This window comes from Sphaerodactylus townsendi, linkage group LG11 (genome assembly GCF_021028975.2).
Source record: "Sphaerodactylus townsendi isolate TG3544 linkage group LG11, MPM_Stown_v2.3, whole genome shotgun sequence".
Lineage (NCBI taxonomy): Eukaryota > Metazoa > Chordata > Lepidosauria > Squamata > Sphaerodactylidae > Sphaerodactylus > Sphaerodactylus townsendi.
In genome coordinates, this window is record NC_059435.1 from 24,619,010 (window position 1) to 24,907,367 (window position 288,358).

A 288,358-nucleotide genomic window follows, 5' to 3' on the forward strand; every position below is an offset into this window, starting at 1 on the left:
AGTATGGAAACCTGGCCACACGCGAATTCGACGTTGTGTGAAAATTTCAAAGCAATCGGTCCAGTAGTTTGGGAGATTACCTCTCAGCAGAAAAATGTACTAATAGATTTTTATATATATAGAAGATGTGGATGAGAGATTGAGGAATTAAATCTGCAGATGACACCACATTGGGAGGAGCAATGAACACACCAGAAGATCGATAGAATTCAATAAGATCTGAACACATGAGACAAGTGGACAGATATGACAAGATGCAATTCAACAAGGCTAAGAACATCTGGGTAGCACAAATGAGAAATGTGCACACTGGATGGGAGATACACTTCTGGATAGCAGTGTGTGAGAACAAGATCTTGAGGAATGGGTAGAAAGCTAAATATAGACAGTCAGTGTGATGCATTGGCAAAAAGGCCATTGCAACCTTGGGATTCATTAGCAGAGGTATAACATCCAAATTGCAAGATGTCATAGCCCTGCTGTACACTGCATTGGTCAGGCCACACTTGGAGTACTGCATGCAGTTCTGGAGGCCTCAATTCAAAGTGCACAGAATGGAGTGGGTGCAGAGGAGAGCAATGGAAATGATCCAGGGCCTAGAGACCAAACCCAACAAGGAAAGCCTGAGGGGTGACCACAGGTCTGGAGACCAAGCCCTATAAGGGACTTGGGGAAGTTTAGTCTGGAAGAGAGGAAGTCGAGGGGGACATGATTGCTATCTTTAAGTATTTGAAAGGCTGTCACTTAGAGGAGGGCAGGAAGCTGTTCCTGTTGGAGCAGATATGACTGATCATAATGGGTTTAAATTACAAGTAGAAAGGTACTGGCTGGCTATTTTGAATTTTTTTTAATAGGAAGAATAGTTGGGCAGTTTTCTGTCTGCAAGGTCTTTTTTTTTTGCATACTCAACCATGGGAGTTTTACTCAACCATGGGAGTTTTCACATGGACTTGAAGTGATTCAGTCCAGATACAAGTTAGCTAACTCATCTGTTCTTTGTGAGAAACAGACCTACGTCATACACATTGAATGGTTTGGCATTTTCACATGATGATGGAAAGTAATCTGGAAGCAACATGCGGACTGTCTGCTCTCCAAGGCTGACACTGTTGTGGTAAATTCTTGCATTCAGTTTCACTTCATCTTCTGAAAGAAGTCTGCCCCCAGAGTCCATCAGAAACCATCTTTGAAAACTGTTCATTCAAAATTAAGTACTGGCAACATCTGTGTTTTTTATTTTTTACTATTTGTCTTTTAATGCTGTCAACAGTGCACTTTTACCAGAAGAACCATAAGATGTATTAATGATTGGCTCTTGGGGAAAGCAACAGGAAGGTATATATGACTGCTGTAAGTTGTCCTGAGCTCATAGGAGGGATGGCAGCCTGTAAGCTAAACAAACAAACAAACAAACAAACAAACAAACAAACAAACAAACAAACAAACAAACAAACAAACAAACAAACAAACAAACTAACTAACTAACTAACTAACTAACTAACTAACTAACTAACTAACTAACTCCTGTACCCCCACTGGTCCTGCTGGTGTAGTATGGCATTCTGGAGGCATGGCCGGGGGTGCAGCAGATGTTAGTCAGCTTCCACCCCAACTTTCCCTCCTGGGATGCTGGTGCCCAGGGCGCCCATGCCTTTTGCAGGGAGTTTTTTTGTACCCCCCCCCCCCGCGCTGCCAAAAAGCCCTCTGCAGTGTGGTACTGCAGTGGTGCCAGTGCTCCAGATCGAACTGTAAATATTGTAAATACTACGAGCATTTTCAATATTCAGGAGTGACTGGAGACCTTCTGACCTGAGCCTGTACTGTGTGGAGAAAGGTGGTGTAAACTATTAAAATATATATTAAAGAAATAGTCTGATGTGTATTCTGTTGCCTTGCTGTGTTGTTTTATATTCCCAGGGAAAGGGAGGTGGAAGGGCAATGTGGGAAGAAGAGTGACTCAGAAGTTATGTGACTGATAGGGATGCTGCCCAACCAAAACTAAAAGGCAGTTTTCCTACCAGTGCTTTCATCCCACTGCTTGTTTGTGCGTACAGTTTATCTACTTTCTGCCAATTATTGCAAAGAAAGAGACCATGTCTTCTAACTCGTTCTCATTCTCATTCATTCACACACCAGTGTTCATGCTTCCCTGTTGCTGAGCTGCAAAGGAGAATCTTAGTTGCTTCTAAAATGCAGCTATTGGATTAACTAATTTGGGATTAAATCTAATGTTCAAATTCCTTGCATTGACAAAAAAACCCCACATAATTCTTTTTGTACAACCGAGAAATAAAAGGCCCATTTCTTATTGCCTGAGATCAATCACCTGGAGATGTTTGGGACTGAATCTTGGACTTCCTGGGTAATAAGCAGCCACCCTACTATTGAAGAACAGCTCCTTACCAAATGAAGAGACCTGAAAGAACGAAGAAGCCAAGCAGATACTAGAAAGCTGACCTTTCCTCATGAGGTCAAGCAACTTTATTGTGATTTAACACTACAATACAGTAGATATCCATAAAAAAACTCTATAGTGTATATAAATTATTCGTTCCATTCATCTGGTTTTTAAAATGTCCATTACAACTTTGGTACAATGTGGTTTTTTATATTTTTTAAATACCTTTAGCTTCACAAACTCAACACAAAGTACAAAACTAATCTGAATCAGGGATATTATAATCTACACAGTGGTGTTTAGTGGTAGGAAAAAATCTTACCTCAGTGATTTCATGTCACTAGCTAAGCTACAAAGGCATACCTAGTGGACATGACAAAAATATGCACCATTAACCAGCAAACAACTTATTATGCTTTGTTGTTGTTTTTTAAACACATTTCCAGCAGCAAGGTCTCCCTTTATGTCCCTTAACGGATTACTCATGTTATATTCCAGTTTTCAGTTGAAGGCCATGAGACAGTTGTCATTAAAAAAAAATGCACAGCTATCTTTAGGTATCTGTACTATAAATTCACAGTTTCAGTACTTGACCTGCCATCCACTATTGTTCATATTCGCACAGTTTGTCCTGCAGCTGGCAGAGATAACTGGAACGTTATTAGAGGGACAATGTGGCGCAATCAAACGTAGATTGTTCTGTGGAGAAGGAGGTATGACATTACAGTAAACGGGCATTCCAGTGGCTGTAAGTGTTCCTTGACCTGATTGATTAGGTAACATGATTGGCTGTTGATACGACTGTTGTGGCAGTCCTTGAGAACCCTGGGTCATTGGCACCTGGAGGAGAGAAAACAAGAACACAGTTAAAAGAACCGAGTAAAGTATGAAGAAGAAGAAGAAGAAGAAGAAGAAGAAGAAGAGGAGTTTGGATTTATAGCCCCCTTTCTCTCCTGCAGGAGACTCAAAGGGGCTTACAATCTCCTTGCCCTTCCCCCCTCACAACAAACACCCTGTGAAGTAGGTGGGACTGAGAGAGCTCCGAGAAGCTGTGACTTGCCCAAGGTCACCCAGCTGGCGTGCGTGGGAGTGTACAGGCTAATCTGAATTCCCCAGATAAGCCTCCTCAGCTCAGGCGGCAGAGCTGGGAATCAAACCCGGTTCCTCCAGATTAGATACACGAGCTCTTAACTTCCTACGCCACTGCTGCTCCTACACCACTGAAGGCCTCACCTTGCATTGATTTTTTTTCTTCTTTACTATATTGGACACTGCATATTATCAACTTATTTGAGAAACGTTCCATCTCCTTCCTTCCTTCCTTCCTTCCTTCCTTCCTTCCTTCCTTCCTTCCTTCCTTCCTTCCTTCCTTCCTTCCTTCCTGCCTGCCTGCCTGCCTGCCTGCCTGCCTGCCTGCCTGCCTGCCTCCCTCCCTCCCTCCCAATTGGAACACTGTACAAGAAAGACAATCCAAGCCCCACCCCCCCGGTCTCCCAACTTTTAAAAGCATATCACTGGAGTTGTGCTGCTTTTCTCCCCAGACTCTGGGGAGAGAAGCCAGGCAGCAGTGAGCCTGGAGGGCTCTCATCTTTTGGAAAGAACATTGCCCAAACATAAGATCGGATTATCTGCAGGGAATGGTACAAGTTTTCTACCTCTACACAGGTCCTACTCACACAGAAGCATTTCCCCAATTTTCCTCCATCATGAGCCACACTTTCTCATTTCTTCCCTGTGCTGCCACTGCACAGCTTTGTGTGTGTGTGCAGACAAATGGTAATCACTACTGCATTATAGGACAATAATGTTATAATAAACTATTGGCACTTATCAATTTTAATTTCCTCTGAATTCTCAGTTTCCTTTTTTAAAAAAGAAGAAAACAATTGTCTCCAGCCCTTTTGTTGCAGTGAAAGGGGAAAGGGTGAGGCAGTTTTTGTCTAGAAGGAGGGGGTAAGTTACAAGATGGCTGGAGTGAAAATTTGCTGCTCAGCCGCAGAAAACTCCCATGTGTGGAAGTGCAGAATCCTCGTGTTGTGGAAGCAGCCCTAGATCTTTTCTCTCTCTAACTTATCATGTTTTTGTGAATGACTGCTTGAATTCAGGGCTATTGTGCTGGCCCTGCAACATGAAAATGAAAACGAAGCCTTTAAGACAGAGATGAGCATGTGCCTCTGCTTTAGTGATGCTCTCAACCTTATCATCAGAATTTCTTTGTAATACTCAAGTTTCAGTTCTTTCACATTTAAGTGGAACTCATGAAACACGCAGCAACCAGAGAAATAAATCAGGACTACTTCAAGCTTTTAAATGCTAAATAATAGCAGAGTTTCTATAAAGAGAGACTGTTCCTTGCTTGGAAGAGTCTGTCTTTATCTTTTCCTTGCTTGGTATCTTTGCTTTGCTATGATGTGCAGACTGACATTACAAACAGCATGGCAAAATCCACTTACGTCTTTTCCTCTCGATGTACAATACAAAATCGAAAAGGAGGGCTAAAAATTCTCTCCCTCAACAGAGGCACAAGGGCAACAGGTTTTTATCTGATAGGAAACACTTTTGCACCTCCCAGTCAAATCTTGAATAAAACAGTGCAGTTGCTGGGAGGCAGCTGATAAGCCATCGCAATAAGAATTCTTTAAATGTTGGCATTCAAACCGCTAGCCAGATAATAAGTTATTTGGTTTTATTGGAGTTGGGGATCTGAATTTTCACATGACATTTTAGTTCCTTGTTTATTTCAGAAAAGTTAAATCAATAGTGAAGAAGTTCACAACTGAATGACAACGTCTGCTTTTTCTCTGAATGACGTCTGCTTTTTCTGAAGTTGGTGAAGCTATTTAGAAATATTATTTCATGTTTACTATGATGATTTTATAAATACTATTGTATGTCTAACATTCAAATATATGTTCATTTTGTATAGATAGCCAAAATTTTGCCTGTTCAAATAATATTTTGTTATGCTGGGGGGAGAGGGGCGGTGAGAGACATATTGATTCAATTCTAATTTGTTTTTAACTGTTTTAAAATATAATAAGCTTTGATCTAACAAGTCAGCTTTATGTAACCAACTTAACCAACCTAGGGACTTACTTGAAAAAGCTCTAGTCTAGACTGTGGGCTAGATCCAGTTAGCTTTATCACTTGGTCTCACCACAGTCCCTTCCTCTACCCCAAGTGGCTGTTGTTCATGCAGATTCCATGACTCAGTCCACCCTCTTTAGTCAGATGGTGTCAAGGGAATGAACTTTCTCCATGCAAAGTTCCATCTGCATTATTCTTCCCGGTCTGTGCTCAGCTCAATGAATACCAAGTGTCAGCAACTGGTGAGAGTAGCTCTCCTTGTACTGACCATTAGGAACTGGGCAGTTCAATACAGATGGGGGGGCAGCAGAACAGCCTGTAGGAATGGTGTGGGCCCAAGGTGTTGAATTTGAGCATCCCACCAGTGTAAACAGCACTTACACCAGTGGGGAGGGCAAACAGGTAGGTGGGTGAGTGCCGCACAGCTTTGTGGCATCCGAACTGGAAATAGTCTCTGGACTCAGAGCTGCATCAGCCTAAACATGGATGCTGACACAGCTGGGGATGGGTTAGAGGCATTCCTGGGGTGGAGCCAACCATAGGTGGCTTCCACTGGACTTCTGGTCCAGGAACACCTCTGGCGCAGGCTGATGACTTATGCCATGGTAACCATGTGGCCTAATTATTTCCTATGGAGCATTCTGGGTGGTAGCAAGGGTTTTTTGCCCAGATGCTTGCTCCGCCACCCAGAGCTCCATTGGAAGTGGCGTGGTGTACTGTCTCCGGTTGCTGCAGGGCACCCACCTCTGGATTACACTATAAGGGCATTTCACTGGTTAATCAGTTCTGCTAATCATTTCACTCTTCACAGCTTGAAGGGATAGATGCTCGGGGATGGGGGCAGGGGAATGGGACATTTTGCTCATCCTCCAGAAGGCTCTCCGAGGACAGAGTCTTAACTGGTCACAGAAGGTCAGTAGACCAATGGCCTAAATTTTCCAAAACTGTAAATTATCTTCATATGTTTGTCTTACTTTCTTAGCTATGGTTTTTTTTGTTTTGGCCTCTGATGTTACCTTACCATTGTACCTATTTTTTTTATTATACTGCTTGAATTTGAATTAAATCTGCCAATGCTTCAAGAACTCAACATGTGTACTGTAAAATCCTACAATAAGTGTTTCAAGGGCATTAGCTTTGTGTTTTTTAAGTAATCTGAACCCCTTAAGTGATCTGAACCCTCTATTAATTTTTTCCCTTTTTCCATATTTTCTGCATAGTAAATCTTAGTTAGCTTTATCATGTTTTGTTGCTGTTGAGTTGACTGGTTCTAACCCAATGACCGGCTGCATTATCAAAGAAGCATCTTGTTACAGTGTCTCAGGCTGGAGATAGGAACAATTCACTCTAACAGGAAAGTAAGCCTTTACAGATAGGAAGCATCTGTCCTTTTTTTTTTGCTGCCAGAAAAGTTGATTGGATCAAACATTGTTTTTGTACATTATACATTCGTTATATTTGCACCACAAAATCCCTAATTCAACTTGATTCCTTAATTCATCTTCAGCGGGATGTGGAGAGAGTGACAGTAAAAGACAGCCTCCCTTGCACACAGCCAGCAGAGAAGGAATAAGGGATATTGCAAGATGTATAATGACCACATACCCCCTTTTCCCTATAGGGAAAGATTATGCATTGTGGGTAAGTTCAAATGAGTATAACTGCCCCCACATACATGCTTTTCATAAGAACATACCAGTTTTACCAGAGGGTACTAGTCTCTCCCTCTGGCAAACAACACCCACATCCAGACCTCATGGAGGAGGTTGGGAGGAGGCCTCTAGGCCATGCATAGAAAAGATGGATGGGGGGGGGGGATGTGAAGGGAGTGCTTGTGAAGCCGACACACTTACATAAAGCCCTAGAGATGCATTTGGAGCCGTCAGCAGAAATGAATTCAGTGAGCATAACTGAATTTTCATACTGCCAGTGCAGCCTTAAGAACACTTTCCTGGGTAGGCTTCAGTGGGACTGTGCTCTGTATTTGCCAGACTACAAAGCTGACAGTCCAATGCAGAGCCCTGGGTGGCCAGAGATGGCACTGTAGTGCCACCCTGCTACCTCCAGTTTTTTGTATGGCTCAGGGGAAGAATGCCAAAAATTTTTTGCCCTGCTGCCAGAAAGACCTCCATGCGGCATAATAGACTGTCCAAGGACCAAGGCCACAGCACAACTGCCACAAACCTAGGGTGGATGCCAACTAAAATCAGCTCCTCCCTTGGGAATGCTTTCGCCATGTCCCTGCTGTACCAGTGGGGACGATGGCAGCGTGAGAGCATTGATGTGGTGCTGGCTGCCATGTCTGGGAGCCTGGGGGAATGATGTAATGGGTGCCTGCTAGTGTGATTACCCCTCCGCTGGTGTAAGTGCCCTGGGGAGGGTAAATCCACTGGAGTGAGCCTGAGCCGCCTCTCCAAGCTGATTCAACCTGCTCATCTGGATTGGGCTGGTAGTTTGCTACAGACATGCCCAAATGCAACAGTTTTCCAAAGCATGCTAAAAGCAAATTGAATGTTAAAGGAATGAGAAACTGTAAGCACTATATGCGTATGCTATATGTATCTAAAGTAAGAGGTAATTAGGAAAAAAATTCAGGATGTGATTTCTCTGTTGATGATCCCCCTCTCTGGCTGGTGTTTTGTAAGATGGTGGTGGAAATGGTAACACAATGAAAATCACACTTCCCCTCAGTAATTCAATCTGGAGGATGTGAACTGGAAGGAGCTACGTACGTAATATGTAGTCTGGAGCTCAGATTTCCAAATCTACCATGGGGGTTATTATGGATGTGCAAGCTGTTTCATGACTCCATGAAATAATGCTCCTCTATCTGTGGCTGCTTTACACCTAAAATGTTACGTCTGAGTGTAAGTTTGCTGACTTATGGCAACCCCTGTAGGATAGGTGGTTTGCCATTGCCTGCCTCTATGTGGCCTGAGAGAGTTCTGAGAGAACTGTGATTGCCACAAGGAGATCTAATGTGGGCATTGTGTGCGTAAAATGTCATCAAATCACAGCCAAAGCATCAGATTTTCAAGGCAAGAGATGGTCTTCTCTTGTCTTCCAATGTGTAGCAACTCTGGATCTTCCTTGATAGTCTGCTATCCAAGTATAAACCAGGGGGTTTCTAGCTTCTGGTTGGCAAGGATTTTTCTGTGATAATTCAACCCCATTCCTTTGGACCTGACAGAACAGACTATTTTGTGCTTTTTTGCTTATGTTAGCCTATAATTCCTTCTCTTTTGGGGAAAAATACAGCAGGCAGTGGAAAACGCGCTCAACAAACGAAATGCTTTAAAACAGAAATTGAGCTTCATTTGGTTTCCTATCTATTTTTATAAAGGAACAAGCAGAGAATGGAAGCAGGGGCCTGACTCGTCATATTTTACAAGCTTTCAATTCAGATATGAAGTTAGGAAGTAAATTAAGTTACCTTCTTTCCTGCTGACAATAAATTCAGATCCATACAGATAGTTTTCTTTTTTTCAGTATTTAATAGAAACAGTTACTTGGGTGTGAAATTCTCATCTCTTAAGACAATGTTAGATACCTCTGCCACTGAATAATTGATAACTAGAGTAGACAGTTCCATAAGGTTGCTGAGTTGGTCTGCAATACAAGAGTTAGACTGAAGTCCAATAGCACATTAGAAGCAAAAATATTTTGGGGTATGAGCTTTTGAGAGTAAAGCTCTGTATCTAGCAACGGCAGATTTGACTCTTGAGAGCTTATATCCAAAAATCTTGTTGGTTTCTAAGGTACTATTGGACTCAAACATAGCTCTTCTAGAGAACACAGAATAGTCTAAAACAGAGGTGGAGCTTCCATGGGGATATCTGGGGACAAATGCCCCGGGCGGCCACCGTTCAGTCACGTGGGGGGAAGCAGAAAATCGCCCCCTCTTCTAGCTGGGCTGGGTGTGACGTTCATGCACCACATGGGCAGGCCTCAGCCAACCTGGTGGGTGTGCTCCGTGCTGCTGCCCCAAGGGCCGAGGCAGAGGGGTGCAGTGTGTGCAGGCGCTGGAGCGGAGGCTGAGCACGAGCAGGAAGGAAGTGGCACAGGCCGGCTGCACCTGGAGCCCCCCACATCCTTCCACTTGGGCCCGCCATGCTAGGCTGCTCCTTCAGCTGGTGGAGCTGGCTGGCCGGAGCAGGTGTTTCCCCAGGCACCATTTCCCCCCGTACATCTCTGGTCTAAAATGCATGGTTCAAAGTTATACTCCATAGGCAAATATACTAATCAAATAAGTGAAATGTTTGCTTTTCTGATTTGGTACAAAGGGGGGTTCATAAACTTTTAGAATACTTGAGTCAAATGATGCAAAGTCGAGGGGAGAGATAGCACTTGGAAGCCGTGGAGAGATGATCACTTCTACCAGTGGTTGGGCACAACTTTGCCTCCTTTAAACAAGCTCCCCCCTCACAAGTCACAGAAGGGCACATAAACATACTGTGAGCGATACTACAGATCTAGAGGAGGGCTGCATTTCAGCTCAGCCCAGATTTGCAGTGATCACACATATATAACCATGGACCACTGGTAACATGATAGTGGCTTTCCCTTTTTTGAGCAACGCAGATAGTTGCTTGGTACCTGATAAGAAGACATGGCTGGATACTGGACCATCATGCCTTGCACCTGATTTCCCTGTTGATTATTCATCAGGTTCTGACTTTGGGGAGGCTGTTGCATTCCGAGGAGTCCTTGGAACCCTTGTTGTTGATTAGGCAAGACAGACTGGTAACCTGGAAGAAACAACAGGTGAATGTTTCAGATACTGAGTGCTTAGGGAAAGACCAAGACAAAAATGGTCACACCCCTGCAGGGGTTTGGCAGCTGCTGGGTTAATCAAAATAAAACTATTAATGGGGGAAATATTATTAGCTGAATGTAGATCACCAACAAGTATCCTTTAATATTTATCCCTGTTTTGGACCCTTTTCTTAAGTAGAGTGTACGAATTAACAAGATGGGTGTGGTGGGTGCTTTTGCATTCAGGAAGGCCTGCAAGACGGTTTAGTGGAGGATAGCCTGGTTTGAGCTGTGTTTTCGACTGTACGTGTTAATTGCATACTGGTTCTTTGTTGCTTATGAAGCTTGTAGCTTTGCACATTTTGCCATTCTGTTAGCCACCTTGAGCTTATGGAAATAAGGTTGAGTATATGTAACCCCCATGCCCAGAATGGGTTGGCCCAGAATGGGTTGACCCAGTAAGGGGTGGAGACTCAGAGCAGCAAGAGGCTGCAGGAGAGAGCTCTTTGCAGAAGACAAGGGTACCAGACTCGGACCTTGATTTCTATAAGCCCTTAACACCTTGTTAAGGTAATTGCAATATTGTTGGGAACTACTGGGAAGGTAGTTGTTGTTTTTGCTATGTTGTAAATGTTGGAGTTTATTGTTTCAGGGTTTTCTTTTGTGGTTGTAATGGGTGAGAGTTCTCCTGGAGACCTTCATCATGTTGCAACCTGTTCATCAAGCCCTTGGAGTCTTCAGGAGCCAGCCAACTTGCAAAGAAGAATTTGGACTTAGCAATATCAGTAGACTGTAAATAGAAGGACTTGAAATGCAACCTGAACAGGACCTTGAATTGTAACGTTAAATGTTGATGTTTTAAAAGTGTTAATTGTAAAGAAAAGTAAACCATTTTGTTGTTTAAAAATTGTTGTTGCAACTCATTCCAAGTACTGCCCCACAGAACCCACAAGCTGAGGTTACATATACACATAGGAAATAAAGGAAATAGAATGATTGGAAAATTAAAGAAAATTGTTAGGCACAACACTGTTCAAACTGGTGCAATGCTATCTCTGTAGATCTTTCAATAGATGCTGTCAATCAAGATAAGTTTTTTGGGGGGGAGGGAATCAATCTTACAATATCTATCAGAAAGACATTTTTAATATGAACCAACCTAGTGCTCCTGTCCAGATGGGCTGTACATTTTTCCCCAAGCACAAGTCTTCTGAGGAAAATTATTAGTTCTTGGTGGATTGACATTTGCAGTGATATTGTTTGCTTTCTATTTCCTTGCACAACTGAGAGGCACCTAGCTGATGAACTCAGAGTCGTGAGGTATACTGAACAACAAACTACTCATGAATACAAATTGAGCCTTCATGGCATTCATATGCTTTTGAATGGAAATAAAAACAGTATTTGCTTGCTGGAGGAACACTTATGTGCCTGAAGTATGTTTATGGTCTCAATGTCACCAGAAAGGATGGTAGTTATGCATAATTAAATTAAAAGGAAGACCCTACTAGATACTAAAAGATAAATGGTATTTACTTGAAAATAGATCCAGATTTTATGCTGTCCTTGGCTCTATGGTTCATGCATATTTTACACTGTTTCCTACTCTCCAGTTGCTGTGCATTTTACTCAGACCTCCTGTATTTAAAAAGGTTATACACACACACACACACACACACACACACACACACACACACACACACACACACACACACACACACACACACATATACATATATATACATATATACACACACACACACACACACACATATCTACATACATACAAAAAAGTTATTACCTTTTTCAATACAGGAGGTCTGAGTAAAATGCACAGCAACTGGAGAGTAGGAAACAGTGTAAAATATGCATGAACCATATACATATATATACATACACACACACACACACACACACACACACACACACACACACACACACACACATATCTACATACATACAAAAAAGTTATTACCTTTTTCAATACAGGAGGTCTGAGTAAAATGCACAGCAACTGGAGAGTAGGAAACAGTGTAAAATATGCATGAATAAATATGCATATACATATATACATATACATATATATACATACACACACACATATACACATACATACATACATACATACATACATACATACATACATACATATATATATATACACACACACACACACACACACACATATACACACATACATACATATATATATATATGAGTTCAGTATATATAATGAGATCTGAGGTGGAATCCCCACGATCAATTAATCATATGATACTCACACGAAATACCCAGATTTCAGCAAGAACTCCCCACCGCTCAACCACTGAACACGGATTCATCCTGGTTCTGGTGCTCCCACTCCCCCTTATCACGTGTTTTTTGAGAACCTGCATGGAAGTGCACCTTTTTAGAGTTTGGATTTATATCCCCCCTTTCTCTCCTGCAGGAGACTCAAAGGGGCTTACAATCTCCTTGCCCTTCCCCCCTCACAACAAACACCCTGTGAGGTAGGTGGGGCTGAGAGAGCTCCGAGAAGCTGTGACTAAAAAAAATCCCACCCCAACACAGTGCAACAGCCAATCAGGACAAGAAAGAAAGAGCCACTGAACAGATCATCGTGGGGAGTGCTACACTGTTTGAAAGCATGATAGACATGGAAGTCCTCATCACACACACACTGCAGTGGGGAGGGTGAAACCATGATGAGAAGGTGCCATTTCTTTTGAAACTTGGTTGTATCTGGATTTAATTTCTCAGTGGGGAAATGGTCTGATAGTCCCTTAAGACCAGCAACATTTCCCAGGATATAAAGTTTGGAAGTCAAAAGTTCACTTTGTCATTAAAGTTTTATCCTGCAAATTTTTGTTGGTGTTGAAGTGTTATTGGGCTTGAAATGTATTCTGTTACCACAGAATGACGGGTTACTCAACTGACATTAAATATATATGTGCCATGCGAATCTTTGTTTCTCAAAACCTGTAGAATTCCTTCCAACACTTACAAAATTACACGTACACAGGTCAGATCAATGAACTGTCCCTAGAAACTAAAATGACTGCATTGAGGCTACTGGACATTGGTTACATTACCGTGTTTCCCCGAAAATAAGACAGTGTCTTATATTAATTTTTGCTCCCAAAGATGCGCTATGTCTTATTTTCAGGGGATGTCTTATTTTTCTGTGTTCTGTTTGTTGGGCATGCTTCCAAACAAAAACTTCGCTAAGTCTTTCTTTCGGGGGATGCCTTATATTTCGCACTTCAGCAAAACCTCTACTACGTCTTATTTTCAGGGGATGTCTTATATTCGGGGAAACAGGGTATGAGAAGACAAGAGTCAGTGAAAAAGACAGTAATGCTAGGAAAAGGTAAAAGGCTGCAGGAAAAGAGGAAGACCTAAGATGAGATGGATTGATTCAATCAGGGAAGCCATGGGAATCAGTTTGCAAGACTGATAACAACAGGGTGGTTTGGAAGTTGTTAATTCATAGGGTTGTCATAAATTGTAACAGACTTGATGGCACTTAAGACATACCCCGCCCCCCCCAATCATTTACGACAGGGGTCCCCAAACTTTTTAAACAGGGGGCCAGTTCATTGTCCCTCAGACTGTTGGAGGGCCGGACTAAAAAAAACTATGAACAAATTCCTATGCACAAATGATTGTAAAATGTTTGATTTCACCTTTCAGCCTTTCTGTCATGGTCTATTTTTAGAACAGTGACCAAAGTATGTCAAGTATAGGGTGGGCTCCAAATATTGTTGGGGAGGCTGTGGAATACCTTCCCCTGTAAAAAAAAAAGCAGAACTTTCCCAATGAAGCATTCCATCTAACCCAGGATCAGGTATCTTCCTGGGTTCTTTCCTCCCTAGCAGCCAGTGAGCGATTCGCCAGCCTGGCTGATGCCAATGGGAGTGAGGCGGAACAGAAAGCCTGAGAGCAACACATGGAGTAGCCGAGAGGGAAGGGCGGAGCAGGCGTTGCCACATGTAAGGTTTCCAACTCTGGGTCAGAGTATTCATGGAGATTTGGGGGTGCCATCATGTAACTGCAATCAACAGCTGTTGGGGCCAGTTCCTCCTCTCCCTCGAGTCCCCACTGCACATGAATGGAGCCATCGCCGCCATGCCTGGCGGGCCGGATAAATGCCTTCAGGGGGCCACATTTGGCCCCCGGGCCGTAGTTTGGGGACCCCTGATTTACGATTTTTCACTTGTGATACACTAACATAATTTCTGTGCAGGAGTATTATGGGACTACCTAGGAATGGATGGGAATAAGATGCTGCCTGTAGGATCCTGATTTAGGGCAGGGGCTAGACTAAATGATCTTCACGTGCTTGATGTAAAACATTATCTTTTATTGCTGCTGCGTTTTTGGTAATGTATGACTATTTAAGAATGCTGTTGATTGACACTGTTTCTTCCCAGATCTTTTTTTTTCTTTGACACACTGAACAATTTCTATGGCTTCTTAAAGACTATTTCTAGGAAGCCTGGAAAACAGGTCTATTGTGGCAAGAAAATATGAAGATTAAATCTACTGTATTGGCACTGAATGCTACATTGCAAAGCAGAATGAAACCTACTTAACATTCAGAGAAAAAAACTAGCAAAGGGGAAGAAGAATAATGTACTAGTTCTCCTTCATACTTGCTCTCTAGAACGTTAACTTTCATACTACATAAAATGTAATGCTTGAAAGCCTCTTTACGATTGCAGAGAATATACATACATTGCTCCCCCCCCCCCAATAGCAGTACATATCAGACGAACCATTCTATTACTGCCAGCTCTGGAGTCTCTTTATTGCAATTATATCACCCTGCTCCACATTATTTCTACTGTGAAGACAGAGGGCTTTACTAGAGCATATATGAGATACAATGCTCCTTGGCCAGAGCCGTGAATGGATTTTCAATGAGCCCCTCTGAGGAAAAGGAAGCCTCAGGTTCCCCCTGTAAACAGAAGAAGCTGTCATCTTATTGGGTTAATACTTTGAACTTTTATGATCTGTGTCACTAGGCAGACAGTCAAGACAACTTGTCTCAAACCATTCCCTGAGGGGGAGTCACTGTGTGGAAGGCCCACTGCTGTTTTTAACTTCTAAATGAGTCTACGGTGGTTAAAACAGAGCAGAGCAACTGCACATCTTCACCAGCAATCTAACCCAGCTGTGTGATTAAAGCATGCTTGATGATCTTATAACATTTAGTCAAGGTACAGCCCCATCCAATTCGGGGGGAGAGACGAAAGGGCTTTAGAGAGTGGTGTGGCCATGAACCAGCACTTTTCCCCTTTGGAGCAGCAGTGGCATAGTGGTTAAGAGCAGGTGTACTCTAATCTGGAGGAACCAGGTTTGATTCCCAGCTCTGCCGCTTGAGTTGTGGAGGCTTATCTGGGGAATTCAGGTTAGCCTGTGCACTCCAACACATGCCAGCTGGGTGATCTTGGGCTAGTCACAGTTCTTCTGAGCTCTCTCAGCCCCACCTACCTCAAAGGGTGTTTGTTGTGAGGGGAAAGGGTGTTTGTTGTGAGAAAAAGGAGTTTGTAAGCCCCTTTGAGTCTCCTATAGAAGAGAAAGGGTGGATATAAATCCAACTCTCCTCCTGCTGCTGCTGCTGCTGCTCCTCCTCCTCGGGGTACTTACTCAGCAGAGGTGGCACATGTACCGGCAGCTGCCCACACCTCAGCCCCATATTGCAAAAAGTGGAAGTTTGGGCTGTGGTGGGGTTGCGCTGATCTCCTGATTAGATGCCAACATGAAAGGGGGAGGCCGGGGTTGACGTTAGCCCCCAGATTTATGCCACCAGTCCTGTAAGCCCTATGGGCCTTTCTGGTGGCAGGGAAGTTTTGGATCTTTTTCTTGCTCCTTGTGCCACTGGAAAGCCCTCTTGGAGGCAGTGGGCTGCTGCAGTGAAGTGACCCACCACCTCCGGCTTTGGATGGGGTTACCCATCTTGATTTACCAGGTTTCTCCTCTCAACCCTGCGGCCTGCTTTCTGCTCCACTTGTTCTTACTATTATGATGATTTAATTGTAAGCCGCCTCTAAAGAGGCATCCCCCCAAAATTTTTGAATAAACAGGCAGGATTTTCATAGCCATATTACTTACCAGCAGACCCAGCTCTGCCTTTAGCATATTTTAAGACTCTTTAATCTACTGGTATAAATGCACAAACCACAAAAGGGGAAGATTTCTCCCAAAGCCTAAGTGGCTTAGGAAAAGAAATCCCTTTGCTAAGAGAGACTTTACACATTTTAGAACCTCACATCACTGTGTCTTTTGGAAACCCTTCAGGCATGATGAATATACAACAGTGGATTGGATTTCTTTCATTTCCATGACAATGTAAAACAAATGAGCTACATTTGTAGCAGAATCAATGGCTTCCAGTGCTGCCTATGACAGCTGGAGATAGCCTCACCAAACAGCCCAAACATATTCCTAGCTTCTTTCTTAAAATAAGCATGATGAGTGACAAGCAAAGCATTCCATTTCAATTGCATTTGGGATGCTAATTTGGAACTTCTATCATGAATTAGTAAAAATAAAAAGTTATAAGCTGGCACATAATATTTAGCATGTGAACATTCTTGTGAAAAACTGGGCAGTTCTATGTAGCGTGTTGCCTGAACAAGTGTGCAACATACTCCGTGCCTCTCTAGTATGTCATTTGTTACAGCAGCCTGGCCCTTGCTTGGCTTGTTCGGGAAGATACCCCCCCCCCCAACTGGCCACACAAAAAGTCTTTTCTCCTTTCACTCCAGATACATTTGCTTTTCTAAAGATCACATTTACATGATGCATGTCCTGCCCTTCGGGTGTACATGACTTTCTCCATTCCCTGATAATGATGGATTGCTGGACTGTAGACAGAGCCAAGCCATTTTGCTGTAAATTGCTGTGCCATTTAAAAAGGGGGAAAAAACCCAACCTGAAGTCAATTTAAGTAACCAAGGAGGGAAGGACTGTTACTTTCTCACCATGACAAAGTATGGGATTAAAATAATCAAATAAGAACTAACAGCTGTTTCTGATCTCGGCAGCCTGGTCTGATAAATGCCAACAGTGCAGGTTCCAGAGAGACACACATCAATTTGAAGTACATCTCAATATTAATTATGAATAGGGGCCATGGTTTCGGGACGAGGGAGACAAAACCATAATAAAAAGCAGGATTAGAAGAAATTAAAATTCATATGGCCAGGGCGATTATATATGAACTTTGCTAGTTGTCAAGTTGCTGTTATGAAGTGGAACTCTTTCAGGACTCATATAGCCTATAAATGAAATTGCAGATTAATATATTAAAGCAATTAATCCAAGCAACGTATTTATGAAATTCAGTTCAGAGGAGGGGATGCTGTGTTAGTTTTAGGTCTAAGAAATCTGGAGTTCTGAAGTCTTGGGCTTTGAATCAAATGTTGGGGGGGGGACTGAATCTGCTCGTGGGAGCGGCACACCATTGCATTATTGGATTCACACTTCCCAGGACACTTACATGGCCAGAGGGGAGACTCCGCTGGTGTGCAGCTACTGCAGCCCCTCCCCCGCAGCACTGGAAGGCAATTTTGGACACCACACCAGCATCTCAGGTTACTTGCTGCTGCTGGTATAGTGGAAGCAGGGAAGGAGCTGACTTTAGTTGGCTCCCTCCTGACCTTTGCTGACATTATGCCGGTGACCTGTACTTTGGACTTAAGCCACCCTTTTGAGCGGCGTAAGTCCATTGAGGTCCACAGAGGCTTCTTGGTGACAGGGAGGCTTTTTGACTTTCTGAGCATCTCTATGCCACAGGGAAGACTCTTTGGGGGTGGCGGCCAGGCAACGGCACGACACTACAGCCAGGTACCTGGCTCTTGGATGGGGCTGTCCATTTTGTATTGCAAAACGAAGAGGAATTCTGCAAATAGAATGTGTGCCTTTACTCCCTCAAAGAAATGTGCCTAACAGGAGACAGTTCCAGCCAAAGAAAGTGAATTTGCACGACTGCCCTCCAGAAAGTTAAGATATAAAATGAGCACAATGTCACGTCACAATGTTGCTGGAATGGCAAATGAATAATTACTTCAGTGGTTGTATCTATCTACATCTCATCTCGTTATAATCTTGAATTTACACTCAGAACAATTAGTGTACAATTACTCTCAGAACAATTGCACTCAGAAAATAATAAAGGTCCATGATCAGTATCTAAAGAACTGCATATCAGTCATGTACATCCAAGAATTTTTGGCTTGTGCTTCTAATATGTAACATCCAAACCCACTGTTCTATATAGCAAACCACTGTTGAAGTAGAAGAGCTTTTGAAAAAAATCAGAAGCAGAGGCTTAGCTGGTGAACCAGATGTGTTTCTGTACTCCTACACTCCTGCTGGGTGACCTTGGGCTAGTCACAGTTCTTCAGAACTCTCTCAGATCCACCTACCTCACAAGATGTCTGTTATGGGGAGAGAAAGGGAAAGGAGCTTGTAAGCCACCTTGAGTCTCCTTACAGGAGAGAAAGGTGGGGTATAAATCCAAACTCTTCACTTCTTCTTCCCTTTGTATTTAATGTAAAGATTTTGCTAATCTTCTTTGGCATTAACAGTTATCAGATACCTCAAATTGTGCAAGATCAAAACCATTTTTCACTGAAGATCCCAACTGGGGCAAACGGTTTAACAGATATAACTGCTGATGTGTTTGTAATGGCCCATGGCTACATACAAATAAATTCATTCACTGCAGAGTATCATAACAGCGGCAGCAATGTTGGCCATCCTCCCATTTAGTTACAGCTATGCCGCAGCAGAGCTTTGAACTAGAATCCTCTGTAGGTAATTGTCAGCATACCATCCACCCAGTAATTTAATTTTAAAACACACTTTAATTCTGACATTCATAGTTAAATTCCCCAGACCTGTTTTTATCTAAGCAGCGGCAGCATATTTGTATTAACAGATTGTAACAAAAAAGGCTGCATTCATCTGCATATACAGAGCCAAACATGTGTCTATATCTCAGGGAATATAAGCTGAAGTGCATAATGTCTCAGTGTAATGAATACAGGGTCTTAAGAAGGGCATGTTTCTTTAATACCATTTTGCCTCTAGCTGAACAGGCACCATTTAACAACAATCAATATAACACACTGTTATTCTAATTCTTGCAGCCTTCAGTGAAATCTAATTTGAATAATGATTGCAATTCTGAGTCCTTTTCAAGCAGCTCTTTTTATCAGGCTTCTTTTTAAGGGGGAAGGAGGAGGAACAATTCAGCGTTTGGGATTGTGGTTCTGCCTGAAGCCTCAAGCTGCTGGGGCAACGGAGGGACGATGGTGGCCAGGGGGCAGATTGCCCCTCGATAGCTTACTATTTTTCGGAAGAACCTATATTTCGGCTTATTAGGAGATATTAAAAGTAGCCAAATAATAAACTGTGCAATCATAAACTTCTCCAGGAACAGGCTTTCAAAGGCTTTACCCATTCCCTACTGGAATCTCTCCCACCCACACTCCTGAAACAGTACTAATGGAAGTCTTGCAGTCATCTCGGAGCCCCGGTTCCCCCACGCCCCCCTCACTTCACACAGAACTGCACAAAAATCATATGTAACGGCAGAGTACATTTGCCGCCATCACAATAGTGGGTGCTATTAAAATGAGCAGGATTTGCTGCCAATTAGGAACATGACAGAGGATGTATTCTAGCTGGCAAAGCCCTTCGCCAGACAGATGCTAAAGATGACCTTCGCAAGATGACAACTGTTCTGTAGAATATGAATGCCTGCCATAGTAGGGGGATATCAGCTTGCTGTCTAGCTACAATGGCCTCCCTTCCTGTATGTCATTTTCTGATTTAATCTAGTAAACACAAAGTCAAAAGCAGTTTGGAAAAGGAGTTGAATGAAAGACAGAGTTGTCCTTTAAATTTTGTTAGCTGCAGGGTGGGGATGGGATTTTGAAGAAGTAGAAACATCCTTTCAACAGGGCTGGAGCGAAAAGGAACTGCGCCCGGGGCACACTCCTGCACCAGCATGCGCCCGGTGTGTCACGCACACCCCTGTCCCCTTGGCGCTACGCCACTGTCTTTCAGCAAACTGAGGCCCATTCTGAATGGGTCAATTAAACCGGGTTGGGACCCTTTTTAAAAGCATTGGGGGGGGGGGGTCCCAGAGAACTTGCTCCCAAAACACTTCTAACCTGTTATAGAGCCCACAACTGGTTTTAATGAAAATCACTACTTTGTGATTTTTTTTTTCATTTAAACCCGGTTGCAAATGCTTCCTACTTGCCTATGCGAACTATGGCAAGCAGGAGCGTTCACTCCCCACCCCTCATTCCCTTTACTGTTATGGTGGATTCCCCAGGCGGCCACCATTAGAGGTGGTACTCTAACAGGTGGCTGTCATGCCATGAAAGTAGGTGTGGGGTGGATTCTTGAGGGGTTGGATTCTCAGGTGTGTGTGTGTGGGAAATCTCAGCTGCATGGTTCACACAGAAACATTGTGTTTCTGTGCAAACCATGCTGCCTTCTGCCTCTGGGATCCCAGCAATGCCTACTGCTCCTGCAGCTGCTATGAAAACAATAGCAGAGGCCACAGAAACGGGTTCCACGAACCTGTTGCTGCCCGTTCAGAATCAGCCTAGGTCCGTGGTGGCAAACCTATGGCACTCCAGATGTTTATGGACTACAATTCTCATCAGCCCCTGCCAACTGGCCATGCTGGCAGGGGCTGATGGGAATTGTAGTCCATAAGCATCTGGAGTGCCATAAGTTTGCCACCATGGGCCTAGGTCTTTCAACCTGAATAGCCAATCACTTGAGGTACAGGATCCAATATGGAATATCCTTGTTTTCCAAACTATAGGTGAATTGGAAATCTAGCTGCAAAGTGCATTTGAAAGTGAATTGAAAGTGTATTATTCTGCATGTGCAGAAGAGGTCAGAGAGAGAAAACTGGTTTAGGATAATTACCATTACCAGAACTACATTATCCAAACAGGAAACTCAACCTGATGGATTCTCTATTTGGGATACGTTTATACAGGAATGTTTTCCTTTCTTTTTCTATCACAAGTGAATTTGCAACATGAATCCCTTTATTACCTTTGTGGGAAGGATTCAGATTTTCATTTATTTATGCCAAAGATGGGTGTGCATAATCCCATTCCAGACATTTCTCTTTCCACCTTTCAAGAATAAAACTTTTGATCTGTTTTACTTTTAATGAACACTCCTCACTCCCTTTTTCTTGACAAAACTAATCATGCAGAAAGAAAAAATAGGGCTCTGACAGAGAAGGAACAGGAAAACCCTTTCTAGTAAAATCTGGATACCTTAAAAAATATACCAATCTGACTCCATCTCAGTCACTTTCAAAGGGCATGAAATCCTAATTTTGTCTCCCATCTATCAACCACAGGTCTTGAAGAAGAACAAGCCAAATGCTGGGTGTTGAGAAGGTATTTTACAGTTTACCAAAAGGGAACACACAGGTTGATTCTGCACAGCAAATGTATAATGGGTTGCAGTCATTATGAAGGAACCTGTTTTCCTTTTCCCCATTCATGTGTGTGCCATGCAGGCAGAAACTGGAGACAATCCAGGTTGCTTTTGTGCCTTCGCACAGATACGCTTTTTATTTCCTGCAACACATGCGTAGCTGAGAAGGCATACTGAAACAAACCCTCACAGCCATGCCGATCATCCCACAATACAATTGGCTGCACCTGCATAGCTGCGCATGTGCAACCCACAAAAATTTAAAAAGAAAAAAGGACCTCCCTAACTGTGGACACTACGGTGGAAGAGAGGGAAATAAAGTGCCTTCTGTCTAGCCCAGGGGTAGGGAACCTGCGGCTCTCCAGATGTTCAGGAACTACAATTCCCATCAGCCTCTATCAGCATGGCCAATTGGAGAGCCGCAGGTTCCCTACCCCTGGTCTAGCCAGTTGCACGGGAGTGGCTCCAACCCAGGATTTTGCATAAGGATCGATGGTTTAGCGATTTTTCAAAATCCCAGGTTGAGGGAAATAAAATGTGGCAGACTCATTTTGAAAACGGGACCTGTGTAAAGTCCCCTCCCCCCCCCGCAACGGATTGTATTGCATCCTGTACCCTTTCCTGTGCGGAATCCATCACAAACAGATTTATGATAAACCAGTTTGAATTAGCTCTCACATCATTATAACTACTGATAAAAAGGGGCCAGGACAATACACGGCCATGATTAAGTGCCATCATTATTTTCTTAACCATCTTCATGTCCTTCTGATCACAGATATGTCTTGGAAACCAAATTCTTAATTAAGCTTGGCTGGCATTTCAGCCTTTCCTTTCCTCTTCTTTTTCTCAAGGGAGCAGCAGGTAAGGTCAACTCCATGGTTTATGGGAAGAAATTGAATGAGAGATGGTCCCTTGGAGACATGGCATTATTAACAAGAACACTACGCAGGGCACAGTTGAACAATTTAAAGATAAATGATCACACTTGGGCTCCCCCCTTTTGCTTTCAAAATGGAGAACCTGAGAGAGCTTTCATTTGACACAATGTACCTGAATAGGCATTTAAATGGGAAATAAATGGAGGCATATGGATTCAAGTTAGATACGACTTCTTCAGTGCAAGAAAGTACCTCGTCTATTCTTTTTCTAATACGAGAAGCATTTTCAAAACACAGCACAGCTTTGTGAATGCCTTGATACTGGAAAAATGGTCTCCTACTGAAATATAACCTTGCTCCTGCTGTTTCCTAGCTTTGTACTCCTGCAGGTATTCCTCTTTTTTGTGTTTCAAGATACCTTTTGCCTTTTGGAAAATGACATTTCTGTATTAAGTTAAACCCAACAGTGGTAGCTTGGTACAATATGAAACTCAAAGGAGCTGCTTTTGAATAGAAATAGCCATGATTTTAAGATTCAAGCCCTTTCAGGGGAAAATATACAGCAGAAACAACCAGCCACAAGTAATTCTGCTTTCAATGCTCTATACCAAGCACTTCACTGTAAGGGAATAATTCTGGCAAATCAGCTGGCCCAGAATCTTGGATTCTATACAGCAACCAGAGCTACACACAATCATTAGACATAAAATCCTGTGAATATTAACTTGAGAGTAAGCTCAATTAAACTCAGAGAGACTTACTTGTGACTAAGATTGGACTTTTAGATAAAGGTAGTCTTACATGCAAACATCAGGTCATTACTGACTCATGGATGACGTCATATCACATTTACTAGGCAGACTTTGGCCCTTTCCGCACACACTTTTAAAATGTTTTGAGGAAGGAAACGTTTCTTCCATGGAGTTCCGCACTGTTTTTCCCTCTGACTTTCCAAAAAATGTTTTATTTCCAGACTCAAAATGTTTTAAACGAATCCCCCTTTAAAGTGGTCCTTTAGCCTGAAACGTTTTCAAAACATTTTCATCTGCTGTGCAATCTAGTTACTATGGCTCATTCCGCACACGCAGAATAATGCACTTTCAAGCTGCTTTCAGGGCTCTTTGAAGCTGTGCGGAATGGCAAAAACAGTTGTGAAAGCAGCTTGAAAGTGCATTATTTTGCGTGTGCGGAATGAGCCTATGTTTTCTATGCCCCTGTGACGTTTCTGAACTTCCTCTTTGGTGCCATTTTATTGAGTCCCTTTGCTCACTCAGTTCCTCCTTGCCTGTTTTTTTTTCATCATTTCTGTGTGTTTTTCGGGGGGCAGGAAATATTTCAAACATCAATTGTACAAGGTATGAAGAATTGCAACAAGAAGCATTGAGGTATCAATTCAATGATTAACGCCATAAGGGGAAAAATCATTGCGGCAACCATGAATTGTTTTGAAGGGGTGAGTGCGGAGAAACACTGTAGTAATGGGAGGGGGGGGGGGAATGAAAACGACTTAGGCAATTTGTGTGGAAAGGGTCTTTGTTTACAGGATGGCTTGCCATTACATTTCCTAGCAATCTGCATGTTACCCCCAGCCTCCTGGGTATTCATTTTACCATCCTGGGAAGGATGGAAGGCTGAGTCAACCTTCAGTTGGTTACATGAAACCAACTTGTCAGGATTGAACTCAGTCAGGTCATGAGCAAAGCTTTGGCTGTACTACTAAGGATTGGGCTGTTACTCTGACAATACAGGGGCAGCTCAGACAATGGAGAGCCAGTATGAAGTCACTCAGCCAGTAAATGACCTAGGTGATACCCAGAAAGAAAACAAGGGAAGAAAAGTGTTTGTGCTGCTCAGCTGGCTAAAGCTACTAACTCAAAAGGACAGGTTGTGGCTGCAAGGAGATAAGGCTGAAAAGGTAGCTGTGCAGAAACCAGGACTGCGGAATAAGAGTTTTTCCAAATGCCAATCATTTTGCACTGTTTGCAAATGCAATGCTTGCTGGATGGTGGAGGGCTTTCAAAAAAAGAATAGTTACTACTTTAATCATATTTCTATAATATTATAGCAGGTAAATATATTTCATTTTTTTCATTTTAACCTTTAATGGCATACGAGCAGGTAAATATATAAAATATACATAGACTTCTCTATAGGGTGATGTTTATCTTTGAAACAGATCAAATCAAGGCATCCCATTCAGTAGTCTATTTGCATTTACATCATGACATTGTATTATGATGAGGCCAATGGATGACGGTCCTGTATAGTAACAAAAACAAAACTGAAAATACTTTTTAAAACCCAGTTAGTTTTCCAGAGAGCTGACACAATTGCTTACAATTGCAATGGACTACACATTAGAAGAAAAAGAAGAATTTGGATTTATATCCCTTTCCTATAAGGAAACTCAAAAGGGGCTTACAATCTCTTTTCCCAGCCCCCCATAACAAACACCCTGTGAAGTGGGTGGGGTTGAGAGAACTCTGAAGAACTGTGACTAGCCCAAGGCCACTCAGCTGGTATGTGTTGGAGTGCACAAGCTACTCTGGTTCACCAGATAAGCCTCCACAGCTCAAGTGGCAGAGTAAGGAATCAAACCTGGTTCTCCAGATTAGAGTGCACCTGCTCTTAACCATTACACCACGCTGGCTGGGAAGGAGGGGCTGTGGCTCAGAGGTGGAGCATTCCTTGGCATGCAGAAAGCCCCCTAGCTCGTCCTAGTTAAGGACCAAGTAGCAATTGATGTGAAAGACCTCTGCCCAAGACCCAGGAGAGCTACTGCCAGTCTTAGATCGTGATGGACCAATGGATGTGATCATGATGGACCAATGGTCTCAGTCAGCTTCATGTGTTCAAATGGCTGTCCCACATCAGCTTCTCTCCTAGTATTTAGTAAAACTGACCCCATGTCATTATTATATGGGTTTCCAAATTTGTTCCACAACGCTGTTAGCTGGCTGGAAAATGCTACTTCATCTGGATATTGGTGCATTTGACTACTTTTCAAAAGTCCACGGTACGGTGACAGAATGTGATGGATTGCAAGGAAATATGATAAACCAACTGACTATTTACAATCAGAGTGAGGCGGAAAGGCCTAGGAACAGCAGAGCCACGTGATTGGTTGTGGCCTCCTGAACTCTAATTAGCTAAGTAACTATATAATACAGAGAGGGGAGGAGGATAACTTCCTGACAGAAGAATCTGAGGCTTTTTGGTCTTAAGTGTTCCTACTGTTAAGTGCTGTCTGCTTTAACTGGGTGTGAAAAACCAAACATCTCTGAGGGAAGTAGTCAGCCAAAACGTGGGACTGCTACTGTTATCAGCCTGAGTGCTGGGTGAAAGTAAATATATACACAAACAAAGCATACTGGTGAAAGGGTTTACTGAGGGCCAAGCTCTAGAGTCTTATATAGTCTAGGGCCACTATAAACCAGGATGGGAATACCCTCAAGTGACAGAAGGATTCCTGTATACCAGTCAGTCTGGGACAGGGGTAGGGAACCTGCGGCTCTCCAGATGTTCAGGAACTACAATTCCCATCAGCCTCTGTCAGCATGGCCAATTGGCCATGCTGAGGTAGAGAAGACTGATAAGGGAGTTATGGTCCCTGAGTATCTAGGAAATACAGTTCTGATCCTGGGATATTTGGATTTGCTTTGGTTTACCTCAGTAGAGAGTTTATGTTTTATTTTGAAGGTTTTCCTCTATCCTTTTCCACCAAAAAGATCTAAGCAGAACTGTATATCCATCTTCTGGACCTTCTTTGGTAGTCATAATACCTTCCACTTGCTTCTCTTGGCCAGGGCACCCAGCCTTTCATTCTCATGCACTTCCCAACCCAGCAACACTCCCTGTGGAAGAGGCGACACTCCTTTACTGAGAATTGACCTTACGAGTTCCCTAAATCTTCTCTGACCAACGAAGCAGCAGTTCCTATTCCCCCAGTCCCAAACTTGTATCACTTACTCCTGCAGTGTGCAGTGCATGTACCTTTCTCAACATTTCAACGTGTCACTGTCTCTGCCTTCCTGGGGTGCAGCGATAACAGAAACACAGGGACCATCCTCTGGATGCAATGGGCGCGCAGCTCCTTTCTATTCAATTAGTGACCCAGAGGTGCACAGGAACCTCCTTCAAGTACTGAGTGGAGATCCTCTTCTCGCACTGCTCCTCCTTTCCTGATGGCACCCCAAAAAAAAGTGGGAGTAGTGAATTGCCCCTTGCGTGACCCTGTGGCTGAGAAAGCTATCCATCTCCTTGCCATGAACTTGAAGCCCCACAAAGAACACCACATTTCCCTGGCACATCCCCATATTCACCTGTGCTCGGCACCTCCTAGGCCCGTGGTGGTGAACCTTTGGCACTCCAGATGTTATGGACTGCAATTCCCATCAGCCCCTGCCAGCATGGCCAAGGGGCTGATGGTAATTGTAGTCCATAACATCTGGAGTGCCAAGATACCCTCTGAACTAGGCTCATTTATAACAGAGACAGAAGTGCGACATCTTTGTGAACACAGAGACATGCAGTCTTGTCTGCCTAATGTTGATGCTGCAGCTTGGCTCTGCTCAAAACTTTTGCAAACAAAACCTCTGAATCTCTGTGCCAACTTTTTGTGTATAGTGTATACATATTTATCCCACCTCCTGCTTTATTTGCCTCATCAAAACCATTTCCAGGTTATTATTCTTCCTTTTCCAACTCCTCTATCTGTTAATAACTCTTTAATCTGCCTCAAGTATTTATTTTAGAGAGCATTAGGAGGTATGAGCCTGGAAAGGAATAAAGTTAATGGGCATCCTTCTCCTTCTGGGTGTGTTACAGGGGTGAGGGGAAGTGCTTTCAACCAAACACTGCCATTTTCTGAAGCATCTGAGTCTATGAAGGTGGGAAAAAAACCTGACAGAAGTAGTCAGGGAGTGGTTCCCTGACTGAAGAAGATAAGTAGGTGTGAGGGGGTCCATCATCACACAAGGTAAGCATGCTTTTTTTTTTTTTGCGGTAGCCCATATACCTGTTGTTCAAATGTAAACCAGCACAGCTTCTTGTAACGACAGGCAACCAAGCTTTGCTTTGCAACCCAACTCCCAATTACATAATTTCCCCCAGAAGCAATAGGACAGTCTGGTGTAGGTGTAACTGCCAGGGATCCATTTCTAATACTATGCAGAATTCATTTTTTTTTTGAAAAAAATTGTTCAAAAGGCTTTGAGAGGCTTGACATAAATGCTTTATTCTCCATGTGGCAAAGCTGCTTGTCAGATTGGTTGAGGGGGCGTATGCACCAACTGTGCTGAAGCAAAAGTTTGCAGTGCTAGATCCTCCGTCACAGATAAAGCCAACACACGTCTCCCAACATTCACTTTGCAATGGAGGTGGGAGAATTTTGTTCAAAGTTAATCTTATAATGATTCAAATGAACTACAGTAATTTAATCAAATGTATTATTCTTATCTTTATGTTGCTTATACCGCAGAGCCTGTATAAGCAACATTTATTTAACAGAGGTGTTAAATAAAATGGCCACAGGTCCACTGTCTAGACTGGCCAAGGTTCCCAGTCCGTTATTTTCAAAGCTTTTCAATTTGTCTCTAATGTATTCTACCTTCTTCTCTCCTTCCTCTAACTCTGCACCAACTATCTATTCAAGTCTAGAAGTGATCTTTCCACACAGTGGTGTGGTTGTGGCCTGATGCTGTATACAACAATATGTGGACTGGAAGAGGGGGCACTGAGGTAATTTTGGCATCAGAAAGGAATTAGAGCACAAGATCCTAAACACCTTCTAAAATCACAAACAGGGAAAACAGGGAATAAACGGAACTCTTTCTAATCAGGTGGGATGAAAGAACAAGTGGGAAAGCACCACTCCCACAAATCCAGTGAGAATCAAAGCAGGTGCTTAGTTAGAGGGCATTCAAATAGCTATTTCTTCATGAGCCCCTCAGATGGTACCCCTGGAACTTTGCTTGGATGCTACAGTCCATCCACAAGAACAAAAGAGAAGAAAACAGCATACGTAGGATTTTATTGCAGAGACAAGATTAATTTTTCAGTTTCAAGCATATGAACCCTTTGGACTTAATCACAACCGGGATCTTTCTTGTTTCCTCTAATTTTGTGTAGATGTAAAATGCTTTAGTCATAAAACGTTGAGTCATTTTGTAGGAATACAATGACAGATATAAAACGCTTTAGTCATGAAATGTTTAGTTATTTATATATGAATACGATCCATATATATTGCATATGATATTAAACTGTTTTCTATATTCTGAGATGTAGTTCTTAAAATAAATTAGACAATTATTTATTTCTAAATGATTTTCAGCTGAGCTTTTTAGGGCAATGTAATATTTAAGAGAGTTGCCACTGCAGTACCCATGTGCTGAGCTCTGGCAAGCCGTGTTGTATTGTTTCTATTTGCTAATTCTAAACCTATGAGTGGTTTTCTGGTTCACTGTAACTTTGCCTGGATGTTAAAAGGAAAATTAGTCAGAATTGTATATTGTTGTAGCTTGCAAAGTTCGATCCAGTCAAGCACCTTGTGGCAGCAAGACTCTCCACTTGGGACAGTTTTTTGGGATGATGTGGAGTTGCATAACTTACACACAAGGAGGAAAAACAAGCACCTTGCGGCAGTGGGATTTAGCCTTGTCTCCTTATAACCCGATGGTGACCACTGGCTTCACCTGCCATTTCCACATTACAATTTCAGAACCATTTACTGTCATAATTCTATCCATGGCATATTTTCAGGAAAGGAAGCCAGGACAGTATGTCCAATGCAACCCTTTGAAAACCCAAAGGATGATGATACTGTGGAGGTAAATATCTAGAAACCAACACTTGTGCATTTTCCTTAATAAAGACATAGAGACAGTGAACTCAGCAGCACTTCGTAATCATTCTAGAATGGCAATGAACCTTATATCTAATAACACAGCAATCACATTTTAAAAGTCTGTTCAGTTCCCAAATGGAGTTTATTTTTATATCTTCCTCACAACAAAATTGTCAGACAACAGCAATGGGAATGATGCAATGAAGAACAATGCTACAAAAGGCTCACATGGGTGGCTCCTCCCACCTCAGATTCACATGTGGGGGTTGGGAGGGCAAAGCCTGGCTGGCCTCGCTATGATCTCCTCTTGGAGACTGGGGGTGGGTGGGGGTGGGGTGAGTCCTGCTTGCCGGCATTCAACTGCACGCTGCCCCAAACTTCCTTGGGGGGGGGGGCTGCCCTGAACTGCTAGAAAGTGTTGCCTGGGGCTTGAGTTCCCCCAGGCTCCCCAGCTACACCACTGAGTTTGTATAAATAACTAAATAACCCCCACCTTCTGAATATGTGAATCTGCTTCATCCTTATTTAGAGCATCTCCAAGATTTCAGGCATCTCCAAGGTCTCAGGAATCGAATTTTAAACTGTGCAGATGTAGGGTCCTGGACATCACATAAGAGGCGTACAAGAAATCTAGTAAATTCTAAAACAACAGCAATGTTTTGAATCCAATTTTTAAAAGCTTCTAAAAGAAAAGAGCACAAAAACTGCTTTGTATTGGGTAAAAATTATTGTATGGATTAATCTCTAAAACATATGAATTACCTCTAACCCACAAATCCAACCCAGACTCTACAACCTGTAATTAAATTGTAGCCAAATCCTTAAATTGTCACTAATGGTAGAGAATGCATTCTGTACTGCAAAAGGTTCCTTATGGTTACAGCTATTGTCCTATTTTAGTGATTAGCGTAATTTGTTGAAGCAAAGGAATAAGGTGATTTAATCTGCACATTATGTAATAAATTTACAGCATATAAATCATTTTCCAGTTCCAAAACTAGATTTACAGAGCTTGTTTTGCAAAATCCAGGGTGACATATCAATTAAAACAAGAACTTTTGTCCTGAAGGACATGTAGGCAAATTAAGCTTAAAAAAGTTAAATAAGGCAAAAAACTGTCTTAATTGGTTTGCATACTTAGAGCATAAATGAATATCTTTGCATCCCTTTCAACCAAGCTTCCTGCACCATTTTCCTGAGGTGAAACAGCCCAAGGGAGGGAGTCATTTGTCACATTTTTGAGCTGCATACCCAGATAATACTTGACATGTACATTTAATACTGGGGAAAATAATTTTGCAAGTCTTTCTTCTTGCAAAGAGTGTTATTGGTGCCTCTTTATAAGCTACTCCCAGGGAAGATCTAAACCATGTTTTAATATATTTCAAAGGCAATAAACCTAAGTTGCAGTTACTGTGGGTAAGTCACTAACCCTCTACATTTAGAAAATGCCGCCGAAGTGGCTTCTTCCTTCAACGTACAACATGACATGCTGGTCACTGGTTTCCACATCCTCACATTCATGCGGAAGATGTTGCTACAAGTGTGGGAAGAGGAACATGTCTTATTGATAGCATGAGGCTGGCATCCACAGTGAATGTAACGAAGAGACCAACTTTGAGCCGCTCCAGATCGAACATGACAAAAAGCTCAAATTAAGGATATTTTTTTTAAAAAATCAATACAGTATTTTAGTGGATTAAGTTCACACATTCAGCCTCAAATCATCAAGTGATAGGATAAAGATTCATGAAAGAAGAAAGTGCTGCCAAACCACAACTGACTTGTGGTAACCCAATTCAAAGGATGATCCAGCCAAGAGATGCGCAGAGATGGGTTATCATTGCTTTCCTCCACTTACAAACCTAGTCTTCCTTGGTTTCTCAGGGCATGCTAAACTGGGTTATGTGGGCTGTTATGGGAGGGGTCTACAAAAATGCATGTTGGGTATCATGTACCCATGTACCCAGCCTGATTTTCCTTTCCCTCTTTGCTCTCCCAGTCACATGACGGTTACATGGTATTAGCATCTGTCCAGCAGGCCTCCAACGTCTTTAGCAACTTGCAACAGAGACAAAAATCCAGCAGCTGAGCCCTTTCCCTGTCACAGCAAAGAGCAAACATCACCCAATAATTTTCTGCCTGTTGTGAAGCATTTAAAAATAGAGATGCTCAGCCAGAAATGCTGGCAGTTGTTTCAAGGTGCTAGCTGTGCAAACCTAATCCACTGCCTTAGCAATGCCTTGTTGGAAAAGAAACAAGGTGAAATGTATTTCAGAACACAGCAGGGGAGTGGGATGTTGGATAGCACATTAAAAATTAAGGCCACTTTTCACACGGAAAAAAAAATCACTGCACAATAAATGTTCTTCATTCATTCATGGTTACACTTTGCAGAGAAGCCCTGCTGGTCAGATTTCAGTTTGACGAAATTTTAAACAGTTTATTTTTAAAGTAGTTTGGGGAAATATTGGATACGAGCGTGTGGGACAAGTCCACAGGACAGTTAAACCCTGGGAGAACAAACAGGGAAAACTGAGCATGTGGCCTTTTTTTGTTTTAAAAAAAATTGTGAAAATTTATCCTAATTCATTCTTGCTGTCAGAGTTGTGAAAAAATACATAGGGAAAGTATCCTCTTCATAACTAATCCCACCCATCTAAGTACTCACGCATATTATATGGCACCAGTCAAACTAAACTTTATGGGTGACATGTATTTAGTTGTGGCTCTGAGGCGGATTTCAAACGGGCCAAAAATTAGCGGCATGAGGATGGTAAAAACACTGGCTCCTTCCGCACATGCAGAATAATGCACTTTCAAACTGCTTTCAATGCTCTTTGAAGCTGTGCGGAATAGCAAAATCCATTTGCAAACAGTTGTGAAAGTGGTTTGAAAATGCATTATTCTGTGTGTGTGGAAGGGGCCACTGTTTTGGGGGAGGACTTCACACAGCTACCGCTGCTGAAGCAAAGCTGCAACATCCTATTTTCCCCAAACCAGTGTATATGAGACTTACTAAATTAACTAAATGAGTGAGTCTTTGCAAAAACGCCTTTCTGCAACCGGCGCCGAACATTTGGCCGGGCGGGAGGCACTTTTGCTTCAGCCGCACTTGCGTGTTTTTTAATTTTTGGCTCACTTCTGTGTAGCCACACAGGGTTGTATCGGGGTCTTGCTGGATTTCAGCGTGGCTGTGGGGGTTCGTGGGTGCATTTCTGCATAGCTACGTAGGAATGGACGCCCAACAACAACAAAAAACCCTTCCCTTCTCCTCGCCACAGCAGTCACCTTGAGAACTAAGTGGTGCTGAGACAATCGCCTTTCCTTCTTTTCCCCATAAGAGAAATTTTGTGAGGTAGGTGGGGCTAAGAGAGCTCGGAGAGAACTGTGACAAGCTCAAGGTGACCCAACAGACTTCATTATGGAGAGGGGAAACAAATACAGTTCGCTACCCTAATCACCGCAGCCAAAAAAACGTGCTCCCCCTGTATTTTTCTCTCCCATTTGAACGGGGCCACTTGGCACACTACCTGTATTGCTTAATAAACCCTGTTCAAAGGAGAGCCATAATGCTCGCCAGGTTTAATGTTATGCCTTCTGACTTGTTACATGGCAGATTTAATAAGCAAGAAAAGGCTAAAAGATTGTGCCCATGTAACGATGGCTCAGTTGAATCTCTGGCCCACCAATTACTTCACTGTCTCAGATTCAAGGAAATCAGATCCAAGTATGTGAATCTCACTCCTTTACATTTACCCGATCTGCCCAATTTATTTAGATTACAGTACTTGTTGGACAACCCTGATCCTTCTCTCTGTATGATAGTGGCAGACTTTCTCCTGGAAATTACTAAATGCCAGTAGATTTCCTTCGTCCTAACATGTATATCCTGTATTGTATATGCTTTTTAATCTGTTTTTATTATTGTTGTACTGCTGTCTATGCCAATAAAGGCTTGCTTCTTCAAATCCAGTTCACAATTTAGATAGATAGATAACTAAACAGAATATTGTTCATAGAATCACTAATTGTTCATCACTAATAGAATATTGTTCGTAGAATCACTACTAGGATCAGAGCTGTTGGGGACCAGTTAGAGCATGACATATCATGATTACTTGCATGACCTTTCAAGTAAAAAAGTGATGTACAGGATTCTCAAATTCTAAATGAAAAATATGGCCTGCAATATAAACTATTTAAGAGGATGAAAATTAACACATTAAACTAGGCTTCAACCATTTTATAGTCAACTAATAACAATAAAAAAAACCTAATTACTACCATAAAACAAAACTCATAAAAATATCTTCTTTTTAAGGTGAAGCAAACTTTCCATCTGAAAATGAAATAATAAAACAACCCTTCAGAATGCGCTTTGCTTAATTTCATGTTTTGATACGCTACAATTTACACAAATAAAAATCCCAAAAGGCACCCAAACTAAAAAGCACGAAGGTAGTGTATTGTCCTGGCAAATGATCAAAATACTGACAGTGACAGCTGTGATTTATTGAGGCAATTCAAATACACTTTGAAAGTATATTAGCTCTGCTTCTGCCCACAAAGGGCACATTTTAGCAGGGTAGACCACTCCAATGATAAATTACCTACCAGAACCCAGTGAAGGCAATTGCCACATCAGATGCCCAAAGGCCCCAAATTACTGTGATAATGTGGTTTTCATGATAATGCCTCACAAGCAGTGGCATCCAGAGCACGTAAAGAAAAATCTCTGGTGTACTGTGAAGGCAGGAATAGAGATAACATTATGACAGTGACTGTGTCTCTATAGTCACATTTCCACGTTTACAATGCTTTACAAATGGCCTCTGGAATTAAATCTGACCTGTAGGTCATAGCTTGAGTTGTGTCTTTGAAACTGGGGGTCGGGTGGGGGGAGCAGGGGGAGCCCTTTCCATCATCGGGCATCATGAACATAATATACTATTGAAAGTAGTCCTACAAGCGAGTACTATGTGCACATCTATGTAATTTTATAGAAACTCACACAAAGTATTATGCCATCTAATCTCAGACATTTATGCTAGAATAACCGAGAACATAACCCAGCTCTTCATCCTTAGAATTCTGAATTTTAAGTTTGCAAATCTTGCTTGAAGGTGAATCCAAAGCAAATCTCACAGACAGTGGAACTGTGAAACTACAGAACGTTTGCTTGTAAATTTGAAACAGTAAACTGGCACATAAACCCATAAGTGCCAAACACAGTCTGCTTCTCCAATTATCCGTGTTTCCCTGAGAGGTTCAGGTTTTTCAAGAATTTTCTTTCTATCAGAAACAATGAAGGTGGGGGAGGGGGAATGATGGGAAAAGGCACATTAACCCACAATCTCCTTTACCACACGTCTTTTAAGATGCACAGACTTTCTTATCAATGGTGTTACTGTCTGACATAACTACTTCCAGCACTGTGTTCCCACTGGCCCTTCTTGTTCACGCTTTAAGGCATCCTATGCCACATCCCATCCTCATGAACACGGAACTTCACTAGGTATAAGCCTGTCTATTTCATCTGTATCATGTAGCCCTGGCAGAAAACAAGTGCGGGTTTATTAAGCGTGAATGAAGAAATGGAGCCACTTGTCATGTACCATGCTTTAACAAAATGACATTAATTTAAGGTGCTCGGTTTGAATCTTATCATCTACAATGCACAGAATCTCAGAAAAAACACCAAGATTTACAGTAGAGGCCTAAGCAGAGTTATGTCTCCCTCACTGGACTTCAATGGGTGTAACTTTGCTTAGGTCTTTATTAAATTAATAGGCTTAAAAAGCTGTTCAATTCAACCAAACCGCCCAGCAAAATATGTGGGCATAACTCCATATGCCCTCCATTCCACATTCAATTGTTTCTTGGTTCTAATCCAATGATCTAGAAAGCATGCCTTGCTTGTGTTAAGATTCGTGTCTATAAAGGTCTTACACCAGTATATTGCCTGCTATCAAGCTGCACTTATTTAATGCTGCAAAGCATCAATTAGTTTTCAGATACATTTTCAGGAACGTAACTGATTACACGTGAAGTGTAATTTTAGTAGATTTTTTATTGCGAGCTAATGAAAACTGAATGGATGCAACTTTACCTTTAAGCTCAACGTAGTGTAAAAAAAGAATTAACTTTTGCATACTGTAATTATGATGAACATTACAACAGCTTTTCTAGAAAAAAAAGAGAGAAATATAGCAGGATGTGGATGTGAAATTTCTTAACCAAATGGGACACTTCCCATGAGAATTTGTTTTGTACACAGTGGCAAACCAGCGGTCAATGCCACAGTTGCCACTTGTGACTGTCGCATGGGGAGTGCATTCAGTCACCCCTCCCCCCTTTGAGAGTTGCTTTGCGCTGCCTGCTGCCACCGCCTCCTCCTTCTGTGCCACTACCCAATAGCCTCTGCCTACCTTCTCAGCCCCCTCACATGCCTCACCCTATTTGAACATGTGACTGCAATAGTGCCACCCGGGGCAAGCCACCCTGGATGTCCCCATTGCAGCTCCGCCTCTGCCTGAAAGGTACAATCCAGCCCCCAAAGTAACATAAACAGCTGACTTTAAGACATGCTTTTTAAAGATGCATCACAACAGTGCTATTGTTACACTGATGTCTTAAAGACGTTCACTAAACACAAAAACTTGAAAGAAGACCAGAGAGGAATTATCCTTTTGCTTCATTATCCAGTTGTCTTCTGGCATTTTGTTTTATTTTACTCGACATTGGGTTTTATACTACTGTATGTGCATATTTGTTTTATGAGTTGTTATAAATACTGGTGTTATGTTTTGTAAGCATAGTTGAATTGGTTCATTTGTATATTTAATCACACATTGTTTCCTTTCTTTTTTGGTTGGGTATTTTTCTCTTTTCTGGGCAAATATGTACTTTCAAATTGTATTAGGTATTATCAACTCTTCTCTGCTATAAATATTTCCCAATCCATTTTATCAGCCGCGCTCTTTCGTAAATCAGAGAACCAACCTGGTGCAAGGCAGACTGACTGCCCAGGTCATATCAGAATTTCAAATACTGTGTATTGCTCACCTTCCTTATTATTACAGCACTCATGGTTTACATAAGACAAGAAATTCCTGGTAAAAGTCCCTATGCGACATCCATATGCTATTCTAGTGAACAAATTCATTTCTGACTTTCACAGATGAATTGCTTTAATACATTTCTCCTTGCATTATATTATTCCTTTTCAACACACGATGTAATATAACAGCCTATAACATTTAGGAGACAAAGATTTTTTTTCCAGGGACCAATATATTTGCACAATCAAGATCAATTGCCTCTTTTCTTTTGTATAAAAGATGTTGTAAGCACACATATTGATAAAACCATATAACAGGCCATTACACCAATGGAAAGGTGTTGTGTCTTCATATAAAAGCTTCAGCGCCATTACAGGACTGTCAAAATATTTTCCTCTTCTCAGCAGAGTATTTCTGTGTCAAAAATCATGTATCTGAATCTCCACAACTATGGGTCAATGTAGCAGCAGTCTACCCAGTGGCAATATAATAGAAGAAGAGTTTGGATTTATACCCTACTTTTCTCAATAGTAAGGAGTCTCAAAGCAGCTTACAAACTTCTTCCCTTCTCCTTCCCATAACAGACGCCTTGTGAGGTATGTGGGGCTGACAGTTCTGAAGAACTGTGACTAACCCAAGGTCACACAGCAGACTTCATGTGTAGGAGCAGGGAAACAAATCCAGTTCACCAGATAAGAGTCCGCCACTCATGTGGAGTCAAACCTGATTCTCTAAATCAGAGTCCACTGCTCTTAACCACTACAACACACTATACATAAACTGATTATCTGCAACATCTTGCATGTAGTGAGGCCATTTTTACTATGTATTCACACATAATAACAAATCCAGAGAAGAATTTATCTGAGCACTGATAAGATATTATAGATACCACATTTTTTCTCCTCACAAGATACCCCCTGTTCCCTCAACCAGAACTTTAAAGAACAGTTTGTGGATTTGGTGCAAGTGCCTTGAAAACAGACAATATAAGGTAAAATAGTGTGGTAGAGTTAATCAGACTTCAAGAAGTTACATATAAAAATTTCGACTACCTTCTAAACTCAGAAACAGTTATATAGGAGTTTGGGAGCTCAAAAGTGATACCATCCAGAAGAAAAAAAAATCTTCCATGGGAGACACCCATGTTTCCTTTGAAACTTTGGTAGATTATGCACAAAACTGAGGGAAAGGAACATAAATGTTTAGTTTTAAAATACAATGTAAAACCAAGTAGCTAAACTAATATTTTCTTTGCAATATCTTTTCATTTGTGCTTCGTTATTCCTTAAAAAAATTTCCACAACTATGCCACATTCCATCCCATCCACATCACAAATGCAGTTGCCAGTTGGCCAGCTGTGACCACAATTTCTATTTCTGTCCTGCCTATCCAGCACAAAATGACAAAGCACTTCTCCCAATTTCTCTGTACATTATAAGCATTAAGCATTTTAAGCATTTAAGCATTTTTTAAATTGTCATTGTGCACGCACAACGAAATTAACAGCAGCATTCCTCGATGCACACAATTTCAAACTCATACAACATCCTCACTTTCCCCTTCCTCCACCCATCCCTACACAGCCCCAAATACATCAATATGAAGTAGCGGAGTTTAGCATAGCCACAGCTCTAGAGTAGAAGCGGTCTCTAAGCCTCTTTGTCCTAGTTCTGAGGGCCCTGCATCGTCTGCCAGATGGTAGCAGTTTAAAAAGAGAGTGTGCTGGATGAGAAGGGTCCCTCAGAATATTTTGGGCTTTATTTAGGCTTCGGGAATTATAGATTTCTTCCAAGGAGGGAAGAGGGCATTATAACACTTGGACAGGGAATGGTCTCTGACTCCATGCTGCATGGCAGAGGCAGAATCAATTCCTCTTTGAAGATCCGTAACATATGCCCTGCTGGGTATAAAATGGGAGACTCTTCTTCCCTCTCTTAGGTTGTTTCTGCACGGGTCCCAGGAGCGCTGATGTACATAACACCAGTGCTGGCTTGGGGCTGTTTGAACAGTTGTGCGTTTGCGGCCCTGGTGCTCCTGTGCCCCCTCGGTGGCACCTCTGCATGAGGCACACTGCTTTTATTTTTAAAACTTACCCTGTCTTCCTGTGTCACGCCGTCAGGACAAGGGGACACATCCCCGTGGCCCTGGCAATGCCCTGGGGGTCGGAGGACAGGAGGCGTGTCCCCTCAAACCCATGCAGTGACACAGGAAGAGGGGGTAAGTTTTAATAACAAAAGCAGAGGGCCGGAAAACAGCACCTTCCACCCAGTGCCGTTCACTCAGCACCAGGTGGAAGCTGCTGTTGCTGTTTTCTAAAAAGCAAAGCATGGGGGGGGGGGGGGGGGGCACTGCCTCGATTTGGAGGCGGAAGCCGTGTGCAGTTTCTGACCCCCAAATGGTGTTTTTACTAGGGTGACAACCGTGATTTTGGCCTGTGCATAAACGACCCCAATCGCAGAACAAAGTGAAACATGGACCTCCCCCATTGTCTGTATATGTTGGTGATAACTACAAATAACAGCAAAGTTACCAAAAGCTGGCGAAGGTTTTGATGCCTGACAAATATTTTTACCATCTAGCTGATGCTACCAAATTATTAACATCTGAGAAAAGACACCAACATGCTGATACAGTTACAGCTATCTATTGCACCAAGTTGCAGATACAGATCTGCTGTAATGAGGATAGAGCAGGAAGTTGCACAGAGGGGGAGGGGGAATGTATAAAACAAGCAATCCTCAAGCTTTACTCCACTGGGGTACCTATCAACTGACCTTTTTTCTGGGTACGATGCATGCTACCGTCAGCGTGAATGTCCTACTGATGCTCACAGTTCCCTAGATTAAGGTGAATGAATAGCTGCATTTAAATTCACTGTCTCAAAATTGCAGTAACTGAACCCGCTGGGAACAACATTCTCCCCTACAGACTTGAGGCGTATTTTTATCCCCATATTTATTCATGCCCCATCAGCTGGATGCTGAGCCTACTCCTTGCTTTCTCCCTGAAAATGAAGCAAATACTGCTTGATGAATTGCAACATGTCTGGAAACAGCAACATATGCCATTTCGCTAGTCAATTACAAGCAGCTCTCTGAGGCAAGCCATTCTTTTAACGTGCTCACACCTGTTTCCTCAATAAATCACACCAACCTATATTTACCCAATGGGCCATATTATGAAACAAAATGAGCAACTTGATGTATTTCCAGCTCCCTTGCATTACATAAGAATCAGAAATAAATAGCTGGAGTGAATACATGAACAAGGTGGGATTTTTTTTGCATTTTTTTATCCAGAGTTTAATGCAGCGTACAGCGATAGAAGAAGCAAAGAAAACTGAAATAAACAAAATAAGCTCTGGCTTCTACAAAATGTAATGCATTATCGGGCTCATTGGGATAGTTGAATTAAAAAGCCAGGAGTTACCAACTGACCTCCCTTTTCTGAAAAGAGAAAGAGAGGACACTCATTTATCTTCCAAACGTTTACATGTCTTAACTTTTTGTAAAGGATAATACCCCAATAATGCTTGCAGTTTTTCCAGAGTCATAAGTATTTGAAGACTGCAAAAAAATTGGTACCACTTATTATTCTCTCTTTGGAAGTTAAAACAAGGCAGCTGTGCCATTATAATTCAAGTGTCATCAAAAACACATTTTCAATGTACATTTTGGCTTTTGAAAATCAACGCAGGGTAGAAACCAGAACTGTCATTATTGAGCAAACGAATAACTTAACTAATATAGATTGATGTTTGAAATGTTGACCTTAAGGAAATTCCATCACAAGAAATTTGACCACCAGAACACCACAGAAACAAAAATGTAGTTTAGACTTGTGTCCTGTGGAATTCAGTCTGAAATCAAGGACCCACCATTCGTGGAAGACTAAGAGTTGGCATTAGTATAGTTGGGACCATCTTACATGGTAGGGGACATCTGCAGGCCATTCTTGGCTTCATTGTGCATGACTGGAGCAATTACAGTTTCCTCAGGCCACTAGAAATTTGACTGGATCACCACTAGTTCACCAAGATTTTACAGAATTAAATCCAATACTCCCTTTTATCCTTATTTTAGATTCAATCAGTTGCCCTTCAAGAAATCATAAGTCACCAACTGATAGACAGTTATCATCTTTGGGACTATTAGTGGATCATAACCCTTACACTAATTTGTAATTTCAAAAATATACTTACCCATATCTACCCTCCTCCATTTAATACCATGCAAATAGAAATTCCTTTAAACAGACACTTTACAAGGAGGCAAAAAAAATCATTTGGTTTGAACCCTTGGCTCAATTGTGCATTGATATCTGCAATGCAGATCACAAATCTGTTTCCTGGGCAAAGTGAGCAATCACCACCAATGAGATATTTTCTTTGTCTAGATTATTAGCCTCAAGACAGCCTTTGTTTTATGTATGTATACTCTTGAGAAATTGAGATAACATAATTCAAACAAGATGGTTGAACAGATGCCTTCATACCATGCTAATAAAGGAGGAAAGTTACTTTTGTTCATTTATAATACTGAAATGGAGCCAAGCTTGTTGCTGTTGTGTCTTTTGGGGTTCGGTCCAGGAAGCTCTAATGAGGAGAGTGGTTGGGGAATTTGCTTGTAGTGTTTTTCCTTCGCTACTGAGTAACCATATAGCACTGAGTAATCACAGTGAGCCCCCTATGCACGAAATTAAACAGTAGGAAAGCAGACGATTTGACAGCAGGAAAAAGGGCTTGCGCCTCTCACATTTGAAATTAAGCCTCGGTGACCACAAATACATAAACAGCAACAAAAAATTTTTTATAGCCCAGCCCAATTACAATGTAAACACAGACATGGAAATGCTTAAGGTAAGGATTTTGTTGTTATCTTAAGCTCATTTATAGACTTCATTATGACACTTTGCCTTTTTGAAAGCTGGTTTCCAAGCAACAGTACTGAAGGATACCCTGAGTAGTGGCAATAAAACACAAATAGTACAATATTACACCAGATACATCACCCTCCATTTGAGACAAATATTTAGTAGTAGAATATTATTTAGTAGAATCCCCATGAATGCCTATCATGAAAGGAACTACATACATGCATTTTAAATATGTATCTGCCTTGGGTAATTGCCTCCTACTGACAGAGGTGGTATTGTGTGCAGTCAATTGTTCTTTTGTCTCAGGAGTAAAAAAACAGATTATTTAAAAAGAGAGAGTGACAGAGATAATGTGTTTGAGTAACACAGATATATTTGAATAAGAATAACCTATTTTAGGTCCTAGGAACACTGAAATGAATTATAATGCCAACATTTTATGCTCTTGAATGTGTAAGAAATCCAATGGCTGTTCCATAATGGCAGAAATCTTGACAGAAAACCTACAGCACCAAATCCTGCATATAATTTCTCAACACTTGAGCTCCTGTAAGAGGTTACCACATCAGGGCAGTTCAAACTACTCAGTACAAGATTGTTAAGTCTTTGTTCAAAATGTTGTTACTTTGGATTCACTTCACTCTTCTTATGCAGGGGCTGGGAAGTGCAGATGAACAAAATGATACATATGTGAAGGCCCAGAAAAGAAGTACTTCCCCTGTTCACTTTTCAAGGACTTCCCCTCAATGTTTTAATAAAAAGCTTTTAGGGAGCACTGAAAAAAGCCCCCTCTATATAGTTTCCCTTTCAGAATGAGTAAAATGTTTTTAAAATGCTTTGAACTTACTTAAAATGTACACAATGAAGATATTTGTGTAAGATAACCTAAAATGTTAGAGAATGATAATTCCAGTGATAATAATAGTCATATAAAATGTACTTTCAAGAATATGTTCAAACGTGCCTTATTTTGACCACAAAGAATGAAGAATATGATGATAATCCCATGAAGAATATGATGAGAATACATGATTGAGGAGTTTACCATTCCCAATGTTATAATGTTTAACTCAGTATCAAAATAATGTTTAACTCACTGCTCTGAGACCCTCGGGGGAGGGCGGTATACAAATTCAATAAATAAATAAATAAAATATGGTGCTAGTCCTATTGCAACAACATGAGACCACTTCTGTCAAAATTATATGCTTTCTTTTGTATACAACAAAATATCCAAGAAGGGGTATATGAACGTGGAGAAGCCTCTGTATTCAGCTCTTCAAGAGGCAATGGGGTGTAGTGGTCAGAGTGCCAGATTAGGATCTTGGAGACCCAGGAGAGAATCTCCAGTCTGTCATGGAAGTTTGTCAGGTTACCTTGAGCTAGTCACGCCCTCTCAGCTCAACAGATCTTGCAGGTTTGTTGAGAGGACAAAATGGAGAAGAGGAGAAGTGGTAAGCCACTTTGAATCTCCAGAGGTGAGAAAGGTGGGGTATAAATCAAGTGAATTAAAAAGATCACAACTCAAGCTGACATCTCAAACTTGACATAATGAATGCAGATTATTGCCCAAATCGGTAACACACACATACAAATCTTATCCGCCAAACTACTTCATTCCAAGGTAACTTTTCCTATGTTAACAAGCCCAATTCCCTCAATGGGGCCCATACTGGTAAACTCTAGGTCTGGCCTATTTGTACCTTTTTTTTCAAATAAGGCACATAAACCATACAATTGTCTCTCACACTCCTTAGCAAAAATTGAAATTGTTATGCAAAAGGCATAAGTATATAAATTTCTTTCATGTCATGAAGATGTTTGCACCAGAGACATTAAATGAGTAAGAGATTTTCCCCCAGTTTTTTTCATTTGGGAATGAACATGATAATGCTTACCTAATACAAATGGATTTTGAAGAAGCAGAAAATATTAGGAAAGGACAATGTCTTTTAAATAACAAGTGCTAAAATGGATTTTGCAGAAGCAGAAAATATTAGGAAAGGACAATGTCTTTTAAATAACAAGTGCTATTATATCAGGGCTGATTTATTTTATATTTGGCTAGGGTGAAAAAAACAAACAAGAGCCCCCACCAGATCTTAATTTTTTCAAGCACATAAAAGTATGACGTTCTAATATTTTCAAACTACTCACAAAGTAAAGTCAAAGTTCAAAAATAAAATACTTGTAGTGGCAGAAATTCAATTTGTACAATGCAGCTTGACAACAATATAGAAATATTGTTTTTATCTCTCCAAGAAACCTGGCAATGCCTGAGAGATTTATTTGCTTAAGTGGACAGCATTCTTTAGACTGGAATGCTGGAGAAATCAAATCAAATCATCAACAAGCAGGGAACTGAGATGAATGCCACAGTTCAAGGGATTATTTGTAAATATTACAGAAAGTCAATACTGCATGTAATTGTCAAAATAAATGGAGCAATATAATTGTAGTTATTTGAGACTCTTGATTATTCATTTATCTTCCATTGCAGCCTTATGTTAATGTAAAATTATGTAAAATGCATTTCCGATTATCAGATTTTTCTTTCCAAAAGAGAGATAAAATATTCCTGCATGCCGTTTTTAATTTACATATGAATGTATGAGTCACCTTTCTAAATGAATATTCAAGGCAACAGATGCGGGGGGGCAGATTTATAACGCCCACACACAAAATAAAAACTGGCTAGTACTCGGAATGATCCTACACAAAGAACAAGAAACAGGAGCAGGGACAACCTAAAAATGCAATTAAACTTTGTGAGACCAGGGCCCTGAAGGACTATCACGGTGAAAGGTGAAAACATTCTGCCAGGTGTCTCCCCCCTTCCTGAGAGCAGCAGTGGCTTAGTGGTTAAGAGCAGGTGTACTCTAATCTGGAGGAACCAGGTTTGATTCCTTGCTCTGCTGCTCGAGCTGTGAAGGCTTATCTGGGGAATTCAGATTAGTCTGTGCACTCCCACACACGCCAGTTCTTCTGAGCTCTCTCAGCCCCACGTACCTCACAGGGTGTTTGTTGTGAGGGCGGAAGGGCAAGGAGTTTGTAAGCCCCTTTGAGTCTTCTTACAGGAGAGAAAGGGATGATATAGATCCGATTCTTCTTCCTTTCCCTCTCTCCCTCTCCTCTTTCCCCCTTTTCCTTTCCCCTCCCTCCTTCTTTTCCATTTTCCCATCCTATAACTTCTTGCGGCTCCCCATGCAGGGTATGAATCAGAAATCATGACATCATCTGGAACCACCACAAAGGGGCGATTTTGCTGTGGCAGCTGTGGTCCTCTCCACTGCTGGATGCCATGCCAGCGTTGCAGGGCCCCTGTTGATGCCAGCATAGCGGAGGCGGGCCAGGTGTGTAGCCACGGGAAGAGAAGAAGTTGGCTCCCTCCCAGCCTTTGTTGACATTACACCAGTGGCCAGGGCCTTAAACTTACAATTGGGGCTACTCAGCAGGGAGGCTTTTTTTTCCTGTTCAAGCCTCCCCATGCCACTGGGTAGCCTCCTTAGCGCTGCAGCCTGCACTACTGAGTTTGGATGGGGTTGCCCACATTTTGACAATTCAGTAACCATGAGAAAAGGTAGGTTTTCAATTTATCTTGAAATCCCACTTATTTTGAGGACTTCTACTGAAATTAATACAACTTAAAAAGTGGACAGAAGTTGACTAGATTTTGCTCACAATTTACTAAGTTGATATTCTGTTGACTTTGTCTACCATAAAGTCAACAGGAATTACCGTCATACAAATGTGGTACATTGGATGGGACCTGGGTAGAAGCATCCGTCGGAGTGTGGCCCACTCTTTGGAACCTGATTTCCTGTAGTTCTTGCTGAAGACCATGCCTGAGACAAAAGCACAATCAGCTGAACTGCCTATTACCTGTATGGTCGATGAAGTTCTTAATAATCAAATGGTATATAGAATGAAAATCCTCAGAGGATCCAGATAAAGCAGATTACAAAATAGCAAAGAAAGCAACATTTGGTCCAATATGGTTGCAAACAATCATTTCAAGGACTAAAATGTAAGGCCGTTTCCGCATGGGCAGAAAATGACGGCCTGGAGACGGTAAAAACGCCGTCTCCAGGCCGCCATTCGCACAGGGGGCCCGCCCTCGCGCCGCCCGGCCGGCCCGAAGCCGGCGTATTCCCAGAGCGCTGGGAAGCGCTCTTTTAGGGAATACGCAGCCGTGAAGCCGCTGCCGAGCGAACGGCAGCGGCTTCACGCCGCCTCCCCCACCCAGCACTTACCGTGTCCCTGGGCCTCCGGCGCGTCGCCGAGGCCTGGGGACACGCCCCCCTGGCCTGCGCCGCTGGAGCAGGCGCACAGGGCCAGGGGGGCGTGTCCCCAGGCCTCGGCGACGCGCCGGAGGCCCAGGGACACGCCGGGTCGGCCGGGCACCGGTGCTCCGCGGCGCCGGCGTCCCGCCTCTTCCCGGGACCGTCCGTGCGGATGGTCCCAGCGTCTTCAGGTCGGCGCGAAATGGGCCGACCCAGCCGTTTCCGCCGCCATGCGGAAACAGCCTAAACTTACGCTATATAACAAATGTGATCTTCTCCTACATTAGCTAATTTAAATAGCTAGATATCCTATGTGAATCTTTCACAAAGTAGGAGCTTCTGGGAAATCTCTTTATACTCAAGCTGTACTTTTTATAAGCACACTCTCACACACATACTGGTTCTCCTCTCTCTCTTCAACATGATTTATTGCTGTCAGATAGTAATCTAATTTGAGGTGAGCTCATCTTTTCTCTCTGCCCTGGAGCCTTTTTAGCTTCATATTGCTCTTGTTCCATCGCTATGAGAAAATACATACTCCCTCAGCCATTAACGACACTACACTGACATTTTGCTTCAGCCAATTGCTGTAGAACACATCAATATTGCTCCACTCATAACCAGACCTTTTCTGAGGAAAACACAAACAAATTGCTGGTATCAGAGCTCGCCTTCTATATTCCACAGTGGGAAAACGAGGCACTCTCACAAGCTTGCCAGAGAGATGAAAGTTTCCAAGACCCCACTGGGCAAAGGAAGCTTCTTTTTATAACACAGTCTGCAAGTTCTTAAGGCTCAGAACTTTCATTGCATTTGCTATTCCGCTGGTGGGCACGGCTTCCATTCCCTTGGGCCTTGGCAAACTGCTTCAGTGTTCTCACAGATTCCCACTTTCCTCCAGCAACCAGAAAGTGGTGCTAAGTCTTCAGGGAAGCTGCTTCAGGACCGGTCATGACATCTACCTAGTTCTGCAATCATCTCTTCTTACCCAGCATGCTTCTTACTCTCCAGCATGCCTGTCAAATGTATTATTTAAGTGTTTGCTCACATGTAAAAATCAAGCTTTGTGCTTCACTTTGTGCCTTTGGGATGACCTTCAAACAGTTGTCATTTTTGTTGATTTCTCATCTATCCAGAGAATGGAAGATGTCTCCTCTCTCTCTCTCTCTCTCTCTCTCTCTCCCCCTCTCCCTCCCCCCCCCCACACACACCCATCTGAAATCACACACAAATCCTTATACCGAGAAAACTTCCAATCTCCCCCCTTTATGAGTGGAATTCAGAGTTTTCCTCAGAACTGTGCCACGGCTGTACCTCATTTAGTATAATTTATTTTGGAATATGCAAACTAAATTGTGTAGTTTTTCATTTTTTAAAAACAGGTGAATGCTCTAGCCCCTGAGCATACAGATTCTGGGGACTTCAGCCACTGAGAACTGTCCCTCCAGTGACCCAAATCCGCATCAGTAGCTTGCCAGGAGAAAGAAAAGTTTGGAAGCTTGCTTAAATCTCTCAATAATTTCCCTTCATTAGGACTTGGACATTCCAGGTGGCTAGAAGGCAGGGAGTATGGAGGGGGGTGAATGCTTCTGAACACAGCATAATGTTTACAATCTGTCAGAAGAGAGGACAGCTCTCAAAATCCAGAACTCCCAAGCTTTGTTTTGTGGTACTTGCCTATCCCTTATACACTACATAGTACTACAAAAATATTCCTCCCTCCTACACCCGCCTGAAAAGATAAATGTTCATGGCACAGAAGCTTCTGAGAAGCAATCCATCTGGAAATCAGGAAAGGGTAATTAAATATGGAAGAAAATGTACCAACAGATCATGTACACTTGGGCAAATAGCAGCAAAATAGCCAACAAATGCAGCAAGGAATATTAAGGAAGCAAAGAATATTAAAATTCTTCAATATTTGACATCCTGGAGGCTCGCATCTGTAAAGTCCTTGAAACACAAGTGGCCACCAGAAGTCTCTCAAGAAATAAGTGACCCAGCTCATGTTCTAGCTAAAACGTCTATGAACTCCATGCAGGAGAGGCGGGGTAAAAAATGTGACAAATAGATAAATACAACGTATTAGGTTAATGGAGAATGAGAAAGGTTTATCATAAAATTACTTCTTACAACACAGCTGATGTAGTTCAAAGCATGCCTTATATGATTTCTTTAATGTAATTTTTGTATTACTAATGCACAATTTAACTGATAGGTTAAATAAGGATTCAGAAGTACAGAGCAGAAGAAGGTAATTACATCTAATACATTTTGCACTTATGTTGAAAGACTTAATGTAAATCAGTAATAAATATGGAATGGCGTTATTAAGACAAGTGAAGCAAAATGAGCCACTGTTTTTGAGTGTATGAATTCCTTTGTCTCACTCTCTCTCTGCCCTTTCTAGCATCCAGTAAAAGATATGAAATGAAGAAAAGGTGCTGTTAATACTAATTAATGATACCTATCTAAACCAAATACATCAGAGTACTGGAGTTATTAAAAATGAAAAAAAAACTTGGAAAAACACTCTTAAAGATCCTGATAAATAACAATCAATTAACACGGTTTGTTGGGCTGGTTTAATGCAATTCTTTTATGATGAAAGACTTACATGTTTAACCATATGGAGATGCAGTTTTTCTCCATTTCAGAATATCTAGACTGCAGCAAGGTGTGACTATTAAACCTCTTTCTCATGACTTTAGAGAAAAAAACCCTTCATATCCAAGAATCTGTATATTGAAAACCATTCCTTAATGGTTTGATAGAAACCATTTATTGTTATTTTTTTCACTGAGACAGCAGCTTGCTTGAATCATTGAACCCGACAGTTTTACACTGGGCAACTGGACAAAGAGTGATTCTTCTGTCTCTTACTCAATAGCAACTCAATGAACCACAGGCCAGTGCATATTAGCCAACATTCATCAGCAGCTTTTTTGTCTCAACAGCGTTTCTTAGAAGCAATAAGACACAGTAGGAAAAGAGACCGGTTCACTGTGAGACCTGCTACTCACTCTCTTACAGTGTAACGGCCCCCCTTCCAGCTGCACATCACTGCAGGGATCTAGACCACCTGGACAACACATTCTAAGAACCTTCCAGGTCACCTGCTGTGCTCATGATGACTAACTCAAAACGACGGTTTGGCGCACAGCACAGCATTCATCAAGAGATGCAGTGTATTTCAACTGGCTTTCTTAGAATTATGCACACTTTCAAAACTGTACACAGCAATATTTCCTTACAGTTTTCTTTACAGGTTTAAAGACCTCACATAACAACCACCCTCAAGCGTTACTGAAGCATTAAGTAATTTACTTCATGCTTGGGTGGGGACCCAGAATTTTCAGTACTGATACTTCAAGGGTTTGTTTTTGCAATGGGGCAAAAACATAAGTCCCCTTTAGGCAGTTGGTTTTATACTATGAAATGAAATAGTTGAGACTTTTATGAAAGTCTCAAAAGAAAGAAATGATACATACTTAGAAGACTACTAATGAGAATCAAAAATAAGTAATAAGTTCCATGTAAGATAAATTCCATGCAAGACAAGGAACAGTTTTTTTTCACTGACCCCCAAATCAACGTAGGGTGAGAATATTTTTTCCATAGCGGGCCATTACATACCCCTGATTTTAACCCTCTTCTATTGCCCTATGTAAACTTGTGCAGGTTTCGGTTGGTCAGCTCAGATGATTTTAGGAAAGAGGGTTAGACTGAAAACAGAAGACTTCCTCAGAATCAGAATTTTGTTTTTAGGAATGAAACAGTATTTGGTTTTGGCTAGGGTAAAGAGATGACACTTTAACAGCCACAAATATTTTCTCTCACACACAGATTGGATGTAGAACTTTGAAGGATATAGCTGAAGAATAAAGTAATAGGAGTAAATACCTGCTTGCTGAGCAGTCTGTGGTATTTGTGAACTCCGCTGTGCATTGTACTGAACTGAGGTCATGGGCCTATACTGCTGAGTTGCTGAGGTAGGGTATTGACCAGATGGGTAGTAGTACACAGGCATCTGTGAAAAATAAGGAAGTCGAAGAATGTACTGTAAAACCTCTAGAGCTGCCCACATGTGCACACACACAAATAAATCCACAATGTGTCACACAGGAGTTCAAAACAATTTATGAAATGCAAGTTTTTTGAATACATCTGTTTAAACAGCTTTTTGAAAAGTGAGCTGCATAAGGACTGAATTTTTTTTCTTTAGCATGGAAAGTGGAATCTTATACAAACAGATAATGAAATTTCCAAACAAAGAGACAAAAGATCTGTAACTTTAAGGAACTTCTCTGCAAGGAATTATTAGAAACACACAATTTTCTGTTCTCAAAAAATATGCCATGACTTTAGAATGATATTCCTCTGCTTCTGTGAATCACCAAAATGAACAGATGAGAATTACAGAGAAAAGAATATAACATCACAGATACAACTGCAATATGGAAACTGCTTCATGAAATTTGGACAATTACAAAGAAAGGAACTGGAGAAGGAGCCTGAGGAGGAGGAGAGAGTGCAGCCCCTCAAATGACTCATGCCAGAATGTGAGAGAAGGGACTGAAAAAACTACTTAGAGAGATGGGACCACAAGTCCAGGAAAATTCCCACTAAAGAGGTGACTGCTATAAGGAAAGATCTTGTCAGACAGGCCTTCTGACCATTTATGATGGTTTCTTTCTTCCACTTTCTTTTTAAAACCTTCCACACTGAATTCCCAAAGTGGGGGCTTCTAGGATCTAAGCAGCTACAGAGAATTCAGAGATGGTGGAGAAGTCCTGGAAACAATCCAAATCTATACCTACGTCACTGCATGAAGCCAGAACCTTTTAGCATTTTGGCCATTATTCTCAACTGCTGGCAACCTCCACATCTCTCACCAATTCTTGAACCCTTCTCAGAACCAAGATTATCCATCTGGTTGGCTCTATGACCAACTGTCCCAGTACAAAGTCATTTTTTATGTCTCGTTTCTACAGCATGATTCAAGCACATGTTCATCCAGTCAATGTAAGGGTAGTTGAAATTTTCCAGTAGTGTAGCATCCCCTATTTTAGTCATCTCCCTTATTTTCTTCTCCATCTCAAGATTAGTCTCAAGTTCATGATGGGGGGGGGATGATAGTACACCCCCACTTTTAAATAATTCTTAGGGTCCAATATTTTTGCCCATATAGCATCAGTTGAGGAGTTAATTTCCCTGATGTTTTCTAACTTAATTTATTCTATGCCTCCTTTGATGTACAACCCAACACCTCCAACAACCTGCCTTGCCTATGGAGCTTATTTCTGAGATGCCTACTATATTTGTCATTGAGCATCAAGCACTCCAGTTCCCTCATCTTGGCTTGGAGGCTTCTACCATTGACATATAGCAACTTCAGCACCTTTTGCCTCTCCCAGCTCCTTACCCACCACACAGTCCTTTGCCATCCCACCCTCACTCCCAAATTCTATTAAGCTCCCTGAGTGTTTATGCAATCATCCCTTTGGACTACCTTGTCCCAAATTAGAAACTCTCCAGCTCCTCCCATCTTTCTCCCAGGATTAAAGCTGATCTGCCACCTTTTTGAAATTAATTGCCAGCAGTCTGGTTCTCTTTTGGTTCAGGTGAAGCCTGTCTCTTTTGGACAAGTATGGCTTGTCTCAGAAAGTTCCCCAGTGCCTAACAACTCTAAAACCTTCCTCCAGGGTACCACTTTCTCATCCACGCATTGCTCTAAGGAGGACTTGCAAATTAATCTTAAGAAGGCTAAGGCCCCTTCCGCATGTGCAGAATAATGCACTTTCAATCCACTTTCACAATTGTTTGTAAGTGGATTTTGGCTTTTCCGCACAATAAAATCCAGCTGGAAAGTGGATTGAAAGTGCATTTTTCTGCACGTGCGGAAGGGGCTTAAGTCTTCTCAAAAACAAACAAAACTTCTTTTTATTGGCACTTAACACTTTATGGGCTCTTGACACTTGACCAACATAGAGAATTCAGATATCTAGGCATTTTCTTTGCATTGAATTTGTCTTAAGGCAGTCACCATAAGTTGGCACTTAATAGGGCAAATTGAGTGTAGGAGCAGTTTAAAATGCTTTCCATTGTAAAATTGAAAGAGATATACTAGGTGCTATTCTAGCCCTTAATTTAAATGTTATTCCTCTCCTTTTATTTGATCCCTCTATTTGGATAAGCTCTGTAACTGAGAACTTGGACCACCCTTTTCTTCAGTTCCTACGGCCACTTGCGAATGCCTCCTGTTGTGTGTCAGGTATTTTCTCTTCATGCAGAATTTGCCTAAAAACCATTGGAAGCCAAGGTCTGGCTTCCTGTGCTTAATTTTAGGCTTAAGCTGGTCTCTAGTGAGAAGGGGTATTTGTATGTATTTTTTAAAAGATCTTAAACTTCTGGATGAAACGGTGATGGCCCTTAGCATAACATCAGATTTTATGAAAAATCATGGGAAACACCAAAGGTTTATGCTCTGATTAAGAAAGGTGTTATGAACCTTGACTATCAAAGTACCAGTTTCAGAGCAGGTTGTGTTTGCTCCTCTCAATATTTTGGTTATTTCCTCTTCAAAAAAATCTTCCATCATATGCATGACTATTCCTTGAACCATGAGGGCCTCTTCCTGGCTAAGTTAAATGATAGCCATTCTTAGGTCCTCAGGGTAGATTTATAAATACCCCATTTGCTGAACAACTCTGTCCACACTGTTGAGGTAAGATCTTAGTTTTTATTCTGGGCTTCCTTCCTTCCTTCCTTCCTTCCTTCCTTCCTTCCTTCCTTCCTTCCTTCCTTCCTTCCTTCCTTCCTTCCTTCCTTCCTTCCTTCCTTCCTTCCTTCCTTCCTTCCTTCCTTCCTTCCTTCCTTCCTTCCTTCCTTCCTTCCTTCCTTCCTTCCTTCCTTCCTTCCTTCCTTCCTTCCTTCCTTTGCATTTTCCTGCCAGTTTTGGTTAGTTGAAGCCTAACTTTTGATTTTACCATTTGCTTCATTAATCAGTCTTGGAAGTGGCACAGGATTGAAAGTGGTGCAGCACTGCACTGACACGGGTGCCGACTCTGCTGGAATAAGAGGCTGCGAAACTGTGCAGTGCTCAGACTTGGAAACTGTTGTTCCAGTGTTCTTCTTCCACAGGAGCCTGTACTGGCATGGATGGGGCTGTTTTTGGGGTGGAGCTTCCTATGCTCTTTTTGTCCAGAATGCTCCCTTTTCCAGGCACAGACTTGTGCCACGAGAAAGGGTGGGGTAAACAGTCACCCTCAATTGGGCGCTTCAGAAGTTGACAGATTTTTCTGTTTCTTTTCTTGGTAGCTGTGCCACTGAATACTGTTGGAGGCATCGGATCTACCCTCCTCCACCAGATTGGGCTGTATGTGTCCCGACTGTAATCCAAACACAACACTTAAATAAAAGTAAAGATGGGACTTTTGCAGTGCCTTAGTATGGATGCCATAGGGGAGTTTTACAAATCTCTTGAGGTTCATCCAATTTGGATGGAAAACCATGACGATCCAGACCAATGTGTGGGATTTCATTAAAACCAATGGGAAATAATATCAAAATAGAAGTATGAAAATAAAATAACTATAATGAAACAATAATTTTACAAACCATAAAAAACAAATCAATGATGAAACAGCCCCTTTGGGAATTAATTACACCAATTAAAAGAAAAGAAACAAACTTCCTTGCATAAGTCAAATATAGAGTATGTGCTTTAACATGACAAAGAATGGTTTCAAAGTAATCTCTTGTTAGGACTGAACCAGTTACAAGACATTTTTGTACATATCATCATAAATGGGCAGCTCAGATATTTATGAAGTACTATACAAACTTGAATACTCTTATCCAGAGTTAAACACAGAGAAATTATATTTTTAATTGACTGGAAAAGTATGCATTTGTTATATACTTAATTTAGCAGCTTATCAAAGCATCCATTGATCACTGAAGAATGCTGTTTGCTGGATGAAACATTAGGTGGAAAAAAAATCATATAATTCAGGGTGATTAATGTATAACTTTGACAGTAACTAAGCATTAATGGCTTTCCCAAGAATACACATCTTTATCTAAATAAGCAACACACAGACTTTAACAATCTAAAGAACATCTTTTTGATTTTAAAAAATTCTGCGGAGTTCCAAGCTGCCCCATTTTCCCTTGCAGGATCATAATGAAAAAGACTATTTTAAAGTGCTTATAGGAAGCCACACAAAACCAATACAGTGAGCTAAACTTTAGAACCAAGTTTAAGGGGAAAAAATTATTAACTGCCAGGTGGCAGAGTGTACCAAAAAGGCCTGACACAAGTTCTCATCCGTCTTAACCCTTGACTCAAAAGTACAAGAGGTGACAAGAAATCTCCTTTATTGGTTAACAATGGGAAGGAGACTGCAAAAACTTTTACAGCTGCTGCAGAAATTTAAAAAACCCAGTATCACACATACCCGAAATTTTGGTATTCAAACAAAAATTACTATTTGATGAGGAGTGGCATGTATATGTTCCTTTGCTGAAATTTTCCAATGCACAACAGAGAATGTATGGGGAGCAATGATCTTGACTTCACTGGTATTGTATGTCCCTGGGGCCTTTTGACCAGTATGAGTGCTTAGGACAAAGGTATTATTTCCCAGCATGTTTTCTGGCAAGTGGTCTGAAGTACCTTCCGTTGAGGAGATCATGGGTGGCAGCAGAGCTATGAGGTTTCCCCTCGCTTCGGGCAAGTGGTCTGAGGTGCCTTCAGTTGAGGAGATCATGGGTGGAAGAAGAGCTATGAGGTCTCCCCCCACTCCAAATGGGGAAAGTTGATTCTATCCCTTTCTCCTGAGGTATACAGTCCTTACTGCATTCCTTCATTTCAACATTCTCTGTCCTTTCAAAAGACTGTGGACCATGTTGAGTATTCTTGTGGACCTCCAATGGTCCCTGAATCCCAGTATGAAATACCACTTTGAAGAATTAAACTGCATTACTCTCTCAGATAAAGACCCCAATCCTAAACTATTAATGAGAACTAACAGAAAACCTTGTGTAATATTCTACTTTACCCAATTATTGGAAAGCAGATGCGTGGCATTGCTATTTGCTAAATCTAATGTCTCCTACACCCCATCCACAGACAGATTCTTTTGAAAAATGTGGAATAGCTTTTTTCAGGGGAGGCTAAACTCTCTTTCTCAATTGTATGTTTACTGATGTTTGTTTGTTTAGTAATTGTTTGCTTACTAATTTCATCCTCTTAATTTAAATAAGAGTGTGGTTATGGGTCATAGACTTCAAATATACAGATTGGTTATTACATAGTTTCTTTGGACATGAACACTAAAGAACACAAGGGAAGAGAATACAAGATGAGAACATATGCAATACATTTTTTTTGCAAGGGAGACAGCAAAGAGTTTTCTCCTGGAGGAGACAAAAGAAAAACTAGGTTGCTCTAGGCATTTTCTCCACGGCTTGCCATTGTCATAAAACAATCAGATAAGAGCCAGAACAGCAGGAGAAAAGTCCTGTTAAGCTTCTAAAATAATCTCTGAGTCAGAAGGAGACAATGGAGGGCAGACGGAAAAGGCAAGCAAAGAACAACTGCTTTCTACCTCTCTTAGATGTTGAAACTTTAAAATTTATTTGCTCTTCCTCTGATGCGAAATGGGAAACTGGGCTTTAAAAGACAATTGTAAAGGTGGCTTTAATTAAACTTTAATATATTAATGCAAGATCCTTTGACTCCCAGGCACAGCAGTTCCATCTTTTTCCTTCAAAGATAATCCCACACTGACTGGACATGTTCAGAAATTGTCTAGTGTTGTCTTTCTCCCATGACACTGGATCTGGCAGTAGAAAGGCTTCAGCAATTACAGGAACGAATTAATAGCTATTTTGCCACAAGTCTGTCCGCTATTCCAAATCAGCATCAGGATTCCATGAAATTAAAAAAAAAACCAGTTTCACACAGATTGCATTGTGCCAACAACTGCATACATGGTATTTGGGAAGATAAAGTACCCTACATGTGGTCGTTCTGTCTCCCTGCCTACATATGATGACAAATCAGTTTGAGGATCCCTATACTATTCTTCAGATCAACCCTAAGAAATGACTAAGAAGCCAAGATCATGACAACCATATCATTTAACCAGTCAAGTAAAACACTGAAAATATAGTACTGAAGACAAGGCATTGTTTCATCCATTATAAAACCACTCTTCCTTTACTCTAGTTTTGTCACAGTAATCTCTGACCTGATTCTCTGACCTGATTCTCATGCTACCAACCCTATGTTATAGTCCCCCCCCCCAACCAAAAACCATTTCCCTCTGTTCCAGAACCAACTGCTGCAATAATGTATGAAGCTTGGAATCATGTGGAGGTCATCCAGATCTTTCTTTCCATGAGCGCATCAGGACAGAAGAATCAGTATTTCTTTCCAGCAAATCCTTGTTTTGAAAATATTGTGAGTGCATAAAAAAAAGTTAATCAGCAGCCCCATGTGGTGGCTTTGAAGATCATGGGGAAAGGGGTTTTAATCCTTTCCTCCCATGTCTCTGCAAAATTTAAGTTCCTCTTCCAAAATTGGAGTTTGCCTTGAAGTGCTATACCCATCTTTCTTCCCTTGTGAAACTAACTGCAGGTGGAAAACGCATTAAGGTTTTAGACACCATTCCACAGTTTTCAAAAGCAGCCAACAGGAATTCCTCATTACCTTTACAATTTTTAAAATTCTCATCATGGCTAAACTGCAGAACAGGAGAATGATGTAAACTACTCTGAGTCCCCATTGGGGAGAAAAGAGAGATATAAATGATGTAAATAAATAAACATCTCATTTCATGTCTAGTTCAGCCTTAACTAGGAGATGCAGCAGAGGCAGATGTATCTGTCATCAACATACAGGCAGAGGTATAGCAATACAGAAGCAATAGACCATGCCTGGGACTGTGGAAAGTGAACCGTAAATCTTCTTGAAAACTCTGGAATCTTCATTCCATTCATTCCTGGAAAACCACTGGAATCTTCAAAGCTATGAGACCACTGTAAACTTTGGCACTGCATGACCTATTTCTCTTGAATGGTTAACAGTTTTGATTAAAGTATCCTCGACCAATAATTTTCTCTTTACATTTCTTCCTCGAACCACTATATATGGCACTATGAAGCACATGACAAACATTTTCAATTGACGGAATTACAAAAATTTAAGCATTATTATCTGGGATTTTCAAAAAATGCCCTTCAAGATATGATGTAGGTTATAGCCTGGAATATTAATGGGGGAAAAAAGTCTTCTGCAAGGAGAGTATGTCTTGTCATGAAAAGAACTCTTAAGAGCTTGATATGATTTAATAAAATGGAAATACGGTAGGAATGAGAAGCTCCAGATTGAATTTAAATCTTCAGTAAAAAAAAGTCATTTGGCTTGTTTTTATTACTTGTTTTCACTTGGAAAAAGATGCAGTTTCTTAAATTTTCTGCTCATTTTATTGCATGAGCGAACAGATCCAAGAGACATTTTCTTGGCAATGTATTCTCTCCCATTGTAGAAAGATGACAGTAATTTTAAAAGACAAGGAAGCTGATGAACATAAATTCTATCACCACTCTGCTAATTGCTACAGGATTACTGGAAGGGCATATAATAACTGAAATTTTCAATAATCTTAGACACTGTTTCTGGATATTATCAGATGTCCGATCTATCCTAAAATTTCCCCTCATCACATAGCTGAGACTGTGCTGCAAAATATGTTGAGACTAGTTCTGACTGTATTGCTATCCTCTCAATTTCTTTCAAAGTGATAAATAGACCATAAGGATTCCAAAGCTTTTAATTTAAGTCACAGACCCACTTACCTTTTTCAGATAACACAACCCCCAAATAATTATGCCTATGAAACTGTTCAATTGCATAGTCATGGTGAACCACCATCGTAATCCCCAGTCCCATTACTTTTCTGCTTTTGATATTCAACTGCTTATCTGGTAGATGACAATGACATCACATCATCAACAATGACATAAGGAAGTCACCACTATTTTGGAACTCTTCAATAAGATCATAAAAGACTGATCTAACACATATGGAATCATAGAGTTGGAAGAGACCACAAGGGCCATCAAGTCCAACCTGCTGTCATGCAGGAACACACAACTTCACTAGAATGCAACATATGGTGGGTGTTGTACCACAAACAAATGCAGACATGACATTTCTTCATCAACTGGAAGAACTTCATATGTGTATTCAAAATGAAGCTGATGTAAGAAAAAGTGTGAAAAGTAATGGCAATGAGTTTGAAGATTTCTGACTGAAAGTAAATGATTTGCAATGAACTATAAACATAACCTGAGAAATCACTTTGCAACAAATAGTCATGATTAGGAAGAATCTGATGTAATGGCTCTCCAGCCTGCTCTCCAATCCTGACAACTACATCTCAGTAACTTGAACTTTCACATATTTATAATCATTAGCCATTTGAGGGGGACTGCAGAACATTGTGCAGGTACAGCTAGGGTAAATTTAACCCTTTCCTCCATCACTTCTTTCGTAATTTACATACCAATTATGACTGTGTGAGAGTCTGCTGCACTGTCAGGTTTGCGCAGAGCCTGAGCACCGATAATTTCTATTGGTAAATTTTGGGTTTGGGTATTTTTGACTCAGTAAAGCCAAATAGAGTTGATATCAATCAGCTCTATTTGGCTCCTATACCGAAATATTCCGAAATTGTGTCAGTCTTTCGGGGCACCCTTTCCCAAGCCCTAGGTGACAACCATTTTTCCTAGAATTTAATGGTTTGAATTTAATAGACCTGGAAATTTCTAAAAAACTAAAAAAGCTGAATCCCCTAGGTGGCTTTGGAAACAGCAGGGTGCCCCGGAAGGCTTGACAAGCAGGAATGGGGGGAGCAATCCTGTGTGCAAGAGGAAGAGTGCTCCCTCCCACAAGAAGGATAGTGCCACTCTGCTTTTCAGTGCCTGCAAGTGGGGGGCAAAAGTCTGCTTGTGGGAGGGAGCATGAATGGTCTGAAGAAGCCTTGGAACCCTTAACTGAGAAGTGCAATTGTCTTAGCAATAAGAAATAATAAACAAGTGATAATTGAAATTAGGGGAATAATTTCATAAGATTTAAGTGTTTTTGTGTGTCTGTATGAGAGTGATGTTACTAACTGTATTCATCGTACAGAGGTGCTCATTTAACTGCAATTACTTATAATTCCATTTAGCTATTTTTAATAAAAATGTGTAAGTTATCTATGAAACCATCTGGGCACTTTTGCTCCTTGACAATAATTGCTTTCCCTCCTCTGTCAGGAGTCTGAGGAGACATCCATGGATATTGGGAGGCTAACAGTAAAGCCTAATCAGTCTTCAGGAAGACAGTATACATTACTGTCCTGCCTTGTTGTACATGTTCAAGTCAATTAAATATGATGAATGGCTACTAGGAGTGAACACCATTTTTCCCTTGTATTTTATTGGTAAGGGTTTAATAGACATGGAATTTTTTTAAAAAAATCCAAAAAATCTGAATCCCCACAGTGGGATGGGTTTGGCTTTTTCTGGATATTTGAAATTTTGGGGGTTTATTAAACCCAATCCCCAAAATCCAGTACCTCCAACTCGACATAGGTCTCAGGAGAGGTAGGCAGAGCAAAGCTAAATGGAACTCAGCCCGTACAAGGCCAGTGTTCAGCTCTGCAGTGCCTGCTGTCCCCAAGACCCAGCCAGCAGGAAAGGGGGAGAGGGAGGGGGGATTCTCCTCAGTTTTTTTAAATGGTGACAGGGTCAAACTGGTCTCAATAGTGCAAAAAAAATTTCAGTATTATTTGTGATCTACTTTTGGGCTCCCTTAAAACACAGCCATTTGGAGGGGGGGATAAAAAGCCTCTGAAAAATACCACTGCGGTATTTTCAGGGTGGGTGGGTGTTGGCTCGGCTTTGCCAAATGCACATTCCTAATGGCTACTAGAAATAGCACTATTTGCAAACACAGAAACTGCTCATCTACTGCAACGTATGTGAAATCATTTATGTGTAATATGTGTGCACATACAATATATGTGTAATATATATGTGCAAATGTATCCAGAAATACATCAGTGTGTTCAGAGCACTGCTCTTAAAGGGCTGGTTATATATGCTCATATATCCACTTGATCTCTCACCATTTATGGCAATTATTGATATCTCTCAGCTGAATGTGTGGATGGTCTCCACAGAACATCACTAGATTTGTGCAGATCCCATTGCAACATTTTATTCATGCATACGTTTTTGTACAGGGTTATCCAGGGAGGTCCATTAGGGGTCCACGAAGTTAAGCAAGTCATGTGACTTGTAGGATGGATTTGTTTTGTTTTGTGTGTATGTGTTGGCTTCAGCTGGTGCCATAGTCAATGCGTAATGAACCAACAAAAGTATGATCAGAATCAAGGCAACAGAAGAACATACCGAGAGAACATAGTCACATAGCCAGTAATGCATTTGCTTCATTGTGTGAAGACCTTGCCTGATTGCTCCTTTCAGGCCAAGATAATATGAAAATTTATTCTTTGGATATGATAATGATGATGGTGATGATGATAACAACGTGATGCATTTTCATTAAGAAAAACCCAAGACCAATCCTATCAAATTCAATATATGTTTTGGTCTTACTGAAATTCTGTGAAATTGTTTTGCATTTTAGTGGCAGTGACTTCTGCAAATGTTCTTCGGACAGCCTATTCTCTATTATTGTGCTACTATAAAATGAACAGAAAACATAATACTTCTGGCAGAAGGAGGAAGTAATTGACATATACACTTACCTGAGCAGGTGGCGGCTGTTGTACATAACTCTGTGGTGGAGGTGGGGGTTGCAGGACTTGTTGGGAAACTGGTGGACCTGAACCTGTAAAACCTCCAGGGGGGAGCTGCTGGCTTGGGGGTGCCATGACGTAACCAGCCTGGGGGACAGACTGCTGTATAAGAGGTGATGGATAGACAGGACCAGAAGGCGAATCAGGGTTGTCTCCTGAGGACTGGCGACTTAAGCTCATCTGGCTAAACTGTGTTGTCATGTCATCTCGCTGTGAGGCAAAAGGCAGTTGAAAATGATCAACAGAGATCTCTGCAGTAGATATTTGGAAAACAAAAAAATGGGTTCAAAGAAGCACACACACAAAGCAAGAGAAAATATATATGAGCTTACAAAAAGGTAAACAAACACCCACCCACCAGAACTTGGGAGCATCTGAGAAAACCCTTCAACTTACCCGCTAAATCCATCAAACCAGCCCACCTCCCCTCGATAGCTAACAAGGAATCTAATTTGGTTATTCCAGGAATTCAGGGTCTCTGAATTCTCAGCTCCCATTTTAAGAAAGCAAGGGACCCCTTTCACTGTTCACTGCACAGCCATACATTCTCCCTTGTATCTCCACAACTAAAGAAGCATTTCTCTTTTTTTAATGGCCGAGAATTCACACAGGTTTGTATGCAATGGGGACAGGGAAAATGGATGTTGTATGGGCAGGACTTGGAAAACCCGAACTTTCCGAGCCACACTGCAGCTTTCCAGAATTTGCTATGATCTTCCAAAAATCACTGCAGCAAAGGAGGTTTAAAAAGACTGAAGAAAAACTGATTCATGGGCAAAATGACTGTATGAATGTACATCTGAATGTCATGGCAACCTGATTCTAGATCTGTATGAACATTATTTTTCAAGCATCTCTACTACCATCAGTGGGGCTAAAATGAAAGGGTTTTTTTAACAACAGCTGACATTGCTGAGAAAATCTGTTGCTACTCACTGCACATTAAACTATTCAGGGAAAATGTTCTAGGAGACATAGGGGTTAGGAATTATGTTTTTACAAAGCACTGTTTTTCTTGGTATCTCTAAGATTTAACAGGTCATTTCTTTCTGTTTGTCCTTTTAAAGGATGATAGAACATATGATATTTTAGAATGTTATCATAAATTGGAATATGACAGAAAAAAGAAAAAAATTCTACTTCAATCAACATTTTCTCAGTTGGGGCATAAGTTGGAAAATCCCAACTCTGTTGAGGAATCTGTTTGGGGCTCCTATACCTCAAAGTCTCTAGCTCATTTAGTATCTCCACTGACTCAACATTCCCCAAGTTTATCTCTTCCTACAGTTTCACAGTATCCCAAATTTTATCTTGAGCAACTGACTAGAAAGGATACCTAGACAGAGTAAGTAAATCCCAAGGTCTGGGTTGAATGTCCAGCCCAATCATATAAGAGTTGGAAAATTTACATAACTTGACAGGAAGCAAATATACATGCTCTGGAAGGATAAAGATAAAAATGGGGAGGGGTGAAGAGCTAATCCCTATCTTCCGAAATTGGTAAGGGGCATGTTATGCAGTTTCAGGAAGTCTATCCTCTTCAAGTAAAAATGAACTCTCCCCTAAGCACACAACTTTCTCAAGAACCTTTCACATTGATCCAGCTTACTCATTAGTGCTTTGACATGAAGAAGAAGAGTTTGGATTTATATCCCCCCTTTCTCTCCTGTAGGAGACTCAAAGGTACTTACAATCTCCTTGCCCTTCCCCCCTCACAACAAACACCCTGTGAGATAGGTGGGGCTGAGAGAGCTCCGAGAAGCTGTGACTAGCCCAAGGTCACCCAGCTGGCGTGTGTGGGAGTGTACAGGCTAATCTGAATTCCCCAGATAAGCCTCCACAGCTCAGGTGGCAGAGCGGAGAATCAAACCCGGTTCCTTCAGATTAGATACCTGAGCTCTTAACCTCCTACTCCACTGCTGCTCCTGACAAATATGACACGCCACTGACAAATATGACACAGTAAGCTCTCCCCCACCACAATAATGTTCCCTTGCTATGGTTTTAGTATGTATTTAGTAGTATCTAGGCCAATTGTTCAGCCTAGAAAACACAGCAAAAAGCTTGTTTCTCTTCAAAACTAGTCTTTGAGATACACTTCACTTTCATAATTTTTGGTGGAAGAATTTTAGAGGTACTGATGACATACACCACACTGCATACATTGCTCCTGGTTTCTGATTATTTTTCAATGCTCCTATCTATAACAGGAGGGAAGGAAGCATGGTATAGCTCAGGGGTGTCCAACTGTGGCTCTCCAGATGTTAATGGACTACAATTCCCATCAGTGCCTGCCAGCATGAACACCTGGAGGGCCAGAGTTAGACAATCCTGGTATAGCATCAGATCTCAGAAGCTAAGCAGGGTCTGTGCCAGGAAGGGAGACCACCAAGGAAAGATCTGTAAAGAAGGTAATGGAAAACCACTTCTGTTGCTCACTTGTCTTGAAAGCCCTTTGCTGCAACTTAATGGCACTTTACATGGACGGGGAGATGCACGCACGCACGCACGCACGCACGCACGCACGCACGCACGCACGCACGCACGCACGCACGCACGCACGCCACTTTCCCTTTATTCCTGAATGTGTAACAAAGTAGATTCACACATGACTCTTCACTGTTCTAATTCCCATCTCAAAGCGTGATTCCCTTTAACGTGGCTGCTAAATATATTTCCCCATTGAAAAAAAAATCCTGAAATTTATGCAAAAGCATCTTTGAACTAACACATTCAAAAAGATACCTTACTGGTTTTTGCAATTCAGTTCAAGGTACAAAGAAAACCTCCCCAACAAATCCTAATCTATGCACCAGAAATATGCAAAAATATGCTCAAAAACAAAGAGGGGCAACAAACTGAAGTGATACTGGCAAGTACTATGTACAAGGCTCAATCTTAAGCATGTGTGCTCAGACTTAAGCCTCAGTTTGTTAAATGGTGATTATTCCCAAGGAAGTGTCTTTAGGATTGAAGCCTTGACCAGTGGTTAACCAGTGGTTAACCAGTCCTTTTGGGAGAGAGTCTCTCCTTTCTTAAAGGGAATATCATTGGAGTTGTGCTTACAGATCACAGGATTGAATTGCAGTGTCTTCAGTTAATTCATCTGCTGTAACTTCCTTGAGAAAATGGGCCATGGTTATCATTGTTATATTACTGGAAGGCACTTACAGGAGCTTATTAGAAGTTTTGACTGTGAGCAAAAATACAGCGGCAAGATTTCAGACCAGTGTAAACTACGAAATATATAATTGGCCAGCATTAAAAGACTTGACTGCCAACTTGCTTCTGGCCACACATCAATTTTGCTGGTTATTACATTTAAAGCGCAATATGGCCGGGAACCTTGATCCCTGCCCCCTGGCTTATTTATTTACTTAAACCTGCACACTATGACTTTCTCTGAATATTAGGTGGCTAATGAATGCTGACAAATATTTTTAATAGAACAATAAAACAATACCAATAATATCAACATCAACATACATACATTACTATAAAACAGTCTAAAAATACATAATGGTACTTAACAAAATTTTTGCCTGCTCCATCAGTGACCCATGAAAACTTATTGAAAATAGTCAGTGACATTAGGACTTTGCCAGCTTCCTCATCCTCAGAGGCTTGACTTGCTCAGAGGCCTGACTGATACTGTCACTTTCTGCAGTAAGCTGGGTGGCCATTAGAGATCCAGCTTTTTCTGTTGTGGCACCTTAATGGTGAAACATTCTCTGCACGGATGGCATCACACTTGCCACTCTGTCAGGATATAGCTTAACATTTGTCAATTTACTCAGAGTTTTGGGTGTAGTTTTTTTTCTAGGTAACCCTTTACCTATGAATATGCATTTGGATTATTTCTGGTCAAAAATATATCAAAAACATTGGAATTTTTCAGTTATATTTGGAGAGACATCCAGATTTTGCAGAATACTGATTACTGGGTCCCTATAAAGTCGGAATATTCAGAAATATTTCGGGCCAGCATTTTCAGGCCTGTTTCTCTTCAATTTAAAAGGCTTAGTTGGGCTTGCAACAGTGTCCTTTTCTTAAGTTAACTTGGTTTGGATTCTCTGGCTTCACTTTTTCCCAATAGAAAATCACAAAAACAAGTTGGGGGTATCTTGTTCAGGGGCCCATAGAATTGGATCCCTTGATCCAATTCACTTGAAACAGGCAGCCCAATCCAGAGCCCTGGACAGGCATGGTTGTCTCCAGAGGGCTTTCTGGCAGTACGGTGAGGGACACCATCCAACCCCCCCCCCCCCCCCCGGCACCAGAAAGACTGGGTTCAATGTACTTACACCACCCCAAACCCAAGGTGGAAGCCTGCCAAGGTTGGATACACCCCCAGGAATTCCCTCTGCCATACTGGTGCAGCATCCTGGTCGACAGGGTTGGTACAGTATTGGGGACTGGAATAATCAAGAATACCAGTGCAGAAACTCTTCCTTAATACTGATTCTGAAAAATTCTATTTTTTAAAAAGCTTGCTGATTGCTTTCACCTTATGCACTGCTTCTTACTTTGTATTGTGTTCATTTATGCAGCTAATTTAAACAACAGGTTATTTTTTTACCACTCATGCTTGGAATTTTAATTGTACTTTATGTAAAAACATTAAAAACTAAATTTAAAAAATTTAAATCAGTTTTTATGTATGTGATAATCTACATTTGACTAAGAGAACAGATTAAAATTCAAATGAATAAACCCCCATTTTTTAAAAAAGCACAATAGGAACTAGTTTGGACATAGCTACAGTGGTCTAAAAGCATATGAATAAAATGAACCAGAAAGTTCAACTAATGGCCAGTATTAAAATAATGTCTGGTGGCAGTAGAATTTGCTGTCAAGTCAGGGTTTTCAAGGCAAGAGACTTGGTGGTGGTTTGCCACTGCCTGCCTACATGTGGCTGAGAGAGTTCTGAGAGAACTGTGACAGGTCCAAGTTCACCCACTCTTCATATGGAAGAGTGGGGAACTGAACCCTGTTCTCCAGATGTTTGCCAATCATTAACCTGGGAAGGCACACAGACAGAGACAACCATTCACATGCATTCTCAAATGCTGGAAATGTAGCTTGTGCTACTTTCAAGTGACTTTTTTTCCTCTAAGGGTGTTGTGTGGACCATGACAAGCTATTCCAGTGTTGCTGTGCAGGGCCAGGTATTTATAGCAATTATATTCTTCCTCTCTGGGCAGCAGTGCCCCCAAACACACAGCGTGCTCAGACAATGTAATCAATCCACATAAAAAGTAATAAAAATCTATAGTACCACAGGAAACTGCTGCGTTGAAGACATTGCCAGGAGATGCTGAGGTGGGTAGGACACTGTCGGATACTGGACTGATTGGGAGGAAGGCTGCAGAGCCTGAGCAGGCAGAGGAGGGAAGGAACAAAAAGAGATTCAATTATTGCCTTTAGACAGACAGACAGAAAACCTTTATTGGCATATAAACTGGCCTTACAGCAAGACAGACATCTCTTAATTTGAGCTACAGGTGAAACAATAACCTGAAATACAGATGACATTCTCCAGCTCACCCAGTGAAGGGTACAATAGGTCAGATAAAGTTGCTTGAACACTGCAATTTTCCCAGTGTGTCTGCAATCTTAATCTTGTTAAATCCACTGGCAGAAAGCCCAATTGAGTATCTTACTCTCAGAAACTCCATACTAGTTCTACTGTTGCAATGTTGCTGTAATACTACAGTGGCACTTGAATACGGCGAGAGCTCGTACACTTAAGCCGGCCCCAGAGACTGATTTATTGCTGATCCAGCAACTCTGGGTCTCTGAAGAGGGAACATCTTTTTTTTATGCTCTCGATACAGCACAGTTCTAAACCAGAATGCCATCAGTAATTCTTAGAAGCATAACTGGTACAATGCCTTGCTAAATACTAGTGGAAAGATCGCTCACCAGTATTCACAGAGTGCTACAAGCAAGGTTTCATCTAAAAGCAATGCTATCTAGTGCAAATCTAGTGCAATATGAACATACTAGAGGTGGCATTTATCATTTGGAGGAAGCAGATAAATAAATTAAAGGAGGATTCTAAATAAACTATGCAGAGATCACCATTCCAACTAAATGACTTCCTCAGTATCTGAAAGAGATGCTCTGAAATAACTTGCATACCTCCTAGGTATAATCTGCATTATAGGTGCTGAATATTGATATCGCAATTAGTAACAGTACAGGACAAATCCCATCACAATTAGAATTCAAAATGCATGGTTGGTCTCAGTTAAGGGTGCCATAATTTGTTAAAAACTGTCATTCGGCCACCTTTATGTGCTGCACTGGAGAAATAAATTTAATAGGTAAAAATTTTCCCGGAATGGAGATGCAGTGAATTTCTGTCCCTCGTAAAGGGGCTTGCTTGGGGGGAAAAAAAAGATGGGAAGTCTATTTCAGCAACCGTGTGTTGAACTTAGACTTGAGCTTGAACCTAAAATGAATTATGAATTTGCTGAAGGGTCCTTTGGCAAGGCACCATCTCTCAGTTCCAGTAGAAGGGAGTATAAATCCCAGAAAGCAGCTACATTAGTCTGCAGCAGCTCAATAAAACACAAATCCTGTTTTAGTCTACAGAAGAAGTGTGAACTGCCTTTTTCCACTGGCCTGTGACAGACCTGCCAGGTGCAGATCCTGAGATCTTGTGCCTTTAAGGAGTTGCACAAAAGATGTTTGTGGTTTTTACAATCACTTGGCAGCATTTTGCCAAGAAAATCATAGAATGTGAGCTTGTCTCTTATGTAAAACAATGTTTATTGGGATGTGAAAACCTAGCCTCATTGTATCCCTGCATGCTTCAGGCCTCAGTTAGGAGTTTTACACTCAATGTTGATAGGGAGAAAGGAGCAGAAAGCACGAAGGCATTTCATTTTTATTTTCTGTGCTAGTCTAATTGAAAACAAAATTTCTGCATGTAGGAAGGTTGTGCAGTTCCACACTGGGAAAATGGGAAAGACCCATCTTGGAGGAGATCAAGAAATGGTCCAGATTAGCCTGTGACCTCACACAATCAGCTTGAGAATGCTTAGGGACTGTGAAACATTCACACAGAGGTACTGCTTATATAATTCATTGCTTCCGCATGACAACCGTTCCAGCAGCTGGTGCAGTTTGCATGACTACAACAGCTGGAACGGTCCCCATGCTAGTGCAAAGGATGGTAACCAGAGATCCCAAAAGGAAGTGTCAGATGGAGATGCAGGACAGCAGAGCAGACCACAAATATTTTACTAGCCCACAGAATCACATGCACATTTGGAATGATGCCTGAGGGGCAGAACTTTCTGATTTTGCGCACACTCTGAAAAGTGTTTTCCAGAATCTTTCATGTCTTTATAAAGACCTTGAATGTCTCCACTGCTACTCTTTTGCTCATAAGCGACCGCTCAGACTGCTTTTGCAGTTTGGACCAGCGCTCCAAGTACAGCAGCATTAGAAGAAAAAGAAGGAGGTGGAGCAGTAGTCTGGATTTATACCCCACTTTTCTCAACTGTAAGGAGTTTCAAAGTGGCTTACTGTTAGGTCTTGGACATTAAGCTGATAAACAAATTCTGGATTCTTGATCAGAAGGGTTTATTGAAAGGCAGCAAGTACCTAGCTTGAGAAATTCAGCTCTGCTCAACCTGGCTTTCCTGGGCTCCTTTATCCTCGCCCAGTCCCCCCTCCCAGTTTCCCAGAGAAAGTGTGAAAAACAGTTGTTTGAGGCTTAGGCACCTCCAAGGCCCCGATAGGGATAGATAAAGCCACCTGCCTTGCCTCCCCCCTTCGGGCCAACAGGCACATCCTGTTTCCCCCTGACTCCTCAGGGTCATTCAGCCTAGTTATCTACAACTGTGTCAAAGCAATAAACAAGGAAAGGAAAGGAAGAGAGAACGACCCTTTACATATCAACCAGAGTACACATCAGTCAGGTTACATTGAAGTTGCCATCAGGTTACACATGCCAGGATTTTATCAACTCCTTCCCCCACAACAGATACCTTGTGAGGTAGGTGGGGTTGAGAGAGTTCTGGGAGAACTGTGACTGGTGCAAGGTCACCCAGCAGGCTTCATGTGCGGGGAAACAAACCTGGTTCACCACATTAGAGTTCACTGCTCATGTGGAGAAGTGGGGACTCAAGCTCTGTTCTCCAGATTAGAGTCCACCACTCTTATCCACTACATCATGTTCACTGGTACTAAGTCAGACTGTTGGAAATCCCCTTTTTTTGTGGTCCTACCTGGGTGACAAGGTGACTGGCAATCTGTTGCTGCGGTTGCTGCACAGGCTGCTGTGATGACGGCGGTTGCTGACTCTGTCCCACTATCTGGTTCCTAAGAGGCTGCTGACTGCTGGGTGGGTTGTATATTGCAGGTGTACCATCGGGATTTACAAACGGTTGACCTGGAACAAAGTACACTTGAATGCACTTTCAAAGAGGACAATCATCACCCAAGAGAGACAAGAAACAACATGTTTAATTATCTTGACCATCTAGACCATGCAATTTGGAATGCAATGCAAACTGCAACATGCAGCATTCCAAGTATTCATCAAATTATTCTACCATTCTATCATTGGTAGGCTGTTTGTGCATGGGAAAGCGAGCGTGGGTGCATCAACATAGTTGCAGTCAGTGCACCCCCCAGGACCATTCTCATGCCATTCTGCAAATGGTCCCGGAGCCCCAGCGGCCTGTGGAGCTGCCTTTGCACGGGGTATGCCGCTTTCCCCCCTTTTTACCTCTTCTTGGCTGCAGACGCTGCAGAGAGGCCAGGGGACACGCCCCCATAGCCATGGTGACGCCTCTAGGGATGGAGGCCAGAGGTGTGTCCCTTGGCTACAGTGACGGCAGCCAAGAGGAGGTAAAAGGGGGAGAAAGCGGCGTGGGGAAAATGCCGCCTACCACCTGCTGCCTTTTGCACAGCAGTGGGTGGAGATGCTACTTAAAAAAAAAACTTGCTCATTGAGCAAGTTTTGAAAGCAGTGCTTTGGCGCCGCTTGAGGGGGGCAAGCACGGTGCTGCTGTGATGCAGCAACACCAGCTGTGTGAACAGCACCCCAGGGACAGTGTTTTTAACCATCCCTAGGGCGCTGTTTCCGCCCGTGCAGAAACAGCCGCAGTGTTCCAATTTACAGGCAATCAGCTATCTATTATTTTTTTTGCTGCTGGAATTAATAATGCTTGTTAGTCCTGAAACAGCATATTTGTCCTTTAAGGATATTTAACGAGAAAATCTTAAGTATCTCCCCATCTCACATCAAGCCGAGTTACCCAATTTTCATACAACCACCATTTCTTGCTTTGAACTAGATAATGTACAACCTTTTGCATCAAGTTTTGAATGCTACACACACAGCATAGACATGACACGCCAAACACAATACTTTCTAAGGATTCCAACCAAATTCTAATTACAAGCACGCTGCAGGCTTGTATGCTTTGAGTCCTCAAGATGGCATGAAGAGTCCAGAAAGCAGTGGCACAGAGGCATTGGGGAAGCAAAAAGATTTCTTTCAATCATTTTCTTATCACACACCAAACAGGACTAGGAAAGCCAATGATAGAGTACATTTCAATATTGTAACATTTTAAGCTCCCTGTTCTTGTTGTTCATCAGTACAAATATCTGATTCTAAAAACACCTCGTGCCTGCTATGACACTCTTTGTAAGGATGAGCACATCAGTTAATATAAGTGACAGATTAATATATTAATTACAGATTTTAGATGTGGCCTTTTAATGGGATTTTGGCGGAATCCGTCACACAGTACAGACAGAAGATTGCCACATTTTGAAGATTTTATAGCATTGTTGTAAATGACCCAAGCCCATTTTCTTTTAAGCAATAACTGGATTCTACAGACCTTTCTATTCAGACACTAACATTAGTAATATCATTCCAGCCAACCATTCCCAGTGACTGAACTGACAAAGTTATGCTTAACAATTTCCCTTGACTTTACCCATACACTATTGGCTGTGATGGTAGATAGCGGATGAAGGAATGCAGAATTTTAGCGCTTTGTTTACTGATGAGTGGCAATGTTTACATTTTTCATTCAGCAGCAATGAATTATAACTATTTTTGTGTATTGTCTGAAATTCTGACTCTGATTACAGGGACAACCACATATCCATCTTTATAAACTTCTCAATTGCTTAAAAATTGTACCTCAGTGATGAGTCTCCCTATAACGTTTCAAACCAAACCAATATGGACCAACTATTCAAGCAGTTTGTTTTTATTTACTTCATTTATACTCCACTGATTAAAAGAACTCACTTAATGCGTTTGATTGGACATTTCATGCGTGCATTTTGTACTCAGGGGGTCCATATTATGAACTTCAAGGACACCTTCTTTTATCAGCTTTCTGGAGACTCTTTACAAGACCAAGCAGTTTCCGCTGGATAACAATACCTGTCCTTGGATGCCAGTTTAAGGAAAACTGTGTGGGAATGAGTCAAACCCTTGAATCAGATTGGCCCTTCTGCATCTGCAGCTCTGACTGCTTCTGATGGAACCTCCTGAGTTATTGCAGTTGTGAACTGCTATCGTGTGAAGGTTGAAGAGATTAATGCTTGTGTGCTGCTTGTCATAAACAGTTAAGAAGTAAATCATACAAACTGCCTCTCTATGCATGGGAGGGGCTGTGGCGGAGCATCGTCTGGGCATGCAGATGGCCCCAGGTTCAAACCGCAACATCTCTAGTTAAAAGGATCAGGCAGTAGGTGACGTGAAGGACCTCCATCTGAGACTATTGAGAGCAACTGTCAGTCTGAGTAGACAATACTAACCAGGAAGGACCAAGAATCTGATTCAGTGCAAGGCAGCTTCATGTGTGTGCGTGTGTGTCTTTGTGTGAGAGACTTCTCTCATGACAAAGATCTTCTGCCCAGAAACCAAGGTTCCCAAGAAGTCATTTGTGATTTGTATGGTTTAACAGCCATCACACATGCTCAGAGGCCAATGCATACAGTCAACAATGTAATGGTGGCTCTCTGGTTGGTCCCGTATGCTCCTGTCATCCTTTCTTATGGCTTCAGTCTCATAGAGAGACACTGGTTTCTTTGTCCTTACACATCGAGGGCAGGTAAACAACATTGGAAGGAGAAGGGCTTGCCTCTTTGAGGTGAATGTTCGATCAGACTTCCTTCACCTCCATCTTGCTTCCCAAAGCCCCAACTCATTCCAATCTCATTCCAAAGTGCATGCTCCTCAACAAAACATTGTTTGCACTCAAGACCCAGGTATAAAAACAAATGCATTCATCTAGCTCCGTTCTTCATTTTGGCCAATATCTATTTCTAGATATAACCTTCTTTGGTACTACTGCCATTTCTGAAATCCCTAAACTCCTTTATCTTCTTTAACTATTCTACTTTTTTCTCCCTTTCTGAATCAGTTCCCAACCCACCCATCCTATACTCTCCATCTATCGCCCAGAATCTTCATTTTTAGCCCTCCCCATTTAGTTTCTGGAACAAGAGGCTGGAAGTCAAACTAGATGCCCTTCGTCTTTAGTTTTAAATAATGGAAGGCAGATTATGACTACTTAGTGATGGGGGAGGTGTATAGAGTAGCACAAGGAATGGGTCTAGAGCAGGGGGAGGCAACCTTTTAGGCTCAAATAGTGAAAAAAAATGGATCATTTAGGTGCAATGATGTTGGTATGCTGGGAAAAACCATGGGCTGTACTTGGCCAGACATGCTTGGTGCAACCCAAATCTCAGGGATGCCCCTCGGACTGAGGTGGCAACTGTTCAAGATTGGAAGAAAGATGGTTGGACTTAAGCCATGCCTGTTGCCTTTTTCTGCACAACTGGCCATTGAAGTGCTGCCAGTGCCTCAATTTATTGGAAGAAGCCCCAAGCAAAATGGCCTGGTCTGCTGCTTGCCTGCATGCATGGTGGGAGTTGCCTACCCCTGGTACAAGGAAAACAAAGTTCCAGGGGACTTGGTCATTCTACAGGACTATAGTACTAGCAGGTCATGTAGTTTGTTTTGTAGCATATTTTGACTATGTCTGGGTGGTGTGAAGGACTCAAAGGGAATCTTTCTTGATGGAGCAAGGCTAAAACGGCTCTCCGAAACCCTGCAAGTATATTCTTCATGTCCTCAAGGACACTCTGTGCTTAATTTACTTTTCCAAAACTAGAATTTTACTATGAGCACCTCTGACAACAATATGCGTGTCCACATGACCAGATCCTCACAGAAAAACCAATAGCTCATGAAAACATATGCTCCTCAGAAACTGTATTTTACATTTCTAGACTGTCCCAGTTCAAAATTTTACACAGGTTGTCATTTGCCTAAAATTATAAGAAAAATGAAAATTACTATCCGACTGACCTGTGTGTGGATTGAGCAGGATACTTCCTGGTGGTATTCCTGCAGCTTCAAGTGGAAGTATGATGTAGCTGGTGTTGTTTGGTATGACCTGGCCATTCATCCCATTCTCTGTGTAGGAAAGGCTGCTTGAAGAAGGCGCTGTCACTCCAGGGACAACAGGTGCACTTTGGAGAGGTTGATGTGTTCGTGAGAGAGATCCTGAGGACCCAGCACTGCTGGAAGACTCTGAACCTGCAAAGAGACACCAGACTTCTATAAAATTGCTATTCTTTCAGGATAAAATGAAACGATGGACACATACATGTATACCCTATCTATACTGGCACAGTATTACCAGAGATTTTTTTTTTTATTTGTAAGATCCGCCAAGATCTTTCCAACTACATGGATAGCAAATTTGGCATTAGGAAACATTCACAGGTTCAAAGCATGTTTATGCTGTTTGAGAACCACGATGTGTGTGAGAGAGCAGTGATTCCTTAGAGGCCAGCAGAATAAAAGCCCATGGGAAAGTGAAAATGACATATACCACTTCGGCATTATGCCCTACACAAAACGAAAACTCAAACAGTTACAAGTCAGAATGAATACTAAAAGAGCCATCGTTAGTTGATCAGCTGATCAGATTAGCCTGCGCACTCCCACACACACCAGCTGGGTGACCTTGGGCTAGTCACAGCTTTTCGGAGCTCTCTCAGCCCCACCCACGACACAGGGTGTTTGTTGTGAGGGGGGAAGGGCAAGGAGATTGTAAGCCCCTTTGAGTCTCGTACAGGAGAGAAAGGGGGGATATAAATCCAAACTCTTCTTCTTCTTACACGAATCCTATTGAAATATATACAACAGGTTTAGTCCTAGGAAAGTATACTTAAGATTAAAGTGTACGGACCAAATCAAATACAACAGCATTCTCGCGTCTACCACAAGGATGGCACTGCCATTTTAAAGACATTTTAAAGTACCATGAGAGTCCTAGCTTGTTTGGGCTTGTCTCCCCTACCCCTGTACCTTTTCATGTGTTGAAACAACCATGGGGGGGACATGCCCCCCTCCATTGCTATTTTCACATTTGAAAAAGTGAGGAAATAGAACAAAATGAAAAAGAAATACTAAGAAGGCCTTTCTTTCTAACCATGGTTGCTACTGTTTATTCCACCTAATTTGTCTTACAATTACTTCAGTATCTCACACTGAGGTTTTGGTACCACAGTAATTAATTTAAATGTAATTGATCAATTAATGATTAATTGGTTGGAAGAGAGGTGATTAGTCAACTAAAAGATCATTAAACAACTGGCAGTCCTAATTACAATGATTAGCCTGTAACCCTAAACTTTATTCCTTTTTATATATGATTCTTCTTCCTTAAAATTAGCCTCACATGCATTGACATTATTTTGCAGACACATCACAGGATGGAATATGTTTGTGAAGTTTAACTTTGGATTTAGTTACTTTTGTTTTAATGGTTTTAAAGATGTGCCTTTATTTGCACAGTTTTTTTAATCCATTAGCCCTTCTTGTGGCCCTGATGAACACAGAAAGGCAGGATATATAAATTGGGTAAACAAACAAATAAATGCAAACAGTATACATTCCTCCTTGTTCCAAAGATGGTATAAAGACCTGACCTTAAAAAAAAATCCATCTCCTGATTGAATGCAAAACCATATATCTAATGAGATAGTTGTTCTGCCCCTTTTGATAACTTTTCATCTTTCGCCTTGAAATTAAGCAGCATGTTCTTCCTTTTGCTCCTAATGCTCTTGTTAACCCATTTTTGTGCCTTTTGTGCTGGATTCTCTGATGCCGCTCAAACCCACTTATCCATTGCCTGATTCCCTTTCTGGTTTTTAGGTCATTAAAAAGTACCATGTGCAGACACCCTGGCCCTCTGCATTTCTTTCATTCTTTGTCTCTGAACAGGAAATGAATTGAAATTGGGCTTATACTGTGACATCTATCCAAAATGCCAGCCCTCCCTTTTCATTTAAGCATCCTCTCTACAGGATACGGCTTGTTTATTTTCTTGCCCTTCATATTATCTCCCCCTTTTTGATCAGCAAATTTCACTTGCTCTCCATCAATTTTCAATATTTCTCATTTTTTTAAAACTTGAGAAATCAAAAATTACCAGTGTCAGTTTGTGAATGGTCAGTGAAAGGAGTCAGAAACAGGAGAAAAGAGAAAAACACCCAGTGAGTTTTTGGTGCATCAGGAAGTTCGAGGTCTACTGGATCAGGTTATGGGAGTCAGCATTAAAAAAATGTTTGGCGCTTCACCTTTTATGAATGTTTTCAGTGCTGATAGCAGCTCATTATTTGCTAACCAACTTCAGTTTAGAATTCTCCCATTGGTAAATTCATAAAGTAAATTATACTCAACATTTCATTCATTATTGGAAATATTCACACAATGAAAGTCATGTACAAAGATGGTTTAACATAGAAAACAGCTGTGTACAAAGAAGGGGGAGGGGAACAATTTTAAAGATTATTAATGCTCCCCTTACAAGTGATGCTGACATTGCAATTCTATAGATTACATTACAGAATTCTAATTGAATATTTCGATGATGTCATAAAATTTCAGGAGCGTAGCTCGAGTGATTTGTTAAATTATTAACTCTCAATTCCAGTCTTAGTATTGATTTATAGCTTTAATAATGCAGATCTCTTATCCATTATAGTTCATAATATGAGCAACAGGTAGTATTTTATTGGCAAGAGACATACTTATGCTTTTAAATTAAAATTGACTGGGGGAGGGGTGATATAAGTTGAAAGGTAGCTAAGTAATGTAGGCACAACCTCATCCTTGGCACGTTTGCTCAGATGTAAGCCTCACTGGGATGGACCCTACTTGTATCCTATCACTCCAAATGAAATGCTTCTGAAATTCCAATGCAAATTTCTTCCTTGATTTTAAAATTCTGAATTATCTTGTCTGGTTTCCAAAGTGGGACTGATGTGTCTAGCAATTCTCTATTGTTCCACAACATTTAGTTTGTTTGTGTCTTTAGCCCTTCCATACATTACTGCTGAGCATGTATGCAATGGAAAAAACATAGGGAAAAGCAATCTTATTGTGACAGTAGGTGTGGCTGGATCAAGATTCTTCCCATGTAATTGTGACCAGAGCACAGGGGTGCATATGTATCTTAGTAAGACACCACACAAATATCACACATCGCATTACATCAAGATTGCTTTTGATCATGTTAAACCAATGTGCACAACTACAAACAATGGTAGAATTAAGATACAAATGAATGAAAGAAAAACCTGTAATAACCTGCATGATCCCACTCAAGAATTAATTCAACTGGAATGAAAGAAGACTGAAATGAAGTACAGAGTGAACTTCTGGTACAACTGAGGGTTGGCACCCATCACCTCTTCTTCTGGTGAAAAAGGCAGGAGACATCTTTGGCTAATTAACAAACAAAGCTATGCTGAGAATTGTGCTACCTGCATGTACAAAATCCCTGTGGGAAGAGGGTCTGAGTGTAGAGAAGGAGGGGGGTGAATGAATGAAAAGGTGTCTGGATCCAACCCCAAGGAATGGAACTGAGGAAATCTGCTCATCTCTATGAAGAACATAGCTCCATTGATACGTTAGACCAAAGATCCAACACTGGTCAAAGCAAACTCATGAGCGAGAGTGAACATGATGGCAACAGCTCCCTTCTAGAGGTCTGTCCCTATAAGTGGCACTCACAAGTCTACCGCCTTTGAACAAGAAGTTCCACAGTTCTCTCATGGCTGAAAGACCACCATCTGATCATTTTTAGGAAATTCAGAAAGAAAACTTAACAATTATATCCCATGTAACCAGGAAACCGTCAGATGGCTTAAACTGCTGTAGAAGAACACAATGTACAATTTGGGGAGACTGAATATTTTTAGTTACTTTGAATAATCATTCTTTTCAGTTGGTAATCGCTTCTGAATCTCTCCACCCCTAGCATTATTTCGTCAGACTTTCTCAGGCTGACTGACAGCTTTGCTTTATATCCCTGCACTAGCAAGTACGAATTTGTTTTGACAACCAGTTTCCCTTCCCCCTCTACTTCATTGAATTTCCACAGCCTTTTTCTTTCCTGGTCCTTGACAACCTTTTAAAATTAAACAGATTTTCAAAAAGAAAAAAACACCCAAAGCACTTAAAATTTCTAATCACTCTAGAACTAACGTGATGTTTTAATATCACGGAAGTAGCTTTTAATGTTATCGTATGAGATTTCATTTGAAGGTGATTGATCGTTAAGGGTTATATAGGGTAGAAAACCTGAATTGCTGAAGCTTCTCAGAGAAGGTTTTTTCATAAAAATATATAATTTGGAGTGCTTCTTTTAGCACCAAAAAGATTATGAAAGTTTTAATATAAAAGCTTTTACTAGAGTCTCTTTTGTGTGAGGAGGGTAAAAGTGGCAGCTGAAAGCCAGAAGGGGGGGGGGGGTAAGAAAGTGGAATAGGCCTGAAGGGTGAGGATTTGCTCCCTCCCCATTTCCTGAACACCCCTTTCCTTCCTGACAATAATTTATGATATCTGATGAGTTGCTTCTTCCCTGGGATCAACCAGAGATCAAAGCCCACACATTGAGTTTTTCCTACTGATGTAATGTTTGGATTCGTAGGAGGCCCTTCCTCATCTGAGCTCCCTCTCTCTCCCTTGCATGCCACCCACCCCTACCCCTCCCTCTGCTAGGGTGGGTGGGCCATGTCCAGATGGGTGGGCCATGTCTCTCCTCCCCTCCCCTCCCCTCCCCTCCCTTAGCATGCCACTGATAGGGCTATATAACAAAATAGCACTACTTATCTTCTGGTTACTATCAACACTGATGTGGGATATAGGATAGGACTATCCAGAAATACTCCTATTTCGCAAGAGTAAGGTAAGCCTGGTCCTGGCAGCCCAAACTTAAAGTAATACATAACATTAAAATGCAGTCAGTTCCTGGTGTGTCAACCCATGATGCTAAGGGGGAAAGGGAAAGGGGTAAGGATAGGGAAGGAGCTAGGTCTGTTGTAAATACTACAGCTGCCCTTAACCACAGGCCTTATAGCTTTATCTTACAGGCCCTGTAGAACTGTGACAAATCCCGCAGAGACCTGGTCTCATTTGACAGAGCATTCCACCTGGCTGGGGTGAGAGCTGAAAACCCTTTTCTCCATTAGCTCTTATGCTCTGGATACAAGCAAGCCCCTTGTGATAAATTTTGTCACTCTGCGCCCCAGGTATGAGCAAATGATTGTTACAGGGGCCAATTCACTGTTTCTGAGCACCCTCCAAAATGCACGTCATTGTGTACACACATACATGCTTCTGTGGTCACTTTTCCTTTTTCTGTGAAATCATGCTGTGGGCCCAAGGACAGAATCTTGGCTGCATTGCACTGTGATATCAAGTCCAGCAAAGTTTGCTGTATGTATCAAGGGAAGAAAACTCTTATTTCCCATTTTTGATCCCTTGTCAAAAGCAGAGTTAAGAGCAGCTGCCCAGGTACCGAAGTGGAAACAGCAGCCCTGACTAGAGAGTATGGAGACTACACAATATGTCAATCACAGAGGCAAAGCTCCATCTTATTAAAGCTGAAAAGCTTTCCTTTGGTTCCACAACTTGCCCCATACACCCAAGAGAACAGATTCATATTACGAGCTTGCCCAGAATATTTAAAATGTTTGGTCTGAAACAGGGAATTCACCAAGGTGTTTCTTCTAGGTTATAGACCTATGATAGCATAGAGAATTCGTTTTCAGAGTTTGTCTCTCCATTATACTTGAACTTGTGTAGGCATTCAGGAGAGAGCTCATCTGAATTCTGTATCTTGGAAGGCAGTCTTCTTAGAAGAATTTGGATTTACACCTCCCTTCTCTCCTGTAAGGACTCAAAGGGGCTTACAATCCCCTTTGCCTGCCCCCCCTTGTGAGATGGGTGAGGTTGAGAGAGCGCCAAAGAGTTGTGATGAGCCCAAGGTCACCCAGCTGGCGTGTGTTGGAGTGCACAGGCTAATCTAGTTCCCCAAATAAGCCTCCACAGCTCAAGTGGTAGAGTGGGGAATCAAACCCAGTTCTCCAGATTAGAATGCACCTGCTCTTAACCACTATGCCACTGCTGCTCAGTTCTCTAGTCAGCTGGCAGTTTGCTGACAGTTCTCTAGTCAGCTCCTGTTGGCTCAAGTAAATCACATCACATTACTGAAGCACATTACTGAGATTTGGCTAAAAAAAACTTAGTAAACTGAGGTTAATTTAGTTTCCGTAAAACATTCTGAAGGTGAAAGAATTAAGTGCTCAATATTGATCATTACTAAAGCTGAACTCTTTCGGTAAGAATCCAAACTGATGGAAGGCACAGATGTGAGGTTTATTAAACCCACTTACATTCATAATATGAGCTGCAGATAATAAAGCCTCCTAGAATAATTTTAGATGAAACACCATTCTGTATTTACCAAGTTCTGGAGTATTATGACAAACAAAATTTTATTAATAAGACCTAAGACAACTGTGTTAGGTTTCCACAGTGGAAAACATTCCTGTAGCTGAAATATGCCATTATATAAGTACCCCTATATAAAGAACTGAAATGTGCCATTATGTAAGTACATGTATGTAAATAACTCTGGGTTTTTAGTACTCATAATCAGTTAATGGCACAGCTAGGGTTTTATATATTCCTGAGACTACCTCTTTTCTTAGGCCCCATCATGATTTCTACAACTTACTTAGACCTGGTAAAGATTTCTGGTAAACATGTTAAACTATACTGTTCTTGGTACAGTTTTAGTTTAATTATAAAAGAATGGCCTGGGACTTAATGGGGAACAGTGTTGCTGCCTGGGAGCAGGAAGGGGGAGATTGAAGGTGAGTTGCCATGCAGGCAGCACGGTACTCAGATGGCCTGGCCACTGTGGGTGGTTCAGGTGGTTGAAGGGTGGAGCCGCCATGGCCTGGCCATTTCAGGTGACCTCCTGCCTCTCAGCTCCACACTCTCCCAGCTTTTCCTATCCACCTACTCTGCCTTTTTCTGGTTTCAATTGTTGTGGGTTTATTTGTTTGCTGTTTGTTTAATTAGTCACAGCTAGGCAGGTTGTGGATGGGGACTGATCCATTTTGGGGAGGAGGAGCCTTTGTGCTGGCCTTCCCCATTTTACAGGGCCCCCTACAGGAGGCCTTGGGTGTGCGGCAAGCCTTGGCACACCATGGCCAGGCGGGGGCTGTTGGTGGCTAACACCCCTAGGAAGGAGGAGTTCCATTTAGGGCCAGTGCCCAGATGGCTGCCACGCTCTTGCCGCTCCTGGTTCCCCCAGTGCTCCTGGTTCCCCCACGCTCTTGCTGCTCCTGGTTCCCCCAGCGCTTGGACCTGGGAGCAGGGAATCACAGGGGGCAGCAAGGGTGCTATCCAGTGATCACATCTGCCCCCTATGCTGTGCCTCTGCTTCCTTAACCCACAAAACCAATATACAGGCTGTGGTCACTTTCCTTACTCAAAAAGTGATTGTCCCAAATCTTATTGTGGGCCCACTGGCATAATGCCCATTGGGCAAGGTGGGCAGCTGCCCAGGGCATCACCTTGTGGGGGGCATCAAAATGCTGGGTTCATTTTTGGGTATTTTTAGTGGTTTTCCATTTTTGGCCTGCAGGGGGCGCAGTTTTTAGGCTAGTGGCACCAAAATTTCAGCGTGTCATCAGGAGACAGTCCGTATAATACCCCCCAAGTTTGGTGAGGTTTGGTTCAGGGAGTCCAAAGTTATGGACTCCCAAAGGGGGTGCCCCTATCCCCTATTGTTTCCAATGGGAGCTAATAGGAGGTGGGGGCTACAGTTTTGAGGGTCCATAACTTTGGCCCCCCTGAACCAAACTGCACCAAACCTGGAGGGTATCATTAGGGCAGTCTCCTGATGAAACCCTGAAAGTTTTGAGACTGTGCCTTCAGAAATGTGCCCCCACAGCCTGCAACCCCCACTGACAGCAATGCAGAAAACTCAATGCAGAACAAAGATTCTTGGGCAAATTTTGGGATGTTCTTGCAGGGAGAACATTCTTAGACGTATCAGCACCAAAATTTCAGGGTATCATCTGGAGACTGTCATGATGGCATCCCCAAGGTTTGGTGCAGTTTAGTTCAGGGGGTCCAAAGTTATGGACCCTCAAAAGGGTAGCCCCCATCTTCGCAAAGAATGGGGGATGGGGCACCCCCTTTGAGGGTACATAACTTTGGACCCCCTCAACCAAACTACACCAAACTTTGGGAGTACCATAAGGACAGTTTCCAGATGATACCCTGAAATTTTGGTGCCAATACATCCAAAAGTGCGCCCCCTGCAGGAACATCCCAGAAATTTGTCCAATAATCTTTGTTCTGCATTGAGTTTTCTGTATTGCTGTCCATGGCGGTTGCAGGCTGGGGGGGGGGGGGGACATTTCTGAAGGCACAGTCTCAAAACTTTCAGGGTTTCATCGGGAGACTGCCCTGATGATACCCCCCCAGGTTTGGTGCAGTTTGGTGCAGGGGGGGGGCAACGTTATGGACCCTCAAAACTGTAGCCCCCATCTCCTATTAGCTCCCACTGGAAACAATGGGGGATGGGGCACCCCCTTTGGGAGTCCATAACTTTGGACTCCTTGAACCAAACCTCGCCAAACTTGGGGAGCAGCATAAGGACAGCATAAGGATGATATGTCTAAAAATGCACCCCCTGAAGGTACCAATGTCCTGGTGCAAAAAAAGTTTGGTCATGGTGGAGTGGCCACCCATGGGGGGGGGGGGCATCCAACTCAGGTTTTGCCCAGGGCTACAGTTTGCCCAGGGCTGCCTCGTTACGCCCCTGTGTGGGTCCCTCAGCCTCTCTTTCCCCTCCTCGTGGCAACAGATAATCTGGTTGTAACAGATATTTCCTTTAGGATATTTCCTTTGGGAATTTAAATAAAAACACAATATTAGAGCTAAAGATACAATATGTTGAGTTGGATACAATCACTTTTTCTGCTGGTGTTAAAGAAAGGAAAAGTTTCTTTTGAAGAACAAACAAAATACAACCCCCCCTCCCCCCCAAAAAACAATCAGGAATCTGCATGTACAATAGCCACATGTGATGGGGGCTGCAGAATGGAGGGAAATTAGCTCAGGCTCCTTCCGCACATGCAGAATAATGCACTTTCAATCCACTTTCACAATTGTTTACAAGTGGGTGTTGCTATTCCACACAGTAAAATCCTGCTGCAAAGTGCATTGAAAGTGGATTGAAAGTGCATTATTCTACATGTGCAGAAGGGGCCTCACACTAGGTGAAAAGCTGGCTGGATCACACCTATTTTACGTTACAAAATTACTGGCTGAATCATCACAAACTCTGAGAAAAACAAAACTACACTCTTTAATCTGCGACTGCAAAATTAAAATCAAAATTAGTACATGGATACAAAACGAACTTTAAACAGACATAAAAATATATTCACCGTTCCCCACTGTTAACATTTGCTTTCATTCCTTCATTCTGTATTACCTCCATGCTGAGCGAGACAAACCTTAGGGGCTTGAATGGGTTTTGCCAAGTAATACAAGTTTCTTATGACCACTGCATATAATACATTTTCCTGTGCTGACCTGTTTGTGGAAAGAAAAGAACTTGGAAACTATGCACCTGATACCATTTTGGCCCCACTGTAGCAATTATCTATGAAAATCTGGAGAAAGCAAGCATCACTGTAATAATATCACATGCAAGCATTTAAGATACACAGCACTAGTGCTATAAGGCTACTCCTGAAGCCAGGCTTCCAGGCATCAGTGCTCGCACTAGGCAAATAAATATGTGGTAAACCAATACAGTACTAGCTACCTGTTTTAGACAGTTTGCCGGTACTCCTGTTACTTGATGAGCTATCTCCTCTGGTCAGAACAGTGATTCCACCAAAACTTGCGGTCTTAGTTATGGCTGGCTTCAGATTGCGATTGGAGCTGTCTGAGTCTGTGCTGCTCCATGGCCTCTGGTGGTCTGTCCATTTCAATTCATTGTCTGTACTGCTTTGCCGACTGCCAGATGCCTTCCCTGTGCTGTCTCTGTTACCCCTGCAATATCACCAAGGAAACAAAGGAATGTGAAAAACAAACATGTAAGGCCAAAAATCACTTTTGTTTGCATTACTCAAAACAGATCATTAGGAGATTCGTGTTGTCAATCATAGCCATCCACAGTCACGTAGACGACATTTCTAACATAACAACACATGTCGGTTCTGCACAACTTGTGACCCACCAATCAGGATGTATCCCAACACCCTGACAGCAAAGTTTTCCATTCCCTTTCCTTGTTTCTACAATTCCACGTGGGCAGCAACACCAGAATTTGTGCCAACCTGTGGCGGAAAGCTGGTATACTATGTTCTATTTGGCAGGTTACAGATTGGAAAGACTTCCTCTATAGCAATAGGAGCTCAACAGATGTATCTCAGATCTCTTCCACACTAGTTGTTTAGTCTGGAATTGCCATGATACATTCAGTTAGATGTAATGAAGAATTCAGATACTGTCATGAGCAACCTACTGCATTGCAGTAGCTGGAGCAATCGTTATCTAATCTTTTTTACACTCAATTTATGGCATTAAAAACCTCATAAAGCTCAACTGCAACACTAGTTTGTAGATAGTCAAGGTGCATATTAGATTTTCTCAGAGCTACTCCCTCTGAAATTTTCCTTCTTTCCTTCCTCTTCCAGCTCAATGACTTCTGAGATTCTGACACAGCTGACTGTGGCGTTCCTGCACCAATGGTTAATGTTCTCATTAAGGAAAAATAATATTTTAAAAACTGAGTAGAGGCTTTGCTTGCAAAGTGAAAACGGTACTTACTTCCCATCCCATCCCCCTAAACAAGACCTGATAATTAACAATTAATTTATGAATACTATGGCTAGTCCTGAAGAGAAGAAATTAATTAGGATGTAGAAGAGAGGAACAAAGGGAAAATTGCAGTTAGAAGAAGGACCTTTGGTGAACCAGACTAACTTCCAAGTGAACATGATCTTGTCTCTAGGGATAGTCATAGTTGGATATTTATGGGGGAAGGGGTGCTGTGTGGAACACAGCTTTGAATATACTTGCAGATAATGACATAAAAGCAATTACTGAGCGGTGCAAAATTATCTTACTGGGACAGCAGACTTACAGTCTACAAATCTTCAGTGCCTTGTAGGAAACAATCAATAACACCAGTTCAGCTAAGCTGCCTTGTATTTGTCCATGTATAGTTAAAATAATTGGGGGCAGTTGTGAGAGCCAATGTGATGCAGTGGTTAAAGTATCAAAGACACCCATCTTGGAATACCCAATCTGTCATGGAAGCTTGCTAGGCGACCTTGGGCTAGTCACACAAATATAGGAGATGGGTCCCCATTTTGGAGAAAGGCAAGGAATACATAAAGTATACTAAGAATAAATACATAAAATAGAGATATGACCCCATTCAAAGGAGGGGGGCTGAATCCACCATTGGGAGTGGTGAAGGGCTATGCTGGCAGATTTACCCTCCCCGGGCCACTTGCCCCATAGGGGCAAATCTACCTGCGAGCAGCTGTTGTGGACCTCCACGGTGGTGGGATGTGGCGTGTGGCTGGGAAGGACCCAATGCTAGTTGGCTACCTCCTAGCCACTGCCCCAGGTGCGCCCCCTGAGGAGGATTTGGATTTATGCCATCTTTTTGGTGGCATAAGTCCATTATGCCCAGTGAGGGCTTTCCAGTGACAGGGAGTCTTGTTTGCATCTTTTCTAACCTGCCCACAGTGCTAGAAAGCCTCCTTGGGAGCACTGGGTCACTGCGACTGTGCTGTTGCAGCCAGCCACCCAGCCCATTGAATGGGGCTATTTAGGTATTATTTCTGTAATTGAATTTTATGTGTCACTTTTTAATATATCTAACATGGTCTTTTATTCTTCAACTTGGCAGTCATATATTGCTACTCTGGCCAACGTGAAAACTGTCGCATATTTTCAGACACTCTCTGTTCTTTTCAAGAAGTACTTCTTGGCATACCATTTTGAACACTACGTATTCTTCGACACACTCTTTCATTGCGTGTCTCTTTTCAGTATCTCATCACATAAGATTTTTCACTGTAATCTTAAACATCCTACTTCTGCTCTTCCATAATTATTCTTCATCACTAAACTTTGGGTAGCCCTTTGGTCTTGCGTGCTTCTCCATTACCTGTCTATCCACTTTTCACACAATTATTGTCTGCTTGCCAACCTCCACAAGGACTAATTCATTCAATACAGCATTCCCTTCTGTCTTCCTACTTGTGTCTTCCTATCATCTTTGTGTCTTCCTATCCTAACACCTGTGACAATACTGCTGACATAGAAGTGTCTGTCTACTCTGTGCCCCTTAACAAAGTGGCTCTGTTTCTAAACTGTTACAAATCTGTCATGGGAGAAACAAGATGAATATAACTTGCAACGAACTATGGTACTTCTTATACAAATGATAATGTATACTCTCCTAAGGTATTGTTCAACTTCCTTCCTTCCATCTTTGAGGATCGTGACTCACCCCCTTGTAACAGTCATACCTGGTAAATATTATACTTCAAAGCATACAGCTAACAGCCCAGTTCAGATTGGGGGGAGAAATGAGTGTTGGCAGCAGCAGTGGGTTGCATGTATGTGTTTGCCCCCTCCACCAGTGAAAGGGGCACCATGCTTGTAGAGAGAGCAAAGATGTCAATGTTTGGCCAACCCGCAGCTTGGCAGCAGGCAAACCCAGAAGTGAACACCACCATGCAGCTGCACTAGCGTCTGAGAAGATGATGGCGCAGGGGGGTGGGGGGCCGGGGTGTTCACGGGGGTGCTGACTTTAGCTGTCTTCCACTGGCATTCCAGCCTGGGAACATCGCCTACTGAGCCTGCAGACTTACACCACATGGTATGGGGCAAGTCAGGAGGCAGAAGGTTTTAAAAATTTATCTCCTTTCCGTGCTTCCCAAATCCCCTTTGGAGGTGGTATGCCGCTGCCTTTGCTGCACCATCCCCTGTGGCATCTCCCTGTCCCAATCTGGATTATGCTGCAAGGCTTTTTGAAAAGGTGTCCTATTTTTAAGTCTTTGTCTAGTAATAACCCAGCAATTACCACACTTCAAAGTATATATCCAAGACCTTCAGTTTTTGGAGGGCATCTGTTTTGGTTTAGAGTAGAAGAGCTACAGTCCAGTTGCACCTTAGAGACCAACAAGATTTTCAGAGTATAAGGTTTCAAAGATTTCTTCATTAGGTACACTTTGTGAGATTGCCTCTGACAAAGGGAGCGTTGACTCTTGAAAGGTTATACCTTGAAAATCTTGTTACTCTCTAAGGTGTTATTAAAGCCTAGCAGTGTTTTTTGAAGTGTTCTCCATTTTTCAGTCTTTCTTTTGTACTGTACACCAGTAGACTCAATTTCATATATACCAAGAACATACCGCTATTCTGCTTAGAATATTCACTTGTGAATAGACATTTGTGGTCTGCGCTGCAATGAGTGTACAGTCCTTTGGATTAGATTGTTTGCGCACACATTTTTTCCCCATCTCAAATTTACCGTGCCGCAGATCAGAAAAACCCTGCGGTTTCTGAAACCTCTGAAACTGTGACTTTTCCCCTTCCTGTGCAGGGAAAGAGAATCAGGATGCAATTTGCATTTTGGGGTTTTTTTCCTGCTCCTCTCTGCCTTTCCCCACCCACATGACAACAGTTTCTCCTGCTCTTCTAGGATCGAAAAAGCTGGGTTTTAAAAAAAATATATTTTTCATGCTGAGAGTCTATCACTGGAGCAATAGGCCTTGAAACTGGCAAAACTTGAATGGTCTAGCAAATTTACACTAGACCACAGATGGCCACAAAAAAATGGTGGCAGGCAACCTCCCCTGATGGAAATTGCATGGAAAGAACAAGGAAGTAGTGTGCATGAAAAATGGTGGATCAGTTCAGCATGGCCCAGGAGGACACTTTGAAGCAGGGTAATCTTGTGGGGAAACCTCACTGTGAAGAAGGGAGCTACAGGGCAAGCACTGCATGCATAATGGGCCTATATCTTTATATGTGTTTACATTTACCATATATACTTGTGTAAAAGTCGAGTTTTTCAGCACATTTTTTGATACTTCGATATGCAGGGGAAAGGAACTTGAGGTGGTGATAGTTTGGAACCTTCTGAAGTCTACTGAGATGTTTTCATCATATATTAGCTTTTTAATGTAATCCAACTGTGAGAATTTGGACTCTGGATAACAATCTAAACACAAGATTGCAAGCATATAATTAAGGATGATAATTGTACACACCTGAAGAGCTGCCTCTTCTTAAGGGTTTCATTGCATATGCTATCCTCCAGGAGTCTGGTAAAAATTTAAAAAAACAAAGAACCCAAAAACTATTTTTCTCAGTGCAACTGTAACTTAATACATCAAAATATTCACAATAATGTTATTTTATTAATTATAATGTATTAAAATATATCACACATTAACGAAGGTGGACATAAAGATGATTTTGAGACTTTAACCATTCTTTAATATTGATTTCTGAGCTAGGGGTGATGGTTTGTGGCTTTCTTTTCACTTTATTGTAAAACAAATTAGTTTTGCATTAGCAGTGACATGATTGCTATAAAATATTTAGGGAATTTCATTATTAAATAATGGAATGTAAGAGTGGGTTCTAACAACATTAACAGCTCAAACCAGAGCTGAGGTGGACAGGGACAGTGCCACTTGACTGCCACTCTGCCTCCTCTACAGGGCAGCATGGGAAGCTCAAAAAAGTTTAACCTGTCCACCCCAACTCTTCTGTAGGGGAGAATAAAGATATGTCATGAAAATTGCGGTATCATCTCCTCCTGCAGCTTCACTGGCAGGTGGGAGCTGAGAGGGGTCTGGAAGCTAAGGTTTGCCCCTCCTGTATCTCCCTGGGATGCTGGTGTAGCTGGGGGCAGTGAGCAAGCACTGGCATAAGGTCAGGCATTGTGGCCGGGCATCACAGGCACTGCAGCAGCCGGGCACCAGTGGATTTGCCCCTCTGCCGGCGGAAGTGCCCCAGAGAGGGCATTTATGCCGGTGGAAGCCTGCGTCGCATCCAAAAGGGGATTTGTCTCCTCTTCTGAATTTCACAGCAAGTTACCTATTATTTTAAGCAATGAAATAGCAAGAATAATTCCATCTTCTACAAAAAGATCCATATATGTAAAAAAACAACAATCCATCAGTGTTGTTCAGAATCTCTAAAATTCAGGAGAGACAAAGAGGTGGTCTTAATCATAAGGTGGATATAACAGCTAGTAGATATTATATTTTTAGAGCACCCCAATGGGAAAAAACCCTAACTTGACTCATTGACCCCATGTTGGTGCATACGTTCCACTCATTTCAGCAGGGCTAGCATGTATGAATTATGCTCCTTCTTAAATACTGTACAAGGAATACTGTATAATTCAGAATGACAGGTATTAAGATGTCTCAGCCAGATTTTGGATGTTAACAGCCAAACCATTCTTCAAAAGCATTTCTAATGATCACAAGTGAGGTATCTAACAAAAAACCAAAGAAATTAATTATTTGAAATTATATTTTCACTTTAATATTCAATATGGTTTATTCACTAGTACTCTTCTGTTTCTAGAAAGAACCTTTCTGTATAAGGAAGATATCTTCTCTGAATCCCACCCACTGGGTGCAACCCATTTGTCTTTGATAATTTCTTTAACTTTAAACATCTGTGAAATGTCAAAAAATGTTAGGTACTTCAAGTGTTCGTTTCTTTGTTTCATCAGTATAACTTTAAAGACTATCACAAATTAACTGATACAATTTGAACTGATACAATTTATGGAAATTAAACATTACATTAAAAAATCAGTGAATGCACATACACATACACACACGTACCTGTTATCCACAAAAAGATTTTCTTGTGAACAAACTGACTGAAAAACAAAGAAAATAAAAAATGTATTAATTGCTCTTCCTGAGTCTCAAAAGCAACCCCCCCCAAAAACAAACAAACAAACAAAAAAAATGACTTTTCATATCCAGGCTAAGAACTTGCAGTTCATGCATTGTTGAGACAAGAAATATTGGAGCACTTGCAAACAAGCAATTGATAATACATTGAGTTGATGACAACAGATTGGCTAGATTAGAATATACAACCCCACATCCAGATGTCTTCTCACAGAAAATGTCAGCAGAATGTATTTTTTTTAAAAAAAGCAAAAGGATCACTTTCCTGGTGTATTGTGAATTCATCAGATTTAGAAATAAGGGCCCCGTTCCAAAGACATTTAGAAATGCTTAACAGCCATTGATATAAAGAGTAGAAATATAGTATATACCAAGTCTATGTCCCATTGACAGCTCAAATACACCATTTGCTCCATAGGTGTTGTATCATGGGTGTGTGAATGGATTCATGAATTCACATACATTTTTTTGGTGGGGGGGATGTCCTGGTAAACAGGGCTTGTTCACTTGATATAGAAAAGGAATGTTGCAGAGCCCGCTTCCGTTTTCTCTCTCACCCTGTTTTCCCCAATGTATATGGAAGCTTTGGGGGCTTTTGCCCCTCTGACACTCATCATGGCCCAACAAGTGTTGGGCATACTGTGTATCACAGCCCTAACTTTTTTTGGTCTGGTAAAACTCAGAAGAACAGCAAAAACGGAAAGAAAAAATTTGATCTCATGTGATTTAATTAGAAGAAATAAGTGTAAAAAACAGCAAGAAATGCTTCTGGAAAAGTGTCATGCAAAAATTAGAAGCTGGAGTAAGTTCTGCTGGTAAGAACATTCCACTTTAACACTCGTTAAATTTTCATGTCGCAAAATGAGCCTGTGCTAATATTCCATAAATAATTCTCATTCCCTTTGATTTTTCCCTCCATTCCATTCTGTTTCATGTTCATTTAGAGTACAGTAGCTGCTTTTGGAAGATGCCTCCCTAGCTCATATTTCTCACACGATTTACACAAAAAAAGGATGGGGAAAAGAAGCAGAAAGGCAACCAAGTACATTGCTTCCATAACCATAGAACTATAGAATAATAGAATGGTATCAACAGGAATGTTGAATTCTAGTGCTATAGAGTACATTCCCTCCTCAAGTTCGTATTTTACAGGATGAATGGAAAGAGATCTGAAATAGAAGCAATAAACTATGAAACACATTCACATTTATTTCTAGTGCTCTCTTGCAAAATACATCAGGTTGAAGCCCTGATTTATATAAAACATGGCTCCTTTATATTAATTACTCTTTTATCATTATAATACAGCCCTAGAATGTGAATAACAAAAAATCCACACAATGGGGCCAGGCACAGACAAGGGACTAGGAAACTGAATGGTAGAAAAATCTGAATCTTAAAAAAATATAATGGAATAAAAACCACAAATAACAGAATAAACAAATGTAGCGTTAACAGATGAATGCTCATTGATATTTCATGGGAATATGTTCTGAGATCTTGATGGCCATTTTGAGGGTTGCTGGGCATCAATGACACTATTACTGAGTCTTCTGAACGTTTTTTTCAGTTAATCAAAGATGGGGAGGTTGGAAAAAGTCAGATATGGAAAAAGTAAGATATGTAAGGAAAAGGGGAAAGAAAATGCAAAACAGTAAAGGGTAGTTAGTAGATGAGGAAAAAGAAAATGGAAAAGCTGCAGGGGAGAAGAGAAAGCTGAAGATGGGGAACAGATGAAGATATGTTGGCTGGGAATGGGCAGGGGTATAAGGAAATAGGAAGTGAGAAAGGAAACAGTGTGGGGAGGGCAATTTAGGCGGGAAATGGGATGACTCACATAAGTCTGAATAGGTCCCTCTTGTTCAAACAATTTGTATACAGCATCTCCATGCTCAAGGATGAAGATATGAATATCAAACCACCAATATCAAACTAATAAATGGTCCATAATAAATGCATAAATGTTTGCATAAAATTGAAAGCTACCACAGGGACAGAAAACAAGCAAAAAGACATAAAAGAGGATTTAAAAGAAGCTCAGACTGATTGAGGGGTATGTCAAAAGAAGGGTCTTCACCTGATGCTTAAACTGCATTGGCTGCCAATCGAATTCTTGGCCATCCTCAAGGTTTTGGTTTTGACCTTTAAGGCCCTGAGTGGTCTTGGATCCATGTACCTGAGGGACCACCTCTCCCCATACTGCCTGACTAGATCCATTTGCTCGTTGGAAGTGAACCTTCTGAGAATCCCTGGCCCAAAAGTCGCCCGACTGCCCTCAACGAGAGCCAGAGGTTTCTCAGTCCTGGCCCCAACCTGGTGGAACAACCCTCCCACCCATAGATCAGGGCCCTGCGGGCAGGGCCCTAAGTGAGTTCCACAGGGCCTGTAAGAGGGAGCTGTTCCGCTAGGTTTTCCCATCCTGCCAGGCGGTTTAAATCATCAGGTTCTCTTAGGGCCTCCTTCGGGTCTAGATAGGGTAGTCGCCATCCCGTTTTTTAAGTATGTAGAATTACTGTGTTGTTTTATTACATTTTAAACAGTATTTATACTGAATTTATTTATTATAAATTTAATAGGGTTTTGCTTGTACCCCACCCTGAGCCCTTTCAGGAATGGATGGCCTAGAAATCAATCAATCAATCAATCAATCAATCAATCAATCAATCAATCAATCAATCAATCAATCAATCAATCAATCAATCAATCAATCAATCAATCAATCAAAGATTAGGGCCAAACTAGACATTACCTCTTCTACAAGTAGTTATATTTACAGACCTAAGTAATGCCAGTTATGCTCAGGAACATAGCACAGGGGAAGAAGCTTCACCATTCTCCATGCCATTTTCCCAGGATGACATGGCCATCTATTTCCCCTTCTATAGGTCTCCACATTTACTATCCCTTGGAAATGTTAGTTCCCAGACATCACATCTATCAGTAAAATGTGGCAGATATAACATCTAGTTCAGCATGTGTCCTAGCACCAAGCAAACCAATGCAGGAAGGGTATTTCCTAAGTGAAGCTCTGCAACTGTCAAGGGACTGCTTCCTCTGCCTTATTTCTGACAGAAGGGACTTGTTGGAGGACTTCAATAGTTGGTCTCCATGATGGGCAAACTTACATGGGAATTTTCCTAAGAAACCAATTCTAAGGAGATCAACTTTGAAAGTCAGTCCCATTTTATTCACAGGAACAAAGTCCAAAGAAATTGTTCTTGGCATTGAAGCCTCCTACAAAAGCTGGTACTCACATTTTGTCTTTGAAGCCCATATACAGCACTGTTTGTATGATTAATCACATTTTCTGCCTCGTATTAATGGTGTGACTTCATAATTACAATGGTTCCTAGGGCCATTTGTTATTTCTGAAAACTGTGCCTTTTGAAAATATGGCTTATAGCATCAATGGAATTATACACATTATAACGATGGGGGGAAATACCAAATATATTTTTGCATGATTACTGTTTTTGTTGCTCAATTTAAAGTGATTGATTTGCTCTCTCTCTCTCTCTCTCTCTCTCTCTCTCTCTCTCTCTCTCTCTCTCTCTTATTAGACCCATATGTAAAAACACCCCCCACTGCTTCTTTTCTAATATGCTTGATGAAGTTCCCATTGATGTTAAAAGAGCAGTGGCAAATTCGTAAAAGGTGGGGCTGTCAGTGGATGCTATTTATGTTGGATATCTGCTCCCTTCAGTACCAGAAACAGTATACCTTTTTACATCAGTTGCTGAAGAGCATGGGCAGGAGGTTGATGTAGATACCTTGCTTGTGGACTTCCTAGAGACAGCTGGTTAGCCACTAAGTGACCAGAATGCTGGACTATAAGGGGACTGGACAGCCCAAAGGAGGGGGGGAGTTGTAGAGTGGCAGACATGGATGGCACACGCAATTAGCAGTGCAGGAGCTGCGGGAGAAAGGTGAAACCTTTACTCCCTTGGGAAAGCCCATGGCAATGAGTGACTGATGTGACACTTTTTGATGGTACAAGGCTGTGTTGCTGGGAGGGAGTGTTCCTGAAAGTGCATTGAAAAAGCACCTGGAATGCCCCTTCCCACCCTGGCAGTGGTGACCAGCTGCCACAGGGGCCAATTTCCAGGTGTGGGCACTGCAGTAACCAGCCACCAAGGTAAGTCCCCCTGCACTAGCATCCATGTCAGTTTGCACAGTACTGGTGGCATGGATGTTGGTGTAACCCTTCTGTTGTTTCCAATGTGGCTTCAGCCCCCCACTTTGGATTGCATGGTTAGTCTGATACAGCATGGCTGTTCTTACGTTGTTAAATGTGTTTTTTCAATATTGATGGCAATTACTTTACTTTCTTGTCAACTCTGGATACAAATTGGATTGTTCCGTACAGTACATGCTGGCGGATACAAGTTTGCAGATCAATACCTACAAGATTGGAAATGTTCCAGCAAAGGCCAAGTTTTTTTGGGGAAAAAACAAAGCTCAGGAATTTGAGACTGACATAAGCACGATGGAGTCATATTGTGTTCAAAAATGTGAGATGTCTGTTACCTCTTCAGTATCTTGAAGAGTATCACTGAAATCAGCATTACAGCCTTATGGACAGACTTAATAATAGCCCCCATTCATCTTCCATGCTGCAGAAGCTGGCACCAGGCCATGCCATCTCCTGGAATATCCATTTGTCAGAGCTGATGCAGGTCTCAGAGGCACAGAAGACAGACACATTTTATTATATTACCCTTGTTTAAAAAAAAGGAAAGGAAAGGAAAGGAAAGAGCCAAGAAGCTTAAGGGGAAGCAAGTTAGCTATTACCATACTGAGATTCACTTTGCTCTTTTACAGACAACGCTCCATTTGCTTAATGCTTCTGCTATCATAGCATAGCAATTGCTAACTCTACCTTTAAATTCCTTGCTTGCCTGACAGTCACAAATTTAAGGGAATATAGGACAAAAAGTTGAATATATTTATGCATAAATGCATTTGCTCTAGGGGCTATTGTACAATTCTTGCCTGCTCCGAACTTCCTCCAAAATTCCAGGAATAGCTTTCTCTTCTGTCACTAATCTTCTGTTGTACATCCAGAGCATTACTTTTTAAAGATAAGCTATTGTGTAAACTATCTTATCTGCAATCAGGTGTCTTCTTAAACCAATCTATAATTTAATTTCATCAACTATTTGAACAGCCCAAGAAGAGTTTAGGGGGAAAAAAGTCTCAAGGGGCTATACTGAGAACAGTGTGGTTTGGAAGATAAAAGGGTTTGATTTAGACATCAGGTTCTCAATACCTGGACTTGTGTTATTATGTAGCTGAATGAACATATTGTGAAACAAAGCAGTATGCTTGCAACCATTAATTTTTTTTTAAAAAATAATACTAATAATCATACCAATAAAATAACCATCTACCCATACAGAATAACAATATATTTTTTAAAAACAAAACAAAACACAGGATAAGAATTATGGCCTGAATATCTTAGCATAATTAGATGCCCTTTCATAAAGCAACAAACAACTCACTCACTCACAAAAGATGCCCTTACTTGCTGTCTGGGGGTCGCCGCGACTGCCGCGACGGCTCGCCCCGGACTCGCCCAGCCGGGAGGCGGGGCCGGCGGGAGGCTGGCGGCGGGACCCGGCAGCGGCCGGCTCGTCGAGGAGAGCGCCGGCGAGGAGGCAGGCCGGGCGGGAGGCGGCCCCGGTACGCCGCAGCTGCGGCTGGTTGAGCCGGCAACGGCCGGCGGGACCGCAACGCAGCTGCGGCTGGAGAAGCGGCCGGCGGCCGGCAGCCAGGCCGAAAACAGCCCCAATCACGGGGGAAAACTATTTAAGGAAGAGGGAGACGGGAGAGCGCGGCTGGTCGCAACGGGTCGAGGGAGGGAGTTGCGGGGGCCGAGAGCAGAAGAGACAGGCGTGGGACAAAGACTGAGAGAGAGAGAGAGGGAGAAGGAAAGGAGGCGAGAGAACAGAGAAGTTGGGGCGAGAAGAGAGAGTGAGAGCGGAGGAGACACAGAGGCGCGAAAGGGAGTGAAGGAGGAAAGGGAGGCTGCTCAAGGGGTTATTTGGCTCTGCACCCGAGGGGCGGTCGACCCCAGCCTCGTGTAGGCAAGCCTCAGGCAAGCGGGAGGAGGGTCCTTCTACCTCCTCCCTTGGCGGCCACCCTGTGGTTTCGGCAGCTGGCAGTGCGGGCCCCAAAGACCGGGGCCACTGACGAGGGGCACATCACCTCGGTTAGGGACGGAGGGACGGTTTGCCAGCCCGGGCTGCAGGAGGGGCAGGGGGAACGCCACACTTGCACTGTCTTCAGATTGCTCTCCCTGTGCCCTTTCCTTGCTTCCTTCTTTTTGGCCATCCACCTCTCAGGACCCCCACTCATATTTCTCAAAACAACTTATTAGTATTGGTGCCATGACTCTTGCCATGGAGAAGGTGCCCTGGATTATAGATTATCTCCCCCTTGCAGGGCTGCTACAAACAAACAAAATATTTATAGAGCCATCACTTGCCTCTGGCCAAGTTGTAATGAGAATACTTTGCCAAGCTTATTCCTGTATAGGCTGCAAAACAACATTAAGGATACCAGACAAAATGCTCTCTACCTCACCCTAGCCACGTTATGGAATGTTAAAAGTGATATTCAGTATATTTTGAGTCCATTGCACTCAGATGATGATTGTTATTCATTTGTTCATCAGCAATGGAGAAATGGAGATTATAGGAAGAACAATCATGGCAGTGAAAGTCCATATGACAAGAACAGTTTGTTGAGAGGGTTCTTTTTTACAGGATAAATGTGGATGGTCAGCGTGCAATGGTTTGTTCTTTAAGAGAGCCAAATTTTTATCATTCACTGAAAACGTGGCCTTTTCTTCAGAAGCTGATTACATGTCAGAGAAATACATTTTGTGAAGATAACCATTCTAAATTCTGGTGGTTTGTGATGTGGAGATTGCCCTGACCCGGCTCGCCTGACCTCGTCGGATCTTGGAAGGCAAGCAGGATTGGCTCTGGTTAGAACTTGGATGAGAGACAATGAAGAATGGTATATAGAGGCAGGAAATGACAAACCAACTCTGTTGATTTCTGGGCCCTCTCTGTCTAAGCCATTAGAGCCCTGCATCTTCACTGGCCAACGCTCTAAGAGGCATGCAGTGGCATGGCTCCTGTCCCCCTGGGCTGGAGTCCTATAGGCCACGCACACTGGGCACAGCAACTCACCTTTGCTCTCCTCAGTCTCCTCACTGAGCAGGGGCTTCCTTCTCCTGCCATAGGCAAATGTTTTACCACCACATCGGTGGGAAGGGCCACTGCAGGTGGGTTTTTGAGTTTCTCCCAGCGCCATTGGAGTGACACTGAGTGCAGGAGCCACCATCAGAGGAGGAGGAGATCCTTAGTGGCAAGACTGTTTCCCCTCGGCTCAGTGCCAGGGGTGGGCGATATGTGGGGGACTGTGGTGTGTGAGCCAGTTTCTGCAAGGGGGGGGGGCATGTCTGAAGGCCTTAGGCTGGAGTTGGGGATGCAATTTCAGTCCTTGCCCTGGGAGCCATTTTTTCTAGACATGCCCCTGAGCTGGAACTATGTACTTTTCCAACAATCCTGTTTGACAGGATAGATCTTAGTCCGGTTCAGCATGGTTCTTACTGGAACCGTGATCTTTGAATATGTTTAGTTCTTATTAATTTATTCTAAAATGTGCTGTGAGGTTTTACCATGGTGAATGATTTGATGCTGCTGCTTTCTGAAACAGGAAATAATTACAGATTCCACTGTTTTTTACAGAATTACTCTAGTTTAAGACTATTGAAATGAATGATCTTAGACTGAAGTAACTCTCTTTGGGATTGTACTATTAATTAGGTCACTTTTAATTAACAATAGCAATGTAGATTTTTCATTCAAAAGACATTCAGTACTAACACATTTATGTAATAAAATTACATATTACAGTGGGTAGATGTGATCCTACACATTTGACGGCAGCTGAAGATTTTGTGATCTTGTTCCTGTATCAGAAAATCAATTAACCCCAAGAAATCTCTGCTCAGTAACTAGACTGTTGGTTTTTATGTGTATGGTTTTTTACGTAAGCCAAGCCAGCATGGTGTAGCAGTTAAGAGCAGGTGGATTCTAATATGGATAACCTGGTTTGATTCCCCACTCCTCCACCTGAGTGGCGGAGGCTTATCTGGTGAACCAGATGGGTTTCTGCACTCCTATATTCCTGCTGGGTGACCTTGGGCTAGTCACAGTTCTTCAGAACTATCTCAGCCCCACCTACCTCACAAGATGCTTGTTATGGGGAGAGGAAGGGAAAGGAGTCTGTAAGCCACCTTGAGTCTCCTTACAGGAGAGAAAGGTGGGATATAATCCTAACTCCCCCTCTTCTGCTTTTCAGGGGAAAAGTCAACCACATGATATAACACAGTCTTTGTATCGGCTCCAGTCTATCTGTCTGTCTTTGCTGTTGTAATAATAATAAAAATGTAGTATCGTGTAGTGATATCACTCTTGGTATGTCCCAACCTAAGTACTGGTAAGTCTTTGGATAGGGCTGGATTTTCACCAGAATACACAGAAGGCAACATATCTGTAGTTGAGGATGTAACATATCTGATTTTCATTTGACAAACCAGTGCACCTTGCCTGTTTGTCTAGAATTTTATATCACCTACCTCTAGACGAGCTGTTAAATAACCACAGCCTCTGGTTACTCAGTTGACAACTTAATCAATTTTCTCCTGATGGCATATGCTTATTATCATGCCCAAGCTGGAATTTGTGACACAGAAGAAGCACAGGGACAGCATAAATAAGATACAATTTATACCTGAAGACACCCAAGGATCATACTATTCATGTTTGTATTCTATTCACTTAATTTTTATTTTAAATGGGAAAAAAAGAAAGTATAAATCCATCTCACTGAAAGCAACATGCGTCAGTCTCATCTTTATAGCAATCATGTGCATTATAACAAAAATTCTGTTGGTATTGCCTCATACTTCATAGTACTGTAATAAGCTTTAAGTTTACATCTTGAAAGATGACGTATAACCAACTAACCAACAGAGTGTTGCTGTTGACTGGAAATCAAAGAGTGTTGAACATTACAAGTATTCTACCAGACATCTGGCCAGCATAACAGCTAACGGAGATGTTTATTTTCTATGAAAAGGTGATTTCTAGACCTTATTGCAGGTACAATGTAATTATTGTGCATTAGTCTCATATTAATGAGACAACAATATTGTCATCTTTTCACAGGTTTGTGGAGATTGATGAGTGTGTCAGTCTTTTTTATATATATAAATGTGTGTCAACCTTGAGAGGGAACCTTTGAAATAGAACTATACTGCTTCACATAAAGATGTTAGTAGACTATATATTCCTCCACCACAGAACAAAGAATGTCTTTGTTGTAGAATGCTCTACTTGGGTCCTAGTGTCTATCTAGCCTGCTCCACCCCCCCCCCCACATCCATTTGAAAGTCTGAAAGTAAAAATACATTTTGGCATAAATGCTTTTGTACCAAAGTACCATGTTCGGTAATGCACAAAATAATGGATTTGACAAAGGTAGTGGGTAAAAATTAATGACAACTCTCACATTTGTTTGAAATTATATTCTAACGTTGAAGCACACAATTTTCTCAACTGCTGCACCTCAACTGACTGAACTAATAGCTTTATGTGAAACTGGGTATAGTTCTGTGGTCACAGCTAACATATTAGAATAGGTTTTGCAGCCATATGTAAATATTTGCGCCATGCTCTTTAAAAAAATCTTTGCAATAATGGCAACAGGTCAAGTTATTGCTGTATTTTCTTTCAATACTTTGATTTCTCAAGAAGTTTATACCTTCTTAGTAATTAGAGAAGGGGAGAGAGAGACAAACTCTTCAGCAGAATGTATATGACAAGGTGGAGAAATATCTTTATAATTAGCCTCCAAAAAACCCCGTTCTCCAGGCTTTTATACAGTGGCACCCTTTTCACACTTGCCAAAATAGACCTATGTACCTTTCCCATACAGCTGACTGGAAAATGCCAAAGTTGATTAAGTTTCATTCTCTCTTCCTGACTATGGCTGAAACACTCCATGCATTACTGTCTCTTCAAAGCTGAGAACTAGACAAAATCATCTATTCTGTACAGAGGTTCACAGTAGAAATCTTAATACTTAAGTCTACTTAATATTGCACACTTAAGGATATGTAATTAGTCTCAAGATAAAATAATTTACGACTGAAGTGAACATCAAGGCATGAAGGAGAAACCCTTTTGTCCCTAATACCTTCTGATACGCAAACTGCTTCGTTTTAGCAAATTTAGAATGTTTCTGGGCTTGCTATCTTCTGAACACCTACAATTGCAAATAGAAAGATTCTTTCAATGTCAGAAAGTAAAACACTGGCGGTAGACCAACATGGATGGCTAAGCTAAGAAAAGACATCCAGCATTTTCTGTTTGTTTGTGCTAGTTAGTAGCTAATGCAGGGGGAAAAGCAGCTAGAGGAATGCGATTTGGAAGAGTAAGATGGAACAGCAGGCCTGCTTTTGCTATTGCTCTGCTCAGTTTGGCAGGCTCCCATGGCTGCTTTTCACTTAAGGAAAAAACACGGTGGGTTACCATTCACACATCTCCCATCAGCTGCCCTTCTGGGAAGCCAAGAAACCGCTAAACTCTGAAAGTATTTGCTATTACAAGCAGAAGGAAATCTGGACCAAATGTCCACAAAATACAGTTCTAAAAAACTGCAGATTAAGGCATTAACAGAATACAATCCACAATGAGATCCTGCATTTAATGTAACAAAGCAAGTCCAAGCCAAACAAAAGAAAAATTGCAACATTCACCATGCAATTTCATAGAATCATAGAGTTGGACAAGACCACAAGGGCCATCAAGTCCAACCCCCTGCCATGCAGGAACACACAATCAAAGCACTCCTGACAGATGGCCACCCAGCCTCTGTTTAAAAACATCCAAAGAACAAGACTCCTCTACTCTCCAAGGAAGTATATTCCACTGTCGAACTGTCAGGAAGTTACTCCTAATGTTTACATGGAATCTTTTTTCCTGCATTGTCCTAGTCTTTGGAGCAGCAGAAAACAAGCTTGCTCCCTCTTCAATATGACATCCCTTCAAATACTGAAACATGTCTATCATGTCACCCCTTAACTTTCTCTTTGCCAAACTAAATATATCCAGCCGCCTAAATCTCTCCTCAAAGGGTATGGATTCTAGACCATTTACCATTTTGGTTGCTCTCCTCTGGACCTGTTCCAACTTGTCAATATCCTTCTTGAATTGTGGTGCCCAAAACTGAACACAGTATTCCAGGTGAGGTCTGACCAATGCAGAATAGAGAAGTACTATTATGTCCTTTGATCTAGACACTATACTCCTGTTGATGCATCCCAGAATTGCATTGGCTTTCTTGGCTACCACATAACACTGCTGACTCATATTCAGCTTGTGGGCTACTAACACTCCCGGATACCTTTCACATGTACTGTAGTCAAGCCAGGTATCACCCATCCTATATGTGTGCATTCCATTTTTTTTCTGCCTAATTGTAGTATCTTACATTTATCTTAGTTGAAGTTCATTTTGTTAGCTTTGGCCCATCTCTCTAACCTGTCCAGGTCACTTTGAGTCCTCGCTCTGTCGTCTGGTGTGTTAGCTCCTCCTAATTTGGTGTCATCTGCAAATTTGATTAGCATGCCCTCTATTTCATCATCCAAATCATTGATAAAAATATTGAATAGCACTGGGCCCAGGACAGAACCCTGTGGCACTCCACTAGTCACTTCTCTCCAGGATGAAAATGAGCCATTGATGAGCACTCTTTGGGTTTGGCCAGTCAACCAGTTGCCAATCCATCTAACAGTAGCATTGTCCAGTCCACATTTTACTAGCTTTCTTGCAAGAATGTCATGGGGCACTTTAATAAAGGCTTTATTAAAATCTAGATATACTACATCAGCAGCATTCCCTTCGTCTACCAAGCGTGTCACTCTGTCAAAAAAAGAGATGAGATTAGTCCGGCATGATTTGGTTTTGGAAAACCATGTTGACTTTTAGTGATCACACTATTCTCTTATAAGTGCTTACACACTGTCTGTCTAATGATCTGTTCGAGAATCTTTCCCGGTATTGATGTCAGGCTAACTAGACGGTAATTGTTTGGGTCCTATTTTTCCTCCTTTTTGAAGATGGGAATATCATTAGCCCTCCTCCAGTCCACTGGGACATCTCCTGTTCTCCAGGAGTTCTCAAAGATTATAAAAAGTGGTTCTGAGATTACTTCTGCCAATTCTTTTAATGCCCTGGAATGCAGATCATAAGGGCCTGGAGATCTGAATTCATTTAAGGTAGTTAGATATTCCTGGACCATCTCTTTATTTATTTTCTGCTGAATTTCCCCTACTGTGTCTTCTGATCCATTTTCCCCTGGATGAACACTATTTTCTTTTTGAGAAAAGACTGAGGCAAAGAAGGTTTTAAGTATTTCTGTCTTTTCTTCATCCCGTTAGCATTTTGCCATCATCTCCATGTGACACTATCCTATCTTTTTTCTTCCTTTTTCTACAGACATACTCCAAAAAGTATTTTTTTGCTTTTTAAAACCTCTCTGACAAACCTGAGCTCATTGTGAGTTTTAGCTTTTCTGACTTTTTCCCTATACATCCTCGCTATTTGTAGGCATTCCTCTTTGGTGATTCCCCCCTTTTCCACAGAATCACACCCAGTAGTTTCCTAAGCTTACTGAAGGCTGCTTTCTTAGAGTCTAGGATGTATGTCTGACTACACTTAGTATCCCCTTTCCACTATATAACAAACTCCAGGCAAACATGATCACTCCCACCTATCACTTCCACTCCACTAATCAGGTTATCATTACTAGTTAGAAGCAGATCTAAAATACCATGTTTCCCCGAAAATAAGACATTCAGTTCTCCCCATAACCTTTGGACTATAATCTCCAGCACTTGATGAACTCCTGCCTACTTGAATACTGTCTCCTTCCCCCACATAGCTCAGTTTAAAGCCCTTCTGATGAGGTTTGTCTACTTCTTAGCAAAAATGTTCCTACCTACAGGTGTGAGGTGCAACCCATCTCTTAGTCCCTCTTCATGAAACAGATCATGATCCAAGAAACCAAAATGTTCCTGGAGCTAAGAAACCAGTTGTTTACCTCTACTATTTTTCTTCCCTTCCCTGGGCCATGTCCTTCAATGGGGAATAAAGATTAAATGACCACCTGTGCATCCAGATCCTTCAACTTCCTTCCCAGAGCCTCAAATCCCCTCTGATGTCCTGAAAGCTACATTTTACAGTGTCATTTGTTCCCATGTGGATCAAAAGGAAGGGGTAACGATCAGTGAACTTGACAAGTCTTGTCAGCCTCTCTGTGACATCTCAGATTTTTGCCCTAGGGAGACAGCACACCTCTTGATACATCTTGTCAGGCCTGCAAAAGACTGTTTCTGTTCCTCTCAACAAGGAGTCTCTTACCACAACCACACATATTTTCTGGGGTTTTGCAGGGTCCATTTCATGGGCTGATCCTTCTGACACTGAACATTTTCTGAGGGCTGACTCTGTTGCTCCTGTATCTGTTCCTTATCCTCACTGACAAGGGAGATAACGTCAAATCTATTTTGTAGATGCCAACTCAAAGAATGCTCCCTGGTCCCTCTACTTCTTCACATTCTTCCAATTGACCACCTTCAGTGTTTGAGAGCTGCTATCTTCTTCAGAGAGATCCCCTTTGGGTTCCACACCTATTACTGTCTGCTCCATTCTGTCCAGGAAATCTTCATTTTTCTTGATGTTCTGAAGTGTAGATTCTTGCGCCTCTAGCTGCTGGACCTTCTCTTCCAAAAGAGCAACCAGCTTACACTCGCTGCAGGTGTAAATACCCATATCACCCAGCAAAAAAACCCCAAACATTCCACAGCTATTGCAGGTGACTGCAGCAACTTCCTGACTAACCATAGTTAGTGTTTCAAAAGTGTTTCCTTCTTTCCTATTTAACCAAAAGTGTTTCCTCTTGCCTATTTAACCAAGGACCTGTTCACTGAGCTCCAGGGAATGATATCTAGGCTGTTTCTGCACAGCCAAGGGAGAGAGCCTGCATCGGCATTAATCATGCTGATGCAGGCTCTGGGGCCATTTGCACAAATGGCCCCATGGGATGTGCAGCTGTTGGAGCAAGCTCCGCACAGCCGCGTATTCCTCTCCCTGGCCCCAAACACCTCCTTACCTTCTGCTGGCAGCCATTGCTCTGTCGTTGCTCTGAGGAGGGAAGGGGACATGCCCCGATGGCCAGAGCGATGGCTGAAGCACCGGAAGCCTGGAAGCGTGTCCCCTTCCCTCCTCAGAGTGATGACAGAGCGATGGCTGCCAGCAGAAGGTAAGGAGGCGCTCGGGGCTGGGGAGGGGAGGGGAGGGGAAAACGCTGGCTTCCACCCGCTGCCGTTCGCATGGCAGCGGATGGAAGCCGGCGTTTGCAGGAAAACTCGCTCCCCAAGTGAGTTTTGAAAACACCGTTTTGGCGGGCATAGAGCGCTGCTGCATCGATTTGGCAGTGGCGCCTGTGCGAAGGGTCCCCGCGAAAACGGTGTTTTACTGGTCTGAAGCCGTTGCTCTCAGCCCGTGCTGAAACTGCGTTAGTGTCTGGAGCCTCTAACCTGTGTCCAGACTCTAACTCACATTCTATTGTCTCCCCCAAAATGGATGTTTACTGACAAAAAACAAAAAACTGTGCACGCCATTTGGCATGTACCGTTACCTCTTTGAGAGTACTGAAGACAGCTGAATGGCAGTTAAATAGGGGTGGTGATTCATCAGAAGCCCCACCTCGAGAACCAGGACAAAGAAAAACCCTCACTCACACAAAAGCCTTCCCAAGCCCTCAGAAAGCAAAAAAACCCCCAAGCCCCCCCTCTCCAAATGCACAGTTAAAAATCTGACCTTAAAAGTAGCCCTCAAAAAGCACAGCTCACCTTTTGTTTTCTGACTGCTCCTTTTCTGCTTCCTCCCAGAGTTTGGAGGCTCATGGTCAACCAGAGCTCAGGAGGTCTTAAAACAACAATATCGGCTCACTACTTGCTATACCAAAAAACCTTGGATGGCACTTGAATCATTTACATATTGATAAAATCTCCATCTATCAATTACAAAAGGCCATATTGCTCGGTTCTGCATTTATACTATGCCAATACATTATGATGTCCCAAGTTCTTGGGAAGAATCTGACGTGTATGAAGGCCAAAATTGACTGAAGATCTGGTGGTTGTGATTAATCATCATCATCAGGTAGGACCTGGAGATCTCCCGCTATTACAATTGACCTCCAATGTCAATTGCCATGAAGAAAATGGCTGCTTTAGAAGAATTATACCCAGCTGAGGTCTCTCTCCTCCCCAAACCCCTCCCTCCCCAGGCTCCACCCCCCAAATCTCCTGGTATTTCCCAATCCAAACTCTATGAACACTGCTCATAAGCCAGAATTATGAATACTTATTCTACTAATCTGTCTGTATTCAACCCTGGCAATCACATATTTTTAACAATCAGATAATGATTCTTCTTGATGGATGTGGGAGAGATGGTAGAACTGGAGAAAGTATAAATGTTAGAGCAGCTTCTTATAGTTAAAATTGCGTTACGCTTATACAGAGGGACCACAGCGAATCCAAATTTTGTGCTTTGTGCAATTGCACAGGGCAATCTGGATCTTTCTGCAGTTAACCCACACAAATTCATCTTCAGAATTTAACTTGTAAATTGATGCCTCTTTTAATGCCTCTGGAAATCCCTAAGGTTGGTGAACTGATGCTCCTTTTAATGCCTCAAGGAATCCCAAATGCTATTTTCCTGTGAATCTGTTATTTACTGCTAATTACAAGCAGCAATTAGAAGACAATATGGCAGGATGACATGGGAGGAAATAATCTTTTAATGCAGCATGCAGCGCCATCCCGCTCACCATCCATCAGAATGCATTGGCTGGGTGGGATCCAGCCAGCTGTTCTGGTGTTGATAATGGAAGGTGAGGTCCTCTTTGGCCATTAAGACACAGCTCATAAGATTTGTATACAAAAGCCATGTGGTGTGGGGGCCATATTAAGAAGGTGGATCAAATGAGGCTGCATGAAAAAGCTGGCTGGATCTAAGGCCCTTTCTGAACGGGCACCAAGCGGGGTGGGGGGTGGGGTGTCGGCATAAACAATGCCAACGCACCCCCCCGGGACCATTTGCACAGATGGTCCTGGCAGGGTGGCAGGCGGCAGTGCAGCCTGAACGTCGTACCTCTCCTCCTGGCTTCCGGTGCGTCGCAGAGGCCATGGGACACCCCCCGCAGGCTGGGGTGACACGCCCCCCTGGCCTCTGCAACGCACTGGAAGCCAGGAGGAGAGGTATGGCGTTCAGGGATGGTGGGGGGGAAATGGCACCTTCCAGCGAATGGCAGCGGTTGGAAGACGCTGCTTCTGAAAAAACCTCACTCAGGGAGCGAGGTTCGGAAGCATTGTCTTTGCGCCACTTGGGGGTAGCGAGGGTGGCGCTGCTGCGATGCAGCAGTGGCGGCTGTGCAAACCCCTCCCCAGGGACGGTGTTTTTGCCATCCCTGAGGCGCTCTATTCCGCCCGTGCAGAAAGAGCCTGATTCTGTAGTTACTTTTATTAAACACCTATTCTCATTTTATATCTGGATTTGATCCTAAAGCAAATTAAATGCTATATTCTATCAAAGGACATGCAATTATGTGCAAAACATGAGCCTGGAGTGGGATTTTTTCCTCCACTCTAATAGCAACCTCTGGTTGCCCCTCCTTTTGCATTGCAAACCATGCTGGCCTCTGCTGGAAATGCTGAGCTGGCTGCTACTTTGCCCTCTCCTCTGTGCCTCAGATACGTTGTCTGTCTTTTCTATTGTTTAAGTTTCACTCGCACGTTTGCATGATTAAATTCACATGGCACCTTTTTTTTTCAAAAAGAGTTGCAAAACTGCTCAAGGGGTCAGACCACAAAGTCAAACAACACTGCATATGGTCAGCTTCTGAATTCATAGAATCAGATTTCTCAAAGCTCAGCCCTCAGAAACTATGTCTTAGAAAGTGCACTTCCACGATGCAGTGGTCATTGCTTTCAGATTCAGAAGCAAGTCATCGTATATCTCCAACATGACAGGAAATTAACCTCTTCAGAAGGACTACCATCAACATTTTATGATAGTTTTCCTCATTCATATCGTTGGAAGTAGTGAAAAAAAATCAATATTCCTAACTTTGGCTGTAATTACATCACACCATGCAGATGTCCATTCATATCAATGGTCTATGGGAGAATTTTATCTCTGCCACACAGAACACAGAGGCTTACGAAAGCAAGGAAAAGTGAATTGTCTAGCACACCTACCCTGTTAGACATAAACTTATTTTCTTCACAACTCCCAATGTCTTTCTCCAAAAACAAGCAATACATTAAAAAAAAAATCAAGCTGACTTTTCTCCATCTTGTCCAAACTGTATCCTTCCACTGTCTCCTGCCACAAAGTGCAATCTTGCCACAGTGTCAGAGGGGAAAGTATACTAGCTGACTACTGATAAAGATATGGCACTAAAGAGGCAATTAAAACAACTACTCACATCTTGTGCAAATATTCTCTCCCTCACCCTCTGATACTCCTCTTCTCTCTCTTCAATTGATTTACTTCGTCTGTCATCTCTAAATGGATGAATTCTGTTTTGCTGAGCATAAAAAAAACCAGGAGGATTACATAAGTTGAGCTGCTAAAAACTGCAGTTAAACAACTGTCAGTGGAGAATAATAAATGTTCACTTAAACAAATGAGGCATGAAAATGAGTGTTGTCCTGTTCCTAAAGGTGGCATGTAAATCATAGCATTTTGCTATGTGCTTGATAGCATTAAAATGCATGATGCTGAAAGTGTCGAGTTTAAATGGGTCTTTTTAGTCACTTTGATTATATGAAGTTTTCTTACACTATCAGACTAACAGCCCAATCCAGAGATGGGGTCTGAATCCCCCTCTGGTGCCAGTGCACCCCTGTGCCGGCGTGAGTGCCCATTCTGCTGGATCAAGGAGCAACTTAGCTGGGCGCTGCACAGTTCTGCAGCACCCAACCCGGAAGCTGTGCCTGTCAGCTAGGCCCACCAGCGCAAAACACTGCGCTGGCATGGCCAGGGGCAGGCCACAAGTGGGGTATGGCTGACCTTAGTCGGCCTCCAGTGCCCAGTCGGCCCCTGTGCACTGGCAGAGCTACCAGGGGAGATATGTCATGATTTTTGTGGTGCATCTCTATTCCTCTCATGGGGAATTTTCTTTCAAGCTTCCCACATTGCAGAAAAGCCCTGTGGAGTGGGCAGCGCGGTGCCAGAGAGGCACCTTCCTAGCCCACCAACACAGTCTGGATTGGGCTGCTAGTCTATCAGTTGCTGACTCTTGATAGCAATCTCAAACCACATCCTGGCTGGGAACTGAATCTTTGTTAATCTTCATGCAAAGCTTGTGTTCAACCACTCAACTACGGCCTCCATTTGTAGGGAAGGAAGAGGAGTCAGGAGAATAGGGGTTTTTTTTGGAGAGGGGGTTGGTTAAAATTAATAGAATGCTTTCCCTTGCATCCAGGTTGTCTTGTACCTGGCTTGTCAAGGGAAGAACCGATTTGCACACTTTTCTGCAAAATGCTGAGATACTAATGATATACCTGATAATAATGAAGTAAACAGAGAGACTCTGGAAAATGAACTAAAAATTGGGGGGGGGGGAAAGCTTTAAAAGATTAAAATCTGAGGAAGAGAAAAATGTTGTTGAGAATATTCTGCACAAGAGATAAAATATGAATTTCTAACATTTCACACAGTCCAGAAAGCAGTAAAACGCATACTAAGGTGGACACACATGAAGATTACTGAATCAGATCCTTCATCCATCAATGCCAGTATTGCCCACTCAGGCTGGCAGTGGCTTTCCAATGTCCCTGGTAGAAGCCTTTCACATCACCTACAGATTGGTCCTTTCAACTGGAGATGCTGGGGAATGAACCTGGGACCTTGTGCAAATCAAGCAGATACTCTACCACTAAGCCACAGCCTCTCCCCGTAGGTGCTTAATGGGGAAGTAAAACCCCTGTACAAAGCTTTCCATTTACAGCTAGCCTCTAGCTACAATGCTTTATTCGCAGTATGTCTTGTATACACACTTCATTCCTGACAGCCTAAACTTTTCTGTTTTTGAAATTCAGATGTGATGACTAGAAAACCATCTAAGCAACTGTAGAAGAGTGTGTATGAGTGTGTGTTTGAGAGAGAGCAAGAGAGTGAGAGAGGTAAAATACTCTCTTACCAAATATGTGAACCAGTGAGGCACTCTGGTGTAAAGAGATTCACTAGAACACATCACAGTGCCAAAATCCCAGGTCAGAACATATATATTATCTTACCTTCAGGAATTTTCTTACAAAAGTTCTTCCAGAACCAAAAGAAACATTTTTCAAGTTCAAGTTCTTTTCCTTAGTTTTGAACGTGTGTGTATTTTAGTGGACTTAAAAACATCATTTGAAGCAAAATACGTGCTTTTTCAACAGGTTCCCCCCCCACCCCTTAGGCTGTTCACTTAGCCAGCTCCTGACACATTTTTATATTGGCATGTTTCATATTGATAGTTTTAACAACGCAGAACAACATGACAAGCAGCACACAGAGGAGACAGGTTTCGGGCACATGCATGCAAAAACCAAGCAAGTTATGTGAACAATTAAACATGGTGGTGGTGGAAACTGTAGGAAATCTTTCCCTGTGAAAATTCACTTGTGGATAACAGAAAAATCAATTTGTCCTCATTGCAATATTTCCCCCATTTATGTTTATTATTAGTATGCATTAGTCACCCACCAGCTCAATAGATTGGTAAAAGCTGGTCCAAGTGTCCACAGAGTCACAAAAGACAACTGCAAAACCAAAAGAAAAGAATAAACCCACAGCACAGGAGCCTTTTGAACATTCCGACTTGCCCTTCCACATGCAGCATTTCCTGCACCAAGCAAAGCTGCTCATGCAAAACTGCCACTGCCGAAACAAACACGCTTGCGGCTGGATGCTATCCACTGAGCGCCAAAAACTGGGGAGCGAGAGCAGCCGAGGGAGATGGAGCAGGAGCAAGAAGGAAAGTAGCAGCAGCAGAAACAGAACAACATCAACAACATCAGCCAGCCCACTTCCAAAAAACAACAACGACAAAGTTCGGCAACTCTCGAACCGAGAACCAACCTGATTGTCTTCTTTATCAATACTAGAGTTATCTCGCTTCAAGATAAATCGCTTCTGGGATTCTTCACCTTTTTCATCTTTTAAATGTTCAGAAAACCTTTGCTCTGGTCTGCCAGCAAAGTAAAACATATCAATAAAAATCTTTCCCCCTCCCCCTTTTTGTTTTTAAGTTGTTGGTATTCTTTTCTTTTTATCAGAGGGTATTTAAAGGCAAAATAAGACCACTGTTCTTGGTTGCTGATGTCAGTACTGATGGACAGCTCCGGTAAAAGGCTAACATTATTTTCATAAATATTTTTGGTTGACATGCAGGTAGCAAGTTGAATTTGAGTGACTGGTCATTGTGGTGAAGGGTTTATTTGCAATGACTGAGGGATGAGAAAGCAGAATGAGGTTAGGCTAATTTGCTTTTCCAGCCATGCTGATCTGCAGCAACAATTTCAACTGATTGATCAGCAAACTATATGGCAGTCTTTTAGAGAACTTTTCACTCAAACTACAGTGAATTGATAACTGTGGGGGAAGACTGTAGTGGTATTTGATTTAAACAAATAATTACCCAGCAGAAGGTAAATTGGGAAAAAAACATTTCAAAATTGTCACAGAGTATCAATTTTCCAATTGATTTAAAACCCATCCAGATGGTTATTAAATGGGCAGACTTTGCTGATGGACAGTTTCACATTTCTAGGGTTCAGAGGCTGAGATAAATTGCTTTGTGCTCTTTCTATGACCTTGTTTGAAAAGGATGAGAAAAATGTCTCTTTACATCGAGCTAACAATTGATATAATTGCAAGCTTGGAGGACATTTTAATCTCCAGGACATAGTGCATTTTAGGTTGTTATTAACATCCCAGATTTTGTGTTCTCTCTGCCAAAGCTTCATTAAGCAGCGAGTTGGTTTAAAAAGTACAGAATCACATATTGTCACATAGTGTCTGCTTTGTTAATTCAAAAGCATTCATAAATTGCAAGGGGGGAAGTGTGAACAGAAGGGTTCTTTTCTGTACTCAGCATCTATGTGTTACTTTCACAAGAATTCGCAGGAGACAGACAGAATTGTCAAGGGAGAACCTGAGGATCATATGGAGAACAGTAACACGTTCAATCTGTGCGCAAAAGCTCCTGTCAACATGAATAAGATTGTGAGAAGTGAAAACAGAAGTAACTGGATCTGAAATATCTTTGCCAAAATATGAAAACTTAGATCTTGCAAAGAAAAGTCTTCCTTTCTCCTCCATTAAACAGACATGAAAGAATGATTGTTCCAAGGAAGACAGAGTGTGATACCCTGGCACTGAAGTAGAATAGCCTTTCCACTTCCCTTGTTCTTGTTTTTGTCATAATCTGTATTACATCACAATTTCTGTAGGAATAATAATAAACAATAAACTAGTTATTTTTGTTTATGTTGCTTCTTCCAGTGGCACTGATACCAGTCCACTGTACAAATAAATACCACTATTACTAACCACTGCTCACCATTCCACAGATCCTATGAGCTTAAGACAACCGTAATAAAGACGAATGCAAAATGAAAGAATTTAATACACAAACCCCCCTTTTTGACTTCTCAATGAAATCACTTCACAATTCAAAGAGCTGTGTTCAAACTTTATGTTCTTGTCCTCCACAATTACTGTTCATAGCAATTCACTTTTATCAATCCTCAGTCAGAGCAGACTCTCACCCATGTTTAAATTGCTTGTGTTTTGCTTTTGTGGAAAAAATTGTTATAGCACACTGTTGTTTGAACACCAGTGGCCAACTACTACTACGAAAATAACCTCAAACTGTTTAATGGCAGCAATGGATACTTAACCCTAGCAAAAGCCAGTCTTTAAAAAGGAAAATGGATCAGATCTGAAGTTTCAGTTCCCTCAACAGGGGAGTCTCGGCCTTTCAGCAGCAGCAGAGGCTCTTCTGGATCTAACAGTCTCTTAAAATACTGGTGTTTAGTTCTGTATGGGCAGGAAGTTGGACAATGAAGAAAGCTGACAAAAAGTATATTCCTTTGAAGTGTGGTGCTGGAGGAAAGTTTTATGGATACCATGGACTGCCAAAAAGACAAATCAGTGGGTTCTAGATCAAGCCTGAACTCTCTCTAGAAAATAATCTAAAATGATGAATCTAGAACAGGGGTCTGCAACCTGCGGCTCTCCAGATGTTCATAAACTACAATTCCCATCAGCCCCTGCCAGCATGGCCAATTGGCCATGCTGGCAGGGGCTGATGGGAATTGTAGTTTATGAACATCTGGAGAGCCGCAGGTTGCAGACCTCTGATCTAGAATTATAGACCAAAGGCTATTGTACTTTGCTCACATTATGAGAGGACAAGAGTCACTGGAAAAAACAAGAATGCTAGAAGTTGAAGGCAGCAGGAAAAGAGGGAGACCAAACATGAGATGGATAAATCCTATAAGGGAAGCTCCAGTGCTCAGTTTGCAAGTCCTGAGCAAGGCTGTTAATGATAGGATGTTTTGGACGACACTGATTCATAGGTTTGCCATGACTTGAAAGCAGCTAACACACCCATATTTAGATCTGATTCCCTCCAAAGTGCTCCCATAGTGCTATACTGGATCTGACTCACCTATACGCACTAGGCATAGCCTACAATATATTCATATATAGAGTCCAGTAAATCTAGACCTGATACCACCCAACCCTTACTTGACAAAATTAGTTGTAAGGCTTATTTATACTGGACTCTCTCTATTTGAACCTCCATGCTCCAGTGGCATGTCCATGCACTAGACTAGACCTTGTGGACAAAGTGTGTGGAAACTGCCCATTTTACACTCAGTATAAACTTCTACAGGTATGTGAAAGAACTCATCTTAACACATTTCAAGCCATGGTTAAAAGCTCTGTGACTAGGAAATGAAGTACATGAATTTCAGAAATAAATATTCCCTTGAGGAGATATGGCACCTAACATGAAGACTGAATATTCAGAGAGGCCTCTTAAAACTAACAAGTGAAGAAATCCAGAGATTAAAAACAACCCCTTAAAACAGGACTGATTCATCACTGTACTGTACTAGGAGCTAACCTGACAGACCAAGGGCAGCTTTAGAGCGGAGGTGAGAAAAGGCAAGGCGGGATTGTGGTTCACTCATATTCAAAGAGACATTCAGTGGAATCAGTAACCTAAGACCTTCCATATTGATCACCTAGGTAGACAAATTAGAATATGAAACAATCTGCAGACCAATTAGATGGCAGCAGACTACAGCTGAATTTCCAGACAGAAGAACGGAACCATTCTAACAAGACAGAAAGAACAGCAAAAGTAGTATTTCGGATGAGGACAGACTAATCAGACCTATAAGCTCAGATACTAGAACTACAATTCTATCAGCTCTGGGTCAGCATGGCCAATTGGCAATGCTGGTAGGGGCTGATGGGAATTGTAGTTCCTGAACATCTGGAGAGCCGGTTCCCAAATTTGGACTAGAATGATCCTTTGTTCCAGATTTGACAGATTTTAGGGAGAAATGCAAAGGGTAACTTTCCTGGGAGGAATACATGTGATTCTGAGTAGACCCATTTAGGATTGTTCCCATAGCAAGCATAAGTAAGTCTGCTCAGAACCCTCTCAGGTCTATTCTATGGAGTTTACTCCCATGAAAATGTTATTCAGAATATCAAATTAATAGGAGGCATTCAAAACACAGTCCAGTATAGGAATATGTGGCCTTTTGCACTGAGCTGTTTTCTGGATAGTTTTAATTCTTTCTAAGATTTTCAAACAAGTCATATGGCAATATTATTTTGCCAGGATATCAAAGGCGAAAGGTACAATATTAGGAATAAACAAAGCACAAAAAATCTTTCAAAGTAGGGTTTCTATCTGTCTTAGTGGCAGAGGTCCATAGATAATGAAAGCATGATACCTAACAGCCCTAAACTATTTCTGGCCAAGCACATTCCCCGTCTTATAAGATCTCTGTGAATTGAATAAATACACCGTCCAAGAACAGAACTTTTTAAAATGATTAAAAAAGACTGGCCAAGAAAGACAAACTTGTTTAGTCCCACAGGATGCAACTTGGAAAGTTCAGTGAATGACCCTGAATCTAATAGTGCTACCTCAGATAAAAGTGAGCTCTCTCAATGGGGATTCGCTCTAATAATTTTGCTCTAGAAGGTAAATCCATTATTTTTGCTCCCAAAACACAGCAAGCCCCATTTCCTCATTTGTTGACTGACGTTAAATCTAATTTGCCCGGCACTGCACAAGCCTTTAACATCAAGGGTCCTCCCTGAAAGGAATTAAAAGCTAAAGAGGCAACAAACAGCAGCAAAGCAGAATGCTTTAACCCCTCTTCAAAGGGGAGGTGTCACGGAAAGCTACAAAAAAAATTCTGTTCTGGGTCTACACTGTTATACTTACAGTAAGCTCCTATGTGGCTCTTTAAAAAAGTTCAGACTCTGCTTACTGTTTATTATTGCATTTTGCCATTACAAAGGACAATAATAAGAGCTCTCAAAACACTATCATCAGTATAGCCAGCGGTTTATACAACACATTGAGTGGTTGACTGTATCAAGGTTGACTTTAACAAAGTCTTTAACCAAGCCATCTTACACATGTACAGCATTTGCTTTCATACTGGCAGGTTCTTTCAGAATCTGCAGATTAATTGACTGTATGAAAGTAAATACAGTCCCCACAGCATCCTACCTAGCACAAAATCATGGCCATAATTCATTCATTGAAACTTTAACAGTACCTTGCCTGAGATTTACATTTCACATTTTGTACTATCCTTTCCAAATATGGGGATTATTCTTTCTAACGTTCACATTAAAAATGTTCCTGAAAAAAATTCTGGATTTGTTTTCAGTTTCATCCTACCACAGGAGGGCCGTCATTTATATTTCAAAGCAGGTATTTAGTCGTGATTCATCACATCTGACAACTCTGCATAGTCACTGGCACACGCGGAATATTAAAATGAACACATGCCTCTGCTTTCCTGTTAAGTCAGAATCTTGTGAAAAATACCACATATTAAGAGAGAGAAACTGATCTGTATCTGCAGCATCATGCTTTGAGGCAGAGTACTGCACCACTTTGGGTTGCAAGTGAAAAATACCAGTTTTAATTCTCCCTACTTAAGACAGAATACAGGATATATTATGCAGAACGAAGGGGCAGGCAGAAGTTTTGGCTATAAACATTTCCAACTGCCCAACAGCTGTTAACATTTTCAATGCCTTGCCATGTGAAAGGTCCTTTGGAGAAAAAGCTACACTCGCGGTTCCATTCTGAGCACAGTTGTACCCCTCAACTAGCAAGGTCTAGCTCTACGGAGGACAGCACTATAACTCTTCCTTCACAATGTACAGTTTTTCTGCTTAGGAGCGTAAGAGCAGCCTGCTGGATCAGACCAGCGTTCTGTTTCACACAGAGGCCAACAAGTTGCCCTGGAAGGCCAAATGAACAGAACACAAAAGCCAAGACCTTCTCATGATGCTGCCTCCTAATAATGGTATTTTCTACAAGATGGATAAAAAATCACATTTTTTTCAAAATAAAAAATTGGATTTTTAAAAGTTAAAATATATATATTTTAAAAATGCACAATGCTTCTTGAGAAAAAAAATCAAAGATATTTTCAGTAGTTTTCTATTTAGGGTACATTATAGTCCAAAGGTTATTCATCATGAAATGAGGATTAGTTTTTAATTATGTAACTTGAGACTGTATATTGATGCAATGTTTAACTTTTTGGGTAAATAAATTCCATTAATCCATTCAAAATGACATGCTCTTCCAGAGGTTGCTGCAAGATTATTTTGGGCATTTTTTCCTCTAGAAGATATTATCACAGATGCTTGGTTTTATAGATCTCAAAGATGTGAATTATGGCTTCAGAGATTACATGCCTCTCCTTCACAGTAAAAATGTTATAAAATAAACATACGCCCTGCTTTTCAGTATGCAGAAGTGCTCTTTAGTCACTGTGTCTAGTAGCCACTGAATTTCTGCACACCCCTCATGCATCTTTCTGATACCCTTCTAAAAGCATTGATGCTCACAGCCATGGCTACATTCTGTGTACTTGCAGCTTATGTGAAAGAGCATTCAAAGATACATCCTGTTCCTTATAGTTTGCAGTATCACAATCCTGACTCTTATCACCTCATTCTGCATTAATGCATAGATTGAGTCTACCCTTGTAGAGTTTTTAATATTCTAATGGCAGTTGTAAAACTACAATCCAGAGAACCTGTTCCGTATGTGGAACATGGCATATATATATAAACCACTCCAACACTGCTTTTCCTACAGACCTACAGGTATCTGCATCCATATAGATTTCATTTAGTACAACTATAGTGTAAAAATTTGCACATCATGTATAGAAAAGTATCTGGAATTGATAAAAGTCAGTATTTGGTAGAACTAACCTAATGATGTACCAGCTTGTATATGGAAAAAGCTTAACGCTTTTTTTAAAAAAAATACTGACATTTTGTGAGATTACAGTTACCATTATAGGGCTGCCTAGCAACCCCATATAACCAAGGGTTCTTTTTAAAAGAAAAAAGTAAGAAACAGACAAAGGGAGGGGTAGAAAGTGACAGCAATTATCAAGCTTCAGTGGTAGGAGAGTTGGTGGAATGAAAGAGCAGGTGTGGGAGGAGAAAAAAACGGAGGGGAGGGAGAAAACAGCAATAATAGAGGGATGGAAAAGGCAGTAGTGGTGACAGTAGGACTGGGGAAACGAGAAAGCAGCAGGAGAAGGGTTGTGGGAAGAATGGAGAACTCGGTAGTGGCCATGAAAGGGTTGTGAAAACACCAAATGAAGGGTGAGGGGGAAAGTAGAGGGCAGCAGAGGATAAAGTAGAGGGCAGCAGAGAAAGAATGCAATTTGATAGCCTCATGAGTCCTTGTGGCTCCCCCTCCTGTATATTACAATTATTTAATCTGTTTGTGTACATTAGTTTACCAATACCAGAGGCTGAAGAAAAAACCAGGAAGATGCAATAAAAGAATTCACATTCATTTTAGAAAAAAATAACTTACTAGTCTAGGAGAATCAGCAATTAAAATGGATGGAACTTGTGAAGGAAAAGCTGCACGTAGCAAGAGGAGAGACATGAGGGAGTAAAGAAATAGATCAAAAATAGCTCCAGTACTGAAGGCAGAATGAATTATAGAAGCGTCCAAACAGCAAGATAAAGAAGACAGAGACATAGGCCGTTTCCGCACGGCCAAAAGCAGCGGCCGATGGCCGTCGCCAAAATTGCGACATATCCCAAAAGCGTTCACACGGGCAAGAGGCGGGCTGGGAGATCCGCAGCCCTTGAAAATATGACGGTTACGCTGCGGGCGCTCTTGAGCGGCGTCTCGCGGCGTTAGCCTGCGCGCTAACGGCCGTGCAGGCCAACGCCATTTGTGGCGACAGCTCCGTGGCTGTTATTACCGAGATGCGGCGTCGTCACATGGGGAAAAAAAGGTATGGTTTAGCGTTTTCTGAATACACCGTCTTCGCGCCCGGTTTAAGCGTTTTACAGCGGCAGCGGCTACATACCGCGCTCTTGGCGCGAAACGCTCATCTGGCAGCTTCTTTTCCGTTCGCGGCAGCGTCATATTTTGCCCGTGCGGAAACGGCCAAAGACATTTAGGAAGAAAGACAATTCAGTTTCCTGTTCACTGATGTTCAATGTACGGCTATATAATGCCATGAACAAACAGGTACTACATACCAATTTGAATAACAGAAGATATGGAATAATAGGAATGGTATGCAAAACAGAAACTGAGATCATTTTTATAAATCATGATCTAATTAAAAAAATAAGGGAAGAACATATACAAAGAAAAAAGATTTGTGGAAAGGAGATCAGAAGCAGACTGAAAAGATCCAGATGAGCAATAATGGAAAGGTACAGTTGAACACTGCTCTCCCCCAAAAGTTGCTCCAGAAATTATGAAAGAAATTATGGCAGAAAAATAAGAGATATAGAGCAATAAACAATCTAAAGATTATCTTTTAATAAAAAGAGACTCTAGGAAATTTAAGAACACATTAATAAAACAAAAGAAACATTAAAAAAAAAACAGATTTAGATTAGAAGAAATGGAGGTGACAACTTTTAAAACCGCAGGCAAGGGCCAGCAAGATAGGTGGCTGATTTTAACAAATTTATAAAAAAGCATCAAAATCTGAGCATGGAATAAGTGCAAAAGAAGAAAAAGGTGAGGAAGAGACAACAAACAACAAGACAAACAATGTTCATTATGGTCCATTGACCCAACTCATTTAAACACACAAGAATATACAGGAATATATCAATTACAAGTTATATTGCAATTGTTTAAAAAACAAATTAAAAAACTTAAAAAAAACAAATAGGAAGTAATAATAATTTTAAAAACCAGATTAGTCAATAGAATACCAGATAGATATAAAATTGCTATACAGTGATCAGCCTAATGTTAAACCCACCTCTGGTGCTTATGTCTTATAACTATTGCAAGAAATCTGGCCCTTGACAATGTAAGCTTGGTGTTTTTGATCTTTAAAAGAATCCTGACCATGTGGCTATGTAACCCCCATGCTCAGAATGGGTTGACCCAGTAAGGGGTGGAGACTCAAAGTAGCAAGAGGTTGCAGACCTCATGTAGTTTGGAGGAGACAAGGCTACCAGACTCGGACCTTGGTTGTATAAGCCCTTAACACCTTGTTAAGATAACTGCAATATTGTTGGGAACTACTGGGAAGGTAGTTGTTTATATTTGCTATGTTGTAAATGTTGGGAGTTTATTGTTTCAGGGTTTCTTTTTGTGGTTGTAATGGGTGAGAGTGCTCCTGGAAACCTTCATCATGTTGAGTCCTGTTCATCAAGCCCTTGGAGTCTTCAGGAGCCAACCCACTTGCAAAGAAGAATTGGACTTGGCAGTATCAGTAGACTGTAAATATAATTACTTGAAAATGCAACCTGAACAGGACCTTGAAGTGTGATGTTAAATGTTGATGTTATATGTTATATGTTAAGAAAGTAAACCATTTTGTTTTTTAAAATTTGTTGTTGCAAACTCATTCCAAGTTCTGCCCCACAGAACCCACAGATAGAGGTTACAGCTAGATGATAGAAGGTTCATAGTTTTTAAAAATGGCTAGATTCTGATTTCTCAATCTCTGTCATACAATTCACATGAAAGAAGGATATGTCTGAATGTCCAATTTGGAGAGGAAAAGACAGAAGTAGCAGATTGTTGTGATTTTGTTATTTGTTTGTGAGCCACAGTAGATGTGAGACTGGCCCTGTGGAACTTTGTGAAAGGGAGACTGGACCTCTTCAAAATAAGCATCAGGGATGTAAGAGGAGAAAGTATTGGAAGGCGTTGAACTCAGTGGCACTTTCCATGTGAATGTTGGCAAGAACCTAGGAACTGGTGATAGTTATATGGGGAGGGAAAATCTGAATCTCATTCACTTTAACAGGATAAAAGGGTAGATTGACAAAAGGGAGGTGGAGTCAGAGGCCAGATTCGTATCGGGTCTGCTTACTAATGGGCCTGGGCATTCTCCCAAAAAAGGCTCTCTAGGCCGCCAGGCCAAAGAGATAGGGCCAGCTGCTGCAACGAGCAGCGGGCGACCTGACGCTTCTCCTCCCGCCAGGGCGGGCGCTTAAAGCCGCTTCTAAACAACAACCCTTTAAAGGGGTTGTTGTTGAGGGATCGTCTCATGCATGCTGGGTGCGCGAACCGCTGGCCGCTTGAAGATGCTTTTCCTCTCTCATTTCATTGTGCCAGTCAGCCTGGTGGTGTCGCAGTTCCCCTGCCTGACACTGGGTCTCACCTCCAGGGGTCGGAGGGCAGCGTGGCGGGCTGCGACGCCCCGGGCAGGCGACGCAGGGAAGACACTGCAAGTGGGCGGGATGCAGAGGCAGTCTGCGCGGAGTCAGCTCTGCCTCTGCCTCCTCGTTGCCTCGTCCCCGCACGCCACTTCCCACACGGAACTCCTGCCGGCGTGGGGGCGCGAGGGGGCCGTGCAGAAATGGCCAGAGACTCTGCTTGGGTTGGGATACAGGTTTAGCTCTGGTTTGTTATTTCTGTTTGGAGCAAACGTTGTCCTAGGGAAGATACATTATCTTTTCAAGACAATTTTGTCTACATGCCCAGGCAGAACAAACCACTTTCATATTTTTTTTCTTGCCAATAGCTCCAATGAAACTATCTTTAAAGTAGCAAAATGAAATGCCCAATAAGGCATAGAATCATGGTTTAGTTTTAACAGGCCAGTATTTTATTTTAAACATTGTATATCATTATATCGAGTATTGCTTAATACGATAATTGTAGACTACACAGCATTGGCGTGTTTTTTCTCTGATCTTGGGTCATAATAAAGATTGAGCTGAGTTGAGACTCTGTTTGGATTTGGTTACGAGTTTAGTCCCGGTTTGTTATTTCAGTTTAGAGTAGGCATTTTTCTAGGGAAGGTGCATTATCTTTTCCAGACATGACAAACGGAGATCAGAAAGAGCAGTTTGACATTCCACACCATGATTGCCAAAAGAGTTGAGAAAAGGGAAGAGCTACATTGCATTTTGATACTCTGGGCTACGCAACTTTGGTGGTTTGGAGAAGGGAAGGGTGGTTTGGAGAAGGAAAGGAGTAGTGTCCTCTATTTCCCATCCGCGAACACTGTAATACAAGAGGCTGCACTGCTTTGAGAAGATCCTGAAAGGGGAAGGGCGGTATGGAAATTGCATAATAAATACATCAAAATAAATAAGAATTCTTGGAAAACCTCTTGGAAGGATTCTAGAACTGGCTTATCTTGTACTGATAATGTGCTTGTTGTTGGTACTGAAACAGACAGCAATAGACAGACAGAATGCTCTTCCCCCAGCTGTCTGGGCCCTGCGGGACCTTGGTGAGTTCCGCAGGGCCTGCAAGACGGAGCTGTTCTGCCCGGCCTTTGGAGGAACCGGCCGCTGATGGTGCCCCCCTTCTTTGGCCCTTGACATCTGGGCCAACTGTCATCTAATGAGACTCGCCATTCCTTCCTTTTGGAGGGGGAGGGAATTTTAAAACTAGAATACCGGACGCCACTCCTCCCTTTCGGGGGAGGGGAGGGAACTTTAATAATAGACTGTCGAATGCCATTTATCTTATTGAGATTTATTATATATTTATTAGAAATAGGTTTTTTTTACGGTTATCGCTGCTTTTAAATGTTTTAGCTATTTTACATTGTTTTCCCTTGTGTTGTACACCGCCCAGAGCCCTTCGGGGATGGGGTGGTATAAAAGTTTAAGAAAATAAATAAATAAAATAAATAAATTGTTTCATATGGCTGGCATTGAAATGGATACAGCAGGATCTTCCAAAGTATTGAGTAATGGTCCAGATTTGACATGATTTTTCTTCATCCTTTTTCTCTTGCCTGGCTTAGCTACATCTGTGGTTCATTCACTTGCACCCCTGAAGTACCTGGTCACTTTCAAGCATTGGGATGGTTGCTTTTTGTCAGCCTCTAATGCTTCTTTCCCAAGTGCTGCTGTCTGAATTGGAGACATGGAAGATGTATGCTTGGCCCTATATCCAATAGGAAAAGACAATGGAGGACGAGTTCGTTTATAACAAAACTGACTCAGTGGGGTCAGTTGAGACATCAAGGAGACAGACAGGGCTGGAGACTGCTTCATGAATTTGGAACAATAGAAGCAAAAGTCAACATTATGGCTTTCTTGTAAATACCACAAGCAAAAGTTGTAGCCATCAAAAGCTGGCACATTCCCTCTGTAGTACTGTATAAAACTGAGATGTTTTTCATTTGCTCTACCAAGGCCAAAAAAAAAAAGAAAACGACAAGAGGATAAAGAATTATACAGCTCATTTTTTAAAAGCTAAGAACAGGATGAAAATAAACAAAACTAGAAATTCTAACAGCTCGAACTGATAAGAGGAGAAATTCCCTAGACAATTGTCACAGAGGTGTTTCCTATGTGGCAATCAGAAAAGAACTGAGTGTGAAATCTTTCTTCTCAAAGCATCCATAGAGGGACATCACACTCCCTCTGGGAAGAGATTTGAGATCCTGTTCTGTTTCTAGAGCTCTAGAACTTTCTGTAATTGCCTTCTGCACTGACACTACACAGAGAATACAATGTAAATGAAATGATAGCATGGCCTGCTGACTGACAATAGTTTTTTTTTTAATTAAAACCAGTTCATTTTTATAGTTCATTTTAATCCATTGGTTTCAAGGAAATAAATGAAACTGAAATGAGGAAAGGAACTCCTCCAGACAAATCTCTACATTTAGAATTTTCAGATTACATATTTCTTCTGTCCTTGCATGAACTGGCATAGCAAGGGGGACATGAAAAGTCTAAAGTCCCAGGCACCACTTCCTGGGGGGCGGATTGTCACACAACCCCCCCTGCAGCAACTGCACCCTGGCCCCAACTGGCCAGGGTACAGTTAAGTGCCGGCTACTCCAAACTCCATATGGTACTTTGGAGGGGGCCAGTTGGGCTGGCTTTGCCCCCAAATTCCATATGGAGTTCTAGTGTAAGGCCAGGCACCATGCCTGATCTCCATTTGGAGACTGGAGTAGCCTGTTTGCTGTTGGCCTCAGCAAGGTTTGGAGTCAGTAGCAAACTGAGGCCCCTTCCGCACGGAGGCGGAAGGGGTTGGGTCGGCGTAATGAACGCCGACCTGACGACGCTGGGACCACGGCGCCACGGAGCACCGTCGCCCGGCCGACCCGCCTCTTCCCCGTCCTTCCCCACTCACCTCGTCGCCGTCGTCGCCCTGCTGGCCTCCGTAGACCCGCCCACGCTGTCCTCTGACCTCCAGGGGTTGGAGGACAGCGAGGGAGGGCCTTCGGAGGCCAGAAGGGTGATGATGGCGACAAGGTGAGTGGGGAAGGACGGGGACAACAATGCATTCCCGGCGGTGCCATTTGCACCGCGCCGCCGGGAATGCGCTGAGGCCGCCCTGGGGGAGGGGGAAGGGAGCCAGGTCGGCGCTGCTGCATTTTGGCAGCGCCACCTGTGCGAACGGCTCCCTGGGGACAGCGTTTTTGCCGTCCCCAGGGTGTCGTTATTGGCCCGTGCGGAAAGGGCCTGAGTTTGTTGTAGTTTTGTAGTATTGCCAGCAGGCCAGCTGTAGTTTTATAGTGTTGGCTCCCCTCTCCGAGATCCACCTAACCCAGTGGTTCTCAACCTTCCTAATGCCGCAACCCTTTAATACAGTTCCTCATGTTGTGGTGACCCCCAACCCTAACATTTATCCATTTTACAGATGGAGAACACTGATGCAGAGAGTCTTAGGTGACCCCTGTGAAAGGGTCGTGACCCACAGGTTGAGAACCGCTGACCTAACCAGAGGTGTGCCCCTGGGCCTTCTTTACTAAGCTACACCCCTGCTTACACACACACAGCCACACACACCATTTATCCAGAAAACAGAAAGTTGCTTCCCTTCCCTGCTATATTTCCAACATTTGAGGTTAGCTGCCTACCTTGTAAATTTCTGTATTTATTTCAAGAGGAGCATGGTTTTTCCTCAGCCTGAAAATGTTAAACAAGCATTTGGGCTGGCCAGGCTGCTTAGTAGATACATATGTATAAGTTCTTTAATGGAAGCCCCTCTCAGAAAAGCATGACTATTATTTTTATTTTTTTTCCCCTCTGCTCTGTTACACTGCTGGAGAGAAGCAAAAATATAAATAGAAAGAAAAGTATTTTTTCCAGGAAAGGATTTTAACGGTATTTTAATTCTGTTTGATTTTAATTTCCTAAACAAAATTCTGCACTGAATTACAATAGGATTCCTAGTTGCACTACTGTACTCACGTAAGGAATTAAAAATAATTGAAATCTATTTTAAAACCTTCTTCTTGAGCATGAATAATACATTGTGACTGAAAGGAAGTAATGCTAGTGCAATCATGATGGTGCCCATGCTTCATTTATGCCCCAGTACTGACAGAAACAAATACATATGCCCCTATGTAAGCAATGGCCTCTTATATGGCAACTCCTATAGCCTTAGAATGGCATTTCATAGGAACAGACTGTCTGCTGCAAATCTGAGGCAAAATGGACTGCAATCCTCTGAGCTTGCTTTAAGTGAGAGGAGATCCTCTCTGTAACATTGTCCTGGAATTTACCTTAAAAACTCTGAATGCTGAACCTAGGATTTATAATGGCACTCATGATTTACTACCAGAGTTTAGTCTATTTAAAGTTTTTAAACAGTCATCAAAGACAGAGCCAGAGTTCATTATAGTAGTATACGATCACAGCATTGATAACTGTGGCCAGATCATGTCTATCTGAAAAAAGGCATAGCTGGGTGTGCAAAGACTATGGAAACCACACAGAAGCGCTGCAGCTCCCTCTGTAAGAAGAGGTTCTTCTGGAACAATTGGAATAATTATTCCAATTATTCCAATTATTATTCCAATAATTATTATTCCAATAATTATTCCAATAAATAACTGGAATATATTGGAATAATATTATTCCAATATGAAGAATGCACCCTATTCAGAACAGACTTGCTCCTTAATCCCCAGTTTGACATATTATCAGCTAATAATACCTCAGGGCTTTTCTTTGGCCCTGGCCCTGGACTGGCAGAACTTTCTGACGAATTACACCTGGGTCATGCAAGACCTGGCTCAGTTCCACAGGGCCTGTAAGAGGGAGATGTTCTGCTGGATCTATGGCTGACAACAGTGACAGTTCTACATCTATTGATCTGCCCTCTCCCTGTCTACCTTATTCCTATTTTTCCTCCCTTGATTTTTTTTCCTTTGTCCTCCCTGCTGGACCTTCTTAGATCATTTTATTCCCCACTTTTGTTGTTCAATCTTCTCAATGAGGCAATTTTCACCCATATTCAGAATGATTTTCCCCTTTACATTGCACAGAATGATGTATAGATCACTATCTGGGCATCATTTTAATTAGTTAAGTTTTAAAGGGTTAATACGTGCACATATTTTGTATTTCACATCTTGATAAACTATGTAAATTTTGTATGGTTGTAAGGTGCCCTGAGCCCAACTTGTTCTGGAAAAGGACTGGGTAGAAATAAGATATTTTTTTAACAAAACAGGCTCTCATCCAGCCTATTTCTGTTTCCAGTTATAAGTTCAAAACTTCCTGTGACTTATCTAATTCAGGTGAAAAGAGGAAATTGGATATCACTGGGATACTGATGATAGTTCAAGTCTTGCTCTAGGCAATGGCCAACTACCATTAGCTTATTTATTTATTTTAATTTTCAATTTGTATGCCACCCTTCACTTCATGGGTTTAGGAATGTGACGTACTCTTTATATAATCTTTGTACAAGAACAGCAGGATAGAATGCAGTTGATGCACAAACACTACGGGAGACTGTCTAAAACACTGATGGTGGGCATAAATAACTGTAAAGATGAAGAGGAAAGAAGAGCAGTAGCACATGAAAGAAGACAGACTGTGGCTCTCATTGAAAATCTCCATCAATAGAAGAAGAAGAAGAAGAAGAAGAAGAAGAAGAAGAAGAAGAAGAAGAAGAAGAAGAAGAAGAAGAAGAAGAAGAAGAAGAAGAAGTAGTTGGATTTATACCCTGCCTTTCTTTCCTGTAAGTAGACTCAAGACAGCTTACAAACTCCTTCCCTTCCTTTCCCCACAACAGACACCTTTTGAAGTAGATGGGGCTGAGAGAGTTCTGAGAGTTCTGACTACCCCCAGGTCATCCAACAGCAATGTAGGAGTGCAGAAGCAAATCTGATTCACCAGATAAGAGTCCGCTACTCATGTGGAGGAGTGAGGAATCAAACCTGGTTCTCCAAATTAGAGTCCACCTGCTCTTAACCACTAAACCATGCCGGCTCCCAAGGTTTTATTTATTTATTTTTAACCCACCCTTTCCCGACAAGGCTGTGCTCAGGGCAGCTTACATCATAAAGTGACAATTAGAATCACATATGTTAAAACCTTACAGAATAATATTCTAATGGTGGCATAAAACATAGCAAAATAAGAGCTCATCAGAGAGGAAAAGTCAGGAAAGTGAATAACTGAAACACTAATTTTAAAAAAGAGACAGGTAACTTCAGAGGTAGTTAAAGCAAAAGGGAAGGGAAGGAAGGAGGTGGGTTGGAGTGGGGAGGCAGGTTAGCTAGATGGCAACCATTGCTGGCCTCAACCATAGGCCTGATGGAACGTCTCAGTCTTACAGGCACTGCTGAATTGTAACAAGTCCCACAGGCCTGGGTCTCACTTGAAAGAATGTTGCAACAGGCAGAGCTGAGCAGAGTCTGACTTTTCTGCCTCCAACCATTGCTGTGACCAGAGATAGCCCTGGAATTTCAGGGGATCTCCAAGAGCAACACAAGAGGTGAAGAGTCTGCCTAGAGAGGGAAATGGTAAGACTCCCACATCTTCCTTAAGTGAGAATGATCATTAAGATCCAACCCCGTGACTCAAAATTTAAAACCACTGGTAAAATGCCTGGAAAGCAGTGCTACTGGGTTCAAGTTAGCAATAAATTATTCACACTTATGAGGGACCTGCGATCCTCCTCTAAGAAGTCTCAAAAATCATAATGCATAGCTTCATGTTAAAATGTACTTGATGTGGTAGAACATGTCAGATCTTTTCAGGAAAGCCATTAAAAGTAGCATTACTAAGAAAGGACAATGATTGCAGCAAGCAAATGGAAACATAACTGTTAACATACAGCATCAGGAAGCTAATTTAGTTGATATATGTTCCTCCCTCAGGAGACAGGGGAAAGTGCTGTAACAACAAATATTTAAATGAGCTGAACAGATTTTGGGTAGACCTATGCAAGTTTTCAGTTGAGTTTGCTACATTTAGCTCTTCCTCACCTACCAGCATTTCTGTCTGTCTTTAATTCAAGGTGGCTTTGGCGATAACACCATATTGCTTTTGGTATTAGAAGAACTGGTATAAGCTTTATTTTTGTGTTAGGAATTGAGTTTTATTGTTTTTCAAGCAAGGAGACTAATCCATTTAAGATGTTGATTCTGATTAGCATTCTGTGAAATAAAAAAATTGCAACAAAGGGAACATTTTGCCCCCAGTAGCATCCATATTAACAAGGAGGGAAAGGGACAGCCCGATTTCATCAGAGCCCAGAAGCTAAGCAGGGTCAGTATCTGAATGAGGCATCACTATGAACGATCTTATCACACTCGGTAGTTGCAATATTGCTAGCACTACCATGAAAGACTCTGCTTCTAGCTTGCCTTGCAAGTCCCTTGCTGAGGTCACTATAAGTCAGTTGAAACTTGACAACACTTTACACACACACACGCATGCACGCACACAGCCAACATAAAATGTGGCTATCCCTGACGGCCAAGCCACTATGAAGGAATATTTTGGTTGGAGAGACGAGTTGTTTGAAATGTTCCACACACTGCAGAACACACTGCCCATCAATTCCCTCTTAAAGGCACAGATCTCATCACACTCAGTAGTTGCAAGGCTTTGTTAAAGCCCTTTAAATTACAGTTATATCAATAGCCCACCACTGGTAATTCATTGTACAGACATCCCCCCCCCCCCCAGCCTATTGTTAACTGCAATGGCTCTGGAAGTGAGAAAGCAAGGAAAATGGCTAATCCACCATTTGGAAGCTTTCAAATGCAATAAAAGACTGCTATTTTGCAGTGATTCTGTTTACATGTATCAATACTGCAATATAATGAACAACAAAAACTGAAGTAATAACAAATCTAAAAGGGGGAAGGGGTGTGCATGGGAGCTCTAGGAAGTGGGAGGGAGTGGTGGTGGTTGGAGGGAAGATGTTTGGGGCAAAACTGTGCTCACTGGCAAATCTCCCCCGATCTGATGGCAAAGAAAATTAAAGTCGTGCTTTAAGAGATGTCACTTGGCGCGAGAAGAATGGAAATTGAAAGAAGGGTCCAGGGAAATACATTGCTACAAGAAATCTTGCTGCAATGGATATTTGCCCCTGCCACATAGCAGTCACCTTGTGCATAAATGGGCCTATATGTCAACAGCATCGTTCCTTGCTCACCCTAGAACAGATGAAGAGCAAACACCAGTGCTGAAAAAAATCTTTACAGTCCCAAATAGAGTGCATATTATAAAAAAGGAACTATAATAAACATCTATTCCTTATGATTTAGGATGTATTCATGCAACTGCTTCTACCAAAAGCTAAATCTGAGCATTTATGTTTGGATGGTTAACCTGGAACTTAGTCTTGGAGTTCAGCAGATGTTCAAGGAACTCATTACCACATTTATAGCTGATTTTAAACTTAGAATTAATCATGGCGATGCTACTAGAACAATGACCAAGTTACTTGGTAAAATTAAGAAAATTTATTAACAAACTCCATGTCTGTTCAACATCGAGAAAGTCACAGACCCAAATGTAAATAAAGCCCATGATTCATTCCATCCTAAGCAAGTAAGTGTAATATTCATGGAGTAAAGTACTACCTACTCTAAATTCATACATGCTAGTTTATTATATCAGTCTATCTAGGGGGCTGATTAAGATACTGGAATTCTGTGACCGCGAAAAGCGAAAGAAGAAAAATAGGATTATAGCAAGCAACACGTCAGCAAACCAAAAAAGGGGAAAAAATGATCCAAGATGACTGGTGACAGCTTTATTGTAATATATAGTTGCTATGTATTTCACATTTTGCTATTTGCTGTGGAATGGTCAAGCAAAAAGAACTCTGGGTCTCCCAATTAAGCTTAAACAGTGAAACACATATGACAGTATAGACAAAATTTGTGAGACTGGGGAAGGAAAGTGAGATCTTCCTTTGTGCCATTTTCCTAACTGGAAATGGTTCCCACAAACTGATTTAAGCTCTAGTGGATTGGGGGTGGGGGTGCAGCACAATATGAGACTTTATTTCTTCTCTACTGGAGCTTAAAATAGCTCTGAAGGGGGATTTTATTGGCATAGTGACACAAAGGACCACCATGTTGAAGTGGTTAAGAGAGGTGGATTCTAATCTGGAGCACTAGGTTTCATTCCCCACTCCTTCACACGATACTTGCTGAGTGACCTTGGGCAGTCACAATATTCTCTGAACTCTCTAAATCCATGCAGGCAATGGCAAACCACTTCTAAACTAGGGATGTGAATTCAGATATGCTGAAGCAAAAAAAACAAAAAAAGCCAAAAAAAGTTGTTTTGGCTTTTTTAGATATTTTTCAGCTAGAAAAAAGAGGCATGGTGTTAATGGAGCCAAAAAGGCAAAACTGAAAAAAATTGATTTTTTTTTTCAGTGCTGTCAATTATAATTGCAGGGCGGGGGTGGGGGGTGGGGAGGCAGTTTGTTGAGATAGGGCAACCAAATTTTTAACATAACTGCATGTTACTCTGCTTAAAAGAACCCCCAGGTTTGGCAAATGGCCCCTGAAGATGGTGCCTATGGCACCTTCTATTGGAAACAGTGGAGGAACATCTGGGGACCCATGAAATTGGATTCCCTGACCTAATCTTTATCAAATTCAATAGTTCTTGTAAAGAGATGCACCATTATCAAGTACAGGACTATTCTCTTTACAAGAACCCCTGAATTTGATAAAGATTTTATAGATTTCCATTTTATACTTTTCCTCCATTTGGAGGCCCATAAAATTGAACCTCTGGCCTAATCTTTACCAAACATGGGGATTCCTGTAAGAAAGGAACCTGTAACTCTGCTGAAAATCTTATGCCTCTACTTTGAAAAACAGCCTTCCTCCAGAGTCCCAGAATGATTCAAGATATAACAAGGAGCTCAGCTTATATTGCAATACAAGAACTACAGTCCATCTTTCCCAGGACTATGGCTCGGCCCATATTTCCTCCTCACACTACCTTTAAAAACCATACTATATGTTGATAATTCCAATGCATAATGTGGCCCTAGAAAATATACCAACATCTCTAATTTTTACTTCAGCAAGTATTTTCTCGTACTTTAAACTGCCTATGTTGATATATCAATAAGAGATCTAGTATGAAAGTAATAATTTACAGTTTAAAAACAACAAAGAAGTTTTCAGCAATTTTAAGCCCAAATCTGGCTGCTGCCTTCATGTTGCCTATATTGGCTCTCTAATCATTAACTGAGTTGCTCTGATGCAGAATCTTGATACAAAGATATCCTAATTCCTAGAGGGCAAGCTATTAGCAGGAGAAATGTCAATAAATAATGACAGAAGTGTGAGAAAAGTGAAAGGTCAGTTTTGCAGGGAATAGTTTCAAACAGACAAGGAAACTGAAGGCTGAGATGTAGAATGCAAAGAAGAAAATGTGAGATTCATGGGAAGTCTCACAGAGAATCCAAGAATACTTGGTAGCAAGGAAGGAAGTGGACAAACAAATGAACTTTAGATGCGCAGCAGAGAACCAAGGAGGGAAGAAGACAGAAGCACAGAGAGACTGAGTTTTTAGCATTAGACTAACCAGCCAAATATTAAATTTAAACCCGTTAGCTTTAGATTTTTAGCAGTACCAAGAGTTAGAAATAAATCTAATATAGATCTTAATGCTACAATTTGAATCCTTCTTCTGAAGTTCACTTTCCTCATGGCTTCCTGGCAAGATCCTTCGCTTTAGGGAGAGTGGGGTGGGTGGGTAGGGGGTGGGATAAATGACTATTTAGTTTGCTCTCTCTTTATAACAACCTTTTATTCATAATATTATTATTGCACCCTTCCTTATGTGCTTTTACTTTATACTGTACTTTCATTGAAAGAGAATGCTCCTAAGCAGCTCTACTCAGACATAACTCCAATTTTATCTAATATGGCTTACTCCCAGTTAACTGTTTTAGGACTGCAGCCTAATGATGCAATCCTTAACAGAATTATTCCACTGTAAGGTTACTGACTTCAGTGGACTCAGAAGGGAGTAACTCTGCTTAGGATTTCACTGTATGTGCTAAGGGATCATTTTGTGACATCCTTCCAGACTTTTAAAAAAAATAATTCTGTCAAGCTACTTTTCTACCACTGCAAATGACACACTTTATTAAATTAAGGCTACAAACCAGGGTACACAATTGGAATAAGTACAACTGAATTACAGAGCCCTGTGGCGCAGAGTGGGAAGCTGCAGAACTGCAGTCAAAGCTCTGCTTAAGACCTGAGTTCAATCCCAACAGAAGTCAGTTTCAGGTAGCAGGCTCAAGACTGATTCATCCTTCCAAGGTTGGTTAAATGAGTACCCAGCTTGCTGGGGGTAAGTAGACTTTGTGATGTGACTTGACCCCATGGGTTAGTAATGGCCAGGCAGAGCCAAATTTAGATGAAGAGAGACAGTAAACTGTTCCACTTGTGAGGCCCTTCTCTCAATCCCCCACCCTTATGACTAGGCAGTGGTGGCGAACCTTTGGCACTCCAGATATTATGGACTATAATTCCTGCCAGCATGACCAATTGGCTGATGACCAGGGGCTGATGGGTATTGTAGTCCATAACATCTGGAGTGCCAAAGGTTTGCCACCATGGAACTAGAGGAAGATAGAAGAGTGTTTTAAACTGAGTAAAGCCAAGGATGACGATAGGTGTTTAAAATTCTGCAGTTCACAATTTCTCCTCTAAAAGATGGACATAAAATGTTATTGTTAAATACTGTAATTGGAAAAAAATGCATAAATGTTAAAATTAACATTGTGAAGAACTTTTGCCATAACCAAACTTTATAAACATTTGTGGAAAAGCAGGAATTTTTCAGGAAAATGAAATTATAAGTTTACTGTTATAGCCTTAAAGAAAACTTTGAACTTACAATTTTTATTGCCTGGGAAGATGATCATGACTACTTGACAATGACAGTGTGACACTTTTAGATCCTACTATGTTGTAATTAAACATGATTTCTCAAGAGATTAAACAAGATTTCTCAGTATATATATATATATAAAGAAATAAAGAAGTTACATCATCAAATAAACTAAGACTAAAAAGGTTTTTCTAGACTTCCTCATAGCAAAATCATCCAAAAGTTCATCAAAATTTCGTTCCAGTTTGTCACTTTCAATGCAAAGAATGCTCAGTGTGGACAACCTCTCTTGAGAAATCATGGTCCTTAATTCATTTTTAATTCTTTTGAGGTTTGAAAAATATCTATTTCCTGAGCAGTTAGCAACCATTAAGGTGATAAATAGCTGCAAGATTGTTTCCACATTAAGGAAGGCCATTTGATTTTTTTCCTTATATATAATTGGATAAAGGTGTGTATGAGACTGAAAGTGCTCTTCTGTAGGCTTATGGCTTTGCCTCGAATACAACTGAAAGTGCAAAAGTTTATCGGTAAGTTTCAGGTTAACATCTTCTGGGTATGCTCCCATCAATAGTTCAACACCTTGCTGAACTGCAGTCAGATTAGCAAGAAAGGAAAACATTTGTGCAACATCAGTGTACACAGTAGCTCTTTTTAAGATGACCTCAAGTACATCTAGCATAGGAATAAAGGATTTAATCCTAAACTTATCTCTTTAAGAAAGTCCATCTAAAGCATCAGGACCAGATGCACTTCCATCATTTCCTTGCCGTTTCCTTACTCTTTGTCTCCTTGTGGCTGTTCTATAGTTAACATTTGACAAGGTGACTTTTGCTTGTTGCTCAAGCTCATCAAAATCTTCTCTAATTTTGTTTTAAAATCCTGAAGTAAACCTGCACAAGCACTCAATAATGGTTCTGATTTCTGAATGGCTTTGCTACCTTGTGAAAATGACCTATCACATGGGTCCAAAAATGCACCATAAACACAAACTCCAGTTCTTTCATTTTCTGCATAAGATAGTTTATCTTGAAGCCTGGGACCACCATCTCCCACTTTAAGCAATCAGCCTAAGAAATTCTCATACCTAAAATATTGATATGTAGCTTATAACAAGGTTGGAATCCCTTTGTGGGGAACTACCTGCAGTTTCATACCCTCCAGTGAATTTGAGAAGATTGCACCTTTTCTTCCTGATATGAAGTATCCTAACTCTTTAGCTCCCCTAGTGGACTCAGGGTTACACAAGGAAATCTATTGAAGGGTTATAAGAGACTGCAGTGCACTATTACAGCAAGTGTAAGAAAGGGCTATGAAACAGTGTAAAATATTATACACCAGAGCCAGAGCCCCCCTAGATTTTGAAGTCCTAGGCTTCAGCCTGTCTAATCTATAAATAAATCCAGTCCTGGACCCAGTGCTTGCATAGGGAACTACCTTTACCTTTACAACTGAATTAAGCAAGACTTACTTCTGAACAAACAAGTATAGATCAAGTTGTAAATGTAATACATCAGATTTGTTTCTGTCGAATTTCATGTCATTGTTTTTTCCCAGCTTTGTTCTCTGCTAAGATCATTTTAAATTCTAATGTGCCCTTTATAATGCCTCACAGCTTTGTTTAAACTGAAGATCTGGTAACCATTCACTCTTCCTTCCACATCATTAATAAAAATGTCAAATCCCATGACACAAATCTAGCGAATTCCAGTTGCTAATACCTAAGAGACTGTCATAATAGCATGAATAATTACTCTTGGAGGTCTTCAACTATCTAATGGTAGATCAGTCCTGCGTTATTCAACCTACATTTTTGCAGCTTGTTTGTAACATAAAAATTGCTGTTTCATCTTCAAAATCTGCATGTATTTATGATGTATTTAATGACCATACTTTTCTCCTCTTTATTGGCTTCCCAATTTTGGTGTGTTTGAGTCCTGATGAATGCTAAATAGTATGGATTTTTACCTGTTATGTATACAATTTAACCGGATATTTTTATTGTAAACCTCCCTGAGCCCAATGTACTGGCAGAGGCCAGGATAGAAGTTGGATAAATAAATAAATACACAAAAATTACCTGCTCTCTTTTTTAAGTATAAAATGTGAAACTAATAGAAGGTGACCACAGTGATGCTGTTGTGTTCCAGTGTAACAATGTTGGCAGGGGCAGAGCGAGGGGGGACTGTGCCAGGGGTATGCACGTGCATTGTGCCCTTGCTGCGGTGCTGCCCGCCCCCGTTGCACACCCTCCATGGCCCAGCGTTGCCTGGAGCGTTGTGCCCCCCTGTCCCGTTGGCACTATGCCACTGAATGTTGGTGAATTTAAAGTTGGTCTTAGTTATCTTGCAATTTATTAGAAATGCAACTACTAATGGGAATTTATTTTCATCAATATTTACATAACCCAGAGGTTCCCAGAGAAGACATAAGAGAAAGGTGCAATGGTAATAATTTGCAAGCCACATCATTTGTTACCAAAGTTTTAAGGAATTGTTCAAGTAGATACATTTACATATATTATCTAGCTATGATGGATAGCTATTTATTTAAATCATTTATACCCTGTCTTTCTGCCCAATGATGACCTAAAATGGCTTACATTATTCTGCTTCCCTCCATTTTATCCCCACAACAATGCTGCAATTTCCCCCTCTCTGCGGTTAACAGCAGGGGCATAACGAGGCAAACGAGGACAAAACCTGAGTTTGATGCCCCCCCTGGACGGCGGAAGGAGGCGGAGCTCCCCCATCCTCCTCCGCTGGTGGCTTGTGGCTTCCCCCCTCCCTGGCGGCTGAACTTAGGCGAAAAGGCGCAAGATGCAGGGTTGGAGCGGGCGGTGGCAGGCAGCGGCAGCATCCAGGGGAGAGCGGTGCGGTTGGTGGGTTGGCCAGTGTGTGTGCACCCCTGACTGCTAGCTCTGCCACCCCACAAAGATCCATCCGAGGATGCAGCAGGGTTGGCAAGAGGTGGAGCACAGGCAACAAGGCTTGGTGACTCAGCTCAATCTGAGCCGGTTCGGAGATCCTCAGAGGGCCAAGGGCCCGAGCCCACCCACTCCGAACTCTGCGCGATCCAAACTTGTGGTAACATCCGACATTCTCAAATGCGTTTTTTGGTGTTTTTTGTGTTTTGGCCTGCAGGGGGCGCATTTGTAGAGGTATCGGCACTGAAATTTCAGGGCATCATCAGGAGACTGTCCTGATGAGACCCCCAAAGATTGGTGAAGTTTGGTTCAGGGGGACCAAAGTTATGGACTCCCAAAAGGGTGCCCCATCCCCATTGTTTTCAATGGGAGCGAATAGAAGATAGGGGCTGCCCCTTTGAGGGTACTTAACTTTAGCCCCCCTGAAGCAAACTTCACCAAACTTGGAGGGTGTCATCAGGACAGTCTCCTGAAGATATCCTGAAAGTTTTGTGACTGTGCCTTCAGAAATGTGCACCCCACTGGCTGCACCAGAAATTCCCCATTGATATCCATGGAAAAAAATTAATTCAGAAGTAAGAATCTTGGGCAAATTTCTGGGGGTGCCTGTCAGGGGTGCAATTGTTAAGCTAGTGACAGCAAAAATTCAGGGTATCATCAGGAGACTGTCCTGATGATACCCCCCAAGTTTGGTTAAGTTTGATTCAGGGAGGCCAAATGATCAATAGGTATCATGCAGCCATCATAAATTCAAAGGATTTCATGTATATGTACATATTATTTGGATTTTCTATAAAAACCAATATGTAATAAATTCCATTTACCTGTGGTTTAAATGTCATCATAAATGTGCATAACTATTAATGCTGCTTAAAATCCAACAGATACTAAATGATTATAAACAATTCAATACCAGTCATCTATTACACCAAGCTGTTTAGTATCAAATCTGAAACATACAATTATACACTGAATATGCATATTCAGTTTCACTGCATTATGATCTCAAAGTTCAATATAAAATTTAAAAAAAACAAACACCATATGCGACACATGTGAGTTAATCGAATCTCTTTCTTTGATTGAACAACAAAATATGAAGAATATCATTAACAATTAACCTTTTCAAGTTGTTTGGAAATGTAAAGTATTTGCAGATTTTGAACAACTCTGGCAATGATAAAGATAACAATAATTAAAACTCATATAGAAACTGTGCTTGTGGCAGTAAAGCCGCTGATATTGATTATCTGACAGATGTGTACACAGAATGCTCAGCTGCTCACAGAAATAAGATTATTCTGTGAAGGAAGGTACAATTGTCAGTTTGGCTGGGATTAAAACCTCATATATAACTGTTGTTGTTAAATACCCCACCCTTCCCTGGTGATAACAGCAAAATAACAGCTGAGAAAAGGTACCAAGAAATAGGGAAACTAAGATGCAGAAGTAAAAATTGATGTTGAAGTGTGAAAATAACATGCTCAAAATATAATTTTTTCCAGTTCACAACACTTGATCATGTTTTGAATTGATTTCTTTTATCCCCTGAAAATATTAATCTGTCTATTATTAAAACCAAGATACATTACAACTTATGTGACTGTTTTTCCTGCTGGCATTGTTGAGGATAGGAACCCAATGTCAGTAGTCATTATTGCCATTCCATTATAAGTTGATTGTTAGGATTTACTCAGTTTTGATGCAAATGTCCTTGATAGCTGAAATTAACTAGACACAAAATCCTGATATGGCTAGGAATTTCCAAGTTAGAAAAAAAATCATGTGCACTGCAGGGGTAACACGTGTATAATACAAATTAGCCAACACAATCTGCACTTCCAAGAGGCAATGCGCACTTTGCAAATGGCACCTCAAGAAGACAAATGCACAAAAAGTGAGTCAATTTAGAACTCCAAAAAGTTATCTCTTTTTTTTTCAGATGGTGCTTGAAATAGCTGACCTAATTACAATTCCCAGCTTCACTAGAAGGAAAGAAGAATGCAGGCTGGGAAATAGAGTGAACTACAGGAAAAGGAGGCAGACTTCAGGGAAAGGGAAGAGGAGCTAGGAAATCATGAGGAAAGCAGAAAGTACTGAAAGCCCTGTGAAGAATATGGAGAGGAAATAGAAGTCCTTGGGAAGTCAGTCAAGAGCTGTGGTGGTTACAGGTCCCTAGGTCTAAAGACTAGAATTGAACTGTGCAATTCTTCTAGTTGCAGCTTCCAGTGATATTTAACTGGCCACGTGGTCCACAAAACAGTAAAGGTGAGAGGATGAATTTTATACACTAATTTGAAATCACCCGCTACTTCTTTGACTGCAAGTTTTCGTTTTATTCTAGATCAGTTATCTAGGAATATATAATAATAGGCCATACCAACTGCAGTTACTTAAAGCCCTGTGAACAATGTATGATATAGAATCCACCCCACCTGAATATGTAATTGCACAATTCATACAAAAACAAACAACCATTTCCGCAACTGAAAATGGCATCGGACCAAACTATATGTACATGCAAACTCATGTAATGAAACCTCAGGATGTTCTTATTCTAGGGAAGGTAACTTCAAAAGGGATAATATGTAGCAATGAAGAACTGAGACGTGATGGTGTTCCCTGTTCCAGCACTTTCTTTTGCCACCATTCTAGCCTTCTCTAAAATGAGCTAAACACCTTTCTTTCCCCACACCCTTTATTTCTCTACTGTAACTTCTTTTCTCCCAAAGTACTTTGCATATAAGGAGAAGCTGCTGGGTTTTAATTAACATATTTCCATGTAAGATACAGTGTCACAGGGTGTTGATCATAGAAAATGTATAGTAAAGTTCACTGCGGGGTTAAATGCAAAGGGCTCTAGAAAACTTGGGGGAGGTAAGCAAGCTTTTCCTTCAAAATGGGCTTTACTACTGCTTTACTCATCCCCTCACCCCCTACCAGCCAGCATGCTTGCCCGCTAGTCGTCTAGCTTGCTGCCCGCTACTACCCCCTGCCCCCTTGCAAACAAAAATCAACAAAGCTTTCTGGCAGTAAGGGAAGGGTGGTGCAGATTGCCTGGCCCAATGGCGTTCTCCCACATCTGCTGGTGGCCATGGTCGGCCTTTGTGCTTGCAGAGGCCCCTCCAGAGCAAGGTTTGTTGAAGAGGGGGGGGGAATGGGAGGGGCACTTGGGAGGCTGTTGCTGGGTCATGTAGAAGGGCAGCTTTGATGCTGCTGCCCCACCAGGCCCATCTTGGTCTCTGTGGGGGGGGGGCAGGAAATGAGGAGGCTTGTGTTGGGCCTGGCGGAGAGGGCAGCTTGCCACCATTTTCCTAATGGGTTTGGCTTGCTCCTTGTCATGGGGGAAGGTGGGTAGGATGCTGGGAGGGGCGCACTTCCAACCAACCGCCACGTAGGATTCACTTACATGGCTGGAAGTGAGTCCTGCATGCCACTTAGTTGGAAGTGCATCGTTGACTCATGTTCCATTCCTCAGGGAATTATGTCTTAGGATATCTATATTGCATTGTACTTGTTGTAGTGAAGACTCAGACAATGAATGGCTGACATAGTATTCATGACATTCCAAGGCTATGGAATCAAGCTGTCAGTTTGTATAAGGGAAGGGAAAGTTGTTGGTGTGATTCAGATTAAAACCTCGCACAGGCCCTGGGAACATTACGGGTTTGAGGATGGGTTGAGAATGGGAAAGAGACACTACAATGTAGGAAGACAATGGAGAAAAAGAAAAATAGACTTAAGAAATGGTGCAGAATAGACCACATTAAAAACAGGAACCTGAGGTAAAATGTCTAAGGAAGAGAACAGATGAGTAGTAACTCAGTGCCATGAGGCAATTAAAAAAACTAGGTGAAAATAGAGGGAAGGCAAAATTTCAAATTATAATTTGAATTGGCCGCTTAGTTTCAAATATACATCCAATTATTTGCTCTTATTCAGTAATTTCTTACAGGAGCAGGTATCCCAAACCAGCCTGAGAGTTAATCAGCATACATGGGCTTCACTGAACAAAAGATCTGTTGCCATCAGTGAGAAATTAACAGGGCTATCTTCTGCCATACAAGTCTATGTCTACACACGCGCGCACACACACATACAAAGAATGCAAATTTCTGTATCCGGCTGTGATTGGCAAAAAGAGAGATTATTGTAGACAACTAGTATCATATACGGGGAGAGTGTATGTGTATAGTACACAGTCTGACTCAGAATTAAGTCCCAATTTATTTGATAGGAAAGTGTCCTGGAAGTAATGATGCAAGTAGTAGTTCTGTATTTTCTAAACCTCTAGTGTTTTTCTATACACTAGATGCTTATAGCTCAATGATCTTGCAAAAAATCATTTCAGAGTGCGATGAGAAACTGAGGAGGGATATGTGTTGAAAGCCTTGAAAATAACAAAGGCGGTCACTAGACCAGCACTCAGTGTTTACAGATAGAGTCCTACCAAAGGAGAATAAAAAGGGCACCATGATGCAACCTTCTGTGTTGTATTATTCCAGGATGCATTTCTCCATGTAAAAATAACAGGAAACAATTTACTTTCATTCCAACTTTATGGTGATAATAAGGGACCAGGAGAAGTAATGTTCCATTTTAGAGGCATTATATAGCTCTCTTATCAACAACAGTTTGATCGATTTGCTTCAACGTATTTCATGTAGCCAACGTTCTTCCAAGGACAAGCATAATGACACTCCACATGAGAAGGAATAGTAAAGAAAATTACCCAGTAAGAAAGAAAATAGGACAAAAGAACAAAGAAAACACCTGGGGTATGATAAACAGAATGTAGCCATGATACCAACTGGTTCTAAGAATGGATATTAGAAAAGGTAAATGGGGTGGCACTTACATTCTCATATTGCTGGTCTTGTTGATAATGACAGATTTTCCAGTCTGATCTACATTGTGATCCATGCCGAAATAAGCTGCTACTCTGTGTACGAGCATTCGCTGATACGATGACATCTGGGGGAACTTTTTATAATGATTACTGGAACAAAACCATCAAATGTTTCAATAGAAAGGGACTCTGATGTGATGAAACAATAGCACTCAACTTTTAAAAGGCACTTTACATTAACCAGTGTTAATTCAACAACTGGTATGCCAAATTACAAAGCATCTGGTTATTTTTACTCAGTAAAAGAATACCATCATGCTAACATTTGCATGTACCAGGTCCTTGAGTCACATTTTAACTTTACCCAAGTAGAATTAGTAAGCATTTTTTACAATTGTAATATAATTGCCGTGAAGTAGAAAGAAAGGGGAATGGTGCACTATAGGGTTACATTTGCCCATTTATACAGATGCAGGTGCTTGAGAGCCAAGCTAGACATGATGTGGGAGACTGGGAAGGACAATCCCCCACACTTCTCCATGATCTCCCTGAAGTAAGGTCAATATTTCTCTTTTGCCATTAAGTCACAGTGGATTTATGGTGACCACTGGTAGGGTGTTCAAGGCAACAGACTAACAGAGGTAGCCTGCCATTGACTACCTCTGCATCACAACCCTGGCATTCCATGGAGGTCTCCCATCCACATACTAACCAAGGCTGACTCTGCTTAGCTTCTGAGGCCTGATAAGATCAGGCTAACCTAGGCCAACCAGGTCAGAGCAACAGCAGGATAGGAAAGTGATAAATATTCATTTATTACATTTGTAATGTACACCACTACTGGGGTGGGGGGGAGAGATATACACCACCAGAGGTTCCACTTTTAACTCTACTCTGTGCCAGAACTGACATACTGGAATGGACTAAACCATTGTGCTTCAGGTGTTTGCAAGAATATGATATCAAAATATTGCAGAACACTAAAGGTCATGATTGAGAATATACTCAACCCTCCCCCACCCAGTTGAGGGTGAAAACAGCCTTACCTGTTATCACTAATAAAATCAATAATTTCCTGCTCCATTTTCATCAGTATCATTCTGTCCCTGTTAATACCAAAGAAAACAATTCAGTTTTACCACTGTTTTAGGCAATAGCCATGGTAGTAACTCTGATCATAATTTCTAATCAAAATTATAATTCTCAAGGAAAAAAGAATTTTGTTTTATAAGTGTTCTGCATTATCGGTAATTGTTGAACTGAGTCGGAAATGTTTCTCCTATCAGCAACTGATATTTGAATAGGATTCTAAGGAGCTAGTTTGGAAGCCATTTTTGGTTGAAATGCACATAAAATACATTCTATTTTTTATATACATTTTCAAGATATATGATGCTGTACACAGGAAATATGGTCTAGACCAGTGTTTCCCAAATGGTGGATCATGACCCAATGTTACCTAATGTCCGGGGCTGGGGCTGACCACCCCACCCATCCATTCTCAGAGGGCACCACTCACCTGGAGCTGGACCAGCCAACTATACAGCAGCTTCGGGGCTCCTCCCCAGCCAGCCAACCACCCAGAAAGGGGCCATGAACAGAGCCGCGGTACAGCGGGAATCTAAGGAGCCTCCCTGATGCTGTCGCGTGCAGATGAGACCTGGCGCAGGGATGGGCTCATCCCTACCAAGCCAGCACAGGCAGACGCGTGGCAGGTTGACATTCAAATTTGTTTTGTTTTACTAAGAAATAGGCCATAAAATTTTTAGTGAGTCATGGAGAAAAGGTATTAAAATAACCGGGCCATGGAAAAAAAAGTTTGGGAAATGCTGTTTTAGACTGTTCTAGACTGCTAGACTGCAAACACAGCCACAAAATGGTTCTGGTGGGTTTTCTGGGCTGTGTGGCCGTGGTCTGGTGGATCTTGTTCCTAACGTTTCGCCTGTATCTGTGGCTGGAATCTTCAGAGGTCTATCACAGAGTGTAACAGATTTCGCACTGTGATACACCTCTGAAGATGCCAGCCACAGATGCAGGCGAAATGTTAGGAACAAGATCCACCAGACCACGGCCACACAGCCCGGAAAACCCACCAGAACCAGTTGAATCCGGCCGTGAAAGCCTTCGACAATACAACAGCTACAAAATGTTTGCTTGGTCATAAATTTAACATAAGGGGTGTTATATCCATTGGTATGGGGCAGCAATCTGTGATTTTTACCTAATGTGATATTCTATAATGCGTTTATTTTCCAGCAAAAAAAGAAAAAGAAAAAAGACAACTTTGACTATTGACTACTTTGTGGCAGCGGTTATGTATTCCAGTTGCCAATCAAAAGAACTGGAATGGTATAAAGGTTAAAATAGGACTGCCAGTTTCGGTGTAGGAAATTCCTGGAGATTTAGAGCTGGGGAGGGTAAGGTTTATGGAGAGCAGGGATCCAGGAATGCACCACAGAGGCATAGAGTCTTCCAACCAAGACAGCTGTTTCATCTGGGGGAACTGATTTCTACCTCAAGATCGGGGGGGGGGGGTAATTCTGGGATATCTCCACTTGGAGGTTGGCAACCCAGAACTAGAAACCTGAGAAGTGATTTGAGAATTCCCTAGTTGAAATCTTACTTCACTCGATGGCTGACTTTATAGAACTATTTTAATGAAGACCAATATAACATATATTAGCACTTTGTGAAATACTGTACATCAACATTTGATGTTATTCAAATGCTAGGATTGCTTTAATGAAAGTTATAATCTTTATAATATATCACATTGCAGGCCTGGGTGCAGAATATAGCCAGCTGTGTGTCATGACAGAGAGAAAATCTAGAATGGACAATAGAACCCTGCTTCTCCTGGTCTTCCATCTTCCGGTACAAATTATCTCAACCAAACAACCCAAAAACATTTTTTTAAACCCCATCAGAGTCATTTTTTTCTTTTTACTTATGAGCCACTTCAGAAAGAAGCAAGAGACAAAGCTCACACTCTTAAACTGGTAGGATTATTGTTACCTATACCTATTAGGCAAATTGGTCTCTTTTGACTTCAGTCTTGGACCAGCCAAAAATGACCATACTCCCCCTTTAGAACTATCAAAAATTGTGGACTCTTGACTCTGATCTTGCCAAAAATCACAGTTCCTGGCTATACCACTGTTCCTGCTCTTGTCTCCCCCACCAGGATCTATCAAGGCACCAGAAGTTTACATGTCAGAAGCAGGAATCCTGATGGCTGAGCCTAACAACCCTTAATCATATTGCCAGCAATATTGGGCTAATCAGTTCCTTAATGCTTAATCATGGTAAAGCAATTGGTATCATGATTCCTGAGTTAGCCTCCTGGTCCCTAAATAGAAAAGAGACACAAAAATTCCCAAAGCAAACACATAAACTAACTTGAATAACACTATGAGTTCCTACTCAAGGCTCCTGTCTACAACACACTATTTATATTAAGAAGCGTACTGCCCTGATTGTGACAAGTATTCATTTAGGGAGGAGTTGATCGAGTGCATTCATTGGGGATGAAAGAGTACACATGTCAAAGCTGATGCCTGTCTGCACTTCCAAAACACTGGCGTATCCTGTTCAGACATCGGACGCTATTTTACAATGCACATATATGCATTAAGGCTAGGTTTCTGAGGAAGTAATTATGGGAAACTGCAAAGGCTAAGGAGTATATGCTGATTTTTATAGCAGCTCTTGCCAAAATCAATATGCTTTATTGTAATTATTGTTTCCCACCCCATGACCACCCCCTTTTCCAGAATTAACACCTCATTGCTCCCAGTTGCGAAGATCTCAAGCCACACAGTAGCATGATACGTACCTGGGATTATTCTTTAATGTGTTAACCAGAAATTCGTGCAAATCTATGCCTGTTGAGTCTGTGTATTCTTGGCTGTAGTCTGAAAAACACACATTGCTCATAGTTTCATTTCTTAAAATGTATAAAAATTAAAGCCATTGTGTGAAATAAAGTTTCTTCCCCCTCTCCAGCTGCCTGACAAAGAGTTCCTGATGCATGCAGGCAGTGACTTACAAAACTACCCCATATGAACAGTGGGAGGGGAACCCATTCTTTCAATTTACTGTACCAACAGCTATAGGCACCATGTACATCAGGATATTAATATAAAGTGCTGTGCTTTAGAAAAGCACAATGGATGTACAAATCCACTTTAAGTCTTTCCAGTACTTTCAAGGTGTCAATTCCAAAAATAATGAGCATGGGTGTGTGTTAATTAGTAGAGGAATTCTAAATTTTAGAGCAGGACGTATACATATCTGCTCAGCCAAATGTTAAAAAGTTACAGAAAATCCAAGCAAAATAACGCAGAAGACCAAACAACCGGGAAGATTAATTTTGGCATTTGCCCATTTGCAATGTGTTTTGTCCAGGCTGCCTCCAGAAAATATATTGCTTCTGGAATTGCCATCAAGTTTCACCAAGTTTCATGGGTAAATTTTAGGTTTCTGCTCTGAGAACCTTTTCAGGGAAGATGGGATTTGCATATCCTTAGATGCCTGAAGACTGAAAGTCATCTTGATTAAGTCCAAAAGGATATTTTTTTCTGCATTCATCTATAGCACAGGTATCCTTTTGGCCAGTTCAACAAAAACAGTCACTTAAGACTGACAGATCATTATGTAGATTCAATTCTAGGCCCAAACTGTCCGATTCTGAAAGAATGATCTACTGTACTAATAAAAGCCCACACCTCATGACATACTGGGAAGTGGCAAGGTGTGAATGTGCGTAGGAAGCTATGACTCCCGAAGTCATTATTCAGAGTCGGTTTCCTGAACAGCCAATTGTCTAAACTTCCATAAAGAAAATCTTATCTTAATGATACTCTGTTCACATTGAATAATTGCAAATTATCAACTATCTATTGTTGAAGGTTTTCACAGCTGGATTCAACTGGTTGTGGTGGGTTTTCCAGATTGTGGCCACGGTCTGGTGGATTTTGTTCCTAACTTTTCACATGCACCTGTGGCTGACATCTTCAGAGGTGTATCACAGAGGAAAGTCTGTTACACACAGTTTTACACACTGTCTGGACACAGTGTGTGACAGACTTCCCACAAGATGCCAGCCACAGATGCAGGCAAAAAGTTAGGAACAAGACTACGGGCACACAGCCCGGAAAACCCACCACATACAACTATCAGCTTATAGCTGCGGTTCTCAACCTGTGGGTCGTGACCCCTGTGGGGGTCGAATGACCCTTTCACAGGGATCGCCTAAGATTCTCTGCATCAGTGTTCTCCATCTGTAAAATGGATAAATGTTAGGGTTGGGGGTCACCACAACATGAGGGACTGTATTAAAGGGTTGCGGCATTAGGAAGGTTGAGAACCATTGGCTTATAGCCTGACTGCATATTTTTCTTGGGCCAGTTATTTTATTATAGTGGGGCTAAAACCCAAATTGCTGAATCAAACAAAGGTGATCAACATATGGCAACATGACTGTGATTGCAGCATCCAGTGTACTGTGTTTGGATTTCACCAACTAGGTATGTATAGGTCTGCAAGAGCAGGAAATGATCTTCCACACCCAGCAGACCTGGTTGTGTGTCCAGATCCAGAAATCTTCGGATTCAGTCATTCACTCTACCCCACTCCCTTCTCCATGTAAGCAAGAATGGACTAATTGTTGGTACTGTCTATTCCAACCACCTTCTGATATTCAGCAGAGTTTCTGGATCCAGGCTGAAAACTCCACTGAAGTTTTTAAAGTACACTAAGCCACGAGAAATGAGGTCTATGACAGAGTACAAATGAGTGGCAATTTTTGCACCTCTAATTTTTATGAAGTATTTTAAATGGGCTTTTCACAATCACACACCTATCTTTGTTTTGAGAACATGCATGCATACACACATACACACAAATGGTTTCACATAGTGTAGGGTCCCCAAATTTAGAACTAGGCCCGTTCCCTCATTATTTAGCCCTCGGGACTGTATTCAGGGTGAGATAGGATCTGGAGGAAGACATTGGGTCATGAACTCCCTCTCCAACACTACTTGTGCTTTATTTTCTAAGGGGGGAAAGCAATGAAGGAATTAGGAGATTCTGATTTAGATTGAATATGGGATGTTCCAGATCACTTATTACCTTTCTCCAGTACTAAGATAGGCAGTGAACAGAGTACACAAACCAAAAAACCCAGTGCTAATTTTATCCCAGACACAATAACTGAAGTAAAATGCATCCAATGTCCCTAAAGCACAATAATTACTCTTCTTTTTTGTATAGTTATTTATTCCAATTTATTTATCTGAGATGAGTGCTTACCAAGACTTCTCACTTGTGACTCACTTGTGCCTGAACCAACCTACCATATATTGTAGTGTTCTAGGTTCCTGATAATTCCCCTCCTTTTGCAGTTCCAGACAGACAGCCAAAACAGCTATACCTTTTGTCGTATGCAGTTTGGGGCCTTTGATTGAAGGAGTGGCTCAGAAATGGTGCATGCTTGACTTAACTAAATGCACACTGAAGATGTGTCATCGATATTGTGTCAACAAATGTACATACTACAACCCCACAACACATACAGATTATATAAATATATGCACAAACCAACTCAAATACACATACAAGCACATATGCTCACACACATTCAAAAATGTCTTAATATGTGACTATGATAAATGACTAAATAATGACTTAAATATTTTTGTTCACCTTTTGATAACATTCTTATCTTGGGTTTTTCACTGTTTCTATCTTTTTCTTTGTTTTTATCCTTCTCTTTTTCTTTCTCAGATTCATCTTTACTAGATTTATCCTCTTCATGTAGGCTGGGGAAACTTGAAAGCTGTAGTTGTATTGATTCCTGTTGAAAAAAATATAATAATTTAGGGCCAGATTTAGGAAACTTGGCATGGCTTCCAAACTGCATTATGAAGTGCACGCTTAGAAAAGCTGAAGCCAAACGTTATTTGGTTAAAAAAAACTTTATCTTAAGAAAAGAATAGTGTACTCTAAGGACAAATTTTACTTCTTGATATGTATTTTAGATTACTGTAAAAATTTAGTTCTAAATAGATGAGCATCCTGAATTTAATAAATTTGCTTAAAAATGATTCTGATTTCCTTGAAATAAGTTCCAATGAATTCAACTGAAAGCATGCTTGACTAGTTATGATGAGTGCAATCCTGTGCAATTATTGTATTTTAACACAGAGTTCAGTTGGCTTAGTCTGGAGTAACTCTGCATAGGGCTGCACAGAAAGAGCTGCAGCTGAAATCTATGGGTCCAAATAAGTTCCACTGAATGGATAGAATGTATTTTGAATTTTATTGGGGAAATATTAGAATTTCAATCTGCACAACTTAAGCTCAAGTAAATCCAACTTAAATCAAAGTTTGGAATGTGTGGGACTTACTCCTACTAGTATATGCTTAAAATCAGGAAGTTAGAATAGGTTACTCTTTAGTTTGAATAGTTAATATTTATTCAAGGAGATTATTTGCGCTCTTTATACCTACATTATAAAACAGATGTCTGATAAATAGGGAGAAGCAGGTGGCTTTGTTAAGCCTACTTTCTTCAGCTTTTTTAAAAAAATGTAAATTTATTTAAGATTTTTAAACTTCTTACACTATGATCCTAAATATTTACTCAGAAATTTGCTGTGCTTTCTTCAGAGAGCAAAACTTCAGCCTTACAAACACTGTGCTAATTATATTACTCTATTAGCAGTTCTTGAAGATTTGATTTAAGAAGTGTTAATGAGCAAATAACTCAAATGTCGACACCTCCTGGAAATATATGTATTGCTGAGAGTTCTAATGTCATTAATATACTACAGCTATCGACAGACTCATTAAAATATGCCAGAAATGTTAGTTCTCTAGAGAAAATATTGAAAAATGTAAACGTTATGAAAAAGGTACTGTTTTTCTCTACTACACATGAACACATAAACATATCCTAGGGCACAACAATGCATGCTAAAACAGTACAGTCCTATGCAAAGTTACTCCAGTTTAAGCCCACTGAAATGGATGGTCTTAGACAGAAGTAACTCTTTAGGATTGCACTGTCTTACTGAAATCAATGGGCGTAAGTGCACATAACTCTTTGCTAGAATGTGACCCTTGACTTTCAAATTGCAGCCAATGAATGAAAGTCATGGTGAGTATGCCTTGGGATAATGCAATAATACCTATGTGCTGAATTGCTATCTTAAATTCCTTCCAAATAATCAATCTAAATGATCAAGGGCAATCATGCCATTGTTTCTTCAAATAATGAAGAGGACTCTAAACAGCTCTATTACCTTGAGGATTTTATCCTGAAGCCACAGTGACTGTTATAGTGCACTTGCATTTTTATAGGAAAAGACAAACTTTACATACATTCTAAAACAAACATATAAGCATCCAGTATATTCCTTGTGCCATACATATAACAAACCATTTCTACATATACATTGCAACTGAAATAAAACACACACAGAGAAGTTCTGCAGAGTCGTAAAAACAATCTATTGTTTTGTTCTTATATTCATTTTTATTGGGTTTTTTCTCAATAGTAAAATTACAACGTTGATAAATACATTCATACAAGGTAAGTGTAGCGAACAACAAGTGATGTTCAATTTTGCAATAGTACACTGATAAAAACCAATCATATAACATTAGAGGCAACATTCCTTTTAAAGTAAGGACAGAGTGTGTGATCAGGAAAGCTTTCAAGATCAAGTAATACAGGTAACAAGATTTTTCCTACACAGGAAAATCAAGGCAAATTTTCAAATATAATACAAACATTAGGTTTGTAGTACAATCCATACTTTGTTGTACTGGCAGTGTACCATACATTCTGAGAAACCCTGTGATTTGTAAACAGCTAAGAAACTCATAAAGAAAAACCCAACTGAACTAGAGAAAGTAAACAATTCCCACTGGCATAATGCTTCCAATATCCTTTGGGCAGTTCAATGAAGAAGACACAGGTCTAGCGTTTTCAGTGCAAAATTGATCAGTACTAAAATAAAGGAAGCTTTCCTATCAGATTTTAGTATATGAAGCCAACCATTCTTAAGAAGCAGGATTGGATAGTAGAGAATATATTAATCTCTATACTCTTCGCAATACTGTCAGAGAATTCTCCCCAGTACCTGACCAAGCAGTGGCAGTCACCCAAAGTAATATGAATCCCAACCCTGGTCTGTCTAGCACTAAGGGCAGTCAAGAAGAGGTATTTGCCTTCAAACTTGCTCGTTTTTGTGATTTATGACATTTATTTCTCCTTAGCAGAGAGTATTATTATTATTTATTCGTTTTATACACTGCCCCTTCCCACATGGGCATAGGGGCAGTTTCCAACACTTCAAACAATTTCAGTTTAACAATTTAAAACTCACATTGAAACTCACAAAATAATTTAAGATCTCATTACAGTCATTCAAACTACATTTCAATCAATATCTCTCCATAGATGGCTCTGAGTTTTTTAATACTTTACCAAGGGACGTAAACAGGATGGGACAAGGAAAATGTAAAGAAAGAGAAAAGGAAAGGGGAAGGGAAAGGAAAGGAAAGGGGGAGGCCTAGATGGAATACTGTAGCTGCCTCAACCATATGCCCAGTGGAACAGCTCTGTCTTACAGGCCCTGCAAAACTGCACCTTATCCCACAGGGCCTGGTCTCATTAGGCAGAGAGTTCAACCAGCCTGGAACCAGGGTTGAAAAAGCCCTGGCTCAAGTTGAGGCTAATGAGTACACTAGAATCTGCCATGCAACATTTATACAATCTGATATTTATATTATTCTCCTTTTCAGTCTCATTTAAAACAATAGAAAACACAAATAAAATGCAGAACAAAAGCCACAAGTTTCTAATAAGTAAATTGAGGCAAAGCTTAGTGTTTTTCCCCAAAATGTCTTCCTACATGGATAAAATAACCTGTCCATTGTCCTACTGCATAAATGTCAATGTAGAGCAGCAAGAAAGTACAAAAACCCCACAGATCAAGAAGATATGGGGTGGTGGGTTTTTTGGTCTCTCAAAAAAATAAAGCTCTCCATGATAAAGAGTTCAAAAAGGAGAGTTCAATTTGTTTCAATTCAAGTTAATAGAAGAAAGTCCTAGAAAGTACACTTAGATTCAATATTTGTGCTAACAGAAGTTACATCTTTCATTCTCTATTGCCCCCATCTCTCCCTCCCTATGGCTGATCTCATTCTCCAATAATACATCTGCGTTTTTAAGTAAGAAATACAGGCAGAAAATTTAAAACGGTTGGAGAATATTTTTATTGGTTGGTTTGTGATCTTGTTAAAGTTGCTTTGCTAAGCAAATGGAATGAGGATGTGAGCCTTTTGCAATGTTACAAGAAAGTTTTGCAAAATTCTGAAATCTGTTGGATCAAATTTTCATGGTTTGATCCCCCCAAGAATGCTTCTTTGGAATAAATGGTATACAACACCAATACAGAGTAATTCAACTACATGCTTTGCAATATTGGAAAATCGGCACCAAGAATCAGAAAAATGAACCATATGGAATACAATGCATTGTTTCTCGATCACTATGATTTAGGTGGTCAAGAATTTAGGTATTACTATGAAATATGTTCAGGGGAACTGATACATAATGGATTTTTGCATGACCCAGAAGTCAGAGTGGGCTCTGTACTATGCCTGGTGTAGTCTTAAAAGAGATCGCCTTAGAGAAAATAACAATTCTATCTTTTTTTTGTTTGAATTTTTTAAAAAATAATTAATCTGAATTCTTTTGAATTCTTTTCCATTTGTTGAAATTTTCAGGGGCTCTGGAAAAAAAAGAGAGCAAATAACACCCTGTGACATACTGTAAAGCTACTCATTGATTTCAAAATAAGTACACGCTAAATACCAGAAAACTTCATAAAAACACAAGTGCACTGTTCTGTAAGGGAATTTCGGCTTCCCAAAATCAAGAAATGCCTTTAAAGCCCAAATACATATAGTCATGCAAGTGAAAGGGAAAGTTAACCATGCAGCTAATGCCAACTAGTTTATATACCTGATTGTCAATCTCCGTTTCCAGACGAGGGCATGATTCTTCACATACAGCGAGACTTCGCACCAGTTTTCCCTTCCCTCCTGACTGAAATATATTTTTAAAAAGAAATATTTTTTAATGCTGATGTCCACATGCACACTAACCTTCTACACTGTGTTTCAAATATATAAGTAGACACCTTACAGTAGAAAAAAAAATGTGTTTGATTGACATGCGTTTTTTCCAGAAAGGGATGGGCAAAGATGACCGAGGAGGGACTGTTGAAAACAAGTCATTTTCTATCCATAATTTAATTTGATTCCATCATAGCAGTCGACATGCAAATATTAATCCAATGAAAAAGGGAATAAAATCTATCACAATGAACGGTAAATGGCTTTCTAAACTTCTGGATTGGATAGAACAGTGCTGCTGTTAGAAATAAAATCTTGGCTCATTCTATTTGGGACTTAATTTGAACTTTGGGAACTACCCATCCATATGGATACAACATAGCACACTAAATCAAATGCTTGAAAATATCAGTCATTTATATAGTGGCAGAGGTATAAGCGGAAAATGGTAGCCAATAATCTCATGAAAGCCCTCTGACCTTGCGACCTTATGACAACTAAGAGTAGCATGTTAAAAAGCATGAATCAGCATGATTTTTTTTAAAAAAAGCATGAATACGTTTTTCTAATGTGCATGCAATATTTGATCACAAACCCAATTCCTCATCACTCGGAGGAAGCAGTTGGCAACTCTACCTTGGCTCTCTTTTTCTGCTGGTTCTGGTTTGTACCTCGTTTCTGTAAACAGCAAGTGAAAAATTATGCACAATTGTGGGTGGAAAACATGACTACTAACAGTAAAATGGCAGAATTTTACATTTGTGAGGTACCATATCTATGTGATAAATGTCAAATAACTTGCCAACTGAGGTAAAAAAAATATTCCTTAAGAAACCTTTGCACTAATAAATCTGGTAAAAACAAAACTGAATTTTTACAGAGATGAAACTAAACAGAACTATCTTCCCCCTCTGCATTCATTTCCATTTCATCAAGTTACCATATTTTAATAAAGAAAAAACAATTAAAAGCCTGATATTACAGAGTGATTTTAAAATATTTATTATCATAAGAAGTTGCGATTAGTGATAATGGGCACCTATACAAAAGTTCTATACATAGTATCACAGACAGAAGTCTCTTTCTTGCTGGAAAGCATTCCCACGGGGTTCCTTGCGATTTACACACTGATCTGAAGCGTGTGTGTGAAAAATGTGTGTGTGTGTGTGTTTATTTGAAACATACTCAACATAACATGGTCGTTCGACAATTCTAATGATATAATTATGCAATATAAATGTAACTCATTAAAACCTCTCCGAATGAACAAGGGAAGCAAAGATATGCAAACACCAAAAGAAAATGAAAGAAAAAGTACAATGAAACTCAAGAAATAAACACATCTGCTTCCCTACAAAACAAATATGTCCATACTCAATATCTTAACAGAAAATTAATTTCCTATTTTATTAATTCTTACCTGGCCATTCTCGTCTTTTTCATCTACCTCTGAGATGGTTGACTCATTTCCAGCCTCCTCTGCTTTCTCTTGCTCAGACATTCTCCCAGATAGAAATTAGAAGTACACAATTTGATGACCTGGAAGGTCAAGACATTAAAAAAAAAAGTGTGTGAAATTTGCTGTTTTATTCCCATGAGTCGCATTTTTATTTTCTTCATGGTGAACTAACAAAGCATAATAAGAAGATTAAGAATTTAGGGCACGACTAAAAGCAATGAAGGACTCTAGGTGAAACTTTAACTGAGCAAATGCAAACAAGTAATGCATCTTGCTCCTCACGACAGAAAATACAAGTATATCAGTATCACTGCAATGCCTCACGCATCCCTCAGCTGTAGAAGCAAGGATGGAGAGAAATTACTTTCCCAAAAAGCTGTCGATCCAAATAAATAACCTACTCATGTTTCTAGATGGGGAGGGGGGATCAGGTAGACAAGAACCTGCACTAGAATGTCAATCCATCCTTACAAAAAAAAAACCCTGCTGCACATTTTTATCAGTCAGTTAATCCTCTGTATACACATGAAAAAATTACAGCATTGTTTACAAGAAAGAAAGAAAAACCAAATTTGGTTGAAGTGGTAATAATTCAATCTAAACAATCCTAAATTTGTCAATAAAGCCTTCGTGGTCAACATTTCTAGGCATCAAAGTGTCAGCTCCATTATAAAAATCACAAGCCTCTTCCAAACCCCATGTCACTCTCCAGCACAGTGGGCATCTTCCCGGAAGCCTTTGGCACGGTAGCTCTGATGAAGGTATCTTAACTGCACGGCATTGCTCTCAGCTCACTATAGTCTGTTGTTCAGAAGCTCATAACGGCTTTTCGAAGTTAAAGCCTATTATTATTTTCCCTCCTCTGTCTGCCCATAAAATACCCCTTTGACACTTCCCCTACTGATTCGATGTCAAATGTATCTCATGAATAATTTAGCACTTTCTGTGCTTTTCCCCTGCCGTTAAAAATAAGAATCTTTTAAAAATATGTGGAGAAAAGGAATTATCTCAAAACAGATTTCGATATTTGCCCTTCTCAAAATGTAATAGTTTTTAGATAAATCTCCATTGGGTTGTGTTTCTTTTTACAGATGGCAATTAGCATCAAACATATCTTTATTGAAGCCTCTCTTTGTTTATTTTAGAGAAAAATACAAAGTATATTGAGGGCTTTTTAATTTCAGAAAGCTAGGTGTACATTTATATTGTAGCATTTACTCTGGGAAATGAACACAAAGATCACAAATGGTCCAGGTCCATAATTAAAATTTCAAGTGGAATATGATTTCACAAAGAACTAGGGAATCGGCACAATGATCTCTTTTAAAACTTTACTGATTCTGTATGTCCTTGTATGAGAAAATCTGGGTAAAAGTTGCATGATTTAAAGATCAAGTTCACAGCACTCCAATGAACTAGTTATTTCTGTAACGTATTGTGTTACACTGTCAAAACGTTCAATTTCTTCCTTCTATAACACTTCAGTCTCCAATTAAATTTTCAGATCACAGGTCATTTATGTCTGAAATTAAGCCATTCCTTTTCACAAACTGAAATATAATTAGCATGGATTCTGTGTCTGAATCTAGTTTAACCCTTAACCTCCTTGTTTGGCGAGTGCTCAAGCAACGTCTACGCACACAACCCCTCACAGACATGATGTGGACTTATGAATATCTTATTTTAAGTTCCAACACGAGCACACACACACACATGCACACACACAACCCCACTACTTTCTGCCATTAGGTATGTAACAAAGAAGCCATTTACCTTCAGTGCTGCGTTAATTCTGGATGCCTTTCTATAAGTTTCTGTTGCTCCTCACTGGTTAAATCCACACAAGTGATCAATGACAACATGAGTCCCATGACCCCATTAACAGTTCAGAATACCAATCTCCATGCTGTTGCTTCAGAGAGTTTGACAGACCATCGTCATCATCAACCTGGTGGGGAGGGGGAGTGGAAAAGACAAAAAGTAAATACCAATCATAATGGTTATAATCATGGTAGGGTTAAAAGATAAAATAAATAGAGACCAGATTTCTAACACACTAATGACCAGCTTCAAGCAAATCACTTTCACAGCTTGATGTGGCTCCACCTGTCTCAAAAACTGTGTGCCTCTTCTCTAATGAAGGCTAGAGCCGGCTGTTCAAGTCATAACAGCTCCTACGCATGGAGCTAAAATTAACAATTGCATATTATGTGCCGAAGATTACTCACTTCAATTTTAACCTTTTTAGAGAATTCTGGCACTTGGCCTTTTTTTTAAAAAGGCTCATCTGTTTGCTTCAATGGAAATCAATATTGTCAGCTAAGAAAATATAAATGTCTACTCCGTAACGAAAGCTTGGTTTCAGTTTTGAGAATTATTTGCTTAATCTTGACATCATTAGTAGGTATAAATGAGCTGACTTCAGAAGCTTGAACCACTCAAATGGCAAAGAGGGAGTTAACCATTCTGAGTGATAGAAATTAGAGAGAATTTAGAATAACGTGGGATGTGAAGGGAAAAAAGGATTGCTTTGGGAGAGACACAGAAGGAACGATTGCTTCAAAAATGCATTACGCTATGTTTGTAGCGAATGTTGCTACCAGATGGGCGTTTGGTTAAAAGAAAAGTGAGAGGTTAGAAGAAAAATAGAAATATTTACTAAGTACTGAAATACCATGTCTGCCTTTTAGAGATCTAGTGTGGGCAGTTGCCTGATAATCTGATAAATCAACCACCAAAATCAGCATTTAGTAAAATAAATGCCACATACCACCGAAATCGAACAAACAACAGGTTCTAATAGACTTGGGGATTACATGGTGAACAGCTGCAAATCGTATTTATTCTATCATTTTACACAAACAAGTACAACACTTTATTTCAATAAATATTATGAATAATACTTAATTTTTTTAACCATGGTCTATGTTATCAGTATGTTAAGTCTGTACAGCCTTACATTTCGAGTATATAACAATCAAGAGGTAAATATACCTCTCTCATGCTCTATTGTTTCCTACATAACAATAACATGAAAGCATGTTAATCTGCTTGGAGTTTAGCAGAAACCTATTAGTACCAACAAGATAATTGTCCTCTGATAAAATACTCAGCACGAGCACAGAGAGTGGGCAAAATGCTCTGCGTACAAGCCAGCTGCGGACAGAATAACTCAACACAGTTTATCCTTCTCACTACAGAATCTCCTAAACAGCAAGAAAATAAACTAGATGCTTTTATGTTCCAAAGGAAGGAAAAAAATTCATCAGTCTCATTCTAGCTATAAGAGGCAACAACCAAAGAAAGATGATTATGAAAAAGTACAACAAATGGAGTCATAGAAAAGCGGACATTTTGTCAAAAGCTTCACAATTAGTTAGCACGCCACTCCGGAATGAAACAATCATTTCTTTTTAATGTGCTAGATCACAGCTGCTTGAAAATGTATCAAGACTACAAACACACAGACAAGACCGAAAATCCTTCACTACCCTGGACTACACACCTACTTACCCCAGAACCTTTCCCTCTCCACCCCCCCACCCCCCGCTGGCATACATTACCAAGAACAGGTTCAACTAATTTATTTACTTAACTGTAATTCAACTTACATCAATGGTTGATCTATGTTGCTGCTTATTTCAATTAGCGGATTATTTTGAGGGTGGGCTCCGCTAGGCATGCATATATTCTGAATCCTGGACAGATCCAGTCTAGCGCCAAACTCGACAAACATTTTCGCCCGCCTTGCTTGCTACCGTGCACATCCATATGAGCAGAGAGGTGCCCACCTGCTTCATTCTCCTCTGACGTTCAAAAGATGCTGCTCAGCACCAAGGGCGCTTCTTTACAGGGCACCCAGTCATAAGCTATGTGATGGTCTGTTCCAGATACACCCTGTATCACGAAGATGTCTCGGGGTGCTTATTTATTAACCCTACCTATCTTAAGCAACCCACACTATTTCTGTCAACTACTTGTGGCCTAACCAGTTATTAAAACCGGGCCTACTTAGTAGGAAACAAACCCATCACACAGAAATAGTATGGAGCAGGTGAAAAAAAGGCTCCCACCACAGCCAATTCCTACGAACTCCCCCAAATCCTGCTCAGCCCTGTATAGCGACCAGTTAATCTATCAAATCCTGCCCCCGAGGAGGGTGAGTCGATCAAATGCAGCAAGAAGGCTGAGGGTGACAGGGAGCAGTAGGGCAAAACAGCCAGCATCCTCATCAAACTGGCAGCTCTGTTTCTTCATAGCCAATGGAGCTTCACACAGAGGTGTATTTAGGAAAAATGTAGCCCAGGGCAAAATCTGAGTGCCCCCCCCATGGGCAGCCACTCTCCCCCACCATGACCAAACATCTCTTTTTGCACCAGGTATTGAAGTCAGTGTATGAACCAAGGGGAAGGAGGAGGGGTGTGAGGGGAGATCTTCTGCTCCCCACATGACTAAATTGCCACAGCCCAGGGACATTTGACCCCATGTGTCCCCCTGGGCGGTAAATTCCTCGCTTCACACTTCATTTGCAGCAAGCTGTGAGCTGGGGCAAATTAACAACAGCCATAATTTGCTGTGAATCTTGCTTCTCTCTAATTTTAAATTTTTATTAGGTTTTTAAAACAGAGAGTACAAAATACGTCATTTAGGGGACAGACATTACCAATTGCCCTGATGGCCCTGACAATGTTAATTATTAGAAAGTTCTTACTACACCCATTAAAAAAGGAGCTGTAATGAAACACACCTTCCAAGAAAAGAAGGCAACACCACCCCCTTTATCCGTTCCTTCCCTCCCCACTGTCTGTGTTTTAGAAATACAAGGTAGTTGTAGCGGAGTCATCTCTTCAGACTTCTGAGATGGAGAAATCACTTCAGACTTCTTTTTGAGTACTCCAAACCTTAACTGGGCACCTGTTCTTTAGACAAGGCATTGCTGGACATTTCATGGCATGACTGGGCACAGACTAGATGGCTTAAGGTCACCATAAGCCAACGTACTTCTATACCCAGCCAAGAGTTGACTTAAAAAATCCTCCCCTTCCAATTTTGAACTTAGTTCAAATCTTGCTTTTCTCAAATCAAAAGAACAGCGCTTGAATTCACATTTGGTGTGAATTTGCTTTGAAATATTGGTACGTTCCACACAGCACAAAAAAGACATCTATGGGATGCCTTACTCCGCACATCCAAAATAAGATGTCCAGGGGATGTCTCAGAAAAGGTGGATTCTGGATGCTTTCCAGATAGCAAAGGCATTGGAGGGGAAGAGGCTGTTTCCTGCCCAACAGTTTTGCTCTTTGGCCAGTTTCACTCTCAGCTTGAGCCCGACATTGTGTACGCAGCTGAAGGGATTTTTCCCTGCCACCATTTGCTGAATGTAGCCCCAGGAATCTGCTTAAAAAACCACAATATCTATCTATCTATCTATCTATCTATCTATCTATCTATCTATCTATCTATCTATCTATCTATCTATCTATCTATCTATCTATCTATCTATCTATCTATCTATCTATCTATCTATCTATCTATCTATCTATCTATCTAGTTGTAAAAATATTAGATTCTATTATAACCTTTAAATTCTTGCTTTGTTGACAGTCACTAAGTCATCATCCAGCCTCTGATCAAAAAACAGATTCTTCAATAAGTTTTTCATTAATATAAAATATCTGCATACTAAAGCAGTTTCATGTGGAAATCATATTTTATAGGTTGTTCAGTTTTTTAGCCATAAGCGTAAAAAACTCCTAATATCGCTTACTCTCTTTTGCTTATTTTTCCCCAAACCCAACATTTCAATCTCTGGAGAGAAAAAGTACATCTATTAAGCATTATGTATAACAATCATGTATGCAATATACATCCAGGAATTGCTTTTTAAACATATCCCAAGGAACTAAGCTCTTTGATCCCTACAGAAACGAAAAGCTTAAATGCAGGACCTTCTCAAATAATTATGCTAGCTAGTAACAAATGCATAGGGTTTTTTTCTCTTTGTAGGTGTGGAATCCAGATGTTCTTTCTCAAGACAGGATTTCTGTTTGCAGGGTATCAGAACTTTTGCATAGCTTATGCCATAGAAACTTTTGAATAGCTTTTGCATAGAAAATGCCAACTGCTTCCCTGGTTTGACCTCAACCATTTCAACCAGCGTAAGAATTAAAAACTAGGACCAGCAGTCACAAGCACATATACAAATTAATCATATCCATGTTTCTTTGAAAGGAAACCTCACAGGGTTCAATGGCTCTCAATTCCAGTTGTATGCACTACAGCCTTACACTGTAATCTGGAGGGGGGGAGGGATAGCTGTGCCATGGCTTGGTTGGGTGCCGGAATGGTGTAGCTGAGCCGTATCCAATGCAGAGAGCTGAGCTGCAGCCAAGAAATCATTGAAAAAAGCTTAGGGAAAGGGGACAGGAGGGCAGAGGTGCCCGTGTAGGAAGGCAGGGCCGCGACTATGACCAACAGGGCAGTCAACATCCAGAAGGGGAAGGGAGACGGAAGAACTGTTGAGAAGTGGAAATCAGCCCAGATATGGGGAGAGGGTGGGAGCAGGCAAAGAAGGGCAAAGGGAGGGGCCACCTCAGAGGGCAGCAGCAAAGGGCAGGGGAGAGAAACCCATTGGGGTGGGTAAGCATGGCTGGAGCACTGTGGGAGAGATGGGGGGTCATTGCCAACTCCAGAAGCCCAAAGGATAACCACTCAAGTTAAGGTGACTCCTCTGGACAGGTCAAGAGGTGGATGCTGTCACCACAAGGGTGTGCAGAGAGTGGTACAGGTTGTCGAAGACTCCCTCCAATTTTGACACTCTGTGCCACGGCAAACAAAGCCTCAAGGTGGCCACAGACTCTTGTCACAGTGGTCAACAGGCTATCCATTCAGTGATCTGCCCATGAGATGGACTGCAGTCACTCATAGCAACCCTCCAGGCGTTCTCAGTCAACGGCTGCCCACATCAAAGGCAGTGTTGCGGAGTTGGGCTGGAACCCGCACCTGTGGCCTGGGCACCAAGCCAGTGCTTTCATCTGAGATAGAAGGGGAACGGCTTGGCAGAAGCACCAAGGGCTGAGAGGAGGACTGATGGGCACCTGGTGCCACATTTTGACAACATTTAGTCCACCTGCAGGGTTACCACCCTCAGTAGCCTCAGGTGATCAAGCCATGCTTAGTGACCACAGAACCATAATGCCAGTCACCACATTCCACTCAGCCAAATTCCGCCACATTCCACTCAGCCAAAGTAGCAACAGGGGGAGGGTCTATGGATGACATAACGTTGGCAAGCCCCGGGGTCCTACTTGTGGGTGGTGGGGAGTTCTACTCCCCCCCAACCCCAGCACTGTTGCTCAATTTCCATCACTCAATGTGCATTGCTGCTGGGGATGGGGGACAGTGAGACATCCACCTCCTCTCCCCCTTCTACCCAGGCCCCATTGGACCATATCTCCCTGTTGGCAGCAGTGGTGGCACCAGCTGCATGCTGGCTTCACAGCTGTTGTAGTCACATGGCTCTGCTGAGCCCCTATGCTGCCTGGCCTGTGAGGGCTTCCATGTCTGGTAGAAGCCATGGGTGGACAGAACAAAGGTTTTGGGGGTGCATTGCCCGGCTTGCTGTCATGATGTGGCTACCCTATCAGGTCTTTGCTGTGCAGCTGCTACACCTGTAATGAAGCTTAGGTGGAGGAGCTCAGCCACAGACTCTGTGGACTGTGTTTTCCTGGGTTGGTTTCTGTGTCAAGTGTGATCCCTGTTATCCAAAGTGTTCTATCTGCATAATGTCAATCACCACAGTTATCACACTGTAAAAGTGAAATCCTACCTGATTCCCAGCTGCCTTTGGACCCCTATGATCACAATTCCAAAATACCCCCAAGGGTCACAATACAGTATTGTTGAAGGCTTTTACGGCTGGAATCAACTGGCTGTTGTGTGTTTTCAGCTTCTGTGGTCATGATCCAGACCATGGTCACACAATCCAGAACAACACTGCTTATATTCTATCACTAGCTTGTGTTACCATGAAATTCTATGGTATACACAGGACAAGTTTAAGACATGCCTACTACCAGTTACACACTGGGATGACTACCATCTCTCATAAGCATACTTATTTCATAAGTTGTGCCTTATGCACATATATGTAACACAGTATCATATAACATAATAGATAGTTACTACTTCAATAGGTGGAATCAGATCCTGTGAAAAAGTTTCCCGTGTACGAGGGAAGGGGGGGCACTCTTCATTCCTGTGGCAACACTTCAATTCCCTCTTCTTCTTGTTCCTCGTGGTTCTCCATCCCAAAGGAATACCTTTTCAGGAAGGGATGGAGACAGGAAAGTTGCAGTGCAGCGCTCAGTAATTAGGAACACAAAATCTCCCAACAGTCCTTTATTTCTGATATAGTGGTGTAACGTAATATAGTGGTTAAGAGAAGTGGACTCTAATCTGAAGAACTGGGTTTGATTTCCCACTTCTCCACATGAACGGCAAACCCTTATCTGGTGAACTGGATTTGTTTCCCTGTTCCTACATAAGAAGCCGGCTAGGTGACATTGGGCTAGTCACAGTTCTTTGGAACTCTCAATTTTGTAAGCTGCCTTGAGTCTCCTTACAGGAGAGAAAGGCAGCATAAAAATCCAAACTCTTATTATTCTTATTATTGATAATTCCTTAAACACCACTGTACAGTTACTTAGACTGTACTGGCCCTTGAAAATGTAGCAAAAGGCTCCATATTTAGGACTGATTTTGACTGAATTAGTTTTTATTTATTGGTAGTCAAAATTTTAAGTTCTGCTCTTTTATTTGTTTCTTGTAAATATAATTCTTGCTTTATTTAAATTGTAAGGCACCTTGAGTCCTGTGAGGTGAAAAGACAGCAAATAAAGGGTTTTTGTAAGTATTAAATAAATGTGCATTTTTGTATACCTAAATGATAAAGTGAAAGAGTCCGTATGTTCTGTTTCTAAAAGACAACACTCAGTAAATTCCAAATACATCTCATTGATTAGAACAGCAGCATTTTAAAACCTTAAATGAATAAACATGAAATACATTAAAACACCCTGATGAGTTTGGCTAAGGCAGAACCTTTTTAAATTTTAAATTTAATTTAATTTATTATTTGATTTATATGTCACTGCAAGACGGGCACAGGGCAGCTTAAAGAAGAACCAATTAAAAACCTAGTACATTTACAATCTTTAGTGGTGCCATAAAATAATTCAAATCAAGAGACATGACGGCAATGGGATGGGAACTAGGAAAAGGGAAAGGACAAGGAATCAAAGCGGGTACAAGGAAGGCAAATATGATGGAACATGTTCTCATAGACCTGGTGGAATAGTTCCGTCTTACAGACAGAAGAAGGGTCTGGGTCTAATTCAACAGAGATTTCCACCAGATTGGAGCCAGAGCTGAAAATGCTTTGGCCCTGATTGAGAACAGTTGGATATATTTCGAGCCAGGGATCACCAACAAGTCTTTGGAATGGTGGTCCTCAAGATACGGTGGTCCCAGACTGCTCAGGGCTTTAAAGCTTAAAGCTAGAACCTTGAATCTGACACAGTACTCCACTGATAAACCAGTGCAGCTGATGAAGAATTGGGCAAATATGCTGACACCTCGGGGCTCCTATGAGGACCCGTGCAGCGGCATTTTGAACCAGTTAGAGTTTCCAAGTCAGTCTCAAGGGTAGCCAGCATAGAATGAGTTACAATAGTCTAGTCTGAGGTCAACATTGCATGGATCACTGTAGATAGGTTATCATCTTTAAAGCCCTCCAACGACGGGGTCTTCATTTTTCTCGGACTACATATCCCAGTATCGAACCATGTCTCCCACTCCTGTGCACTAGTCCCCCCCCCCCCGCCGACCGCCTTTTCCTGTTGGTACTCTTGTCTAGAATGTTGAATGAGGTAACATTTTGGTCACGAGATATTTCTATGGTGGGTCCAGTCTTATAGAATGATGCACCAGAGTGGGTGCGTAGGAAGTGTTCCGTTGATGCATTCAGGAAAGCATCTATTTTTCTTTGAGAACTTTGCGGTCAATAGACCCATACAAAAATATAAAATCAACTATCAAGTTAGCCCACACAACCGAATAAAACAATAATAACAATCGACCCACAGACGTCCAATCATTAAAAACAATTAGTGTCCAATAATCCCTGATTCTTACTCCTAAACTCTTCTGCTAAAATTTTTGCTACTGCCAAGGTGATAAAGAGAATTCTTATCCTCTAAAAAGAACTTCATACAAGGCTGTACTTAACCTTGTCAATAATGGAAGAATCCACCTACATCACTCATGTACACATTGATTGCAAGTTAAATCAATGTGTGACAGGGGTTCAAGTTCCTGAAGGTTAAAACTGCACAGTCTAGATTTATATGGGACTGCTGCATATCTGCCTTGGAAAACTTTAGATGGAAAGACATTTAATCTGGCTTTGGTGAAAAGCCAGCAATAATGGGTGACTGTTAATTCCTCCAGATAAACTCTGCGGTAGAAAGTAGCGTAACTGATGCTAAAGAAAGGAGAAAAGCATATGGAGTAGGAGTGGATCCAAAAATGCTTAGATGAGATATCCCACAATTTTTGTTTAACTGACTTGAGTGCCACATCATAGCCTAGAACAAGCGGTGCATGTTTGGAGTGGTGGCAATTAGCTTTTTTGGTCGGGCACAAGCTCCAAGACAGGAGCCAAATGACAGCAGACCAGTCAAGAGGAGGAAGCCCCCGCCAAAGACCTGAAAGCCTAAGGTTTCACTGCGGTCTTATCCCAGAAGGTTCAAGAAGCCGCAACCAACCATCATGGTGCATAGTAATTTCAGTGTCGCCTTTAATCTTTATAACCTTTAGTTCATTTTAAATTACCCTTAATGACAAGCTCATTTCAAGTCACCAGCACAATGGTAATTATTTCAAAATCACAAATAATAGTGGTGGTCAGAAAATTATATGACCTGGATGCCTAGGTTTACTCCTTCCCTTCAGTCACTTAGGCTCACAGTTCTGTAATGTGGGGTTGAGTCTCAGTGATGAATGGTCTGTTTGACATGGAGTTGATCCCAGATTCAACCCCTGGCATCTCCCATTCAAAGGACCAGGTAACAGGTGACGTGAAAGACTTCTACCTAAAGACCTGGAGAGCTTCCTGGAAAGACTAGATGGTACTGACCATGATGGAACAATGGTCTGATTCTGTATAAGGCAACTTCATATATGTGTGCTCAATGTTTCTGGATGCATATCTGCTGGCCAAGACACTACAGACGTCTTTTAGCAATACTACCTTGTTAAGGGTCTGCATCTATTTCTATGCAGTGATCAGTATCTTAAACAACTACAAGATACCACAAACTGATTATACTGTTGCTCCATTATTTACATTAGCATCCTGTGGTTTTCTGAGCACAATTCTACATACCAGAAAGTGGAATGCAGATAAAATCATTACTGCTAAATACAATGCACCTAAGCAGTATTACCTGTATGCCACCTTTTGTTGCATGTCTCATGGAAGTAACCTGCAGTGGCTGACAAGCCAATGGAAGTGACACACTGCTGCTGTTGAGAGAATGAGGCTCAGCTGTCCAGCTGCAAGATTTAAAATCCAGCAGTTAAGAAACTAAGGGGCAGCAGCAGCAGCAGCAGCAGCAGCGAGCTGGACTCAGAAGGCCAACAGCAGCGGTGGAGAAAGATGCAAAAGATGCAGGGATAATAAGAGTCACCAAAAAGCCAGCTAAAAGTGGGGTTCAGGAGGCAGTGCCAATTTCAGACTGGGGAAAAAGCTGCCAAAATAAGAGAGGTTGAGTCAGAGGAGGTGCAGCAATCAAACTCTGTCCCTGAAGAACCCAGAGGAGGACTGGCTAAAGGAATTTAAAAGTCATCGGGAAGAACAGGGAAGAACAGGGTCACTATGCAGAGGGAACCACCTCTGTTCGTATCTTCCCTTGAAAACCCTACAGAGTTGCCATAATTCAACTGTGACCTGATGACTATTCCCACCACAACTCAGATCACCCCAAAATGGTAAACTCTAGTTGCCTCCCTCCCCCCACAATTCAACTATCATGGCTAACCATCACCTCTCCTCTGTGAGTTTGCCTGAATCCATTTTAAATCCAGCTAATTTATTTTGTCTGCCCTGAGTCTACAGTCGATTTCATCAGCTTACCTTTCGATTGTACTATTTAACAAGGAGGGAAATGTTACCTCTACCTACTTTCTACTTTCTCTACAATTTGCATAAACTGATAGATCTGAATCATGCACCCCACACAGTTGTCTTTTTTTTTAACTGAACAGAAAAATATTCTTCATCCTCACCCTGTAAGGAAAGACCTTCTTCCTCTTTCTGTCTGGCTGCACTGGCCTGACCCATTCTAGGCTGACTGATATCCTTTTTGACATGTTCCAATTACAATACCGGCAGTTTCCTTTTCTGTTCCTTTCCTAATAATCCCCAGCACAAAATCTGTCTTTTTCACTACAGATGACAGCTCCAGGTTGGGAAATACCGGGAGATTTTGGAGGTGGAGCCTGAGGAAGATGAGGTTTGGGGAGGGCAGGGACTTCAACGGGATATAACGTCATAGGGTCCAATTTCCAAAACAGGCATTTTCCCCAGTTGAATTAATCTATGTCACCTGGAGATCAGTTGTAATCCTAGGAGATTTCCAGATACCACATAGAAGTTGCCAACCCTATTTTTCACTGTTGTCATTTGGCTGACAATTTTTAGCTGACAGTTCACTGACTGTGACTCCAAGATCTCTCCTCAGTCATTTTGGTCAGTTAAGACCCCACCAGCATACATGGAAATATAAAATATTTGCCCTAATCATTTTATAATTATTCATATTGAACCTCATTTGTCATTTTTTCACCCAGGAGCAGCAGTGGCATAGGGGGTTAAGAGCTTGTGTATCTAATCTGGAGGAACAGGGTTTGATTCTCCGCTCTGCCGTCTGAGCTGTGGAGGCTTATCTGGGGAATTCAGATTAGCCTGTACTCTCCCACACATGCCAGCTGGGTGACTTTGGGCTAGTCACAGCTTCTCGGAGCTCTCTCAGCCCCACCCACCTCACAGGGTGTTTGTTGTGAGGGAGGAAGGGCAAGGAGATTGTAAGCCCCTTTGAGTCTCCTACAGGAGAGAAAGGGGGGATATAAATCCAAACTACTACTACTACTACACTCACCCAGTTTTGAAAAGCTGATAAATTTGGTGTTATCTACAAAAACTGTCTATCTGATCAAGATAACATAAGATAAACCTTAATGTCATTGTGCATGCACAACGAAAATATGCACAAATTAAAACAGGTACATTCTAATGTTGTTCCCTGGGGGATGTCATTGCTTATCTCCCTCCATTGCGAGTAAATGTCCACTTTCAATTGTTTAACCATTTACTATTCCTTGAAAGGATGCATCCTCTAAGCGCGACTAAGATAACATCCAATATTTCAATGTTAGATCACATGCCCAGAAGAGCCTGAGAACGGTGAAACCAGGGAAGAAAGATAGATTTTTCTTCCCTAGAACTCAGTGATGTTCAATTTGTACCATAGATTACGGCACTAGACATTAATTGGAAATCAATACTAAGACACTGAAATATAATACCATGTTTACTAACAGATGTGCCTGAGATATCACAGCACGTACTATATGAGCACAAGAAATAAACAGACATGCAAAATTGCAGAAAATGATAAATAAGTGCACCCTCAGATGTACATTTATCACATCAAAGACCGGAGTTGTTTTATATATGAGATGCTTCCAAGCATAAACAAATACATATCGGAGGAACAAATCTCCTTCATACTGGAAAAAGCCCAGCCATAATTCACAAGGAGTGAGAACAGAATGATGGAGACATAAGACAAGGGTGTGACAATGAGCCTTGGAGGAAAATGAACCTGCTACCTAGTCTGACTACAACTGCTTCAGCAACAGGTCTACACTTGCTTATGCTGTTTGCCCTTGTCTGATGGGGCAACCCTTCAGTTCTACCACTCCACAGTAGGCTTTTGAAACTGAATGCTGAATAAAATGTAGTATCTACCTGCCAGTGTGGTGCAGTCTTTAAGAGAAGTGAACTCTAACCTGGACAACCAGGTTTGATTCCTCCTCCACATCAGAAGTGGACTCCAATTTGATGAACCAGGTTTATTTCCCAACTTCTTCCCAACTTCTGAAGCCTGTTGGGTGACCTTGGGCTAATCATAGTTCTCTCAGAACACACTCAGTGCCACCTACCTCACAAGGTGTCTGTGATGGGAAGAGGAAGGGAAGGAAAGGAGTCCGTAAGCTGCTCTGAGACTCTTTATGATTGAGAAAAGTGGGGTATAAATCCAAACTCTTTTCTTCTCCTTCTTCAAATATGTTAAGAATGATATTTCCCCGCTAATTGCAGGAGGTCTCCTGGTGGTTAGGCCATCCGTCCCAAACTTGTTCCTCTGAGCAGCGAAAGAAAAAGGATGGGCTGGAAATGATGTCCAGCAATGGATAACATCCCATCTGCCACAAATCCTAAATATGATGTACAAACATCAGGCAATGCTCCAACCATCCCTGAAAACTTTATGGTAAGTTTTGGGGGATGATGACAGCTTTGTCCAAAACACATATACCACATCCAGATTTTAGGTGGATGGCATGTTATTCATTGCTGGACATAATTCCTGGTCAGGGATGTCTGCTGGTGGCCTGGTATCTCTAGAACATGCTGGTATGCTGCCAAACAGAAGGAAGAAAGAGGAAAACAACTTTCCTGGGTGGCACTGCAACTTCCTGAGGTCACAGCTGCAATGTCCAGATTTTGCTTTCTTGAGAGCAAGAACAGTAATGTTTTCAACAGGGTTCACTGGTCACAGTTAAAATGTTAATTAACACTCTAGATTATATTATAGATGGGGAGTTAGGATATATATGATTGCATCTAGAACTGCCAATTTATGTCTTTTTCCCCCTGAGTCACTGGTGATTTTGCCCTAATGAATAGAAACAAAAATAAATAAATAAAAAAGCAATCCCCGAGCTGCTCCTGGGCAGCAGTCGGGAGGTGCTGGAGCAAAGCAGCACCTGTCAGGAGTTTCCACTAGTGGTGGGGAGGGAGCCAAGCATTAGCCCCGCTCAGGATGCATAATCACGAGGATGGGGCAACTCACAGGCGACGCAGGAGGAACAGGTAAGAAGAGGTTTCTTCAGCTCTGCTCCTCTCTGTCTCTGCTCTACATAAACCAGCCTGGGACTCTTTTCTACTGTGGAAGCATAGTATTTTCACTTCCACTGAACCACAAATAACCGCACTTAGATCTTATAGTAGAAAAAGATATAGCTGGACTTTGCTTTCAAGGTGGCTTGCCATTGCCTTCCCCAGTTGTCTACACTTTACCCCCAGCAATCTGGGTATTCATTTTACCGACCTTGGTGGGATGGAAGACGGAGTCAACATTGAGTTGGCCATCTGAAACCATCTTTCATTGGGATTGAACTCAGGTCATGAGCAGAGCTTTGACTGCAGTACAGTAGCTTACCACTCTGTGCCCAGTGGCTCCTCAGGACTTTTTTTTAAAGATATCCAATAAGTTGGTTTCATAGCATAAAATGTCCATTATCTGAGAATTTAAGACAGTGCCAATTCTAAAAGAACAGATAACATTAATAAAGTTTTCTAATATTCTAGACTATATTCAGCTCATTGCAGAAGTGCTGTATTTGAACATCAAATCTTACCATATATCTAATACAAATAAAATTTTCTTCGCTGTTTCAATTTTAATATATTTGAGGACCACAGATGTCTTCCATTCAGAAAAAATACAAATAGGAAAATATTTTCCCAGATTCATATTGTGCAGTTTTACCACATTAAAATAATATTAAAGAAAGCTCCAATTGCATGAAAAATCTGTTGATTGTGGGTTTTCCAGGCTGTGTGGCAGTAGTCTAGTAGTCTGCTCCTAACATTTTGCCTGCATCTGTTGTTGGCATCTTCAGAGGTGGGTTATGGCAAGATGTGTTTCTCTCCATGGAACAGTGCAGAGCAAGATTTTCCTCTGAGCAGACGTGCACAGGATCATGCAGTAAGTTTCTCATGTGCTTGATTCCCCTGCATCCTCTTCCCCAAATTTTAGTTTTAAAATGTTTTTCCTTCATGGGTTCAAAACAACTTTACATTTGTTGTACATCTCTAGTTGGACTACATGAACTAGCACACATGAACTAGAACACAGACTTTGCAGAATCATATTACTAGAAATGTTTAACAGCATGAAATCCAGACCTTGTCTATGTTCAGGACCATTCTCCTACTAATATCCAAGCAATCAATATGTACAACCTAGCCAACTGAGTATCACAGTCACAAAGCAAGCACACTATGCATCCAGACAACTAATAGTGAAATCCTATGCAGTTAGTCAGTGGGGTTAAGCTAGAGTAACTTTTCACAGAACTGCACTGTTAGCAACATTATCCTATATTTCACTGATGTGGTGGGCAGCCACATCCAAGGGGCTGGGTGGTCAGACATGGCCACATACCCCCACCACTCTCATAGTGGCTTCCTGGTGGTGTGGGAAGACTTGAAAAGTGAAAAGGCCTCACATCATCGAGAAGCCCCCACTGGCCTTAATAGATTTATGCTTCCTTTTTGATGACACCTTTTTGCTAGCAGCTGCCAGCAAAACAGGGCGAATGGCAAAGAGGAAGCCGATTAATGGTGTTTCTTTCCCCAGCCATGCTCCTGGCCCACTCTCACTACACTGGTGGCAGCAGGGTGCTGGGACACAGGCACTGCATTCAGCTCTGGGGAGGGCAGTGGCAGCTGGTCACTGGTGGAATCACCCCTCCGCACAGGCAAGTGTCCCAGGGACAACAAATTCATCTGGGGCCATGCTGCTCCCACAGGCAGATTTTGGATGAGGCTGTTGGCCTGTTTACTAAGGCTGCTAAAGCTCAGAAAACAGCAGTAACAATAATAGTATTTATTTCATTTATTTATTTACACCTCACTTTTTTCCTTATGAGAAAAATAATATCACAAACATCCAAATTAAAAACTAATAACAAACAAAAGACAAAGATAAATCTAAAGTGCCACCTACTGAATTTCTGGAAATATGTTATTGGCCAGATTTTAGGAAAGCAGTAAGTACTCAATGGCTGATTATGCACAAGGAGTCCACTGCACAATGAGGGTAAATGTCCATTGTCCATTGCAGATGTATTTCCTCAAGTCCCACTTTCACTTTCCATTCTCTCCACGGCAAGCAAGAGCACTTCTAGGATGATTTTAATTTGCTTCACCACCAGAGCGGGACAGACTTGCCAGTCAGAACAACAAAATCAACCAATTATGATATTATACAAGAGTTGCCATCCCCCGCCAACCTTTGTATAACATCATAATTGGTTGATTTTACTATGTACTAGCCCCCTTCAGGGGAGCAGGAGGTCTTTTTTTATGAGTTGCCATCTGTCGTTAAGTCACTGTTGTTATAATGCTATGTTTTACATTATGGTTATAATTTTAATATATGTAATTTAATGTACTTTATTGTTGTACACCGTCCAGAGCCCTTCGGGGATGGCCGGTATATTAGATTTAACAAACAAACAAACAAACAAACAAACAAACAAACAAACAGAGTAAAACAGAACAAAACCTTTGACAAACAATGGAACAGAGCTTTTATACAGATAAACTCTCTTCCATGGGCAGCCCTCCTGACTCCATAAGTCTTCCCTTTTGCCCACCTTCCATGTTGCTGGCTGCTTCAAGTCATAGAAAAGAAGCTCACTCACATTGGATGGGTTTTTTGTAACCCAAAACACTTCCGAAGCCTCTAGATTATCATTAATGGATGCTCTATCACAATATTGATGGTAACTCAATAACAGAGAGTGCTTGGAAATAACAAGTCTCTTTCCTCCAGTGGCAGAAGCAGTAGGAAGTGTGTGTCTGGAAGGAAGAGGAAGAGAATATTAGCTCTAAGACAGTACCTTTCTTTAGCAGCCTGTGGTCTAAGAAATTGCTTTGCCTCTTTCATCTGGGGAGGGGAAGGGAATATTTTTGGAATCTGGGGAGGGGAAGGGAATATTTTTGGAATATTGATATAAGTGTAGTTTAAAGGGCTACCTGGTTGTAATGAGATCTGTGCCTTTAAGAATTATTTGATGGGCAGAGTTAAGGGAATCAGGCCAGGAAGAGTTCTCTGCAGAAAAGCTCCATGTATATAAACAGAGAAATGCACGGAGAACCCATTACAAGTCCGCTGTGCAGAGAAGATCCTCAAGGTTTAACATCTATATGCAACCCCTTGCTCAGCTGGTATGGAGGTTTGGGCTGATTTGTCATCAATATGCAGATGACACTCAGATGACACTCAGCTCATTCTGTTGATGGAGGGAAGAGCAGTCACTGCCCCTGCAGCTCTACAGCATTGTTTGGAGGCGGTCGCTGGTTGGTTGCAGCACACCAGATTGAAGCTGAATCCATTAAAGACGGAAATCCTCTGGCTGGGTCGTGGAAGGGGGGTTGGGGATTTTCAGCCGCCGGTGTGGGAGGGGGTCTCATTGGCACCGACCTCCTCTGCTTGCAGCCTGAGGGTCCACCTGGCTTCAACTCTTTCATTGGAGGCCCAGGTGGCCCATGTAACCCGGGTTGCGTTCTTCCATCTTCGTCAGGCCAGACGGCTGGCCCCCTACCTCTCCCGAGCTGACCTGTGATCCATGCAATGGTCACCTCCAGGTTAGACTATTGTAACTGGCTCTATGCAGGCCTTCCCTTGTGCCTGATTTGGAAATTGAAACTGGTCCAAAATGCGGCGGCTTGTCTGGCCACAGGAGGTGCCTTTAGAGACCATATTTTGCCTGTGTTGCGTAGTCTGCATTGGCTCCCAGTTGAGTTCTGAGTCATCTTCAAGGTGTTGGTGTTAACCTTTAAGGCTTTACGTGGCTTGGGACCTTCGTACCTTCGGGACTGTCTTACCCCGAATGTCCCAGCTCTGGCTCTGCGTTCAGCAGAGGCCAATTTGCTGGTTGTCCCTGGCCCCTCTATGATGTGACTGGCCTCCTGGTGGAACAGCCTCCCTCCACCTGTCCAGGCCCTACTGGACCTTGGTGAGTTCTGCAGGGCCTGTAAGACTGATCTGTTCTGCCGGGCTTTTGGGGGGGATTGGCTGCTGAGGATGCCCCCGGTCTCCGACCTTCCTCCCCTTTGTTCTCTGTTTCATTATGTGGCCCATTTTAGTGGGGGCCTTTTGGGTTTCCCCAGGAGGGTTTGGTTTTAGTTCTTGGATGCTGGTTATATTGCTGCTTATTGGTTTTAAGGAGACAGGGCTTGTATTATATTTGTCCCAGTTTTAACTTTCCCCTGTCTGTATATGTTTATTTGTACACCACCCTGAGCCCTCCGGGGAGGACGGTATAAAAATAAATAAATAAATAAATAAATAAAGAAAGAAAGAAAGAAAGAAAGAAAGAAAGAAAGAAAGAAAGAAAGAAAGAAAGAAAGAAAGAAAGAAAGAAAGAAAGAAAGAAAGAAAGGTAAGTGTTCCATGCAAAATGGGCCAATATCTAATACCTTAATTTAATACAGTACTGTCTCTTTTGCTGAGACATAATGCAACAAGTGATAAAACATTATTTATTTATTTTTTATTATTGGTTTTATATACCGCCCTCCCCCTGAGGGCTCATTATCAACATTATCACATTATCAACTACAAAGGTGTGCAGAATATTCAAAAGGTAATTTTTTCCTTCAAAAAATATAAACTAGGAAAAGTATCTATTAATGTTCTGAGTCTCTCTAATAAGAGGGGAAAGTGGTGTTCAAGCACTTCATTGGGAGCTACTGATATACCTTATTCATACAACCTAGCAGAAGACGAATTCTGTTAGTGGATGTGTATAATCTGTTAGACGAATTCTGTTAGTGGATGTGTACAATAGACATACCATAAGAACTTTTTCTTACAAAACAATTTTATAATCTTATTCCCACAACTGTACGTATCCCACGATCTTGTGGTACTTAGTTCTTCTACAAGGAATTAATGAACATAAACTTCATATAAAAAGTTTCTCAGTGACCAAGTTAATGATTGAATCCAAGTTACATTGGGCTTGTGGTACTGACACCTGACAGCCAAGGGCTTAGTTGTGATGACACAAACAGGGGGAGGCCCCTGGTACATGAACAGAACAACAGTACACCAGACCACTGAGAGCCAGCATGATGCAGTGGGCAAAGCAGGTGGACTCTAACCTGGAGAATGGTTTTATTACCCACTCCTCCACATGAGTGGCTGACTGTAATCTGATGAACTGGGCTACTCATAGTTTTCATAGAACTCGCTCAGTTCCACCAACCTCACAAGGTGTCTGTTATGGAGACAGGAAGAATAGAAGTTCATAAGCTGCTCTGAGTATCCTTAAAGTTGAGAAAAGTGGGGTATAAATCCAAACTCTTCTTCATAGTGCTCAACATGCAAAGATTGTTCTCCCAAATTATTAAGGTGAATCCATCAGTTACAGTCAACACCACTGGGTGTGGAAGAAGGTGACCAAAAAAGCAGCAGAAGCCTTAGCCTCCTGGACCAATCTAGCCACCCACCTATGTCTGAGATCAGCCTCTGAGACACTGGCTGTATAACTGGGGACTAAACTGTTTTGAGTGTGAGAGGCAAATTTCTGCCTCCTTTTCATGCGATGCCACATCAACAGCTTTGCAGATACTGGAGGTTACAGGCACTCAGAGCAAAAAAGGCTATCAACCTCAGGCACAGCGTATTCACACACATTCTAAAAACTAGGAAACAAAGTTATTGGAATGTTCGTAGCCCTAGTTTCTGTATGAAAAAGGAACAGCCTGCAGTCTGCTGAAGCAATAGTTTTTTAGTATTTATACATCATACAAGGCGGGCTGCCTACTGCTAGGAGGACAAAATCTGAAACTCATACCTCTGCAAAACTACTTCAATCTCATCTCCTTTGTTGGCATAAAATAAATACGACAGACAGACAGACATTTTAAAAATAAAAGGAAATCTAGAATATAAAGCATAAACTAGATACAAGGACAATAAAATTAGTAGTAGCCTCTTAGATCTTCTCATGATGTAATTTTATAGCACCGCACAGAAATTCTGCCACTTTCTATTATATCAGGCATACCATTATAAAGGAAGAAACTTTGAAAGTATCAAGAATATTTGTCTTATTGGTCATAATGGGGCTTAAATATTTATCGCAGATTTCTTCATAAAACAATAGAACATGTGAGACGATTTCAACAAAATTTGCTCCACAAGGACAACACCTATCTAGGTAAGGGATTTTGAAAAATCTTCCTTGCAAAATCACAGATGGAATTACATGTAACCTAGCAAGGGAAAAGCTATGCGTTTATATGGGTCGTACAAAACAGGACACCGACTGGCTCATGGCAAATTGACTCCCCAAACATACAACCCTTCCAAATGAGAGAAATAATTATGTATTGTGGGGCCAGAAAAGCGTCTCTGGTTTTACAGTATGGATATGAAGTATTTCAAATATTTATAAACGGCCGTTGTTCATATCAGAGCTTGATTGGTACATTTCTGACTGCACATCCTCCGAGAATTGTAAGTGAAAGAGAGAGAAGGCAGAAAGGAGGACTATTTAAGATGGTGGGTTTAATTTCCTATGTTGATTGAAGTAACCAGTCTTTTTGTTTATAATGAAAGCTTCTGGTAGGCATCCATCCCAACATCTTTTCTACACACTAGTCATGTAGTCAGAGCATGGAAACCTTACAATAAAGCATAAAACAATAAAAGAACTTGAAAATAGGGATATGAAAAAAAATCTTATTCCTTTGGAGACTTCAGCCCAGTTGAAAACTCATAATGCATGACTGGCACACTAATTAAAAAAAAAAGATGTGTAGCTTTTTACATGAGTGAGGTTGTCCAGATTGTCATTTCATACGTTTGTCATTTTCTGATTTGAAAGGCTGCTCAAAGACTAACACTGCAATCCTGGGAGACGGGGAGACTGCTCAAGAAGTGGCATGACCCCAGCACCTGCATAAATGACACTTGTGCCAGCATAAGGAGCATGTGCACTAGCACAGAGACACGCTGGTGATGAGAAGCTACGTGGAAGTGCAACACCCAGGCACCAGCACAGCTGTAGTGCCAGGGCTCCTCCAGCACAAGAGCCAGCTCTGGTGGAGGCATTTGCACAGACAAGGCCGGCTTTAGCTGGCTTCCTGAGCCCTATTGGCCTGGGAACACCCCCATTTGTCAGTGCAGATTTATACCAGCAAAATCAATGGTGCAGGCCGCTTTCATGGGGGATGGGGCAGAATCTCTTTTGGCTTGCTGTCTGCAGTGCAGCAAGCCTATTTGGAAGAGACACGGCTGCAAAGTGACTACTCTGTCCTGGCCTTGGTACAGATACCTCCCATCAAGATTGCACTGTCCATTAACTAAGCAATCAAGGTTCTCAGCTGAAAGATTTTCTCAGTGGTCAAGCATACTCAATTTAATGCTCTTATCTCCTATTCAAAGCAAAGACCATCTAACCATGGTGCGTTCATCTAGTTTAATGCCCATCATAGAAAACAGTTTAAAATGCAGGCTTGTTAGCAATTGTTAACCCAGTGGCAGTGTCAGCACCTGGCCCACCTGAGCCTTGCATGGAGAAGGGGAGGCAGAACTGCACAGACCACTGGGCAGGCAGGCTGCTTCTCCCCTGCCCTCCTTGGGAGTGGTAGGGCCAGGGCCACTTTCCAGGGCCTTTTTACCTTCACACTCTGTTCCTGCTCCTTCTCCTCCCCTGCAGACCAAAAAGTTAGTGCATCAGTGATGCTGCTGAAGCACCAATGAAACAGCATCTTAGTATCTAGGCCGGTGGTGGCGAACCTATGGCACTCCAGATGTTAATGGACTACAATTCCCATCAGACCCTTCCAGCATGGCCAATTGCTGATGGGAATTGTAGTCCATTAACATCTGGAGTATCATAGGTTCGCCACCACTGATCTAGGCCCTAGAACAGAACAGAATCTGCTGTGGTTATATATTCAAACTTTCGATTTCATGTGACTGAGATTCAGTTACACTTTGTCTGGCAAAAGTTTGTGAAAGTCTTATTGTTAAATAGGGTTGCAATTTTCCTTACCTGAACTCTATACATCTGTGAGAAATGAATGTAATATTGGAAGTCTTAATCAGCTTTACAAAAATAAAATTAACAGACTTGGCGACTAAACTTGGAAAGCCTCTTAAAACTTGGGACATACAACTGAAAATGTGGAAATCAAATCAGTATCCCATAGGCATTAGTTCTATCTGGACCACTGAAAATCTAGCACGGAGAAATGCCATCTACAGGAAAAGAATAAAAACAGTTTAAAAACATTTCAAATCTTATTACCTGGGCAGAAACCTCTAAAGCTTTAGATATGGTCTCAAAATAAAGGGGTTTCATAACATCTAAAATGTCGTTTACTTTCTGTGAAGCAATCTCTCTTGTCTGAAACACGATTACTGCATCAATATACCCAAATACTAAGATTTAAAGTGCAAAAAAGATATATGAAAAAGAAGTTAGATAATCCACAACATCCACATCACCACCAACTTTTTACTGCAGTTCTAAGTACATCACATCAAGCGGCAATTCAATTACAAAGTGCACCTCTGCAAAAAGTCCTAGAACAAAGTCAGTATGTTAACAAAGCTTAAGAAAAAGTATTGTTGCTAACTTGGTTCAAGCAAAGCAGATCCATAATGCAGGTTGTCCAAAAGAGTTTGTAATATAAAACTATAACTGAGGCTGTCTGAATTGCATTAAGATCTAACTCTCCAGTTGAATTTTGTGACTTGTAATCTGAGAGGATTAATTTTCACAATATGCTTTATACTTGGGTGCAGGTACCAGAAACAAAACACACACATATCATGTCGATTATAAAATTTTTTACATATGCATGACCAGCAGTAAGAAAGCTCCTCAAATGTATTTTAAAAGAGGAGAAGATAACAGTGATTTATGTGTGAGTATGCCATTTATGACCAGTGTGTTTTGTACATGGGAATGGATATGCAAGCTCTATGTGTCATAACAAGAAATCATGAGAATGAATCGGGTTACCATTGCGCTGGCCTGACTTCCTGAAGACCTTGATAGTTAGGCCAAGTGGCATCAAGCCATTTGGCAGGAAAACAGCCATACTGGAAAATGATCCTATTGTGCATGTTCAGCCACATCAAACTGAGCAAGCTTTTGACCTCTTGGATATGGCTAAATGTGCATATTATGACTAATGTACATGATGCATGCTTTGCCCAGCATTTGTTCACTCACTAAAGTGAAGGGGGTATTTTGAGATGCTTATTCTACTGCCAGAACCTATAACATCCCTTTTGTCCATCTTTAGAGCCAAACTATTTGAGATCAAGGAGATCTTCAGTCAAATCTTCCAATATTTTTATGATTCCTACAAAGAAACAGTGTCCGTGAATGGTTGGGGAGTGTACTGGAGTACTGGTTCTGCAGGATTAATCTCTTTTCCAATATCTAAACCCTGCCCAAGTAGCCATTTGCATCCATGGACAATATAAACAGAGAAGAAAACAGATATGTGTATGATATCTTCAGTGGAGTAGCTTCCGTGGAACAATTCAGATCAGGAAAACTGCATGGATAAGAAAGAGGTAGCCTACACTCACTCCTAGTACTATGTCCCTGAGCTAGTTTGGAACTTCCAAACCTGTTTTAAAGTAAAAAATGAAAATGTGTATTGTACGGTGTTTGGCCCTTAGCTATAACAGTTTCCAAACCTTCTTTATTCTGCAAAACAGGTTTGCAGAATGGAAAATGAAATAATACTATCCCAGAGGCTCATCTGATGGGTATGATCGTCAGACTACTTCACACAACATTATAAATCAATATTCTGTTTGTTTATTCCCCTTTCACGCAGCTGCTTAAAACATGACCAGTTTACACTATCTTGATGATAACATAATTATATGACTGTAACATTACACTTCTCCTAGAGGCCATAAATTCCAGACGGGCGGGCAGGCAGGAGGGGGGGGGGGCATTCAGTTGGATTCTTTTGCTGGAATGAATATTTGCTTTATTAACAAATATATAAATAGAGTAGGGACAGAGGCAAAGAAGTACTGCTAGAGGGCAGCAGATCAAGGAATGCCACATCAGATTCCCAGCAAGAGAGATTCTGCACCCTGAAGGGGTATGTGTTTTTTTTTTTTTGGCCAATTCTCAGCTGCATCTGTCTGCTTCTCTCTCTTCCGATGCCAGAACCAGACTGCTCTTTTGTTACAGACATTCACCTATAACCTCTTTTCAACTGGGAAGTGTCATCCTGTACAAGATCTGGTAGCTTCTTGCAAAAAGCCATTGGGAAAGCACCTGCCAGATAGTAGGGAAATATTGCACAACATCAGCAGTCCATTCCGAGTCATTAACCTAGTAAAGACATGGTCAGCCAGCAGCCATGGTAGTGATACGATGACGATCAAAGCTTTTCTGCTGGCTGCTGGCTAAGCCTCCCCTACTGCTTTCTTCAGTCACAGCTGAGCTTGGAGGGGAAGGATACAAGATCACAGCTGAATGGGGGGGGGGTAAAGAAAACATTCACCCAATGATCAAAGGTGACCCCGGCCATGGCCAATGGAGATTGAGCTGGGAGGTGGAGCTGCAGCAGCTGGCGGCAAGCCGCAGGCCCACTAGCTACTGTGCCCCCCCTCAAGTGGGCTGCGGGGGGGGCACAGTGGTGGGATCTACCGAACCGGTGCAAATCGGCTAAATCCCATCACTGCCACTCACTACTAGATCTGTGCCTTCCAAGAGTTAGCAGTCCTACTGACAGGCCTCTCCTACATAGAAAGTCTTTATGCTTTCCACAAAAATGGATGAAACACCTTCATGAGGAAGAAAGCCCATAACTTCTCCATCAGTGTCAGTGGAGATTTGAGAAACGCATACCTGCTTCATCAAACAGGCCTCATTCATCAGCATGCTCACTTATCAGGAAACCATGGAAAGCATTTATACCAGGCCTGCACATCTTAAACTGAATGTAATCTAACAGCAAAGTGGTGAGGCTGTCCAAGTCCCCAAGAATTCAGCCCTGAGCACACAACCAATGCACACACAGGAACAGCAGGCATGAGTCGTCATCATCATCAAACCTTTACTGGCACACCAGCAATAAACTAGACATAAATATAAAAAGAACTACAGTCAGAGGGGAAAATATAGTCCAGCATTTTCACTCATTTAGGAGCGCAGCTTAACAACATGATATAGGAATTTAGCTACTGATTCTGCTATAGCACCAGCGTTATTGTTCAGTAGAAAAAGTGTTTTCTGTTGGTCGGAAAGGCCCTCCCTTTTGTCGCTCAAAGGGGACAATAACTTTGTCCTACTTGCATTATAGAAAGGGCAATAAAGTAATATATGACCAATAGACTCTACAGATTTCAGACTGCATGCTCATAATCTTTGTTGGTAGGGCATTTTTAGATGTTTCCCCACAGTTACTGCTGAAGGTAGAACATTACACCTGGCAAATTAAATTGGTCTTTGAAGGCTAGGTGAAGTTAAGTCATCCAAAGGTACTTAGCCCTGCTGTCTAAGGGAGTGGAATTCCCAGAGAGAGCAGGGAACAAGACTTTGCAGCTTTCCTGATTAGATTTTGATGCTCTTGGTCAAATAACCTCCTTTTTTAGAGTTTGAAAGATCTCCCCTTGCTGAAAGAATGGCCAGAGTCCAAAGAGAAACCCAATGTAGAGATTTTCTGTACCACGAGCGCCCACTAATCAGAAGATTGAAGATTAGCTAAGAATTTATAGGTAAAACCCATATCCTCAAAACTAAAACACAGATGGAGCCAGAATGTAAAAGTTAAAACCAGAGGTATGAGAATGTAGAATCATGTTCTGCCTCCAAAACTGCTGGAAATGTGTGAAGAAAGTATATATGTGTTTACTCCATCCATGCTGGAGAGCCAGTGTGGTGTAGTGGTTAAGATCAGGTGGATTCTAATCTGGAGAATCTGGATTCCCTACTCCACCTGAGTGGCAGAGGCTTATCTGGTTAACCAAATGTGTTTCCGCACTACTATATTACTACTAGGTGACCTTGGGCTAGTCACAGTTCATCCAGAACTCTCTCAGCCCCACCTACCTCACAAGGTGTCTGTTGTGGGGAGAGGAAGGGAAAGGAGCTTGTAAACCACCTTGAATCTCCTCCAAACTCTTCTTCTTTCCAACTATTCCTGATCATACACATGACCACTTACTCCATACATAAGCATCATGCAAATAAGCTGGCAATCACAGAGGCATGGAGCAGGGTGGGCATGCCTGCCTGCTCTCTCCCTCTGCGCTGACTGAGGGCTTGTGTTCTTGTGCCCTCTTTCTTTCAAATTTGGATCCTGGCTAGTGTTTCTTGGGTGCAAAGATTTCCACCCATGGAGTGCAATTTTCTCATGTCCCCTTTCTAATGGCAGCCCAAAGGACCCCAGGAACAGGATTTTGAAGAACATTTCAGGCTACCACAAGGAGGGAGACAGGGAAAATTGCGCTCCATGGGAGAAATCCACGCAACTACAAAAAAGCTAATTTGGACCCAAACCTCGTGATTGGCTACAGAAGTAGACTGACAGGGTGAGCCCATCTCAGATTGCAAATATTGGGGCACTGTAAAGGTAAAGAAAGGGTCTGTCAGATTCATGTCCAGCAGCACCTTAGTGACCAACAAGATTTTGTGAGTATAAGCTTTCAAAAGTCAAAGCTTCCTTTGTCAGAGGATTGACTCTGGAAAGGTTATACATTCAAAATCTTCTTGGACTCTAACAGTGCAATCCTGGTGGGGGGGACCCCTCAGGAGGCAGGATGACCCTGGCACTGGCCAGCGCAAGAGGCATTTACGTCAGCACAAAGGTACCTATGCAGGTGCTGGGGAACAACAAAGCAATGTTCGGGTGCCAGCACTTTTCTGGTGTAGGTACCTGTGCCAGCATTGCATGAGGACTTCCCTGAAGTGAGGCCAGCTTTAGTGAGGCATTGGCTGTGATGTGTCAGACAGACCAAGGTAAAGGTGAGTAGCAGGCCAAGGCATGGTTAGACAGTTCAAGTTCGAGACAGGCAGCAAGTAAATGTGCAGTCAGACATCCACAGTCAAGTAAGTCAGGGGGTTCAAGCAGGCAGGCAGGTTAGGCACAAAAGTACAAGATTTGGACCACGGAACCTGGTGCCAGTGAAACACACGCGTTGCCCCCCAGGCAGAGCCAAACACAAAACAAAGTTTATATAGGAGATCCCGGCTAATGAGGCTAGGATCCCACAAGGACTCAGACACCCGTTTCGCGGAGCCTTCTGCCATACCTGGCAGAAATGCAAGCACTTCTCCTTTTAGCAATTAGCTGCTACCGTTGTATTTGCCTTCGTTGTGCAGTTGATTTGTTACTCAGCTCCTTTGAGAAAACTAATGGGACTCCCAGCTGCACGGCATCAGGGTATGTTGTTGGCTCTGCTCGCCTGCCAGGGAAGTTCTTGGAGATTGCTCTGTTGCCTGCAGCTCCTGGTCCATAATGATTTCAGGCTCCATATCAGATTCGTGTCTCCCAGGGACTGGCTCATGATAGTCAGCTTCCTGAGCCCTTTGGGAATGTCCCCAGTACAATAGTAGGTGCAATCCATGGAGATGCATAGAGCAGTTTTATGGGGGTTCAGGAAAGAATCCTTGTCAGCTTGCACCATCCCCTGCCACCCCGTAACTCCTCCCGCTCCTACGATCACACTGCCCAGAGTTACTGGACTCAAATGTAGCTAATCCACTGCAGACTAACACAGCTACTCTCTGCAGCTGTCAGGTGTTTATCATTATATTTTTCCTGATAAATGTCCAGCCTCAAATATTAAAATACTTTGGACTTTTTCTGGCAGGTCATCATACATGGCTAGAGGCTTGCATTATACTAGTGGAGCACAAATGAGCAGTATACTAATGGAGCACAAATGCATTATACTAGTGGATCACAAATTAGCTGCTGGCTTTATTTCTGATAGTATTTAAAACTCAAACAATTTGCCAGGAAACTTTTAAATGGTACATGAAACTAGCAGTGTACACGGTTTGCTGCTTTCCTGATACAGAGAGATGCATGTGGGACATGTGGTGTGTTATAAACAAAATATCAATAAAATCTAGATTCTAGTTCGGCAGCACTTTATAGATTTTTGGAGTATAGGTCTACCAGACTCAAACAGCCCTATCCAACAGTGAATTCACTGTTGGGAGTGGTGTAGGGCTGCGCCAGTGAATTTGCCCTCCCTGGGTAGTTGTGTGGCGGAGGGGTGAATCCAGTGGCAGGTGGCTGCCACAGCCCTCTCCAGCAGTCAAATACTGTGCCTGTGTCCCTGTGCCCCACCATAGCAGGGGTGGTCCAGGGGGTAGGTGGGTGGGAGAGTGTAGACTCCCACCTGGCAATTGCTTTTGTTGCACTGGTGGTCTTTTCATCCGAGTAAGTCCATTAAGCCCAGTGGGGGCTTTCTGGCAGCGGGGAGGCTTTCTCATGTTTGTAGCCTCCCCACACTGCTGGGAAGCCTTCTTGGGAAGAAAAGGTTAAGAGGTGACATGATAGCCATGTTTAGATAGTTGAAGGGATGTCATGTCTGTGATGGAGTAAGCTTGTTTTCTGCTGCTCCAGAGACTAGAACAAGGAGCAATGGGTTCCAGGTAAAGGAAAAGAGATTCCATCTAAACATCAGGAAAAACTTCCTGACAGTAAGAGCTGTTCGACAGTGAAATGAACTACCTCAGAATGTGGTGAAGTCTCCTTCTTTGGGTTTTTTTAAAGAGAAGCTGGATGGCCATCTGACAGGAGTGCTTTGATTGTGTGTTCCTGCATTGCATGGCCCTTGGGGTCTCTTCCAACTCTGTGATTCTATGGGAGCAGTGGACCAGTGCCACAGGACATGGCCAGGTACCCAGCCTGTTGGATGTGGCTGAAAGTTCCCTTTATCAGATATGACATTGCCACCCTTTGCAAGTATCAAGGAACATATTTCTCTAAAGTAAATCCAAATAGAAGACCAAAAGAAATAAACCAGACAAATAGCACTTGGATATTATAAGCAATAAGCTAGTAGGGGAGAAGGTTTTTTTGCAGACTTTTCTAACTATATAACTTGGGATTTAGTGGTATAAACAACAGCACATTCAGTCTAATTCAGCAATAACTCACAAAAGTAATCATACACTTGAAACTCAGAGATTCATTGAGCTTTAATAATGAATGTCTTTGAAATGACATCTCTTGACTGAAGGAATATTTGAGTTTGTCATTGAATCCTTATCTAATTTTAACAGATTTCTCTTGTTTAAATGATCCAGGAATGAGTGATAAGGCTGACAGTAGAAAATTATTATATTCTATTTCCACAAAGCAAAGTCAGGACTTTCAGTGACAGATCTTTTGCAAAAGTACGCCAAACCTTTGTAAAAGCTTAACACTTTTTAAAGTGTCTGCAGTCTTCCAAAAAAACCTCAAACCCAATACCAATGTCATCATGATGCATCTTTTGTGGTGTAAGGGAGATCACCACAATGCAATGGAAGCCTTTTCAAGTAGGGTTGTCACCTCTGGATTGAGAAATTCCTAGGGATTTTGAGGTGGCGCTCGGGGAGAACAGAACTTTGGGAATGGATCTTAGTAGGGAGGTGATTATAGAGGCCCATTATACATGGGAGTGTTTTCCTCAGGACTCTTTGCTGTGCAATGGGGTTGTACTGGGGCCTCCTCACATTTCTCTGTTTACACACAAGGAGGTGCCCCACTGCCTTCTACGCAGCTTGCCTGCCTCCAGTTTTGGGTTATTTCTAATCATTGAAAGATTGCTGGCTTTGTTTTTAAGACCCGTTAAATTATTATATCAGTATTTCTCTGTTATATCAATATTGTTAGATATTTCTGTGCTTCTTGCAAAAGTCGGCTGTAGGTCCCTCGGAAATACCAGCAATGAGGAGTGGGGGAGACTGGAAGGAGTGGAAATCCAAAAACAAGGGAAAACTTCGGGGTTTCCCCACTCTCACTAACCAAGAGGCTTTTCAGGAACTGCGGCACCATAAGCCAGAGCACGTCTGCAAGGAAATCTCTGGCCTGAAGGAAACATTCCCCTGCTGCTGGGCAGAGCGGCAGTGTATAATCAGCCAGAGAATCTAGTCCAAAGCATCCACTTTATCCAGAGTAACTGTTATCTGTACCCTGGAGATCTGGTATAATTAGCAAAGATCTCCAGGTCCCCACTGGATGTTGGCAACCTATAAACACCATTACAGTGTTTGCTGAAGTTTCTTACCTCTCATTACCCTTCCCAGGACTCACAAATGAGTCCAGCTGCATATATTAACAACAAAATTACATCTTAAAAAAAGAAAAAATGGTCAGGTTTAGGTTTTGACTTTCTAGCAGGCAACAAACAGAAACTGTAAACCCACTTTTTGTTTGTAAATACACATCTATAGTGCAAAAGGAGTCCAACTAAAGGAGTGCCTATAACCAGATATGTGTTTACAGGGCAAAACCAGAACCAGGAGGGAACAGATGTGCTCTGAATTCATTGCTCAGAATCCCCCTTTTTTGAGGAGAACCACAATGAGCTTGAATGCTCCAGAAGAACAGCTTGGCTGTCTGTTTTCCAAATCTCTAAGGCAGGCATATTTGCTTAATTAAAACTAGAGGCAGACTCCTCTGGTATAACTAAAACAACTGCAATTAGAACTGCAAATGGCAATGGGCAGTCTTCTTGGAGGGTGAATAATACTACTGCACTTCAACACTGGAAAATGTTGAATGATTCAATCACACTTCCCACTCCTAGTGGGGGCAAAATGGATCCAAAGTTGAATCCAAAAGGCAATGGAGCATCCACACAGAAGTTTTGTGTGTATTTTTCTGTCAGCTGCTGACTGCCCTGTATTTCTGTCCCTCTGGGTTACCAGATGACTTTTTAGGGCATTAAAAAAACCCCAGCCACAGCTACTGCACCGTCACACAACACCGTTCTAACGAAGAGCTTCTCCTTATATCAAGTCGAGACACTTGCTTTTTAAAGCGAGGCATTCAGAGGAACTACTTGTACGCAAAATAGATTTTAAGACATCATTGCACAATAGTGCAATAACAATTACCATTTTTAAAAAAGTTCTCCAATGGTATAGCACGGAAAATGACAGTCACGAGAAGCAGACAGAAGGAAAATGGTGCTGATGTGCACCAAACTTTTGTAAATGTGCTCTTTCCCATCCAGAGAGCTTGCTACCATATTTGAACTATTTTATTCCAGGAAGCAACGTACAAAACCAGGTTTCAGGACAAATGCACTGAAGGTAGAAAAAGTCTGGAGAATGGGACGATATGAGCAGGATCTTGGCTGGATGCTTCAACAAAATCCACTGTGGTTTGGAAGCCAAGATGGACAAAAACCTCCACGTGAATGCTATCCAGCACCAGAAAAGTAATGTATGCACAACTCCTCTAAGAGTGAACACTCTGAGCACACAGGAGACTCTAATTTAAGTAATATACCTTAGGCGGATTCCACATGGGCCAAAAACAGTGGCGTGAAAGTAGTGTGGAAATGGTGTAAACCCTTTTACACTGTTTTAAACCCTTTAACACCATTTTCACACCGCTGTTTTTGGCCCATGTAGAATCTGCCTTAGTCTGGGAATTACAGGTCTAGCCCAAGATACAAAATTAAGCCCATCTGATGCAATTCTGCTGGTTTCCCTGGTATCACTACACAATTAGAATTATATAAACCAAACTACTACAGGATGTTGTCATTTTCAAGTGTTAGTAACAGAACACCTGACCTGAATGGTCCAGGCTAGCCTGATCTCTTTAAATCCCAGAAGCTAAGTGGACTGGCCCTTGTTAGTATTGGAATACCACCGAAGAAGAGCGGGGCTGCTGCGAAGAGCCAGGCAACGGCAAACCAGCTTCAAACATCTCCTGCCAAAACCCACATGGGGTCACCATAAGTCTGCTACGATTTGACAACAAAATAAATAAATTTTTTAAATTACAGAACCCTGAAAAATTGAAAAAAAAAGTGGTAAAAATCAGTTGATATTATTTATAAACCTGTGATTGTTCTTAGTTTTTTTATGGATGCAGTAGGCACAGAAGAGCATCTAGCCTAAGTCACCCTATGTGTACCAACTCAGCTTCTTATCAGAATCCACTAAAAATCTTTGCTTTAAAGTTACTAGTTCTCAGTATTTCAAAAGTTTGAGAGTGTAACTGCAGAAACCAACCAACAAAAAAAACACTACAGAAGTTATTAATGCATTTTTTTTATTTTATATATCTAACATTGCAACCAGCAGTCTCTTCCAAGTATCTTGGGACTCGCAGATTCCCACTGCTACCAACTGTTGCCAGTAGCCTTAGCTCAGGGGTAGGGAACCTGCGGCTCTCCAGATGTTCAGGAACTACAATTCCCATCAGCCCCTGCCAGCATGGCCAATTGGCCATGCTGGCAGGGGCTGATGGGAATTGTAGTCCACAACATCTGGAGAGCCGCAGGTTCCCTACCCCTGCCCTAGCTCTACACAAGTATACAACCAAATAGCTTCCCAAGGTGATTAAAATTCTCTGATGGCTCTCCAACACTGTGAGCCACCACTGTCTAGTCTCCTCTACCACATTAGCACCCTCCTCTTAAGTAGCTTCCACTGTTAAAGGAACCTGGGAATCATGTAGTCCATATCTACTCTGATCTGCCTCCCCCTTTCCTTCTGACCACCTAGTGATATGCATGCACATGTAGAACCAAAAATGATTTAGCTTCTCCCTCCCTCTGTACTCATGTTACAGTAAATGCCAGAGGCGTATCTAGGGAAAATGAACCCTGGGCACAATCTGAATTTTATGTCCCCCACCCCCCAGGTCTACCGCTCAAAGCCAGTGAGGCGCCCAGGTCTACTGCCAGGGACCTACACCTGGATAAATGTGAAGTTTCAATCATATGTTCAACTGTATATAAGTACAGTATAAAGTACAGTATACAATACATGTATAAAGAAAGATCAAGTGTACATGTGTTTACTACAACCTGTGAACTGGACATCTCTTTTCCTCTGTCTTAACTATTCTTTCAACCCTGACTATCTAATACGGGGGTCCAAGCAGCCTAGATGTGTGAACGCAATCCCACTAAACCCAGAGATTAAGATTTCGGTGGTTAAAGTTCAAGGTTTTGGTGTTAACCTTCAAACCCCTAAATGGTCTGGGACCATCATACTTACAGGACCATCTCTCTCAATACAACCCCTAAAGAATGTTACTCTCCATTAGAAGTAATTTGCTGGTGCTCCTTGGTTCTAGAAGTGTCCGGTTGTCTTCAAACAAAGCCAGAGATTTTTTTGCTATGGCCTCAGCCTGGTGAAAGTCTTTGTCAGCCCTGAGGGATTCAGTTCAGTTCTACAGGACTTGTAAAACGGGGATATTCCACAGTGTAATTGCAGAAACCAACCAACCAAACATACAAAACAAAAAAGTGTGAGGCACCACGCTTTACATAATTTCTGGGTTTCCTACCCTTCCCGGCCTTTGTTCATTTGTGGAATGATTCTTTTTAGCTAGTTTGTGTAGCATCTATCTATAGAATCATAGAGTTGGAAGAGACCCCCAGGACCATCAAGTTCAACCCCCTGCAATGCAGGAACATTTTGGGGTTGGGCTAGATCAGGGGTAGGGAACCTGCGGCTCTCCAGATGTTCAGGAACTACAATTCCCATCAGCCCCTGCCAGCATGACCAACCGTTCTCTCCAATTGGCCATGCTGACAGGGGCTGATGGGAATTGTAGTTCCTGAACATCTGGAGAGCCGCAGGTTCCCTACCCCTGGGCTAGATGCTATATTACTTCCCTACTCCTGGGTCTATTTACCATTAACTTATTAAGATTCTGTAATAATAAGCACCGGGAAGGGAGAGAGGCACACTGTAAGGCACACTGAGCCCATTCTTGGATAGGAAAGGGCAGGATATAAGTCTAAATAAATAAATAAGGCTTTAAAAGCTTCAACTATATATTCTGGAAAGCAGAGTTATTTGAGAACAATCTATAAGTAGGAAGAGTTAAAGCAGAATACTAATAGAAAGACTGTGACAGGTTGTTTCTGGCTAATCTTTGTTTTACAGAAGCTTACATATCCATCTGCCTAGGGATAGATTCAAAGTTGGGTTGTTAGAGATCGGACATTTGAAACCTCCCATGTATCCCTAGAATTATATGTACTTGATTCTCTTTTCCCCCACCTTAAAAAACCTTCTGTAATTTCCCTTATAGAAGTCTACAAATGCTTTCCTTCCACAGTATCTGCAGACGTGAAATACCTGGCTCACAAAACTCATGCTAAAGTAAAGGCTATCAATCTTTAAGCTGCCACTGGACTGGTTTTATTTGGGTAGTTGGCGTTGTCAATATTGCCTGTGCACCAAGCAAGTGAGCAGTGCATGGAGCGGCCACAGCTGCCATCACCGGAGAGAGACGGGGCGAAGCAAGCAAGTAGCAGCAGCTGCTCTTTCTCCTCTTAGCTGCTATCACTGCTTGTTCACGCAGACAAGACTATAGGGGATGAAGCCTAGAATGGCTCCAGAGACCCTAGTGCTATTCCCACTACACCGTACAAGCAGACAAGGAGTCGTGCCCCAGTGGATTTGAGCCATCCCTTCCAAATATCATGGGGCAAATCCCCACTGATACCAACTGGTGATATCAGCCCCAGCTCTACACAAGTATACAAGCCTAAATTCATAGTGAATCATTCTGTACCATTTCTTAAATTATGTAATAATGGGTTAAAGTGTGCTGATGGCCCCTTGTGGTCTATGTATTAAGTTATACAGGCCACTGTACAGCAAGCTTCCTTTTGAAGTGGTAATTATTTTAGTTCTATAAATAAATGAGTTTGCTCAGATAGAGTAGAGGAGGACAGATGTCAATAAACGGTGCAGGTATTTTCAAGGATTCCCAAGCACTTTCAAAGTTATAAGTCTGTTGAAGAAGAAAATTAACAGAACTCTTGTATTGATTTTTTTTAAATTAGCATGAGATAATTTAAAATTGTCCAGTATCATAAAGTAGGTTCCATCTAATCCCAAAAAGCTTGTGCTAGAATAAGAATCGGTTAGTCTGTAAGTCATCTCAAGACATCTGTTTATTTTTCCTAAGCCCTTTCCCAATTTATATGCATGTGACTTCACAATTAATCATACGTTAGCCAGCACTTTGTAGAACAAATCCAGGGCTGTGGTTTATCAGGACCAGTGGGAGGAACTAAAATTGAAAAGAGGTAGGGAGTAAAGGCTTGAGAGTTTCGTTAACTTTCTGTCCATAATTCAAATACCAGTAAGGAGATAAAAGTAGATGCAAATTGTATGTTACACATCAGGTATTTCTAGAGAATCCTGGTCTGTCAGTTAACAGTAGCAAGCAACAAACTAAAAGTGCATGGAAATAACCAATGTTTTACAGTTGAAAGCGAAGGAAGCCTGGAATAGAATCCCCCAGGATGAAAGACTGCAGTAAAGGAGATTAATAGATTTGGAAGCCAGGCAGACCAAAGTTTCTTCATACACTTCTTAGGGGAACATTTCTAAAGAGGTAATTTTTCATCTCAAACAGGCCTGGAAAAAATGGATAATCCTACCATGAAAGCTTACCCAAGGTAAGAAATAGAAGTTAGCCCATTTTTATCTGCAGTGCTTTAGAGAACTTCGTGACTAAAAACATGTTCATATCCTTTTTGGGCTTCCAGAGCTACTTTCCAAATCTGGCATCTTTCATTTTTCTCATGAACAGAATATGGGCTGTTTTCCCCATTACGTTTTTAGCATATCTGAAGAAATGTGTGCTTCTAAAACGGTAACAGGTGAATACACTAACCTCAATTTTGCAGATAAGTGCATCATACTAATATATTCATCAGCAATGTTTGCTGGCACCAGGTTGCGGAGAATACACTGTTCTGGTGAGAGGGTAATTTCCCTTTGTTCGCATTTTCTCCTTTTCATTCCATTATCCTACATGTTTCCTTTGCTGCAAGACTGAACAGTAAAATTCAATAAAACATAAGTCTATCTTTATTACTTTCCCACTGAAATCTTGCCTCCTGAAAAAATTATCTACCTGGTTTTCTTTCTTTTATTTAGAGCAGAGAAGGCCAAGTATAGGGGAAGATATTAGAGTAAAGGGATTTGTAACAGTCAGCAGGAATGTTGATTGTTCTCAGTGTTTTCTTGTAAGAGAAAACAAGCACACAGATGTATTCTCATTTCATTCCAGTAACCAGTATAAAGGCAAAGATCACAAACTATTAAAATATTTTGGCAATTTAATAATTTATTCACATTTTTTTTGCTTTCTCTTAGAACAAGTGGCCTGGGTCACCTGCTTGTACCACTTAGATTGTTTAATTAAGCACAGGTTCACCCAGAGTAGCACTGCCGAAATTTCTCTGTGGGATTATATTTTTGAGATGCATCACTTACACTGTTATGCACCCAAGCAAATCTCCAGAGATACTTAATGGGTAGCTAAGCTGCTGTATTCAGCCTTAACATGATCTTTAACACAGCAGGTATCTGCTATATGGAACACCTTTCCTTCTGCTTTTGATAACACTCTGATTAAGATACTACTGAGGTGCAAGTACACACAGGTGAGTGAGAGAAAACTGTGTAGAGAGGATGTGGTTCAAAGCACAGAGCAAACGTCCCTAACCTATGACTTTCCATTCTGTATACAGCCCACCATGCATGATGAACCTCCTTTCTCTGATTGCCTGCCACAAACTGCAAAAAGAAAAAAAGAAAAGGGGGGGAGGCTTTCAAAGACCTGGCATGACAATACATGGCTTACAAACCACATTCAGCTTGGTACATCACGAGTTGTACAAGCCTAGTGTAGAGGATACCGGCCATATTCGTTACATTATGAATTAGGTATATTAAACTAGGACAGTGGTGGCGAACTTTTTGAGACCGAGTGCCCAAATTGCAACCTGAACCCCACTTATTTATCACATAGTGCCAACCTGGCAATTTAACCTGAATGCTGAGGTTTCAGTTTAGAAAAACCGGTTGGCTCCCTCTTCCTCCGCCCCACCTGCTTGAGCAGGGGCCAGCCTGCTCTAGCCTCCAGCAAGTCCTGCGCGCACTGCTTTGTGCCTCTCTAGCTTCTCTGCCTCCTCTGCGCCCCCCCCCCCTCGGGCAGCAGCCACCCAGAGCACAGGCACAAGGCCCACCAACCAGGTCCTCTCTGCTCACTGTGGTGCACGCACGTCGGGCTCAGTGGCCCAGGCCAGCCTAGATGTGTGTGTGTGTGGGGGGTGACTTTCTGCCCCCCACATGACGAACACTGTGTGCACGTGCCCACAGAGAGGGCTCTGAGTGCCACCTCTGGCACCCATGCCATAGGTTCGCCATCACTGAACTAGGAGGTATTGGGCTGGGTTCAAATAGTTTTTCTGCTGGTAATAAAGGTTACTTTGGAAATCTGTCTGGAAAAAAAGCCATGTGAGATGGGGGCTGCAGTAAGGCAGGGAATGATGCAGAGATGTTGGCTGGATCAAACCATTAAGTGTAACTACCCAGGAATCATGACAAAATAGGAATCTTTTGTTCCACTCTGATAGACCACCTGTCATAGCTACATGATGGAGGGCTTTTATCACCATTATGAGTAGAAAAATCCAAACAGTCCTTTCCAGGAAACCTATGCTTCTACTTGCACATTCCACTGGCAAATAAATTAAAAATCCCTCGACCCTGTTGCACTAATCCAAAACTGACAACAGGAAACAGTCACAACAATTTTGTTCCAACAGTATTTGAAATAAAGCCTACAGACGGAGAAGGCAAAGAGATAGTCTCAGACATGTTTTGTTCAGACAATTTGCAATTTACATTCTTCCTTACATGAAATCAGCTTACTAACCTAGAATGCCCAAGTAAATAGTCACTCTCCATTCTACTGAAATTAATTTGTATTTTACTTCAGAGGCAATCAATATACTGAAAAAGTGCCTTGCAGGCTTAAACAGTGCCTCAGCAGTCAGAAGCTGTTCTCTTCTATCACACTAGCTTAAAATCTCAGAGAGAGGTTGCACACAACGTTTGTTAAACTGAATATTGCATCTCTACAAACTGAGCATGCCTACAAAAGAGCACTGAATCTCAAACAGATTAACAGAATTCCTTTCAGAAAAGATAAAAATGCTTGATTGGTTTTAAAAAACATACCAAATAGGTTTGTAAAGGTGGTAAAGTTACCAAAAAAAGAAAAAAAACCCCTATCAGATAGATTGCCAGAATAATGTTACTTCAGCATCAGGACAGATTTTCCATCATAAGCATTAAAAGTTTGTGCTCTTTTGTTAGACAATAGTGGTAGCTCTTCTGACTACAAGTCAATGGTTAATCAAGGGCCAATGCAAAGGAGATGCTGGAAGATCTATAAAACCTTCAACTTTAGGTTGGTCAAGTCACCCCTGGCCACCTGCAGGGGATGGAGGGACAGGATTGCGATATCCAGATTGGGAAACTTTTGAAGATTTAGGGATGGAGCCTGAGGAGGACAGAGATCTCAGTGGTAGAATGCCATACAGTTCATCCTCCACAGCATCCATTTCCTCCAGAGCACAGGTGTCAAACTCGCGGCCCTCCTTATGTTATGGACTACAGTTCCCATCATCCCCTGCCAGCATCATGCTGGCAGGAGATGATGGGAACTGTAGTCCATAACATCTGGAGGGCCGTGAGTTTGACACCTATGCTCCAGAGGAACTGACCTCTGTAGTCTGGAGATCAGCTTTAATTCCCAGAGATCCCCAGGTCCCACCTGAGGCTGGCCTCCATAGTCAACATGGTTCTTGTGTGAAGGAGTCTGCAGCAGTTACTGGATGTTCTAATACAGATCAGGACCAAGAGTGGGTATAGGGGATCTGACTCCTTCCCCCAGCTCTAATTTTTCAACCACAAACAACTTTTCATATTTACTTACTTGCCTTACCAGAAGAAACACGGTGGCACCGTATGGCACCATACAGGCTGCCTATATAGTCTGTCCAACAGGGCAATTATCAGCTTTCTCATAACAGAAAAATGGCACGGGGTAATCGCCCCTAGGCCACAACCCTAACCAGAATCAGGGCCTCTTGCAGCTTCTACATATTTTAATGCACTGGAAATCAGATCAGCGGTTTTGCAGGGTCTCGTCCAGTTTGGTCCAAATATAGCTTTGCTTATTATGGAGCAGGCTGGTTCAGCTGCCTCTCATGAGGAATACAGCAAACCACATCCCAGGGTGATCTCATGCCTACCATTTACAGCAGCTTCAATGCTGAAACCTCAGTGATGCATCTTACAGGAGATAACTTCCTACTGAAGGAGCTTAGAGCAACTGTTCAAGTGCAACATTTGTCGTGTTTAGGGTTGTCAACCTCCAAGTTATGGCTGGAGATGCTTCGCTATTACCACTTAAGGTGACAGAGGTTCATCTGGAGAAAATGGCCTCTTTGGTAAGTGGACTCTATGGCATTATACTCCCCCAACCCTGCCCTCTTCAGGCTCCACCCCCCCAAATCTTTAAAAGATGCCTACCATTTAGCCCCCCTCAAAAGGCCTGGTGAAAAGCTCCCCCACCCCAATATCTTTAGGGAGCCGATTCCACAGAGCCAGAGCCACAATAGGAAAGGCCCAGATTCTGGTTGATGCCAAGCAGGCCACCCTAAGTAGTGGGAGAGCGTACAGATGGTGGCCTGATGACCATAGTTGGTCCACAGGGACATATGGAAGGAAACAGACTTTCAAAAATACAGCCTAGCAGAAATCTTCCATGGAATCCAACACTTTGGACTTCAGTGAATCATGAAAAACTTAGGCCGTTTCCGCATGGCGGCGGAAACGGCTGGGTCGGCGCATTCCCCGCCGACCCGAAGACGCTGGGACCGTCCACACGGACGGTCCTGGGAAGAGGCGGGACGCCGGCGCCGCGGAGCGCCGGCACCCCGCCGACCCGGCTTGTCCCTGGGCCTCCGGCACGTCGCCGAGGCCTGGGGACACGCCACCCTGGCCCTGCGCGCCTGCTCGAGCGGTGCAGGCAGGGGGGCGTGTCCCCAGGCCTTGGCGACACGCCGGAGGCCCAGGGACAAGGTAAGTGCCGGGTGGGGGAGGCGGCGTGAAGCTGCTGCCGTTCGCTCGGCAGCGGCTTCACGGCGGCGTATTCCCGAAAAGAACGCTTCCCAGCGTTCTGGGAATACGCTGGCTTCAGGCCGGGCGGGCGGAGCGAGGGCGGCGCGGCGGCGCTGCAGCTGCGCCCCCCGTGCGAATGGCAGCCTGGAGACGGCGTTTTTACCGTCTCCAGGCCGTCATTTTCTGCCCGTGAGGAAACGGCCTATGTATGTTGCTTTCAAGGGATATTACAGAATGTCTTGTTCTTGTTCTTTTTATGGAGGATTTGGGTCGGTTTCTTCCATAGCGCTTCCTCTTTGAAAGGCCCCTTCTATCATGCACCCTAATCCATGTTCCATTTGCACCACGATTAGCTATATAGCCATTTCTCTTAGTCCTTTCCTAATATAAACTCATGTATTATTTACATACTCGTTCAACTCTTACAATAGAATACCCCACTGGAACAGGTTACTGACAACAACTGTTACTTTTTAGTTACTTTGATTTGAAATTACTCAAGTCAACGATTCAGAGTAATCAACTGCAGTTTCAGAACCATCTTCAAGAGCAGCCCTATATAAATACTGTCCTTGGGTCATGCAAGTTTAATAAGACAAGCAAAGGAATGCTGCCCTCTACTTCATGGGGCACATTTGGGTGTGGTCAGCATCTCACATCTTTTCATATTTCCACCGTAACATCTGCCAGTGTGGGAGTGTGACATCATCTCATTGTGAGTTTTCCTTTCATCAGTTCAACTACTTCTGTTGATCTGCAGAGGGAGGGAGATGTGCAATATAGTGATATCATGTCTCAGGGATATGGGGCGGGGCGGGGGGGGGAGAAACAATGTTCTTTGAGGCATTAATACTTGATAGTTTATTCACTCCTAAATGTTTATATACGGGAATGGTATTGCAGGGTTATTCCCTGCAAACATGTAAAATAGCACAAATTCTTAAGGAGAGGGTAGTAAGACTGCAATCCCGTGCATACCAACTTGAAAGTAGATCCCTACTCACCTCCATGGGACTTAGGAAGAATAGGAAGAAAAATGCCAGAACGCATTCCAAGACTTTATTTTTTTTTCAAAGTCAGTTGTCGCAGGCGTATCACATTATTATAAAAATGATAATGAATGTATGGGGGTTTCGGTAATTAATGATTTCTAATCATATTTCAAATTACTGCTTCTTTTTTGTAAAAGAGGAAAGCAGTGTCCTTATAGCTGTATAGAACATGTATTAGACTTGTGGCATGTACATTGCTAATTGTCCTCTAATTGCCAATTTCTTGTCCTTCAGTATGAGTTTCCCTGTGTTTTTCTCATGTCCATTCAACACAAAAGTCAGAAACTTGTAAACACAAGCAATGCAATTTTACTTCACTTGCTTTGATACATATTCCTTCTCCGGCAAATGGAAAGATACTATGAGATGCCATTTGTGTATTCATTATTTTTCTTGCTCCATTCCTAACAGAAGGCATAACATTATCAAAGATTCTGACTTATTTTTGAAATCATACTTCCTTGGACTTCAATCACTAAAGAAGTTTTCCCAGAAATGTGTTATATACTTTAATGTGTTGCAACACAGATGCAGAATTTCAATTTAGTTCCACTGTGGTAACTGCTGAACTCAGACCCAAATGATGATGAATTTCATTTCTTCCTCTCAACCCTGAGACCATTTCATTCCCAAACATCAAGGCAAATTATCATCTACACACTTGATTTTTTATCCTGACAGTTCACATTTGTAGAGATGCCTATGCATTACAGAAACAATTCTCCACTTTTCTATATGAAATACAGATGAAACCAACCATCTATTTCTGTTTAAAAATTAGGGTGTTTCAAGCATTGCTATATCCGGTCTCATCTAGATGCTCCACATGCTGAAAAATGGAAACATTGCTATTCCAATTCCTTATCTGAGGACTAGCCTTGCTAAAAGTTTTCATGGAGCGAAAGGAAGTCAGGAAGAAAGATGTTCTTTACGATAAGGTCGAAAATGGAACACTGCAAGTGTATTGTTGAGATCGCTTTTTGCTTCCCCAAATAAAGTTCTTCGGTTTAAAAAATGGTTTAGTGGGGTGCCAACTTGAGAGAATTGCCTTTGGAGCTGGTGTTCTCAATGTCTGAACCCCTGACCTTTAAGGAAACACACCATCTTTGAAGGCATTAAGGTGCTACAAAAGGTATCTATGACCACAACCTTTGAGGTATTCACAGAGATCAAGGGCTCACTCATTGTAAGCATTCACACTGATAACCTTTCTCCTTGCTATACATTGTGCCCTCTAGATAAGCATCCCAGGCAGAGAGGCCACTCTTAATCGCCCTTGTTCTGAAAGCACCAGGGAACATTTCTCTTTGGAAATATTCTTTTCTTCAAAAGGAATATCTTTGTGCTTCATAAAAACAGTGCTAGAACATGATGTTTTCTTGAACTAATTCCAGCAGAAAGCCCGTTATCATTCCCATATACAAACTAGTGCTGCATGTGCCACTCCAGGAGTATTTTAAATCATACAGAGTCATAAGACTGGCAGCCACTTCATAAATAACAACTCCTGCTGACTGCAATTATATTTTATTTAAGAGCAAGAAAATGCATTCAAACATATTTTTAAGATTCAATGGCCTGTTCCGCACAGCACAAAATGTGGGACGTCTCAAAAGAGGTGACTGCTGGTGCAGACAGCAAAGGCGTCAGAGGAGAATAGTGGCTTTTTCTCGCCCGACTGTTTTGCTCTCTGGTCAGTTTCACCCTCCCGCTTGCGGCCAACATTTTGTGTGCTGCTGAAGGGATTCTTCCTGCCTCCATTTGCTGAAAGTTGCCCCAGGACACTTGCTCTTCAGGCTCCGATCTTGGGCACCTTTTCACCCCCAAAAGTACGCACCTGTACTCAGCTTTTCCTGCCAAGTCCAGCAATATATAGTTTTCCTTTTTTTTAATTGTGGAGGAGCTATCTTCTCAGAGATGCATAAGAGAATCTTAGCCACTCAGAGGGCTCCGATTGAAAAGCATTGGAACCGCGGAGAACAATGTGCAGAAGACCTGTCCTTCGTGGTCCCAATGTTTTGCAATCGGAGTCCTCTTATGTATGTCTGCGTATCTTTGAAGATAGCTCTTCCGGTTTTCTTTTTAATAGGAAAACTATACATTGCTGGATTTGGCAGGAAGAACAGGGTACAACTGTATACTTTTCAGGCTGAAAATGTGCCAGGGATCAGAGCTTGCTGGGCAAACATCCTAGGGCAACCTTCAGCAAATGGAAACAGGGAGAATCCCTTCACCAGGACACAAAATGTTGCATTCAAGCAAAGGGTGAAACTGACCAGAGAGCAAACTGGTCAGGTGGAGAAAAAAAGATGCTTCCTGAGCTCTGCATTCCACACAGCCAGGCAGGGGAGGTCTTGCAGGCGCCTTAAGGAAAAGACACCTTGAGTTGAAATAAGGACATATTGGGAAGAAAGATGTGCAGAATGCCTTCCCATGGTGCCTTTTTAGCATCTCCAGGACATCTTATTTAGGATGTGTAGAACAGATCTAAGCATACCACAAGTTAATTGATTCATCAATAAGCAGGCAAGGAACACGCTTGTCAAGATCATTATGTCAACACTGGTCAGGATCTCCCTTTCATGTTCTAATGACAAATGAGTTGTCACAGGACATTTTTAAAACACTACTTTGCACTGACTTCAGCTTATGGTGCACCACATGTCTAGGAGCAGCAGTGGCATAGTGATTAAGGGAAGGTGCACTCTTATCTGGGGAACCGGGTTTGATTCCCCGCTCTGCCACTTGAGCTGTGGAAGGTTATCTGGGGAACTAAGATTAGCCTGTGCACTCCAACACACGCCAGCTGGGTGACCTTGGGCTAGTCACAGCTCTTTGGAGCTCTCTCAGCCCCACCCACCTCACAGGGTGTTTGTTGTGGGGGCGGGGAAGGGAAAGGAGATTGTAAGTCCCTTTGAGTCTCCTTACAGGAGAGAAAGGGGGGATATAAAACCAAACCCTTCTTGTTCTTCTACACCAGGGGTAGGGAACGTTTAACACTCAAAGAGCCATTTGGACCCATTTTCCATGGGAAAAGAAAACACTTGGAGCCGCAAATAATTTTTGACATTTAAAATAAAGATAATACTGTATATATTGGGTTTTTTTACCTTTTACTCCGCTCATTCTGAGAAGTGCATGGATGCGCCCGCCCTGCTGCCTGCAGAGTATGGGCGAGGCAAGGATAAAGGGGCCAGTTAGGCTGCCTGCTCAAGGTGGAGCCGCGAGTGCAAGGGCAGAAGCAGCCGCGATGCAGCTTTCTCGAGTTTCTCACAGGTTCCCTACCCATAATTCTCTATACTCTCATGAACCAATAAATTTCTAACTTTAGTCTACCGGTATATTATTTTACTGTAAATACTAAAACACAAATCCTTTGTTCAGATGTTATAGCTTTTTAAATCAGAAACTTGTGCTCGTGTTTAAGTTCAATTAAGTCGCTTCTGACTTATGACGACCCTATGAACATAATGACTTTCAAATCGTACTATGGTTAACAGCCTTCCTCAGATCCTTTGAACTAAGGCCATTATTTCCTTCATTCAGCCAATTCATCTCATGTTGGGTCTCCTTTTCTTGCTGCCTTCAACTTTTCCTTGCATTATTGTCTTTTCCAGTGATTTTTGTCTTCTTACAATATGACCAAAGTACAATAGCTTCAGTTTAGTCATTTTAGTTTCTAGGCACAGTTCAGGCTTGATTTGGCCATCCACGGCCCATTTAGTTGTCTTTTGGCAGCCCACAATATCTGTCAAACTCTCCTTCAACACCAAATTTTAAATGCAGCAGCTTTCTTTACTTTGCTATCCTTACATTTTACATTATTAATCATTACTTTAAATTTAACATTAAATAACAGTGTGTGTTTGTGTATACAATGTTTTTTTTAAAAAAAGAAAAATCTGCCTAACAACAAGCAGCAAGTGGGGGACGGAGGAGAGAAATAGATCCCTTGTGATCTATTGTTTTTTTTTAACAATCTGTTCTGGGTTTTATGCTGTTCTTAGTCTTCTAAGTGACCATATTTGATTTTGTGTTGTCTATTAATGTTGCTTTTAAGATGATTTTTGTTTTTCTGGTTTTATCTATACCTCAAATAGCAATGTGTGACTCCCATATGCAGATACCTAAATCTGTGAATCAGAAGCACACCAATGCTAGACAGATTTTTCTGCAGACCTAGGGTACTTCCAAGGTTTGCAGAAAAATCTGAAAAGTTAAAAAAAATACATTGGAGGTTTAAATTCCCAGTTAGAAAAAACAGCATTGTTGGCACATGTGCAGACAACACACTTACTGTTGAACTGGTGGAGGCTATCACTGCAGAGATCCACTCCGGGCCTGACTGGCATTCTGGAGGACGCCAGGAGCTGCAGCGATGGCAGATGTCAAGAGAGGCCCTGGGCTTGGCCATGGCAGCAGAGCACTCTGGGAGCCATTCCAATCCCAGCAGCGACAGCAACCATGAGCAATTCTTGATGCCCTCCACCAAAGCAGCCGGGATTAGAGCAGAGTTTAAGGTGGATGGTGGATCTGGACCCTCAAGGAGGGGAGGGAGATGTGGGATCCACACAAGTCTCATGGGCCCCTACTTGTTATACAGAGAACGTGGATTTGAAATATTGTAAATAAACTCAGGTCAAGGCAGTAGATAAGAGAGGCATACACAAGTACTATTCTACTTCAGAGGTTTGTTTCTTGACATCATCTCAAAGTAATGTTCCCATAACAATGTATTGTTTGATGGTACTGAGTACTAGAAAGAACTGAAAGGAAACCACACGTATGTGTTCCATGAAAAAATTTAGTTCACTTCCTTTCCTGTTTTTCATATTAAAAGCCTTTAAGCTCAACCCAACAGAAATGTTCACTTAATATGGTTTTCCTGTAGCATCTTCTAACCCCAAAATAATTTTCTTAGTAATTTCAGCTTTTGATATGTTTTTATTATAATCTGAATTGTTATAGCCATTGATCGAATACCTGTTTTTTGCTGTGCTTAATTTGTTTACTGATCTTTATAATTCTATTTTTGCTTCTTCTTCCTAGGGGACCAGAATCATAGACTGGCACACACTATACTCAGCACTATTTGTCTATGCAAATCTGTGATCTTCTTCATAGGACGCTTTGAGAAAGCCATAAGAATTTGGCCTGAGACATAATTTTTTTCCTTCTCATCTTCTATTTTCTTTACATCCAGCCTAACAGTGTACTGGAGAAAAGAGCACTGACACACTATTTTTTGTTTATTTTGGGTGGTCCTAATAACGAAGATTATATGGCTCGTGTGTGTTCGGGGTTTTTTTTGCTTTTGCACTGTATCAATGGCCATTTCCGCATGGTCCAAATATCCCGGGATGGGCAACTGAAATATCCCGGTTCCCAGTGCTAAAGCAGGCCTACCCCAGTGTTGTCCCATAATATTTCTTTTACCCAGGAATTTTCAAAAATCACCAAATTGGCAAATACCCTGGGGTGACCCGCTGCCGTACAAACATTATGGGAGCAGAACCGATTTATTTTTCCCGCCCCAAAACAACAGCCAATCAGAATGACGGACCATGTGCATGCGGGGATGTACTTGCGGTCTTCTCTTGTACACCCACCAAACAAGCTTTTTTGATTGATGGGACCTCTGCCTATGACCTCAATTCCAGCGCAGGAACATGCGGGAGAAGACACTCCTTTATACACCCCATTCGCAAACCATGTAGGACTTAATGGTCAAAACCAACACCTTGAATTGGGCTCAGGAGCAGATTGGTAACAATGTAACTGCTGCAGTATCAAGCTTATATGCACCTCATAGTTGGAATTAGACTGCTACATTTCAAACACTCTTCAAGGGTAGCCCCATATTACAGTAGTCCAGTCTAGATGTAACAAAGGCATGGATCACTGTGGCTATAATCACTGACCCACAAGTGGATACAGGTGACACATCTCAAACCCAAGTTCCAATCCCCATATTGTCATGGAAGTTTACCAAGTAATCCTTGACAAGTCAGTGTATCTCTAATTTATCTCACAGGGTTTTTGTGAAGATAAAATTGAGGAGGGGGAGTGATGTAGTGAGCAATTTTGATTGTTCACTGGAGAGAAAATGGGAATAGAAATATCTACATAAATAAAAACGTCAAAATTAAATGTTAATGTTTCTTTTCAATTTGTCCTTGTTAAATCCTTGTGTCAATGGAAATCAGACACCCCAAAACTCTCTAGCCTGGCTATTAAAATCTCTGTCAACAGGAATAACAATTAGAGGTATCTACTTCTGTCTGATCTAATGTACTTGCTGTACCTTTCCCAAGAGCTAATCTTTTCCCGAACCAATGTTTATAACATCACATTAGAAAATATCACTGTGTCATTTCTCTCAACATTCAGGAAACAAAGATGTTGAGAAAAGTAATCACATCCACTTTATAATATTTCATTCATAAATTAACTGGAAAGGAACAAGGTGCACTGTGTGTCCTTTTGGTCCTATTTCTGCATTAAAATTCATAGCAGGTAACAGATGGATCTGAGGGGGGGAAAGTGCCTTTAAAGAGATATGACACTTCAGCATAATTCTCCCACCTGCTTTACGGGACTCTAAGTAGAGCTGAAATAAATCTGTATAAACAGGTGTGGGTTTACAATTTTAAACGGGTATTTTGAGAAATTCAGGAAATTGCATTTGAAGCAAGTTATCTGACACAAACAGCCATGCTGAAATGTTAAAAAAAGAAACATCCCAAATTTACCAGAGTAGGAAAATCTCACACTCATGAAATCTGATGTTTGCGATTGAAGTTCTTCAAGTTAAACATTTAGCACTTTCCAGACGTGTGTTTGGTGTCATTTCAGCAAGTACAAGGAAGACCGACAGAGGGTGGAAATGTGCACAGTATGATGACTGGTCATGACCCAGAATTTGGCTGTCATGATAGAATTCTGTAGATTCCCTTTCCCCCCAGTGGTTTAAGGCTGAATTCCCACTGAAAATTTAATCTAGATACCACCAAGTTTCAAAAGAATCAGCACCTTTTCATCCAGGTTCCAACATCCTCACTGCAGCATGTTTCTAGTGAAAACATCTAGGCCTGCCCCTTGGGGGAGGGGTGCCTGCTGTCAGGGGTGCAATTGTTCAACTAGCAGCACCAAAATTTCAGAGTATCTTTAGGAGACCCTCCTGAAGATACCACCCAGGTTTGGTGATAGATATGACACCGCTAGCCCCAACATTTAAATGAAAGTCACTCCCTTTGGGAGTCCATAGCTTTGGTCCCCTGGGACCAAACTTCACAAAACATGGGTGGTATCAATAGGAGACTCTCCTGATGATACCACCTAGGTTTGGTGAAGTTTGGTTCATGTGGTCCAAAGTTATGGGCCCTCAAATGTGTAGCCCCCATCTCCTATTAGCTCCCATTGGATTATTGTTTCAAAAAGGTGCATATTCAAGCAGGTCCAGAAAAATCCCATGATAAAGGGGGGGGGGGGAGCGCCAGAAATGGGACTGATCTGTGTTCCGCAGTTCGGTAGTGGGGAGATCGCAAGGAAATCTGGATATTTCGGGTGACTATCCCAGGATCAATCGCCAGTGGGAAATCGCCCTCTGTCTGAGCAGGCTGGACTGGCTATTTCACTTTCCAATACATAGATATGACACCACTAGCCCCAATATTTAAATGAAAGTCACTGCCATTTACTGATTAAATACAGTGCAAACAAGAAGAATACAAATATATCCAATGTATTTTGGTAAAAATGTCTTTAAAATAATAGAAAGCAGATCAGCTCGAGCAAACTCAAAATCTATGTCACACAATAAAGCAATCTGAAATACCCCTATTTATTTTGGAACCTCTCTCAAACAACAATTTCAGTCTGCTCATAACTTCGCCGCTGTCCAAAGTTCTTGATCTGAGAAAAAAGGGGGAGTTCCCTAAGAAGAAATTCCATATATTTTAGATGTAATATTTATGAAATGGTCATAATGCACCTACAGATGATCCATGAACAGAAAGCTAAGTCTAAAGTAGATCAGCCACTCTTCAGCCATAGTGCGAGTATACTGCATTCCAGTTGTACAAACTGTATAGGGACAAGTGACTTGTGTTCAACTCAGTTAAAAGCAATATATTAAAATTATGATTTACAGAATATGAAAACTATATTCCAAAAGATCACCTTGTGAAATCGTTTTGTTTGTTACGAGCTGGAAACAAATAAAAAGGAGAGATGCAAAATGTTTATGTATGTATGCATATGTATGTATGTAGGACTTTATATCCCACCTTTACCCCAATGGGGACCCAAAGTGGATTATACAATTCTCCAATTTTATCCTCACAACATCCCTGTCAGGTAGGTTAGGCTGGAAGTGCATGACTAGCCTAAGATTACTCAGCAACCTTCCATAGCACCAGAGAGGATTCAAACCTGGATTTTCCAGATCATAGGCTCATTCCGCACATGCAGAATAATGCACTTTCAAACTGCTTTCAGTGCTCTTTGAAGCTGTGCGGAATAGCAAAATCCACTTGGAAACAGTTGTGAAAGTGGTTTGAAAACGCATTATTTTGCGTGTGGGGAAGGGGCCATAGTCTGACACTATAACCACCACACCTGCTGGATTCATAAAGATTTTACATTAATATTATATCATCAAGATGTCAAATAGGAGCACGCACACAAATGGTAACCAAGTGTCTGCCAGTGTGGTGTGCAGGTTAAGGCCCCTTCCGCACATACAGAATAATGTACTTTCAATCCACTTTCAATCGACTTTGAAGCCGGATTTTACTGTGCGGAATAGCAAAATCCACTTTTAAACAATTGTGAAAGTAGATTTAATGTGAATGTGAATAATTCTGCATGTGCAGAAGGGGCCCAAGAGTGGTGGACTCCAATCTGGAGAGCTGGGTTTGATTCCCCACTGCTCTACATGAGTGGCAGACTCTTATCTGGTAAAATGGATTCCCCCCCTGCTCCTACACAGGAAGCCTGCTGGGCGACCTTGGGCTGGTCATAGTTCTTTAGAGCTTTCTCAGCCCACTACCCAGTGGTGGGATTCAGCAGGTTCGCACCACTTCAGCAGAATCGGCTGTTAAAATGGTGCTTGTAAACAACCAGTTGTTAAATCATTTGAATCCCACCACTGCCACTACCCCACAAGGTGTCTGCTATGAGGACAAGAAGGGAAAGGAATTTGTAAACCACTTTGAGACTCCTTACAGGAGAAAAAGGCACAATATAGATCAAATAATTCTTCTTTTTCTCTTTAGTATGATGTTTACAAGTGTGTATTAAAAAGCTGCATGTTAACTTGTAACAAATGTATAAGTGTACAATAATTAGTTAAGAAGTCCACAAATTTTAAATCTGTGGTCAAACCATTTTTCTTACATAAATGCTCTAATAATTATAGAGCACCAGAACTTGTAGCTTGAGAACAAATATCTGAAACAGCATAATTGAAACCTGGATAAAGAGTTATTTTACACACACATTAGTATTTTACACACACATACATTTTTTAAAAAAACCCGGGTGTGAACCAAATAACTCCTCTAAGAAGGGGCTTACATACGCTGGTAAATGTCCTCATTCTACTGATTTCATAGCAATATACAAAATGTACTAATGTATTTACAAAAATATCACAAAACTTCTCCCATACTATCAGTGACTCATATTTCCTATCCATAAAATGCTGGCAAAGTTGTACTTACATCTCAGCAAACTAGTCCAAATTAATTCACCAATGGTAAAGAAAAAATTAAAAACCTTTAGTAAAGCTAATAAGGACCTACAGAATGACCTAATGCAGAATTATACAAATATTTCCACAGCACAATAAATTTCATTTAAATTATAATTTAGTATATGTTCATTTTTCAAATGGCCATATAATTTGAAATGATATCATCAGAGAATGTTGTGATGAAACATGAGAAGCTGCTTTTGCAGGTTCATCATACTCTAACCTCTACTTAACAAATGATATTTTTTTTCTAAATTGCTTCACAGTAACATCATCCCCTGTAACAAGCTAATGCACGCCAACAATGTAGTTCTAATCATTCATTCTAATAATTCAGAAAATTATCTTTAAATGCGCAGTAACATCTTTAAATGCGCAGTACTTACTGAAGCAAGAACTTTCCTAATCAAAGCTGATTCTTTGTTTACTTTTTAAGATCATATTTTTGAAGATAAGTTCAACATATTACTTCATCATTGCTCTTGATTTCTTGCCTCACATTATCAAGTTCCCGTCATCATAGTGGGATCATTCTGCCCACTACCAGTGGCGTAGCGCCAGGGAGACGGGGGGTGCGCAGGGCGCATGCAGGTTCAGGGGCATGGTGGGGGCGTTCCGCGGTGGGGGCATGGCAGGGGTGCAGTGCATATGCGTGCCCTGGGCACAGTTCCCCCTCGCTCTGGTCCTGCCCACTACACAATAAAAAGGTGACAGCACTATCAAATAGTCAAAAAAAATTATTTATTTAGTTAATTTCTACCCTGTCCTTCTCCCCAGTGGCAACCCAAAGCAGCTTACATTGTTCTCTTCTCCTCCCTTTTATTTTCACAACAACCCTGTGAAGTTGTTTAGACTAAGAGTGTATAACTGGCCTAAGATCGCCCAGCAAGTTTCCTTGGCTGAGTGGGAATTCAGACTTCCATCTCTCAGCCCCTAGTCCCATCCTAATCACTACATTGGACTGGCTGTCAGAAACAATGGGATAGACTGGTTGGAATTTGTTGTTTGCATGTATACTTGGCAAAGTGCTTCAGTTAATTTTAGCTCACTGGTGCTGGTCCTTGCAAGGCACAGCTTGAGAAACTGCATTGGCCATATTATTGGGTACGTATTTAATATTTTGGGTTTCCCTGTTCCAAATGTATACACTCCAGGGAAGCAGGATCAGATCACCTCCCAATATGTGCGAGGCTGCCTTCAGAATTTAATAATGAAGTGAGAACTAGATTTCACAACTATGGCATCTAAAAATTATTTTCATGAATAGTATTTACGTGAACATTAGCAGTGATAAATAAAACGAGCTTCCATTATCAAAGGCAGTCTACCTCTGTGTTCTAAGAGCCTGGAACAGCATTTTCATGTCGTGCTTGGGTTCCAGAAACAATGGCTAAAAAGAGGGTTGGACTATGTGAACCTGATGGGCAGCCCCATCCAAAGCCCTTGGTGACAGGATGCAATACTTCTGAGGCGCCACTCCACTGCCTCCAAGAGGGCTTTCTGGCAGTGTGGGAAACAAAAACAACCCTCCACCCACCAGAAAGCCCTTCATTGGGCTTACAGGAATTACACCATTCAAAAGGTGGCGTAAGTCCCAAGGGCCAAGTACTAAACCCTAGGTGGGAGTCAACTAATGTCAGTTCTGTCCCTGGGAATGTCCTGGTCCGCCCTCCCCCATGCTGGTTTCCAATCGGGGCACCAGCTCAGCCCTGACATAGCCCAGACTTCCAGGTTTTGAGGTAGTGGGGCTGAGCTGCAGGTGGCAGCCAGTGTGTTTGCCTACTCCGCTGGGGTAAGTGCCCCAGGGATGGCAAACCCGCCAGCACCAGGACTCGTTGCTCCCTCAAGCCCTTTTGCCCCTCCTCTAGATGCAGGGTGTTAGCTGGGCAATTCTTATGTGGTGCAAGAATGACTAGGAGCCCGTGTGGTTTAGTGGTTAGGAGTTGTGGGCTCTAACCTGGAGAACAAGGTTTGATTCCCCACTCCTCCACATGAGCGGCAGACTCTAATCTAGTGAACCAAATGTTTCCCCATTCCTCCACACAATGCCTGCTAGGAATCTTGGGACAGTCACATTTCTTTCAGAATTCTCTCAGTCCCACCTATCTCACAGGGTGTCTGTTGTGGGGAGAGGAAAAGAAGGAGTTAGTAAGCCACTTTGAGACTCCTTATGGTTGAGAAAAGCAGGATATAAATCCAAACTCTGTCATCTTCTTCCTTTACAGCATGAATTCATTATAGTGGTATGCAAAACAATCAGTGAAATTCTGCACACTCTCTGAAAACCTGTTCAGATGTGTGTTCCTCTTACACTCATATCTATAACTGGATTTGTTAAAATGTTTAGAATTATGTGGATTGGCAGCATATCTTGCTTATGTCCTGCTCTAACTCTCTCATTAGTTTGTGGTGATCAACGTTTATTATGACTATTAGGTGTCTTAAAGATATTCAAGGTATGTCATTTAACTAACTTAGCCATGTCCAAGAAAACTGGTGTTCTAGATTCTATGAGAATATGTGATAGAACAACTGCAATTCTTATAATTTCATATATCCTTCAGGACTGGACAGCTTAATGCTTTCATGTTTGAAAACACACTTGGTAATTGTGAATACTTTCAGCAAACTTGGGGGTCCAGAACAAATATTCATGGCTCCAAATATTCATGACTGTACTGAAAAAGATACGTGAAGTATAGCATATGGTAACTTATTTGGTACACACAAGAACACTTACCTGGAAAACTGTTGTTGATAGACTGAAAGCAAGTTCTGTACTCCAAAACTTACTGTGACTATTGTGCCCACTGTGCAAATTAAAACTGGAATACAGTAATATCTTAAAGGAGAAAAATGTAGGTGTCAAAACTCCTGTTTTATTTTGCTGATATAGACGATATGAAATGGTTGCACAATTGGACATCACAAGCCAGTCTTTTCCCAGATGGATACATCTTTGGGTGCCCGGACAAAAACTTGAAATGACCACTCTTTCCAAAATTAGCTGATGTGGGTTCTAGATACACTGTATTACTTTATGGCTGTGGGGAAAATAATTATTAATTCAAGTGGGCTATGATGGAACTGTCCAGCTGAATCACAAATTTTGTTCCTACAGCAAATTTACATTCATTTTTTTATCATTTCACGTATGATATCTTCATGTACCCAAGCTTCAGGATCAGCGTGTAGCGCATGTACCTAAAATTCTATGTGTATTGATTTGAAACAAGCTCTAATGAATGAACGACAATTTACTTTCAAGCAAATATCCGGAGGATCTAATCCTGCATTGTCGAAGGCTTTAATCCTCAGGCTGCATTTAGTTAACAAGACCAACACACACGTCAAGGTACACATGAGATGCTAAAATTGTGTAAAAGGAAAAATATTTATAGTATTTTAGGAAGAGAAACAAGTTAAAATATTTTTATGAGCCATTTAAGCACAAACTAGCCTTGATATACAAACTAGATAAGGCAAACCGCTACAAATAACTATGCATTAGACAAGAACTTCAGATTTATAGAATATCCCATTGCAAAAAGAGAGAGAGAGAGAGAGAGACTCTCCCAAGTGTTTAGAGAAATTTATTAAATGATCAGCCATTACATATATGTAGGTATTTTGCTTTACTATAAACATTACAAGAAGTTTACAGCTACTTGCTTTCTGGGGGGAAAAAAACCCAAGCAGTAATAATTTGTGGCATAAACTAAACAAACTTCTAAGTACTGAACAGAAACAATGATATTTAAATAGAACAGAGACTTGAAGTACCTCATGTATCATTAGAATGGCAAACTACTCAAAGCGCCAGACATAGAGTTGTCTCTACTATATACCATAATAATCCTTTTTGGTAATGTTTTATTATTTACAATTGAGGTGTGGGGGATACCTGTTATATCTAAGAGGTACATAGGATCAGCATTCCTCGAAGACCCAACCCATGCATTTTCTCACAACTTTTTGGAACACCCATTATTTCATTCTTTAAGGGCATCCTTCCCAAACATCACAAATGTTTACCAAAAACATTGATCTTTCATCATCTGACATAGCCGCATGTGAAGAATCTGCATAATGATTCACCACATTCCATGGTCACTTTTACCTTTGCAATGGCGTGCACTCTCTTTTTGTCACTTTCCAGAGCCAATTATCGCTCTCCTCTTCCATTCTGTTTCTTTAGGGCAGAGTGAGACGCTTCTTCATTAAGCAGCATTACAAACAGAACATACCCGAACTCCCAAGTGGAGCATGCTCTAATGGCACTAACGCTACAGTTCTCAAGGTAACCAAGCTCAGTTAGAAACTGAGAGCAAAGTCAATACGAGATTAGTAATTTGCAATCTTCATTGTGCATACTAACGTACTTAAACCGATGATGAACACTGTTCAAAAGACGGGTGCACAATTTTTGAAATAATAATAATAATTGAAATTAAAATGCCAAAGAAGCCCCAATTCTTTTCTTCTTTTGCTTGAAAAGATTTATAGTTTTTAAAAACATGCTGCGCAACAGACACACTGATCCAAATGATCAAAACAACAATATATGTCACTTGCAGCCTTACACACAGCACACGATAATAACACTGTGATGGATTTCAATACAGCTAGAGGCACAGGGAAAGCACAAACAAAAATACTGGTAGCAAACTAAGGATGAAATGGTACTTTCCCAAGAAAGTTCAAACAGTGTTGAATGGGAGATTGACAAAACATACTCCTACTTTGTTCATTGCTACAAACAAAGCATCTGCAAAATACGGATTGAAATAATAGCAATGAAGTAACCACAAGCGACAGTCACTGCAGACAGCTGGCGTATAATTTCAGACACTTAAATGATACTGTAACTCCAGCACTTCCAGGTTATGCCTTCCATGACATCATAAGGATGCTAACCTCAATGTACTACTTCTTACCAAATCAAAACAAAGCTGCTAACTACTAGAAATGTTTGGCAATCGAAGAGCCTGATGACTTTTCTGGCAAGTTTCATTTCCCTCATCATTGAAGATGCTCAGTGATAGCTGTCATAGTGAAAATTGATTAAACTGATCATGGCTTTCTTTCATTTAAGATATATCAGTTATTAAATTAAACCGAAGCATTTGCTTGAAGTTTTCCTATGTCAGATGGAATCTACATTGCACAGCAAGGAACTCAAATCTACTTAAAATGCATCTCCTCTAATTAAGTATTCCCAATACTCTGAGCCTGGAAGGGAAAACCAATGTTTTACCACAATCTCCAAACTATCTCCTAACACCTGCATTATCTCCACAACACTTGCACTTCTGCCTATCAGCCTCAGTGTTACTCCTAAGTGATCTACCAGCTGTTGTTCAGCAAGCAATGGGAGGAGAAATTTCAAGCCCCTCAGTAGCAATACGCAAGATATAACTGCGTGCATGTTGTATATTTAGCTAGGAAAAATGTGGCAGACAATTGTGGCTCCACTGGAGAACTTTCTAAGCATCTCCATCTGTCTCCTTTGCCTCGAAAACTCAACCTGCGGATTCACACACACAATAAAAGCACAGAGTCTTCTGAATGAAATGCATCTTTAGAACACAATGACAACACGTGCAAAGAAAAAGAACGCTATATATATTGTCCAACAATACAAGAACCATTTATTACCATATTAAGGCAAAGAAATTTGCCCCAGCTGAAAGAACCATAGCACACACACGCCCCATTATATGTGTCTGAATATTATATATATGGATATATGATATACATACAAACACAGATATGCGCAGACAGATACACACACAGACCCAAACTCACCCCATAGGCTTTCTTTTCCCGGCTCACCCCCACAACCCCTTCTTCCCCCTCCTGTGCAGATCCACCCTAAACTGCTCCATTCTCAACGGCCAGAAAGCCAACAAGAAGCTCCAGCAGCAGGACAAGCAGCCCCAGGCAGGCAGGCAGGCAGGCAGGCAGGCAGGGATGGGACAACAAGAACACGAGATGCATCACACGCGTTGTTATATCGGGCGTTTTTGTCGCGGCTGCTGTTTACCTTGCAGGAGAGGCGCACTGGAGAGGGGCGAGCCCCCCGCAGCTTCTGGGCGTGGATCGGGCTGCAGAGGAGGGCGCAGTCACAACGCAGCGCCCGTCTCCCGGGAAAGCATGGTGCGCGCTCGCTCCAGTCTAGTCCTCCACCCCTGCCCGGGTTGGAGAGTCGCTGGCGGGGCGCTGGTCTCGGGCGAGCGCCCGGCTACTTTCCAGCCACTCTGCGCCTCCGCTTCGCTCTCTCTTCCTCTCACTCCCTCTGCTGCATGGCTGGCCCCCTTTTTAAGTTCTCCCTTCCCCCCCCCCCCCCCCCCCCCGCCCTGTTCCTCAGCTCGCCCTCGCCGTCCCCGCGCTCAGCGCCTGCCCCGGGCTGCCTCTATTTCGGTCCCCACCCCGCCTGGACTGTCGCTGTCCGTCTCCTTTCTGGCTGGCTGGGTCTGCCTCTGCGCTGCTGCTGCTGCTGCTGCTGCTGCCGCCCTGTCCCCCCTCGGTCTACTACTGCCTGCCTCCTGCCTCTTCTTCTCCTTCTCCCTCAGCCTCGCCTCTCCCCGCCCACACGGCGGCCCAGAGACGGCGCTCCCTCCTCGCCGGCTCCGCGCGCTCGGCAGCTCCCGCTCATTCTCGCCCGAGGCCGCCGTGGCTCCCCCGTGTCCGGCGGCCTCTCCTCCCGCTCCCTCGCTCCACACGCGCCCAGGCACACACGGCTCGCGCCTGCCCGCCCGCCCGCCCGCCTCATAAATGGGTGTGGGTGCGCGCGGGTTGTGCTGGAGTTTTTTCCCCCTCTTCTCCCTCCCTCTCTCTTTCTCTTTGCTGCTCGCCTGTCTTGTCATCCCTTCTTCCAGGCGCCCCCACCCCGGCACAGGCGCCCGCCCCTCCTCAGTCTGAAGCTGTGAGACACAAAAGCACGAGAACAGCACTAATAAGCAGGAGGCTCATTAATCTCTGACAATTGCGGCTCCCTGCTTTTCCCTCCCCTCTTCGCCCCCCCCCCCACCCTTCACAAACAAAAACAATTAAAGGACAGAGTGTTTTGTTATCATGAGGGTTTATGATCCCCCCCCCCCTTAGTTTTTCTTCACATAAAAATTTTGGCAAGATTTTACTTCAGTGGCGGGGATGCTACATAAGTCCCCCATGGCTTTCCTTGGTAGGGAGGAATTTACAATTTTCTCCATATGGCTTTTTGTTGAATTGCTGAATTCTATTTTAAAGGATTGTCTCATGTGCTAGGAAATCTTTGCAGCCCTGTCACACTTATAATGGGCATCCTTTATTCTGAGAAATGTTCAGATATGCTGAAAAACACTACAGCTCGTACACACATGTACACAAATATATATTTGGAGGAGGGGTAAATACCGTGAAGCTATCAAATTTGTCTTGGGTAAGATATCATTTGGTTGTGTGAACAAACCAGGATCCTGTGCATGCAGATGTACAGGATAGCATAGAATTCCATTCCAGAATACTCCTGATCTGTCTTTAGGCAGTCACAAATGCCCAAAGTCTTGCCTTGTTCCTGAAGTTCTGATCTTGGTGCATCCTCTTTCTTTACCAATTTTGCTCTGCAGTGCACAGCAAACAATAACAACCAAAAGAAAAACACAGCAATTTAAAAAGTAGTAACTGAAGCTCAGTTGCCGCAACACTTGTTTGCTGAATATATCCAGAGTGAACATCCTTTGCCCAGGTAAAGAAAATGTCATTTACCTCTCCTTTCTAAGGTGGATATTAATTGGGAACAAAATTATAGTTGTTCCAACAGCAGATCTAATTTCCATAGTTCATTTATAGCAGACCCCGCAAGATAGCTGCTGGAAAAACACGTGTGTTTACTGAATGCCTTTGTCACACCAACACATCTTAGAATAATAACCTGAAAGGAGGCAGACAGGTCTAGTACCCTTAGCTGCAGTTATTAATTCTACTCCTATCACAGGAATGATAAACAAGAAGCAAGCACATTATGTTTGCTAAAATGAAAACATGTTCTTCCTTTCCTGACCAGAGTAATATGATGAGTCGTAGATGGCTAAAATAGATTGGGAAGCTGTGTGTGACAGTCTATGCTTGTATCTTTGTATATATTTGGGGTGTTTGGGGAAGTTAAGACAGGAAGGGAATATGCCATTTATCGGGATGCATAGTCAGAGTTTAAGCAATCAAAACTCAAACAGAAAATACTTGTTAATGTGGTTCTAATATCTAATTGGAACTACAGAAAATTAACAATTTCTGAAATCTGTCTTCTGATCTGCCCATAGCTGAAAGCTCAAGGAGGGAAGGAGGGTGAAGACAGAGTGATTCAGCAGATATGAACTGATAGGAACATATTCCAGTTAACAGCTACACAGACTACCTTCTAAGAGAATTGTGCTGATGGGCCTGTATTTCCAAAGCATTTTGATTTGATAGCAAACAGAAAAGCCATGCCTTACATTTCAATGCAGGAACTAGGGCAAAAGTTTTGCTTGCTACTCTTGGCTCATGGGAGGGACATATAGGGTCCCCAGGCTGTGGCCATTTAGTCACATGGGGGGGGGAATCACCCCCAAACCTTCTCCTTCCCCCTGGGAAGGAGACTTCAAGACCTGGTGCAAAGAAACATTGTTTGGTTGTGGGGGGGGGGGCGCTCATATGGTGGGAAGGGGGGGCAGAAAACTCAGATTTTGCACCAGACTACATTTTCCCTAGATACTCTTCTAATTAAGTCCATCTAACCACATTGTCTACTCTGGCTGGCAGCTGCTCTCCCATGCCCAGGTCTTTCCCAACACCTTTAACCTGAAATCCTTTGATTGGAAGGGTCAGAAATGGAATCTGGGGACTCTGCATGTTCTGTCACTGAGCTGCAGTTCTTCTACAGTGAAAAAAGAGGAGAATCACACACAAAGTTGAAGGGCAGAGTTCCTTTGTGAATCCTGTGCAAGTTGCACACTCACTCAATTCCATTCCCAGCAAGCGTAGTACAAAGATTAATCCACCCACTCCCACCGGACCTGCTGAACATAGTGAATGTTCAATGGCATTTAATTTACTATTGGTATATTATTTGCATCAACCTTTCCATGCATTGGACTTTGGTTGCGAAAATGTCCCCAGTGCCCACTCTGCCCTGCTATTTGGTTTCTTGGACATGTTTCTCCCTTAGACTGTTCTACAGGAAAAATTTTTCCCTCTTTCCTCTATTCATTTGAAATCTTTCACAGTAAGAGGGACTGCCCTGGGAATTTCATCCCAAATGGGAAAGAGAACATTTGGAAGTGCGGTGTCCACTGGAAACAGTAGAAACTGGAAACAAATTAAGGTAATTAAAATGAACAACTAAAAATAAAATGAATTTAACAGAATCAAGCTATTTTTTAAGCAGAAAAAAAACTGAAAGGAAAAACACACACACATACGTTTTGTGCACATCCCTAAAGCCTTATGGGGCATTTTGTTGAAATCCTTGAAATATCTCTGTAGGGTCTTTGGATGTCAGCCCCAGCTTTTCCAAAAAGACTGCTGTAAGAATGACTCCCAGCAGGGTGTGCATTAGCAGACCGTTGGTGCACACCTCACCTGATTGGAGGCATTCATCCAACAATGCCAAAAGTTGCTTGCTCTAATGTACCTCCTGATGGGCCCTGTTCCCATTAGCGTATGGCACCTTCCATCCTCAATGCTGTTATTGAACATTTGCTTACTTCTTCTGGGGGAAAATAGCTTATGGCAGAAAAGGACACAACGAGGAAGCGGTGATAAACAATCCTGGCTTGTGTTGAATTGTTCCCTATTATAGTCCTGGAGAAAATGAACTTTTATTAGATGGAGTGCTTTCAACTCGGCTTGATTACAGAACAAGAAAAACTTTATTTTTGTTGGGGCTCAGCTCCAGAACCATCAATGCCTTAAATAATTCTCAGAGTATGCAGAATATTAAAGAGGAAAGGGTTTTTTCACCCCAAAACATGTGCAGAGTATCTTTCTGTCACCAATGATTATGATGACTAGCAGCCTAATTAAAGGTGAAAAGGCTAAAAGGGAGAGGTTGATTGCCAGGAAGACAAGCACTGCTATTTATTTTTTTAGAAATTCCACACTGAGCACTGATGTGATGCCTCCAAGAGATCTTAAAATCAACTAAGTATCCCAGAGGGCTTGGATCCATGCAGATAAAAGCTTGAATCATAGAGTTGGAAGATACCACAAAGGCCATCCAGTCATGCAGAAACACACTATCAAAGCACTCCCTATTGATGGTCATCCAGCCTCTGTTTAAAAACCTCCAAAGAAGGAGACTCCACCAAACTATGAGGCAGTATATTCTACTGCTGAACAGCCCTTACTGCCAGGAAGTTCTTCCTAATGTTTAGGTGTAACCTCTTTTCTTGTTGTTTGAATCCATGACTCCTCGTCCTAGTCTCTGGAGCAGCAGAAAACAAGCTTGCTCCATCTTCAACATGATATCCCTTCAAATGTTTAAGCATTCATGTCATCCCTTCTCTTCTCCAGACTAAACATGATCAATACCATAAGTCTCTCCTCATAGGGCATGGATTCTAGATCTTCCATTATTTTGGTCAGCCTCCTCAGGACAGATCCAGCCTATCAATATCCTTCTTGAATTGTGATGCCCTCCAAGTGAGATCTGACCAATGCAGAATAGAATGGTACTATTACTTTCTTTGATCTAGACGAAATGGATGACATAACAAGTTTGCTACTTCCCTAGGTCATTTTCATATGCACTAAATAATATGAAAATAATATGAGAACAAAGTTGAAGTTGGCAGGGCCCAAGCTATTCATTGTCAGCAGGGTTTGATCTGTGTTCTTCAGAAGCAGACTTTGCATACCAATGTGATAGATTGACTCCATTGCCCATTGCCAACTGCCCACTCACTAGCTCACAAGATTATTGTGCCCAATAGTTAGTCCAAAGTCACCATTGGGAATCAATAAGCTTGGCAAAGAGGAAGTGATGCAGGTACAGATAGCCAAGGAGCAAGTTAAAGAGTACTTGGCAGAATAAAAGGTGTTCAAGCCCTGATTTCCTTCGACAACAGCTGCAGCGAAAACTGGCACGCTGGCAGGTGGGAGAGAGATTCTGTAAAAATAATATATCTGGATTTTCTACATTGGCCCATTTCTATATAGGAGTCTCTATCCAAAGGGGCTAGGTCAGTCCACATGGTTCTCCTTCTGTTTTATCTACACAACAACAACAGGCAGCAACTGTATGTACTTGCCTGGGACTAAGAGCCCCATTGGACACAGTGGAGATTTCTTCCAGTGAAAATATATGCATAGGATGGTGCTGGTAAATTGGGAGGCTACGCTGGGTGTGTGTGAGTAGCCTCAATAAGCTTCATGGAGTGTGAGTAGTACACAATAAGCTTCATGGATGTATGGGTGTTTGAATCACTGGTCTAATTCTTGTACCATGCTGACTCTAGACATACATGAAGAACTGTACAGCATACTCTTCAGATCTGCAGGGGATAGAACTCTAGGAAATACTGTAATATACTTGTGGCTAGGCTGACATTTAGAAAATGAAATTAAAGTATTCCAAAGTTAGGCAGGAAATTGTGGAGGTGACTCAAAACTACACTCTCAGGGAAGCTGCGAGTTAGACCAGGAGTCTCCAACCTTTTTGTGCCTGTGGGCACTTTCTGAATTCTGACAAGGCATGGTGGGCACAGTCATAAAATGGTCACCATGAAATGGCTGCTGAAAGAGGTGAACCCAGCTACCAAATGGTTGTACCACCTTATCTTCAGTGACACAGTGAAGATCCTTGTATCATGGTGGCAACTGCAGCCGAAGGAATGCTTTAAAAAATCTACACAGCCAATCCAAATCTATGCTGGACAAAGGTGCCTCTTGGCCCTGTCAACTTTTTAACAACACTTGGCAGGCAGGAACCATGTGTTGGTACCATGGCACCCACAGGCACAACTTTAGAGACTCCTGGGCTGGACCACAGCATATTGAAAAGGATATGTTCATCATGAACATGACAATGAACATGGCAATGATGAAGTCATAAAGAGGCATATTTTTTTATAGAGAGAGAAGAGGGCCACTGGTGATGGGCAGGTGCATGGCGACTGGACTGTAGTCTTTAGCATAAGAATAGAATGAAAAGTCCCTATTTTTAATACTGAAAATTTGGAAGGTATGCAACCTATAGCCTGCAATCTTTCTAGCTTTATATCCTGTCTTTCTAGCTGTCTATCCTCTCTTATTCTGTCTGTGGCCCCACAGTACTTTATTCGGAATTAGGGTTTAGGAAGCTTTCATTTTATAATACAAATCTTTAGACCCTTATGCACAGCTTTCAGATTTTTTGCAGAGCAATATTTGAGTCCAGTAGCAGCTTTAACAACAGACAAGATTTCCAGCTTTTAAGAGTCAAGTTCCCTTTGTTAGATCTCTTCATCGGTTCAAAGCTTTGACTCTCAAAATGGATACCCAAGAAACCTTGCTGGTTTGTAAGATACTACCAGATGTGGATCTTACTCTTTGGGTGCTGACCAACATGACTACTCAACTGAAAATACTTCTGCAGAGTGCTTGGGAAACTGACAGTGCTATCCTAAGCCAACTTGAGAGCCAGCATGGTGTAATGGTTAAGAGACGGTAGACTCTAATCTAAAGATTTGATTCCCCACTCCTCCATATGAGCAGCAGACTCTTATCTGTTGAACCAGATTTGTTTCCCCACACCTACATTTCTGCTGGGTGAATTAGTGACGGTTCATTCAGAACTCTCTCAGCCCTACCTAGCTACCTCACAAGTGTTGAGGGATGAGGAAAGGAAAGAGGATTGTAAGCCACCTTGAGTCTCCTTACAGGAGAGAAAAGCGGGGTATAAATCCAAACTTCTACTCTCCTAAGCTCCTTGACGTCAATGAACACAGAAAAGTGTGACTATACTTAGTAGTGTACTGTTATATCAGCCATAACCTCATTCTATGACCTTGGACTTGTCATGGTAACCTAATCTCTGATTGCCATCTGAAAAAGGAGCAAGTTGCAACCTACCCAACATATGGTAGTTCTTTTAAGACTGCCAGCTCTAGGTTGGGGAACTCCTGGAAATATGGGAATTGAGTCTGGGTAGCACAAGGGGCCTCAGTTAAGTAAATGCCACTGATTCCCCCCTCCAAAGCATCCATTTTCTCCAGGGGAACTGGTTTTTGTAGTCCTGAGATGAGCTGTAATTCCAGGGTATCCCTATGTCCCTCCTTGGAGGCTGGTACCTCTAATTTTCAAATCTTGGACAGGGGATGAGTTGCAAGGGAAAAGACAACAAATGATTTACATTTTGGATATTAAGTATGTGATCCTATACATTTTGCACAGCTTACCTTTCAAGAAATCCGAAATGTTAGCCTCCACAGAGCCACAAGCCCCTTGGTAATTTTCCTGCCGCAAACTAAACACAGCTTCTTTCCTCTGCAATCTGAGTTTGCATTTTCCACTGAAAATCTGTCTGCTACTTTTCAAATGTGGAAAGGAATTCTCCAGCTGGAGTGCTACTCTATGCTGGCTCAGGCAGTTTTGTACCACTGCAGGATTTGGATTCCAAAAGGGACTTGAACATCGAAGACTGTGATGTCTGTATAAACAAATAAGTATTACATTGATCACCCAATCCCATTACCAAAGCAAGTCAATATTTTAGGGAAGGAATATTTCATCCTAGCACTTCCCCTCTACTTTTAGTCATTTCTCAGTGAAAAGTAATATACATCCACTCAATAGCAGATTGCCACCACAGTGATTTGAATTTGGATAGCACAACTTAAAAGTAACCCTGGGGTATGATCCAGCTCAAAGCCAACACTTATTGATTCTCACTGGAGTGATTTAGGTATGTGCTTAACTTGAAATCACACAGGACTTAAAAATGCTGTTTTAGCTGGATTATCTTTCCTGTTATTGCTTATATTTATTCTAGAGGCTGGAATGTCATTAGCTAAAGCACAGCAAATATTCATGTTTGGTACTCATCAGTGTTGTGGTGAATTTGAGTGTGAATGGCATATTGCCTTTGATTTCATATTGCTGAAACTCAAACCACAGGGTTGGTTCCAACCACCTTTTGCTGCTAAACAGGAAGGAAGCATTATCTTACACTACCCGAGATGGGATCTGCATTTACATGTGGAACTGGTGCCATAGGATGAAGGGGAAATGAGAGAAAAAGGATTAAAAAATTGGTTACACCCAACCAGTGCATCCAACTAGGCTTGAGGACCCCCCCCCCCCAAAAAAAAACATTTTGGTAAAATTCCCCAAAATCCCCCCCCCCCAAAAAAAAATTAGTAAAATTCAGGTTCTGGTTATTTTGGCTTTAAAATTATTGGTGAAGCCAAAAACAAACAAACCCCTGAATACTTTTATCAGGAAACCTGAAAATATTAGAAAAGATTAGAAACAGTGGGAGATGGGGACAACCTCTTTAGGGACCCATAGAATTGGAGCCCCTAAACCAAACTTCACCAAGCCTGGCTAATCTTATCAGGAGAATCTCACAAAGCCATCCTGCAACTTTAGTGCCCCTACCTTGAAAAATGTCCCCCACGGACACATCCACAAATTTCCCACAGGCTACAATGGAGCCCAAGCAATTCAATCATTAAAATTTTATTTTATTTAACTTAATACCCTCCTTTCCCCAGATAGAGCCACACACAGAGTGGCTAACAACATTTTAAAAGCACAATCTTAAAATTCCGCATTAATAAGACAATAATTACAACATCCCAATATAAATTACACAGATGGCAGCATTGACAGCATGTCACCCACACATTACCCGCATATTAATCCCCACTCTCCCCTGATTTTCTGATGAGCGAGGAGGAGGGTGTAAACTCGGGGGCCAAGATAAAAGAATTTGGACTGATGTCTTCAGTTGTAAGCCCAGTGGAACATTTCAGTTTTGCAGGCCCCACATAATTTATTTATATCCTGCTGGGCCCTAATGTCTATTAGGAAGGAATTTCACCAGACAGGAACCAATGCTGAAAAGGCCCAGCTTCTGCTGGAAGTTAACCAAATATCCTTGGGGCTGGGGACCACCAGTACATTGCTAACAGAGGATCAAAGGGTCTATGTGGAAATAGGCCCTTTAAAGCACAAATAGCCCAAACCCAATAACCCACAAACCTATTTGGGTTATCAGGGTTTTTTTATTATTTGGCTGAGGTTTTTTGCCTGGTTCCTTCTGCTGATTCTGCTTTACTGAATCAACAAGCCTACACGCAAATCATGGCTATTTCATTTTGAAGATCAAAGGAGATGCAAATAAGAGCAAGTTTGAGACCTGCGGCATCTCTTTAGCCTCTGCTCTTCTGGCAGTTTCTTCTGGACTCTTGAGTATCAGGATATTTTGCTCCAGTTATGAACTGGATGGGCAAGATTAAATTGTACCTGAAGTTTTTTTGTGGATTAGTTGCACTGATTCTTGTTTATTCTTGTCCTAACGTTCAATTAATGAATTAATTAAATCTTGCAGCCCCATTTTCTTACTCTGCTGGATTGTAACAAATGCCATATATCAGATTGGGGTGGGAAACTGCCCATTACATTGAAATTGATCTAATGGTGCCTTTTTTTTTAATGAACATGTCTATGGGATGCTGCAATTTTAGGTAGAAGAACAGTAGGGACAGGCACAAAAGAAATGGTGCTTAAGCAGAGCGGGTTTTTTGGGGGGTGTGTGATCAAAATTAATTCCCGTTGCTTTCTTCCAACAGCTGCTTAGTCAACTGGAATAAATAAAGTCCATTGACAAATCGCATGCCTTTTTAGCATCCATCACAAATCTCCATTATAGGTGGATTCTGCATGGGCCAAAAACAGCTGTGTGAAAACTGTGTGAAAACAGTGTACAATGGTTTAAAATGGTGTAAAAGGGTTTACACCGTTTTCACACCGCTGTTTTTGGCCCATGCGGAATCCACCATAGTGACCTGAATACAACTGATGAAGTAAGCCGTGTCTCAGAAAAACTGATATAGGTATAAATTTTGTAAGTCTAAAGGTGCTACTACATTTCTATTTAATTTTTCTACAACAGAAGAACATAGACTACCACTCTGGAATTAGAATTGTTATTTTAATGTATATAGGATGACAATAAAGATAATAAGATCAAATTTTTGAGTGTTGTATACATGTGCTTCTGCTGTTTCTCTTAGTTTGGTCTGATTGCTTAGCTGTATATAGTGCAGTGCAAATGATGGTCATCACCTTGGACATCAAAAACCTATTTCCTGAGGGCAGGGGAAAGCACATAATGTGTTTTCCAAAATGTATAATCTTCCACACTTGTCCCAAGGAGGTAACAACGTCACTTTCTCCCACATTATCTGCTATAGTCGCAAAAAAGTGCTGAATTCTGCCCAAAGATCCTTAAAAGCTGTATTTAGGTTTTCTGAAACGATCAATTTATAAGATGCTGGAAGCAGGGAGACTTCATGCATTGTGTAAGACAAATATTTAAAAGGAACAGTCCCATGTGTTGCTGACAGAGATGCCAAGAAGGAACAGAATGCAGGGCTCCAAATCTAATGATGTGCCCCAGTGCTATTCTACATCAGTCCTTGGGAATTCTCTTTTGCAGAAATTCAGTAGGGGACGGGGCAGAGCAAGGGGAAACTGTGCCTGGAGGGCACGCACGCCCTGCGCCCCTACTGGGGCGCTGCCCTCCCCCGCCATGTCCCCAAACACTCCCACCACGCCCCCTCAACAGCCCGGCCATACCTCCGCCATGGCTCTGCCCGGGGCATTGTGCCCCCCCACCCCGTTGGTGCTATGCCACTGGTAGGGGAGCACCCCAGCCACCCCATCCTGATTTTGTGCTTCACCCCTTTCATGTGGCTCATCTCAGAATTCACTTTTATTTCTTTAGTTTATGAGACAGTTGGAAAACAGCCTCTCTTTTATACATTCATTTAAACATCTCCAAAGCAACATAAAATAAACCATCCGACCGACATGATGATAGAAGAGTTTGGATTTATACCCAGCTTTTCTCAACCATAAAGAGTGTCAAAGTGGCTTACAAATTCCTTTCCCTTGACACCTTGTGAGGTATGTGGGGCTGAGAGAGTTCTGAAACAACTGTGACTAGCTCAAGATCACCCAGCAGGCTTCATGTGGAAAAGTGGGGTAACAAACCTGATTCACCTGATTAGAATCTGATGCTTATGTGGAGGACTGGGGAACTGAATCTAGTTCTCCAGATTAGATTCCATCACTCTTAACTACTACATCATGCTGGCTATATATAAAGCAAAGGTTAAAACAGGTATACTCAGCAGAGTGACAACTAATACCCAAAAACCAGATACACACGGTTAAAAACACAGAAGCACAAAACAAACCCTGGCAAATGAATGGGTCATCTGATGACACAGCAGGAAGTTAATCACTTAATGACTGAAATGCCAAAGTGCCATGTATAAGTGGACCAGATCTCGCTTCCCCTTATCTCAAAGACAATACTCCCGAACAACCACCTGTTCATATATCCAGTCAGTGATGGACTCACAGAGGAAACTAAATGTAGAGAATTCTATCAGTTGATGTGTGAACATGTCCCAAAGACCTACCATTTCTATTAGGCAGTTGTCAAACCTCACATTTTGGTCAAATTATAGTGTATTTTCACACACAAATAAAATCATAGGAGCCATACAGGCCACCTAGTCTAACCTCTCACTTAAGAGAGGATCAGCCTAAATATTTCTAATACACACACAGTTTAGGAAAGGCAGCCCCTCCCCCAACCCTGCATGCACACACAAACAAATTGCCCTGCTTTTTGAGGAGGAAAGCAAGCCATCCATCTAAGAGGTTTTGCATGTCTGACTCCTCCTGACAGCTTGGTTCCAAAGAGCATAACATGGCTGGTATATGCTCCGCAGCGTGCACAGTTTCCTTATACTCATTTGGCACCAAACTTGTGCTAATGTTCATCTCTTGTTGAGGAGACCCAAGAAAGGATGAACCACTGTTAATCTGAAAACTGGGTCTGCTCAGCACCCCGTGTCACTTGCACAAAAGCAGAACATGACACATTAAATATAAGGCACAGGGAGGGAAGGATATTTAGCTGTTGCCGCTGTTGGGTCCTCCAACTTTATTGTTATGCAACCTTATTTATCACTCAGCACTCTTACAATAATACATTTCCTTTATTGCCTCCCAATTTCCTCCAGCTGCCGCTTCCCCCCTTAGCCTAATCCATTAGACATATTTAAATTTTCCTTTTGTTTTGTAATCTTCATTTTTTCCCACCCTAAAATTACAGCTTTTTCAAGGCACAAGGCCCTCCATTCAACCAGCAGAACACGGTGCAATTTTAGCATCATATAATTTCCTCCATAATTGCTACATCATTTTCTTCCTCTTCTCCCACCCCTCTTGCTGTTGTTTTTAAAGAAAGAGGCATCCAAGTAAGCCTGACTAAAACATGCCAGAGATGTAATACAGCCAAGACTGCCATGGCGAAAGTTATACTCTGCCCCTGAATCGCATAGCCATTGAATAATCTTTTCCACTGTGTGAAAACTTGTCATCTCTGTTCTTCCATTCAATGGAACTTAAATTCTCTGGGTCAACCACAAGTCGTCCAAGAGCAGAACTCTTTTGTGAGCATCAATGACATAAAATGCATCAACAAAAAAAATATATTAAAATGAAACCGTGCAGATGATTTGTTTCTGTTACTGGGGCCTTGGGGAGATGGGGAGGAGACCTGACATTTCTCAAACTAAAGGTAACCCATTCTCCTTCTTTTGTATCATGAATGTTTTGTCATAATGGATTTTCATTTTAATGCTCCAATTACATTTGGAACATTCTTTTCAAGTGAATAGAACTAGAGACTACCATTATGAATTATAAGGTTCAGCATCTCACTCACAACATGTGTTTTCTCTTTCTCCCTTTCTCCCAGAGCTCACCCAGATAGCTGGCAAATATATTTTAGCCTTCTGTTGTATAAAAGATCATGATGAATTAGCCTGCATTAATGCCTCTTTCTAATGTGCATACATTCCAGACCCATCATATCATTATAAAGGAAGGGGAGGAAGAATACCATTTTTGTCAAAAATGCAAACATAACTATAAATAAAATCTCTGTAAAGTAGTGTACGTGTACATTTAAATGAAAGCAAATATATGTCAAACAGCTCCCCAAAAGAAACTGAAAATTCTCTGAGTAAGGAGATTCAAGGCAATAGTGCTGCTTTTCACTTTTATATTTTCCTAACAGTTTTCTCAAATTGAGAATGGTTTCCATTCACGCCTGTGGGGAACAATACTTCCATTCACTTCTATGGGGAACTGAATGTGGAGAGATGACCACAGTCATGGTAAAGCAGGCCGTCTGTCCTCATGCTGGATATTCTTTCTTTCACTGACAAAGGTTATCTACTGGAATGATTTCACATCTATCCATTCATATCACAGGAGGCATACAAACACACACATCCCAGGTATACACACACACACCACCACAAGCAATAATAACCAAAATTTTGCTAATAGAACAATAAACCCAATTTAGAGGGATTTGAGTGTGAGGTACTGGAGTAAAACACCTTAAATCTGATATTTAAAATGACATATCTATATATTTCAAGTTGCCACCAATGTAATCTCTGAGTCCCACAATTTAACCTGATAGGGATTGAATTCTGGTAGTTACATTTAACATTTTGAGACACACATCAGAGCTGCATCAACAACAAATAATCTGATTTTCTTAGATGCAAAGTTTCATAGAAGCCAACCCTAAACAGGGATAGTGTCAAAATGCACTTACCAATGTGTCCTGAAATTTAGTACATCTAATCAAGGTATCCTAATTATTAGAAAATACCAAAAATACCATAAAAACAAGGAGCTCAAAGTATCCTCTAAAATGGTTAAGATACTTCTAGGCCTTTCAGAAAACTGCACTTTGTTATTCATGTAACCCAAGACACTTATAAATCTCTCCTTACAAACAGACAAGAAATATTCTCTCAAATGGTTTACTACCATGAAATCTAGCACACACATGTGCCCGGTTTACAAGTGACAATGAATTTGCTTACAATCTGTGTATAGTGTACATTTGATTTTTCCTTATACGAGTCTTGAGTAATTATCATGTTACATTCAGTGTATGCACAGCTTCAGAGAGTGATTTAAATCCCGCGTATGTCCGGGTATTGATCCTTTTCTTACAATCAGGTGTATGCACATACATGCAACATGGGAATAGGGCAACAGTGGAGTCATGTCATAATGGTCCACCCAGGTTCAGTTCCTGGGTTCTCCAGTTAAAGCATCTCTATGATCAGATTTTGGAAAAGAACCTTATTCCACATAAGACCTGGAGAGAGTTTCTGGCAGTCAATAGTGGACCTTTCCTTAAAATTGTGTGTCTGAAAATGCACCCAAAAATGGTTAAAGTTCTTCTATGTTGCTTGGAAGGCTGAAATTTTGGTGCCTATTGATTCCGAAAATGGGACACTGGTGCTTTTCCACCTCAAAACAAGGGCTTCAGTGTACACCATAAAAGTATTAAAATACTTTCAAATACCCACGAAAGGTGAAATTTAGCCTAAGTCATGCTGACTGCTGGAAAGTCTAAAAGGGAGATATTTATATTCCTCTACATATAAGTAACATTGCCAGCACTGTCTCTGCATTTGTAACGAGATTTTGAAGACCGTGCTTGGAAAGATGGGTTTTGTAACCATGTAATGTCATTTCTGGGTGGCGCTCTAGGAATTTCTCCTAACCTTTGTAGTAAAGACCATAGATACATGGCATCATTATAAAGATCATTTTCCTGCCATTTTTCTTGCACTTCACACTTTCCTGCAGGCAAGGGATTGTGCCTGAGGTTTAATCACCACAGGTAGGCAAATGGGAAGCAAACACAGAAGTGGAACAAAAGATGTACAATCAAATATTTAAGGTTCTTCTGAGCCTTGGAACCTGGGACAGCCTTCCAAGATAGTGCAAGCTAAGGTCCATATGGAATGGAATACTGGGGAATTCCAGAATTTCTTCAGAGTCAGATCTGGGGGACTGAATGCTTCCAGTTATAATAAGGAGCATGCAGGGTTCTTTATTTTCACATATGATATTGCATATCTTCAAGGATAATTGCTCTGCTGCACTATTTACATTTTGTTCTGAAACCCCAGACTGAAAAAATATTTATTTTCTGGAAGACACATCCCCAAAGGAGGCCTTATTCAATTATGACTGAGCCCTATGAACACGCTTCATGTGAGAAAAAAACACAACATACACTGAATGACAAAACTATCCTATTTGAGAAAGCAACAGAGCTTTCGAGGTTCATACCAATAGTAAAACCAATAGAAAAACAGCCATCCAGTCTGAGCAAGGATATAATGCCCCCACCTTCTTTATGCACAAGAGTCTATTGGAGATGTGTGCATATCTCTTTCATGTAGTCCTCCTTTCACATACCATGCATATTCCTTGCATTGTGGAACATAAGTCACCAGCCTGAAGCAGAAGCAAAATGCTGGAGAAAGGAGCTCTTCTCATTCTTTATAATAGATTCTCATTCTGGGAAGGGAAAATGGAGACATCTGGGAATCTGTCATTCATAGGTACTGTGCCCACATGCAGTCATATTAATGTTTCATATACTAATTTGCCAGTGAAAACCTGTCCCTCTAGTTTGGGGTGCAAAGGAGCTTCCCTGGTCCTTTGGATGATTTTTTTAAAATTAGGTCTGCAAAGCGACATTTTAAAAAAAATTAACAGCAACATTTATGAATGTGACAGGTACTGAAAAACAGGCACAGCCCTATTCCCCACCCCTTGGAATAAAAAAAAATCAGATCTGGAATATAACAAAAGATGTTCAAGGCATCTCTAGTCAAGTTTCAGATTCAAGACAGCTTTAGAAGCTATTTGAATGCAAATAATCCTCGGTACAGTTTCCCAGCAAAACATGGAGTATCTTTTGCTGGTTGCTTAAGATTACAAGGAAAAAACCAGGAGATTGCCTAGAATCCGGCAGATTGCATAACTGGGTAGTGAGAGGCATCCAGCTCTGTTGGTCACAGGTTTATAGTGGTTGTTTACTTGTTGCAATTGCCAGGAAGGGGGTGTGTGCTGTGGAAGTGCCATAACCACAGTGCCAGTGCAAATGCTGCCAGCACAGGGGTAGTGAGGGCACAGCACTGACTCAGTTCCCTACACCAGCACAAAAGGGGGCAGACCTGAGGAAGGAGCTACCATTACATGGCCTCCAAAGCAACCAACTAAACAGATGTGGAGAAAGTGCTCCTGTTTGGCCTAGTGGTGAACAATGCTACTGTCACTCTGGCCTTTGACAGATGGGTTAGCTAGCACCACAGCCTGTTGACAAGACTTCAGTTGGATGGCCACTGAGCAGGTCTCTGCCTGGGCTCATGCTGCCCAGACTCCGGCTTCCTGCATGAAGGACTGCATCGACTCTTTCTGCCAGGCCAGGGCCCACCTATGAGCAGGCCCCCAGAGATAGCCTGGCTGCACCAGAGTTCATCATGCGGGCCATCATTCCCACCACTGTGGTTGCTAGTCATGGCATTGAGGTTCCCAGCAGTGAGTGGAACATCTCACCATCTCAATTGAGCCATCAGGGACTATCCTCTTGTTCCAAGTCAGACAGATGTCCCCCTTTCCCCTTGCACAGGTGCCAACAATAGTCATTGCTCCTTCACGGACCCCTCCTCACAGGAGACCAATGACCCTTCACGATGAGTGGGGATTCACACTTTTTGGTTTGGCAGCCCTGCTTCTGGTGGGGAGCAGGTACTCGTCGAGGGTCCTCAGAATCCTTGGATGCCTCTGCCTCTGCCTTGCCCTACCCATCCCGCCACAGATGATGGTATTGACCCCTTGCCTGGGCCACAGGTGTGGAGCCGGTGCCTAACCCACCCCCTGATACTGTTGTCAATGTGGGCAGTCATCATGTGGGTGCCACCAGAGGAGCAGTGTGAGTGACTGGAGTCCCCCACATGGGCAGATCACTGGATGAATGGTCTGTCAGCCACTGTTATGAGGACACCGGGCCACCTTTTGGCTTTGCTCACTATTGCACAAGGTGCTACCAAGTAGCAGTCACAAATGGAGGGAATCCTGAATGACTCGTCCCACACTTTGTGGACCCCTCCTGAAACTGCACCCCCCCCATGGCAGAAATATCTCAACCTCTCCAGTGCAGTTCACCTTTATCAGGGTGGCCAGCCCTCAAGGTGCTGAGGTCACTGTTGACACACTGCCACTGCCCTCCATGTCTCTGCACCCTCTTGATGCTTTGGGGCAAGGCTGTCTGCCCCCTGGCATCTCACCCTCCATCCTCTGCCACCTCCCTTAGAAGGCTCCATGGGCTGACCCCTCCCTCAGTCCTCCTTTACCTACTCCCACCTCCTCAGTGCTCCGGGTCTGACTTCAGCATTTTCACTGTTCATCTGCCCCCTGCTGGCTGTTGGAGGTGAGGCTGTCTGTCATAGCCTCGCCTCACTCCCTCCGCCCCCCAATACTGCCATCACTTTTCCAAAGCCTGCCTTTTTTCTCAGCCATTCCAGGGCTAACTGTGGCATAGCAAACTGCTTAGGAAGTATCTCAGCTGCACCTTTGCTACATCATCCCTGGCTGCAGCACAGCTGCTCCCCTATTAGATTGCTCTTCCTGTGTGATTGGCATGCTGATTTTTCTAGCTAGTCATTGTCATTGATCTGAATCTTTCTGTATCAAAGCCTTTTAAAAAAAATATAATCCCTCTGAAAAATAAGCTGCTTTAGGACTTGCAAGGCAGCTCTTAGTAATCTGTAGCTCACCGCTTTTAATCAGCAAGGTTCCTTTAATACCATCATCCATACTCAGTTGACCACAGCTACTTTCTCCCATATCCCAAGTCAGGACAAAATATAGACACAGTATTGAGCATGTCAGACTATTCAACTGAAAAGTAATTTGGGTGACAATGTTATTCCTTTAATATTATCAGTAGGACAAGGAATTGCAGTCTCCTCTAAAGCATTAAGACATTTAGGACCAGTGAATACATACACAGAAGAACCTCCACATCAACCTCTCCTATCCTGAAGAACCCATTCTGAATTCAAGTTTGCTGTGGGTAGTCCTTTCTTATAATCATTCCTGTGCATGTGCCTGATGGGTCATAAATGTCTCATGACCAAGCAATACTCACAGGATAAAAGCATAAGGACATCCTTGCTGGATCAAACCAGTATTTTTTTCCAGTCCAGAATCTTATTTCATGCAGTGTCCAACCAGCTTTCCTGGAGGACAAACAGAGCTTAGAAGTAAAGGTTTTTCCCAAACGCTGTATCTTAGCAAGAACCAACCATGTTGTGTGGGACAGCTCCTTTTTGTGTCCTGCAAATCCAAGATCATGTTAGAGCCATGCCATATGGAGTCATGAGTTCTCAGAAATTATAGTGCTGCTTTTTGGCTGGATAGTCCAGGCATCAAATCCAACTGTGGCCATGAGGCTCTTGAGGTGACCTTGGCTCATCTATTTTCTCTCACCCTAATTTACTACATTGGGTTGTTAGGATGGGGGGAAAATAAGATCACCTGATCCAGGAATGCCAACCTGAGCTCCTTGGAAGACAGCATATAAATGTCAGGAATGAACTAGCGTTGCCTGGCAGAAACCACCAGTGCTTCCTCTCAGACATAACCAATACATTGTTTTATTTTTTAATTTTATTATATTTATACCTCGCCCATTCCTGGCCGAGGCCAGGCTCACGACATATTAAAACAGGATTAAAACCATAACAATGACATAGACCAAATTTAGCATTTTAAAACCCAACATTCATGATGGTGTATTATATAGTTAATCCCAGCCTAAAAAAACCATTCCACTTCCCATCCCGATATAAATCAAATTCCTAATTATCAGGAGGGGGGAGGTGAGGGGGTGTGCACATTAGTGATGCACCAGTAAGGGAGGCTGGCTTATAGATGGATCAGACGGACTCATGGGAGGCCTCAACCATAGGCCTGATGAAACATCTGTTTTGCAGGCCATGCAGAATTGGGCAAGATCCCCCAGGGCCCTGGTATCCACTGATAAGAGTGTTCCACCAGACTGGAGTCAAGGTCGAAAATGCCCTAGCTCTGGTCGAAGCCAACTGAATGTTATTGGGGCCAGGGACCACCAGGAGATTACTAGTGGAAGATCACAGTGTCCAAGAGCAATACAGGGAAATGTGGTTCTGAATATATGAAGGTCCCAGACCCTCATGACACAGTGACTATCATCTGAACCAGCCTGATGTTGCCACAGGTGCATGAGACCCAATGCAAATTACACTTGCATGTACCCAACTTCTTTTAGCTGTCCCTTGCTTTTATTATGCATATCATTCACTATGCATGCATGCAATTAACTCTATCTTGTGTTGCATATGTTTCATGAGAAGAAAGCTAAATTGGAAAGACCTAAACATTTGTGGTCCTTATACATGGACTGCTTTCTATTTGAGTACAGCTTTCTTCCAAGATATGCAAGAAGGCTCATTAACACAGCACTTGGAAAAGGAAAATTGCTGCATGCAACTTTCTAATCCTTGAAGAACGACTAAAAACATTTTAATATTATAATTTCTTTTCGGAAGCCCATGAAAATTGTATAGACAAAAAGAAAAATCCAATTTCATACATTTTGGGATGTTAATTTCAACTGGCACAAACCTAGCATTTTTCATGCTACAATTATTGGATGAGCCACACTCAAGTATAACAACTCCTCTTTTCACAGTCGTCTTCTCCCCCTTCTCTCAGAAGTTAATATACTGCTATGAAGAAAGTAACATTACCTCTCATATTTTTTAAAAAAACTTTTTCCTGCCCTAAAAGCTAATATTCTAAAAGATTCCATCTATCCTTTATTCTACAAATGGGAAATAACAGGAGGGGGACCCAGTTTTAAAAGAATGCTCTTAATGCAATTTCTTAAATAGTTCCATTTTCCTCCTGCCCTTCCTTCAAGTACATCAGGAACTGCACATGAAGCAGGAGGGGCGACGGCTTCAGCACAGGTGACAAAAATCACATTGCAGATCTGACCAAATACTGCTGCGGACCCATTATCATGCCCACCAAGTGGCGGCAGTGGTGAAGAAGGTGTATTTCTCCACCCTCATTGTGTCCTCAAGTAGCCATCTAGCAGAGTTATTTAGGGTGGTCAACAGCTTTCTGTCCTCCACTTGGAGGACTGCAGCCTGGGAGCCCCATGATATCTGCTGTGATGATTTTGCTGCACATTTTTGGGATAAAGTTGTTCAGATCCTCATGGGATTGGACTTCATTGAGCAGCATCCTATGCAGGTGTCCAGGGAACTGTCTGGTCTGGTCTTCTTACATTGTCCCTTATATATATAACCATTTGGACCAACTTACTAAAGCTTCTTTTAGCTAAGAAGAATCTAATAATATCCTTTCTTCTCTAATAATATCCTTTCTTCTGAGCAATGGAGATTCTGAAACAACTGAAACTGTCACAAAATGTTTATATCATGCCTTTAGGTTGCATTCACACATGGATGTGACATGAGCCATCATGTACCTCTGACCCATGCTGTTTTATTACTTAAAAAAAACTCAATATGGCTCCCTTTTAACTGTCTTGTTTTATCTGTATTTTTTAAAATTGGATCAATGTTATTTTTTGAGGTCCAAGGACATGAACAAGTTGCTTGCAGGGATGCAGCCTACTACTAGTCTCCTGGACCCTTGTTCATCTTGGCTGATAAAAGCTAGCGGGGGGGGGGCTGGCTCAATGGGGCTGGCCCAATGGGTTCAGAAGGTGGGAAACACCTCTTTGATGGAGTGAGTAGTGCCAGCACTTCTGGAAAAGATAGGGATCTGCCCTCTTTTGAAGGGGCCCTCTTTGGATCCTATGGTGTTGTGCAATTAATGCCCCTGGGGCCAACATCCCATTTTTGGAGACAGTAGTAGCAGCTCAACTGCAGGAAGAAACTGATTTTCCATACCAATATCTGGCTTCAGTCTCAGTTTGTTGGTCCTCAGTCAGCCCACAACTGCTTCCAGGCAGTGGTCCAGTGCCTCTCCTGACTCTGATGAAATGGAGACAGAGCTGGGTGTCCTCCGCGTATTGAAGACACCTGACTCCAAAGCCCCTGATGACCTCACTCAATGGATTCATGTAGATTTTGAATAGCGTAGGGGACAGGACTGCACCTTGGGGAACCCTCAAGAGAGCTCCCAGGACTGTGATCATGAGTTCCCCAACACTCTCTTCTGGAACCAACTTGAAGGTAGGAGGAGAACCACTGTCACCCCAAATCCCATTTCCCAGAGCTGGTCCAGCAAAATACCATGATCTATGGCAGGGGTCTTCAAACTATGGCCCTCCAGATGTTCAGGAACTACAATTCCCATCAGCCCTGCTACTTGGCCATGCTGGCAGAGGCTGATGGGAACTGTAGTTCCTGAACATCTGGAGGGCCATAGTTTGAAGAACTCTGATCTATGGTATTGAGGAAGAAGAAAACCTTTATTTGCATATTAGATTAAAACACTGTATGCAGAAATTAAATTCTAAAATCTCAACAAAGGATAAACAGACATTAGCATCTAAACATATCATGAGCATGATATTGTTGTTATGAAATCAGCTACTATTTCACACAAGCTTAAATCAGGACTATTTAGCATAAATTGAATTTTTTGCAGATCTGACATCTCAGCGCATTTCAGAATTATGGGAGCTAAATATTTCTCCCTAGGTGCTCTGAATTTCAAACAATATAGGAAGGAATGTACACAGTGGCGTACCTAGGCAAACTGGAGCCCTGGGCAAAACCTGAGTTTGATGCCCCCCATGGGCAGCCACCCTCCCCCACCGTGGCCAAACAATGATTTTTTTCCACCAGGTCGTTTCAAAGTCACCATCACATTATAGAACATGCCCCAACTCACAAATCTGAACACAGCAATGGGCCATGCCACACAGCAGAAATAATTTTTTTGAAAACAATTTCAAAATGCTTTCAAAATGTTTTATTATTGCTATGAAAACATTTTATGGTGTATCCAGTCCCCCCAATTGGGGGAAACAGCATCACTTTCAATGTTATTTAAACTGGGAACCCCGGATTCTCTCTTTAAGGTGGATTTAAAAGGAGAACCTGCGCTCCCTAATTTAAACAAGTGATACTGGAATATACCCCCAAACAGCACCATTTTCAATGGTGTTTAAACTAGGGAGCCCAGAATCTCCTTTTAAATCCACCTTAAAGGGAGAATCTGGGGTCCCCAGTTTAAACAACATTGAAAGTGATGCTATTTTGGGGTGGATTCTCCCCCACCCTGAAACAGCATCGCTTTCAATGTTTAAACTGGAGACCTCAGATTCTCCCTTTAAATCCATGCTGAAGGGGATGGATTTAGTAATAATAATAATAATAACCTTTATTAGGCATTGAGAGAATAAAAGAAAGAAAACAAGCATTGTCAGGAAGGGGGTGGATTTAAAAGGAGAATCTGGGGAAATTTAGGGGGTGGCTGCTGTCAGGGGTGCAATTATTAAGATAGCAACACCAAAATTTCAGAGTATCTTTGTGAGCCCCTATTGATGATACCACCCAGGATTGGTGAAGTTTGACTCAGGGGGTCCAAAGTTATGGACCCTCAAAAGTGTAGCCCCAATCTCCTATTAGCTCCCATTGGAAACAATGGGGGATGGGGCACTCCCTTTGGGAGTCCATAACTTTGGACTCCCTAAACCAAACCTCACCAAACCTGGGTGATATCATCAGGAGAGTCTCCTGAAAAATCCCTGACATTTTGATGCTGCTAGCCTAAAAACTGCACCCCCTGCGGGCCAAAAATAGCAAAAAAACCCTGAAAATACAAAAAAATTCCACAAACGAACCAGGCAATTTTGTCACCCACCACAAGGGGGCGCCCTGGGCAACTGCCTACTTTGCCCAATGGGAGAAATGCCTCTGAATGTACAAGAGTTTCTACCTCCCTCATATCACAGGAGCAGTTTCTCTTTTCTTTAGGAATCTTATTATATCTGCCTTCCAGATAGGCCAAAGGGAAAACATTGAAACAAGCTAAAGAAAATGGCCTTCTCTGATTTGGATCAATTAATACTTTCAAATATGTATCAAATATGTATCAAATAGAGGCCATCTGCCCTCACGTAAATAAAAAGTTGTTGTTTTGGCCCAACTTATCTCTGTTGAATGGACCTGAGAACCTGTGAGTGAGTACTATAGGCCAGGGGATGCTCTGTGTAATTTGGGGGTCTGTTGTAAAACCCAGATAATTCCAGGCCTCTCCTAGAAGTTTGCAGCTATATGAGGAGCTACTTGAACTGATGTTTATTAAGTCTTGCTCCTGCATTCTGAGCACCATATAGCACTGGCCCTACTTTATTAATATATTCCATGTTACAGTCCTACTATGTTTATGTTTATTGAAAGAATGATTTTACCAACATTTCTTGGAAATAGCTGTGTGTGCATACATCTGTGGTGGAAATCCCAAAAAGTCAAGTGATTCTATTTTGTCATGGCTTCAAACAGAACTCATGATACTATTATATGTATTCATATTTAATGAATAATGGGCAGGCAACAACTTTATTTGCTCTTCAGTTTTGTGTACTACCAGTTCCCCCCCCCGCCCCCCCCCCAGGTAAATACATTTCATGGAAAAATGGGACTGAATATTTTGGAGGATGGTATATATTTGAGATCTACGCACTGAAGACATAAGACATACTTATCAGATTCACACACAAAAGGCTTAAACAGCGACTACCGGTAACTTATTCATACTCAGGTTTAAATTAACAGGAGGATCAGCAGCTGCTCTCAACAATAGTATCTGCATACATCACCAATCTTTTAAAGTAACTTCCTTACACACAACTCTTCATTAAAATTTACTTTCAGTATTTATAAACCTGCGTTTCTATTGACAACACATACATACAGCTAGCATCTCTGCACACAAATGTGGACTGCAAACCAGAAAGAATGGCAGTAGAACTACAAATTGCAAACCTGGGTAATAATAATAATTTCTCTGTAAATTTGGTTACTGTCATCATGGTTGCATTTTTATTGGTAAAGTGCTGGGATTGTTTGGGCCATAGATTATACCAAGGATATCAAATGATTCTGCATTCCAAATAAAAATCTGGATATAATACCGGCTATGTATCAAACACTGCAGTAATTCTTTCCTAGTAAAAGTTATATATACTACTACCTCCCACCTCCTTTCTAGCTCATTGAAAGAAAGATTCTGCAGGTACACAATCTGAATGGAGTTCGGAAAGGCTAACTGAGGAAAGTACTACCAACTGGGACATGAAACTCTACTCATATTCAAGGAGTTCAGCAACGTAGCACACACATGTGCTATACTTCATGAATGCCATATATATGCTTGGTCTCAGCCGTGCTTCTGTTACACAGCTGCTTCTTCTATATTCTGAGTCATTGGTAGGAACTAAAAATAATTCCTTCCTCTTAAATTAAGAGAAGAGTGTTGTAGATCATGTAGACAGAAAAGCCTGTCTCCGTTACTGAGTAACCAATATGCTACAGGGCTTCAGACGCAGAGATCTATCGCTGTATATCTTAATACTAACAGATGTTACTGCTAGCCTGCTTAACAGCTGAAGAAAAATGTTGTGGGGGGTGCAGTAAAGAGAAAAAACATGAAAGGTTTGAGAATGAAGATGTCTGCATGGTTGCAGGTGTGGAGAAAAAAAGGGGAGACCATGCTTTTTTTTTGTGGGAAAAAAATTAAGGATGGTCAACTACTTTTTTCTCCTAATACATGCAGTTTTTATTAATCCACTCCTCCAAGATGAATAATCCATTGTTGTCAATTACTGATTGCATCATATTCCTTTCCCCCCAAATATTCCAAAGTGTATGTTGGTTCTACACACTGACAGAAAACAATGGGATGATTGCCCAACTAAATTAAGCCAAGAACTTGTTGAAGGCTTCACGGATGGGATCAACTGACTGTGTAGCCACAGCTTTTGCTCCTAACATTTCACTCATATCTATGGCTGGCATCTGCAGAGGCATGTCACAGTGAGAAATACATCTCATGCCACAGAGAGAAACACATTTCACAGTAACATGCCTCTGAAGATGCCAGACACAGATGTAAGCAAACATTAGTAGGAAAAATTAGTAGGAAAAAGGCCTTTAAGGCCTGGGTCCCTCATACCTTCGGGACCGTCTGACCCTGCATGTCCCAGTTCGGCCTCTGTGTTCAGTGGAGGCCAATCTTCTGGTGGTCCCTGGCCCTTCAATGATGTGGCTGGCCTCCACTAGGGCCAGGGCCTTTACAGCCCTGGCCCCTGCCTGGTGGAATGCTCTTCCTCTAACTGTCTGGGCCCTGCAGGACCTTGGAGAGTTCTGCAGGGCCTGTAAGACCAAGCTGTTCCACCGGGCCTTTGGAGAAGTTGGCCGCTGATGGCGCCTCCCTCCTTCCCTTTTTGTCATCTGCGGCTTTTTACATCTTGGGCCTTTCCGTTCCCTTCTCAGAGGGACTTTTAGATTGCCGGACGCAATGTTTTGTGCGCTGTTTTAAATGGTTTTAATGTGAAATTTAGAGCCCTAATTTTATTATATTGTTTGTATTTATTGAATGTGCTCTTCTTGTTAGTTTAGATTATATCAGTTGTTGTACACCGCCCAGAGCCCTCCGGGGGTGGGCGGTATAGAAGTCGAAGAAATAAATAAATAAAATAAATACAATACAAATGACCAGACTGTAGCCACACAGCCTGGACAACTCCCAACAGCCAGTTAATCAGAGATCACTTCCTTTGAGTACATGTAGATGTTTCACTGGGATTGTTCTCAATCAATGCACATCTAGTTGGAGGCTACAACTAGAGGACCAGTCATTATTGGGTCTTAGCTCTGCCACACCTCTCCCCTGACCTTGATGGGGGTGAGTGGGTGAAAATGAAGACTTGCCTTCCACAGCAGTGCATTGTTTCTATGAACATAAATGCAGCACTTGCCCAAAAGCACATTTGTTTCTGCACACCACACTTTTAAAAGGTGATGAAATCTAGATGACACATTAATAAATTTTGATATTAACTTTCCTCTCCATAGCTAACAGAAGATTTGATTTGGCAGGCTGTCAGCTGGTGCCTACCTCTTCTGCCACACATTTGTCTGAATGTTACCCAGTTTTATTTTGACAGATAATAATAACTTCTAGCGCAATATGCATATAATAGAACAAGCAAGTCTATTAGGACTTATATGTTAAAACTGACACATGCCTAGGATCACACATGTAAGAAGAAGCAGCTACTATGGATGATAACATTGATGATAACATTGCAATCCAAACTGAAATGTTACTGAAAATAATGTTTGTCCAAGTCATTTGCTGTTACTGTCGTTGCTGCTATTTTTATTATTTATAATGATTATGTTTTTATTGAATTGATTGCATGCACATTTGTCTTTTATTGCATCTATCTGGTTCTGCTCTAGTAGGCCAACTTGAAATATTTCTGGAATAGAAGGGTGGGATATCAATTGTGAAATAAAACAGAATACTATAAATACAAAGAAAATGCCCAGAGATGTATGAAAACAGTCATAAACTCTGTTCAGTGCAACCTGAAAAGAAAGCTATACTTATAATGCACCTAATACACATGATGAATGTATGGGAAAGCAGAGGCTATTGGATTCCACTGTCAAGAAGGGAGAGTGATAGAGATCAGTAGGGCAAAACTGTTTTAAGACCATGCAGCAGAACTTCTGCAGGGTTTTTAGAGCCATATGTGTCTGAGAGGTTGCATCTGCTGGAATATAATTCTTAAGTGGCAGGGTGAAATTAACAGCTTTACGTCTGCTAAGACTGAGACTAGACAGCAAGGTATTGTATTTTTATTGGGTCAAATGTTTTTAGAATACTTCTCAAGGAGCTGACCAAGTCTGATTGAGTTATCTCACTGGGCTTGTACTTTTCCCTCCAAGGATGTAGCTCTCCACTGGCTGAGTTAGCTGGCCACTATGTCCCATGATTAATGCAAACAGGGGCCCCTCTTTCCAATTTTCCTGGCCAATCCTGGGCAATCTCTCAGAGATCACTAGCCATGTGTTACTTGGGTGCGTGGGCATAGTCTTTGCCTCAGGGCCACTTTATTATGTCTTCTCAGCTAAGTCATAATCTCCATCGACTTGTCTTCTATCAAGTCTGTAAGTATCTCCCTGGCTCATTGAAACAGCATAAAAACAGGGAAAGCTTTTTCCCCCCTTTAAATCTTAAGCTAGACTCTTCTAGAAAAAAATAATTTAATCAACATGAGGTAGGATCAATCATGCCTTTTGAAAGGATTTCTGGATGAGTGACATATCATTAATTGGACCTGCTGAGTAAACACACCAACCCATGCACTGCCTGAAGAATAAGATCCTGGAATGTCAAGCACCTGAAAAAAGTGCTATGAAATCATTGAACCAAATGGAAAGATTAAAAATAAAGACCATTTTGTTTTCTGTTGAGCTTGTGAAGTACCAAATCACAACAGGTGGTTTATACAGTTTAATCGCTGATTGTTTATAACTCTTAATAAGGTATAAATAGTTGACATGCTTAGATATCTTTATTATGTTTACCCCATATCTTAGGCATCATCTGAATAGAAAGGGGGTAATCTGCAGGGGTTTTTTGCTGGCAAATAGCAAGCAAATTCATAGTTTAGGCATGCAAAATTGCTGCTACAAGACACTTAGGCTCATTCCGCACATTTATTTACTTATTTTTTCAATTTATATACCGCCCGATCCCCGGGGGGCTGAATAATGCACTTTCAGAATAATGCACTTTCAGAATTCTGCACATGCAGAATAATGCACTTTCAAACTGCTTTCAATGCTCTTTGAAGCTGTGCGGAATGGCAAAATCCACTTGCAAACAGTTGTGAAAGTGGTTTGAAAACACATTATTTTGCGTGTGTGGAAGGGGCCTTAGATCTGTATAGCTGCATATACTTAGTTCCCCCAAGTCACAATATAGGTTAGATCAGGCATCTACAACAGGTAGTTTGCGAGCTATTGGAAACTTGCTGACTGGCTGCCAAAGAGTAGCTCGTGCATCTCCTAGAAGACCCAGGGGAAGATTATAAGAGAGACTCCTCTTGCAAGACCAAAAACCTGGCAAGTCTCAATCTGCTGACCAGCCATGTCCCCCTGTGTGAAGAAAGTTGAAACCAGTACTGCTTTTAGCAGGATGGGAAGCACATAATAGATTAATGGAAACAGATACATGTTTTAATAGCTCAGGATATTTTTCATTATACAGAAGTAGTTCTCATTAAAGAAAGGTTAGTGACTTCTGGGAAAGAGACTCAAAAAGCTCAAGGCTTTCCTCGCAGTGCCTGTTTCTGGGCCTCATGGTTGAAGACAAAATCCTATAAGTGCAACTGCATTCAAGTCCCATATTTTGTTTTGTTTTAAAACCTGAAAAACAACCTGAATAGCAATTGGTATCATTCAGGCTACGTTCCACATACTGTTGGCAAGTACACCAGGATGGTAGTATATGTAAGGACCTGACATGCAGAATACATTCTAGGTTGCAGGTCAGGAATGAATATTACTGGCAGCAGGCAAAGAAAAGGCTACTAAGGGCATTTTCACACAGTCTAAATATCCTAGGTTGAACAAGAGAAATACCCTGTTCCATACAAGAATTTCACACGGTTCCCAGCTCTAAAGCAGGTTTGCCCCACAATATTTCCCTTCTCCTGGGGTATTCAAAAATCGCCAAATTGTCAATTCTTTTCAAAATACTGGGGTGAGCCCCCTACTGTTCAAACACCATGGGAGCAGAAACGGCTTATTTTTCCCACCCAGCTGACTGATCTCTCCACCCCTCTGCCCACCCGCCTTTCCCCCTGATATTCATTTAAGTTGCCACTCAAAAACAACAGCCAATCAGAATGTGGGACACTGGGCATGCTCAGATATGCTTGCAATGTAAACACAGAAGTCCTGGGCTCATGCGAAAGAAATTGGAGTATTTCCTCCAGGTCTTCACTGGATTCCTTCACAAAACAGGCAGCCATGCGAAGGAAGAAACCAGGATAAAACAGACCCGGATTATAAGAAACCTGTTGTACCCAGGTATGATTCTGCCATGCGGAAATGGCCTAAGTCTGTCTTAGCACCTGAGCAAGAAAACCGAGCAGACTCTTGTGCTGGTCCTGATTAATCACGTAGCCTGGTCAATGTATTAAGTACTTGGCTGCTTGTAGCTTCTACTGGATGCTCTCATCATGATACAATCCACATGTACTCTGAAAGAAGAACAACCTGAATGCCAGTCCAAACAACATAACACAAGAAGAGAGGTGGGCACTACTAAGGCACATTGCTCTTCCAAATTTCTCCGGTAAAATTAGCTGAAAAATGCAGCCATGGCATTAATAACCTCATTGGTTGCTTGTATAAGGAGATGTTATCATGATGACGTTACACAAAGAATTTTTTTCCCAACTACACTATACTCAGGCCCCTTCTGCACATGCAGAATAATGGACTTTCAATCCACTTTCAGAATTGTTTGCAAGTGGATTTTGCCATTCTGTACAGCTACAAAGTGCATTGAGAGTGGATTGAAAGTGCATTATTCTTATATGAGGAAGGGGCCTCAGAGACTTGGGATGGTGCGGTTTGAGTGTATTGCCATGGGAAATAGTATTGCCAAATTAAGAAAACAATGAGCCGTGAGGCCTAGGGTTAGGCATAGTAGCAACTGTAGCAGGAGCCCCACAATTTGGGGTAGGCATTCAGGGGAAAGTGGGAATACAACTCTGTGGCCCAGCAACTATACCCTTTTGCCCCAAACCACTCATATGTGGTACTCTACCTGGAATGGAAAGTGAAATTCTAAGTGAAAGTGCATATTTTGATGTATAGTGAAAATTTTTATCCACCCAGTTTCTGCCCCAATAAGCCATATATAAAATGTAGAATTAAAAGCGCTGATCTTGTAACATTACAGTGGGCTGGCAATATGGCACCCCAGCCTTTTTCTTGAGGTGCAGATTAACATCCATTCTAGCACACCTCCCAATCAAAATTAGGACAATTGGAAGTGTTTGTTATAATAGCCTCATCCAGTTGGAAGAGATCATATTGGTCATCTGGTCTACCCCCTTCAGAAAATCCAGAGAGAAAGTCTACCTTACCAACACCTATCCAGCCTCTTTTTAAAGTGAAATGCTATTGAAATCAACCAGTAATTCTCATCTATCCCCTGATCCACCACGAGGGATAACATTACTGGCCAACTTTGGTGAGTTACTGTAAAGAGATCTGAGATATTGTATGTGACATGCTTTGAACACTCTGCCCCAACCTATATAAATGCTAATTATAACTAGTTTCCAGCTCTATTGAGCTGTAAAGCTGCTCCAAGGGATATTCTGGCTCATTTCTGAAACACTAAACCAACCCTCCAAATCACTTTTGTAGTTTCTTTCCGGTTAGGAATCAGAGGAGCATTAATTGCAACTCCTACTACAGCATCAGACAGAGCAGATTACAATGTTTCTTCTGTAGCGTTCTAGACAAACACAAATTTTATACTGTCTGTTTTTAATTAGGGATTGCACTCTCCTTTATACTTATTTGATCTTGTCAGTTTCAAAGCTGTCTCTTAATGCCTGGTTGGCAGTTTTTAATTGCTTATCAAATGCTTATTATAAAGCATTCAAAATAAGTAGTCACTGTTAACAATGGGCAACCGTCGCAAGATAAACCATTGCAATTACAGCTGGTTGCTGAAATGCTTGTCCGTTTGTCATACTTATTGGTCAGTTAACCCTCCCCTTTTCCCCTTGAAAGGGTTTCTAAGTGCTGTATTTATCACAGAAGTTCAACAAAGCACATTTCTTCCCCTTTGCATCCCCATAGCAAAAAGTGTTTTGCCTGTTGTAGGTGTGTCTGCCATGCAGCTGGTAAAGTCAGAGCAAAAACCTTGTTGATGGTAGCTTCCTGAAATGACCCCTCAAGTATTATGCTGAAACGAAAGCCAGTTTGCTTGAACTTTGACTCATGCAGCTGAACCTACAGAACAAATGTTCTAGTTTTATCATACTCTTCTGAGTTTTCCTTGAAACGCGGGTATTTTGCATGAGCTGGAACAACCCAACCAGTCTCTCATTTGTGTTATGTGTATCCATGAGCTTCCATCATATTCTAGCTGAAGCAAAACTCATGAAAATCTCAGTGAAATTTGAAGGCAAGCTGAAGCGTCTCAGTGAGAGGGGCTTTGAATATTCTGATTGCCAGGTTTTAAAAAAGCAATTCATATGAGGCCTCTTTCAGGTGCTATGAATACTCACTGTTTTCAAGCAATTTTGCTACCTGCTTTTTCAGTTCCTGCCTTCCCCAGTTGCTGCTGCTGTGTCATCTTTGCAACAGCAACATGGGTGAGATAAGTTGACCAGTAAGATACAATCACAATCCTATCTGATGATGAGCTAATGTCCCAGGGGGGTAAAAGCAGTGTAAATGTGCAAGGCCTAGTAAACACACACAGAAGATGGGTGAGATAAAGGATTAGATCCATCTTCTCTTCTAAAATCAGCCTTGAGGAGACACTGTTGTATACGAGCGCATCCCATTTGTGTGTAAAGCATTCCATTTTACAAAAATGGAAAAGTAAAGCCCACATCCTCCCATATCTTATCAACTCAGGTGAAGCATTTAATTTTCTTTAAGGAAGTCCACAAGCTCCTTGATGAATAGTGGAGACTATGTTAGGACCCATTGGAAGAAAGATGCCTATACCACTCAGCAGAGTTGAATGCTCCTCATAATTTTTGTTGCCTGTGCTCTGAGGAAGAATTTCATAGCCTGCAAAATGATGGATGTGACTCCATGAGGCTGAAATTGAAAGGGAAGCTGCCTTGGGTAAAAAGTGCAGTCTCCAAGAATTTCATCCCAAGGGTAGGCAAGTGGGAGAGTTACAGGTGGGAATGAAATCAACATCCCAGACCATGTACCATTGTAGTATGAAAGAATCTGAACAACTATTTTAACGAATGGGAATTTCCGTAACATTTCCGTGCACATGCCTAGATTGCAGTCCAACCTTTGTGAGTTATGAATAATGCATTTGCATTTCCGGCCCTTCATATAAATAACACAAGACTCTGAAAGGAAGATGAAGCTAGCTATAGACTATGAAATATAGTTCAGTTGCTATGAGAGAAGGGCTTCTGTATGGTGCACTGGGATTAATATATGACGTTGACTTTCGGGACCGGAGAGTCTGCGGGCGGCAAGCTGTGGGTGTGGAAAACTGAGTGAGAATCTGGCTCTGAAAAGAAGTGGTTGAAGTCACATGGAAACTAAAGGCAGAGGAGCTAAAAGAGGAATGTGAAGCAGGCAATGAATAGGGGGGAAAGGAACCTGAGTATATGTGTGGAAGATCTGGGGTGGCAGACAGGGAAACAGAGGAAAAATGGTTCCAATGACAGAGAGTGTAATTTTTAAAAAAGCTCACAAGGCAGAGTTGAATTTTGCATCTAAAATTACAAGCTATATCCTTGACTGCAGGCTTCTAGTAGTGGGTAGCTACCCACTGTGCATTTTGTGCTCTTTTGTTTGTGGGCTTTTAAGGATACATTTGAATTTCCTGACCCTTTATGCTAATATTCATGCAAAAATCTGAACGTGAACCCTGATTACTGACTATGAACACTAATAAATGCAATCAACAGTCTCTAGGTGGGGAATGAGCTATTGAGCAAACTAAGCAAGCTTTAAATTGTCTTGTGAAAACTAATTATTGCTACATGACAGTTTAAATATGGTAGATGGAATCGTACTGCCACAACAAATGGCGTATTTTATAGTCAGCTACAGAAAGACCTTTCTCTGTAGAGGGATAAAAATGAAAGAAAAAAAAAAAAACCTTGGAGGTACCTTTAGGCTAACAGCTGTACTGAAGCATAAGTTTCTTGTGGGCTGTAGCCCACGTCATCAGGTGTGTGCACTCAATCATCTGAGGAAATAGGCAAGGCCCATGAAAGGTTGTGCTTCAATAAATCTGTTGGTCTGTAAGGGACCACAAGACTTCTTTTTTATTTTTCTCCTGTAAACTTATAGGATTCCCAACTGGAATCAGACAGAAGGGATCTATACAAAAATCTATGTATTTTTGATTGTTTGGTGTGTACATTATAGGAGCAATGCTCAGAGTAGGTGTAGACAAACAGTACATAAACAAATTAGGTGTGTTAATTGTCATAGTCAACTAGCAAACCCAATGCATTGTTTTAATAATGCAATAGTTCATCATGGTTCAGATGCAATATTCTCAATCTCCTAACTATAGCATGCTGTGGGCTCTCATGTTGAAGGCTATAGCATGCTGTGGGCTCTCATGTCAAAGGCTTCCCAGCTGGATTCAGCTAGTTGTGGTGGGTCTTCTGGGCTGTGTGGCCATGGTCTGGTAGATCTTGTTCCTAACATTTTGCCTGCATCTGTGGCTGGCTGACACAGGATTTGCATTCACCAAAACTGCTGATGCTGCAGGGAATGCAAATGCGACTACAAATGTAAATAGACTGATAACCCCACCTGCAATACAATGCCGTTAATCACACCTTTGCATAGCAAATTCCACCCAACACTTATCTATTGGTTCCCCACCCTGGGACATGGACAATATGTGCCCCACTAAACATTCACTTCTCACTAGGCACAGTGTGTAACAGATTTCTCTTTGTGATATACCTCTGAAGATGCCAGCCACAGATGCAGGCGAAACATTAAAAACAAGATCTACCAGACCATGGCCACACAGCCCGGAAAACCCACCACAACCAGTCTCATGAATGGCCCTATTTCTCCTTCCATGTCCTAGACAACTTTCCTACTCCCTTCCATTGTTTGCTTCAGTCAAAAAGCCTGCTCTTCCACCTCTGCTGTAGGTGGGTTGGGTTGAGACTCGTGGCCTGGGGACAGTGCCTATTTCTCCACAGCTGTCTTGGTTCCCATTCCAGCTCGCTTTTTCTTCATCAGCATATCACTCATAAACATGATTAAAGAAGCTCAGGGATTGCACAGATTCCAGGACTGAGAAGTTTACCTGTGCTGTGCTCTGAGGAACACAAAGAATTGCAAATTTCCACACAAATCCAGTCAAGTTGCAGCTGACTTATGGCAACTCCATAGGGCTTTCAAGGTAAGAGACATTCAGAGGTAGTTTGCTATAGCTTGCCTCTGCATCATGACCCTGGTATTCCTTGAGGGTTCCCATCCAAATATTTGCCACGGTTGACCCTGCTTAGCTTCTGAAATCTGACAAGATCAGACTAGCCTGGGCCAATCAGGTCAGAGCACAAAGTTCTCAGTACTTCAGAAGCTGCTGCATTTATTCTTTTAGTGCCCAAGTGGAAAAATGGATTAAAATTGTGATGAGGGTTTGGCTCGGTTCTATGCTGGATCTTCTCTCCATCTTTTTATTTCAAAATGTTGACGTAAGGAAGTTGTGCAAACTGGGATAGAAAATGAAGAGAATACTGTTTTAAATTTTGTGGGGGGCTCCTAAGCTTTTTCATCACTTTTTCCTTGATGCTTGCTTCGTGCAATATCTGTTTTTCTAGTAAGTTATGGCATATTTTCCTTTTAATCACCCTGAAATGCCAGTGAAATATTACAGATATATTAAAGAGCCATTTGTTTTTCTAGTTGCTGTTGTCCGCTGGCCAGCTCTGCAGTGATAGGATACCCTGCTCTTTTCTTTTGCATTTAAACACTTCTTTGTGCTCAAGTGATAATTAGTACTCTACGTCTGCTTGCTTCAACAAACAGCTGAACAGTATCATAAACTATGGGCTACCTTCCACATCCTTCATTTTGTAAAAAAAACTAAAAACAATTAATCAAGTACCAACATATTTGTAGTAAATTCAAAAGCCAGATGTCCGGTAATGAAACCTCTCAATCCCAGTTAATGCAAACACACTTTTAAAACGTCGAGGACATTGAATACACAAATTAGAATATGTGAAACTGAAACACAGCATCCAAAGACATGGTACACAGGGCGTAATCATTCCAACACTACAGCAGCTTTGTCATTTCATATTTAGTTTCACTGCAAGAAACTATCAGCCTGTTAACTTTACAAATGACCAGTGGTGAAAAAGTTCAGCTTCAGGCTTTGTTTATAAGGACCAGACCACACAAGCACTATATGAATCTATACTATTGAACACTGCAATTCTGAAAATAGGCAAAACAAACAAAATACTATAGACCGGGTACATACAATACTAAATGTGCAAGATTTAATTCAATAAATGTAGAAATGTCTGAACAGATAGCAAAAACAGCCCAAATGTCTCAGAGAATTCTAAAGTCCACGATAGTGCAAAGAATCCAAACATGGGACAAACTTGCTGCTGTCGCCCATTTCATGGTAAAATTATTCCACTTCCTCAGCAATAGATTTTAACCTTGCCCATATATTCCGAAGTCACTGTCATGAGGTATGCTGTGCATACTAATAAATTCAAAGATGTGACATTTTCCATTAGGCTGAGGCATATTGTGCTTGGAAGCTAAAATTTGTGGCTGCTACCAAAACAGGCAGTGGCACATTTTCAACTCTCCCCTTTATAACATCTAGATGAATTTCCCTTGTGTTATGAGACCACAATATTCTGACTATCCTAGCATCTGTGCTATATCATTAGCTGACCCATGTGTAGAAGAATACAGAATTGTGACATCACAATGGAGTTTATTTTCTTCCTAGACCAGAGGGGCAAAAATACTATTTTCAGTGGCAGCCATGCTTGAATAGAACAACTACCAGGCTTGAAGAGATCAGGATATTGGAGCATCTTCCCTATTGGGACAGGCTTGAGCAGTGGTGGGATTCAGCAGGTTCGAACCACTTCAGCAGAACCGGTTGTTAAAATTGTGCTTGTAAACAACCAGTTGTTAAATTATTTTAATCCCACCACCAGAATCAGTTGTTAAATCATTTGAATCCCACAACTGGGCATGAAGATGTAAATAACAATGCATTCTTATGCCAATAAAGGTTATGAAATGAAATGAAATGAATAACAATGCATTCAAAATAACTGCAATTCTAAATAAAATTAACTTTATCCAAAGGAATTGCAACAAACATTTCAAAGGAAAGCCACAAAAAGAGCTGCTGGAGCTGCTGCTGATAATGCTCTGAAATGCATACTTACTGGTATATATTGACTCACTTGAAGTCACTATTATTGCTAGTGCTTTTTAATAATGCCATTTACCATAAGCAGCACATTCTAGACAAGGTGATGAAAAAAGAGGAAATAACATACAAGAGGCTAAGACTTGTCCTCCCCCCACACCTGAGGAAAACACAAAGCAATGATCTCTAAGAAATTACAGTACAGAGGAGATAAAACAAGGGCTTCTGATACAGTCAAGTGAAATCAAGTAGGGGGAGAAATGAATAAAAAAGCTGTTGCTTTACAAATATTTACAGGTTAAGGTGAAAGAAAGGAACATCAGAGTTCACTACAGCAGTGAGCTGATAGAGGCCCTGTAATTTTTGGGAAGATGCTAGCAATTCTTGGAGTGAAAAAGAATCAGGGAACCACCAATTAAACCACTGAAGAAGTGATGCTTTAGTTAAATATAGGCCTTTCAGAATCTCAAACAGCCAGTGTCATTTGCAAAACTCCCAGATGGCACAATAAGGGTTCTAATTAGGAGTTCCGACTTGATGTCATTAGAGAGAAATACAAATTTACATTGGAGCATTACATGATGGGAAAGGCCATAGATTCCCTTTAATCTCCTAGGCTGCTAGCCTCTGCAGGTTACACTGGCACATCATGGGAATCATGGATGGAAAGATTTTGCTTTCATGCTCAGAGGCTGATTAGCACACTATGGGTTGGTCAGGAATTTAACCCAAGTCAGGACTGTTACACCAAAGACTGTCTTCAACTGTATGGTGGATCACTCAGATCAAGCCACCCAATCCCGGACATATTGTGGGTCAATGAACTGCACCATACGTCGTGGCTGAGGAGCTTCTTGATCACATGAAGCTGCCTTATATTGAATCAGACCCTTGGTCTATCAAACTCAGTATTGTCTACTCAGACTAGCAGTGGCTGTGCAGGGTCTCAGGCAGAAGTCTTCTGCTACCTGATCCTTTTAACTGAATGTGCTGGGGATTGAACCTGGGAACATCTGCATGCCAGGCAGATGCTCTGCTGCTGAGCCGTGATCCCTCCCCCTGCTTGAGACTGTAAAAACTGCCTGGAAATACTTTTGAGTATATGGAGATAATTATGAGTGGATCATTGGGAAGGCACAAGGCCAATGTAAGTGTACCTGACTGCACTTTCTGTGAACTGTAAGAAGGTGACCTTCGGTATTCAGTGACTGTAAAATGGTTCAGCACTACAAGATGTGTTTATACCAAATGGCTGATTCCAGAGGGCTGCCTTAAATCTGCAACCCGTATTTCTGCCAAGCAAGGTGGAAGTCTAGTAACAATTCATAAGGAGCTGGCATGAGCAGGAAGAATATCCTTATATGCCATCTGTCCAAACACTCTGTAAGACTGTTCAAAGCTTGCAAGGAAGCCTGGTTTGAATTGAAGGCTCAGGATGTTTTTTTCCCTTTGGGGTCTCCCCTAGATCAACATCTAGAAGTTTACTCTCCATATTTAAAAGTTTTTTGCCATCAGAAATTCAGAGACCATGCACAGAGAATGCCAAACGCCCAGGTTCACCACCATTTGGATGTATGTAATCCCTCCAAACCAATCTGAGCTCATTTTCAATTTCATAGACTCAATTGGCTCAGGCAGCTGAGCTTTGGAAAAGTCTGTGAGGTTGAAAATTACCATTCTGCTGAATGCCGGTAAGAATAATCATCTCTGTATACTTCTCTTCCCTTGCAGAACAATGGTACTTTACCCCCATTCCCCTAAAACTGACCAAGCAATAAAGCAGAAGCCAAAAACATTTCATGAGCATGTGATACAGTTTTCCATATATCTTTACACTTGAATTAGCCGATAAAATATAGGCAGCCTGTTGGAGAAAAGCACATATTGAGAATTCAAGCTCTGCATGAAATTCCATCTCAATCCCATCTCCACATCAGCTTCAGAAATGCTACTAAAGAACCTACAGCCAATCTAATGGGCAGATTTCAAAAAATCCCACGACATAGGAGACTATGTGTTTGTAACTCAGGGGAAGTGGACTCTGTATTACATATTTTATTGCATTGTGAACTCCATAAAGGGGAAAGGGAGGCGTTAATTCATCCATTGTTTATCCAGTACAGAAATTTAACTAGAGTTAATTCCGACTCAGTTCTTGTGAGAATTTTGCTGGAAGACCGAGTTTCTCTTATATCTCAGCAGGTAGCTAAATTTTGTATGCTGGCATATAGTAAGAGAAGAACCATGTTGGGACCAAGAGCCAGACCACATGAGGGTGACCGTAAGAATGCTACAAGCTGATGATATTTTTTTGTGTGGATTTCTGTTTCGTGGATTTCAGTGCAAATTCGATTGTTCTTTTGTTTGTTGTTCCTCCTTTTTCTTGTTCTTCTCTGCTCTTTTTTGCTGGCCTAATGGCCGTAATAAAACTGAACTAAAACTGAACTACTAAAGAACCTAAAAAAATTGCCCATGAAACTGAGGGGTTATTCACTAATGAGCACATTCATTTGTGTTCTAACTTGCTTGCAATGCCCTTTGATGTTTTAGACAAGACAAACAGGCAGTAACTAATAACAGTACCCAGGAAGAGACGGAAGAGATACAAATTGAATATTAAAAATAATATGGTGACACATAGAAACCAATTTTGGAATGCTTCTGAGCACACCCACCCACTCCCAGGTGCTCCATTTCTGACCTTAAGACTGTGACATGTAACCAGAAGATTATGTAGCTATTTTATCTTTAGTTGAACACACTAGAAATAATGAGGCAAGACTCAGTGAAATGGAAGAGAACTGGGCCACGGTTTCACTAATGCAATAACCTGCTAGAGAAATAAAGGTAACTCATATCCTCTTCTCTTTCAGTGAATTAATGCTTGGATTTGGATGACTGAGCCACCGCCTCACCATCTAGTGCCCTGTGTGCGGAATCTACCCTTCTCCAATGAGTTATAAACCTTGTCGAGGTCCCGCAAGGTCACAGGATAGCTGTGACGAGAGAGACTTTTCCAAGTTGCCTCCCAGAGCCCAGCAGCCTTGGTGAGCCAGTCAGCAGCTGAGGCGATGCTTGTCCCAAAATCAGCAGACCAAACAACCCTGACGCGCTGTTCTGATGAAGTCTCCTTTGTCTTGAAAGCGATAACTCTTGAGGGTTAATTGCCCTCCCTTATACCCACACTGTCCCCACCAAACCACTATCTACTAAAATATAACTTATAAACTAACTATAATCTCAGCCTCTCAAACCCTGCAGTGCAAAGTGTGTGTCAAGGGGTGCCATCTCATTAGAATCAGGGCAATCCCATAGGATTTTCAAGGCCAGACATTTAGAGGTAGTTTGCCATTGCCTGCCTCTGTGTCACAAAGCCTGATATTCCCCATCCAAATACTTGCCAGGGTTGAGCCTGCTGAACTTCTGAGATCTGACAAAGTTAGTCTAGCCTGGGCTATCCAGGTCAGGGCGTAGTGCAAAGTAGATGAGGAAAAACCCGACAACCCTGCCAACCTGGGCTTGGGGAAAAATTCTATTCAACCTAAAAGGAGCCAGCTAATCCCCCACTGCACAGTGGGAGGAAGGATCGGTGTAAAAAAAATTACACATCTGAGATTAGAAGAGGTATGTGGGATCTATTCAGAAGCACCATTTGGCCAGCTGAAACAAGACTCTAATGGCTGATCGTGAGCGTAGCCTGACTAATTTTGTGGACATTTCCGATGTCATCATTCCCCCATCCCATGCCATCCTCCAGAGAATGGAAGGAAGGAATTTTTTTAGAACCCTTTTGTCATATATATATGTGTGCCCATGCAGTTGGGCTGCAAATACATATTTTCATTATGGTACAAATAGAAACAAAATACATATGTTCATTATGGAACAATAAGAAACACAACCTCTCAGTGGCGTAGGAGGTTAAGAGCTCATGAATCTAATCTGGAGGAACCGGGTTTGATTCTCCGCTCTGCCGCCTGAGCTGTGGAGGCTTATCTGGGGAATTCAGATTAGCCTGTACACTCCCACACATGCCAGCTGGGTGACCTTGGGCTAGTCACAGCTTCTTTGAGCTCTCTCAGCCCCACCTTTGAGTCTCCTACAGGAGAGAAAGGGGGGATATAAATCCAAACTCCTCTTCCTCCTCCTCCTTTTTCTTGCCAATTAGCAGATGCCATGTTGTTTTGATTAAACATGTTCTGATCTCATCTAGGGAGTGGCCTCAACTGTGTAGTTTTAACACAACAAACTCCATGATGCAGTATGGTTTTGAGCCCAAAGGGAAGTATGCACATAGAAAAGCATCCAAGGTCTATAAAGGAATGGAGAAAGCAGAGCTAAACGCAACAAAACAAATTCCAAAGAGCAAGATATCTGTCCAAGAAGCAGTGCATGGGCTGGATTAAGATATTGCTCTCGGGGACTTGGTGCAAAATCTCACTTTGGCTACTTGCCCAACTCTGTGAATGGCTTTGATTTTTTTTTGAGAGTGATAAATCTATACACACAAATCCTATGGCAATGAAGGAGCTGCAGTCTACTGTCCCAAGGACCCCAGAAACATATGAGCCCCCATCTGTATTGTTAAGAACATAAGAACAAGCCAGCTGGATCAGACCAGAGTCCATCTAGTCCAGCTCTCTGCTACTCGCAGTGGCCCACCAGGTGCCTTTGGGAGCTCACATGCAGGATGTGAAAGCAATGGTTAAGGTTACTTAGCGCCAAAGATCATCCCTTGCCGATTTCCCCAGAGGCTTTCCCATTCTTCAGACAAATAATGTTTTCAGAGAAGTTAATGAGACTTATGATAACGTGATGAAGTAAGGGTTATCAATTTGTCTTGCTTTACCAAGGAAACCAAGCACTTCATTTAGAGTTTCCTTTTGCCTCATAAAGCTAATAATGCATTTCGTCTGCATATTACCATCATTAACTTCTGTCACAGCATTTTGCCAAAATAAGAGCCTGTCAACATTTTCAGAGCTAGTGACAAACATCACTTAATTAACTTCCAATTAAATATAATCTTTGTGAAGTGATAACACAGAATTACTCTACCTCCATCTTACAGGTGGAAAAAAATGAGGTAAAGAGATGTAGCAATCTGCTCTGCCTTACTTTGCCATTGGAAATTTAGTACATTTATGACCTCACATCATACCCAGGATGAGCACACTGTTTAGTCCAAGAGTCCTTGTAGGGACAATATCAGGACTGGAGGGGGGGTGTTGTCCAGAGATAGACCAAGATTCAGTACACTTCAACCTAAAAAAGCTGCTGGTGGGAGAAACGATGCCCGGCTGGAGCAGAGGGGCAAAGCTTAAGAGGTTAGAACAGGGAGGTGGTGAAGGAACAGGGAGGACACAGCAGAGGGTCAATCACTGATTGACAATCAGTTGCCTGAAAGGACGGCCTTGGAACAGCCCAAGGATACTGGTTGGTGGCCCAGGGAAAGAGCAACCCCTTTAAAAAGGAAACAAGTGGTGGTGACCAGTGAGGAAGTCAGCTGCAGAGGTTCTGTCAGCATTGGAGAACCTCACAGCTTGGGATGGAGAATCTAATTCCTCATCTTCGACCCAATCTGGGGCCAAAGACCATCAGTTAGAGCTGGACCCAGATGATGAGGGCTCAGCGTAGGTGGCTGCAGTGCAAGGGCACCCCACATAAGGAATGGGTGAGAAATGTTTTATGGTACATTCCAGGTCTAAAGGAAACCAGATTCTAGGAGGCTGACCCTTTAACCCTTGAACTCATGCTGGAATAAACATTGTTACAGTTTAAGGTGCTACTGGACTCTAAGGTCCCACTGGACAATTTTACCTCACAAAACAGTTAGTATTATTTTTGTTAGAATCAAGCAATTACTTTGCCAGGAGATACTGTTGTTGCCAAGATTTTGGCTCCCAAAGAAACAGACAGCTATTAATCTAGAGTAAAATAAAGCTATTTTAGGACGAATGATGCATATGTATAATAAGGCATAATTTAAGTCCATTGAAATAAATGGAACTTCAATCCATAGGGACCGCAGTGGTCCTCTTGTTTTCAGAATTTCATTTCCAAAACTATGTCTGAAATAAACAGATTTTGTGTACAGAAATGATGGACTCGAGCTTTGCTGGATCACTGCCATCTCCTCCAGCATTTTGGGGCATAGTTAATAGTAACCACCACCATCCCCAAAATTCAAGGAGCAGGAGAGAAGTTAGCCTTCTTGGCTCTGGCCCATTCCACACGGGCCAGTAAACATGGGGGTAGGATGGAAAAAAAAACTGTTTTGGGGGGAACTTCGAACAGATCCTGCTCCTAAAATGAGTTTTCCCCATGCTATTTTCCCCGGACTGTTTTTTTTAGAATCACGCGACTAGTGAGTCTTTTTAAAAATCCCAGGTTGCAGAGCCACTCACAAGCAACTTGCTGAGCAGGAGGAGCTTTATTTGCCTATGTTTTCCTTTTTAAAAAATTTAAAGGCTTACATCTGCATAGCTACGCAGGTGAAGATGGTTGTATCGTGAGACATCAGCCTGGCTGTGGGGGTTCATTTGTGCATGCCTGCATAGGTACACATGGGTGGGAAGTAATTTTTTTAAAAAAGAGACGCGTCTCCACGCAAAGATGTGACAGCAACCCGGATTGTTTCTGAGGGCTCCAATCACTGCCTGCACGGATGCGTGTGAACGCGAAAACAGGGAAATGGGTTACTTTATCTCGACTGCAACCTGTTATATATTTGCTGTGCAGAAGGGGCCTCAGTGTTGAATTGCCAATGTAAACCCATTCTAGCCAGGACAGCTTAGCTTTTTAGCATTCTCATACTTGCATTATTACTGAGCATAGCTAGGGGGCTCCTCACTCCCCACCCCACACACAAAAGATGAAACCCTGTTGTCAAAAGGATGAGTCACGTTCATTGAAATGTTCTTTTTGAAATAGCAGAATGTGAGTTATGTCTCAGAACTCAGCTCTTTTGAGGGCAGCGAAGGCAATAACGGCCAAAGCCACTGAAGTACCGTGGCCAGATCACAATTAGCCAAGCTTACCCTTTGCTTTCCTCTTATGCGAGTACCTTGTCAATGGATTTCCTCTGTACGACACTCAGTGAACTTGTCCATTTTTCCTTTCCCCCAGGCACTCACCATGAGGCAGCATTTTGCCTTTCAAAAAGAGGGGATACAATATAATGCACTTTGATTTAAATTATTTTCCTGCTGCCCTGTTTCTTTGAGCTGCTATTTTTCCCACCTGGTCTGACTGCTGAGCACAATTGCTGCAGCTCAATTATTAAAGAGAAGCTAAAAATAGCTTCCATGAAAGGACGTCTGCAAAAGGAAAACCATTCAAACACTGCTACGCCAACCAGACAGAAGCTTCTTAACTTTTTAGTTATTTTTTTGTCATTTTTTTAAAAAAATAAATCTTTCAGTAGGATATAACAGTAATAACAACAATCAAGATGGGAGGGACTCGAAACGTCTGTTTCTTTGGATCCCTGGGAAGTTGCATTTGGGTAACAGGTATCTCAGCGCCAAAATTACTACTGTAATAGAATATTCAACCTTGTCATGTTCACTTACATCTCCGTTTGGCAAGTTTGGGACACTGCAAAAATTGGAATAAAGCTCATTCCTATTCACTCACAGTTCTGTTCTCATCTCAGAGCCAATTCACACTTTACATTTTGAATCTGGCTGCCAAAAGCACCCGAGTTTAAATTGTAAAATACATGCATGGCACCATCGACTGTGAACAAGGCACATGGAATTCAATGGCTGAGTGCCTCCACAATATGCACAGATGTGGGGCGTAATATATGATTACGGAGTTCAGGCAGAGTTCAGAAATGGCACACAACCACAGTTTGATTGAATGAGGGGTGGTAGGATTGCCTGAATGTAGAGCATGCCACTAGCTATTGTTAGCTAAGATCCAACCATCCAGGATCCGAAGCTGGTTTATTGGCCACATTTAGCCTTGGTAGTCCGAGTGCAGATATTTAATCCTGACTTGTTCTTTGTCAGTACCTTTCCAGGCCACAAAAAGGAGGACAGGAGAGCTAGCGTGGTATAGTGGTTAGAGTACTGGACTAGGAAGCGGGAGACTTAGGTTCAAATCCCCACCCTATCATGGAAGCTTGTTCAGTGATTTTGGACCAGTCAGACATGCTCAGCCTTTCTACCTCACAGAGTTGTTATGAAGATAAAATGGAGGAGTGGAGGATGATGTAGGGTGCTTTGGAGTTGCCATTGGGGAGAAAGGTAGATAGAAATGAAATGAATAAATCCTGGTTTCACAAACAAATCCATGATTCCCATGTCAATCATCCTTTTGTGTTGCATTTGAACTGAACCATGGAGTGAGTATAAGAGAAGAAAAAGAAGAGTTTGGATTTATACCCCACTTTATCTTCTGTAAGGAGACTCAAGGTGGTTTGCAACCTCCTTTCCCTTCCTCTCCCCTCAACAGACACCTTGTGAAGTAGGTGGGGCTGAAAGAGTTCCAGAGAACTATGACTAGCCCAAGATCACCCAGCAGGAACACAGGAGTGTGGAAACACATCTGGTTCACCATATAAGCCTCTGCCACTCAGGTGGAGGAGTGGGGAATCAAACCCGGTTCTCTGGATTAGACTAAGACCTATTATAATATTTCAGTCTCTGTCCAACAACCACTACCAAGGTGTGCCTGGAAGCTCACCAAAAATGATGATCTGCCCCTGTTGCTTGTACCTAATGACTACTAGTTAAGATTATGTTGCCTCTGGATGTGGAGGTTCCATTCAGGTATCATGGATAATAGCTGCTGACAGATCTTTCAGTCTCAAATTTGTTTAATCTTTTCTAAAAAGCTATTTAAACTAGGAACCAACCCCCAGAGCTTCTGGCAGTCAGTTGTATAAATTAATGATGACTCCTGCGAGGAAGTAACATGTGCAGTGTGAGGGTGTTTTTTTTCCTGTTTGTCTCTGAAAGCAAATGAAATCATTGAGATGAAAAAAATAACCCATTCTGACTATGGCAGTACAGCAAGTACAACCCTTGATCAGCCAGGAAGGGAGGAAATTATTTGAGGAAGTTAGTGTTTGGGGACCAGATCCCGTCTCTTTTCCTCATTCTTCTCCCTTGAGCCCAACATTCCGTTTCCAACTGTAGCCAGCTACATTCCTTAGAGAAATTCACAAGTGAGGTGATGGCAGACACACACACCCCCCCCCCCCCGGGTTATCTCTCCTCAGCAAACCACTTCTTGTGACAATGGAAGTTTACTTTTCGCTCTTGTGTTTGATAGGACAGCTTCCTTGGGTGAAAGTAGGACAGATGGGGAGGGGGGCTGAGACACTTAGCCAGCGGTACAGGGCCTTGCTGTTGCATTTCCCTCCCCCCCCCCCACCATGTAAGGGGCATCTCTGCTGGTGCAGGGAGCAAATGTGCCAGCGGTTGGCCTCCCCTCAACTCTGCTGTGGGCAAACCTGGAAGTCTGGGCTGCCATGAGTCTGCACTGGTGTCTGGATCAGATGCCAGTGGGGGCTGGGCTGGGGCATTCCCAGGGATGGAGTCGACATTAGTTGACTTTCATCCTGAGTTTGCATCCAGTTGCACCGTGGCCCCTGCCCTGGACTTACACCACTCTTTGGGAGGGCTTCCCACAGGGGCGTAACGAGGCAGCCCTGGGCAAACTGTAGCCCTGGGCAATACCTGAGTTGGATGCCCCACCCCCACCCCCATGGGCGGCCACTCCACCATGACCGAATTTTTCTTTGCACCAGGACATTGGTGCCTGCAGGGGGTGCATTTTTAGACATATCAGCACCAAATTTTCAGCGTATCATCAGGAGACTGTTCTTATGCTACTCCCCAAGTTTGGTGAGGTTTGGTTCAAGGAATCCAAAGTTATGGACTCCCAAAGGGGGTGCCCCTTCCCCCATTGTTTCCAATGGAAGCTAATAGGAGATGGGGGCTACAGTTTTGAGGGTCCATAACTTTGGCCCCCCTGAACCAAACTGCATCAAACTTGGCAGGTGCCATCATCTCCAGATGATACCCTGAAATTTTGGTGCCAATACATCCAAAAATGCACCCCCCTGCAGGAATATCCTTGAAATTTGCCCAAGAATCTTTGTTCTGCATTGAATTTTCTGCACTGCTGTCAATGGGGGTTGCACAGTCTCAAAACTTTCAGGATCTCATCAGGAGACTGCCCTAATGATACCCCTTCAAGTTTGGTGGGGCACCCCCTTTGGGAGTCCAGAACTTTGGATTCCTTGAACCAAACCTCACCAAACTTGGGGAGTAGCATAAGGACAGTCTCCTGATGATATGCTGAAAATTTGGTGCCACTAGCCTAAAAACTGCACCCCCTGCAGGCCAAAAATGGAAAACCACTAAAAATTCCCAAAAACGAACCCAGCATTTTGATGCCCCCCACAGGGTGATGCCCTGGGCAGCTGCCCACCTTGCCCAATGGGCATTACGGCAGTGGCTTCCCAGTGATTGGAAAGGTTTTTGCTTTTTCCTTCCTCCCTGCACTTCTGGAATGTCCATTGGAGGTAGTGCAGTGCTACTTCGCCGTGTCGCCTCCAGCTGCTGCAGGGTCTGGATTGCACTGTTAGCCCTTAGGATGAACTGTAGCTATGATTTGATTCCATTTTTCTTTTTCTGTTGTGTTCAATTTTATCTATATATTTTTTTAAATTAAAAAAACAAATATCTGCCTGGGGGTACCTTGTCAGCTCAGCAATAGGAATGGCCTGCATTTGTTTCTTCTTTACAATCTAGCATGTACTGTTGTTAAGAGTACAGGAGCACAGCAGAAGAAATATTTGCAGTCTGATCTGATCTGATCAATACATTATGCAACAAAAATGTGCGCTTAAGAGGAAGCACCTCTTATTGCTTATTGACTGCTGCCTTTGAGGGAAAAAACCACAGAAATATTTTTAAATTATTAAACACATTTTGTTTTTAAAAATATCAGGACAGCAGATATGGAACAGAAGGGTATTTTATGTGTCTTTAGAAAACACTTTCAAACAGCACCACAAGGTAAATAAGAAAGGGAATATTTATGAAATGCTCAATGACTAAGGCAATAAAACTTATAAGAAGGTTATTGATTACCAAGTGCTCTTTTTGATTAAAATAAAATATAGAAGCACAAAAAAGCTCTTGCTTATCCAGATAAGCGTTGCTAGATCTTCATATACACCAGATGTATGTGCTTTTCTTCTTCCCTTCTCTCCACTGGAGGAGAGCTTCCCTATTATATATAGATCAGCAACTTGAAGTAGTAGCTTTTGGTGGGAAAACAATGCAAGGAGAAAGAGATACACAGCTCTCTTCTGCCCGGTACATAATGTTATTACAAATATTGCTGCATGTTTATCCTGCACCCCTTCTATGGAGCTCAACAACATACACTGTGCCCTCCCCATAAGCATATTTTCACAACAACACAGTTTCTCTATGTAATTAGTTTTGGATCTTGCCCTGATCCCAAAATCCAAAATTTTTTTCACTCCTGAAGAGAATCCTCCACCAGACAGCTTACAGCTCACACCTCTGTTTCCAAACTCTGACTGTTAAATTCTCTCTCAGACATTGTCCCAAATATATATAACCCTCATTGCTCCCATTTTGTTTGCTAGCAAACCACTGTCTTCATAGATAAATGGTACATTTTTTGGCACATGAATCAAAATGGTTGCCTACATTGTATTAGATGTAAGACAGCCCTTTGTAATATGTGGGCTGTATCCTGAACAATAACTTAGCCTGTTCATGAGGTACTGAATTTACTCAAATGCAAGACTAGTTTTGTCCCCAGTTATGCCATAAAAAGAGATATTCTTATATTTTGCATACATTACAGTTATACAGAGCAATAGGTTTTCTGTGTAGCTGTTTTTAGGGGATTGTAATACATTTAGGATTGTCTTTCTTTTGAGTAATATTGGAGCCAGTTTTAATACACAGATATCTAAGGCAGCAAAATATATCTAAACAGAGGTTTCTCTGTTGACAAGAGCAGCAAAAGGAACCTAGTTAACCACAATAATTTTGAAGGACTGAAGCGCTGGACCCAGCAGTACCCCAAATAGCACCAAGTGAATGGTTCTAAACGGTAGGATGGTAGAAAGGATCCAAATGGTAGAATTTTACCCATATTGATTTCTGGAATTAAATGGGAGAATAACTAAGTGCTTTAATTAGTTAATGCATTGTTCTGGTTTGGAAAAAGGTGACATTGGGTGTGATTAGATGGATTTTTTACTGAACTTTGGCTTTCACAGGATGAAGGAGTTGAAAAATCAACTGCACTGCTAAGGAAGGTGAAGGAAGAAAGCTCCCTCCTCCTGACAGACACAGCAGCACTGAATACCCACAGCAGCTAAATTACAAAGGAATTAAAGAAACATCAGTTGTTCATCCATGTATGGTGGCAGATTTTCAAAGATGAGCTCCTTTGATTTGCAGTGGGATCTGCTCCGGACATCCCCCTACCAAAAGAAAAAGCCCACCTGGTCTAGCAATATTAAAAATCCATCTTGCCTTCCTCTGCAAACGAAAAGAGCTGCAATACAATAAATTATTGAAAAATAAAAAAGCCATTTCCCAAGTGGTTACTTCTGAGACACCAGACAACTGCATCAAATATAACACGCTAATCACATCGGCAAAGAGATTTATCTGCAAAATTCATGCTCGCTGTTGTCTTTGGCTCCATGCAACAAAATATAAGATTCAAATCTTTAGAGGAATGCTGTGAGTCATCATTCAACAGTCAGCCTCCCATGTAGAGAGCTTATTATGTGATGAGTCTCATTATCAATAAAATCCTTTCATCAGAAGAATTCATGCTTCCCTCGCCTTAGTTTAGGTGCTTAAATATCTGTGTCTTTGTCATTTAAATGTGTTTCTAGATACCAAAAGGAGAGCTACTTATCACTGGGTTATACTTTATGTAGAATAAATGCCCTTTGGACCTCTTTTGGGGATTGGAGTTGCAATTCCACTTGGAGGGTTCTGTGTAGGAAAAACATTGGTAAAGAGGTGAAATATTTTACTATTAACTGCCTATGATTACATTCTATTAAAATACTATGACTGCTAATAAGATATATTTCTCTAGCCTAAGACATATAGGTATATCAAACAGTTATCTGAATGTAAAACTGTTACTATTCTTGACCATATTTCCTCACAGATGTCTACTTCTGAACATGCTAGTCTTCCTAAACACTGCATGCAAGTGTGTACACATAAACATACCTTGTATCTTTCACAGTGTAACCAATTGATAAAGAAAGATTACAACCAGATGCATGCATAAACATGGTACCATATCATGATTCATGCAGACCTGAAGCTTGAGATCCAGTCCTGTGGATTGGAACTCATAGCATACATGTAACTGGTGGGGGTGGATTGGGGGTAGAATGGGATGCACCAGGAGCAACTCGCATGGGTCACATCGGGGTTGTATTCACCTGCCTACACCTCCATCCCCCCAGCAAGGAATTGGGGCAGCCTGTGCCTGGATGTGGCTCACCCTGGGATGGAGGATGAAAGCAATGGAGCACCCCTGGCAAGGGGCAAGACACTGTTCTGCAAAGCAGCCAGCCAGACCCCAGTGCCAGCCTGAAGGGCTGCCTGCCCAGAACACCTGGCACCACTCCCTGAACTGCCCACCCAGCCTGTCATGCAGGAAGGCAGGGGACTAAGAGGATGCCCTGGCAGCGAGTGGCAGCTGACTGGCCAAAGTGAAGGTGGGAAGCATCAGGGGCTGGGTGCCTGGATCACCTCCAGGCAGCAGCAAAGCCTCGCCACCAACACCAGTCACCCTGCCTCCTTTTCCTGCATATCCTGCAACCAGGTTCCACTCAAGCAGCTGCAGCTGCCACTGGCCTCTCCCTAAGTTTGAATGCACCCCATCAGGAGCCAGGCACAGCATAAGCCTGGATCTCACCCAGCCTTGTCACCAACACTTATTACCTTGCCTCCTCTGTTAAGAATGATAGACAGATTGAAAAGTTGGGGAGGGAGAGGCAAATCCAAAAGTTGGCGGGGGGAGGGGGAGGGAATAATAGACCAATCCAAAAGTTGTGGGGGAGAGGCAGATTCATATTTGGGAGAGGGTGAATGATAGGCAGATCCAAACGTTGCAGAGGAGAGACAGATCCAGAAGTTGGGGATGGTCATTTTGTGTATTTTCATAATGAGTTGGAGTGATTTTGTCTTGCTTTGCAAGGAGGCATTATCCTTTTGTGTCTTGCTCTGAATTTTTCCCCCACACTGAATTTCCCCCCCACACTGATGGCATACATCAAACACAATGTCTAAGAAAATACAGTCTAAGCCAGTAGAATTCCACTTCACATGCTCAGTGGTCATGTAGATCTTAGGTCAGAAAACTTGATGACCACAAGTAAAGATCATTGTGTTGACAAGACATATGTATTGTCGAAGGCTTTCACGGCCGGAATCACTTGCGTGCTGTGTGGTTTCCGGATCCTCTGAAGATGCCAGCCACAGATGCAGGCGAAACGTCAGGAGAGAATGCTGCTAGAACACGGCCATACAGCCCGGAAACCACACAGCACCCAAGACATATGAAATTTGGATCATTTGGATCATTTGGAATTCATACAAAACGCTGGGTTCTTGAACTTCTGGGTAATATGCACATTATCAATGAAACACTGGCCAAAACAGATTGGGTGACAGGCACCTTATCAAGATGAGGTAAAATGGAGTCACAAATCTTGATAAATCATTTTGAGTGACTTCAGGGTATTGGCTTCTCTGTTTCCGGAACTATCCTGATAATTATCTAAGTAATGAGCACATTATACACAAGAAGTTGGATTTCACCAGCAACATTTGCTAGTTCATTTCTTCAATCTCCTCATCCATCTCCACTTGCAGCATTAGCCCCGCCGATGCAATTGGGAGATAAAACTAAAACAACATTTTATTGCCGATAAACATCTATATCTCCTGGCAGGAAACAAATTACCAAAGGGGCTTTCTGACACCCTCAAGGAAAGGAGCTTTTGGAGTAATCTGTGTCCAACTAAAGTAGAAATCTTATGGAGGAAACTCCTGACAACAGATTATGTGGTACAAATGAAAAAAATTCTACCCATTATCAGAAAGACCTGGAGCTTTGAAAGAAAAGAACACTGGAGCTAGACAGACACCCAAAGGAAAACGTGGCACACATTTAAAACATCAGCGCGGACTGAATGCATTTTTTTTTCTTCCTCATAAAAGTAGCATTTCAAAATTCAAGCCAGATCCTCTGTATCTTCAAATCAATAAGTTTTTATTAGCTGCAATCAGCACAGGGAGGGGAAAAAGCCCTTGATTTCCAGCCAAACAACAAAGCAGTGTGGACTGAGTGATTAGGGCTGTGAAGGAATTTCAAAAATGAGAAGCTTTTGAGCACTGACATTCAAGTTTCAAAGATATTTGAATAACAATATTGCTGTTCATCTGGGATCCTGCTTACAAGTTAAACATAATGCCACTTTATCAGGTGCGGAAAATTGTGAGCGGGATATGAATTAGGACAAGGAGGTTGACTATTTTGCTGTGTATTCTTTTAATAGTATATTTTAAGCTATGACGTTGCATTTTAATTTGAAGATGTGATTGTTGTCATGGACGAGGACTGGCCCAGGTGCCTCCTCAGAGGAAATTTTACATGAGTCAAGATACAACCACAGCGATTTCTCACACAGCTTGATAAAGTGCTGCCTCACAAAAATAACGGTCGCCATATCCATGTGCCACTCAGGTCAGACTAGTCAGGGAATACGTATACAGCTTCAGTTAATCCATAGCTCCTTGTACAGGTAAGAAATTGCCTGGCTAAGGCAGAAATGACAGAGCACATGCATTTGTAACAAGAACATGATGGTTCAAGAAAGTTCCAAAGGATCTGGAGTGCAAAAATGTGTGTTTAACCCTTTCCCTAGCTAGTTAGCTCTTATTTTCCCATCTCCAGTCCAGCCCTGGGCTAGCTCAGCCTTCCCAGGCTCCACTCCCAAAATCTCCAACCCAGACCTGGCAACCCTAGTCTTGTTCCTGATTTCTGTGGACAGCTCCAGCACGGCTGCCTCTCACAAACTTGCCTTTTAAGCTGTGACCCTCTTGCCTGTGTAACTGTGCTGGCTGGGCAAGAAATGGAATACCCCAAATCCCCTTTCCCAAGCCTCTTTTGCTCAGGACAAACACTTTTCAAGCTTCTGTTCCACATTTTGTTGCTTATCATTTAAGAAAGACTCTGAGGAGAGTTTGAGATTTCTCTATTGTGTGATGTAATGGACTTGCCCCACCCTGAAGGGCTGGTGTGAAGCAGGCCTGCTTAAAGAGGCCTGGGAGACAGTAACAGCATGGCAGCAGGCCCTAATTTAAATAAAAGCAAGGTGGTTGGTTGATGGAAGGCACTGTTGCCCCTGGCCAATGTAAGGGGGCACTAAAACGCTGCTAGATAAACAGAGAGAGCCTGTCAGGCAGTTCTTCGTTGGGAGTTCTGAAGAGAACAGCTCATGTTCAGTTGAGAGCAGAGTCTGTGGAGTGAAGTCTCCCTGCTCTGTCTCTGGTGTAAAGGAATTCTGGTCCGGCTCAGATAGCTGGCAGGATTCTAGTGACTCTCCTCAAGCGAAGGAAGCTTGTGAGAGGAAGGAAGGCACTGGCTTTTTGGTGCAGAGCGAAGCGCCGGCCAGAGGCTTGTCAGTAGACACTGACCAGACCTAGGAGTCTGTCCAGCCCCTGTACAACACCAGCCTGGGAAAAGCCCGTTCCAGAGGCAGTGAGGCCAGCTTGGGAGTAGTGTGAGAGAGGGATGCTTTGTATGCCAGAATCTCACAGGGCATAGACTGGGTGTGTGTGTATTCAGTGGGTTGTGGATCAGAAAGGGCTAGTGTCTGTCTGTGAGGAAAAGCAAAGTGTATAAAAGCCAAGTCATTTCTGAAGAGATACCTGTGTGTGTCTGTGTATGTGTGTGAAACCTAAATAACAACTGAAGCTCGGTAACTTTTAAGTTAAAAGAACCTCTCTGAAACCATCAAGCGTAAGTACCTCTCTGAGCCAGTTTAAGAAGCCTTTCTTTTGTTTTTAAAATAAATTTCATTCATTGTGTTCAAGTTACCCTCGTGCCAGCCTGCATTTGTGTGTGAGAGGTTGAAGAGTGCCTGTCTGAGAGACTAGAATCCCAGCCAATTATGAGTTCCCTCCATTTTTTGTATATGGGATTCTGAAGGACATTCCCCTCAGACCAAGAGCGAATGTGAGGTGGGATCCTTTATTATATTTGGCAGCGAGAGGCCAGTTTTGGGACTCCTAGTTCCTTCTCTTTTATGGTGGCAGAAGAGTAAAAAGAAGATCCCTGAACACTAGCCTGGGATATCTTGGGTGGCAAAGGAAACCCCACTGGTCAGTTTAGTGGGAACCTTGATTTCAGGCCACCCGTCCCGTTACAATTGGTGGCTAGTTGTGGGTTTATCTCTCCCTCGCCTTTGAATATAAGCGGCCCCGTTACATGTGACAATCCAGAGTCTCCATATTCCCTCTCTTTACAGTAAAAAAAGAACCATCTGGCAAAGGAAGCAGGTATCAACTTACTGCTGAAAAGCTGCCTTTTGATTTCCAGGTCTAACAGCAAATTTATTTGCATTTATTCTGCTTATAAGTATACCAGGTAAGGCTACAGACCTGTCAGAGACCATACCATTCCAACTTCTCTGTTGTTGTTGTTGTTGTTGTTGGGGTGTAAAAAGAGAAGAGCTTACATTCTGTATGTCAGGTTTAGATGAAGTGTTGGTGGAGTCCATGCCAAGTGCTGATTTAGCTGGTACCAAGCTGAGAAATAGCATAATAAAGGTGGAAGAAGATGTCTTTCTGTTCAGTTGCATCTATCAAAAAAGTGTTTGGAAAGCAGCAAGAAAAGCAGCGTTGATACGGCAGAAAGGGGTAGCAGTTTAGTTCATTGCAGCTTGTTCTTGATTATCTTCAAACTGCATTCTTAGTTGCAATAATGTACAGAACTAGTAATTAAGTTGTGGATGGATGGGTCCTTTCCCTAAAGACCATCAACTCAATACAGTTTTTTTTTATGCAACAAGGAAAGCGCATAGGATTAGATGCCAGGGTATCAGTGCTGCTGTGAACAGGCAATTTCACCCCTGTGAAATAAACTGAGAGCTGGCTCCACTGCCTGCAATTCCTCATTGCTATGCTGAGTACAAAGAAGATACCACAATGAAACATGCTGGGAGCCAGCTCCAGTGCCTAAAATGATGTTGCTATGTCAGCACTATGAAATGGCACTAGACCAGCAGTTTCCAACTTATGACCCTCTAGATGTTCATAGACTATGATTCCATCAATCCCTTCTAACATGGTCAACTGACAGAGCTGATGGCAACTGCAGTTCATGTACATCCAAAGGGCCACAGGCTGGAGACCCCTGTGCTAGATGATACAAGAGAAGAACCTGTTCAGAGTCCATCTACTTTGGCACTTATGTATGTATTGTAACAAGCTATTGAAAGACAAGGGAAGATCTTTGCCATCTCTAATTCGTTGGCCCCAAAGTACTGAAAATGTCTCCATAGTAATTCTTCACCTTATAAAGAAGGCCATCTTTGCTGATAATACTCAGAAAGTTTACAAGATGGAGCATTTTAGACAGGTGCTTGGTTGGGTAACAGGCAACTTACTGGACTATTCTGAGGAGTACAATTGTATCTTTTGAGACTGTAGGAAATTGACATTTTACCGTTTAATATTTTATTGTTTAAGAGTGGTGGATTTTTGTGCTTTGTCTTGAATCCCCTGTGGGGAGAAAGCACAGGGGATGTGTTTTTAAATAAAATAAATAAAATCTTTCTGATTGCTGTTAGACGCTGGTCAGTTCCAGTAAGGCAATCCTGATGCCATTATACATACCTCTCAGCTGATGATTGCAATTCATGTATTACATCTAGTATACAGGAACAAGCTATTTTGTACAGGCAGTCATTGGCAATTTGTTAGCTTGCTGATTGGTCCGAGACACACAGCAGCTTTGTGTTTCTCTTCTTTTGAGTTTTAATAAACATCATCCTCCCTCAAGCAGCTGTATATCTGCAGCGGCTGTATATAGAAATCTATGAAAGACCAAACCTGACAGCAATGCATGCTAAAAGTATTGAAAAATACTGTTAAGCAATTAAGTCCATTACATGCAAACTTGCAAATGACTCACAATTTAAACAAAGAAAAGGTTAGATTTCTAAAACAAGAAATTATGTATGTCTGAAGACATTTTTGGTTGTATTTAGCATTTGTTATATCATTTCAGACCTCTTACATTCATGGCTGCAGACTAGCAGCCACATAATATATTATTCTAGGTTCTCAACAACTTTTGCAAGCCATCAGGGGCCACAACAATAGGGTATAGATCTGTGTTTTTAAATCAAGAATCAGTTAGTCAGGGTAGTGCACTGTCTAAGGTTGAATGCCTCTTGATTTATTTTATATTTATTGGAAGTCTTTTAGGTGGTGTGCTTCTGATACTTCTCCAGCAAATAGGCTTACAATGTGCAATTCTGGGGAGGGAGAATTAAGGTGTCAATTTGATCAAGGTGGGTAGAGGCTTGTAACCTGTTTTATGCACCACCACCAAGAGACTAAAAAGGCATGGCTTCCAGTTCAGTCAATATGACCTTAATCATATTTGGGCCTCAGAAAAATCTCTCTTTCAAAAATATATCTTCTGATTAAAACAGAGGCTCACTTGACAGCACTTAGCTAGAAAACCACAGCTGAGAAGAAAGTTACATCGACCACCAAATCTTGAAAGCACCAAAACATCATATTTATTCCATGTGAACATGAACAAGTGAATAAGATAATGGAGCCGAAAGCTCAGAACATTTCTGGCTTCATCCTCAGGGCTTTGAAACGTACTCAGTGCTGCTGCAAAGATAGAAAGCAATCTTATATAACAGGTCTCCAAGACCCAAGCTGGGAATCTGAGATGAGAGAAAAAGCCAGGCAACTTAGATTTATCTCTTATGTTGGTACTGCTGCTCAGCAGTTTTTGTGTAGGAATAATGTTTTCCAGATTACCACAGATTGAAGAGTGAGGATTTGTACTTGAATTTCCCAGATCCTAGTCTGAAACTCTAACCAATACTCAACACCAGCTTTCACATGGTGGTTGCTGGGAAATAATGGCATTCACATGGTATCAAGTTGCCCGGAGGTTGTAGTCACCCCCAGTCCCAATGAGCCATCCCTCAAAGACCCAAACATCCCAGAAAAGGGCCCTGTTCTCCCCCCTTCTTTTTTACTGATGGAAACTGACAATACTGTTGTGGCTGTCTAGCCAAGGCCACTGAGGGTATTCATTTCTTAAAGCTACAGGCACTACTTCAGAGTTAACCACCACTGTATTTCTTTTATGTTAGGCCGTTTCCGCACGGCCAAAAGCAGCGACGCGATGACGTCGCAAATTGCGACGCATACGAAAAAAAGCGTTCACACAGACAGGCGGAGCTGCGGGCGTCCGCAGCCCCGCAGAAATGTGACGGTTCGCACTGAAGCGCTGCGGAAGCGGCGCCCGCAGCGATGTTGCGCTCTGGCAGACTTGCGAAGCCGCAGGCCGGACGCCATGCCCCACGCAGTGCGCGATGGACAACGGACTGCTCCTGATGTCCTGCCCGGCCCCATCTGTCAGTGCCTCCTCCCAGCTACCGTCAGTCCCAGTGCATGGTCTGGGAAAGGTGCTTGGCCATGCAGGGAACGCACTAGGGACCTAACGTGTGTGTGTGTGGGGGAAAAGGTGACCTAGCTGGCCGCCTGGCAGTCGCCATTTTGAAGACGGCTCCCTTTGGCGGCTGTTCGCGACGAAAAGGCAAGGCGTCGAGCGCGTCACAGGGGAAAAAAAAGAGTGGTTTAAAGCGCTTTCTGAATACGCCTTCAAGGCCCGGTTTAGCGCTTCACACGGCGAATCACCGCGATTCGGCGCTGCGGTAACGCCTCGCTTATGGCGGTTCTTTTACCGTTTCCACGACGTCATATTTCGCCCGTGCGGAAACGGCCCTAGATTTTTTGGAAAGCAAACCTGGAGCTTTTCTCAAGTTTGTAGAAAGATCTGTTTTATCTGTTCATGTTTCCATACTCTGGATTTAAGCATCCACAGACCTGGTCACGGGAAGAATTAGATATATTGATGGAAATCTAATCCTGCAGGTTACAGCTAATTCTAGAGGTCAGATTCTTACTACAAATGAAAGTTCTTTGTAAGCCTACTGATACCATAAAATACCAGCACATAAAATGTCAAAATGAAAATACTGGACTTTAGCTTTCCAATCTTCCATGACTTATTGATGTGGATAATGTTATCAAAATCCTTAAGGATACTGCTGTGCGAGTTGCAAGATCAAGTTCAGAATCAGTATTTCCTCCCATCTTCAGGTGCTTTTTCATTTTTTTTTTGCCTGCCTGGTAACCAGTTGCTTTTGGTCCCAAAGCAAAGTAATTTGAATAGAACTGTTCTTTATCTGCATAACCTAACAAACCTTGTGGAGTGCTAACTGTTTACTTGTTAGGGGCATAAGACAGTATACAGGAGGAGGAGAATTAGTTTCATATCACTTTAACCTCAATATGGTGTCCAGATTGTTTCATAATGAAGATTAATTGGAGCTTCCACAGGTTACAGGAATCAGGAAGCCTGACAAGACCATCAAAAGAATTTAAAACAAATCCAAGTAAGTTAGCTGCTCAACCACAGTCTGAATATCCCTTCCACAGAGAAAAGGCCAAGACTTGAGACAATCCAGCTTACAGAAAACTTCAGGAACTTTACCAACTGCAGCTATGGCCACCCTAACGTTATCAAGCCTCCAAGTGGGGTCTAGCATTCTTCCAGAATTACAAATGATCTGCAGATGACAAAGATCAGTTTCCCTGGAGGAAATTATTGTTTTGGAGGGCAAACTCTGTATTACAACACATCTACTGAGCTGACCCCAAAACTCTCGGCATTAGGCAGACTCTAGAGGCCAAATGCAACAACGATGTCAAACGTATTGTCGAAGGCTTTCACGGCCGGAATCACTGGGGTGCTGTGTGGTTTCCGGGCTGTATGGCCGTGTTCTAGCAGCATTCTCTCCTGACGTTTCACCTGCATCTGTGGCTGGCATCTTCAGAGGATCTACCTTCAGATCCTCTGAAGATGCCAGCCACAGATGCAGGCGAAATGTCAGGAGAGAATGCTGCTAGATCATGGCCATACAGCCCGGAAACCACACAGCACCCCAAAGATGTCAAATATTGTCACTTCACAGGAAACAAGGGTGCTTGAGATACAGTGTTCAGGAAATGTCAGGAGAAATTATATTTAAGATTTTTACACCAAAAACGCATGGTTTTCCAGGGTCATCCCAGTGACTCAAAAATAATCTACTTGTCAGCAGTTGGCGGAGATAGCCAAAATGAATTGCTATAAGCCTACCACTGTCGGCATCTGAGATCATAAAGTTGAATTCAAAATTGATACGGGAACTGATATTAGCATGATTCCAGCCTCATGTCCAGGAGACTAAAGGCACTGACATTTCAGGAAACTAACAAGATATTAGTGAACTGTTATCTGTTACTGAAAGGTTCTAAACTGGTCATCCTCATGTCACACACACAAAGCCTTTATTGGCATCATACAGTAAAACATTTTGTAACCAGAAACATTTCACAACCAGAATAACATAGTTGCAGCTCAAATAACCATCATTTAATATAAAATCTCCCTTAGAAGATGTACCAATTATATCCAACAGAAACTTGGCAACTAATTCAGAAAAATCCTGATTTGATCCATCCAGGAAATATTTTATCCTTTGATCATCTGTCATATCTACATTAAAAGATGTAAACAATGGTCGATACTTATACCTTAAGTATTCCCTATTTGGACAGTGAAACATGATATGCTCTAGTGTGAGGGCGATCTGGCTGTGACATCTGTCACCCCATTGATCGCCAGGGTTGATTTGGCTGATCTGGCTGGCTAGGCGGGTGTCCCCTACCTCCCTCACCGCTCCATGTGCGTCCCTCCCGAAGCTGTGCGCTCAGTGGAAGAGGACGACCATCTCAGATAGAAGGAGTGTCATTATAACCTGCCATCCTTTACAAGCTACATGAAGGATCTCAAGATATCACAAATAGAGAAATGGTAAAACAGTCACAAGTAGAGAAATGATAAAACAGTCTGCAGCCAGCGTGGTGAAGTGGTTAAGAGCAGGTGGATTCTAATCTGGAAAACTGGGTTTGATTCCCCACTCCACCTGAGTGGCAGAGGCTTATCTGGTAAACCAGATGTGTTTCCGCACTCCTACATTCCTGCTGAGTGACCTTGGGATAGTCACAGTTCTCTGGAACTCAGCCCCACCTACCTCACAAGGTGTCTGTTGTGGGGAGAGGAAGGGAAAGGAGCTTGCAAGCCACCTTGAGTCTCCTTGCAGGAGAGAAAGGTGGAATATAAATCCAAAACTCGTCTTCTGTGTGGTGAGACAGAATATACCCACCCGACTCGCTTATTCTCCCTGTCTTTCCAAGCAGACCTGCGATGGGAACAAGACTTTTCTACTTTCTGATGTTTATTTTTCAAAATGTAGTAAAGTTATTAAGAAAACAAGCTACCAACAAAATGGAAACTATTTTTGTTTGATTTGGAGTTCTCCAGCATTTAATCTCAAAGGATTCTATTCTTCCTCCAAACATTTTAGGAGGTTCATTGAAGTCTGCTGATTTCCAGCCCGTGGTTCTGCCAGAATAAAGCGGTACATGCAATCAAGTCCTTAACACACCAGTCATGCAAGTCTACAGACCTCTAACTCATGCTGGTAGCATGGTACTCAGCACTCTCGGCAAATGATTTTAGTCCAACAGAGCTGTTGATGCAATGTAAGCCATGCTTCACAATCCCACATTTTCCATCTCAATCAAATCCATGTTGACTTAACTTACACAACCTGTGATAACAGGACATTCAACATAAGACAGAATGATAACTTTGGCAGTTGGGATACAACTAAATCTTTGAACACTGGAAGCAGGAGATTATAGTTTTTGTTTGTTTGGGGGATGGTGCTTTTAGGGGCTAGGTGATATCTACTTACATTCAAATACAGATATGTATTCTTCTATTCATGCCAACCGCTTACATCCTCACTCCATGGCTTATACCAGATCACAATGTCAACCAGGCCATATTAAATGACATGACAAATTATTGTACAACCTGCTGGAAAGGTCAACACAGAATTGCCAATAGTTTTACTGAGCCTGTGAAGATTTATAAAGTAAGATGCCATTGGCGTTATTCAGATGCTATTACTGATAGAGTATCCTTGCTGAGTGGTTTCATGCAACCACCTCTCTTGAAAGCTGCTTTGAATCCATATGATCTTTATTTCCTCGTTTTAAAACTATCTGTTGAGAAGCAACTCTTTTCCTAGTATGGATGGTGCTTTCTGCAATTGAATCTCAGCCAACTCATGGCAACCCAATCCTCAGGGTTTTAAGAAATAAGCAGAGGTGGTTTGCCATTGCCTTCCACTGAACCATTCCTGGGTGGTCATGGCCAACACTTTTTAGCCGCCAAACTGACAAACTTCGGATATGCCAGGCTATTTAGGCTGTTCTGTTTTTAATAACTTTGTAACTAATACTAGTTGTTTATTATATTGACACTTCTTCGTGCTATTTCCCTTTGGAGCACATCTGTTTGCTCAGTAGCGGAAGATCAATTGAAGACCACACAAGAATTTTCTGTTAAAATGAGTAGAGGTCTGTTTTGCCTATAATTCATTAACTTTCAAAGATCGCTTTTATTTTCTGAATACAACCTGGAATTTTTAAATTAAAATGAAATCACCTTATGTCTCATCTGATGATTAAGTAATAATTCATTTCAGCCAGGCAGCCCTAGCAGTTGTTTTCCTGGTGTTATTTGAAATTATAAGAGAGCATCAGTCATGGTTGAACGTTTTGAGGGCAAAAATTGTGTTTTCCATATAAAAGCTCAGGTTCAGTCTCCTGAGCAGGTCAATCAGACAGGGAAAGAACTATACCACATAAGCAATCATGGAGAGCAGCAGATAAAACGTTTGTCTGATTCAGTACGTCTGAAGCGAAGTGTATGCAAATCTGAATAGTTACACATTTGGATATCCCACCAGCCTCCATCAAGTCAACTCTCAGCTGGGAAGCTTATACTTCTTCCAGTCAAATATTGGCTGAGGGTTGGTGGTGCATAAAACTGACCCTGGGGACTAGCAGGAGGACACAGGAAGCTGAAGCTAAATTCTCCCTGTACTTCTTGGAAATCGCTGTATAAGCTACCTTGAGTTAGATAATAGAGAGAAATTTAAAAACCAATAATAATTAAAAAAACTACTCAGCCAGGGGCAGTCTTTTGTGGGGGAGGAGGGGATTGTAATCAGGAAAGCTTCACAGTCCTTCAGGTGTGGCTGTAGGGACACCAAACTTTGGTTATGGGTAATCTCCTAGGATTACAACTGACCTCTAGGTGATAGAGTTTAGTTCACCTGGATAACTGTTTGGGGAAAATGGACTGGATGGAATTCTGCCACACTGAAGTCCCTCTCGTCTTCTTCAGCCCCCCCCCCCCAAAATCTTCAGGTATTTCCCAGTGCACCACTGACAACCATAGGCTGTGGAATCCCATGACATCTCCAGAAGTGAGTTACGTTCATGGATGACAAAATTCTAACAGATCGGTTTATTTATATTTTTATACTATCTGAACATTTATATGAAAGATGGTCATCAAGAAAACTGATTTTAAAAAAATATAGAATGATTCCCTCCCCCCCAAATGAATTTGTTCGGTAATACTAGTATTAGTGAAGTCTTTCTCACTTACATCTATGAGGCTGAAGTAGTGCATGAGTCTCAACATGCAATGACACACAAACCTATTCACTAGCACTGAAATCAGAATACCAGTTAAATGTGATCACTTCAGAGTGGTGTTGCTCTGACAGCAAGGGAAAAGATCTACATCAGAAATAGTGTTGTCAAGGCCAACTATAACCTATATATATTTTTTAAAAAATCTTAAAAGCTGTTTTGTGAGGATATGAACGATAACTGCAGAGAACAAGCAGGCAGAAGTGATTTATATTTTTCCCTACCACTCCATGGCTCCCAAATCTTCCACTAGAGGGTTTTCCCCACGGGGTTTAAATTATGGCTCTGCATTCATTTTAAATCTCATGTGGAGGGAATGAGGAAGGGGGGGGGGATTCTGAGCAAGAAAATAAGTAGGGAAAGTAGTAAGCACCTTCTTTATGCTGAGAAGTAATACTCAGTAATGCTCAGACCCTTCCAAAGCAGTATGAAAAACAACACCTCAGGCTACAACTTTATGTTTTTGTGTACAATGTGGCCCTCATGTTTACATTTCAAATGTAAAGATTTTATTATTCACTATTATTTATTTAAAACAGTTATTGGCAACCTTATTACTTTGTGGAAGTCAAGGTGGTTTACAATAGAAACAAAACATGATTAAAACACCATTTTAATGGTGCAGCAGTGGCATAGTGGTTAAGAGCAGGTGCACTCTAATCTGGAGGAACCCAGTTTGATTCCCCGCTCTACCACTTGAGCTGTGGAGGCTTATCTAAGGAATTCAGATTAGCCTGTGCACTCCAACACACACACGCTGGGTGACCTTGGGCTAGTCACAGTTCTTCTGAGCTCTCTCAGCCCCACCTACCTCACAGGGTGTTTGTTGGGGGGAGGGGGAGGGAAAGGAGATTGTCAGCCCCTTTGAGTCTCCTTACAGGAGAGAAAGGGAGTTTAGAAATCCAACTCTTCTTCTTCATTAAAAACCATGAAATCACAGTTTAAAAATTCTAGGACTGCTAATAATAAAAGCTAAACCAATCAAAATGCAGTCCAAAATAAAACTGTGCTTAAGAATGCCTGGACAGGCTTATTCCTAGTTTGTTCCATTAAAGATTGGTAAATTCTTTTCTTCTTTCACTCAGTCCTTTGTGTATGATTCTTTTCCAGGGGCCGATGGTAACTCTTGGCAGTGCTGTTGCCAGTTTACCATTTTAAAGGATGCAAACAACAGAGGAGGGGAAAAAAGGAATTTTGACAGCAGTATCAAGAGAGGGCTGCTTGGGTATTCTCATCTACTTGATAAAAACCGTCTTGAAAGATTTTTGATAAAATAATGGGGCAGGGGAAGTAATGCAAAATGTTCGACATTGATTACCAAGAAATCCTAAGGCTTCTTTTTACCAAGTCAGACAAGGATTTAAAAACAAGATAGGATCAGCTAAGTAGTTACTGCAACTCATTTCTCTTTCCAAGAACAAAGAATACCATAAGACCACAGCAAAACCACATAATAACATTTCTTTTTTGTCTTAGAACTCTGCTGCATCTCTTGATCACTCCATGCTGGACAGTCTCTGTATTCTGACAGAATGTACTTTAGGAGCCACTTTATTCCAGTCATTTTTTTTGTTGCCATCACATTTTTATGCCCCACTGGTGTCCAGATAAATACTGTTACACTGTAGGTAACTATATAGGGCAAACTACATTGGAATTAGCTGCACAACAGCAATTATGTGAGGGTGATATGCATCAGACTCCAAACATTAAGGCATAATGAGTTCTGAAAATCAGGACAAGATGTAGGAGAGGCAAAGCGGGCAGGTGCCCTGGGCAATGGGCAGAGAGGGGGCAGTGGCAGAAGGTAGAAAAGGCTCAGTTGCCTGGAAGATTTGACCTATTCTATGGCATGTGCCCTGTTACCCTAATTAGGGTGCTATTGGGTGTTGCGGGAGGCTGAATTTCCCAGCAGAGATGGCTTATTTTGTAGTGTGCACTCCCCTTTGCTCCCAGTTACACTGCTGCTAGGAGATGGGGGAAGTTCAGTTGCATGGAAAAGATGGCTTGTTCTGCAGTGTGTGTGGCCAGTTCTCCTGATTAGGCTGCTGCTAGGAGGTGGGAGAAGAGGAAGGTGAGACCCCAGGCCTTAGAGGGGAGTCACAGCTCTTGGTAAGGCAGAAGCTGCAGCTGTTAGTCGAGCAAGACTATGACGAGAGAAGAGGAGGGGAGTGCGAAGTTCCTGAGATATTCAAAGAGTTCAGGTTCTTTGCAGTGACAGACATAAACCCCCAGGTGACCTTCTTGACCTCACTAATCTCTCTCCTTCCCCTGGCCAGGGCACCCTCTGCTTTTCTACCTGCAGAACTTTTCAATTCATTGTCTTCCTGCCCTCCCCCCCTTTCAAGGATCACATATTGAAATTAGCCATGGTAGGCTTTGGGCATGCAAGACTTTGGGGTGGTGCTGAATTAGGGCATGCTCTAAATACTCACAAGGAGAGAAGAGTTCAGGAGGCTGATGACTATTAATGGTTTAGAATGCCTGATGCACCCCTCTTTCCCACCCCCCTGTTTTGTGTTCTGCTGAGATACTGCAATCCTTAGAGCAGCCTAGAGTCAAATGGCATGGAAGGTAAGGAGTGGAGGACTCTTCTATTTGTCTTTGCCAAAGGCCATGAATAAACTTGCTTTCACATCCGATAGACTTGGCTTTCCCTAAAGGGCCTGATTTTACACCTTGGGAAAGGGAAAGGAGCAGGAATGGAGGGGCTGTTCACATGCACTATATGCCGTCAAGTCACTTCTGTCTTATTAATCAACTAGAAGCAATGCCCATTGTATGAACAAATACAATGAGCTCTAGAAAACTGTTGATGAATTAATGGTGCACACTCAGGGGGACAACCCCTCCCGCCTTTCCTCCTGTTTTGGCCCCACAACACCATCTCTCTCCTTGTTCTCCTTCTCATCCTGGATGCCTACCTCAGCACACATGGATTAATAGCGGTCACTGAGGGGGCCAACCCCTCTTGCCTTTCCTCCCACCCTTTGCCCCATATCACCAGCTTCCTCCTCCTCCTCCTCTTCTTCCTGGACACCTATATCACCATGGAACAGTTAATGGTGCTGTTGTAGCTGCCAGCAGTCATGACCTTCCCATGGGGAGTGGTCGATGCCTGTGCCTGCTCCTCCTCAGGTAGCTGCAGACTGTAAAGTGACTGTATTTAATCAGCAACAGGGGAGCAGGGCAAGAGAGAGTGACACATTCTGCTGTTGTGTTTGTGTTGTTTTTAACCTGTTCTGTGTAAGCTCTGCCCCCAGCCATGTGTGCATGCTGATTGACTGGAAGTGAGTTGTGTGTGGTGACTGACTAGAACCATGTCAGCTAGCCTTTTATGTAATGGATAACCTCCAAAATGACTTCTGGTTAACAGCCTTGCTTAGATCATGCATACTGAAGACCTCCTTATTGAGTCCATCCATCTCATGGTGGATCTTCTTCTTTTCTACTATCTTTCACATTTCCTAGTATTATTGTCTTTTTCAGTGAGTCTTCCCAGTGACTAATGTACAGTAGCTAGCCTTCTGTCATTTTAGCTTCTAGCAGCTTAATTACAAGAGAAAACTTTTCTTGGGTTGTACTTTATCAGGCTGTGAAGGAGCATGAGGTGTTTGGTGCTGCCCATGTCAAAATTATGTGTGATATTTTTAAAAAGGTATGGGAAGGCTAGACTGAAAAGCATTTTCCTTGGGTTGAGTTTTTATGCCTGCGAAAGGTTTGATATAATCAAACATAGATAGATAAAAGTGTAGTTATTAATTGACAGGTCATAAAGGTCAAGATAATACATTCTATCATTTAAAAGAGTTGTTGATTATAAACATCTATACATAAAGAAAAAATACACATATAACATATGGGGGTGTCATTTAGAACTTTTCCCCCTTTAAAAAATGTTGATCCAGCCCTGCTGAAAATATAGCATGAAACAGCTGAAGCTTATTCACCACATTTAAAGCCATGTGTTTTAATGGTCTGAAGGGATGCAGTACATTCTTAATAAATATTGAATCATCCTAAAATACACTCCTGCACATCCTTCTATTGCCTGAGTGTTGGAATTTCTTGTTTGAGAAATTTTTTTTGACAAATTTGGCCAGAAGCTAGAAGAGCTTTTGTCAGATAAGTAAAGTTTTAGGGGTTTGGGGGAGGGTTTCACAAGTCACAACCTGAATTGTTCCTGCACATATTACAGCTGATCTCCAGACTACAGAGATCAGTTCCTGTAGAGGAAATTAAAACTTCATAGTGAGGACTTAATGGAGGTATCGTAAGAGAAGCAGTAGTCCTGCTGAATTCTCCACTTCCCAAAGTTTTGCCTTCCTGAAGCATCATCTCCCAAGTCTTCTCCAGGAATTTCCCAAGCCAGAGTCGGAAATCCTAAGTAGGAGGGGGTATGACAAGCTCCAGGTCTCTATGCCCCAATGTTCACAGAAACATGGGATTATGAGCACAATGGGACGCATTTTAGAGTGCATGGTTCTCAAAATTTCAGATTCAAGCCTTTCTCTTGTATTGCATTTGATACTAAAAACAAGTTCCTCAGGCTGGAGAGTTGTACACTGCTTCACTACCCACATTCCCTTTTTATATAGCGTGTGGGGAAAAGGGAGTTTGTTTTATTTAGTGTGTCTACTTTGACACACAAGATTCCTTTATTCTGAAACTGAGAGCACATCAACCATAAATCCAAATCTGTTTTTTGGAGGGGTCCTACAGCATATGTAGTGGGTAATCTGGGTTGAGAATGACATAACAAATGAGTTTATTTGGTTGGTAAATGTGGTGTGTAATTCTTTCACACTCTAGCCTGCTAACTGAGGAAGTACCGGAACTGGGAGGTGCTTATACTTAATAGCTACAATGGGTTTTTTTTTCAGCAGCTTTTAACTTAAAGACAGCTTGAACAATTTCACAGTTTTTATCCTGCCTGTTTAAACCAATCACTACCATCCCTATTGGATTTCCTGCCTGGTTCAGGATACCTCCTATTTGGGTTGTCAACCTGTAGGTGGTAACTGGAGATCTCTCACTATTACAATGGATCTCCAGTTGACAAAGATCAGTTTGCCTGAACAACATGGGCACTTTGGAAGGTGATCTCAATGGTACGATAATCCATTGAAGTTCCGCCCCTCCCAAAATCCCACCCTCCCGAGGCTCCAACCTGAAACTGGCAACCCTACTTTTATCCCTTCTCTCTGCTGCATAAGGAGCCATGAGTTTGGCTCCCTATCCTGAGGTCAGACCAATCCTTGGGCAGAAGGTAAAATTGTCATAGGTATAAATAGGTACCTGACATGATCTATGTTGTCACTCTTTGAGCAAAGATTTCAGTCCCTCATCCTGGCTCCAGATTTCCCAGTGGTATGGTGGGAGGACTTCTGCTAGCTGGCATGTGACATCACTGGTATCACTACATCATTTCTGTGTTTTAGCCCTAGGGTAGTTGATTCCTAAAGCTATGCGTTGTCATGTCTGGATTTTACCTGGAAGTGATGTAGCTGGTTGCTTACCACCATCTTACCTGGTGGTTCCAACACCCCTCCCCCTGATACAAAAAGTTTTATTAAAAAAAATAAACTGTAATTCAAGTAGAGGTATGTAAAAGAAACTTGCACACAAATTTTCCTCTTACAAAGACTCTCATTTCATAATGTGGATTTTCTCACTCGTAACTTTCATACACCTGTTTTGCCCAGCACAGCTGAAGACGCCACTATTGAGGATGCAGTCTCCCTACAGTGTTAATCAGCAGCTACATTGCCAAAGGATTTAGCAATAATATTTTCTTTCTTTGCTTATCACAAAATTAAAATTGCTCTGGCCACCTAATGTGTTTACAGACGCAGGGGAGGTGGGATGGAATAGCAGCGTTGCTTAGAAATGCAATTGCTTTTTTTCTCATGAAAGGCAGTAGAATGATTACAAGCTAAATACCCAGGACATTTTTAGAAGATTGTGGCAGGGTACTTTATGGGTGTAATGTACTATATAATGCAACAAATTATATGACTAACAGATCACTTTCCTCTGAAACTGTAAATAAATGTTACAAAAACACAGTAGTGACTAAAATCCAGTGTGCGTTGTTGAGGGCTGGTAATGTAAAATTTATTTTGATATACCCTCTGGCTTTGAAGTCATTCAGGTTATTCCTGGAAAACAGTGCATCTAATGGGTTGTCATTGTTCTCCCCAAAAGATTTGAGAAAAAGAAATTGCAAATTAAACTTATGTTTTAGATTCCTCCCCTCCCCCCACACATTGCTGTGTACTGTTTTACACAAACATTCAGGCACAGCCTGAAGTACCCAGTTTGACTCGCTGTTTTGTTTTCTCATGAGGTAAACATCATGCTTCCTGGAGAAATAGATTCCTGGTTCATGGTTACTATCAAGGCAATTGAACAATCACTTTAAAATGGCAATAGCAAACTCATGGCTGCCACAAATTCTCCATCACATTTAGTTTAGCCCAGGATAGTCTAGGATTACAGACTGCCACATGACCCATTCAAAAACTATACTCACTTAACAGACTTGACTCAAAAAGACCTGGGATAAATTAGCCATATGTAGAAGTTGCCTGTGAGAAAACTGGCTCTGGAATATGTACCTAACCAAAATGGTTGGGCTTCCACCTTCAAAGTTCTCTTTGTCTTCATTTTTCTATCTTCCTATTTTCATTTTTGTGTGTGTGCTGTCAAGTCACAGCCAACTCATGGCAACCCTGCAGGTTTTTCAAGGCAAAAGATGTTCAGAGGTGATTTGCCATTGCCTTTCTCTACATGGGCTGAATGAATTGTAACTGGCCCAAGCAGGGTTGGAGCTAGGGGCAACTGCACCTGGAACAAGCGTGCGCCTTGCGCCCCTGCCACACCCCACTACGCCCAGAATGTCTCCACACCGGCACACACCTGGTGCATCGTGCCACCTGCCCGCCCCCTTGGCACTATGCCACTGGGCTCAAGGTCACCCACAGGCTTTATGTGAAGGAGTGGCAAATCAAACTCAGTTCTTCAGATAAGAGTCCACTGCTGTTAACCACTATACCAGTGGTTCTCAACCTGTGGGTCGGGACCCGTTTGGGGGTCGAATGACCCTTTCACAGGGGTCACTTAAGACTCTCTGCATCAGTGTTCTCCATCTGTAAAATGGATAAATGTTAGGGTTGGGGGTCACCACAACATAAGGAACTGTGTTAAAGGGTCGCGGCATTAGGAAGGTTGACAACCACTGCACTATACCATGCTGGCTCTCTTCTCAATCATGCTGGCTGATACATTTCCAGAGCAAACTTCAGAGCAGTAAGACTCAGGATGTAGGTTCTAGACTTTGCTGCCCATCTTTAGGTCTATGGCTTAAATATTCAGGCCTAACAGGTAACAAAGAGCCTTCCTCATTTCCCATTCCATCAGTATGTTTAGGAAAGTGAAGAGAGTGATGGGAATGGGGCTTGTGAAGGGATCAATTGGGAAGGCTTAGTTCCAGTTACATCCTTAAAAGAATGAAGAGAACAGGGGCCTTGCTGATTTGAACAGGGATGAATAAAAATCTATTAATTCAGGACAAACACTCAGCTTGCTCTAAATTAGAGAAGGTCCATTCTAAAGCAGACCAGTGTGGTGGGTCAATCAGTAATGGAGAGAGATTTTATGTGGTAACTATCAAGGATTCAGCAATGAAGTGATGACAGATTAAGTGATATCCACTCACATGTAATACACAAACATCCAACAAGTACTGGTAAAAGAACTAAATATTCATTCTACATCAAAAGTAACCTAATCAGACCAAAGCTAAAACCCAGTTCATTCACTTGAGAGCTGTCATAACAACATATATAAATATTTGTACCCATTCTTCTAACAGTTTACAATTAGATGCAGCATGCTTTTTATTTTTGACACAAAAAAAGTTTTCTAGAGTCATTTCCATTGAAGATTACAGGTCTCACACCTTTGTGCTGAAAAACCAATAATTTAAACCAAAAACACTGACAAGTTCCCTTCCTTGTTCATTTCACAGATTTGATTTGTATTTAATCGTATTATTTCCCCAGTGACTATGAAACGGCGATCACCTCATAGTGATTACTGGAATAGGGGGAATGTTTCATTCGACAAGATGAGTAATTTAATATGAACACTATAGTAGACAGTATAATAGACAATGAGCACAAAGCCATAACAGACAACATGGTTTTTAAAAGAATAATTTTCATTCAATATGCCAGTGAATAAGAATCCATATTTGAAATTATTTTACTGCTGACGTATTTGATTTCTCCTCCAACTTCTCTTTCACAACCTAGTTATATATAATATCAGTCCCTGTTTCCCTCAGTGAATAGAATCCCTACCTTTTTGGGAAGACAGCAGTACTCCTATTAACAGGTTTTGCCTTGGAATGTCTCTTCCACTTCCTTTTTCCTGCTGGCTGCCTTATAGAAAGCACCATGAATGGTGTGTGTTCCTCCGGCAGTTGAGATGGATATGTCATGGGTGGGAAATCACGGCGGGGGTGGGGAGACAAAACATTGCAAAGGCCTTTTCTGGTATAATAATGAAGGCCTGTGCCAAAGTCGCAACATCAGACTATGTTAGATTCCAGACACTGTGTTGATCTAGCACCTGTTGTCAGTCATAAGCATTTGACAATCAGCTGTTCAGCTAATATTAACCAATGAAATGTCTAGTTGAAAAGTGGGGAAAATCAGTGTCAGATGGCTGCACCCAAATGAGCAATGTGTATATATAACATGGCCGGTGCATTTAAAATGTTTGATCTCATAGTTTTCCGTACAACCTCTACAAGTAACAGTTCTTTCAGGGTTTGAACAAAATACTTATTATATTTACTACATCTGCTTCAATATATAATAGATATTTTCTTACACATCAACTAAATGCAAAAAACCAGTGTGATGTAATGGTTAAGGGCAGTCAATTCTAATGTGGGAAACCAGGGTTGGTCCCCCTCCCCTTCACCTAAGCAATGAACTCTGAAGTGGTGAATCGGGTTTGTTTGCCCACTCATCCAAATGAATCTTGTTGGATGACTCTGCGCTAGCTACAATTCTCTCAGAACCCTCTCAGCCTCACCTATCTCACAAGGTGAATGGATGTGGGGGAGGCAAAGTAATTGTCAGCTACATTAAGATTCCTTATGGTTAAACTTGGTTATAAAATCCAATTATTCTTCTTCTAAAGTCCCCATACACACACAATGGGTTGGAGCCACTGGGATTGCCAACCTCTAGGTTGGGAACTGGTGATCTCCCACTATTACAACTGATCTCCAGGCAACAGAGATCAGTTCCCCTGGAGAAAATGGCCAATTTGGAAGGTGGATCCTATGGCATCGTGCCCCACTGAAATCCCTACTCTTCCCAAATGCCACCCTCCTCAGCCTCCACCCTCCAAAACTCCAGGTATTTCACAAGAAGGAAAAGGCAACCTCACATCATGGCAATGTGTTTGTTTTAGACATTACTTTAAGTTAAAGCATAAATTGTCACCCATTTATTCATGGAAACAAGGATCACCAACCCCTAAGTGTTATTTGGAGATTTCCTGAAACTGCAACTGATCTCCAGGCAACAGAGATAAATCCCCCTAAAGAAAATGGCTCTTTTTTGGGGAGGTGAAGTCTATGGCATTATACCCAGTGGTGGGATTCAGCAGGTTCGCACCACTTCGGCAGAACAGGTTATTGAAATGGTAAACAACCAGTTGTTAAATTATTTGAATCCCACCACTGATTATACCCCACTGAGGTCCTTCTTCTCCACATACCCTGTCCATCACAGGCTCCGCCCCCACATATCCAGGAATTTATCAATCTGAAGTGGGGTAGTTCATGGGCTGCTTTAGGGTGCTAGGATTGATACTGAGGAACAGCAGGAAATAACTCATTGCTGAAATATTTTGTGTTCTGTGGATTCAAAATCATCATCACAGTGCTGGCGTGACAGGAGCTCTGTCTTCCCTGATAAACCTGTTAGCCTGTCTAGACAATCATGCATTGGTATTGCTTCTTCTTTTAAAAACGGTATTGTGTACATTTTTATTCAAAGCACTGATCATTCACCAGTCTGGGCACTGGACAGGTTGTTTGGTAGTAATAATTACAGGAGTATGCAACTTTGCATGATAGATGGGACAATTGAATCAGCTACTGATATGAAAATGCTGGCGATTTGTGCTTATTTTTTTTAAGTAGGTTTGTTGCTGTTCCCAAACCTTAGTACCTTATCATGGATTCAAGGTTTGATGTCCATGGCACTTGCAAAGTCTAAAGCAGTGTTTCCCAACCTTTTCGACGTCAGGGTACCCTTGACCTCACTCTTCATATCTCACGGTATCCCTGCCGCCACCCTCCACCTTCTCCTCCCATTGCCCCTGCTTGCGACACCCCCCACCTTCCCCTCCCAGGGTGAAGGGTAGCACTGGGGGGGTGGCGCCGGTGGGAGACACCACAAAAATGAGGGGGGGGCGGTAGTGTTGCCGCGGTACCCCTGGGACATGCTCACGGCACCCCAGGGTACCAGGGAACCCTGGTTGAGAATGGCTGGTCTAAAGCAATATTTTTTAAAAAAACAACAACACCTGGAGAAAGGGAAATTTCACTACATGTCTTTCACCATCTGCAATGTCTGTTTTTACTCCTTTTTGTTTTTATTTTTGGAAGTTCCATTTAATGTTAATAAAAATTACACACATGAATAATTATGATTGTGTATGTGTATTTCTTCATATTTATGTAAAAGGTTTGTAACAAAATGTACATGTAACGATAAAACATGGGGAATATTTGTTCACCTCGTGTGGCTCTCAAACATCTGAAGTTTATTCTTTGTGACTCTTACATTAAGCAATTTTGGCCACCTCTGGTCTAGTTGAACACTAACTTTTTTAAAATTAAAGACTGTATTTACTCAGAAGTGTATCCCATTCTTTACTGAAGTTTAAGCTAAGGTAAATATGCATAGGATTTCAGTGGGATCCAGTGTGGTATATTGGTTAGCATGTTCGATGGCCTGGGATCTGGGGCCATGGGTTCCAGTCAGTGGTGGGATCCAAAAATTTTAATAACAGGTTCCAATGGTGGTGGGATTCAAACAGTGGCGCCGCCGCACGCACGCACCTCCAGTCCCAATTGGGCAGGGAGGTTGCTTTAGTAACCCCTTCTCGGCACTCAGAAAAAATTAGAAGTGGTGAGAACTGGTGCTTTTGCCTACCTCATTAGCACAAGTGGTCCTTATGCCAGAGGGGAGGGCAAACTGGAAGGCAGGCAAGTGCTGTGGAGGTCCATGGTGTCAGTGCCGGCCCCAGAAGAGAGCCTGGCCCCCAGAGCTGGATCAGCATCCTCTTTGATGGGGACATTCCAGGAGCCTTCCTGGGGGTGAAACTGACATTACCAAACTTTCACCAAACTTTTGCACTGGAAATGCCCCTGGCCAGCTGTCTGACTTATGCCATGAAAAAAGTGGTATAAATCTGTTTCTGCAATGGGGCTCTTCAAGCAGCAGGAAGGATTTTGAATTTCCCTCCTCCCTGTGCTGTTGGAAGCCTCTTCGCCATGCTGTCCCTGGTCACTGCAGTGAGCGCTTTTGGGGGTGACGAATACATCAGGGAGGTAAGGCGATTAGGCAATAGGGGTGGATTTCCACACACAAGGACAAGGGGGGTTTTTCTTTGCAAGGGGAATGTACTTACCGTGATCTTGGTGGTTAACGCAGGAAGGCTGGAGTGGTGCTAAATTTGTGACCGAATTATCTCAGGGAGATGCTGCTTGCCGAGACCGCTCCTTAAGGGGCGGCTTTGGCCAAGCGCATGGGCCTGCACGCTGAATTCATACAGCTTCCCTGCGCTTTGGCAAACACCACCCACCCAAATCATGAGTGGATCTGTGTTTGCAGCAACCCCTTGAGTTGGGGCCTGTCCTGGCAGTGCTGCGGTACCAGGATGGGCCCAGATTTTAATCCAGGGAGGGCCAGTCAGCCAAATTGGCCCTCCCGCCTTTGCTGGTCGAAGAATAGAAGGGAGAGAAACGGGAGGGAAAAACAGTTTCTTTGCGGGAATTCGAATGTGAATTTCAGAAGGCACAATCAGGGTCAATGCCCTATGTGATGGGTTTATCCATCCCAGACTAAGGTCGTTTTGACCTGACTCATGAGGTCCCTTCCCCAGAGGTTGGACATGAATGTCCAGAACGATGGGGCGGACAGTGAGCGGCCGCCAAGTCCTGGGCTGTGGACCGTGAGCAGGCGGATGTCTGGGTCTCGCGGTTTGTTTCCCACCCCAGATGTGCGGACAGGTCTCGGTTGGCCATTGGTCAGGCCACTCGGCTGCCCTGATGACAGTCACATCAGCGCCGGTGTCCACCAGGCCCTTGAATAGACACCCCTCTATAGTGAGCTCCAGGTACGGGCGGAGCTTCCGATGGGTGTTTCCACCGCTGCGATGGTGGTGTTAGCTGCCTGGATGGCTGCCGGGGCTCGTGGCCTTTATTGCATTGGTGGCGGGCAGCGCATGGGGCAGGAGGATCAGCTGTGCGCAGCTGGTTCCGCTGGGTAGCTCCTGCGGGATGTTTGTCCAGACTTGGAGGTGGATGGGTCCCTGGTGCGTGGAGTCGATGACTCCGGGGATGATGAACAACCCCTGCTCAGCTGCGGAGGCCTTTGGCAGCACCAGCCCAATGGTCCCCATTGGGATGGGGTTGCTATACTGGGTTGGGGCGACGAGGACCTCGTGGGGGAACTTAAAGGAGATGGGCTGGGTGCATGTGAGCGAGATGCCATGAGAGGGGGGTGGTTTGGGTGTGGGTCTTGGTGTTCGGGGCTGCTCTAGTACTCTCCCCCTTGGTCCTGGGCTGGGGGATGCCCGGCGCCGAAGTTTCCCGACCGGCACCGCTTCCAGTGGGAAGCCTTTCTGGCACTGGGGGCATCGGGTTTTTGGCGGCCTCGGGGGTCTTCGTCTCCTGGGGATCCTCCTCCATCGGATTGTAGGCCCCCCCGCCCGGGCTGCCTACACTCCCTCCGGAAGTGTCCTGATCTGCCGCAATTGAAGCAATCATCCTGGGGCTGTCTCTGGCGGTGGAGAGTGCCGCGGCGTAGGAGACTAGCTTGGTGGGCGGAGGATCCGATGTCCTGGCAAGCCTTAAGCATATCGGCCAGTTCAGGATCTTTGCCCAGGCCCGTGATTGCTCTGCGGCGCACTCCAGTGGAGGCGCTCTCCTTGGCCAGGCGATGAGGAGCCTCGCTTTGGGCCTCCTCGCCATCTACCTGCCTCTTGAGAGCCTCCTGGAGCCTGTTCACAAATTCAGCGTAGGGCTCTTGGGGTTTTTGCCGGATGGCGGAGAAGCTTTGGGTTGGCTGGCCGGCATTGGGAACCTTTGATGAACGCCTTGTAAGCCAGCACTCAGAGGCTGCACCGTAAGGGTGGCCTCTGGCAGGACAATCTGATCGCTGGGGTTGGCGAAGGCATCGGCCGCAAAGCTGCGCTGGCGGTGTAGGCGCTACCGTAGGCGGCTCCCCAGCTAAAACACTGCTGGCGGAACTCGCTTTCCCAGATCACATATTGCAGGGCTCAAAAGCATGAAAGGTGGTCTTCCAGTCCTCCGGAACCATTAGGGTGATTCCTTGCGACTGCTTCAGCATGCCTCTCACATAGGGCTGGTGATTCCTACGCCTCGCATCGCTTTGCGGAGCTCGGGTGAGGATGTTATAACCTAAAGGGCGGCACTCAACAACTCGCCGAATAATGCCACCCTCCCTCGGTATCCGTGAAGTGAACGGGGCATAGGGCGCAGGATATCGGCATCGCCTCTCCGCCAGGGTTTCTTTTCACAGGTCGTGGCTAATACGTTCTTCGAGGGTTTTTAAACCCGCGCCATTACGTGGCGCTGACGGAGGTGCTGTGGCTTCAGAAAATGAAGGCGGAGCAAGGGGAGGGAGCGGCCGAGCCGCAGGAGAATTTGAAGGAGGCGGGGGCGCAAGGGGGGCAGAAGGAGGACAGGCGTCCAATTTAGAGGATAGAGAAAATTCCGGGGGTGAAACTGAAGCTGAAGGGTCGAAAGGAGGGCGATCTACAGCAAGGGAGCCATAGACCTGCAGGCTGATGGTGACATAACACTGTCTCCACGTCAGTAGCAGTGACATCGGCGCCCGAGGCTCTGTGCGAAGAGTGCGCCCGATGTTTTCCCAATCCCAAGATTCAATGTCCCTCCGGGTACCATGGACATTGAGCTTCAATCTCCTCAACCAATTTGCGCAGCTCCCCTCTCTTTATGGAGACTCCTGCCGCATTTCGCTAACGCTTTAGTTCGTTAACGCGGCTTTGTCATAAGCCCTGCTTTTGCAAGCTCTCTATACTTACCGTGTTTCTGGCCGGACGAGAGAGTGTCCTAGAACTCGGTCCCTGGATGCGCTGATCCAGCGGACGGGCGATACCGACAGGTGGGTCCCTGGATGCGCCGATCCAGCGGACGTCGGTACCGCGGCCCTTTCCCAGGCGACGGTAAGCAGGGTGGAGGTTCGAGGATTCCCAGGTTTCGGCACCAGCTTGTAGTCGTGCCCGCGAGGTCAGTGCAAGAACGAGACGAGACGCGGTGATAACATCTGGTGGAGAGCGCCAGCAGTGGGAGCGCGAGTGTCCGTGCTCCTAGCGACTCTGCCGCGTGCTGGTTCTTGGCACCTTTTATTATGATTCTAGCGGGGGCGTATAGAGGGGCGGAACGGGGGGATTCCGGGAGAGCGGGAGACTGAGAGATCATCATGTGATGCATGATCTCACCTGGCTGCTACGTGCGGAGAGGAGCATCAGCGTCTGGGCCTAATCCTCACCTGGGGGCAAGACCATTGTCCCTTTGTCCGGGACACCCGGTGGTTGTGAGCCAGGTAGTTCATGACCCGTGACTCATCGGGGGATGAGGGGTGGGGGAGCGGTGCGACCAGAAGGCCGTAGGAGCGCCGGTGTTCCAGCGCTCTACTTACGGTGCTGCTGGGTCAGCAGTTCATCCCTACAATGGCCAATGGCTATATTAGTAAATAAATGGCTGGCTGACTGGCACCATGTTTGTCTGTGTGAATTCATGAAGGGAACTTTGTGTAATCTTAAGTCGTTCTAACTTGCGTTAATTGGAATGCTGTGATGTTGCTGTCCAAGGGTGGATCTCTTTTGTGCGAGCCCCTTTACCAATAATACACACTACTCAATTGCTGGGGTAATAAATTAGCCATAGCTATTTTATTGAGCAGAAGCGCGAGGCTAAGTATGGGTCTGGATCTGGTCATACGGGTACGTTCTACAGCTCAGCAGGGCGGGTGCCCCGTCCCGAGCTTCATTCCACTGTGGGGCTCTGCCAGGTGGACGTTCCTGGCCAGAGATGTTCCCCTTCGGCCCAGTTCGGCAGGGGCAGTCGCCTCTTGCCGCTGTTGCTGTTCCTGAGGGGAAGGTGCAGCTCCCTAGCTCCCTTCCCCTTGCCCTTCCAGAGCCATACCCATGCGCCAACCACCAAAAACTAGGCTATGACAAATAAGCATGCATTAACATAGAAAATAGGGAGAGGCGGATGGGCAAATCATCAGCCTGCAAGCAGATGGCCCAGACAAAGGAGAGCAAGCCGCTTTAAAGTCTCGGCTCGCCCCTCCTTTTCCAGTGATGCTAGCCCTCTTCTCGTGTGGCTTTCCTTCCCCCTCCCCCCCTACCGGAATGGTATCGGCTGGTCTCACTTTTCCCCACCCCAAGCAGCAACCACGCCTTGTGGTAATTCACAGGCATCTTTATGTTTTTGTTTACTTATATGCCGTTAAAGGTATTTGACTTGACTTGAATACTCACTTTCAGTCAATTCTGTTGGCAAAGGGCATCATAACATGAAGTATCATGGACAGTATTCATATTCCTCCACTAGATTATCACCTCAGACTTGTTAACTGTTCATTTGTTTTACTGCTCCATCCCAAGGATCATTCTCTTTACAGTTGCATTTGTGATTTTTATGGGATAACTTTAACTTGGCATGGTATATGGACAATGGGTTAAATTTCACAGTCTGCCATGGCAGAACCTCTCAAGGGGACAGAAATGCCAAGACAACTTCCAGCCATGGACTGTATGTGTTTAGTGCTGTCAAGTCGCTTCCAATTCATGGCGACTCTGTAAATCAATGTCCTCCAGAACATCCTATCATTACCAGTCCTGCTCAGGTTTTGCACACTCAGGGTCATGGCCGCCTTTACCAAGCCAATCCATCTCAAATTGGATCTTCCTCTTTTCCTGCTGCCTTCAATTTTTCCTAGGCCGTTTCCGCATGGAGGCGGAAGAGGCTGGGTTGGCGCATTTCGCGCCGACTCGACGACGCTGGGACCATTCACATGAACGGTCCCAGAAAGAGCCAGGATGATGGCACTGCGGAGCACCTGCCACCAGCTGGTCCCAGCAGCCATGTCTCTCCGGCACGTCAGCCGAG

General features: G+C 42.1%; 1 protein-coding gene across 8 annotated transcripts; it reads right to left on the reverse strand.

Moving 5' to 3' along the window:
* Positions 1 to 2,442: 2,442 nt before the first annotated feature.
* Positions 2,443 to 210,272, reverse strand: ARPP21 (cAMP regulated phosphoprotein 21). Of its 8 annotated transcripts, XM_048511047.1 has the most exons (22): positions 209,565 to 210,272; positions 207,639 to 207,710; positions 153,149 to 153,323; positions 151,337 to 151,455; positions 150,553 to 150,594; positions 149,804 to 149,887; positions 145,471 to 145,621; positions 142,601 to 142,679; positions 139,812 to 139,871; positions 138,775 to 138,915; positions 109,214 to 109,322; positions 106,572 to 106,673; positions 88,854 to 88,891; positions 87,255 to 87,308; positions 82,778 to 83,010; positions 72,934 to 73,164; positions 68,813 to 68,976; positions 65,848 to 65,943; positions 60,519 to 60,779; positions 49,591 to 49,717; positions 10,082 to 10,233; positions 2,443 to 3,238 (listed from the first exon to the last, which is right to left on the reverse strand). In XM_048511047.1, the coding sequence occupies exons 4-22, from the start codon at positions 151,415 to 151,417 to the stop codon at positions 2,981 to 2,983; spliced, it is 2,463 nt and encodes an 820-aa protein (XP_048367004.1). In that variant the 5' UTR covers positions 151,418 to 151,455; positions 153,149 to 153,323; positions 207,639 to 207,710; positions 209,565 to 210,272; the 3' UTR covers positions 2,443 to 2,980. The 8 variants fall into 8 exon arrangements, with proteins under 8 accessions (XP_048367004.1, XP_048367007.1, XP_048367002.1 ...); XM_048511050.1 differs by lacking the exon at positions 207,639 to 207,710 and having other exon boundaries at positions 82,781 to 83,010; XM_048511045.1 differs by lacking the exon at positions 207,639 to 207,710.
* Positions 210,273 to 288,358: the final 78,086 nt, after the last annotated feature.

Coding starts and splice junctions, on each gene's coding strand:
- ARPP21 (XM_048511045.1), bottom strand. CDS start 151,417: ATGTCTGAGCAAGAGAAAGCAGAGGAGGCTGGAAATGAGTCAACCATC. Junction 138,916..139,811: donor GATTTTATTAGTGATAACAG/GTAAGGCTGTTT, acceptor GTTTTGTTCCAG/TAATCATTATAAAAAGTTCC. Junction 10,234..49,590: donor ACAGACTGCTCAGCAAGCAG/GTATTTACTCCT, acceptor TGTTTCTTCCAG/GTTACCAGTCTGTCTTGCCT.